Source organism: Dryobates pubescens, chromosome 16, assembly GCF_014839835.1.
Source record: "Dryobates pubescens isolate bDryPub1 chromosome 16, bDryPub1.pri, whole genome shotgun sequence".
NCBI classification, from domain to species: Eukaryota; Metazoa; Chordata; class Aves; order Piciformes; family Picidae; genus Dryobates; species Dryobates pubescens.
This window is the reverse complement of record NC_071627.1, coordinates 4890782-5167680: the sequence shown is the minus strand read 5'-3', so window position 1 is coordinate 5167680 and position 276899 is coordinate 4890782. Positions and strand designations below refer to the sequence as shown.

Sequence of the window (276899 nt, the reverse complement as noted above, 5' to 3'; positions counted from 1 at the left end):
CCTCAGCCTTCAGCTTGCATCCCCTGCCTGTGGAGCAGAGACCTCCTGCTCCTCCTGCCCCCTGCCCAGCTCCTGCTCCTCCTGCCCCCTGCCCAGCTCCTCCTGCCCCCAGCTCCTGCTCCTCCTGCCCCCTGCCCAGCTCCTGCTCCTCCTGCCCCCTGCCCAGCTCCTGCTCCTCCTGCCCAGCTCCTGCTCCTCCTGCCCCCTGCTGCTGCCCCCTGCCCAGCTCCTGCTCCTCCTGCCCCCTAGCTGCTGCCCCCTGCCCAGCTCCTCCTGCCCCCTGCTGCTCCCCCTGCCCAGCTCCTGCTCCTCCTGCCCCTGCCCAGCTCCTGCTCCTCCTGCCTCCTGCTGCTGCCCCCTGCCCAGCTCCTGCTCCTCCTGCCCCCTGCTGCTCCCCCTGCCCAGCTCCTGCTCCCCCTGCCCAGCTCCTGCTCCTCCTGCCCCCTGCTGCTCCCCCTGCCCAGCTCCTGCTCCCCCTGCCCAGCTCCTGCTCCTCCTGCCCCCTGCTGCTCCCCCTGCCCAGCTCCTGCTCCTCCTGCCCCCTGCTGCTCCCCCTGCCCAGCTCCTGCTCCTCCTGCCCAGCTCCTGCTCCTCCTGCCTCCTGCTGCTGCCCCCTGCCCAGCTCCTGCTCCTCCTGCCCAGCTCCTGCTCCTCCTGCCCAGCTCCTGCTCCTCCTGCCCCCTGCTGCTGCCCCCTGCCCAGCTCCTGCTCCTCCTGCCCCCTGCCCAGCTCCTCCTTGTCCTCCTGCTGCTTTTGCCTCTACCTTTTGCTCACCAACCCTTCCCTAGGGGACAGGGTTTGGTCACCCCCAGTTCAGGGAGGGGCAAGGGGTGCTGGGTTTGATGTTTCCAGCTGGTCTGGGAGCAGGGGCTCTGTTTTCAGCCCTTTCTTCCATCCCAGGGCCTGCACCTACTCCCATGAGGGGCTGACACCAGGCTTTGGGGTGCCCAGCATGGTGGGCACCATGCAGATGAAATCCCTGGGTGGGGGTCTCAAACCTGGACAAAGAGATGAACCTGTGAGGGGGTGGCATGAGTTTGGAGGGGAGCTTTTGGTGTGAAACATGCTGGATTTGGGGCAAAACTTTGACTTTGAGGCTTGGGGATGCTCCAGAGAGAGGAGAAGCAGGGGGGGTGGGGGGAGAAGCCAGCTCAGGGAGGCACCCAAGCTGCTGCCAGGCAGTTGCAGGCAAACTTTTGGCTGCCCCAATGATTTAAATGGCCCTGGGAAAAAAAAGAGGGCTGGTTGGGGTTTCTGTGTGTGTGTGCTGCAGCCTGGATGGATTTTGTGGTGTGCCTCCCTCCCCCCCCCAAGCACTTCCAACAGCAGAGGGTGCTCCTGCACCACCCTGCAAGCCCTCCTCATCCTCAGCCATCTTAGGCAGCAGGACCCCTCCCTGCAGGCTCCATTTTATGGGAAGGATGCAGGAAAGAAAGAGGTCAGCAGAGGGAGGGGGGGAGAGGAGGGAAGCGGGGGAAGGAGGGGGAGGGGGGGAGCAGGATGTGCTGAGGCAAAGCCTGGCGCTGGGGCAGGATGTGGGGCTGGGGAGGTGGGGGGGAGGCAGGCAGCAAGCCTCAGGGGGGGTGAAAGAGGGAGGGGGAGCTCTGGGGGAGGATGCCAGGATTGGGGAGGTGGGGGGAGGGCAGCAAAGAGATGAAACAATGCTTGGAGTCCCCCCTCCCCCCCCCCAAGACAGCCCTGCCAGCCCCCCGAGGCAGGATGGTGCCCACCCCACCTCCCTCCTTCCATCCCAGCTTGTACCCAGGGGGAGGCAGAGCAAGGGGGTCTCAGGGAGGGGGGATGCCAGACCTGGCATGGGATGGGGGAGGGTCTGCAAGGAGAGCTTCTATTTATGATGGAAAAGTGCTGGGACCCTCCCCACCCCCTTGCCCCTGCCAGCCCCTGAGGCTGGGCAGTGCCCACCCTCCATTCCTCCTTCTCTCCATCCCAGCTTGGAGATGCAGAGCAAGAGGAGGTCTCAGGGGAAGGTGATGACAGAATTGAGGGGGGGGGGGGAGGTCAGCAGAGAGATGAAATAGTGCTTGGAACCCTTCCACCACAGCCCTGCCAGCCCCCAAGGCAGGATGGTGCCCACCCCACCTCCCTCCTTCCATCCCAGCTTGTAGCCAGGGGGAGACAGAGCCAGGGGGTCTCAGGGAGGGGGATGCCAGACCTGGGGAGGGGATGGGGGAGGGTCTGCAAGAAGACCTTCTAGTTATGATGAAAAAGTGCTGGCAGCCCCCCTGGCAGCCCCTCCATGCCCCTGCCAGACTCCCACCCCATGCCCCTGCCAGCTGCTTCTGCTGGGGGCTGCCCAGGCCAGAGGGAGCTGAGGAGGTGCTGGTGCAGAGCAGCTCTGCTGGGGGCTGCCCAGGCCAGAGGGAGCTGAGGAGGTGCTGGTGCAGAGCAGCTCTGCAGGGGGCTGCCCAGGCCATGGGGAGCTGAGGAGGTGCTGGTGCAGAGCAGCTCTGCTGGGGGCTGCCCAGGCCATGGGGAGCTGAGGAGGTGCTGGTGCAGAGCAGCTCTGCTGGGGGCTGCCCAGGCCATGGGGAGCTGAGGAGGTGCTGGTGCAGAGCAGCTCTGCTGGGGGCTGCCCAGGCCATGGGGAGCTGAGGAGGTGCTGGTGCAGAGCAGCTCTGCTGGGGGCTGCCCAGGCCATGGGGAGCTGAGGAGGTGCTGGTGCAGAGCAGCTCTGCTGGGGGCTGCCCAGGCCATGGGGAGCTGAGGAGGTGCTGGTGCAGAGCAGCTCTGCTGGGGGCTGCCCAGGCCAGAGGGAGCTGAGGAGGTGCTGGTGCAGAGCAGCTCTGCTGGGGGCTGCCCAGGCCAGAGGGAGCTGAGGAGGTGCTGGTGCAGAGCAGCTCTGCTGGGGGCTGCCCAGGCCATGGGGAGCTGAGGAGGTGCTGGTGCAGAGCAGCTCTGCTGGGGGCTGCCCAGGCCAGAGGGAGCTGAGGAGCTGCTGGTGCAGAGCAGCTCTGCAGGGGGCTGCCCAGGCCAGAGGGAGCTGAGGAGGTGCTGGTGCAGAGCAGCTCTGCTGGGGGCTGCCCAGGCCAGAGGGAGCTGAGGAGGTGCTGGTGCAGAGCAGCTCTGCTGGGGGCTGCCCAGGCCAGAGGGAGCTGAGGAGCTGCTGGTGCAGAGCAGCTCTGCAGGGGGCTGCCCAGGCCATGGGGAGCTGAGGAGGTGCTGGTGCAGAGCAGCTCTGCTGGGGGCTGCCCAGGCCAGAGGGAGCTGAGGAGCTGCTGGTGCAGAGCAGCTCTGCTGGGGGCTGCCCAGGCCAGAGGGAGCTGAGGAGCTGCTGGTGCAGAGCAGCTCTGCTGGGGGCTGCCTGGAAGCCAGAGGGAGCTGAGGAGGTGCTGGTGCAGAGCAGCTCTGCTGGGGGCTGCCCAGGCCATGGGGAGCTGAGGAGGTGCTGGTGCAGAGCAGCTCTGCAGGGGGCTGCCCAGGCCAGAGGGAGCTGAGGAGGTGCTGGTGCAGAGCAGCTCTGCTGGGGGCTGCCCAGGCCAGAGGGAGCTGAGGAGGTGCTGGTGCAGAGCAGCTCTGCTGGGGGCTGCTTGGAAGCCAGAGGGAGCTGAGGAGGTGCTGGTGCAGAGCAGCTCTGCTGGGGGCTGCCCAGGCCATGGGGAGCTGAGGAGGTGCTGGTGCAGAGCAGCTCTGCTGGGGGCTGCCCAGGCCATGGGGAGCTGAGGAGGTGCTGGTGCAGAGCAGCTCTGCTGGGGGCTGCCCAGGCCAGAGGGAGCTGAGGAGGTGCTGGTGCAGAGCAGCTCTGCTGGGGGCTGCTTGGAAGCCAGAGGGAGCTGAGGAGCTGCTGGTGCAGAGCAGCTCTGCTGGGGGCTGCCCAGGCCAGAGGGAGCTGAGGAGCTGCTGGTGCAGAGCAGCTCTGCTGGGGGCTGCCCAGGCCAGAGGGACTTTCCTGTTGCCATTGTTCAGGACACTCAGATCTGTTCCTGCTCCCTTTTTCCTTCCTGCCTGTTGAGCAGGGAGGTGGGAGGTGGAGGGGGGGAGGTTGTGGCTGCTCCAGGTTTGTTTCCAATCAAAGCAGTGGTCCTTGTCCCAGCTGCCTGGAGAGCCCCAGGGGAGCTGCCAGGCTCTGCTGTTGAGTAACCATTGTGCAGGGCTCTGTTTCTGGGAACCATTGCTGTGGTGTTGCTCACAGAGTCCATTGGGGCTTGCAGTGAGGAGCCTGGGGCCAGCAGGCATTTCCCAATCCAGGCTATGGAGCAAGCTGCAGACTCTGAGCTGCTGGAGCCTTCTCCATCAGGGATCTTCACTGACCCAAGCAAAGCAGAGGGCTGCAGGCTCAGAGGAGGACTTGGATGTGGGCTGTGGGCTGCTGGCTCTTGCTCTGCCCCCTGCCTGGGACCATTCCAGGTGAAGCTGGATGGGGCTCTGAGTAACCTGCTCTAGGCTGCCCAGAGAGGTGCCCAGGCTGAGAGAGCTGGGGTTGTGCAGCCTGGGGAAGAGAAGGCTCCAGGGAGACCTTCTGGTGGCCTTGCAGGGCTTGAGGGGGATGAGAAGGAAGCTGGGGACAGGAGTTTTGAGCAGGGCCTGTTGGCACAGGCCAAGGGGGGATGGTTTGAACTGCAAGAGGGAGATGCAGATTGGAGAGAAGGGAGAAATGTTTGACCCTGAGGGTGGGGAGAGCCTGGCCCAGGCTGCCCAGAGAGCCAGGAGCTGCCTCATCCCTGGCACCATCCCAGGGGAGGCTGTTTGGGGCTCCAGCTGAAGACTCAGGTAGCTGAATCCTGGTCAGTGCTGTGCTCCTCCAGCCCTGGGCCTGCTTTATGCTCCTGCTTTAGATCCCTTTTTGTTACCTTCCTAGAAAGGGGATTTTGCAGCTTTTTCTTGGGCTGTTACCCAGCTGCTCTGGGCTCTCATTTTGCAAGCCTGCAGCACAATCCCAGCAGGGTGTGGGCTGGAAGGGACCTCTGGAGAGCATCCAGCCCAAGCCCCCTGCCCCAGCAGGGCACCCCCAGCAGCTTGCCCAGCAGCACAGTGCCCAGGGGGGGTTGGAAGCTCTCCACACAAGGAGACTCCACAACCTCTCTGGGCAGCCTGCTCCAGGCCTCCAGCACCCTCACACCAAACAACTTTCTCCTCCTCTTCACATGGAACCTCCTGGCTGCCAGTCTGTGCCCAGTGCCCCTTGTGCTGTCCCTGGGCACCACTGAGCAGAGTCTGGCCCCAGCCTCTTGCCCCCCACAGCTCCTTTCTCTCTTGCTGAGCATTGCTCAGCTCCCCTCTGGGGCTGCTCTTCTGCAGGCTCAGCACCCCCAGGGCTCTCAGCCTTTGCTGCTCCCAGAGCTGCTCCAGGTCACTCTTGGTGTCCCTTTCCCACACCCAGGCAGGAGGACACTTCTTGTGGGACAGCCACCAAAGGCCAGGAGAGCTGCTGTGCTGCCTGGGGACAGCTGGGTGAGGATCTTTGCCTTTAAATACCCTGAGCCAAAGCTGCCTTTGTTTGCCAGCCTGGCTCTCCCCCTCTTCCAGGAAAATAGGTCAGGGCTTCAGCTCCTCCCTGGCTGCTGGCAGCCCCAGGCGCAGCGGAGCAGCAGCACAGCCATAGGTCAGCTCACAGCCAGGGACACTCAGCACCCCCCCTTGTTACTGGGCAGCAGCTGGCTGTGGGCACTGGGAGGAGAGGGGACTGCAGCCTCCTGCAGCCCTTTCACCCAGGAGGTCCAAGGGGGAGCAGCCCAGAGCTGGTCAGGGTTGGGGGTTCTGTGGCTTCAGGCTCAGGGCAATGCCAGGCACTGATACAGGCTGGGCAGGGACTGGCCTGAGAGCAGCCCTGGAGGAAAGGCCTTGGGGGTGCTGGGGGAGGAGAAGCTCAACAGGAGCCAGCAGTCAGCACTTGCAGCCCAGAGAGCCAAGCAGAGCCTGGGCTGCAGCAAGAGAAGTGTGGCCAGCAGGGGAGGGAGGGGATTCTGCCCCTCTGCTCCACTCTGCTGAGACCACAGCTGCAGCTCTGGGGCCAGCTCTGGAGCCTCTGTGCCAGGAAGGGTCTGGAGGTGCTGGAAGGTGTCCAGAGAAGGGCCAGGAGGATGAGCAGAGGGCTGGAGCTGCTCTGCTCTGGAGACAGCCTGAGAGAGTTGGGGTTGTGCAGGCTGGAGAGGAGAAGGCTCCAGGGAGACCTTCTTGTGGCCTTGCAGGATCTGCAGGGGGCTCCAAGAAAGCTGGGGAGGGACTTTGGAGGGTGTCAGGGAGGGATAGGGCTGGGGGGGATGGAGCAAAAGTAGAAGTGGGGAGATTGAGATTGGATGTGAGGAAGAAGTTGTTGCCCATGAGGGTGGTGAGAGCCTGGCACAGGCTGCCCAGGGAGGTGGTGGCAGCCTCCTGCCTGGAGGTGTTTGCAGCCAGGCTGGATGGTCTCAGCAGAGTGGAGCAGAGGGGCAGAATCCCCTCCCTCCCCTGCTGGCCACACTTCTCTTGCTGCAGCCCAGGCTGTGGCTGATGAGATGCTCCCTGTGGCTCAGGAGCAGGGCTTTGGATCTCAGCTGCTCTGAGCACAGACACTTTGGGCTCATGGCAGAGCCTGGGGCTGCATCCCAGAGGTGCCTGATTTGTGGTGCTCTGGTGGGAGCCACCTTCCTGTTGGAGCTGTGGGTGGTGAGGGGGAAGAAACCTCTCTGGAAGCAGCAGCTGTGCTGGCTGGAAGGAAGGATATTTATTGTTCTGTGCTGGGGTGAAGGGCTGGTGGTGCTGAGTCAGTGTCCAGGGAGGAAGGAAAGGCAGAGGCAGCAGCAGGATGTGGCTGCAGATGCATCCGTCCAGCGCTGCCCAACGCCAGGCTGCTCCCAGCACACCTCTGCTGGGCTCAGCTTTGGCCTACCTGGCCTGACATTTCATCAGCCTCCTTGAGTCCTGTGTCCACTGCTGGGCCCCTCAGTTTGAGAAGGACATTGAGACTCTTGAAGGTGTCCAGAGAAGGGCAACGAGGCTGGGGAGGGGTCTGGAGCACAGCCCTGTGGGAGAGCACCTACAGAGTGAGGAACCCCTGGGTTTTGCTCCATACCTCCAGGAGAGACATGGAGGAGCAGGACATGGAGAGCTCATTGTCCCTTTCCATGGCCCAAAGGGAGCTGCTCCTCACAGAGCCTCCAGGCAGGCACCCAGCTGATAGAGTCACAGAATGGGCCAGGCTGGAAGGGAGCTCCAGAGCTCACCCAGTCCAGCCCCCTGCACTCAGCAGGGACAGGGAGGTCATTCTGCCCTGTGCTCAGCACTGCTTAGGACACACCTTGAGTCCTGGGTCCAGCTCTGGGCCCCTCAGGTTAGGAAAGATGTTGAGCTGCTGGAAGGTGTCCAGAGAAGGGCAACAAAGCTGGGGAGGGGTCTGGAGCACAGCCCTGTGAGGAGAGGCTGAGGGAGCTGGGGTTGCTTAGCCTGGAGAAGAGGAGACTCAGGGGAAACCTTCTTGCTCTCTACAGCTCCCTGAAGGGAGGTTGTAGCCAGGAGGGGGTAGGTCTCTTCTCCCAGGCAAGCAGCACCAGAACAAGAGGACACAGTCTCAAGCTGTGCCAGGGGAGGTTTAGGCTGGAGGTGAGGAGAAAGTTCTTCACTGAGAGAGTTGTTAGCCATTGGGATGTGCTGCCCAGGGAGGTGGTGGAGTCCCCATCCCTGGAGGTGTTCAAGAGGGGATTGGATGTGGCACTTGGTGCCATGGTCTAGTCATGAGGTCTGTGGTGCCAGGTTGGGCTTGGTGATCTTTGAGGTCTCTTCCAACCTTGGTGATTCTGTGATAACAGCCAGGAACAGCTCCAGGATAGCTCCATCCCCTCCCCTGTCCCAGGCTCTGCAGGTCCCTTCCTGGTGGCTTTGCTCCTCTCTGAGGTTTCTTTGGTCTTTCAGCAAAGCCAGGAGCAGGAAGAAGGATGAGGAAGGAAAAGAGAGCACAGAAACCAAGGCCCTGCTCTCAGGCAGCACCAACACCATGGCCCTCAGCACCACAGCTACACAGCTCTGACACCCCTGCAGGGATGGAGGCTCCCTGGGCAGCCTGGGCCAGGCCTTGGCAACCCTTTGGGGGAAGAAATTGTTCCTCATGTCCAACCTAAACCTCTCCTGGGGCAGCTTGAGGCCATTTCCTTTTGGTTTATCATTTGTTACTAGGGAGAAGAGCCTGAGCCCCACCTGGCTCCAGCCTCCTCTCAGGGAGCTGTAGTGCTCCCTGTAGGGAGGATGTGGTGCTGAGGGATGTGGTGGCATAGTAGTAGCTTAGCTCAACAGATTGAGACCTCTGGGTGAGTGTTGGGCTTGATGGTCTCCAAGGTCTCTCCCAACCTCACCAGTTCCATGGTTCTGTGATCCTCTGAAGCTATCTTCAGTGATGGGCAAAGCCTCCTAAGGGGCTAAGGACCTTAGCAGATCTGGAGGCCTTCCTGAGAGGCTTTTTGCCTCCATGGAATGCAGCTGTTGGACATCCCAAAAGCCTGTGTGGTCCTTCAGTGCTGGTCCTGGGCTCCATCCTCTCCCTTGTTTCCTTGGAGGCCTGGTGGGTCTTAGCCTCAGGGCTCTTCTCCCTCCTTCCCAGATGCAGAGCCTGGCAGCAGCCTCCTCTCTTCCAGCCACATGTGGTTCAGATTCCTCTCCAGATGTGCTTTAAAAGGGGGGAGGGGAGAGGCCAGAAAGGTCCTGCAAGTTTTCCCAGCACTGTAGCCTGAACCTGAGAGAACCTAAAGAGTGGGACAGCCTCTTGGGATGATGTGCAGAGCCAGGTTCCTCATCCATCACCATGGCTGTGCCCTCACCCCTGAGTGAATCCTGGAAGAGCAGGTAAAAATCATGCAATGGATTAGAAAGGACCTCCAAAGCTCACCCAGTCCAACCCCCCTGCAGCCAGCAGGGACAGCTGCACCCACAGCAGGATGCTCACAGCCCCAAACAGCCTCCCCTGGGATGGTGCCAGGGATGAGGCAGCTCCTGGCTCTCTGGGCAGCCTGGGCCAGGCTCTCCCCACCCTCAGGGTCAAACATTTCTCCCTTCTCTCCACTCTGCATCTCCCTCTTGCAGTTCAAACCATCCCCCCTTGGCCTGGCACCACAGGCCCTGCTCAAAACTCTGTCCCCAGCTTCCTTCTCAGCCCCTTCAAGCCCTGCAAGGCCACCAGGAGGTCTCCCTGGAGCCTTCTCCTCTCCAGGCTGCACAACCCCAACCCTCTCAGCCTGGTCTCACAGCAGAGGGCTTCCAGTGCTGCCCCTGCCCCTTGTGCTGCCCCTGGGCACCACTGAGCAGAGTCTGGCCCCAGCCTCTTGCCCCCCACAGCTCCTTTCTCTCTTGCTGAGCATTGCTCAGCTCCCCTCTGGGGCTGCTCTTCTGCAGGCTCAGCACCCCCAGGGCTCTCAGCCTTTGCTCCTCCCAGAGCTGCCTCAGGCCCCTCAGTAGCCTCTGCTGGGCTCTCTCCAGCAGCTCCCTGTCTCCCTTGAGCTGGGGAGCACAGACCTGGACCCAGCTCTGCAGCTGTGGCCTCACCAGGGCAGAGTTTGTGCTTAGGGTTGGAAGCCTCCTGGCTCTGTAGCTACTCCAGGGCAGAGCTGAGAGCCCAGAGCAGTAAGTGCCCTGCCTCAGCAGTTGTGGCTTAGTCCAGATTCAACCTCCTGCTTGCTCCAGGAGGCTAAGGTTGACTGCTCACTGTCCCCACAGCGTGGGCTGTGGCCCTCAGTCTGCTCCCTGCTACCAGATCTTCCCTTCCCTTCCCTTCCAGCATCTGGAGTCGATCAGTGTCCCTCTGCCTTCATTTCCTGCCCCTGCCCTCCCTGGAGCTCGTCCCCTCCTGCTGCCAGCTCCGGATCCTGCAGCCAGACGCTCTGCAAGCTCTCACATTCCTGCTCCCTCCTGCTGCTCTGCTGCCCCCAACAAGGTGGTCGTGACCCAGAGCCCTCCCAGACAGGGCTGCAGACCCTTTGGCACTTGAGCTGAGCCCAGGAAGCCCCAAGGGCTCAGCCAGGTCCCAGCAGAACTCCCCAGCCCTCTGCTCAGTGGCTGGCAGGGCTGCTGTGTCCTGCCTTCTCCTGGCCAAGGTCCCCTCCCTGCCTCAGCAGGGCTCCTGGGTCAGAGAATAGAACCACAGAGCTGTTGAGGTTGGAAGAGACCTTTGGGATCAGCAGGTCCAAGCCCTCCCCTGCAGCTCCCAATGCCACTGCTAAGCCACCAGCACTGCACCACAGCCTCAGCACCACATCCAGAGGGCCATGAAACCCCTCCAGGGATGGAGGCTCCTCCAGCTCCCTGGGCAGCCTGGGCCAGTGCCTGAGAAATTTCTCCTAACATCCAACCTGAACCTCCCCTGGGGGCAACCTGAGGCCATTTCCTCTCATCCTGCTGCTTGTTGCATGTGAGCAGAGCCCAACCCCTACCTGGTTCCAACCTCCTCTCAGGGAGCTGCAGAGAGCAAGGAGGTCTCCCTCAGCCTCCTCTTCCCCAGGCTGACCACCCCCAGCTCCCTCAGCTGCTCCTCCCCAGCCCTCTTCTCCAGACCCTTCCCCTGCTCTGTTGCCCTTCTCTGGCCCTGCCCCAGCTCCTCAATGTCCTCCTTGGAGTGAGGAGCCCAAAGCCAAACCCAGCACTCAGGCTGTGGCCTCCCCAGAGCTGAGTCCAGGAGGACAATCACATTCCTAGACCTGCTGGCCACACTCTTGCCTCCTGCTGATCCAGGCCAGGATGCTCTTGGCCTTCTTGGCCACCTGAGCACACTGCTGGCTCATCAGTCAGCACCCCCAGCTCCTTCTCCTCCCTAAGGGCCACCCTGTAGTTCTCAGCCAGCTGCTGCCAGCTGCTGCCTCTCCTAGATTTGGGCTTTTTTTGCCCCATTCCCTCTTGAGGCTGTGGACTTCCTGAGCCTCTGCACTTCCAGAGGAGCATCAAACCTCTCTGGGTTCCTCCTGGGGGCTGTTTGGCTTCTTTCCTGGCCATCAGGAAGGGATCCATCCAGAGGGACCTGGACAGGCAGCAGAGGTGAGCCCATGACAACCTCAGGAGGTTCAACAAGGGCAAGGTCCTGCAGCTGGCTCAGGGCAATGCCAGGCACTGCTATAGGCTGGGCAGGGACTGGCTTGAGAGCAGCCCTGGAGGAAAGGCCTTGGGGGTGCTGGGGGAGGAGAAGCTCAGCAGGAGCCAGCAGGGAGCACTTGCAGCCCAGAGAGCCAAGCAGAGCCTGGGCTGCAGCAAGAGAAGTGTGGCCAGCAGGGGAGGGAGGGGATTCTGCCCCTCTGCTCCACTCTGCTGAGACCACAGCTGCAGCTCTGGGGCCAGCTCTGGAGCCTCTGTGCCAGGAAGGAGCTGGAGGGGCTGGAAGGTGTCCAGAGAAGGGCCAGGAGGATGAGCAGAGGGCTGGAGCTGCTCTGCTCTGGAGACAGCCTGAGAGAGTTGGGGTTGTGCAGGCTGGAGAGGAGAAGGCTCCAGGGAGACCTTCTTGTGGCCTTGCAGGATCTGCAGGGGGCTCCAAGAAAGCTGGGGAGGGACTTTGGAGGGTGTCAGGGAGGGATAGGGCTGGGGGGGATGGAGCAAAAGTAGAAGTGGGGAGATTGAGATTGGATGTGAGGAAGAAGTTGTTCCCCATGAGGGTGGTGAGAGTCTGGCACAGGTTGCCCAGGGAGGTGGTGGCAGCCTCCTGCCTGGAGGTGTTTGCAGCCAGGCTGGAGGTGGCTGTGAGCAACCTGCTGCAGTGTGAGGTGTCCCTGCCCATGGCAGGGGGGTTGGAACTGGCTGAGCCTTGAGGTCCCTTCCAGCCCTGACCCTTCTGTGATCACTCCTGCAGGGCTTCTGCTTTGGGGAGCACTGGGGGAGGAGCAGGGGAGCTGGAGCCCTGCCTCCCTTCGTGCTTCCCCCCAGCCCTGCCTGGTGCTCAAGGGGGCCCAGGAGCTGGAACCCCTCCAAAGATGGAGCTTGCTGAAGGGCCAGAGGGAAATGGAAATGCTTCAAAGCCTACCAATGAAGATGTTAATGGTTTCCATCCCCTTCTTGCTGGGCATGCTCCAGGTTTTCAGGAGGGGGTCTGGCCAGCAGCTGTGCCAACAATTGGAGCTCCAAGTGTTTTCTCTCCGTGTCAGCTTTCATCCCTGGCCCCTTTGGAGTCCCCCCAGCTCCAGCAGATGCCAGAGTTTCCCAGGGCTCCTGCTGCTGCCAGTCCCTGCACTGTTTCCCCCTCCACACACACACAGAGAGCAGTGGAGCTGGATGATGAGGATGAGATGAAGGCAGCACTCTTTGCCCCCTGCCTGCTTCTGGCCCCATCCCTCTCCAAGCAGAGGAGATGATTAGGGTTTTTTCTGTTCCAAGCTGGAGCTGAATTCTTCTGCACCTCTGAGCCCAGGAGTGCAGGGGAATGACTTGGGGTACAGCCTGGGGGGGGGTAGAGAGCCCACAGATACAGATCTGCAGCTCCTGCTTCAGATCCATAGACTCATGGAAGGGGTTAGGATGGAAGGGAGCTTAAAGCTCATCCAGTTCCAACCCCCTGCCCTGGGCAGGGACACCTCCCACCAGCCCAGCTTGCTCAAGGCCTCATCCAGCCTGGCCTTGAAGGCTTCAGGGGTGAGACACTGAAAGAGGCTGCCCAGGATGGCTGTAGATGTCCCCTCCCTGGAGATGTCCAAGGCCAGGTTCTTGGTGCCCAGTAATAGGACAAGGACCAACAGGAGTAAGCTGGAAGCCAGGAGGATCCATCTGGACCTGAGGAGAAAGTTGTTTGGTGTGAGGGTGCTGAGCCCTGGAGCAGGCTGCCCAGGGAGGTTGTGGAGTCTCCTTGTGTGGAGGCTTTCAAGACCCCTCTGGATGTGCTCCTGTGTGCCCTGCCCTGGTGCCTCCTGCTTTGGCAGGGGACTTAGACTCTGATCTCTGGAAGGCCCTTCCAAGCCCTAATGTTCTCTGATTCCAGGTTTCCTGCCTTGGGGCAGCTCCTGGCTCTCTGGGCAGCCTGGGCCAGGCTCTCCCCACCCTCAGGGTCAAACATTTCTCCCTTCTCTCCACTCTGCATCTCCCTCTTGCAGTTCAAAGCATCCCCCCTTGGCCTGTCCCAACATGGCCCTGCTCAAAGCTCTGTCCCCTGCTTCCTTCTCAGCCCCTTGAAGGCCACCAGAAGGTCTCCCTGGAGCCTTCTCCTCTCCAGGCTGCACAACCCCAACTCTCTCAGCCTGGCCTCACAGCAGAGGGCTTCCAGTGCTGCAGTCTGTGCCCACTGCCCCTTGTGCTGTGCCTGGGCACCACTGAGCAGAGTCTGGCCCCAGCCTCTTGCCCCCCACAGCTCCTTTCTCTCTTGCTGAGCATTGCTCAGCTCCCCTCTGGGGCTGCTCTTCTGCAGGCTCAGCACCCCCAGGGCTCTCAGCCTTTGCTCCTCCCAGAGCTGCTCCAGGGCCCCTCAGCAGCTTTGTAGCCTCTGCTGGGCTCTCTGCAGCAGTTCCCTGTCCCTCTTGAACTGGGGAGCCCAGACCCAGACCCAGCTCTGCAGCTGTGGCCTCACCAGGGCAGAGTTTGTGCTCCTCTCTGGCTAACCTGGCCCAGGCTCTTCCCACCCGCAGTGCCCAACATTTCCTCCTCAGCACCAGTCCAAGCTGTGCATTGAAAACCATTTCTCTCTAGAACCATCCCAGGCTCCCTTCACTAGCCCAGCAGCCAGGTCTGGTAGCCAACTTTGATTCCCCAAGCTTCTCCCCTTCATGGTGCTGTCCCTGCTCCCCTCAGGCTGTGGGGGATTTTCTTCTGGGGGGATGCTGGGTGGCAGCAGCTGTGCCTTGGGGCTGGGAGAGGGCTGGGAAAGCAAATCACAGCCTGGGCTGCAGCAAGAGAAGTGTGGCCAGCAGGGGAGGGAGGGGATTCTGCCCCTCTGCTCCACTCTGCTGAGACCACAGCTGCAGCTCTGGGGCCAGCTCTGGAGCCTCTGTGCCAGGAAGGGTCTGGAGGGGCTGGAAGGTGTCCAGAGAAGGGCCAGGAGGATGAGCAGAGGGCTGGAGCTGCTCTGCTCTGGAGACAGCCTGAGAGAGTTGGGGTTGTGCAGGCTGGAGAGGAGAAGGCTCCAGGGAGACCTTCTTGTGGCCTTGCAGGATCTGCAGGGGGCTCCAAGAGAGCTGGGGAGGGACTTTGGAGGGTGTCAGGGAGGGATAGGACTGGGGGGGATGGAGCAAAACTAGAAGTGGGGAGATTGAGATTGGATGTGAGGAAGAAGTTTTTCCCCATGAGGGTGGTGAGAGCCTGGCACAGGTTGCCCAGGGAGGTGGTGGCAGCCTCCTGCCTGGAGGTGTTTGCAGCCAGGCTGGATGTGGCTGTGAGCAACCTGCTGCAGTGTGAGGTGTCCCTGCCCATGGCAGGGGGTTGGGACTGGCTGAGCCTTGAGGTCCCTTCCAGCCCTGACCCTTCTGGGATTCCGTGGGGGTCCGGTGGGAGATGTGGGTCAGGCTGGCACGCAGGGGGCTGCCAGCAGGTGGCAGCCGGAGCAGGCAGCAGGGGCCGGGAGCCGGCAGCTGCTGGCAGATGTTGGAGGGGATTTGCCTGGGCTGGGGGCCGCCGGGAGCTGTTGTCACGGAAACCGCAGCTGGAGACAGCCCTCGGCAGCCGCAGTTAACCACCGCGGGGCCGCGGCCGGGGCCGGGGCTGGAGGAGCATGGCCGAAAGAGGAGGAGGAAGAGAATGGCTGAAAGAGGAGGAGGATGGCTGAGGGAGGAGGAGGATGGCTGAGGGAGGAGGAGGAAGAGAATGGCTGAAAGAGGAGGAGGATGGGAGGAGGAGGATGGCTGAGGGAGGAGGAGGAAGAGGATGGCTGAAAGAGGAGGAGGAAGAGAATGGCCGAAAGAGGAGGAGGAAGAGGATGGCTGAAAGAGGAGGAGGATGGCTGAGGGAGGAAGAGGATGGCTGAAAGAGGAGGAGGATGGCTGAGGGAGGAGGAAGAGGATGGCTGAAAGAGGAGGAGGAAGAGGATGGCTGAAAGAGGAGGAGGAGGATGGCTGAGGGAGGAGGAGGATGGCTGAAGGAGGAAGAGGGTGGTTAGGGAGGAGGAGGATGGCCAAGGGGGGATGAAGCTGGCTGAGGCAGGAAAATGGAAAAGCCCAAGGGGCAAGGAGGAGGATGGCTGAGGGGGGAGGAGGAGGATGGCTGAGGGCATATGCTGGTGGCTGAGGGAGGCTGCCCAGGGCAGGCAGCAGCCCCAGGAGGCAGCTCTCAGAGGTGTGCTGAGAGGCTTTGTGCCTGCAGCTCCCAGCCTCCTGCTGGCTCTGCAGGGCCAGGGCTGTGCTGGCTCATTTGGGGCTGGGGGAGCATTGCTGGCCTCTTAAAATCTCTTGCTGTCCTGTCAGGGCACAAAGCTCTGCCCTGGGGGGGAAGACAGAGGGGGGTCCATCTACCTACCTGTCCTGACTCTCTTCTTTTCAGCCTTGGCAAACAAACAAGAGGGGAGAGCAGGAGAGGGTGGCTGCAGGTCTCCCAGCTTCCCATCTTGGGGTTAAAAATCACAGAACCACAGAAGGGTCAGGGCTGGAAGGGAGCTCAAGGCTCAGCCAGCTCCAACCCCCTGCCATGGGCAGGGACACCTCACACTGCAGCAGGTTGCTCACAGCCACATCCAGCCTGGCTGCAAACACCTCCAGGCAGGAGGCTGCCACCACCTCCCTGGGCAACCTGTGCCAGGCTCTCACCACCCTCATGGGGAACAACTTCTTCCTCACATCCAATCTCAATCTCCCCACTTCTACTTTTGCTCCACCCCCCCCCAGTCCTATCTCTCCCTGACACCCTCCAAAGTCCCTCCCCAGCTTTCTTGGAGCCCCCTGCAGATCCTGCAAGGCCACAGGAAGGTCTCCCTGGAGCCTTCTCCTCTCCAGCCTGCACAACCCCAACTCTCTCAGGCTGTCTCCAGAGCAGAGCAGCTCCAGCCCTCTGCTCATCCTCATGGCCCTTCTCTGGACACCTTCCAGCCCCTCCAGACCCTTCCTGGCACAGAGGCTCCAGAGCTGGCCCCAGAGCTGCAGCTGTGGTCTCAGCAGATTGGAGCAGAGGGGCAGAATCCCCTCCCTCCCCTGCTGGCCACACTTCTCTTGCTGCAGCCCAGGCTCTGCTTGGCTCTCTGGGCTGCAAGTGCTGACTGCTGGCTCCTGCTGAGCTTCTCCTCCCCCAGCACCCCTAAGGCCTTTCCTCCAGGGCTGCTCTCAAGCCAGTCCCTGCCCAGCCTGTATCAGTGCCTGGCATTGCCCAGACCCAACTCCAGGACCTTGCCCTTGGTCTTGTTGAACCTCATGAGGTTCAGTGTCCTACAAAAGCCTGGACCCAGCATGTCTAACCTCACACTGCAGCTCATGGAGCCTCTCTGTGCCTGGTGCCTGGACAAGAGAGGCCAGCAGCAGAGCATCCCTGCCAGGGGGGCAGGGTGGCAGCACGTGTGGCACCCCCACACGTGGCACCCCTTGGGTGGCAGCCCTGTTGCTGGGGAGGGTGAGCAGCTGAGGCCAGGCTAAGCTCCTTAGTGGGCTGAGCACCAGCAGGAGAGTGAAAGGGAGATTAGTGGCAGGGTGGCATTAGCAGCCCAGGGTGCTCATTGGAGGGGAGCCAGCAGCCAACTGAACCCAGCAGAGAGGGAGAAGACCCCAGGGCAGATCAGGGGGGGAGGCAGAGGGGCTCTCATTGGCAGCCAATGAATAACCCAACAGCTGGGATCCCTGAGCAAGGCTTCAGACAGCTCCAGGGCCTGGGGCAGCCATCCCTGCCCCCTCCTTCCCAGCAGGAAGGTGTTGCCAGGCAGTCTGGGTCCTAATCCAGCCCTTCCCATCCGGGGGGGGGGGGAGGTGGATGCCTTCCCACCACCCATCATACCCAGGGGGGAGGAGAGCATTGCCTTGAAGCACCTACAGAGTGAGGACCCCCTGGGTTTTGCTCCATACCTCCAGGAGAGACATGGAGGAGCAGGACATGGAGAGCTCATTGTCCCTTTCCATGGCCCAAAGGGAGCTGCTCCTCACAGAGCCTCCAGGCAGGCACCCAGCTGATAGAGTCACAGAATGGGCCAGGCTGGAAGGGAGCTCCAGAGCTCACCCAGTCCAGCCCCCTGCACTCAGCAGGGACAGGGAGGTCATTCTGCCCTGTGCTCAGCACTGCTTAGGACACACCTTGAGTCCTGTGTCCAGCTCTGGGCCCCTCAGGTTAGGAAAGATGTTGAGCTGCTGGAAGGTGTCCAGAGAAGGGCAACAAAGCTGGGGAGGGGTCTGGAGCACAGCCCTGGGAGGAGAGGCTGAGGGAGCTGGGGTTGCTTAGCCTGGAGAGGAGGAGGCTCAGGGGAGACCTTCTTGCCCTCTACAGCTCCCTGAAGGGAGGTTGTAGCCAGGTGGGGGTTGGTCTCTTCTCCCAGGCAAGCAGCACCAGAACAAGAGGACACAGTCTCAAGCTGTGCCAGGGGAGGTTTAGGCTGGAGGTGAGGAGAAAGTTCTTCCCAGAGAGAGTTGTTAGCCATTGGAATGTGCTGCCCAGGGAGGTGATGGAGTCCCCATCCCTGGAGGTGTTCAAGGGGGGATTGGATGTGGCACCTGGAGCCATGGTTTAGTAGTCATGAGGCCTTGGGTGCCAGGTTGGACTTGATGATCTTTGAAGTCTTTTCCAACCTTGTTGATTCTGTGATTCTGTGACATCCCCAATTACATCAGGCTGCCCAGAGCCCTGCCCAGCCTCACCTGGAATATCTCCAGGGATGGGTCCCCAACCACCTCCCTGGGCAACCTGTTGCAGTGTTCCAGCAGCCTCCTGGTGCAGAACTTGTTCCTCACATCCAATCTCCATCTGCTCTGCTCTGGTTTGAAGCCATTGTCCCTGGTGCTGTCCCTGCAGGCCTTTGGGAACAGTCCCTCTGCAGCCTTCCTGTAGCCCCTTCAGGTACTGGAAGCTGCTCTGAGGTCTCCCTGGAGCCTTCTCTTCTCCAGGCTGAACACCCCCAGCTCCCTCAGCCTGGCCCATAGCAGAGCTGCTCCAACCCCCTGATCATTGTCATGGCCTCCTCTGCACCCTCTCCACCAGCTCCAGGTCCTTCCTGTGCTGAGGGCTCCAGAGCTGGATGCAGTGCCCCAGGTGAGATCTCCCCAGAGCAGAGCCAAGTGTCAGAATCCCCTCTCTGGCTCTGCTGGCAGCACTGCTTTGGATGCAGCCCAGGCTGTGATTTGCCTCCTGTGCTGCAAGCTCACACTGCCTGCTCCTGCCCAGCTTCTCCCCCACCAGCACCCCCAAGTCCTTTTCCTGGGGGGCTGCTTTCTCTCCCTTCCTCCCCCAGCCTGTACTGACAGTGAGGATTGTTCTGGCCCAGCTGCAGGACCCTGCACTTGCTCTTGCTGAGCCTCATGAGGCTCACCTGGGCACCACCTCTCCAGCCTGTCCAGGTCCCTCTGGGGTGCCAGCAGCACCACTCAGCTGGGTGCCATCTGCACACTGCTGCTGGTGCCTGGATCCCTCTGTCTATAGCACTGATAGAAATACTGAGCAGCCCAGCACAGAGCCCTGAGGGACACCACTGTCACTGCTCTCCAGCTGGACTTTGAGCCACTGAGCACCACCCTCTGGATGCAACCACCCAGCCAATTCCTTACCCACTGAGCAGGCCACCCAGCAAATCCATACCTCTCCAACAGGGCCAGCAGGATGGTGTGGGGCCAGTGCCAAAGGTTGGGCTCTGGTCCCTGTTCCTCCCTGTGTGTGTCTCAGGGCCCTGTGATTCCTCTGAGGGTGGCTGATGTGGCTGGAGGGAGGGGAGCCTTGCAGGCTGGTGGCTTGTCCCCTCCCTGGCAGGGCAGCAGCTGCTCACCAGGCTGTGCCACCTCCATGCTCCTTCCCACAGGGAGCTCCAGGGATGTCAGGGAAGGAGAAGAAGGTGCCTGCTGTTGGGACTGTTGAGGATGAGGAGAGGGGTGGAAGCCCTCTGCTGTGAGGCCAGGCTGAGAGAGTTGGGGTTGTGCAGCCTGGAGAAGGGAAGGCTCCAGGGAGACCTTCTGGTGGCCTTGCAGGGCTTGAAGGAGATGAGAAGGAAGCTGGGGACTGCAAGAGAGAGATGGAGTAGTGGAGAGAAGGGAGAAATGTTTGACCCTGAGGGTGGGGAGAGCCTGGCCCAGGCTGCCCAGAGAGCTGGGAGCTGCCTCATCCCTGGCACCATCCCAGGGGAGGCTGGACCAGACTTTGAGCCACCTGCTCCACTGGGAGGTGGCCCTGCCCGTGGCTGGAACCAGATGATCTTTAAGGTCCTTCCAAGCCAAACCATTCCATGATCCTCTGCTTCCTCCTCAGTGTTGATTCCATCCTCTCAGCTGTCAAGGAAACCCTGGCATGGCTCTCACAGCCAGCTGGTAGTGCTGCAGCTGCTGACGTGTTCTGCCCTTTGAATCCACATCCAAAACAGCTCCTCCACCCCCTCCATTCCTGCTGCCTTAAGCAGCACCTTCCACTGTGCACTCCTGGCCTGCCACTGCCTCTTCCCCAGCCCAGAGATCTGGACCAGGACACCACACTTTGCCTTAGAACCATCAGCAGTCTTGGGTTGGAAGGGACCTCCAAAGCTCACCCAGACCAATCCCCCTGCAGTCAGCAGGGGCATCTGCACCCAGAGCCCCTTCCAGCTGCTCACCAGGAGCCCAGCAGCTTCTCCCCCTCCTGTAGCCTAGAGCTGGAGCTGCTCCTGGCTGCACAGAACCAAGCTGCCTGGGCAGGGTGGGAGCTGGAGAGCAGAGCTGCCAAGGTTCACCCACGGAGCTCCTGTGTTCCTTGGCAGCTGGCACGGGGCATGGAGAAATGGCCTGAGAGCTGGTGATGGAGAAAGGAGAGCTGGGAGAGAGAGCTCCTGGGGGCTGCAGAGCATCAGGCAGGTGGATCATAGGGTTGGAGAATGGTTTGGGTGGGAAGGGATCCTTAGAGCTCATCCAGTCCAACCCCCCTGCAGCCAGCAGGGACAGCTGCAGCCACAGCAGGTTGCTCAGAGCCCCAAACAGCCTCCCCTGGGATGGTGCCAGGGATGAGGCAGCTCCTGGCTCTCTGGGCAGCCTGGGCCAGGCTCTCTCCACCCTCAGGGTCTAACATTTCTCCCTTCTCTCCACTCTGCATCTCCCTCTTTGAGTTTCCACCCCCATCCCCCCTTGGCCTGGCACCACAGGCCCTGCTCAGAAGCCTTCTCCCAGGCTGAGGAAGCAGAATGGTCCTTTTTGTGTGCAGGAGTGTGGCCAAGGCAGGGCTGTTACACTTCTTCCAGAAGGGCTTGCAGGGAGATGGAAAGAGCTGAAGTGGTGGTGGGACACAGGGGGAGACCCCCCCAGGTCCCAGCAGCTGCAGGAACTCATGGAGAGAAGAGACTCATGCCATGCTAGGGGACAGATGGAGGAGAGATCAAAGGGCTTGGAAAAGGAGACAGCTTGAGAGCAGGTTCAGAGGGGTCAGGGTTTGAGGGGAGCAGTGTGAAGAGCTGGTGGAGCAGCTTCTGTGCTGCTGGAAGTGGTCCTGGATGGCAGAGACTGGATGGGAGCCTCTGGCCAGAGGGGATGTGATGTGCTCAGGCTGGAGAAGCCAGCAGAGCAAAGCAGAGGGCAGGGCAGCCAGGTGGGCTTAGGTCTGAGCCACACAAGTGGCCACAAGCCTGGGAGCAGGCCAGAAGAGTGGGGGAGGGAGATCCCTCAGCCAAGCATTTGGAAGAAGAAACCCAGAGTGGAGATAAAGGAGAGGGAAAGCTACAGCTCTGGTGTCTCAGCTATAGGTGCAGGAGGCTCAGGAGAAGCATGGAGAGAGATCTCCAACTTATGATCAGCAGTGGAGCTGCTTTTCTCTGCTGACTTCTGCAGCCTGAGCACATCAGATCCTCTCGAGCCAGAGCCTCCCATCCAAGCACCACTTTCAGCTGCTCCACCCTCCCTTCACACTGCTCTCCTCAACCCCTGTCACCTCTGGACCTGCTTCCAAGCTGTCTCCTTTTCCACACCCTCAGGATCTGTCTCCTCCACCCCTCCATAGCATGGTCTGAGTCTGCTCTCCTTGGCAGGAGCCAAGGCTGCTGCATGGTTGCTTCATGCATCTGGGTCTGGGCAACCCCAGGCACTGATATAGGCTGGGCAGGGGCTGGCTTGAGAGCAGCCCTGGAGGAAAGGCCTTAGGGGTGCTGGGGGAGGAGAAGCTCAGCAGGAGCCAGCAGGGAGCACTTGCAGCCCAGAGAGCCAAGCAGAGCCTGGGCTGCAGCAAGAGAAGTGTGGCCAGCAGGGGAGGGAGGGGATTCTGCCCCTCTGCTCCACTCTGCTGAGACCACAGCTGCAGCTCTGGGGCCAGCTCTGGAGCCTCTGTGCCAGGAAGGGTCTGGAGGTGCTGGAAGGTGTCCAGAGAAGGGCCAGGAGGAGGAGCAGAGGGCTGGAGCTGCTCTGCTCTGGAGACAGCCTGAGAGAGTTGGGGTTGTGCAGGCTGGAGAGGAGAAGGCTCCAGGGAGACCTTCTGGTGGCCTTGCAGGATCTGCAGGGGGCTCCAAGAAAGCTGGGAAGGGACTTTGGAGGGTGTCAGGGAGGGATAGGACTGGGGGGGATGGAGCAAAAGTAGAAGTGGGGAGATTGAGATTGGATGTGAGGAAGAAGTTGTTCCCCATGAGGGTGGTGAGAGCCTGGCACAGGTTGCCCAGGGAGGTGGTGGCAGCCTCCTGCCTGGAGGTGTTTGCAGCCAGGCTGGCTGTGGCTGTGAGCAACCTGCTGCAGTGTGAGGTGTCCCTGCCCATGGCAGGGGGTTGGGACTGGCTGAGCCTTGAGGTCCCCTCCAGCCCTGACCCTTCTGTGATCTTGGCCCTGGCTGATTGCTGGCCCCCAGCAGAGGCTGCAGCCTCTGATCTCCCAAAGGCTCCTTCCAAGCCCTTGTGTGCTGGCTGCAGTTCTGCTTCCCCTGCCAGAGGAGGGACATCAAGAGCTAGAGAAGGATCCGGGGGGGGGGGCAGTGAGGACAGCTGGGTAGAGCCAGGAGCTGCTGCATCCAGCACAGGGCCAGGAGGGAGGAGTCTGAAATCCTAACCTGGAGCTGTTGGTGTCTCTTCTGCAGGAGCTTGAATGAACTCAGCCTTAAATGCCAAGCTGGAGCTTCACAGCCTTCCTCCTCCTCCTCCTCCTCACAGGATGCTGCATGGGGTAAAAAAAGCAACTTGAGAAGGTTGCTGCAAGGAAAAGGTGGGAGGATGTGGGAAACCTCAGTGCCTGAGGAGAGGGAAGGTTTGGGAGCTGCAAGGAGCTGAGCTGAGGGTGAAGCAGGGAGGGAGCAGCCTGCTGGGGTCAGGCTGTGGGGTGGGAAGGGGAGAGCTGAGGCTGCAGGAGAGGGAGGGCTTTGGTGAGAGCAGGGAGAAGCTTCTGGGGGCTGATGGCTTTGGGCAGAGCAGGGAGAAGCTTCTGGGGGCTGATGGCTTTGGGCAGAGCAGGGAGAAGCTTCTGGGGGTTGATGGCTCTGGGCAGAGCAGGGAAAAGCTTCTGGGGGCTGATGGCTTTGGGCAGAGCAGGGAGAAGCTTCTGGGGGCTGATGGCTTTGGACAGAGCAGGGAGAAGCTTCTGGGGGCTGATGGCTTTGGGCAGAGCAGGGAGAAGCTTCTGGGGGCTGATGGCTTTGGGCAGAGCAGGGAGAAGCTTCTGGGGGCTGATGGCTTTGGACAGAGCAGGGAGAAGCTTCTGGGGGCTGATGGCTCTGGGCAGAGCAGGGAGAAGCTTCTGGGGGCTGATGGCTTTGGGCAGAGCAGGGAGAAGCTTCTGGGGGTTGATGGCTCTGGGCAGAGCAGGGAGAAGCTTCTGGGGGCTGATGGCTTTGGGCAGAGCAGGGAGAAGCTTCTGGGGGCTGATGGCTTTGGGCAGAGCAGGGAGAAGCTTCTGGGGGCTGATGGCTTTGGGCAGAGCAGGGAGAAGCTTCTGGGGGCTGATGGCTTTGGGCAGAGTAGGGAGAAGCTTCTGGGGGTTGATGGCTTTGGGCAGAGCAGGGAAAAGCTTCTGGGGACTGATGGCTTTGGGCAGAGCAGGGAGAAGCTTATCATGGAACCCCAGAAGGGACCCCAAGGATCTAGTGCAACCTTTCTAGGTCACAGCAGAGTCTGAATGAGGTGGCCCAGCACCCTGTGATCCACTGCTTCCCTTGGGAGATGGTTCCAATGTCCAACTGTTCTCATGGGAAAATGTTTTCTTCTGTGGGTTGAGGCTTGGGAGAGGGTTTGGGGGATGGAGGAGAGCCTGGGGGGCAGCCAGGGCTGCTGGATCAGAGGAGGGTTTGGGGGAGGAGGAGGACAAGAGGTGCATTGAGTGCATGTCCTTTTTTCTTTCTTTCAGCTCTTTCTAGCTCAGCCATGGTCCAGCTGGCAGCTGGGGGGGGGACATTTCTCCTCCCCCCCCCCCTCCCCACCCCTTCCCTTTCTGCTGGAGCCCTGAGGGCATCAGCACACAAAGCCTGGCAGCTCTGAATGCTCCCTGTGTTGTCTGCACAGCCCAAATGCTTCATCCCTGCTCACTGCTGGACTGAGATGGGAGAGCAGCTCTTGGGCAGCCCAGCAGCAGGAATCTGAGACCACTTGGAGGGGTCTGACCCACCAGCAGCACCCACACAGGGCCCAGTGCTGGAAGCTGCCCCCTCCCCCTGCCCAGGAGACATGGAAGCCCAGAGTGGTTTGGGTGGGAAGGGACCTTCAAAGCTCATCCACTCCAAGCCCTCTGCAGCCAGCAGGGACATCTCCAACTGGAGCAGGCTGCTCACAGCCCCAGACAGCCTCCCCTGGGATGGTGCCAGCCATGGGGCAGCTCCAGCCTCTCTGGGCAGCCTGGGCCAGGCTCTCCCCACCCTCTGCCAAACATTTCTCCCTTCTCTCCACTCTGTTTCTCCCTCTTTCAGTTCAAACCATCCCCCCTTGGCCTGTCCCAACAGGCCCTGCTCAAAGCTCTGTCCCCAGCTTTCTTCTTGTCCCCTTGAAGCCCTGCAAGGCCACCAGAAGGTCTCAGGAAGGTCTCATCCTGCCAGCAGATGTGGAAGGGGAAGGGAGATGGTTGGTGCCTGGGTTTGGAGGCCGTTGGTCCCTTCCCTGTCTGCACCACCTGTGTGTGTCAGAGCTGCTGTGCACAGGGCAGAAGAGCTGTCCCAGCCCTCTGCTCTGCACACCTCATGCTCCTCTTGCTTTGCTGCTGTGGGGGGAGGAGGACAGAGCCAGCAGTGATGGCTCCTGCCCAGCAGTGAACAGGAACCTGTGTGGCACTGCAGGTGGGCAGCAGGGGAGAAAGGCAGCTGCAGCAAGGAGAGGTGAGGGCTAGCTCCAGGGCATGGAGAGGCTGAGGGAGGGCTGCTGGCTTTGTCCCTTATTTAGCAGTCTCCAAACCACTTTTACCTCCCCTAGCTTGTGTCCTTGCACTGCTGAGGCCACAGCTGGAGTGCTGGGGGCAGGTTTGGGCTCCTCAGTCCAAGGAGGACATTGAGGAGCTGGAGCAGGGCCAGAGAAGGGCAACAAAGGTGGGGAAGGGTCTGGAGAAGAGGGCTGGGGAGGAGCAGCTGAGGGAGCTGGGGGTGGTCAGCCTGGGGAAGAGGAGGCTGAGGGAGACCTCATTGCTCTCTGCAGCTCCCTGAGAGGAGGCTGGAGCCAGGTGGGGTCTTTTCTCCCAAGGAACAAGTGATAGGACAAGAGGAAATGGCCTCAAGTTGTGCCAGAGGAGGTTTAGGTTGGACATGAGGAACAATTTCTTCCCCTTGAGGGTTTGCCAAGGCCTGGCCCAGGCTGCCCAGGGAGGTGGTGGAGCCTCCATCCTTGCAGGGGTGTCAGAGCTGTGTAGCTGTGGTGCTGAGGGCCATGGTGTTGGTGCTGCCTGAGAGCAGGGCCTTGGTTTCTCTGCTCTCTTTTCCTTCCTCATCCTTCTTCCTGCTCCTGGCTTTGATCATGTTGCTGAAAGACCAAAGAAGCCTCAGAGAGGAGCAAAGCCACCACGGAGGGACCTGCAGAGCTCTGGTGCTGAGGGCCATGGTTTGGTGGTGCCCTGGCAGTGCTGGGGTGAGGCTTGGTCTGGATGCTCTTGGAGATCTCTTCCATCCAAACTGACTCCAGGACTCCTCTGTGCCTGCCCTCGGTGTCTCAGGCTGACATCTGAGAGGCTTTTGGTCCCGAGAGGGTTAACCTCTGCTGCCTGCAGTCATTCAGCTGCTGCTGGATAGCCCTCAGCCCTCCCCCTCCCTTCTGCCTCCTCCTCCAGCACACAAACTGCCCCCGGGAAGGAGGCAGGGGAGGGGCAGGGGCAGGAGCTGTGGCTGCTGCCTGTCCCCAGGTGCCCTGCCCGTGGCCATGCCACGGCCACACTCGGCCCTGTGCCCTCAGCCACCGAGTGCCCCAGTGCCCCCTGGCTGCTCTAATTCAGGCCTGGCCACGTCATGAGCTGGATGAGCTCAGGCTCTAAGCTGTGAAGGCTCCTTCAGGGCAGGAGCTGTCTGGACCTCTTAACTGGGACACCAGCACTGGGCTGCAGCTGGAGGGCAGTGCCAGGCTTGAACGGATGGGGCCAAAGCTGGGGGGGGGAGGGCTGGGGAGGGGGGGGTCTAATCCTGGCAGTTGGTATGTACAACAAACTGGGGAAATAAACTGCATTTGGGGGTACCAGCTGGGATCTTGGCTTGCTTTGCTTCCATACTGGTCTGCACTGGGACCAGTGGCTGCTCAAGGTATTCACCGAGGACACAGAGAGCGAGGCTGAGGCAGCCTCAGCAGCCCTGCAGCTGGCCCCAGGCTGAGGGGGTGGTTGTGAGGCTGAAGGGTGGGATGGAGCCACCCAGAGGGACCTGGGCAGCCTGGGGAAGTGAGCTCAGGAAAACCTCCTGAGGCTCAATAAGGCAAAGTGCAAGGCCCTGCAGCTGGGTTGGGGCAATCCTTGGTATCAATCCAGGCTGGGGGTGAGGAGGTTGAGAGCAGCCCTGCAGGGAAGGACTTGGGGGGGCTGGGGAGGGAGGAGCTGGGCAGGAGCCAGCAATGGGCACTGGCAGCACAGAAGGCCAAGGGCAGCCTGGGCTGCAGCCAAAGCAGTGTGGCCAGAGATGGAGAGAGGATCCTGCCCCTCTGCTCTGCTCTGGGAGACCTCACCTGCAGGGCTGGGTCCTGATATGGGACCCCCAACACCAGAAGGACCTGGAGCTGATGGAGAGGGTCCAGAGGAGGCCACAAGGGTGCTCAGAGGGCTGGAGAACCTCTGCTGTGGGGACAGCCTGGGGGGGTTGGGGCTGTTCAGCCTGGAAAGGAGAAGGCTCCAGGGAGACCTCAGAGCTGCCTGCCAGTACCTGAAGGGCTCCAGGAGAGCTGGGGAGGGACTGCTCAGGAGGGGCTGTGGGGATAGGATGAGCAGCAATGGTTTGAAACTGGAGCAGGGCAGGTTGAGGTTGGGCATCAGGAGGGAGTTCTGCACAGTGAGGGTGGTGAGACCCTGGAACAGGCTGCCCAGGGAGGGGGTTGAGGCCCCAGCCCTGCAGACATTGAAGATCAGCCTGGATGTGTCCCTGGGCAGCCTGCTCTGGTTGGAGATGTCCCTGCTGCCAGCAGGGGCGTTGGACAAGATGACCTTGGGGGGGGTCCCTTTCAACCTGATGCAAGCTGTGAACCTTTGGTGGCATGGAGGTGAACCTGAAGCCTTGTGGCACTGAGCAGGGGCCTCCCCCAGGCTTGGGTGGGCATCACAGCTGCCTGTGGTGAGCTCTGCTGCCAGGAGGAGCCTGGAAGTCCCGTTCACTGCACAGAAAGTCCACCTTGGCAAACCTGGGCTGGTGCCTGGAGCTCCCCTCTGAGCCTGGGAGTGGGCTCTGGGGGCTGGAAACATCCCTCCTAACCCTAACCTTAACCCTAACCCTTGCCCTGAAAGCCAAGCAGGGGGGAAGCTGGTGGGGCTGAGCCACCACCACTATCCAGGTACTTGCCCTGATGGATATTGCCTGGGGATAAAACCAAGCCCTGGTCACCCTGTTTGAGCCTTTCCTGTCCCCCAGAGGTGTCCATAGCTGTGTGACAGCTCTGTGACAGCAATGTCCCCCCCACCCTGGTGGCCCCATGGAGGGCTCCTCCTGCCCTTGCTCTCCTGTGAGCAGCACCAGCCTGGCCAGCAGCTGAGCTTAGAGGTTGACCCAGGCAGAACTGGGCCAGGTTGCAGCTCCCTGCTGCTCTGCTGGGACCAAGGACATCTTCTCCCAGATGGCCACTTGGGAGGGCCAAATGCTCTGCCATGTGCTGGTGGCCCTGGCTCTGGCTCACTGGCACAGGAGCCCTTATGGAATCATAGAACCACAGAAGGGTCAGGGCTGGAAGGGAGCTCAAGGCTCAGCCAGTGCCAACCCCCCTGCCATAGGCAGGGACACCTCACACTGCAGCAGGTTGCTCACAGCCACATCCAGCCTGGCTGCAAACACCTCCAGGCAGGAGGCTGCCACCACCTCCCTGGGCAACCTGTGCCAGGCTCTCACCACCCACATGGGCAACAACTTCTTCCTCACATCCAATCTCAATCTCCCCACTTCTACTTTTGCTCCATCCCCCCCAGCCCTATCCCTCCCTGACACCCTCCAAAGTCCCTCCCCAGCTTTCTTGGAGCCCCCTGCAGATCCTGCAAGGCCACAAGAAGGTCTCCCTGGAGCCTTCTCCTCTCCAGCCTGCACAACCCCAACTCTCTCAGGCTGTCTCCAGAGCAGAGCAGCTCCAGCCCTCTGCTCATCCTCCTGGCCCTTCTCTGGACACCTTCCAGCACTCAGACCTCTCCCAGCTGGGTGCTCTGCCCACCCCCTGCTCTTGCTGCCCTCTGGGATGCCAGGCTCTGCCCCTTGGCTGTGTGCTGGCTCAGCTGGCACCAGAGCTGCCCTTCCTCTCGCAGCTAGAAGTTGTCCAGAAGTGAGGTGGGGGTCCCTGAAAGCCCTTCCCCTTGGAGAGAGCTGAGCCCTTTTCCCAGGCAGGTATTCAAACCACCAGGCTGCAAGGCACCCAAGTGGCCTCCTCCACCACCATGGTCCCAGCCTTTACACCCTACAGCAGGCTGCTCACAGCCACATCCAGCCTGGCTGCAAACACCTCCAGGCAGGAGGCTGCCACCACCTCCCTGGGCAACCTGTGCCAGGCTCTCACCACCCTCATGGGCAACAACTTCTTCCTCACATCCAATCTCAATCTCCCCACTTCTACTTTTGCTCCATCCCCCCCAGTCCCACCCTGTCCCAGAGTGTCCCTGCCTCTTCCCCAGCCCCTTTCGCCTTCCAGAGGTCCCCATTGCTGCAGTGGCTGTGGGACAGGGCCAGCCAGGGCTGGCAGCAGAGGGCTTTCAGGAGCTGGTCTCTGTGGGCACAGGCACACAGGGGACTGCTGAGACCATCTGGAAAGGAGGGCAGAGACCTGATTCTTGCCCTACTTTGTGACAGCTCTTCGTTCTCTTCGCTTTGGGGCCTGTTTTTAGCAGCCTCTCGAGGAGCTGCTCCATGCCAAGCTGCTAATTGAGGAGCAGGAGGCCTCAAACTGGGGTCTCCTGGGGCACCCTCATGGCTCAGTGCCCCCCCCCATCGTCCTGTGAACAGAAGAGGGGGACATGAAGAGCCACCAGATAATCATCTGAGCCTGGCACTGGGCCTGGCCAGGGGTGGGGGGTGGAGGAAAGCCAAGCTTGGGGTGACCTCAGCAAGGGCACAGAGCTGATGCTTTGTTCAGGGAGGAGGGGGGACACACACCCCCACCCTGGGGACACCCCAGAGCTCTACAGAGACCTTTGTGGGCTTCAGTGGGGAGAGTGCTGTGTGAGCCTGGAGTGCTGAGGCTGGGGGGGATGGGGGAGGAGGGAGGATCCCTGCTTTCTAACAGCGTGATGGGGAGCAGTGGGCTCCACATTTTGAGGTTGCACCACCCCCCCCATACCCCACACCCCCCCAGATGCATTTCTGGGTTTATAAATTACCTCCTGGGCTGCAAAAGGATGGGGCAGAGGTACCAGAAATTCTCTTTGCAGTCCTTGTTCATGGGTGAACAGGACAGCAGCTATTTTCTTCCCACACCCCCGTGGGCCATCTCCTGCACCCCCACTCTGGGGAGCATGGGGATGGAAGGAGCCAGCTCACACACACACACACACACACACACACACACACACACACACACACACACCCTCATGCTCCCCAGGCTGGCACCAGTGAGCCCAAGGCCTCCCCTCCTCCCCCCCCCCCCCCCCTTTCCGCTCTCATTGCTGCCCAGCACAAAGCAGCTTTGTCTGCCTCTTCCTCTTCCTCTCCTCCATCTGGCTGCTCTCCCTCCCTGGCACCCATCCAGCCTCCATCCCCAGCCCAAGGACCCTTCTTTATTGATCTCTGGGGTGGGGAGGGCCAGAGCCCCCCCTTGCCACCCCCGCTGCAGCTCACGGGGACCCCTCTTGGCTGTGCCCTGAGCCGGAGGGGATGTGGGCAAGGGGAAGGTCCCCACCCCACCAGCCCTGGACCCATTCACACCCTGGGTGCTGCTCCCCAGGGCCCACCAGCCCTGGCACCCATCCAGTCTCCATCCCAAGCCCAAAGACCCTTCTTCTATTGATCTCTGGGGTGGGGTGGGGGGTAAAATCCCCTTTTGTCACCCCCACTGCAGCTCACTGGGAACCCTCCTGGCTGTGCCCTGAGTCAGAAGTGATGGCAAAGGGAAGGGTCCCCAGCCCACCAGCCCTGGCACCCCTCCTGTCTCCATCTTCTCTATTGATCTCTAGGGTGGGGGTGGGGGGGTTCAAATCCCCTTTTCTCACCCCCACTGCAGCTCACAGGGAACCCTCCTGGCTGTGCCCTGAGTCAGAAGTGATGGGGACAAAGGGAAGGGTCCCCAGCCCACCAGCCCTGGCACCCATCCAGTCTCCATCCCAAGCCCAAAGACCCTTCTCTATTGATCTCTGGGGTGGGGTGGGGGGTAAAATCCCCTTTTGTCACCCCCACTGCAGCTCACAGGGAACCCTCCTGGCTGTGCCCTGAGCCAGAGGTGATGGGGACAAAGGGAAGGGTCCCCAGCCCACCAGCCCTGGCACCCCTCCTGTCTCCATCTTCTCTATTGATCTCTGGAGTGGGGGTGGGGGGGTTCAAATTCCCTTTTCTCACCCCCACTGCAGCTCACAGGGAACCCTCCTGGCTGTGCCCTGAGTCAGAAGTGATGGGGACAAAGGGAAGGGTCCCCAACCCACCAGCCCTGGCACCCATTCACAGCCTGGCTGCTGCTGCCCAAAGCCCTTTGGAGCTAGGGTGGCACAGGGGGGAGCCCTTTCCCTCCAGCATGGCACAGCTTCACCAGCTGCTCTCCCTCCCCCATGCCAGCAGGGTTGTGCCACTTGGGGGTCACCATGAGGAATTCCTCCCCCCCTCAATTCCATGTTGGGAACCCTGTGGGAGAGGAAGAGAGGTCCCCAGGATGTGTCTCTGCTCCTCAAAAGTGCCAGCAGCTTCCAGACCTCAACCAGGGGAACATCCCCGGTGCTGTGCTCCCCACACCCCTGTGCCCAAGGGGACATTGTCCATCACAGCCACCTCCTGCCCCCTTTCTGCTCCCAGCTGGCCTGGCAAAGCCCTGGGAGGGGGGGATGGGGTGCCAAAAGCCCCCTCCCCACACTGGGCACTGCCACTCTGGGCCTGTGCCAAAGGGAGCAGGGCTGGGCAGGCCGGGCTGGGCATGGGCAGCCCCTGCCCCTGGCTCTGTGTGCTGCTGGAGGAACATTTTTGGTCCCCCAGAGGCTTTTCTTGACCTTCGTATTTTCCTCCTGGGGTTTCCCAAGGCGCTGCTGCCGCTGCCCAGACCCCTAGGGACTGGCGTGGGCTGAGGGCATCCAGGAGGGAATGAGCCCTCTGTGACCCCCAGGGGCTTCCCAGGATGGGGGTGGGGAAGCCAGCACTGGGCTGGGAGCAGAGAGGTGCTCCTGCCTGCTGAGTCAGCACCAGAGCCTGGGTCCAGCCCTGTGGGCTGGGTCCTCCAGCAGCTCGGTGACAGTGGCCGTGGCTGGTCCCCATCCCGAGGGCACCAGCACAGCCTGGGGGCTCTGGAGGGCACAGAGGTGTCCCCATGAAGCTGAGCCCCTCCAGCCACACCAGGACCCGACAGCAGTGCCCACAGCATCTCCCCCACTCTGCCCAGTTTGCCTTTGTCCCACCTGGCATCCCTCTGCTTCCCCTCCCTGCCCTCCCCTGGCCCCGGCCCCATGGCATCAGCCCTTGGCCGCAGCCACCGTCGGCTGCCCGAGGCCAAGCTCCCCGGGCACACAGCCACCGGCCTGGCCGGGGCCAGGGCTCTGCCCTGCGGGGGAGGACAGACAGACAGACAGAGAGGGCTCCAAGCAGCTCCTGGCACTGCAGGGCAGAGGCCACGGTGAGGTCAGGCAGGCTGCTGAAGGCAGCAGCGCCACCGCGTCCTGTTTTGTCCGGTGCCCTGCAGAGGGGCTGAGGGGCTGGGCCTGGCCCTCCAGGGCTGGCAGTGCTGTCCCCCTCTGCCCTCTCCTCCACCACAGTCACAAACGTTTCAGCCAGCCAAAGGAGGCAAGTTCTGTGGTGTGTCCTCAGGCTGGGCTCCGGCTGCCCAACGACGACACAAACCCAAGCGCTGGGAAGTGGCTTCATGGAGCAGGAAGGGACCTGGAGGGAGGATGGTGAAACACCCTCCTGAGAGGGGCTCCCAGCTGGGAAGGTGAAGGCTGTGAGAGTCCAACCCTGCTGCCAAAGCAGAGTCACCCGGGGCAGGCCACACAGAAATGTGTCCAGGCAGGTCTGGAAAGCCTCCAGACAGCCTCTCTGGGCAGCCTGCTCCAGGCCTCCAGCACCCTCACACCAAGCAGCTTTCTCCTCCTGCTCAGATGGACCCTCCTGGCTGCCAGTCTGTGCCCTTTGCCCCTGGGCACCACTGAGCAGAGGCTGGCCCCAGCCTCTTGCCCCCCACCCTTTAGCTCTTGCTGAGCATTGCCCAGGGGGCTGCTCTCCTTCAGCCTCACCACCCCCAGGGCTCTCAGCCTTTGCTCCTCACAGAGATGTTCCAGTCCCTTCATCACCCTCATAGCCTCCTTTGGCCACTCTCCAGTGTATCCCTGTCCCTCTGGAACTGGGAAGCCCAGCACTGCAGATGTGGGCTGGTGGGCAGCCAGGAGGTGAGGGCTGTGGGAAGGACTTTCCCATCGTGTCACCCTGCCATGGACACCTGCTCTGCTCTCCCCTCCTCACCCTTTTCCACCTCCTGCCCCTGCTGAGTCCCTTGTAGACCTTTCCTGTCCCAACCACCAAGATTTCCAAGCTGTCAGCCTCAGCTCCCCACCTTCTCCCTGATTCACTGTGGGGAGGAGAAGCTCCCCCAGAGCCAGCAGCTCCCCAGGGTTTTCTTCAGCTCAGGGCAAGCTCAAACTCCAGCTGCAAGCTCTTGGCACAGGCCTGCACAGAGCTCTATTAAGCCAGCAGAGCTCACAGTGCCTGTGCCAGGCCTGGAGCAACCTCCTGCCAGCCTTGGAGGACCTCAGAGGGGTGGGTGAGAGGGAGCAGCGTGACAGCTCAGCTTTTGGGTGATGTTTTTGTTTCCCCTGCTCCTTGCTGGGTGAGGTCACCGCTGGAGGAGCTCCCTGCTGGGACCCAGCCTGTGACCGCAGCCTGATGCCAAGGAGCACGTCAGCAGGCAGGGTGCCAGCTCCTCCCAGCCAGCCCTCCCCAGGGCCCAGCCACCTCCAGCTCATAAATCCAGTTGCAGACTCGGGCTGGCTCAGTCCTGGCTGCTTTTGTGCTGTTGGGGTTGGGTTTGGGTTGGGTTTTGTCAAGGTCAGCTGGCTTCAAAACGTGACCTGCTGTGAGCAAGAGCCCTGCAGGCTGGGCACGTGGGGACACCACTGCCCCTGGCATCTGCAAGGTTCCAGCCCTGCCAGGAGCAGGTGAGGAGCTGAGCACAATCCCCAGAGGAAGGACAATGAGGATTGTGTCCAGCAGATCCAGGGAGGTTGCCCTCCCCCTCTGCTCTGCCCTGGTGAGACCTCACCTGGAATATTGCATCCAGCTCTGGGCTCCCCAAGTCAGGAGGGACAGGGATCTGCTGGAGAGAGTCCAAGGGGGGGCTACAAGGATGCTGAAGGGACTGCAGCACTGCCTGGGGAGGAGAGGCTGAGAGCCCTGGGACAGAGAGTCTGGAGAGGAGAAGGCTGAGAGGGATCTGATCAATGCCTATCAATAGCTGAGGGCTGGGGGTCAGGAGGGAGGGGACAGGCTCTGCTCAGCTGCACCCTGGGATAGGACAAGGGGTAGTGGATGTAAACTCCAGCACAGGAGGTTCCACCTCAACAGGAGGAGGAACTTCTTCCCTGTGAGGCTCACAGAGCCCTGGAGCAGGCTGCCCAGAGGGGTTGTGGAGTCTCCTCCTCTGGAACCTTTGCAGCCCTGTCTGGATGTGTTCCTGTGTGCCCTGTGCTGGATCCTCTGCTCCTGCTCTGGCAGGGGGGGTTGGACCTGAAGATCTCCAGAGGTGCCTTCCAACCCCTAACATCCTGTGAGCCTGTGATCCTGTGTCACCTCTTCCTGCACCACCAAGGGCTGGAGCTCAGCTGCCTGCAGAGCAGCCTGGGGCTCCTGCAGGCCCATGCCAGGGACCTACCTGGCAGAGTGATGAGGGACGGTGGGAATGGGGGAAGAGGCACTGAGCTACTCCCCATGGGAAGAAAGAAGGAGATGGAGGAGGAGGAAGAGGAGGAGGAGAAGCTGAGGGAAGCAGCATCAGGAGGGGACCAGCCTGGAGAAGCCACTTCTGGCTGTTGAGAGCTGTTCAGAGCATCCCCAGCAGATACCACTGCACAGATGCCCACTGCAGCAGGCTTCTGCTGCCTTCCCATCGCTCATCCCCCCAGCTCAGAAGCCCTCCATGCTGCAGTGGGCATCTGTCCCTGCTAATCAGCACAGCTGGCTGGCTTCCCTTCCTCAGCACTAATTGGGCAGGTTTCCACCTCCATGCATGTCCCTTCCCCACTCCTGCACTGCCCTTGGGTGGCTTTAGTGCAGCGGAGAGGAGAAAGAAAATCACCCTAACCATGCACCCTCCTCATCCTCACACTGCCACCAGCAGCTGGGGACAGGGCTGGGCTCAGTGGAGGCTCTGGGTGCCTGCAGCCAGCCTCACAGCTGCAGCTCTGCAAGGCCTCTTTGATCCCTACCAGCAGCAGCCAGTAGCCAGCCGGGGACCTGCTGGCCTCCCCATCTCCTCTTCCTCCACCACCACTCTGCTCTAGGTTGGCATCAGTGGCAAAAGAGATGCCCAGTGTGCCCAGGGCTGATGTGGGTGGTGGGGGCAGCTCGTGGGTGCCATAGAATCATAGAATTGTGAGGGTTGGAAGGGACCTCAAGGGGCAGAATCCCCTCCCTCCCCTGCTGGCCACACTTCTGCTGCTGCAGCCCAGGCTCTGCTTGGCTCTCTGGGCTGCAAGTGCTCCCTGCTGGCTCCTGCTGAGCTTCTCCTCCCCCAGCACCCCCAAGGCCTTTCCTCCAGGGCTGCTCTCAAGCCAGTCCCTGCCCAGCCTATAGCAGTGCCTGGCATTGCCCTGAGGCAGCTGCAGGCCCTTGCCCTTGGTCTTGTTGAACCTCATGAGGTTGGCATCTGGATGTGCTCAACCCTGGTCCCTGTTGGCAGTGGCTCAGGGTGATTGATGCCCATGGAGCTGCTCCTAACGTGCTCCAGGTGCTCCAGGGTGGGAGGGGTGGTGGCCCCAGGGCTGGGGGCAGAGGGTACAGGGTGACAGAGACCCCTGGGGGGTCACCACCCTGCCTCTCCTTCCTGCCTTAAAAGAGGATGCTCTGGTTGGAACCTCCTCCTCTGTGTGTGTGTGACCAGGGCTGTCCCCAAGTGAACAGGAAGAGAGTTGGGCTCTGGGGGGGATGTAGGGGTATTTGGGGGGGGGGGTGTCCCTTTGAGAGCTGCATGGAGATTTCCAGGGCTCTTTGTGGGGCAGGATAGGATTTAGGGGGCACAAAGTGGGACCAGAGCAGAGAAAGATCTGGAGGAGGAGAATAAGGGGGGGGGAGGATAGGAATGGGGGGAGTGGGGGTGAGGGGAGTGGAACAAGACAGGATTGGGGGGCTAAAGAGAGGTGCAAGGAGATTTGGGGAGTGTTTGTTGGTCTGCAAAGGGTTTGGGGGGGAGGTGGTCTCTGGGGGGGGGGGTGGTGCGGGTTGGGGGTGAGGAAGCTCAGCGCCGATGGAGGCACTGACTTGGGGTGGCAGCAGGATGGGATGGGGGGGGGAGGGGAAAGGGGAGGAGGGGGTAATGTGTGCTGACCTTCTAACCACGTCCCGGGCTGTCTGTTTGTCTGTCGGTCTCCCGGGGCTCCTCTGTCCTCACCCCCTCTCACATCTGGGCAGCAGCCGCAGCTCGGTTCGCCCTTCCCGGTTGCGACACCCCCGGTCATGGGATGTTTCTCGCTGGCCTGGGTCACCCCCCACCCCCTTCCCCTGCAGCGAGAGGGCGGCAGGGGCTCGTCCTGGCCAGGGGGGCGTTGGGCACAGAGCCTGACCCACCCCCCCCCACCACCACCACCTTCCTCACCCACAGCTGCCAGGCGCGGAGGGGGGAGCCCGAGCGCCAGGAAAAGCAAATCGATCACCCCGGGGGTGGAGAAGGGAGGTGGAGCCCTGATGGGGAAGGGTGACCAGATCCCCACTGGTGCTGGGGATGGATGACCACATCCCTGCTGGGCCTGGGGAAGGGTGACCAGATCCCCACTGGTGCTGGGGATGGATGACCACATCCCTGCTGGGTCTGAGGAAGGCTGACCAGATCCCCACTGGTGCTGGGGATGGATGACCACATCCCTGCTGGGCCTGGGGAAGGCTGACCAGATCCCCACTGGTGCTGGGGATGGATGACCACATCCCTGCTGGGCCTGGGGAAGGGTGACCAGATCCCCGCTGGTGCTGGGGATGGATGACCACATCCCTGCTGGGTCTGAGGAAGGCTGACCAGATCCCCACTGGTGCTGGGGATGGATGACCACATCCCTGCTGGGCCTGGGGAAGGCTGACCAGATCCCCACTGGTGCTGGGGACGGATGCCCACATCCCTGCTGGGTCTGAGGATCTCTTCAGCTATTGGAAGGCAGCTCCAAGGTCCTCCCCAGGAGTCTTCTCCAGGCTTAACACCCCCAGCTCCCCCAGCCTGGCCTCACAGCAGAGGTGCTGCAGCCCTTGGATCATCTTTGTGGCCTCCTCTGGACTCCAACAGCTCTGTGTCCTTCTTGTGCTGAGGACACCAGACCTGGAGGCAGGATTGGAAGTGAGGTCTCAGCAGAGCAGAGCCAAGGGGCAGAATCCCCTCTCCTGCCCTGCTGCCCATACTCCTCTGGCTGCCTGAGGGCACTGCTGGCTCCTGGGGAGCTGCCCAGCAACCAACACCCCCGGACCTTTTTCTTCAGGGCTATCCTCAACACCTCCAGGCAGGAGGCAGCCACAGCCTCCCTGGGCAACCTGCGCCAGCGTCTCCTCACCCTCACTGCCATGAATTTCTTCCTCATCTCCAATCTCAACCTCCCCTCTCCCAGCTCAAAGCCATTGTCCCTCATCCTGTCCCTCCTTGCCTTTGTCTATGTCCCTCCCCAGCTCTGCTGAGGCATTCAGCTGCTGCAAGGCTGCTCTAAGCCCTCCCTGGAGCCTTCTCTCGCAGCCTGTTCCCATGGGAGAGGTTTTCCATCCCCCTGACCATCTCCGTGGCCTCCTCTGGGCCCACTCCAGCAGCTCCAGGTCCTTCCCCTCAGGCTCTGCTTCTGCTGGCTTCCCTTTGCTCATCCCCCCTCCCCCCTCCAGCTCTGAAGCCCTCCATGCTGCAGCAGCAGGCATCCGTCCCAGCATCGCCCCGGAGGGCCGCGGGGGGGGGGAAGAGAAGCAGCCCAAACCAGCGGCGAGTCCGAAGAGAACAGATTTTATTGGGGTGGTTTTTTAATTGATTTCTTCCCCTCCCCCCTCCCCCAAAAAAAAAAATAAAATTAAAAGAAAGGAAAGAAAAAAACCCAACCCCACCCTCCCACCAAAAAAAAGAAACCAACCAAAAAACCAAAGCCATATAAATATTAGAGTATAAAACTTGCGTGGTAACACATCGACCCTGGGGCTCTAAGGGCTAGAAGAAGGAGGAATATTAAGCATTATATATATAATATATAAGTAGAATTCCATAATTAGACACACACATGGAGAAAGGAGGGGGAGGAGGAAGAGGGCAGGGGGCAAATGTGGTTCGTGTCACTTCCACTTTGAGGAGGGGGCGGGGGGGGGGGGAAAGAGAAGGGAGCACAGAGCACGGGGTGGGGGGTGGGTGACACCGGGCATACTGCTGGGCCACAAGGTTAGTCAGGGTGGCTTAGAAACCAAACAAACCCCAAAGCAAACAGAAAGACCACGGCACTAAAAATAGCACAACACTCACTAAAGGCTCTACCTCGGCGGCTTTCAAAGGAAATAGAAAGACTACAGCTCAGCTACGGCGTTAAAAGGGGGAGGGGGGGGGGGGGAAGGGGTGGTCGGAATGGGGGAGGGGGAGTGAGGGGACAAGGCGGCAGCTGCAGGGGGGACACGGGGTTGGGAACTGGAGGTGGCCCTCAGCTGGCTGATGAGCTCCCAACGCGGTGCTCCTCCTGTGGTGGGGGGGTGATTGATGCCATGCCCCAGCTTGGCTGAGAGGGTTTGGCTGAGTGAGGTGTTAGGGGTTAAAAAGAAAAGGGAGGGGGGTGGGGGGTGGGGGGAAACCCAACGCAACTCTCCCCCCTCCCCAGACCCTGCCCTGGGCAATGTGGTGTGGTCCCTTCCCGGCCGCCCTGCAGACCTTCTACTCACTCTGGTTACACAAAGTTTCCCTCCCCCACCACCTCTGCCTCCCCTGTTGGGCTCTGGGCAGCTGGCCTGGTGCAAGGGCATGGGGAGGGACTTTGGTCCTCCCCCTTCACTTCCCTCTGTAAAGTAGAAAGCCCAAAGCTTGCAGGAGCATCACCTCCTCCAGGCTGGCCTGCTGTGGTCCCACGGGATGCTCCCACCCCCAACACCCTCTTACCACCCCAGCTCTCTGGCTTTGCAGCATCACCTCCAGCTCTCCAGTCCCTTTCCCTCTCTGGGTCTGGTCCCCCAAATGCCACCAACCTCACTGCCACTTACTCAAGTCACCAACTTGGCACCAAAGCCATGCACCAGCAGCTCCATGGATCCCACCCCTTTGGATGAGATTTCCCCCCCCCCCCCCAAACAAACCTTAGTTGAGGTCTACACCCCAAGTAAGAAGACATGAGTTTCCCCCTCCCTCTGAACTGATCCCACCCCCAACCCCACCACCCCCCCCCTACTTCCCAAGGCAGCCCCAGCCTGGAGGGGTTCTGCTGGGGCATGCAAGGACCTCTCCGGGTCGGTGGAGCTGACTGCTCAAGTGCAGGTGTGAGGTGCAGGACATGCATGCAGACACGGTGTGCAGGACAGGTGAAGCATCATCATCATCATCATCATCATCCCCTGGGGTCCCCTTGGCTGGGGGGGGTGGGGACACAGGGGAGTGAGGTTCTCTTAGCTTCCATTGCAGCAGAAGGTGGACTGTACAGCTCAGGATTTACTGCAGACAAGGGATGAGATGTGGCTGCTCTTGGAGACCTCCTAGAACTGCTGGGGCAGCTGCTCCACGGGGTGGGGGTGGGGGTTCCCCTACCTCTCAGAGGTGGAATTCCTTACCCCTCAGAAGTGGAATTCCCTGCTTTTCAGACATGGGCTTCCCTACTTCTCAAGAGATGGAATTCTCTGCTTCTCAGACATGGATTTTCCCTACCTCTGAGACGTGGAACTTCCTCCCTCTCAAGAAATGGCAGTCCCTGCCTCTCTGGAGATGGAATTCCCTGCTTCTCAGACATGGAATTCCCAACTTTTCCTCAGACATGGAATTCCCTACCTCTTAGATATGGATTTCCCTACCTCTCAGAAGAGGAATTCCCTAGTTCTCAGACATGGAACTCCATGCCTCTCAGAGATGGAATTCCCTGCCTCTCAGAGATGGAACTCCATACCTCTCAGACATGGAACTCCATGCCTCTCAGAGATGGAATTCCCTACCTCTCAGACATGGAACTCCATGCCTCTCAGAGATGGAATTCCCTACCTCTCAGAGATGGAACTCCATGCCTCTCAGAGATGGAATTCCCTAGTTCTCAGACATGGAACTCCATGCCTCTCAGAGATGGAATTCCCTACCTCTCAGAGATGGAATTCCCTACCTCTCAGAGATGGAACTCCATACCTGTCAGATATGGAACTCCATATCTCTCAGAGATGGAATTCCCTACCTCTCAGACATGGAACTCCATGCCTCTCAGAGATGGAATTCCCTACCTCTCAGAGATGGAATTCCCTACCTCTCAGAGATGGAACTCCATACCTGTCAGATATGGAACTCCATGCCTCTCAGAGATGGAATTCCCTACCTCTCAGACATGGAACTCCATGCCTCTCAGAGATGGAATTCCCTACCTCTCAGAGATGGAATTCCCTACCTCTCAGAGATGGAATTCCCTGCCTCTCAGAGATGGAACTCCATGCCTCTCAGAGATGAAATTCCCTACCTTTCAGAGATTGAATTCCCTGCCTGTCAGACATGGAACTCCATACCCCTCAGAGATTGAATTTCCTGCCTCTCAGAGATGGAATTCCCTACCTCTCAGAGATGGAATTCCCTACCTGCCAGAGGTGGAACTCCCTACCTTTCAGAGATTGAATTCCCTGCCTGTCAGACATGGAACTCCCCATCTTTCAGCCATGGAATTCCCTACTTTTCCAGCCATCAGGATGGGAGGAAATGGAGATTTCTATTTATATAGATAGGGTTTTTTTTGTCTCAGGCCATCAGCAGTTGCAACCAAAACCAGAAACTGAAATGCTTGGGATGCAGCTTTGCCGTTCTTTCCCTTTGCCTCATGCCTCATGTCCCTGGCTAACAGGGAAGCAGGAACTGGAGCACTCCCTCCCAACTCCTCAGCAACAAGCCTCCTGCTGGCACTAAATGGGGGTGGGAGGCTGGGGGGAATGACTTTTCCCAATGGAAAGTTTGAAAGCAATGACCTGGAGCGTGAGCTCTAAGCTAGGATCTGCCTTTTCCTTCCCCACTCCCTCCCCCACCCCCCTCCAAAAAAAAAACCCCAAACCTTTGGATGGAAGGTCTAGAAGTTAAAAGATCCACCTTCAAACTATTTACACTGGGCAAAGCCAAGCACAAACTTTGTGCCATTCTCAGGCTGTCTGGGAGCAGATTGGATCCAAGGAGGTGAGAGGAGACCTTCCACCCTTGCATAGGTTGGATGAGGCCTTGAGCACTCAAGACTAGTTGAGAGGCATCCCTGTCCAGGGCAGGGAGGTTGGAGTAGATCATCTCTAAGGTCCCTTCCAACCTAAAGCATTGTAGGGTTCTGGGATACACCCAAGGTAGGGGGGAGGGGGTGGGAAGGGGCTGGAGGGGGTCGTATAAAACATTAGCAAATATTCACAGGGCACTTTGTTTGCCTTCTGGATGGGTTTCTCATCAGGAGCTCCAGGGGCAGCAGCCGAAGCCCTGCTGCCCCCAGCTCCGATGAGGACAGAGATACATTCGCAGCCTTTCCTGCTTTGTTGCATCACAAAGCAAAACAAACCCAACAAAAACCCCCACCCAACCCCCAAGAGGGGAGAGAAAACAATCCCAAATCCCAACAACTGAAAAAGCCAAACCCCCCCCCCAAGGGATTCACATTCATCCTCCAATCCTGGGCTGTGATTTGGGGAGAGAGAGGGAGGGGGGAGAGAGAGTGCTGGAGCCAACTGCCCTGTAAGCTCTAAGGTCTCCTTGCTTCTTTTTCTTTTTCTTTCTTTCTTATTTCTTTCTTTCTTTCGCTGCTTCTTCTTCTCCTCCTCCTCCTCCTCTACTTCTTCTCCTTCTTGCCGGCTTTCTTCTTGTTGCCCCCCGAGGCGCCGGCGGCCTTGGGGTCGCGCTTGCCGGCGGCGTTGGTGAGGGTGGCGGTGCTGCCCGGGATGTAAACGTTCTGCCGGTAGTCCGGGACGTGCTGCAGGGTGAACTGCGGCCCGTAGCGGGCGCTCAGCCCCATGGTGCCCGTCCCGCCGCCCAGGGTCGAGTTGCCGTCGGCAGCCTCTGCCAAGAGGGGGATACCGGGGGGAAAAAAAAGGCGGGGGGAGGGGGGGGAGGAGGGGAAGAGAAGGGCAGGTTGTTAGTACCCAGCGCAGAGCATCACCGGTCCCAGCAGCACCAAGAATCGACTCCAAATGACCCCAAACCAACCCCCACTGACTGCGACCCCGCCGGTGGGGCAGAGCTTGGGGAGCCCAGGGCTCCACGGAGGGAGCTGCAGGGAGCAGGGAGCACACATTGGTGTCTCTGGACATGAGGGTTGTTTGGGACACTGAGGCAGGCTGTGTTCCTGGCCCAGCCTCTAGCCACAAGCAAATCACAGAATCAGAGAAGGGTCAGGGCTAGAAGGGAGCTCAAGGCTCAGCCAGTCCCAACCCCCTGCCATGGGCAGGGACACCTCACACTGCAGCAGGTTGCTCACAGCCACATCCAGCCTGGCTGCAAACACCTCCAGGCAGGAGGCTGCCACCACCTCCCTGGGCAACCTGTGCCAGGCTCTCACCACCCTCATGGGGAACAACTTCTTCCTCACATCCAATCTCAATCTCCCCACTTCTACTTTTGCTCCATCCCCCCCAGTCCTATCCCTCCCTGACACCCTCCAAAGTCCCTCCCCAGCTTTCTTGGAGCCCCCTGCAGATCCTGGAAGGCCACAAGAAGGTCTCCTGGGAGCCTTCTCCTCTCCAGACTGAATAGAAGGCAGCTCTGGGTGGCAAAGGCAGGTTTGGGTGGCACCGATGCTCACTCCCACCCCTTTGGTACTCTCCAAGTGCTGTCACACCACAGGGTGGCTGAGCTGCTCTGGCAGGGGGGTTGGACTAGATGATCTGTCAAGGTCCTTCCAACCCTGACAATTCTCTGAAACTCTGTGATCTGTACCATGAGGGTGGATCTGTACCATGACAGGGGTAGAGCACTGCAACAGGATGCCCAGGAAGCTGGTTGGGGCCCAATCCCTGGAGATCACAGAATCACAGAAGGTTAGAGGTAGGAAGGGACCTCCAGAGACCATCCAGCCCAAGCCCCTGCCAGAGCAGCAGCACCCAGGGCAGGGCACACAGCAATGCAGCCAGGGGGGGTTGGAAAGGCTCCAGAGAAGGAGACTCCACAGCCTCTCTGGGCAGCCTGCTCCAGGCCTCTCTCACCCTCACTCTGGAGGAGTTTCTCCTCCTGTTGAGGTCAAAGCTTCTCTGTTCAAGTTTGCCTCCCTTGGTCCTTGTCTCACTCCTGTGCACTACCCAACAGAGCCTGGCCCCCTCCCCTTGCCCCCCACCCCTCAGCTATTGATAGGCATTGATCAGATCCCTCTCAGCCTTCTCCTCTCCACACTAAACAGATATTCAAGGTGAGGCTGGACAGGGCTCTGGGCAACCTGATCTAGTTGTGGATGTCCCTGCTGACTGCAGGGGGGTTGGACTGGATGAGCTTTGGAGGTCCCTTCCTAGCCAGACCTTTCTATGATTCTGTGAATCAAAGTCCACAGCCCAGCTGATACCACAACCATTGAATCATAGACCCACAGAACTGCTGAGGCTGGAAGAGACCTTTGGGATGATCAAGTCCAAGCCCTCCCCTAGAGCTCACAATGCCACCAGTGCTGCTAAGCCACCACCACTGCATCACCTCCCTCAGCACCACATCCGCACATCTGTTAAATGCCTCCAGGGATGGGGACTCCATCACCTCCCTGGGCAGCCTGGGCCAGTGCCTGAGAAACCTTGCTGGGAAGAAAATTTTCATAACATCCAACCTGAACCTCCCCTGGCACAGCTTGAGGCTGTTTCCTCTTCTCCTGTTGCTTGTTGCATGTGAGCAGAGCCCAACCCCCACCTGACTGCAACCTCCTCTCAGGGAGCTGCAGAGAGCAAGGAGGTCTCCTTCAGCCTCCTCTTCTCCAGGCTGACCACCCCCAGCTCCCTCAGCTGCTCCTCCCCAGCCCTCTTCTCCAGACCCTTCCCCACCTTTGTTGCCCTTCTCTGGCCCTGCTCCAGCTCCTCAATGTCCTTCTTGCACTGAGACTGAACCCAGCACTCAAGCTGTGGCCTCCCCAGTACCAAGTACAGAGGGATGATCACATCCCTGCTCCTGCTGCCCACAGCATTCCCACTCCAGGCCAGGCTGCAGGTGACCCACCTGGGCACACTGCTGGCTCATGTTCAGCTGCTATCAACCAACACCCTCAGGTCCTTTGCTGCTGGGCAGTTTCCAACCACTCTGCCCCAAGCCTGGAAGCTTCATGGGGTTGCTGTGACCGAAGTGCAGCACTCAGCACTTGGCCTTGCTCAACCTCAGCCCATCCATGGATCCAGCCTGGCCAGACCCCTCTGTGGAGCCTCCCTCCCCTCCAGCAGATCGACATGCCCACCCAGCTTGGTGTCTGGATCCTCTCATCCAGATCATTGATGCAGATGTTAAACTGGCCCCAGCACTGAGCCCTGGGGAGCTCCACTTGTAACTGGGGCTCCTTTCCATCTCACATCGTGGCTAAAGGATGCAGATTTGGGGCTGCCTGGAGTAGGGCAACTTCTCCTGGAGCACTGCCCTATGAGGAGAGGCTGAGAGCCCTGGGGCTGGTCAAGAGAAGGCTGAGAGGGGATCTGATCAATGTCTATCAATAGCTGAGGGCTGGGGGTCAGGAGGGAGGGGACAGGCTCTGCTCAGCTGCACCCTGGGATAGGACAAGGAGCAATGGATGGAAACTCCAGCACAGGAGGTTCCACCTCAGCAGGAGGAGGAACTTCTTGACTGTGAGGCTCACAGAGCCCTGGAGCAGGCTGCCCAGAGAGGTTGTGGAGTCTCCTTCTCTGGAGCCTTTCCAGCCCCATCTGGCTGTGTTCCTGTGTGCCCTGTGCTCTGGTCCTGCTTTGGCAGGAGGGGTTGCACTCAGTGATCCGCAGAGGTCCCTTCCAACCCCTAACATCCTGTGAGCCTCTGATCCTGTGTCTCTCCAGCAGGGTGTCACCTCTTCCTGCACCACCAAGGGCTGGAGCTCAGCTGCCTGCAGAGCAGCCTGGGGCTCCTCCAGGCCCATGTCACAGATGTACCTGGGAGGGTGTTGGAGGAGAGTGGGAATGTGGGGAAGAGGCACTGAGCTGCTCACAATAGGGAGAAACAAGGAGATGGAGGAGCCCATCCATCCTGGGAGCCTCTAAAGGCTGCAGATTTGGGGGTTGCCTGGGCTAGGGCAACTTCTCCTCTGCCTTCAGCAGCACTGGAGCTGCCTGGCTCTGCCTGGCTGGCTGCTGCCTCCACAAAATAACACAACCCCCTCCCCCCACCTCCCCTACTCCTTGGAAGCTGGCCCATGACAGCCACGTTGTGCAACCACAACCATTAGTGCTGCATTAAGGGAAATCCAATAGTAGGGGGTTGTTTATCTTCCTTTGTTTTTTCCACTGCCATTTACAACCCTGCCCCCCAGTCCTGCTCCAGCCCAGGTTTCATTCAGGGAGCGCGGCACAGGAGAGAGAAAATAATCCAAACACCACCCCCGCCCCTGCAGTACCACAAAATGGCTCTAGGAAGCTGAGCACAAAGCAGATCGATGCCGAAGCTCCGCTGATGGTTCAGAGCTGCGAGCAGGGGGAGGGGGGGAGGGGAAGGCAAATTCATTCCTCTGTGGCTGTGCAAAAAGCTCCAGCACGCAAGAGAGCAAGCGCCGAGAGGGGGAAGGGCACAGGGGGGATGCTGGGGAGCTGCTGGAAGGAGCAGATGGAGGCAGGGGGGGATGTGCAGAGGCAGGGGGGCTGAATGAGCACGGAGGAGATGGCAGAGCACAAGGGATGCTGTTGCCATGAGCTCTGCGAGATCTGCTCTGGCATCGCTGCCTCGGCAGGGCTCAGGGTGGGAGCCTTGCACAGCCCTGCTCAGAAATGGTTTGCTGAAGCCCTGCCTCTGCCTTGGTCGTTGAGAAGCCATCCCAGCATTTTAACTGATGCTTTGTGCAGCTGACTGTGGACACAGGATCCCAGCAGGGTGGGGGTTGGAAAAGACCTCTGGAGAGCATTCAGCCCAAGCCCCCTGCCCCAGCAGGGCGCCCACAGCAGCTTGCCCAGGGGCACAGTGCCCGGGGGGGGGGTTGGAAGCTCTCCACACAAGGAGACTCCACAACCTCTCTGGGCAGCCTGCTCCAGGCCTCCAGCACCCTCACACCAAACAACTTTCTCCTCCTCTCCACATGGAACCTCCTGAAGGGTTCCACTTTGTGCCCACTGCCCCTTGTGCACCACTGAGCAGAGTCTGGCCCCAGCCTCTTGCCCCCCCACAGCTCCTTTCTCTCTTGCTAAGCATTGCTCAGCTCCCCTCTGGGGCTGCTCTTCTGCAGGCTCAGCACCCCCAGGGCTCTCAGCCTTTGCTGCTCCCAGAGCTGCTCCAGGCCCCTCAGCAGCTTTGTAGCCTCTGCCGGACTCTCTCCAGTAGCTCCTTTGAACTGGGGAGCACAGAACTGGACCCAGTCCTCCAGATGTGACCTGACTAGGGCAGAGACAGGGTCTGTGAGAGTGAGGAGAGCCTCCCAGTGCTCTCCTGGGAAGCTAAAGAAAACACAGCCAGGACCCAGGGCAGAGCCTGTGGCTGCTGCTGTTGCCTCTCTTCACTGAGGGAATAAAGAGTGAGCAGGGACCGTGGGCTGCTCCTCTCACGTTTTCCTTCCCTCCAGACCAGATCTGCCCACGCCTCCATGTTGCCTTAGCTCTCCCCTGAGCAGATGGAGGTGGCTAAGCCAGCCAGAGGGTAAGAAAAATAGCTGGGCCAGAGCCCACCAGCCCCCCTGCAACACTGCTGCCTGCACGGCCCCCTGGCAGAGGTCAGAAGCGTGAAGCAACTGCAGCTTGAAAAGTTCCAGCTGCTCTGCTGGAGCAGGAGGAGGAAAACAGGACACAGAGTCCAAAACCAAGCAGGACATGATGCACCCAGGGTGGAGGATGTGCAGGAGGAGGTCCAAGCCCAGCGTGGGGAAACGCTGTTGTGCTTCGCGCTGGGGAAGCATCCAGCAGCAGCAGGACCTCCGCGGGCTCTGCAGGATGGGGACACAGCCACAGTGGGGAGTTGAGAGCCTGGGGCTGGAGGAGATGTGCAGGGAAGAGTCCACAGAATCACAGAATGTTAGGGGCTGGAAGGGCCTCCAAAGCTCATCCAGTCCACCCCCCCCTTGCCAGAGCAGGGCCCCACAGGAACACATCCAGGCAGGTCTTGAATGTCTCCTGAGAAGGAGACTCCACACCCACCCTGGGCAGCCTGCTCCAGGGCTCTGTCACCCTCACAGGGAAATAACTTTCCCTCCTGTTTCCATGGAACTTCCTCTGCCTCAGCTTCCACCACTGCCCCTTGAGCTGTCCTTGGGCATCCCCCAGCAGAGCCTGGCTCCAGCCTCTGGGCACTCACCCTGCACATCGGCACGTCGATAAGGTCACCCTCAGTCTCCTCTGCTCCAAGCTACAGAGCCCTCAGCTCCCTCAAGCTCTCCTCCTAAGGGAGGTGTTCTGCTCCCCTAAACATTTCTGTGGCTCTGCACTGGTGGTGGTTATTGCTCAGCACATCAGTGGTGTGCAACAGCAGGGGCAGGGAGGGGATTCTGCCCCTCTGCTGTGCTCTGCTGAGACCTCCCCTGCAGTGCTGGGGCAGCTCTGGAGTGCTCAGCACAGCACAGGGACCTGCTAGAGCAGGGCTAGGGGAGGCCACAGCAATGCTGGCAGGGCTGGAAGCCCTCTGCTGGGAGGCCAGGCTGAGAGAGTTGGGGTTGTGCAGCCTGGGGAAGAGAAGACTCCAGGGAGACCTTCTGGTGGCCTTGCAGGGCTTGAGGGGGATGAGAAGGAAGCTGGGGACAGAGTTTTGAGCAGGGCCTGTTGGGACAGGCCAAGGGGGGGATGGTTTGAACTGAAAGAGGAAGATTCAGAGTGGAGAAAAAGGAGAAATGTTTGACCCTGAGGGTGGGGAGAGCCTGGCCCAGGCTGCCCAGAGAGGTTGGAGCTGCCCCATGGCTGGCACCATCCCAGGGGAGGCTGTTTGGGGCTGTGAGCAACCTGCCCTAGCTGCAGGTGTCCCTGCTGGCTGCAGGGGGGTTGGACTGGATGAGCTTTACAGTGCTGAGTAGCAACCAACTGCACCTCACCTCAGGTGTTGCCAACAGGGACAGGACAGCTGGAGATGTGCTCTCACCCCAGGATGAAGCCAGGGACTGGCTCATGGGTGGACCATGGCCCCTGGCAGAGGGGAAGATGTATTTTCCAGGCTCTCCCAGCTGGATACAGCCCAGTTTGGATCTTGGTGGCTTTGGCACCTCCTCCTGTGCCCCTCCTGCTGGCTGCCACTGCCCTGTTTCTCCCCTGGACCACCCCAGCTGCAGCAAGGAAGGAAGGAGGCTGGGGGCACTGGGACAACTGGTCACCATGAACTAGTTTGCAGTCAGAGCACAGCTTTCATGGGGCAGACAAAGCTCCCAGTGGAGCTCCCAGCCTCCCAGTGGGTCCCAGTGGAGAGCAAAGGGCTGTTTCTAGGTAACAGTGACATTAAGGCTGAGAAGAAAAGAGAACAGGGACAATAGAGGTCTGCAGATGGGCACTTGCCAAGCAGAGCCCTTCAGGCTCTTGTGACTGGAAAGGTTTAGCTCAGCCTTTACCAGCAGCCAACCATTATCCCAAAGGGTCCTGAGAAGGAAAACAAGGACTTGAGCTCCAGCAAAAAACAACCAGCAAGTGGCTCCATCACCCCTGGTAAGCAGAGGGCTGGAGAGAGCAGCCCCAGAGCTGCAGCTGCTGCTGGGGCTTTCAGGAGAGCCCAATATAGAATGTCTGCCCCTGCCTGTGGGAGGTGGAGCTGAGGAGAAGGAGCTCCCCAGGCTGCCTTTCTGTCTGCTCTGCCACCATCTCATGGCACCTCCAGAAATTCCCCCTGCAAGCCAGAGTATTTTAAGGACAGGATGTCTGCCCTTTAGTGTCTGCTGTCCTGGAGCATCTGTGCTCCTTGCTCTGTCTCAGCAGCTGCCTCTGTCCTTTCAGATGGATCACAACATTTGCTTTTTGCTGGTCCCAGCTCCAAGAGAGGAAGGGAGCTCAGAAAGGGAGTCAGAAGCCCTACAGCAGGGTCACAGCCCTGGAGGGAAACCAGCTTCCCAGACATTCTGCCTTCAGAGGGTGACTGAACCCTCGGGAAGCAATTTCATCCCCAGAGCACATGGATCATGCAGGCTGGGCATGGCAGGGCCAGCTCTGCCTCCTGCTGAAGGCAAGGGCAAGACCTGACAGAGGGGAGGGATGCAGGCAGGGAGTCAGTCACCAGCCCCTTCTCAGGGGAACATCTCCAGCTCATGGAGCAGAGCAGCATCAAAGAAGTTTCTGCCTCCCAGGTGCTCTCTGCTTCACAGAATCACAGAAGGTTAGGGGTTGGAAGGGGACTTCTGGACATCATTGACTCCAACCCTCCTGCCAAGGCAGGGTCACCTAGAGCAGGTCACACAGGAACACATCCAGGGGAGGTTTGGAAAGTCTCCAGAGGTGGAGACTCCACCACCTCCCTGGGGAGCCTGGGGCTCCAGCAGCCTTCAATTAAAGAAGTTCCTCCTCATGTTCAGGTGGAATTTATGATGTTCAGGTTAGTGCCTGCTGCCCCTTGTCCTGCTTGGTGCTGACTCAAGCACAGGGTTGCCCTGGTGGGGTGGAACTCAGTACTGACCACTGCTTGCAAGAGCAGTGGGTGAGCAGTGACATCCCTGAGTCACTGTGTCCTGCCTGCCACCCCAGGACTCAGGCAGAGCTAAGTCTCATTTGAATAGCCAGGAAACTTCCATCCATCCATCCATCCATCCATCCATCCATCCCTCTATCTATCCCTCTATCCATCCATCCATCCCTCTATGCATCCAGAATGCAATCCAATCCACCCACTCCATCCATCTCCCCATCCATCCCTCTATCCATCCATAATGCAATCCAATCCACCCACTCCATCCATCCTTCCACCCATCCCTTCATCCATCCATCCATCCATCCATCCATCCATCCATAATCCAATCCAGTACATCCATTCCATCTGCCCACCCATCCATCCATCCACCACGTGTCCATCCATTATCCAATCAATCCATCCACCCATCCCTCCATCTATTCTTCCATCCATCATCCACTCCAATCCATCCATAATCCACCCAGCCATAATTCAATCCAATCCATCCACCCATTGATCCATCCATCCACCCATTCCTCCATCCATCCATCCTTCCATCCATCCACCTATCCATCCACCCATCCCTCCATTCATCCATACCTCCATCCACCCATCCATCCCTCCACTTACCCATCCCTCCATCCATCCACCCATTTCTCCATCCCTCCACTTACCCATCCCTCCATCCATCTACCCATCTCTCCATACCTCCACCCACTCATCCATCCATCCATCCCATGTAGCAAGGGCCCCACATGGGAGAGGAAGGGATGAGGCTCAGGACCATCCCCTCCACAGGGCTGCAGTGGGACAGCCCTTATCTAGCAGATGGATCTGATTTAAAGGAACCCCCCTGGGCAGGCTGAAGCTGTGGGAGAGGTTAGGACAAGCCCCATGGATCAGCATAAGGTGGGGGGAGAGCAGCTCTGAGGAAAAGCACCTGGGAGTCCTGGCAGACAGCAGGATGCTCACAGCCAGCAGTGTCCCCTCATGGCCAAGCAACATCAGTGGCATCCCAGGGTGCATTAAGACAACTGTGGTCAGTAGGTCAAGGGAGGTTCTCCTGCCCCTCTAACTCTGCCCTAGGGAGGCCACATCTGGGGTGCTGGGTCCAGTTCTGGCCTCCCCCATTCAAGGGAACTGCTGGAGAGGGTCCAGTGGAGGCTCTGAAGATCTGGTCTGGAGTGAAGGAAAACATGAGAGGAGCAGCCCACATTCTCTGCTCACTCTTCTTTCTTCCCTCAGTGAAGAGAGGCAACAGCAGCAGCCACAGGCTCTGCCCTGGGTCCTTGCTGTGTTTCTTCAGCTTCCCAGGAGAGCACTGGGAGGCTCTCCTCCCCCTCACAGACCCTGTCTCTGCCCTAGTCAGGGCATACCAGGAGGACTGGCCCAGTTCTGCACTCCCCAGCTCAAGGGAGACAGGGAACTGCTGGAGACAGTCCAGAGGAGGCTCTGAAGTTACTGAGGGCCCTGGGGTGCAGCTCAGTGAGGAGCAAAGGCTGAGAGCCCTGGGGGAGTGGAGCCTGGAGAAGAGGAGGCTGAGGTGGGATCTCATTAATGCTCACAAATATCTAAGGGGTGGGGGTGAGGAAGATGAAGCCAGACTCTTCTCAGTGGTCCCCAGTGCCAGGACAAGAGGTGATCAGCACAAACTTGAACATAGGAACTTCCACCTAGACATGAGGAGGAACTTCTGTGCTTTGAGGGTGGCAGAGCACTGAACCATGCTGCTCAGGGAGGTGAGGGAGTCTCTGTAGGCTTTCAAGTCCTGCCTGGACATGTTCCTGTGTGATCTGCTTTAGGGGACCCTGCTCTGGCAGAGGGCTTGGACTTGATGATCATCAGAGCTCCCTTCCAGTGGTAGCATTCTGTGACAGTCAGAGCCTCATGGACTGAGGGAGGTTTCCTGCAGCAGAGCTCAGGGAAGGTGGTGTTCAGCCTGGAAGGGACCTGCTCAGCTCTCTCTGATCCTGGGGAACTGCTGGAGCAGCCCTCAGAGCAGAACACAAACCAAAGCCCAACAAAATAGCTCTGTTTGTGGAGCAAGGAAACCGGATCTGGAGGCTCTGGCTGATGATAACCACGTGCAGCCCCCAGAGGTTGTTTTGCCATGGTGGCTTCTCAGAGCAGAAGCATTTTCTCATAGCTTCTTTCCCTCCAGTGTAAACAAGTCCCTTGGCCAAGGCCCCAGTCCCTGTCCCAGCCACGGCAGCTGTGGCTCCAGGCTGCTTGGTGTCTGCAGAGCATCAAAGTTCAGCAGCAGCAGCAGCAGCAGCTTTCCAAGAAAGCAACACCACAGCCACCCCTCCTCCTCCTCCTCCTCCAGATTCCTTCTCTCCCAACAGCTCAAAGGAAACATCCCAAGCATTCTGCTCAGGGGTTTATGGCCCTGGTGTTGATTCTATTTTTAAATGGAGGGGAGGGGGAAAGACCTGGAGGGCTTCACAGATAAAGGCTGCATGGAGCCAGCCTCTCTCCAGACTTGGGCTCAGAGTCATCTTTGCAACCGAGCCATGGAGACCATGGGGGCATGGGAACAGCCCTGCCTGCCCACTGCTTCCACACAGCACCACCCTAAAGCTGAACAAATCGACTCCAAATGACCCCAAACCAACCCCCACTGACTGCAACCCAGCAGCAGCTGGTGGGGCAAAGCTTGGGGAGCCCAGGGCTCCTTGGAGGGAGCTGCAGGGAGCAGGGAGCACACATTGGTGTCTCTGGGCATGAGGGTTGTTGGGGACACTGAGGCAGGCTGAGTTCCTGGCCCAGCCTCTAGCCACAAGCAAATCATAGAATCCCCAAACTGTCAGGAAGGGACCTCAAGGCTCAGCCAGTGCCAAGCCCCTGCCATGGGCAGGGACACCTCACACTGCAGCAGGTTGCTCACAGCCACATCCAGCCTGGCTGCAAACACCTCCAGGCAGGAGGCTGCCACCACCTCCCTGGGCAACCTGTGCCAGGCTCTCACCACCCTCATGGGCAACAACTTCTTCCTCACAGCCAATCTCAATCTCCCCACTTCTACTTTTGCTCCATCCCCCCCAGTCCTATCCCTCCCTGACACCCTCCAAAGTCCCTCCCCAGCTTTCTTGGAGCCCCCTGCAGATCCTGCAAGGCCACAAGAAGGTCTCCCTGGAGCCTTCTCCTCTCCAGCCTGCACAACCCCAACTCTCTCAAGCTGTCTCCAGAGCAGAGCAGCTCCAGCCCTCTGCTCATCCTCCTGGCCCTTCTCTGGACACCTTCCAGCACCTCCAGCTCCTTCCTGGCACAGAGGCTCCAGAGCTGGCCCCAGAGCTGCAGCTGTGGTCTCAGCAGAGTGGAGCAGAGGGGCAGAATCCCCTCCCTGCCCTGCTGGCCACACTTCTCTTGCTGCAGCCCAGGCTCTGCTTGGCTCTCTGGGCTGCAAATGCTCACTGCTGGCTTCCAGGCTTCCTACCTCCTCACCTTGCAACAGAGCAGATGTTTCATTGACTGTGACCACCTGGAACCAAGCAGCTTACAACACATCCCAAGAGCATGGGGATGTAACAGAAGCCCATCACAAGCCAGGTAACATTGCCTGCTGCATGGATAATGTGGTCTGATGATGCTGTCCATGAGGCAAGGACAAGTGTCTGGAGAACAGGGCTGGGGAGGAGCAGCTGAGGGACCTGGGGGTGTGCAGTATGAAGAGAGGATGCTGAGGGGAGACCTCATTGCTCTCTGCAGCTCCCTGAGAGGAGGTTGAAGCCAGGTGGGGGTTGGGCTCTTCTGTCTAGTCTCAAGGGATAGAAGGAGAGGAACTGTCCTGAAATTGTGCCTAGGGGAGAGTTAGTTTGGACATGAGGAACAATTTCTTTCCTGCAGGAGTGGTCAGGGACTGTCCCAGGCTGCCCAGGGAGGTGGTGGAGTCCCCATGCCTGGAGGTGTTCAAGGAGCCTGTGGCCATGGCACCTGGGGCCATGGTTGGGTGGCCATGGTGGGGTTGGGTTGCTGGTTGGACTGGATGAGCTTAGAGAGCTTTCCCAGCCTTAATGATTCCATGATTCTATGCTACCTCCTATGATGCTGTCTCTGATACCTCCTACGCTGCCCTATCCATGCTGCTGCTATCTCCTCTGCCTGAATCCCTCCTAGCCTCTCTCCTCTGCAGGCTAACAGAAGCAGCAGAGGAGAGCAGAGGCAGCTCTTCCACCAGCTCCTGATGCAGAAGGACTGCTGAAGCCACCCCAGGGCACCCAGACACATCCATCCCCCCCAGGGCATGCACCCGCGCTGGCCTCGCCGGAGCAAGGGCCATGCTCTTCCCACCAACCGTTTGCTGAAGCCAGGATCATGGCTTGGAGCATCTCAGTGTCAAACTGGTTGTTGGGCCAGGCTCCAGCTTCCTCTCCATTCTGGGATCTGTGGGAAAAGAAAATAAACAGCAAGTCAGTGCAGCTGGGGGAGGAGGGGGAAGGGGAGAGGATGTCAGAGAGCAGGGGAAGCCAAGGCTGAGGGCCGGTGGAGAGGAGTCTGCAGCCTTTAAATCCTTCTACTTAACTAACACTCAAGAGTCCAAACACTGTCAGAGGTCTCCATCCCCCTCCAGGCTTCTGAAGGATAAACATCAACACCAAAAGCACTTGGGGGCTACGTGGTGCTCCCAGCAACATCAAGGTGACTCGAGGGGCAGCCAGCACCTCCTCACCTCCACACCTCACCAATGGCAACAACAGCCCCAAAACGCTGCTCCTGCAGCCTCAAGGGTGCTGGCACCCCTGCAGGACCAGGTCCTCTGCTCCTCTGGCAGCCCGTGTGTATGGGGGCCCCTTTCAAGCTCTTTCAGGCTCCAGCTCCACTCTGAAGTTTCATTCATTCAACACAGGGTGAGAAGCCCACCTGGGGTGGGGGGATGTGGGGTTCAGCACGGAGTCAGCTGCCCCAAGAACCAAAGAATCACAGAATGGTTTGGGTTGGAAGAGACCTTAAAGATCATCCAGTTCCAACCCAGTGGAGTACTGCATCCACTTCTGGAGCCTCTGCTACAGGAAGGATCTGGAGGGGCTGGAAGGTGTCCAGAGAAGGGCCAGGAGGAGGAGCAGAGGGCTGGAGCTGCTCTGCTCTGGAGACAGGCTGAGAGAGTTGGGGTTGTGCAGGCTGGAGAGGAGAAGGCTCCAGGGAGACCTTCTTGTGGCCTTGCAGGATCTGCAGGGGGCTCCAAGAAAGCTGGGGAGGGACTTTGGAGGGTGTCAGGGAGGGATAGGACTGGGGGGGATGCAGCAAAAGTTGAAGTGGGGAGATTGAGATTGGATGTGAGGAGGAAGTTGTTCCCCATGAGGGTGGTGAGAGCCTGGCACAGGTTGCCCAGGGAGGTGGTGGCAGCCTCATGCCTGGAGGTGTTTGCAGCCAGGCTGGCTGTGGCTGTGAGCAACCTGCTGCAGTGTGAGGTGTCCCTGCCCATGGCAGGGGGTTGGCACTGGCTGAGCCTTGAGGTCCCTTCCAGCCCTGACCCTTCTGTCATTCTCTGATCTGCTCCAACCTTCCTAGGTAACAGTGGGGTTGAAATGAGCTGGCCCAGCACCTTCTCAAGCTGAGTCTTACAACTGTCCCATGGAGGGGAATCCTCTGCTTCCCTTGGGAGATTCATGGAATTACAGAATGGATTTGGGTTGGAAGGGACCTTAGAGATCATCCAGTTCCAACCCCTTGCCATGGGCAGGGACACCTCCCACCAGCCCAGGCTGCTCAAGGCCTCATCCAGCCTGGCCTGGCACACCTCCAGGCAGGAGGCAGCCACAGCCTCCCTGGGCAACCTGTGCCAGAGTCTCCCCACCCTCACTACCAAGAATTTCTTCCTCATTTCCAGACTCAGTCTCCCCTCTTCCAGCTCAAAGTCATTGCCCCTCTCATCCTGTCACTCCTAGCCCTTGGCAAATGTCCCTCCCCAGCAGTTTTTAGGTCCTCTTCACAGGGGCAGCCAGGAGCAGCCACCACCTCTGCAGAGCCAGCAGTAAACAGTCCTGAGAGCAACAGGAAGAGGAGAAAAAGGAGGTGAGTGTCCACTTGGCTCCCTGGGACTGGCTGTTGGCAGGGGGGGAACACAGTGAGCACCACAGATGAGCCTGGGAAAATTCTGAGGATGCCACCAGGCTTTGATTAAGTAGAGTTTGTCCCCGAGGTTACAATCACAGTCTGTGCCCAGCCTAACAAGCTCTGCATTCACATCTGCCAGGTGCCAGCTGTGCTGGCTGCTGGTGGCACTTCCCCTCCACAGAGGTCAGAGCTGTGCTCCCAGACCCCACTTTCCTCCTAAGTGTCTCAGCAGCTTCCTGACTCCTCCTCTACTCTGACCTTAAGTGAGCACATAGAATCCCAGAAGTGTCAGGCTTGGAAGGGACCTCAAGGCTCAGCCAGCTCCAACCCCCTGCCATGGGCAGGGACACCTCACACTGCAGCAGGTTGCTCACAGCCACATCCAGCCTGGCTGCAAACACCTCCAGGCAGGAGGCTGCCACCACCTCCCTGGGCAACCTGTGCCAGGCTCTCACCACCCTCATGGGGAACAACTTCTTCCTCACATCCAAATTCCATCTCCCCACTTCTACTTTTGCTCCATCCCCCCCAGCCCTATCCCTCCCTGACACCCTCCAAAGTCCCTCCCCAGCTTTCTTGGAGCCCCCTGCAGATCCTGCAAGGCCACAAGAAGGTCTCCCTGGAGCCTTCTCCTCTCCAGCCTGCACAACCCCAACTCTCTCAGGCTGTCTCCAGAGCAGAGCAGCTCCAGCCCTCTGCTCATCCTCCTGGCCCTTCTCTGGACACCTTCCAGCACTCTCCCAGCTGAGTGCTCTGCCCACCCCCTGCTCTTGCTGCCCTCTGGGATGCCAGGCTCTGCCCCTTGGCTGTGTGCTGGCTCAGCTGGCACCAGAGCTGCCCTTCCTCTCGCAGCTAGAAGTTGTCCAGAAGTGAGGTGGGGGTCCCTGAAAGCCCTTCCCCTTGGAGAGAGCTGAGCCCTTTTCCCAGGCAGGTGTTCAAACCACCAGGCTGCAAGGCCCCGAATCATCCTCCTGGAAGTCTCTATCTATCCTTAAATAACCTCCATGAACCCTTCCCCTGAGGTGAAGTCATGACCACCACCTGCCTGATCCATCCCCCAGGCAGGCCCAGGACATCACTCTCCCCCCAGTTCCTCTGTGGAGGCTGCAACCAACTCTTCACCCAGCAGAAGCTGCCGGCAGCACTGCTTCCGAGCCCCCTGCGGTCTGCTTGGCCCAGGGCAGCCCAAACCCTATTTATATCCCTCCTGCACCACCTGTGTGCTGGCACAGCCTCAAGAAGGCCAGAAGTGAGCCTTGCTCCCCTGGCAAACTGATCTCAGCTCTTGGGTGATCACAGAAACAGAGAACAGTTTGGGTTGGAAAAGGCCTCTGAGCTCATCCAACCCAAGCAGCAACCCAACCCCACCATGGCCCCAGGTGCCATGGCCACAGGCTCCTTGAACACCTCCAGCCATGGGGACTCCACCACCTCCCTGGGCAGCCTGGGACAGTCCCTGACCACTCTGGCAGCAAAGAAATTGTTCCTCATGCCCAACCTAACCCTCCCCTGGCACAATTCCAGGACATTTCCTCTCCTTCTAGCACCTTAGACTGGGAAGCAGAGCCCAACCCCCAGCTCACTCCAGCCTCCTCTCAGGGAGCTGCAGAGAGCAATGAGGTCTCCCTCAGCCTCCTCTTCTCCATGCTGAACACCCCCAGCTCCCTCAGCTGCTCCTCCCCAGCCCTGTTCTCCAGACCCTTCCCCAGCTTTGTTGCCCTTCTCTGGCCCTGCTCCAGCTCCTCAATGTCCTTCTTGCAGTGAGAGGCCCAGAGCTGAACCCAGCACTCAAGCTGTGGCCTCCCCAGTGCCCAGTCCGGGGGCACCATCCCTGCCCTGCTCCTGCTGCCCACACCATTGCTGCTCCAGGCCAGGCTGCTGCTGCCCTTCTTGCCCACCTGGGCACCCCCTGAGCTCCTCTCCAGCTGCTGTCACCCAGCACCCCCAGGGCCTTCTCTGCTGGGCACTTTCCAGCCCCTCTGCCCCCAGCCTGGAGCCTTCCTGGGGGTGTTGTGACCCAAGAGCCCGGCCCAGCCCTTGGCCTGGTTGAACCTCACTCCTCTGACCTCAGCCAAGGACCCAACCTGGCCAGGTCCCTCTGCAGAGCCTTCCTGCCCTCCAGCAGACCACCACTGCCACCCAGTTTGGTGTCATCTGCGCAGCAACCGTTGTGCTGCGAACGCTCAGACGTGGGTCCCGCTGCTGTGCTGTTGTGACAGCATCCAGGGCAGTGAGGACAAGGTGGGGACAGCCCTGGGGCTGCAGTGACCTGCTAATGTCACAAGCAGGGCTGGGAATAGAGCCCCAGGTTAGATCCAATAAAGGACTTAGTAACCTAAACCCCACTGCAAACCACAACCCCTTCAGCCACCACTTAACCCCAGCAGCTCCTGCCCTGCCTGAGCCTCTCAGGTTTTGCAGGGCTGCAGGAAAGCTGCCCAGAAGCACCTTGATGCTTCCCAGCTGCAGCTCCTGGCTCTGGGGGCTGCTGGGATCCAGGAATGGAGACAGAGGAAGCACAGGGGAGTGCCAAATCCCTTCTGGTTTTTTTCTATTTAATTGCACTGTTCCTGTGGTTTGAGCTCTGTTTTGAAACCAGAGGCCAAGGTTCAACTCCCCTCTTTCTGGCATCATAATTTCCACCTCCTGCAAGACTCCTTCCTCCCCCTCCACCTCTCCTTCAGGCAACCAGACAGAAGCTCCTCCTGCCCCCTGCCAAAGCTGTGCCTCAGAGCCCCAGGACAGGACCAAGGTTCACCCTGTGGTCAGGGCATTCAGCTGGGAGGTAGCAGCAGGATCCCCAACCTCACTGAGTTCACTCCAACAGCTTTCCCTGCCTGCTGGTCCTCACTCTCCACCCCAATGAGCTTCCCAACCTCATGGTCCTCACCCTCCACCCCAATGACGATCCCTTGGCCTTGCTGAACCTCAGCCCATCGATCCAGCCTGACCAGATCCCTCTGCAGAGCCTTCCTCCCCTCCAGCACATCAACACTGCCACCCAGTTTGGTGTCACAGAATCCCAGAACCGACAGGGTTGGGAGAGACCTCAAGGCTCAGCCAGTCCCAACCCCCTGCCATGGGCAGGGACACCTCACACTGCAGCAGGTTGCTCACAGCCACATCCAGCCTGGCTGCAAACACCTCCAGGCAGGAGGCTGCCACCACCTCCCTGGGCAACCTGTGCCAGGCTCTCACCACCCTCATGGGCAACAACTTCTTCCTCACATCCAATCTCAATCTCCCCACTTCTACTTTTGCTGCATCCCCCCCAGTCCTATCCCTCCCTGACACCCTCCAAAGTCCCTCCCCAGCTTTCTTGGAGCCCCCTGCAGATCCTGCAAGGCCACAAGAAGGTCTCCCTGGAGCCTTCTCCTCTCCAGCCTGCACAACCCCAACTCTCTCAGGCTGTCCCCAGAGCAGAGCAGCTCCAGCCCTCTGCTCATCCTCCTGGCCCTTCTCTGGACACCTTCCAGCCCCTCCAGCTCCTTCCTGGCACAGAGGCTCCAGACCTGGCCCCAGAGCTGCAGCTGTGGTCTCAGCAGAGTGGAGCAGAGGGGCAGAATCCCCTCCCTCCCCTGCTGGCCACACTTCTCTTGCTGCAGCCCAGGCTCTGCTTGGCTCTCTGGGCTGCAAGTGCTCCCTGCTGGCTCCTGCTGAGCTTCTCCTCCTCCAGCACCCCTAAGGCCTTTCCTCCAGGGCTGCTCTCAAGCCAGTCCCTGCCCAGCCTGTATCAGTGCCTGGCATTGCCCTGAGGCAGCTGCAGGCCCTTGCCCTTGGTCCTGTTGAACCTCTTGAGGGTAGCATCTGCAGTGGGATGGCTGTGCTGAGCCCCAAAGCCCTGTGCCTGCTCCTCATGCCAGCAGGCAGAGAAGCTATTTTAGAAATGCCTTAGACTTGCAAAAATGGGGGCTGGGGGGAGGGGAAGAAGAAAAGGGATTGAGCTGAGTCCTCGAGGCAGGAAATTGAAGTGCCTCAATTGCTTGCAGTGCAATCATCCAGAATTCAAAAATTCAAAGCACAGAAGAAAGAGAAGGGGGGGGAGGGGGGGGGGGGGGGGGAATAAAAAAGCCAAACCCACAAGTGCTGGAATCTAAAAACAGCCCCAAAATAACTAACTCAATAGAAGCACACAGCTGATGACCAGACCTGGCTGCCTTCCACCACGGCTATAGGATGGAGCTGTGAATCAGAGCTGTGAATCACTGCCCTGCCCTGCCCTGCTCCCCTCTGCCTGGGGCACTCTAAGCCCTCCCTCCCCCCCCCCCTCCCCTCCTCCATTCCAGCACAGCTTTGGACCAAGCCTGGAATGGGAGAGCTGGTTCCTATGGAAATGCCTCCAAGGACTTGCTGGGTTAAATCCAAACCCTCTTGACTCAATAGGGTTGGGGGTTTATTTTCCTCCTAAATTCCCACCCCCCCTAGCTGGGAGATGTATTTTTTTTCCCCCTCCTCTCTGCTCCATTCTATTCTGCTGGAGGTTCACAAGGCCAGGCTGGAGGTGGCTCTGAGCAACCTGAGGTGTCCCTGCCCACGGCAGGGGGGGTTGGAACTGGCTGCTCCTTGAGGTCCCTTCCAACCCTGACAATTCTCTGAGTTCTATGATTCCACACTTCAAAGCTCAGCAAAGAGCTGCCTTGCATTTCAGGATGGCTGCCAGCACAGCTAAGGCTGGAGGGGAAAGGAAGGAAAACCACATCTGGGAGAAACCCAGGGGTGCAGCACCTTCAGAGCACCAGAACAAGAGGACACAGTCTCAAGCTGTGCCAGGGGAGGTTTAGGCTAGAGGTTAGGAAGAAATTCTTCATAGAGGGAGTGATTGGCCATTGGAATGTGCTGCCCAGGGAGGTGGTGGAGTCACCATCTCTGGAGGTGTTTAGGAGGAGACTGGATGGAGTGCTTGGTGCCATGGTTTAGTTGATCAGATGGTGTTGGATGATAGGTTGGACTCCATGATCTCGAAGGTCTCTTCCAACCTGGTTAATTCTATTCTATTCCATTCCATTCCATTCCATTCCAGGGTTCACAGGGCATGGTGAGCACAGAGAACAGGTTGGGAGCTGTGCCAGCACAGGTGGGTGCCCACCCAGCCAGTGCCATGACCCACAAACACCTTCATGAAACCTGAGAGCAGGGTGGTTGTGCTCAGGAGATGTGTGGCCATGGCACCTCAGGCCATGGTCTAGGGGTCATGGTGGTCTCAGGGCAATGGTTAGACTGGATGGTCACAGAATCACAGAACTGGTTGGGTTGGAAGAGACCTTTAAGGTCATCAAGTCCAACTTTCAACCTAACCCCACCATGGCCATCAGACCATCTCCTGAATTTCCATGTCAGCACAGTTCATGAACACCTCCAGGCATGGGGACTCCACCACCCCCCCGGGCAGCCTGTGCCAAGCTCAGAGGTCTTTTCCAGCCAAAAAAGTGCAATAAATTCCCTGGGAATGCTGAAGCCAAAGGCTTGTCCTGCACCCCTGCTGCTGCCCCACCACCTGCTGCCCCTCCAGGCTGCTCCACCACCCAGGGCTCCCACCAGCCCCCACCCAAGCAGCGCAGGGCGGACCTGGGGTGCTTTGCTGCCCTGCTGTTTTGTGGCCCCTCCTGAGCCACCACATCCCTTTGGAACTACCACTAGGAGCAGGGAATTACTCATTTCCTTGCGGGGTTGCCATGGTGCTGGTCGCTATGGCAGCCAAGGGCCCTGCAAACACTTCTTGGCAGGGTGAATTCCCCGCACAATTGCTTTCCTCCCTCTGCAGCTGCAAGCTCCAGCCATGGCACAGCCCACTGCAAAGCTTTCTTCCTGCCACAGCGGTGCTGTCAGAGCCCCAGGGGCTGGAGAGGACAGCCCAGCACCCCTACAGACAAGACCTCAGCGCCCTGAGGGGGCCCTGGCAGGGCTGAGGGCAGCACTTGGCCTCTGGTGGTTTCCCAGGGCACAGTTCAGCAGCCTCCCTCCACTCTCCTTTGGGGCTTTCTGGCTCCTACTGCAGTGGGCTCCCAGTGACCTCTCCCAGCCCATGGCCCTGCCTCCCAGGCTTCCCTACTCTGAGGAGGAGGACATGGAGTGCATCAAGAAGAGTGTGGGCAGCAGATCAAGGGAGGTTCTCCTCCCCCTCTACTCTGCCCTAGTGAGAGCACCTCTGGAGTACTGTGTCCAGTTCTGGGCTCCCCAGTTCAAGAGAGACAGGGAACTACTGGAGAATGTCCAACAGAGGCTACAAGGATGCTGAAGGCAGTGAACATCTGCATGATGAGGACAGGCTGAGAGCCCTGGGGATGTTTAGCCTGGAGAAGAGCAGCCTGAGAAGAGATCTTATTCATGTTTATAAATATCTGAAGGGTGGGGGTCAAGGAGAAGGGGGCAGGCTCCTTTCAGGGGTGTCCTCTGATAGGACAAAAAAACACCTCCCTGGAGGTGTTCAAGAGGAGACTGGACATGGCACTTGGTGCCATGGTCTAGTCATGAGGACTGTGGTGCCAGGTTGGACTCGAGGTCTCTTCCAACCTTAGTTATACTGTGATACTGTGACAAGGGGCATGGACACAAACTGGAACCCAGGAGGTTCCACCTCAACATGAGGGAAAGAATTCTTAGATGTGAGGATGCTGGAGCCCAGGAGCAGGCTGCCCAGAGAGGTTGTGGAGTCTCCTTCACTGGAGTCTTTCAAGACCCACCTGGATGCTTTCCTGTGTGCCCTGCCCTGAGTGACCCTGCCCTGGCAGGGGTATGGACTGGATGATCTCTGGAGGTCCCTTCCAACCCCTGCTGTTCTGTGCTTCTATGTTTAGGGTTTGTTTCTCCTCCCAGCCTCTTTTCCTTTCCCTCCTATTTGTTCCCTAGCTGCAGCTGTACAATTAGTGTTATCAGAATACAGAGCTGCTGCTCTCATCCTCCCATCACCTCCCCTAGCAGCCTGGCTTGGCGGGGGGGTACCCTGCCCTCCTTCTCCCCACCCAGCTCTCAGGACCAAGGGGTTGTCCTCAAGCCCGTTCCTCCATTCCCGTTCCCAGGCAGCCCCTCCGGCTGCTTCCCTTGCCTAACCCTCTGCTGTTTCCCCTCTCCTAGCTCCCTCCAAGCCGTCCCCACCCCCACCCCTCCCACGCAGCGCTCCAGCCGGAGGCAGCAGCAGCAGCAACATCTCAGCCTGCGCTGTTCCTCGCCTGGCAAAGTGACAGCCGGGAGGGACCGGATCCATCCCTGCCGCTGCCGAGTCTCCACCGTGCTGGGGACACAACCCCGCGCCTGGGGATGCAGCCCCGCCAGGGTCGGCATCCCTCTAGCCCAGCACCTACAGCAGCTTGCCCCAGCCCCACCGCCCTCCCACCCGCCCCCAGCCTCCAACCCCATGGAACCAGCTCCAAAATCGCCACCGTTTCCTGCCCTTCTCCCTCCTCGCAGAGGATGCCGCTGGCCCTTCCCCCGCCCCGCACATTCCCTGCCGCTTCTGTCATGCATTACAAGGGCTGGAGAGGAGCTGGAGGAGGCCCAGCTTTACGATCATGACTTTGCAAAGATGGGATTGAAAACATACCAGCAATGGGGGAGGAGGGGGCGCAAGGATCTGCCACCTCCCAAGGCACTTCGCTGCCAGCCAGTCCTCCCCAGCCAGCAGAGCTCCTGGGATGCCCAGGGAGGTGGTGGCAGCCTCCTGCCTGGAGGTGTTTGCAGCCAGGCTGGATGTGGCTGTGAGCAACCTGCTGCAGTGTGAGGTGTCCCTGCCCATGGCAGGGGGTTGGCACTGGCTGAGCCTTGAGGTCCCTTCCAGCCCTGACAACTCTGTGATTCTATGCTGCTCTGCCAGACGGAACAAAAAGGCCAGGAGAGGTCTCAAAAACAGGGATCAGAGCAGTTCCCCTTCCTGGGGACTCTTCCAGCCCCCCTGGATGAGTGGGAGCTGAGCCCAGGATTATTTCAGCCAGCCCATCCTGACGCCACCCACGGCCCAGCCACGCTGGGATGGATATTTTGAGGCATTCCTTGGGAAGGCCTTTGGGTCCCTGCAACTCTGCAGCCGGCCCTGGCATGTGCTCAGCTGTGCAGGAAGCAGATGGAGGCAGAAAAACCTCAACTTAGCCACAGAGCACCTGCTGAAATTACCTAAAATAGCCTTTCTATACATAACAGTGATGATGAAACTCCTCAGGCTCTGGGGGCTTTCCAGAATGAGCATCGTAGAGTGGGTTGGGTTGGAAGGGACCTCAAAGCTCATCCAGTTCCAACCCCCTGCCATAGGCAGGGACACCTCCCACCAGCCCAGGTTGCTCAAGGTCTCATCCAGCCTGGCCTTGAACACCTCCAGGCAGGAGGCAGCCACAGCCTCCCTGGGCAGCCTGTGCCAGTGTCTCCCCACCCTCACTGCCAAGAATTTCTTCCTCATCTCCAGTCTCAGTCTCCCCTCTTCCAGATCAAAGTCACTGCCCCTTGTCCTGGCACTACAAGCCCTATCACTACAACATTCCCACTTCTCCATAGAAGACTCCCCAGCTTTTGTCCCATCTGGCAGGCTCTGGATGGCTCAGGGTTCAGAGACTGTGACAGATCACAGAATTGTCAGGGTTGGAAGGGACCTCAAGGATCATCCAGTTCCAAGCCCCCTGCCATGGGCAGGGACACCTCACACTAGATCATGCAGATAAAGGAATTCTTGGCCCAAGACAGTCAATAAGGGAAGGAAACATCCAACTGGAGGTGGGTATGTGATCTAGGAAGAAGCCACTCATGGAATAATGGAATCCCTAGAATGGCCTGGTTGGAAAACAAAAATGAGATCCTTGAGTCCAACCAGAACCTAACACCTCCCCATACACAACTCTTAAGCCATGTCCCTCAGCTCCTCATCCAAATGTCTTTTAAGCATTACCAGGGATGGTGACTCCACCACCTGCCTGGGCAGCCTGGGCCAGTGCCTGAGAACCTTCTCTGGGAAGAAACTTTTCTTAATGTCCAACCTGAACCTCCCTTGGCACAACTTGAGGCCATCTCCTCTTGTCCTGCCGCCTGTAACTAAGGAGAAGAGACCAACCCCTACCTGCTTCCAGCCTCCTTTCATCCAGAAGCAGCAATGATATTAGCTCAAAGGCTGTTGCAGCTCTTTGGATTCACGTGCAAAACCTGGGGAGACCTCACCTGACTGCTGCCTTCAAGCCTTGAGTGCATTTGGGTTGGAAACCCAAGGGTTGCATTTATTCCCTTATACTTCCCAGGGAGGCAGCTCTTCCTGCTGCTCCTCTTGCCCCATCAAGTGAGGAGCTAAGGGTGGGAAGCCTCTGCAGCCCACAGGTGCCAGCAGTTGCTCCCAGGGCTCCTGACCTTCTCCAGGCCAGGGTGACACCAGCTGAGGTGCACATCCCACCAGCTGCCTGCTCTCCAGGTGGCATGTTCCTGACAAATGTCTCCCTTCCCCTTTTCCTGCTCCTCCCATGTTTCCATCCACTTGTGCCACTACCTCCCAGCTTCTGGAAGCTGCTGAGTGGTTTCTACCAGATCTGGTGCCCAGGTAGAAGTTTCTGATGTGCTGCTTCTCTACTACTTCAGCATCTTTATTGATGATCTGGGCAAGGGCATCGAGTCCATCATCAGTACATTTGCAGATGACACCAAGCTGGGACCAGCAGCTGATCTGTTAGAGGGTAGGAGAGCTCTGCAGAGGGACCTTGCCAGGCTGGGCAGATGGGCAGAGTCCAAGGGCATGAGATTTAACAAGTCCAAGTGCCAGGTTCTACACACTGGCCACAGCAACCCCATGCAGTGCTACAGCCTGGGGTCAGGGGGGCAGAGAGGGACCTGGGGGTACTGGTTGAGAGCAGCTGAACATGAGCCAGCAGTGTGCCCAGGGGGCCAAGAAGGCCAAGGGCATCCTGGCCTGCATCAGGAACAGTGTAGCCAGCAGGAGCAGGGAGGTCATTCTGCCCTGTGCTCAGCACTGCTTAGGCCACACCTTGAGTCCTGGGTCCAGTTCTGGGCTCCTCAGTTCAGGAAAGATGTTGAGCTGCTGGAAGGTGTCCAGAGAAGGGCAACAAAGCTGGGGAGGGGTCTGGAGCACAGCCCTGTGAGGAGAGGCTGAGGGAGCTGGGGTTGCTTAGCCTGGAGAAGAGGAGGCTCAGGGCAGACCTTCTTGCTCTCTCCAACTCCCTGAAGGGAGGCTGTAGCCAGGTGGGGGTTGGTCTCTTCTCCCAGGCACCCAACACCAGAACAAGAGGACACAGTCTCAAGCTGTGCCAGGGGAGGTTCAAGCTAAATGTTAGGAAGAAGTTCTTCCCAGAAAGAGAGACTGGCCACTGGAATGTGCTGCCCAGGGAGGTGGTGGAGTCCCCATCACTGGAAGTGTTTAAAAACAGCCTGGCTGAGGTACCTGGTGCCATAGTTTAGTGGATTAGATGGTGTTGGGTGATAGGCAGCACTCCATGATCTTGAGGGTCTTTTCCAAGCTGGTGTATTCTGTATACTTGCATGAAAATCAACAGAGAATGACCCTCATTGGTGCCTCCTGTGAGGCAAGGGCTCAGTTCCCAGCCAGGCTTGCCCCTTCTCTCCACTCTCCATCTCCCTCTTTTAGTTTCAAACCATTCCCCCTTGTCCTGTCACAACAGGCCCTGCTGAAAAGCCTGTCCAGAGCTTTCTGATCAGCCATTTAAGTCACCAGAAGGTCTCAGGAAGGTCTCATCCTGCCAGCAGATGTGGAAGGGGAAGGGAGATGGTTGGTGCCTGGGTTTGGAGGCCGTTGGTCCCTTCCCTGTCTGCACCACCTGTGTGTGTCAGGGCTGCTGTGCACAGGGCAGAAGAGCTGTCCCAGCCCTCTGCTCTGCACACCTCATGCTCCTCTTGCTTTGCTGCTGTGGGGGGAGGAGGACAGAGCCAGCAGTGATGGCTCCTGCCCAGCAGTGAATGGGAATCTGGAGATATTCAAGGTGAGGCTCAACGAGGCCCTGGGCAACCTGATCAAGTTGAGGATGTCCCTGCTGACTGCAAGGAGGTTGGACTGGATGACCTTTGGAGGTTCCTTCCAGCCTGGACCGTTCTAGGATTCTATGATAATCTGCCTGACACAACAGGCCCTGCTAAGAAGTCTATGCCCAGCTTCCCCATCATAGAACCATAGAATTGTTTGGGTTGGAAAAAGCCTCTGAGATCACCCAGTCCAACCAGCAACTCAACCATGGCCACCAAACCATGGCCCCAAGTGCCATGGCCACACCTCCAGGCATGGGGACTTGAACACCTCCAGGCATGGGGACTCCACCACCTCCCTGGGCAGCCTGGGACAGTCCCTGACCACTCTGGCAGCAAAGAAATTGTTCCTCATGCCCAACCTAACCCTCCCCTGGCACAATTCCAGGGTATTTCCTCTCATTCTATCACCTGAGACTAGGGAGAAGAGTCCAACCCCTGGGCAGCCTTTTCCAGTGCCTGAGAACCCTCTCAGGAAAGAAATTTTTCCTAATCTCCAACCTAAACCTCCCCTGCCACAAAGAGAGCAGTGTGAAGGCTCCCTTGGCTTTGTTCTCTGCTTCTCTTCAGCACCCATCCCTGTGTTCTCCCTCCATATACCACCCCCCAGTGATGATCCCACCAGGATGTGCTGCAGAGCTGCCAGACTGGGGGTCCCTTGGGACCATTTCTGGCTGTTGATCTCCAGCTCATAGAATTGTCAGGGTTGGAAAGGACCTTGAGGACCATCCAGTTCCAACCCCCCTGCCATGGGCAGGGACACCTCACACTACAGCAGGTTGCTCACAGCCACAGCCAGCCTGGCTGCAAAAACCTCCAGGCATGAGGCTGCCACCACCTCCCTTGCCTCCTCAGAGCTTTCTCTTCTCCAGCCTGCACAACCCCAACTCTCTCAGGCTGTCTCCAGAGCAGAGCAGCTCCAGCCCTCTGCTCATCCTCCTGGCCCTTCTCTGGACACCTTCCAGCCCCTCCAGATCCTTCCTGTAATAGAGGCGCCAGAACTGGACACAGTGCTCCAGCTTCTACCACCTCCCTGGGCAACCTGTTCCAGTGTCTCACCACCCTCATGGGGAAGAACTTCTTCCCAGCATCATGCTCTGATCTGTCTGGCAGCAGCAGCTGCTGCTCTGTGTCTCTCTGGATTCGTTTCCGGCGCCGCTGCCTTGTTTTCAGTGTTGGTTCTTTAAAGCTATCAAAACACAAAGCTCAAGAAATGGAATTCCTCTCTCCCTCCTTCTTTCTCCCAAACAGGATTTCATTGAGACTTGCTGTGTTCAGCCCTGACTCCCCACCAGGCTTGCAGAGGATGTTGTTGTCTCAGCTCCAGCTTCCTGAGCCGTGTGCACCCTGAACAAAGAGCAAAATTCTCTTTGTTGTCCCTCAGCAGCTGAGCACAGCCAGAAAGAATCACAGAACGGCTCAGGCTGCAAGGGACCTTACAGATCACCTACTCCAACCTCCCTGCCATAGGAGGGAGGTTGGTCCCTGTCTTACTGAGCTCACCCTGGCTCCAGGAGCTTGGACATACCGGCTGAGCAATAACCACCCCCAATGCAGAGCCACAAATATGATTAGGGGAGTGGAACATCTCCCTTACGAGGAGAGGCTGAGGGAACTGAGGGCTCTGTAGCTTGGAGAGGAGGAGCCTGAGAGGTGACCTTATTCACATTGATAAAGATGTGCAGGGTGAGTGCCTAGAGGCTGGAGCCAGGCTCTGCTGGGGGATGCCCAAGGCCAGCTCAAGGGGCAGTGGTGGAAGCTGAGGCAGAGGAAGTGCCACGGAAACAGGAGGGAAATATTTTTCCCTGTGAGGGTGACAGAGCTGCCATGGGGGGGTGTGGAGTCTCCCTCTCTGGAGACATTCAAAAGCCACCTGCATGCATTCCTATGTGGACTACCCAGGGTGATCCTGTTTTGGCAGGGGGGGTGGACTGGATGATCTCTGGAGGTCCCTTCCAACCTCTAATGTACCGTGTGATACTGTGATTGGGTTTGGTGGGCTGAGAAAGGACAGGATTGTTCCTTTGCACAGGGGCTGGGAGTGACAGGACAAGGGGGAATGGATTGAGGCTGCAAGAGGGGAGATTGAGACTGGAGATTAGGAAGACATTTAGGGATATTAAGGAAGAAATTCTTTAGAGTGAGAGTGGGGAGACACTGGCACAGGTTGCCCAGGGAGGCTGTGGCTGCCTCCTCCCTGGAGGTGTTCAAGGCCAGGCTAGATGACAACTTCAGCAACCTGGGCTGGTGGGAGGTGTCCCTGCCCATGGCAGGGGAATCAGAACCAGATGATCTTTAAAGTCCCTTCCAAGCCAAACCACGATTCTATGACTCTCCAGCCCCCATGAAAAGCAGCAAAGGAGGGATCACAGCAGAGGATGAAGCCTGATTTCTGCCTTTGGGTCAGTGCCGGACTCCCTCTGGGGGTCCATTCAGACCATTAGCCTAAGCTGCTTTCTCTTTATTGCCACTTAATTTGGGTCAGAGAAACGCAGTTATGAGCACAACCCTTTCTTTTCTGAGCTAAGTGGTGGCCTTTGTTCCCCAGGCAGAGCCCTGCCGTTTGCAGAGCTCGCAGTGCTGTCTTGTCAGCAGGAGACACAGTTGAACACGAGCTGAAATCAAGGGAGGACCAGCGGGCATGGCTCCAGCAGCTGCCCTTACACCACCTCTCCCTGTGATACCTGCACTACCAACCAGTGCCCGGGGAATTGCCACACCAGACCAAAACCAGATTCCCAAAACGTTGGGAAGAGCACAGTGGGGAGCAGACTGCTCAGCAGAATTAGCCTCTTTGGTCAGCAGAGGGATGTCAGGGCTGGGCACTGACTTTCTATTTCCATCCTTTAGCCCTGTAACACAGGGTTAGAACACAAACATCTCCCTGCACTTAACTTAAAAATAGGATAAAAGGAACAGGGGAGGGGAAAAAAACCAAACAGCAACAGCTGTTTCATTGTAAATGTGGAACCTGCACTCAGGCAGGTGGGGAATAAACAGCAGGAATTCAGCTCTACTGAGTTATTTTCCTCTCCACTGAGTTATTTTCCTCTTCCTCTTCTCTGGAGAGATTCCAAACCCACCTGGGCAGCCTTGCTCTGGGTGAACCCTTCTGTATCTGGGGAGGTTGGACTAGACGATCTCCAGAGGTCCCTTCCAACCCCTACCAGTCTGGGATTCTGTGGGTTCAGTACCAGTGTGTGCTCAGGCAACGCTCTTCTCCAAACCCTGGGGCAGCCTGGGCAGCCCCTGCCACAGCTGGCACCAAACTCAGCTTCTGGTGGTTGCTTAAGGGATGACTGTGGGCACTCAGGTCACAGATCACCAGGGCTAACAGCTTGTGCACAACCACCCTGTGCCAGTCCAGCTCCCCATGAACAGTGTGAAGCTGCCTTTCCCCCCCAGCCCTCTCCCTTCCCACATGCTGTTTCTCCCACTTAGGCACTGGGAAGGGGATGGAGATGGTAAAGAGCTTCAGGCAGATGCTGGGGTGAGGGGCACTGTGCCATGACCTAAGAGAAGGTCCCTGCCACTGAGTTAGGTGGCTCCAGAGTGCATCAGCTCTGTGCTTTGAAGAGCTTCAGTGCTCAGGGGAGACCTTACTGCTCTCTACAGCTCTCTGAAAGGAGGCTGAAGTGAGGTGGGACTTGGTCTCTACTGCCTAGTCTCAGGTGACAGAAGGAGATAAAATGGCCTGAAATTGTGCCAGGGGAGGCTTAGGTTGGGCATGGAGAACAATTTCTTTGCTGCAAGAGTGGTCAGGGATTGGCACAGGCTGCCCAGGGAGGTGGTGGACTCCCCTCCCTGGAGGTGTTCAAGAAACTTCAGTGCATGGTTTAGTGAGCATGGGGGGGGGGTTAGGTTGACCGTTGGACTCGAGGATCTTCAAGGTCTTTTCCAACCCAAAATCTGTGATTCTGTGATGCTAGGAGAGGGAGCAACAGAGGCTGCTGGGATGAGGCTCATTTACTCACTTCTCCTAATAGAACTACTACAGCAGCTCTGGTGCACTTCTGCATTAACAGGGCTTTCTTAATTGGCATTTCAACTAGAGCAGAAATAGTTAGAAAGCTCTTCCTTGATTAAAACATTCTCAGGGATGGGCAATTCACCAGACCTCTGAGGCAAGCATTCCAGCAGCAGCCTTGTTTTAAAGGCCAGGGCTGGTGGGGATGCTTCCATCAAACCCTCACTCCATTTTAGCTCTGTCAGCTAGAAGAGCCTAGTAACAAAGCTGAGTGGCTGCAACACGCTGGCTGCAGCAGCCTTTTAATGTTTTGTTAAGTTAAATGATCCAGCCAGACAAGTCTCAGACACAACCAGATGTTTAACTGCAAGCTTCACCACCAAAAGCCCCTCTTACCCTCTGCTCTGCTCAGACCTCACCTGCAGCACTGCACCCAGTTCTGCTGCCCCCAGCACAAGAAGGACCTGGTATTGCTGGAGCAGGTCCAGAGGAGGCCACAAACATGATCAGAGGGCTGGAGAACCTCCCCTGAGGGGACAGACTGAGAGTTGGGGCTGTTCAGCCTGGAGAAGAGAAGGCTCCAGGGAGACCTTAGAGCAGCCTTCCAGCCCCAAAAGATTACCCTGGACACAGTCTCCTCACACACAACCACCTCTTGTTGGGGTATTCCCACAGCAAGGTGGGCTCCCAGTTTAAATCCTTTCTTTCCCTGGTGGTACTCAAGGAAGTTCACCCTCTGAAGAGGATCCCTGCCTCTGCTTATGAACCAGGAGCCCTGACCCTGATGCTTATGAACCAGGAGGGAAAGTGGGAGAGGTAAAGACACCTGCTAGACATTCTCTTCAGTGCTTTCTCACCTTGACCCAAGAAAAGCAAACCTAGGCCAGCAGCAAGAGAGCAGCTCCCAGTCAAGACTCACTTGGGAGGCTGCTCTCTGCCCTGCTGCTGATCTTTTGGACATCACACCCAAACCTGCAAAACCTCAGCCATGGTCTCACCAGCAAGACCAGCCCTTAGGAAACATCCTTCCTGTGAGTCTCTTGACCACTGAAGTTTAATTTCTTTGTGCTCAGCCTCCCTCTGCCCAGCTGCCCAGCTCCAGACTTCTCACCCAGATGGGCCACTGAGCCACCTCGTGTTGGTGATGGCACCTCCCCAGGACTGCAAGAAAGGTTCCAAGCTTCCCAACAAATGGAGCTGGATCCAAGGGTCCCAACCCTGACTCAGCCAGGCCAGCCCACAGGAGAAGGCACACACTTCCTGAGGGACCTTCTCCTGCTGAGTTAGGTCTGGCTGGGACATATTTCTCCAGAGGGGCCTTTGGAGACCTGGGGTTCATCCTCTCAACCTCTGGCTGCCACAGAGGCTTACACAGCAGCTTGGCACTCAAGCCAGAGCAGGCAACACACCTTAGCAGAGCAGAGCTGGAGGCTCCATGGCTGGTAAAGAGACTCACACGGTGATTTCCAGTGGCATCCATGCAAGTGGAGGAGCCAAAATGTAGGACTCTGAATCTAAAAGCTCAAAAATCTACTCTAGAGCAGCAGCTTTTCTCTGCCAAGTGTTTCCCAGCCCTTTCACCACCTCACAACTTCACCTGGAGCTCCCCCAGATTCCTGACTGTCCTCCTTGAGCTTCAGACACCAAACCTCAGACAGACCACAGCAAACAAAAGTCCTCACACCACCACCAAACAGAGCTGAGGCAGAAGAAGCCTTATTTCTGCCTCTTTGGCTGGACAGTTCTACCAATGGCAGAGAACCCCTGCGCCTCACAGCTGCCAGATGAGGACTTTCCAGCACTAACATGCAAAGAAACCTTCCCCAGACACACACAGAGAGAGACAGAGGCACTTACCCACTGGTTCCAGGTCTCTGGGTCTGAGAGAAGCGCCAGTCTGGGTTAGGCTGAGCTTGCTGCAGGGGGAAAATGGAAGAGTTTTAATACCTCCATCCTTGCCTTTGGAAAAAAAAAACATGAAAGAGAACTGATCCTGGATTATTTCAGCCTGGTGATATCAGCAGCTTCTTTCCATGGAAGGCAAATCAATTAGAACAAAAAAAAATGAAGAAGAAGATTCCCACTGTCTCCCTCCCACCCCCCACACCCCTCTTTTCTTAAGCATTTCTGAACCAGCTTGAATACTAAAAAAAAAAGGCATGACAAAACCCATTCAGTGAATAATCTTCCAAAGCAGCTCAGGAACCCAGGCTGTGAAAGAAATGAAGCATGAAATAAACTGATAAGGGCAGCAATTCAGCAGGAGCAATGGTACCAAAATAATGAGCTTGGAGGAAAGGAAAGGGGGGGAGGGGGAGGGAGGGGGAGGGAGGGGGGGAGGGGAGGGTGTGGTGGCAGAGTTAATTGCTACTGAGAAAGATGCTTTTAATGCCAGAAGGTAAAATGATAACAGACCTTCCTAATCTGTCCTCCTTCTGTCCTTATAAAGGCCTGCCTGAGATCTTGGTTTCACAGGCTTCTATCTGAATGACTTTTCCCAGCTGCTGCGGCCTCAGAGCATTGCAATCCTTCTTTTTCTGCCCTCAGAGGGGAAGAGCAAACTTCCTCCAGCAATAGAGCGAAGTGTGATTTGTTTAGGAGGCACAGACAGCTCTGGAGACAGCAGCCTGCTTTGTGAGTTCATTAGCAAGGCCCCCGGATCACTTTCTGACCAGCCTTGTTGTGCCACCAGACAATGGAGAGCCTGTAAACAAGGAAGGGCAGAGAGCAGGGCTGCTGATTCCTGCTTCAATCATGCCTTTGTCAGGAGCACTGAAGAGCAGAGCTGCTTTCTGTCTGGAAGACACTTCCCCAACATCATCATCTTCATTAACTCCACAACACACAACCTCGGAGCACCTCTGCTACAAGGATAGGCTGAGGGAGAAAAGGAGGCTCCAGGGAGACCTAATAGCAGCCTTCCAGCACCTGAAGGGGGCTACAGGCAGGATGGAGGGAGACTGTCAGCAAAGGCAAGGAGCAATGGCTTCAAACCAGAGAAGAGCGGATTTAGATTGATTGTTAGGAACAAGTTCTTTACTTGTGGAACACTGGAACAGGTTGCCCAGGGAGGTGGTTGGGGCCCCATCCCTGGAGATATTGAAGATGAGCCTTGACAGGGCCCTGGGCAGCCTGCTCTAGTTGAAGATGTCCCTGCTGACTGCAGGGAGGTCAGACTGGATGACCTTTGGAGGTCCCTTCCAACCCAAACCATTCTACGACTCTATGATTCTCTGACAGGACAACTCTACCACAGAGCAGTACATAAAGGGTAGCTACCAGAACAAGGGAGACTCCCTTTTTCCAAGGAGTCCCATGGAAAAGACAAAGGGTGATCTCCTGAGGAGATTCCAACTGGACTCTAGAAGAAAACCTTTCCCCTTGAGAACAGCTGGACATTGGAATCATCTCCCAAGGGAACCCAGTGGATTCCCTTGCACTGGGAGAGCCTGAAGGCTCAGCTTGACAGGGGTGCTGAGCCAGCTCGTTTACACTACACCATCACCTAGAAAAGTTGGAGGAGATGGTCCTTGGGGTCCCTCCCAAGCTGGCATTCTGGCATTCTGCAAACATTTCTCCCAGCTACCTGAGGACTGAGCAGTTCAAGGCGCGTGCAGTGGAACAGCAGTCGTGGAACAGGATTGTTCTGCTTGCAGATGCAATTACTGAGGAAGAGCAAAGACAGCTTCCAGCTGACCTAGATTTTTTTATTTAGCAGATGAGACTTCACTAATTTCTCCACTGCTTTGATGATTCTCAGGAAGGAATATATTAGAATAAATTACTCCCCTAACACAGAGGCCCCACTGGTACCCGAGCTGCATGCAGATGAAGCTGGTAAGATGCTCGCCCTGTGGATTTCAGGCACACACTGACAAACACACACACACACACACACAATGCTGAGCTGGATGAACCCTTCCCAAGCTGGAGTTTCAATTCCTGTGGTAATTACCGCTTCCCAATTTAAGGGCAGGTGTTCAGGACCCGAAATCACTTCACTTTTTATAGCCCACGAGTTACAGAAATGACAGCTAAAATACAGACACCTACAGGCACGTTCAGACAGACAAATACCAGGGGGTGAAGTTTCCAAAGCACGCCCCTGCCTGCGTCTCTGCAAGCCCAAGGGCACCTAAGGTCACCAGGACCTTAAGTGAGATGTGGGTACGGAGCAGGGAATTCAGCCCCTCACTCAAAACGGCCACGCTGGAAGATGATCCCTTGTTGGGGAACGAGCAGTAATTGAGCACATCTGGGAGGTAGGAAATGAGCAGTTTCTCCGAGAGGGAGACAAAGGAACACCAGCAAAGTGCTTTCAGAGAACCTCCTCGTCCCCGCGGCTGTTCGAACACCACAATAAAGGGGTTAAAACCGAAGCAGGAAGTTAAACACCCAAACCCCATGCTCCTGACCCTGGTGAGAACCACTTTTAACACAAAAGAGCACAAACAGGGCCAAGGGGGGGGGGGGGCGGAATCCTCCACTTCTACAAACACACAGCCTTTCGTTTTCTGAAGAGCTGTGCCCACGCCCTTCCCCCCACATCCACCAAGCCAAAGTTTTCAGCTGCCACCTGCCAGGAGGTGACAGTGACACACCTTGCCCGAAGCCACCTTCACAGAGGGGAAGGACAGAGAGAGAACAGCCAGCTGGCCTGGCTACCATGGACCACTGCACTTCGCAGACAGGACAAGGAGAAGCACCCATCTGTTCCCCCATCTCTTACCCCATCACAGGGACTCGCTAGGGTGCTGCTGGTCACCTGCTGCTCATAGGCAGCCACAGTCTCGGCGGTGCTAGAGTGGCTGAAAGGTTTGACAAAGAGGAAATCGCTCTGGTCAGACATGGGTGAGAAACAAGAGGTGTAGTTGTGTGCCTGGGAGGTCAGGCCCGCTCCTCCCACGTCCAGGTACTTGATGAAGCCATCTGGCTTCATCTGCCCGTGGAAATGGGAAGCAGGCTTACGGCTACCACCTCGGCAGCAACCCACAAAGGTCCAGCCGGCAGCACCGGCTCTGAGACACCGGGCGGCCAGCAAAGCAAACATCACGCAGGACACCAGGGAGATGGACACCAAGGAGATGATGAGGTAAAGCGTTAGGTTGGTGTCCTTGGGAGAAGATTTGGGGAGGTCCAAGGACTTGGCAAAGTCCTGCACGCTGTTTTCCTCGGGAGAAATGACTATGACCACCGAGGCCGAGAGGGACGGTACCCCATTGTCCCTCACTTCGACCACCAGCCTGTGGGGATCTTCCGTCTCCCTGAGAGCCTGGGCCACCCTGATCTCCCCAGAGCGCCGTTCCACTTGGAAAGGCAAAGCATCAGTGCTCTCCTGCAGCTGATAAGACAGCCAGGCGTTGTGGCCACTGTCGGCATCAACAGCTACGACTTTGGTGACCAGATAGCCAGGTTCTGCCAAGGCTGGGATGGTCTGGTGGAAGGCAGAGCCCTTAGGGACGGTGGGGTAGACGATGGTGGGGGCATTGTCGTTCTCATCCAGGACAAACACGTGGACTACAGTAGTGCTACTGAGCGCAGGAGAGCCATCATCCTTCACCCCCACAGGCACCTGGAACACCTTGTCCTGCTCATAGTCCAGAGCCCGCATGGTGTAGATGGTGCCATTGTCCTGGTCGATCCGGAAGTAGGTTGAGATGGGTACCTCCTGAACCCCGTTGTCCAGGATGGAGTAAGACAGCTTGGCGTTGCTCCCCTCATCAGGATCCGAGGCCGACACCGAGAAAACAGAAGTGCCGGGCAGGGCGTTCTCCTGCACGTAAGCGGTGTCGAAGGGGCTGGAGAAATTGGGCGCGTTGTCGTTCACGTCAGCGATCGGCAGGTAGAAGGTTTTTTGGGTCACCCTCTGCGGGGACCCCGAATCCACAGCCCTCACCGTGACATTGTAGCCGCTGGCCTTCTCCCGGTCAAGGGGGCCGTCTGTGACCAGTGAGAAGTGCTCTTTAAAAGACGAGACCAGCTTGAAGGGGAGCTCCTTCCCTACCTGCAGCCGCACCTGCCCGTTGGCCCCCGAGTCGCTGTCCTTCACGCCGATGAGGGCGATCACGGTGCCCGGGGCAGCATCCTCCTGCACCGGGCTGGAGAGAGAGGTCAGCACGATCTCGGGGCTGTTATCGTTGATGTCGATCAGTTCCACTCGCAGGTGGCAGTGTCCTTCCATGGCTGGGGACCCCTTGTCCCTGGCTCGAACGGCGATCTCGTAAGCACTGGATTCCTCGTAATCCAGAGGGGCTTTTGTCCTGATCTCCCCTGTCCGGGGATCTAAGGCGAAGAGCTTGGTGAATTTCCCAGGTGAGTTATTGCTGATTTTGAAAGAATATTCCACATCCCCGTTGGGACCTTCGTCCAGGTCGGTAACATTCAGCTTGGTGACCAAAGTGCCCACCGGCACATTCTCCTCCAGGTGGACCTTGGATACGGGTGGCTCACAGACAGGAGGGTTGTCATTTGCATCCAGGACATGGATGGTAACCCTGGCAGTGCCAGATTTCACCGGGTTGCCCCCGTCCAGGGCTGTCAGCGTCAGGTGGTGGACAGCCACTTTCTCCCTGTCCAGCGCTTTTTCAAGTACGATCTCGGGCATTTTAACTCCATCTCCCCTCACATTGATACTCAGGGCAAAATGCTTGCTGGGGCTGAGCTCGTAGGTGGAGATGGAGTTAGAGCCCATATCTGGGTCTTCTGCTACCTCCAAAGGTAGCCGAGTCCCAGGGTTGGCTACCTCAGTGATCTCCAAGACCACTTCTGGCTTGGGGAACTGGGGTGCGTTGTCGTTCACGTCGAGGACGTCCACCTCGACACGGTGGAGCTGGAGGGGATTCTCCATCACAAGCTGGAGGTGCAAAGAGCAGGTGGGGCTCTGCCCGCACAGTGCCTCCCGGTCCAGCCTGCTGTCGAGGAGCAGCACACCTGCTGCCAGGTCCACCTGGAAGTGCCGCTGCCCACTCTCGCTCACCAGGCGTAGGTTGCGGGTGGTCAAACTCCGCACATCCACCCCGAGGTCCTTGGCCAGGTCACCCACCGAAGAGCCCGGCTCTCGGTCCTCGGGCACGGAGTAGCGGAGCTGAGCGCTGCTGGGAGCCAGCAGGCAGGAGAAGGCTGTGAGCAGCAGCGGGAGCTGCCATGGCAAACTCCGTGCCCCGAGCATCCCGTGCCCGCCGCTGTGTGTGCGCGGAGCAGCGCGGAGCGGAGCGGCGGCGGCGGTTCCACACAGCCTCCCCCGCCTCCCCGCCCCCGCTGCCGGCCCCGGCAGCCGCCGCCGTGCCGGAACCCCCGCGACCCGGGGAGGCGCGGGGGGGTCCGAACGCGTTGCGCAAGGAGGAAGCCGCCGTGCCGGAGCCACCGGAGCCGGGCAGGGAAGAATGGAGGGGGCTGGGGGGGAGGACAGTCGCAGCCCGGGCGGCTGAGATGCTTCTCGGCAGGCAAAGGCACACAAAGTCGGCGAGCCGGGGGGACGGACCGAGTGACAGTTTTACGTCTTTCCACAGCCCCCTCCTACTCCTCCTCCTCCTTTTTCTCTCTCTCCCTCCTCCTCCTCCTCCTCCTCCTCCTCTTCCATCTCCACTGCCTTCCCCAAAATACGCACGGCGTAGCTCCCCCCCGACACACCCCGCCCCGACGCCGCCACTATTCCCCCCCCCCTTCCCCCCCCAACCACACCCTGCTGCACCAGGAGGGTTCCCGGGGAACTCCCGGTAATGGGAACACACCCCCCACACCCACCCCGTTCCGCCATGTCCGGCTGCTAGAAACGGGAAACCGGCGGGGATCCACCTCCCCAAAGTCAGCTAGGGGGATGCCGCATCCCGAGCTGCTCCGGTGCCGAGCCCCGGCGGCCACCGGTCAGGCGTGTGGGGGGAGGACACACACGGTCCCGAGCTCACCTCGCTGCAGTGGCTGCGATCCGGCGGGTGGGCACCGGCGGGGGCCGCGGAGGGTTTGACGAACATGAACTCGCTGATGTCCGAGACGGGCGAGAAGCAGGAGCGATACCGCGGGGCGGGGGGTGCCGTGGCTGTCACCTGGACGCCCATCACCGTGTCCCCTTGCTTAGGCTCATAGTGCAAGTGCCCGAAAATGTGGCTGGGGGGGGGCTGAAGCGTGTTCACACTCTCCACACAACAGCCCTGGTTGGCAGGTGCTGAGCCCCGCCGCAGGCACCGCACGCCCAGCACCACCAGTCCCACCAGGGAGATGGTGGAGATGAGCACCAGGGACACAATCAGGTACAAGGTAATGGTGGGTAAGCCCCCACCGTCCGTGGCCCGAGCCTCGGAGCCCTGCAAGGCCTCCGGGCCCCTCTCCTCCACCAGCACCACGAGCGTGACAGCTGTGGAGAGTGGGGGCTCCCCGGCATCCCGGACAACCACCAGCAGTTCATGAGCAGAGGCATCAGTTTCCTGCAGGGCCCTCATGACCCGGATCTCCCCAGAGCGCAGGGCCACGCTGAAAAGCCCTGGCTCTGTGGCTTCCACGAGGTGGTAGGAGAGCCAGGCGTTGCGCCCCGAGTCCGCATCTATGGCCACCACCTTGGTGATGAGCGCGGGAGGGGTGATGGAGGGGGAGATTCGGAGCTGGGTAGCAGAGTCCTCCCCGGCCCTGGGGAAATGCACCTGCGGAGCATTGTCGTTCTGGTCCACTATGAAAATGTGAACCAGCGTCCTGTTCCTCAGGGCTGGGGAGCCACCATCAGAGACCTCCACGTGGAACTGGAGATAGGTGGTTTGCTCATAGTCAAAGGGAAGCTTGGCAGAGACCTGCCCACTCGTGGGATGTATGGAGAGGTAGCGAGTGGGATCCAGGCCCGGATCTGTCCCGCCGGCTCGCAGGATGGAGTAGGAGAGGCGGGAATTCTGCTCCGAGTCAGGGTCGGCAGCAGAGACTGTAACCAGCACGCTGCCCACCGGGTTGTTTTCTGCCACCAGCACTTCATAGGACGCCTGCTCAAACTGGGGCGCGTTGTCATTGACGTCCGCCAGGGTGATTGGCAGGATGGTGTGGCGGGAAAGCGGGGGACTGCCCAGGTCTGAGGCAGAGACGGTGACGTTGTAGTAGGCGACACGCTCCCGGTCCAATCGGGTGCTGGTTAGCAGTGAGTACTGGTGCTCGTAGTCCTTACGCAGTTGGAAGGGAAGGTCTGGGGACACGTGGCACTGGACCTTGCCCTGCTCGCCAGAGTCCCTGTCTCTGACGTGTATCACGGCCACCACCGTGCCTGGTGGTGCATCCTCACTCAAGGAGCTGGAGAAGGAGGTAAGGATGACCTCAGGTGCGTTGTCATTGACGTCAGTGATTTCCACCACCACGCTGCAGTGCTCCTCCATCGTGGGCGACCCCATGTCTTTGGCCTCCACTTCGATCTCGTACACTGTTGCCTCCTCGAAGTCCAGGTTGCCCTGGACACGAATCTCCCCCGTTTGCTCATCGATGGCAAAGATCTGGCGCAAGGCAGCTGAGTTGTGGCTGCTGAGGGAGTAGCGGATGTCTCCGTTGGGCCCTTCATCCACGTCCGTGGCATTTAACTTCACCACGAGGGTGCCCAGGGGTGAGTTCTCCACCAAGCGGGCTCCATACGATGGTTTGTCAAAGACAGGGTGGTTGTCATTGGCATCCAGGACCTGAATAGTGATGCGGATCTTGCTGGACTTGGGGGGAGAGCCTCCGTCTTCAGCAGTCAGGACCAGGTAGTGGAAAGCTCTGAATTCTCGGTCCAGGGCCCTCTCCAGCACCAGCTCAGGGAACTTTCCCCCATCGGTGCGTGCCTTCACGTTGAGGTTGAAGTTCTCATTGGCACTCAGGTGATAAGTCTGCAAGGTGTTGGTGCCCACGTCGGGGTCTTGGGCAGGCTGGATGGGGAAGCGGGCACCCAAGGAGGCCAGCTCATAGATGCGCAAGGACACCTCTTCACTGGGGAACTCCGGGGGGTTGTCATTGATGTCCAGGATCTCCACCTCGATGCGGTAAAACTCCACAGGGTTCTCGATGGCAAGTTTCAGGTGGAGGAAGCAGCGAGGGTTCTGCCCACAGAGCTGCTCCCGGTCTATTCGCTCGCTGACCATTATAATGCCGGTGTTCACGTTGACCGAGAAGTACTGGGAATCCGAATCAGACAGTACCTGCAGGTTAGCTGCCGCCAGTTTCGCCACATCGGTGCCCAGGTCCTTCGCGATATTGCCCACGAAGGCTCCCCGGGTAAGCTCCTCCGGGATGCTGTACCGGATCTGCGCCGAGGAGCTATGCAAGAACAAACAGAAGGAGACGACACGGGGCAGCCCCAGGGCCCTGCCCGCCTGCCCTGCCCTGGGCATCCTTGCCGGCTGGGCGGCCGGGGAGCGATGCCCTCCGCGCTCCGGGGGCCGCGCTCAGCGCTCGCCGCTCCCATTCATTGTTTGGGGCGGACGCGGTTCGGTGGGGAGGGGGCGACGGGAGGACGCCGGGGCTCCGCGCAAGACGCTTCGCTATTGGCTCTCAGCCCTTAGCCGCTCCTCCAATCGCCGAGCTCCTTTCCCAGGACAGCAACACCGGCGCCAATCGCAACCCGCGGACTGTTGCCGCGCGGCGCGAACCTGCGCGGAGCTTTCCCGACAGCGGCGGCGGCTCCGCGCCCCCCGCACCCCCCAGGACCCCCCGTGGCAGGGTAGCAACAGCGGCCACGGGGGACATTGGCGGGGGCGGGGTGGGGGGGGGAGGGAGGGCGGAGAGAGAGCCGGGACATGAGCGGTCTGGCCGCCCGGCGAGCCCTGTACCGGCACCGCCTTCCCCCTGCCCCGTGGCTCTCACCTGGCCGGAGTCCCGCAGCGTACCGGTAGCGGAAAAGAAAGCCCCGGTTTCCCTCGGTAGGGTGGCAGAGGGCGGGCAAGGCCGGAGGAAGGTGAAATCGCTCCGGTCGGAGCCTTGGGAGAAGCAGGTGCTGTAGCACTGGGACTGGGAGTCGGTGGGTCGTAGGGTGACCTCCATGTACTTGAGGGTGCCGTCGGAGTTGATCTGGAGCTTGGGGCTGGAGTGCTTGAAGAAGTCCCGGGAAGGCGACTCGCTGAGCCAGCAGCAGCAGTAGGGCGAAGGGGCGGCACGGCCTCTGTGACGGAGGCACCGGGCGGCCAGGAGGGTGACAGTGGCCAGAGCCATGGTGCTAACCACCGCCAGCGCGATGATCAGGTAGAGGGTCAGATCTGGTTTCTCCTTGGCAGCAGCCAGAAAATCCCGAGGTTTATAGCTCTCCTCCGGGGCTGTCTCCTCCAGGGCCACGGTGATGGTGACAGTGGTGGAGAGTGGGGGATCACCATTGTCTGTCACCTGGACAACGAGCTGCTGCACTGCCACGTCTGTGTCCTGGAAGGCACGTGCCGTCCGCACCTCCCCGGTGTACAGCGACATGTGGAACAAGGAGGGGTTGGTGGACTGAGGCAGCAGGTGGTATGAAAGCCAAGCATTGTGCCCAGCATCCGCATCCACTGCTGTCACCTTGGTGACCAGGTAGCCTGGTGGGGCAGAGAGTGGAACCCTTTGGGGTGCTGGGCCATCGCTGTCACTGGCAGGGTACAGGATGGTGGGAGAGTGGTCGTTCTGGTCCAGCACAAAGATGTAGACGGTAACGTTGGCATGGAGGGGGGGCGACCCCGAGTCCCGCACAGACACAGAGACTGGTAGAACCTGCAGCAGCTCAAAGTCGAAGGTACGCTGAGCATAGAGGTTGCCATTGTCAGGGTTGATGTGAACAAAGGAAGAGGTGGGGGCGCCCTGCACTTGCCCGCTCTCTATGGAGTAAACAAGCCGGGAATTAACCCCGTCGTCAGGGTCCGAGGCAGAGACAGTGCACAGCAGGGAGCCCGGCGGGTTGTTCTCTGGCAGGAAGGCATCGTAGGAGGGCTGCGAGAAGTGTGGGGGGTTGTCGTTCACATCAGATATATTCAGGAGCAGCGTAAGTGTTGAGGTGAGGGCAGGAGCCCCACCATCCTGAGCAATCAGTGCCACTACATACTGTGAGGTAGACTCTCGGTCCAGGCTCTCCCTAGTAATCAGGGAGAAATGGTTCTGAAGAGACCTGATGGCAAAAGGCACGTTGGGGGAGATCTCCAGGCTCACAACCCCATTGGCCCCCGAGTCTCGGTCTCGTATGTTGAAGAGCCCCACGACAGTCTCTGGCGGGGTGTCTTCTGGCACTGGGTTCAGCAGGGAGGTGAGCAGCACCTCTGGTGGGTTGTCATTGGTGTCCACCACTTCCACCCGCAGCACACAGTGGCCCTCCATCTCCGGGACCCCTCCATCATGGGCTCGCACATAGATCTCATAGAAGGGTGATTCCTCAAAATCCAGGGCTCCCCTCACCCGGACCTCACCGCTGCGGGGATCGAGGGTGAAGAGCCTCCGGACCGAGTCGGAGGTGTGCAGCCCAAAGGAGTACTGCGCCTCTCCGTTGGGGCCCTCGTCAGGGTCAGAGGCGTTGAGCCGGAGGAGCAGGGCCCCCACAGGAGTGTTTTCAGGGACTTGCACCTTGTAGGTGGCACGGTCAAAGGTGGGTGCATTGTCGTTGACATCCAGGACCAGGACCGTTATCTGCGCCGTGCCCGAGCGGGCTGGGCTCCCCCCATCCACGGCCGTCAACACCAGCTGCAGTTCTGGCTGCTCTTCCCGGTCCAGGGCACGCTCCAGCACCAGCTCCGGGAAGAGTTTGCCATCCTGCTGCTGCCTGACGTCCAGGGAGAAGTGAGAGTTGGGGCTCAGCCGGTAAGAGCCCACGGCATTGGTGCCCACATCGGGGTCCTGCGCGCTCTCCAGGGGGAAACGTGCCCCCACCGTGGCAGACTCGGCGACGCGCAAGCTGCGGTGAGTGGTGGGGAAGCTCGGAGAGTTGTCATTCAAGTCCAAGATCTCCACTTCTAGACGGAATAGCTGCAGGGGGTTTTCTGCCACCACCTGCACTGACAGCACGCAGCTGGCAGCCGCTCCGCACAGCCGCTCCCGGTCCAGCTGCTGGCTGACCACCAGCGCTCCGCTGTCTAGGCGCACGGCAAAGTGACGCCGGCTCTCCTCCGAGCCCAGGCGCAACCTGCGACCCGGCAGCTCCTCCACCTTCAAGCCTAGGTCTTGGGCCACGTTCCCCACCACAGTTCCCACCTCCGACTCCTCAAGCACTGAGTAACGGATCTGCCCGGAGACCCAGCCCCAGCCGAAGAGCGCAAACAAACTCAGTACTTGCCATTTCCAAGCAGGTCGCTGGAGGCTGACGCTCTCCATGTCCATGTGTGTCCGGCCCGGGACGCAGCAGGCGCTAGGAAGCTGATGAAAAAAAATCCCTGGGTCTCTCTTCCACGGCTTGGAAAACAGCTCCGGGGCTCCGGCAGGCAGCAGCTCCGGCTGTCAGCTCCGAGCAGAGGGGGTGGGCTGGGGGAGGGGAACTGAATCACAGCCCCAGCGCGGAGGTGGAAAGGGGGGGGTGGGGGGAGAGAAGCAGATTTCTCCCCCCCGCTTCAGATCAGCTCCCAATTGGCCGAGAGCTGCGTCCTCTCCCTGCCAGCAGTCGGTCCCCGGACGTGCAGGAAGTGGGGGGCCTGAACTGGTATCAAGCAGGGCTGCCACCCCCAGCCTCCCCTCCGCCCGCCTGAGGCACTTGCTCCGAAAGCTCGCTTCCCGTTCACAGGGAAACTGCACGTCCTGGCAGCCTGGAAGCTTAGGTACAAGCCTTCCCTGTGCTCTCCCCCTTCCACAATGGTGGCTTCACATTGCACCCACAGACAAAGGGCAGCTGTCATGAACGCCGGCCAAAGGACTTTTCATGCCTGATGAAAAGGTGCTTGTTAGAGCCCTGAGGTGCCAGGGGCTCTTCTCCCACTCTTTTTCTCTCCCCCAGCTAATGCTGTAGCTGCTGCCCAGACCCTAGGGTTGCCTCTTTTAAGTGAGGCATCACAACCAGCAGTACCACTGTCACACAGAAGAGCTCACATTAGGACCGGGATGCCCATCCCTGGCAGGCCCCATGGGTGTCAGAGGCAGAAGACAGGAAGGCAGGGATGAGCAAGCCACTCAGAGCTGGAACACAATTCCACTAGTACCACCATCAGACAGGAGAGCTCACACCAGGACAAGGATCCCCACCCCTGCCAGGCCCCATGGGTTATTGGAGGCAGAAGGTGGGGAGGCAGAGATGGGTGAGCCATTGAAAGCTGGAATTGCTTCACACACACACCTAGGTGGATGCCCCCTCCCCATGCTGAGACAAGGAAGGGGACAACCTTCTTTAAGGCCCTTTCCAACACAAACTGTTCTATAATTCTATGATTCACAGTATCCAAGATACACACAGAGATGGATAGCAAGCCCACCAGACCACCACCTAATCACAACATCAGGTCAGGACATCACACTGGGAAGGAGGCCTGAGCCTCCCACCTAGCAGACACAAGTACAGAAGTTCTGTGGCAGATACAGCTTTGCAGATGAGCAATCTCCCAGAGGGCAACACCAGGGATCTCAGCCTCCCCAGCAGGGAGAGGAGCTGGAATTTCCTCCTCTCCCTGTCCTAGAGGATGGTGGGAAGCTGCAGGGTGTTAGCTTGGTTCACAGCCCTGCAGAAGCCTTGTGCAATTGAGCCCTGGAATCCTGTCCTCAGCACAATCAAAACCACCCTGACCTCCCTTTGGTGCATGCAGACCCTTGCGGGGGGTGGGATCCACAGCAGTGTGACAGGCAAGGGAGCCAGCTCCTATCTGGGACCCTGTCCATTCCCACCACCTGGGCACCAAGGGAACCTGGGGGAACAGGTGAGAGAGAATGGGTGAACCCACGCCCGGCACTGTGGATGGTGACAGGAACACCATCCGTGGACAGAGACAATGAAGGTGTGGCCATGAAGGGGCTTCACTCCCCTCTGCAGCCTCTCGCTGTCCATTCCAAGAGCGACGGGGAGGGACCACCCTGCTGCCAGTCAGGCAAAGACGGAGCAAGGAAGCTCGCGATTGGTGCAGAACTCTGCCTAGGTCCTACCTACTGCTCCAGGGGAAGGTAGGAAATATTCTTAAAGGACCAACGTAGCAAATCTCTGGGCAAGTGCATTTCCCAACATCCAGAGACCAGTACTTGCTTGGACCTACTAATTCCCCGACGGTGCCACCAGGAGAGAGCTGTCACAGTAACCTTGACTCTGGGATGTGCCCTGCCCTCATCCCAGGCAGGGCCTCACATAGCACAGCTGTGTCAGACATGACCACTGGCAGCATGGGGTGCTGCACCCCTGGGAACAGGTTTGGTGCTGCTGCAGTGCCTCAGCAGAAGCTTCCTGTGAAGCCCACGTAGGATTCTGTTCAGTGTCCCGGGGTGGTTTGGTCACAACAGCACCAGAGCAAGGGACAGGTTTCACACAGTGGATCCTGCTGTTATTTATGTCTGCAAAAGCCCAGGGTGGGGAGGCAGGAAAGGTGTCTAGGACGGAAATGTCCCAGTTCCAGAGGGCCAAAGCTCACCCTGTGGAAAGGCCCTGACCCAGACAACCCAGTGAGCTGAGGGATCACTGGAGATGCTGCAGGGTTGGATCCCTCAGGGCAGGACACGACACCTGTCACAGATGGGACCAGCACCATCCCCACTGCATTGGTTTTGGGGGTCTGGCCGTTGCACTGCAGACCTAAGAGGTGTAAAACCTTTGCAGGATTGACACAGTCCATAGCATTGGGCTGGATCTTCTGTCACCTCAAAGACTGAAAATCCAGGGCCCGGTGCCAGCTGAGCTGCTCTCTCACTGCCAGTGCCTTTCCAGCACTGGGGAGAAGGGAGGAGACACAGGTAGGGCTTAGGCTTGCTGCCTGCCTATTTTCACCTTCTTCCATCCCCAGTCTCAAACCATTTACTGCCCCCACCCCGGGGTGGCATCTTGCCAGGACCCTTTGGTAGAGGTGATATCCTTCTCCCTAGCTGTAGCTCAGCCCACACAATGCAGAGGAACATTTGATCCTGCAGCTGTCTCCACCTGCCACAGCTCAGAAGTGCTGAGTCTGAGCAGACTGAGAGAGCGAAGGGGGAGGGGTGGGGGAATGCATAAAATAATTCTGGGAGGTTTCTGCCTCTGCCTGTGATTTGGCCACAGCAAGCAGGCAGCACAAGCAGCCCCACACCCGGGAACAGCTTCCTCTGCAGCTCACTTCCTCCTGCTCTGAGGAACCTACCCACGTCCTGCTAGGAATTGATATGCTACTGGCACCAACCACCTTGGAAGCCCATCAGATGCCAACCCCCACCCCCATCTTCCACTGGATCCACCACCCAGCCTCACCTCTGAGGATCGAAGCATTCCTATAAATTGCAAGCTCTCAAATTGAGCTGCATCATTCCCAGCCGGGGAAGAAGCACAGGAGCTGCCTGCCATGCGCAGACGCCTTCACGATTGCAGTTTGCACTGTCAGGACATCAGACATCATCTGGAGACAGCACAGTTACAAACCAGGCAAGGCTTGGAATAGAGCTCTTAAAACAACACCTGGGTGGAGGACTCACCATCCTGCTCAGAGCCACAGTGCAGCTCAACGGAGCCCTGCGAGCAGCTGGGGTAATCTGCAATCCCACCTCCCCCCACACACACACCCTGGAGAGAACATCATGACAAGAATTCCATGGAAACAAAACCGGAATCATCAGGAAGCAAATATGAAGTGAGACACAGGAAGGACTGTTCTGTGGCCACAGTTTGTCCAGAGGAGGAACCAGCATCATCTTTCAGCTTTGCATGCTGCACATGGAAAGTGACACCTTGGTCCCTCGCTAGTATCTGGTGGCTCCCAGCCCCATTTTCACCATTACCTCCCCAGCCCACACCAGGACATGACGCTATGAGGCTACATTCCCCTCCCCTACAAGTGCTCCTCTTGGCTGCCTTTTTGCAAAGGGAAGGAAATCACCATTAGCAGTAACCTTTCTGCCAAGGATTTACAAGTGGTTGCAAGCTGACATCAGCTTCCCCTGCTTACTCATGCAAGGTGGACCCAAAACTGCACCGGAAAGACGAAGGCTCATGAACCTGAGAGAACTGACTCATGTGATCCTGCTCACCAGGATGCAAGTGTCATGGACACTCAGGATGGCTCATTTGACTCTGAAGACAACCTGGTCAGCCACAGTTAACCACTCACTCTTCAGAAGCACAACAGGATCCACCCAGCCCCCATCTGCTACCATATGCATACAGCACAGGTGAACCATGGCTCTGCCCGGCGCTTGGACATGCCATGGAAGGAGCTACATTACCTCAGCAGGCGCAGGGAGACGGCTGGCAGTGCCCACGATCTGGTGGTACAGCCCTGGCTCACCATTCCTCATGGTGCTCTGGCGACTGCCCAAGGGGCTGGAAGTGAAGGGCTTTTTACACAGGAGATCGCTCTGGCGAGAGTCCGTGGTGAGATAGACCTGGTGGTAGAAGTTGGGGGGGGTGTAGCCACCCCGCACAGCATCAATGTGGTGGAAGGGCCCTGGGGTCCTGTACATGGTGCTCCTGGAGCTGCTGTACAGCTCCTTCGACCGCCTCCACTTGTAGCACTTGAAGATGCCCACTGACAACATGGTGATGAAGAAAGCTGCTGACACCAAAATCACAGCCAGAATGAGATAGAAAGTCACATGCCTCTTGGGATCGTTGGCAGGTGCTACATCAGTGAGGTCAGTGAGCACCTCCTTGACCATCTCAGCCACAGAGATAGAGACAGTGGCACTGGCAGACAGCACGGGCTCCCCATGGTCTTTCAGCAGGATGACTAAGGTGTGCTGGGGAGCATCATCCTCCCGGAGCTGGCGGGCTGTGAAGATCTCCCCACTGTGCAGGCCAACGGAGAAGAGGCTGGGGTCAGTGGCCTGCAACAGGGTATAGGAGATCCAGGCATTGTACCCTGCATCTGCATCCACCGCCACCACCTTGGTGACCATGTAGCCAGCAGGAGTGCCTGGTGGCACCACGTTGGTGTAGGAGTCGGTGGCGTTGGGCTGAGGGTGCAGCACAGTTGGGGGATTGTCATTGACGTCAGTGACAAACACACTGACTGAGACGTTAGTAGCCAGAGGTGGAGAGCCACCATCCTGGACCTGCACCGTCATGCTGAACTCCACCTGGTCCTCGTGGTCCAGGGAGGTGAGCAGGTAGAGGGTGCCGTTCTCCCGGTTGATGGAGAAGAGGTGGCCTACAGTGGGGTCACTCTGAAAGAGAGTGTAGGAGAGATGGGCGTTGCGCCCGAGGTCCGGGTCTGTGGCGCTGACGTTCAGGATGGGGATGCCAGGCACGTTGTTCTCCAGCACATACACATCATAGGAGTCCTGGGAAAACTTGGGAGCGTTGTCATTGACGTCTGACACCTGCACCAGGATCTCTTTTACCGCAGACAAGGGTGGTGAGCCCGAGTCCTTGGCTGTGATAGTGATGTTGTACTCGGATGCCGTTTCCCGGTCCAGAGCTGCTTTCGTTTTCAATGTGTAGTAATTTTTGAGGGAAGAGCTGAGCAGGAATGGGATCCCAAGGGGAATGAAGCAGTTCACCAGGCCGTTGTCATGGGAGTCCAAGTCTGTTACACTCAGCAGAGCCACCACCGTCCCTGGGGCTGCATCCTCAGGCACAGGACTGTACACGGAAGTCACCGTCACCTCCGGGCTGTTGTCGTTCACATCCACAACTTCCACCAGGACTTTGCAGTGGGCCACACCAGGAACAGTGCCCTTGTCTTTAGCCTGTAAGTATATCTCGTACATCTTTGTTTCCTCATAGTCCAGCTGTCCCTTGACCCTCAACTCCCCCGTGGCCGAGTCCAGAGCAAACAGCTCCCGGACCTTGGCAGGCGTGTGGCTGCTGAAGGAATAGACAACTTCTCCGCTGGGACCATCGTCCAGGTCGTATGCGCTGATCTTGGCCACCAGAGTCCCACTGGGTGTATTCTCCCTTACATTTGCCTTGTAGGTGGACTGGTTGAAGACTGGGGCGTTATCGTTGGCATCCACAACGTCGATGTGGATCTGCACGTGGGCTGACCGTGGCGGGCTGCCTCCATCCAGCGCGGTCAAGACCAGGTGCAGCTCCCGTTGCTCCTCCCTGTCCAGCTCTTTCTCTAGCACCAACTCTGCATACTTGCTGCCATCCACCCTTGTCTGCACGTCCAGCGCAAAGTGTGGGTTAGCGCTGAGCTGGTAGGTCTGCAAAGAGTTAACTCCCACATCGGGATCTTGCGCGCTCTCTAGTGGGAAGCGCGCTCCGGCCGCCACAGACTCGCTGATTTCCAGCTTCGCCTGGCTGCTGGGAAAAACCGGGTCGTTGTCATTGATGTCTTGAACCTCTACGGTGCCACTGTACAGCTCCAGCGGATTTTCCATCAAGATCTCAAAGCTGAGGATGCAGGGAGAGAGCGCACCGCAAAGCTCCTCCCGGTCTATCCGGTCGTTCACCAGCAGCGCCCCGCTTGTCAGATCCACCTCGAAGTGCTTCTTGTTGCCTCCGGACACCACCCGCAACCGGCGGCCCGGCAGCTTCCCGAGGTCCAATGCCAGGTCTGCTACCACGTTCCCCACCGCCGAGCCTCTCCGCGCCTCCTCGGGGATCGCATAGCGAATAGCGGCGGAAACCCAGTTGGAAAGGCCGAACAAAAGCAAGAGGCTCAGTACCTGCCCCGTCGTCACCCCGCCTCTCCTCACAGCGACGCCGGTCATCGCACAGGACGGTCGCTCTCTCCGCTTCGTGCCCCCCCCCCCCTCCCCTGGCCCCAGCGCTGGCTACAAACCCTCAGCTCGCCCCCTCATGCCGCTGTCCAGCTCGCCCCGGGAAGCGGCGTCCGGCGGGGAGACGGGCAGGCATTGCTGTGCAGGCTCCGCCGTGACTCACTCACTCCCTCCCCCCTCCCTCTCTCTCTTCCTCCCTCCCTCTCGGGCTCTCTCTGAGACCTTCTGCGCCTCATCCCGGCTCCGAACGGGGCCGGGCAGCCAGATCCCCCCCGCTCCATCATTGGCCGACAGCGGCACACAGAGTTGCGGCCAATAACTGCACAGAGCTTCCGCAGGGTTACCGGAGTCCTTCCGCGGGGCCAGCTGCCCGGAGAGCCCCGCCGGGAGGGAGAGCGGCGTCCCCCAGCCCCACGGCAGCGGGGCTCAAACCTGTTCCCCCTGAAGGGAGGGCAAAACCCTGCGAGAAACCCAACTAAATACGGACAACCGAGATGGGAGAGACAGCGAAGATCGGGCACCGAGATCAACTGGAAGGGAAGGCTGGAAGAGCTAAGAATTGGTGGAGAGAATGACGCCGAAAGGGGCGATATGGGGAAATGGAGGGGGCGGAGGGTACAGCCCGGGGTAAAATTGCTGGAAAGAGGCAGACAGGGCAATAAGGGAAGGAGAGGTAAGCAGTGGCACTCAGGGAGCCGGGGTGAGCCATCCCTGGCAAAACCAGACAACTTTAGGTGTCCCTAGGGACCTTCGCAATACCGGTCCTCCCCCTCAGCCCCTTCTGACACCCCGCAACGTCGCATCGGCGTGACTGTGTGCCACCAAAGCAACAATGCCGGGGAAACAACGTGGATTTGGTGCTGCCGAGTTAGTAGCAACTCCTCCGGCCGCAGCTCCTACTACAGGGTTCCCAGAAGCATCGCCCCTCCTGCTCCCCACCGCCACCACTGCCCCAGCAGACAACTTTACACCCCTTCCAAATTGGCAGAAATCTCGGTTTACTACCAGTTTGACTCCCCGGTACCGGGTTCCATCGGGCGCAAGGAAATCACGGTCTGCACCGAGCCGGTTCAACCAGGAGAGGGAGCGATTCCCGTTCCCGTGCAGCCCTGCGGACCCCGGCACCGCGTAGATCACGGCACTAGCAGCGCCCGGGAGAGAACCAGCCACTTCCCGGACTAACCGCCTGTGTTTGGGCTTGTTGCTAACAACAATTCGTGGTTCTTCGGGTTTTCCCGACGCTTCGAGCGCCCACACGGATAAAATGACCCCAATTTCGGCGGCGCTTGTCCGTCACCCCCGCAGCTGCCACGGTGTGATGGGAAGGGGCCAAAGGATCTTGATCAGGCAGTGCCAGGAGCGCTGTCAGAACGCGGCTGTGGCCGAGAAACGCAGTGCCCAGGTGCGGCTTAGTGACATGGTTCAGTGGTGACCTAGCAGTGCTGGGTTAATAGACTCAATGATTTCAAAAGTCTTTTCCAACCTAAACGGTTCTGTAAGCCTCTGATTCCCAGAGCCGAAGCCGAGCCTCGTAAAGAAGAGGGAAAGGAAATAGACTAGAAATAATTTCTTAGGGAGAGGCACAAGCAGGTTCTCCATGCCCTGCAGAGCTCCCTCGGGAGTGTTTCTGGTTATCCATTACACTGCTGCTTCTCGTGGCTGAGCGTGTTGTAGAAAGGCTGAAAAGGATCCGCACCAACGTGGGGGACACGGCATCAGCTAGAGCAAGAAAGACCTCGGCTGTGGCTATGTGACCTCGTCCCGCAGCCCTGTTACATGCCGTGAGCACAAGGGGGCTACCTAGACACGCAGCGTTCCTGCTCTTATGTGAAGAGTCAACGATATCAAACACACAAACAAAGCCTTTCCCCTCTACGTGCTCAGCTATTTCCTTTCCTACTGAATAATCACTGCTAAGATAAACCTTATCAGCGCTACTTATCGTCCTTATCACCAGCCCACAGAATGTGATAACAGCATAACGTTTCACACCGATAAAATCCAAGGTTAGTCACCTTGGATTTGAATTGATTTGAATTCTGGGGCAATGCCAAAGCCGAGAAGGAAAATGAGAGGTTTTGAGCACCGCAGCTGCACTCAAGCACATATTATATGTCTAGTTTGGAGCTCCTGCAGACCAGGAGTGCTGAAAATAGATTCCTTTGTTCTCAAGCCCTTATACACCCAACTCCCAATTACCTCTCTCTCTTACATATATATATATAAATAAATTTAGAAAAGTCCACAGCTCTCTTGGAGACAACAATCTTCTGCCACTTCTTTTCTCTGAAGTAAGCTCTGTATTTTAAATTCTTTTCCCTATCCACTGCCCATTTTGTGTCTTTCCTAAACTCTCACCATGAGTATCACAGTATCACCAAGGTTGGAAGAGACCTCAAAGGTCATCAAGTCCAATCTGTCACCACAGACCTCATGACTAAACCGTGGCACCAAGGGCTACGTCCAATCCCCTCTTGAACACCTCCAGGGATGGTGACTCCACCACCTCCCTGGGCAGCACATTCCAATGATGAACGACTCTCTCAGTGAAGAACTTTCTCCTCACCTTGAGCCTAAACCTCCCCTGGTACAGCTTGAGACTGTGTCCTCTTGTTCTGGTGCTGGTTGCCTGAGAGAAGAGACTGACTCCCTCCTGGCTACAATCCCCCTTCAGGTAGTTTTAGACGGCAATGAGGTCTCCCCTCAGCCTCCTCTTCTCCAGGCTAAACAATCCCAGCTCCCTCAGCCTCTCCTCATAGGGCTTGTGCTCAAGGCCTCTCACCAGCCTCGCTGCCCTTCTCTGGACACGTGCAAGTGTCTCGATGTCCTTCTTAAACTGAGGGGGAGGAGTTTCTCGTCACACACAGACCCACAGACCCACATTCAGAGCTCCCTTGTCCACTTAGTCCCAGCAGCAGCAGGACAGAAAAGCAGCAGAGAGTATACTACAGTGAAAACAGCTCAGGAGAGGCATGGATGGAAGACTGAACATACCCATCCCCTGTATTTCCATTGATCTGGAGAAATCACATATCCCCCACTTCAATGGGAAACCCCAGTATTGAATGATACACATCAGAGCTCCTGAAAACCTCATTTGGAGGGGAAGGAGTGAAAATGTGTGACCACAAAAAGGAAATATTCCATCCCTCTGGACCAGGAACTCCTTCAGAGAAGGATTCAGGACAAATCCCAGACAAAACCACACAGTCCAGCATTTTCTCAGGCTCTGCCAGGGCTCTGGAGGAGCCAGCAGCAGCAATAGACTCAGATAATTTTGTGCTCGGAGCTACAAAGGGGCACCTACTCCCCAGATGGAATGGAAATGTTGAGTCATGGCTGTGTGCAACATCTTCCTTTTCAGAGGTTCAGAGTCCAAAAAGAACCAAGCTAGAAGGGAAAAGAGAGAACTAAGGAGCTATTGCCCTCACTGTATACACAGGCCAGGACAGATCACCCATTGTTATCACAGGGAAGCTCTCGCTCTGACAGAGATAATAAATAAAACAGATGGCACACCAAGCTTTGGACCTCACCATGCTTCTGCCCTCGTTCCATCCCATGTCCACCCCACCACTCCAGCTTAGTGAAAGTCACACCTCAAGCGGAACAGACAGCAGTACTGACTGTGGGATAAGAGCTTACCATGGGACAGGAATGCAGGTTTAGTGGACATGAAGAGAAGGACTGAGATGCTGACAACCATTCCTCTGGGAATGGAGATCAACAGAGCTGGGCTGCCAGGTGGCTGAAATAAGGAGTCTTGTGAAGATAAAACAGTCCTGTTCCTGCTAAAACTAGTGAAGCAAGGCTAAAACAATAAAAAGAAGCAGCTTCAAGGCAGATTTTGAAGACCGTAGTGCCCGAGCATCTTTGCCTACTTAACTGCAAATTGAAGATGGTATTTGACACCCCTCAGTATGGTAAGGAGACAAAGGGGCACATGCTAAACAGATATGACTCTGTTACTCAACTCTCCACCCAAATCACAGTAAAAGTCACCTAGAAGGCAGAGACTGCCAGGGTTAGGATAATAAATAAACAAACAATCAAATAAATAACACCATAGGAACATGCCTCTGTAGGGAGGAGGAAAATCTGTAGCAGAGCTGAGGGCTGTGCCCCTTTTCCTCCACCCAAAACAGGGACACCTTCACCTTCTGGGTAAGAAATGTAGCTTCAATATATGGCTGGCCGAATAGAATAGAATAGAATAGAATAGAATAGAATAGAATAGAATAGAATAGAATAGAATAGAATAGAATAGAATAGAATAGAATAGAATAGAATTGAATTGAATTGAATTGAATTGAATTGAATTGAATTGAATTGAATAGAATAGACCAGGTTGGAAGAGACCTTCAAGATCATCGCGTCCAACCTATCATCCAACACCATCTAATCAACTAAACCATGCAACCAAGCACCCTATCAAGTCTCCTCCTGAAAACCTCCAACACACTCCACCACCTCCCCAGGCAGCCCATTCCAATGGGCACTCTCTCTGTGTAGAACTTCTTCCTAACATCCAGCCTAAACCTCCCCTGGTGCAGCTTGAGACTGTGTCCTCTTGTTCTGGTGCTGGTTGCCTGGGAGAAGAGACCAAACTCTGCCTGTCTACAACCTCCCTTCAGGTAGTTGTAGAGAGCAATAAGGTCACCCCTGAGCCTCCTCCTCTCCAGGCTAAGCAACCCCAGCTCCCTCAGCCTCTCCTCATAGGGCTTGTGTTCCAAACCCCTCACCAACTTTGTTGCCCTTCTCTGGACACGTTCCAGTAAGTCAACCTCCTTCCTAAACTGAGGGGCCCAGAACTGGACACAGGACTCAAGGTGTGGCCTAACCAGTGCAGTGTACAGGAGCAGAATGACCTCCCTGCTCCTGCTGGCCACACTGTTACTGATGCAGGCCAGGATGCCATTGGCCCTCCTGGTTGCCTGGGCACACTGCAGGCTCATGTTCAGCCTACCATCGACCAGTACCCCCAGGTCCCTCTCTAACTGAATGCTCTCCAGCCACTCTGACCCCAGCCTGTAGCTCTGCATGGGGTTGCTGTGGCCAATGTGCAGAACCTGGCACTTGGATGTGTTAAATCTCATGCTGTTAGATTCTGCCCATCTGTCCAACCTGTTGAGGTCCCTCTGCAAAGCCCCTCTACCCTCCAGCAGATCAACTCCTGCCCCCAGCTTGGTGTCATCTGCAAATTTACTGATGATGGACTGCTGCATTTGCTGTATTTCTATTATATATTAGTCCTATTGAGAAGATTTGCAACTCCAAACATGTTGGATGTTACTCAGGATTAACTCATTCGAGATTGATCACTTCACAGTGCATTTGTCACCAGGAGCACCAAAACTGCTGAATCTGTGGTTAAATAAATTGAACTTCTCTATTATTTTAACTTTCTGAACCTGTGTAAGTAAGTTCTTTTTTTTGGGGGGGGGAGGTGGGGGGGGTGGGGCACAGGAAATGTTAATTTTGTCAAACAGAGACCTAAGTGCTGGGGCTCTGAGACAGGTGACAGTACAAATTCTGTCGTGAGGATTGCCATGGAAAACCGCAGCAGGAATCTAAGCGTGCACAAAGTGTCACTGCTCCAGCCACGACCGACAACTCTCAGGTGAGGCTGGGCAGGTCAAAAGGAAGAGTTAAGCTCACACACACCCCTACCCCCAACACACCCACGCCCCCGAGCAGGACACAGGGAGGCAAAGTTGAGCTCTGTCTGTTGCCCACAGATCACTGAGAGCAGAACAGCGAAAGGAGGAGATTCACATAAATCCGTAGACAGATCTCTCTGGCTCACCTGTCCCGAACTCTCAAGGTTAGGAGGATCCTTGCCAGACTGAGTGTCTGAACCAGGTTCCCCAGCAAGGAGACAGTCAGTCTGTGCTGCCGTCCCTGGTCTCAGAAATGTGAAGTCTTTCTGGCCCGAGTCGGAGGCTAAACAGACCTCGTAGGAGTAGGGCAAGGGCAGCGTGCTACTGCAGTAGTTGTAGGCTGCTTTTGAGCGCAGACTGGAGTACAGCTCCTTCTCGGAAGTTATGAAAACGGGAGGAGTCCGCGAGCGTCGGTATTTAAAGAACAATGTAAAAGCGACTGTGAAAACGAATAACACCGTGACGACAGCGAGAGCCACAACAAGAACGACGTTGAGATCAGACGTCAGCTCGGACACAGCGTCTCTGTCGCTCAGCTCCGGCAGCGCCTCCTGCAAGCTCTCGGCCAGCACCACGTGCAGCGTGGCCGTGGCCGACAGCGCCGGCTGCCCGTGGTCCTTCACCAGCGCCACCAGGCGCTGCTTGGCCGCGTCGCGCTCCGACACGGCCCGCGCCGTGCGCACCTCGCCGCTGTGCAGCCCCAGGCGGAACAGCGCCGGCTCCGGCGCCTGCAGCAGCTCGTACGACAGCCAGGCGTTGCGCCCCGCGTCCGCGTCCACCGCCACCACCTTGGCCACCAGGTAGCCCACCTCGGCCGTGCGCGGCACCACCTCGAAGGGCGGCGCCTCGCCTGCTGCCGACGCTGCCGTCGGCCACAGCACCCGCGGCGCGTTGTCGTTGCGGTCCAGCACGAAGATGCGCACCGTGGCCGTCGAGCTGCGCGCCGGCACCCCGCCGTCCTGCGCCCGCACCGTCACCGTGAACTCGCGGCACTGCTCGTAGTCCAAGGAGCGCTGCGCGTACACCGCGCCGCTCTGCGCCTCCACCGACACCGGCGGCGGTGCCGAGCCGGTGCTGCCGTCTTCCAGCCAGTAGCTGACGCGCCCGTTGGCGCCCGCGTCCGCATCCCGTGCGTGCACGCGCAGCACCGGCGCTCTCGCCGCGTTGTTCTCGGCCACGTAGGCGCTGTACACCTCCTCCTCGAACACCGGCGCGTTGTCGTTCACGTCCGACACCTCCAGCACCAGCTCCGCTTGGCTCGACAGCGCCGGGCTGCCCCGGTCCCTGGCCACCAGCGTCACTCGGTACTCGGCTGCCTTCTCCCTATCTAGCGCGCTCGCCGTCACCACTTTATACGAGTCACCCGAGGACGCCTCAAGCGATAGTGGCACCTCTCCCGACAGCTCGCACCGTACCTGACCGTTCTCCCCGGAGTCCGGGTCATTCACGTTCACCAGAGCCAACACCGTACCGATCGGAACGTCCTCAGGTACCGGACTTGACACCGACAGCATGGTGATTTCGGGTGCATTGTCGTTCACGTCCAGCACCTCCACCTCCACCTTGCAATGTGCCACCAGACCACCCCCGTCCCTCGCCTCCACCAGCAGCGTGTAGCTTCGCGTGTCCTCAAAGTCCAGCGCTTCCTGCAGCATTATGGTTCCGCTCTCCGCGTTCACCATGAACTTCTGAAGCACCTTGGCTGGCGTTTTCCCGAAGCCGTAGGTGATGCGGGCATTGGTGCCGGCGTCAGCATCAGTCGCCGAGACGTTCAGCACCATGGAACCCAGAGGCGCATCCTCGCGCAGGCTCACTCGGTACCGGTCCTGCGCGAACACGGGGGCGTTGTCGTTGGCGTCGGTGACGTTGATAAAGAGCTGGGCGGTGCCGCTGAGGGGCGGATCGCCGCCGTCCAGCGCCGTCAGCACCAGCCGCAGGCTCTGCTCTCTCTCGCGGTCCAGCGCTCGGCGCAGCACCAGCTCCGCGAACTTGCTGCCGTCCTCGCTGTCCTTCACCTCCACTTCAAAGTATTTGTTGGTCTCCAGCTCGTAGCCCTGCAGGGAGTTGCTGCCCACGTCCGCATCTTCGGCGGCTCCCACGGCAAAACGGGCGCCGGGAGAAGTCAACTCGTTGATTTCTAGCTGGAAATGATCTTGAAGGAAGCGCGGCGCGTTGTCGTTGACATCCTGGATGGCCACCTCCACGTGGAAAACGTTGAGCGGGTTGTGCACCAGGGCCTTGAACCTGATGGAACAGGTCGGTGCCTCACCGCACATCTCCTCCCGGTCCAGCCTCTCGCTCACATACAGCTCTCCGCTTTCCTCGCTCACGGTGAAGTATTGCAGCTGCCTTTTAGCGGCAGACGTCAGCCGCAACTTGCGTGCCGGCAGCTCTGCCGGGCTCAGCCCCAGGTCCCGCGCCAGCGGTCCCACCAGTGAGCCTCTGGCCAGCTCCTCGGGAATGGTATATCGGATCGGCTCCGGCGCCGCCTGGCAGCACAAGCTCAGCAGCACAGCGGGCAGCAGCAGCACTCGCCCGACTGCTTGCCGCCGCCTCGGGCTCTGCCTGACTGCCATTGTGTGCAGCTCCTCTCGCGCAGGGGCCGCCGAAGGGCACAGATCTCCGCGCCGGCTCGGGCGTAGCTGCTCCCCGCTCCGCGCCGCCTCTCGCCTCTGCGTCCCTGTGCCGCTGCCTCTCCGGCCAGCGCTGAGCGAGCGAGCAGCCTGCGGGGGCCGGACGCTGCGGCGGCTTCAGCTGCGGCTCCAGAGCCGCTCCGCGCTGGGCAACAGCGGCACCCGGAGGCACCGCCACGCCACCGCAGCCGCCTGATGCTCTCTGCTATCCGAACCGCGCCGTGAGCAGCGGCCGGGAGTCGGCGCCATTGGCCACCAAAACGCAGCATTCAGCTGTCAGCTCGGCGAGGTTTCCAGTCCCCGAGAAAAGGTGAGTCGGGCAGCTCTGTTCCGAGCTGGAAATGAGGAGTTCGGCTGCGGAACCTCTTACCGAGCGGCGGGGGAGTGCACAGACTTCGTGCAGCGGAGCTCAGGTAAGTACAGGTAAGTACGGCTGGTTCGCTGTACAGTTAACATTTGACACATTGCAACAGCTTCTGATGCTGCGGGCTGTCTTTCCCCCGCTCTTTTGTTTCATTTCTGCGAGCTCTGAGAAGCAAGAGCTACGAAATACTTCAGAGGAGAAACCATCGTGGAAAAGATTCATCAGACCTCCGGTTTTCTTTGAGGCATTTCTTGTTTGCATCGCTTACATTTTATAAGCGTCTCAGGGACTGGCAGAAAATGGCAGAAGTCTGCACAGGCAGAATCACCACTTGCCACTTTTGGAGACATTTAACTCATCAAACTTTTGAGAGTTTTACAAATCACAGACATCTCTGCAGCGTCATGCTCTGAACAAAGAAGGGTAAAACATTCAATCACAATTCCTTCTTTCCATGAACAAGGTAAGTAAGTAGTTCTAGGAACATGGATGGGAAAGAGGAGGAAAAGGTAACCTTGTGCCCAGAACATTTCATTTACCAGCGTGATCTTCCTAGAATCGTAAAGAGGAGTGCCACCACACAAACACAGCGATGTGTTCTCTACACAGAACATTCCAGGCGTGGGGTAGTCTGAGAACAGAAAAGCTAAAACATTCCTGAGTGCAACGCCTGTGATGAGATACTTGAGCTGTGCCTGTTTGTATGACACCACCACCTCCCCAACAGCCAGCCAAGGAAAACCAGGGAACGCAAGACTGCAAAGCAGCAAATACTGATTGGTGAGCGTGGAGAGAGCTGGGCACACTACGACCAGCTGAATAATTTCAAGTGCTACGGAGACCCCGGGTTTGGAAACTACGGGTACAGCAGGTTTTCCTAAAAGTCCTGTTGCTCCTAACAAGAAATGACTTCACAGATGGCCACTGTGCTCATTCACAGAATCCTGGTGATAACTCAAGTCTCGGTTATAACACTCTTGCCACTCCCTCAGAAGATCACTTAACTCAGACTACAGGATTCGCTTTTCCCTTCTCGAGCTTCTCACACTGTAGCAATAGCAAACAATCATTTGGCCACAAGATTGGTGTGAAAACAAATTGCTCTTGGCCAGCAAGATCTTTCTTACAAAGGAGGAGCCATAGAATCATAGAATTGTTAGGGTTGGAAGGGAACTCAAGGATCATCCAGTTCCAACCCCACCATAGGCAAGGACACCTCACCCTAGAGCAGGTTGCCCAGAGCCACATCCAGCCTAGCCTTAAAAACCTGCAGGGATGAGGCTTCCACCATCGCCCTGGGCAACAGCGTCTCACCACCCTCATGGTCAAGAACTTCTTCCTAAAATCTAATCTGAATCTCCCCACTTCTAGTTTTGTTCCATTCCCCCTAGTTCTATCACTCCCTAAACGTCCTAAACGTCTATCACATCCTAAAACGTCCCTCCCCAGCTTTCTTATAGACCCCTTCACATACTGAAAGGCTACAATCAGGTCTTCTCGGAGCCTTCTCTCCTCTAGACTGAACAGCCCCAACCCTCTGTCTGTCCTCACAGGAGAGGAGCTCCAGCCCTCTGCTCATCCTCGTGGCCCTTCTCTGGACACGTCCCGATGAAAATGTGTGTGAAATTGTGTATGTCTAACGCTATGATTAACGCTGCCGAGCAACAAATGATCATTATATCGACATTAGGACATGGGGTCACTACACCTCTGCTACCTCTAATTCCGCTTCTCTGCGAAGCAGGTAAAGTAAAGCCGGTGAGAAGTGCCCATAGGACAGTTAACGACCCATTGGAGCTTAACCTTCATTTGACAGAATGGGCCACAAGGTTGCTGCGTGAACAGGCTTCTCAAGATCGTTCTCCCCAAATGATTCCAGGTGTAGTAAGACTCTGGATGTGCTTTGGTAAGGAGCACAGAAGGAGAAAACAATTTTTACAGCCATTAACGCCATTAAGATTCATGCCACGCTGTTCCTCACGGGTCGTTTGCATCCATTAAACCACTTCGCGTCTAAAGACCAAACACTGTTACGTGAGGGACAATGCTGCGAAACAGGCTGCACGGCGACATAAAAAGCACGAATTGGTAATTCATGATTCATAAGACATTAAAAAATAATATCATACTAATTAATTCACAGCAAGAGCATCTAAACACTTCTTGAAGTTCCAGGACATCTGGAAGGCACCTCGGCAGAAGCCCAGATGAAAGTCTCTCTTTCTAGCACCTTCACTATACTTTGAATGCAGAAGAAAACCCTTATACCATCTGTAAGCCCAAAAAGTCTGGGAGCATCAAATCCTTTAACTCCATCTTTGGAAGGGCACAGTGGTGGCTCATCACCAAGGTGACCAACCAGTGCCCACATACATTTCACAATTTAAGGCTCAGAAAGAAGTATTTCGCTCTTCTTGGAACTTCTTCACAGAATCACAGAAACGTTCAGGCTGGAAAAGACCCTCAGGATCAACAAGTCCAACCCATAACCCGACTCTACAAGATTCAGCCCTAAACCATACCCCCGAGCGACCTTTAAGCACATCCAGGGTTGGTGACTCGGCCACCTCCTGGAGAGCAAATTCCAATGCCTGACCACTCTTCGCTCTATCCGGACTAGCTGGGGGTTGAGCCAGACAAGTAAATTCTCACAAGCGACAAGGAATTTGCAGGAGTGCCTCGGAATATTATCTGCGTTGAGGAAGAAATATCAGGCATCGTGGAACACACACACTGCGTTCTGGTACACTATTGTCGCTACTGGCGGAGCAAAACGATGTGTGAGGAGATTTCACACATGAGGTAAGAGCCGCCCCAAAGCAGGCACGGGCGAGTCCATGATCAATCCCAACAATGGCTGATATAGATAAGCCATAACGACCGTTAAATGAGTAAGATTTGTACCAAGAGAGGAGTGATAATCAAGGAAAACAAATCGCAGAATCACAGAAACATTCCGGTTGGAAAAGACCCTCAAGATCACCAAGTCCAACCCTGAACCCTACTCTACAAGGTTCACCCCTAAACCATATCCCCAAGCACCGCATCCAATCGACCTTTAAACACCTCCAGGGTTGGTGACTCAACCACCTCCCTGGGCAGCACATTCCAATGCCTGACCACTCTTTCCATGAAAATGTTTTTCCTGACGTCCAGTCTAAACCTAACCAGTTGCAGCTTGAGGCTGTTCCCTCTCGTTCTATCACTAATTACCTGCGAGAAGAGACCAGCAGCAGCCTGTCCACAACGTCCTTTCAGGTAGCTGTAGACAGCAATAAGGTCTCACCCCAGCCTCCTCTTTTACAAACTAACCATTCCCAGCTCCTTCAGTCACTCTTCATCAGATTTATTTCCCAGCCCCTTCACCAGTTTTGTTGCCCTCCTCTGCACTTGGTCCAGCACCTCCACATCTCTTCTCTATTGAAGTGCCCAAAACTGGACACAATACTCAAGGTATGGCCTCACCAGAGCTGAGCACAAGGGGACTTGAGAAAAACATCTCACCTAACATGCCAATCAAGATGAAAACAACTTGCAAAAGTCTCTTGGGATAAGTGAAACCTGATCCATGTCTGGTAGGGAACAGAGTTAAAAAACATCTTTCTAATTAATATTGCTGTTGAGAATACCACGAACTCTGCTTTCAATGAGAATAAGTAATACAACATAGAAGATGAAGAGCTGATGTAGTTATTGTATACAGGGAATGACACGAAGCCAGCAATCTCATCCCACCAGAAAAGACGAGAAAGAAACCTCTCCAACGAGTAGTGCTGCTGGGAATACACAGTTCCTGCTTTCAATGATAATTAAACCAAATCAATTTAAGATCAAGCATTAACCCATCATGAAAAGTTATACACGGGGCCATAAAAGCTCCACTTAAAGACAATCCCATCAGATTACACAAATAACACCGGCTAATAATGCAACAAATGCCTTCAGGAGAGCTCATTTCTCATTACAGCTCTAAAAGTCAAAGGACAATGAGACAGATGTGACAGACGTGATTGTTCACACGTTATCAGAAACTAGGAACCAGAGCAGGACAACAAGCAATGCAGTAAGTTAACACCTGCAGGAGAGAAGGGGTCAGGCTGTGCACTTCTAGAACACAGTACTTAAGGTAGGTCCCTCACTAAGGTAGGTAATCAATGGTTTGCTCTAAGGTAGGTAACCAATGGTTTGCTCTTACTAAAGCTCACATTATGGCATTTGTTGTAATTAAGCTGTTCATTAAGAAATTATGATTACTTTCAAACACAGAGGAAGAATCTCCCAGGGATGCCAAGAGATTTGGAACAACATGCTGTCCAGCAAAAATATCTGAGAAGACTAAACTCACAGTACCTGATACTCCATCTGGGCACAGAACAGGGAAAGGAGCAATACATTCTCCTATGCCTTTCAACAGCTCCTCAGGCCCAGCTCCCAGAACTCACATCTCCAAGCCCTCAAAACTTGCAGGGGGTTCTTCGACCCTCAGAAACTTCAAGCACATGACATCAAAGAGCCTTTTGCCCAGATCATTTATCTTCAGTGTGCACCACCATCACACCACAGATATCAGATGGCATCTACAGACTAAAAAGGAAGTCTAATGTGTGTGTTCACAAATCTTCTGGAAAGAAAAGATTCTGAAGGCAAATGAGGAGCTGTCCTCCAGGAAAAGTCTGGGTTAGTGAAAACCTGCACAGGGTCAAAATCTGTGTCCTTCTTTCTCACTTTAAAAGACTGAATCGACCTTCTCCCCAACTTGCATTATTCCTGCCACAATATGTATAATAAAACCAAAGCAAATACTGCTCCATTTTAAGCACGTCAGCCCTAAATGACAGAGAACCAGCAAAAGATATCTTTGGGAAGTCTTATGGGAAGAAAAGGATCTGAAAGTCAATGAGGAGCTGTCCTCCAGGAAAAGTCCGGGTCAGTGAAAACCTGCACAGGGTCAAAATCCGTGTCCTTCTTTCTCACCCTACAAACTGAATCGACCTTCTCCCCAACATGTATTAATCTTGCCATAATATCTATAACAAACCCAAGGTAAATCCAGCCTTAAATCAGCAAAGCATATCTTGACATGCAGGCACTCACACAATTTGTCAAACAGTCACAATTTCTACTATTCACTTTCATCCTCTCAACAGGCTGACAGATATTGTCAAGGGAACAGTTGTTGCCCAACTCCCTCAGTACACAAAGGCCAAGGCGTGGACTCTCACCGCATTATCATGGAGAAACAAAAGGACTGAGAACAGCAGCAACAAGGAACAGCCCATATAATATATCAGGCAATAACATTCTGATTCACAACCTCATCCCACCCTAACACATGGCCTGTCGAGAGGATTGTCTGACCCTGTTCATAATGCAAACTCACACTGGATGACAATGCAACAAACAGTTCATTTCCAAAGAGCTCCAGTTGACAGGGAAACAAGGATTACACAGATCAGGGGATCTAACGAGAACTTGGCAAGGGATAAAAGCACAAAGGCCCTCTCTAACCAAATGCCAGCCAGCCGCAGCCTGCCACTTCTGCCCCCCACACCAACTCTCGTGCTGAGCAGCCATCCCATGATCAGCTGCTAGCAGCCAGAGCAAGCAGCAGCCAGTACGAGCAGAGAAAAATGGAAACCATCAGCAGGTAAGTTACATAGGAGGGATATCCTCCATTCAAAGAGAGTATCACCTGTCCAGAAGATTTCTGACCCTGTTCACAACACAAACATCCACTGACTAATAATGCAACACATTGCTCCAGAAGAGCTCAAACTGACAGGAAAACCGGAATTACACGAGTAAGGAGACACAATGAGAAAAGACCTGGTGCACATAAAAGACCAGCTCTAACCAAACTCAAGACAACAGCAGCCTGACACCTGCTCCTGTCTCCCACACGAAGTGTCATGCTGAGACATCATCCACAGTCACCTGCCGAAACCGAGAGCTGGCAGCAACCAGCAGGGTGCTGCAGAAAACTTCTCTTTCCAGGAACCATGCCTCGATTGCAGCACCGGAGAAGACAGGGAGAGGGCAAGAGGAGCAGCAGCGGTAGGCAGGTCAGTGGAGAGGCACTCACCGGGGCAATGTCTGCATTCTGTGGGCTGGCCGTGGCAGGATCCTCCCCCAGCAGCGGAGCGGGCTCGTCGGGCAGAGGGCGGGCAGGGAGAGTGTCGCAGCAGCTGCCGGGTGACAAGCGGAGCTGGCTCTTGCGTGAGTCGGCAGTGAGTGACACCTCCTGTGAGTAGGAGCTCAGGAAGGCGCGGACGCCATCGATGCCCACGAAGTGCGTGGCCGGGACGCCGCGCAAGGCACCGCCCGCAGGAGGAGGCAGCTGCGAGCGCCGCCACCGCCGCAGGCGCAGTGCAAGCAGCAGCAGCAGGAAGGCGAGGAAGAGGCAGGAGACGGCCGCCACGGCCAGCACCAGCCAGCGCGTCAGGCTGCCCGCCGCCTCGCCCGGCACCGCCGCCGCCGCCTCACTGCCCAGCTCGGCCAGCAGCTCGGCCACGCTCTCGGCCAGCACCACGGTCAGCGTGGCCGTGGCCGACAGCGCCGGCCGGCCGTGGTCCTTCACCAGCACCACCAGGCTCTGCCGGACAGCGTCGCGGGCCAGCGGGAAGCGCGCAGTGCGCACCTCGCCGCTGTGCAGCCCGACGCGGAACAGCCCCGGCTCCGTCGCCTTGGCCAGCTCGTACGACAGCCACGCGTTCTGCCCCGCGTCCGCGTCCACCGCCACCACCTTGGCCACCAGCGCCCCGGGCTCCGACGACCGCGGCGCCAGCTCCACCCCCGACCAGCCACGGACACCGGACCCGGGCACGCCCGCCGCCGGCGGGTACAGCACCTGCGGCGCGTTGTCGTTCTCGTCCACGATCACGATCCGCACCGACACGTTGCTGCTCAGCGCCGGCGAGCCGCCGTCCTCCGCCAGCACCCACAGCCCCACCTCGCGCACCTCCTCGTAGTCGAAGGAGCGCAGCGCGTACAGCGCGCCCGTCTCCGCCTGCACCGACACGTACGACGACAGCGCCGCGCCACGCACCCGCCCCTCGCCCAGACGGTACCGCACGCGCGCGTTCTGACCCCAGTCCGCGTCCCGCGCCCGCACCGTCAGCACCAGCGCGCCCGCCGCGTTGTTCTCGGGCAGCCGGGCGCTGTAGCTCGCCTCGCTGAACACCGGCGCGTTGTCGTTCACGTCCAGCACCCGCAGGCTCAGCACCCTGCTGCTCCCCAGTGAAGGCGACCCGCCGTCGGCCGCCCTCACCGTGACGTTGTACTCCGACACCTCCTCCCGGTCCAGCTCCCTCGTCGTCCCTACGCTGTAAAAGCTGCCACGAGAGCTCTGCATTCGGAACGGGACTCCCGCGTCCAGGGAGCACCGCACCTGGCCGTTTGCCCCCGAGTCCCGATCCTGCACATGGAGCAGGGCCACCACGGTCCCCGAAGGGGCGTCCTCAGAGATCTCGCTCAACTGAGATGTCACTGTCAGTTCAGGCCGGTTATCATTGACATCTGTCACTGTGATTGTGACTTTTGCAGTGTCAGACAGCTCTCCTCCATCCCTCGCCAGCAGCTGGAGTTCATGTGAGGAGATTTCCTCGAAGTCTAAATGTTTTTTAACTGTTATGGCTCCTGTCTCGGAATCCAGGTGAAAAAAATCTGATGCCCGTCGTGAAATTTTATGGAAACTGTATTTCACGTGCCCATTCATCCCCTCATCGGGGTCAGTGGCCGTGACTGTGATGAGGGTGGAGCCCACGGGCACGTCTTCGGGCACACGCACCGTGTACTCTGCTAGGTTAAACACGGGCGCGTTATCGTTTGCATCTGACACGGACACGCGGATCCGTGCCATGCTTGTCCGCGATGGCTCTCCACCGTCCCTCGCCTTCAGCACCAGCTCGTGTAATGCCGTCTCCTCCCGGTCCAGTGCCTTGGACAGCACCAGTTCGGGACGCCGATCGCCGCCGGGACCTGCCTGTACGGCCAGGGAGAAATGATCGTCACCGCTCAGCTCATAGCTCTGCAGGGAATTCAATCCCGAGTCTGGGTCGTGAGCCTCGGCCAGGGGAAACCGAGATCCTGGGGCTGTTGCCTCGCTTATTCTCAGTTGGATTTCTTGCTCTTCGAAGCTGGGAGCGTTGTCGTTAATGTCCGTGATCTCCACTTCTATTTCGTAAACCTCCATTTCCCCCTCCGCTATCAGCTCACACCGCAGCAAACATTGCTGCTCACTCTCGCACAGCTGCTCTCTGTCTATCCTCTCCGCCGTCACCAAATGTCCCGTCTTCCCATGCAGAGAGAAATACTGCGTCGTACCTCTGTCCATGATGTGGAGACCACTGTCAGTAATTGCCGTCATCTGCAGCCCCAAGTCCTTAGCCACGTCCCCCACGAAAGAGCCCTTGGGCATCTCCTCGGGCACCGAGTACCGCAGCTGCCCCCACGCCGCCTTCCACGCCGCCAGCAGGACGCAGCACAGCAGGGCCCGCGCCCGCCGGCCCCAGCATATCCCTGCCGCACACATCACCGCCGCCGCACTGCCGTCACAGATTCGGATCCGACTCTGGATACGGCTCCGTCTCTCCGCTGCCACCCGCTGCCGCTGGCCCTCCCGGCTTGCTGCAGCTCGGCTCCGCACCGCGGGGACGCTCGCAGATCACTCCGACTCCGAGCCAGCCAGCCAGCGAGCCGGGCCGCAGCGGGCGGGGCTGCCTGCAGCGCTCCGGCTTCCACTGGCTCCTGCTCGGTCAACAGCGGCGCCCGCAGCCTGCTGCCGGCACTGCAGCTACACGGCGCTGCCCGCAGATGCCTTGCTCATTAATTTTATTGGTCTTTCACTGCGTTTTAATGGTGATACAATACTGGATTGTCGTAATAAGACATGTAGCATGTTCCTTGTATTATCTCAGTTGTCCGAAACGCAATCTGCACCACGAATTCTACAGCGTTTTCTAGCAATCCTACTTGAATTATTTTTTTCCTCACAGAAAAAACAACTTCACACAGCTGATTAAATTCCCCACAATCCGATCAACAGAACAAAGAAGCAACGCAGATCTTCCTTCAAATGGAAGCTGAAGACTTCCTTTTTTGTCTTTTCTGTGAGCCTGAAAGAGAGATCGGTGGTTTCCTGCTTTGCCATTCTTTGAGTCATTTTTTTGAACGATTCTTGTTACTGCTACAGCACGCCCATGAGGGCGAGGTGAAAGGTGAGGGCGAGGGTACCAGGTGAAAGATTTATGGTTTTTAACTTCCAAAAGCAAAAAAATCCACCACAACTTTTTGCAGTTCAAGGATGACAAAAGAAAACAGGTTGTGAAACATAAGCTCTGCTTAACAGAGTTAACCGGACCGCCAGGACCTTGGCTTTAAAGGCTGCTGCTCATACCTTTGAAAATAATTACATTACCATCACACACCTGCACGGGCTCATGCCTCTTTCCCTACAAGAACTTCCTGCAAGCAACCTCCAGGTGAAGGTTTCCCTACTGCCCGAAAACCACTCTCTGCCACCCGCCTCAGTTTCAGGTTATTGGTCACTTAATCACTTCGCACTGATTCTACCAGAACTATCCAGCAGGCAGGAAGGACCTGTACGGACCGTGGCCAGAATTATCCGTTCGACTCCACTCACACTGCAGGGAAAATGCCTTTGAGTGCAATCATGACGCACTTTCCTCCTGCACTTATCTCCCGGCTCTTTGCTTGTTCTCAACACCATTTTTTAACTGGGCGACAGCAATGCAATCCTTTACCGGCGTCACCGAGATAGTGACAACATCATTCAACTGTTGGCTCACGTACGGATGCACGGAATTCTCAGAACGGAACGTTAACAGACTTTAAAGGTCGATTTCCCTTTTCAGTAGCCTAAAGTAAATGCTCAGACTTCGCAGACATACGCAATTAAACAATTAGCTCGAATGCCTAGGGACGGGCTGCAATCTTTTAGTAAACTATTCATCTAATCATTAAATCTTCCTTTCACCAGGACAACTTTTCACCAAAACACTGGAAGACGACGGCAGACAGCCTGAACTCTGGATCATTTGTAAACGTGCACGTTGTGGAGCCTCCTCTGCACACATTCAAAACCCCTCTGGATGCATTCCTGTGCGGAATACCCTGGGTAGGAGGGGTTGTACCCGATGACCTCCGGGATTCACTTCCAACCTCTATTGTGACACGTTGAAGTGCCTAATTGCTGTCATTAGTAAATTGTTCGTCGTTACCGAATCGTTATCAGAATGGGTAGAGGGCTCTAGATGTTAAAGAGGCAGGCACAACAAATGTTGCAAAAATGCCTGAGGGCCCGATTTCCTCCATTTAGGATTCCCCCGTCAACGCGATTTACAGATTCAAGAACCTCTCTTTGTTAAAAAGGAATGGAAAATAAGAGGCGCTGAAATCCACAAGCTGAATTCTATTCTCTTCTTCAGCGAAATTTCATTCAAACGTGTGTGAAAGATCAGGAATGGTCACGGGAAGAAAAAAAAGGGGGGGAGAGAGGGGAGAAGAGAGAAAAAAAACCTGCACATCATGCCTAAAATAAAACTTATCTGTCCCATGAATCCTGCTATTTCTCAAGCAGCCCTCTCCAAACGACGGCACAGCAAAATGAGGCACATTCGCACATGATGGGAACAGTCTCACTATGGAGGAACAAATACAACTTCTTTTTATGGAGAAAAGACGAACCATTCCTTTAGGAAAGCAACGATGTAAGAATTTCTTGTAAAACAACACTCAGAGTTTCAAAAGCAGGAGCACTGTCCAGAAATGGGGAAATTGATCAATGACTTCCCACGAAACAAAGGGCTGAAGGAAAAGTCTGATTACTACTGTGAAGAATGGCACAGGGCATGGCACCAGTCATGAAAACACTGACCGACCTATTTTCCTTGCTCAAAGCAACCCTCCCACCTTCCTTCCATTGCATTTACAGCCGATATAACCACAACATTGTCCATGTATCACCCACAGGCACAAGAGCCTGACAGTCAGTGACATTGTTCTGAAGTAAAAGCAAAACCATCCTCTGACTCGTAAGTCAAGACATCACTACAGAAGAGCTCAAACTGACAGGTAAACGGGCATTACGAGAGTCGGAGGACACAACGATAAACGACCGGGCTCGAAATAAAACCACAAAGACCATCCCTAACCTAATTCCAGCCAACAGCACTCTGCTATCTCTCCTGCCTCCCAGACTAACAGTCACACTGAGCCATTATCCCACGGTTATCTATGGACAGCAAGAGCTGGAAGCAGCCAAGGCGGTACTCCAGGGAACTATCCCGTCCCTGTCAGAAACTGCCTCGGCAGCAACAGAGCAAGGCGCGGAGAGGGCAGGAGGAGCAGGAGTGGCAGACGCATAGGAGCACGTCCTCTGAAAGGCACTCACCGGGGCAGCGTCGGTGTCGTGTGGGCAGGCGCCGACAGGGTCCTCCCCCAGCAGCGGTGCGGGCTCGTCGGGCAGAGGGCGGGCCGGAAGGGTGTCGCAGCAGCTACCGGGTGACAAGCGCAGCTGGCTCTTGCGTGAGTCAGCAGTGAGAGACACCTCCTGTGAGTAGGAGCTCAGGAAGGCGCGGACGCCGTCGATGCCCACGAAGTGCGTGGCCGGGACGCCGCGCAAAGCACCGCCCGCAGGAGGAGGCAGCTGCGAGCGACGCCACCGCCGCAGGCGCAGTGCCAGCAGCAGCAGCAGGAAGGCGAGGAAGAGGCAGGAGACGGCCGCCACGGCCAGCACCAGCCAGCGCGTCAGGCTGCCCGCCGCCTCGCCCGGCACCGCCGCCGCCGCCTCACTGCCCAGCTCGGCCAGCAGCTCGGCCACGTTCTCGGCCAGCACCACGGTCAGCGTGGCCGTGGCCGACAGCGCCGGCCGGCCGTGGTCCTTCACCAGCACCACCAGGCTCTGCCGGGCAGCGTCGCGGGCCAGCGGGAAGCGCGCAGTGCGCACCTCGCCGCTGTGCAGCCCGACGCGGAACAGCCCCGGCTCCGTCGCCTTGGCCAGCTCGTACGACAGCCACGCGTTCTGCCCCGCGTCCGCGTCCACCGCCACCACCTTGGCCACCAGCGCCCCGGGCTCCGACGACCGCGGCGCCAGCTCCACCCCCGACCAGCCACGGACACCGGCCCCGGGCACGCCCGCCGCCGGCGGGTACAGCACCTGCGGGGCGTTGTCGTTCTCGTCCACGATCACAATCCGCACCGACACGTTGCTGCTCAGCGCCGGCGAGCCGCCGTCCTCCGCCAGCACCCACAGCCCCACCTCGCGCACCTCCTCGTAGTCGAAGGAGCGCAGCGCGTACAGCGCGCCCGTCTCCGCCTGCACCGACACGTACGACGACAGCGCCGCGCCACGCACCCGCCCCTCGCCCAGACGGTACCGCACGCGCGCGTTCTGACCCCAGTCCGCGTCCCGCGCCCGCACCGTCAGCACCAGCGCGCCCGCCGCGTTGTTCTCGGGCAGCCGGGCGCTGTAGCTCGCCTCGCTGAACACCGGCGCGTTGTCGTTCACGTCCAGCACCCGCAGGCTCAGCACCGTGCTGCTCCACAGCGAAGGGGACCCGCCGTCGGCCGCCCTCACCGTGACGTTGTACTCCGACACCTCCTCCCGGTCCAGCTCCCTCGTCGTTATCACGCTGTAGTAGCTGCCTCGAGAGCTCTGCAGTCGGAACGGGACTCCCGCGTCCAGGGAGCACCGCACCTGGCCGTTTGCCCCCGAGTCCCGGTCCCGCACATGGAGCAGTGCCACCACTGTCCCCGAAGGGGCGTCCTCGGAGATCTCGCTTAGCTGAGATGTCACTGTAAGTTCAGGCCAGTTGTCGTTGACGTCCGACACTGTGATTACGACTTTTGCAGTGTCAGACAGGTCTCCTCCATCCCTTGCCAGCAGCTGGAGTTCATGTGAAGAGATTTCCTCAAAGTCCAAACCGTTTTTAACGGTTATGGCTCCTGTGTCGGAATCCAGATGGAAAAGTTCTGATGCCCGTCGAGAAATTTTATGGAAACTGTATTTCACATGACCGTTCAGCCCCTCGTCAGGGTCTGTGGCCGTGACTGTGATGAGGGCGGAGCCCACGGGTACATCCTCTGGCACACGCACCGTGTACTCCGCTGGGCTAAACACGGGAGCGTTGTCGTTTGCATCAGTCACAGACACGTGGATCCGTGCCGTGCCCGTCCGCGACGGCTCCCCACCGTCGCTCGCTCTCAGCACCAGATCGTGAAACGCTGCCTCCTCCCGGTCCAGCGCCTTGGCCAGCACCAGCTCCGGATGTCGGTCACCGCCGGGGCCCTCCTGCACGACCAGCGAGAAATGATCGTCACCGCTCAGCTCGTAGCTTTTCAGCGAATTTTGTCCCGAGTCTGAGTCATGAGCCTCGACCAGAGGAAACCGAGATCCTGGGGCTGTTGCCTCGCTTATTCTCAATTGGATTTCTTGGTCTTTGAAGCTCGGGGCATTGTCGTTAATGTCTGTGATCTCCGCTTCGATTTCATAAACTTTCATTTCTCCCTCCACTATCAGCTCACACCGCAGCAGGCATTGCGGCTCATTCTCACAGAGCTGCTCTCTGTCTATCCTCTCCGCCGTCACCAAATGTCCCGTCTTCCCGTGCAGAGAGAAATACTGCGTCCTACCTTCCGACACAACGCGGACGCCACCGTCGCTGAGCGCCGGCAGTTGTAGTCCTAGGTCTTTGGCCACATCTCCCACGAAGGAGCCCTTGGGCATCTCCTCGGGCACCGAGTACCGCAGCTGACCCCAGGCCACCTCCCACGCCGATAGCAGAACGCAGCACAGCAGGGCCCGCTCCTGCTGGCGCCCGCGCCTCCTCGTAACGCACATCGCCGCCGCCGCAGCGTCGCAACGCGTCCCGATCAGCCTCTGTCTCTCCGCTGCCGCTGGCCTTTCCGGCTCGCTGCAGCTCGGCTCCGCACTGCGGGGACGCTCGCAGATCACTCCGACTCAAGAGACAGCCAGCCAGCGAGCCGGGCCGCAGCGGGCGGGGCTGCCAGCAGCGCTCCGGCTTCCCCTGGCTCCTGCTTGGTCAACAGCGGCGCCCGCAGCCTGCTGCCGGGACTGCAGCCACACGGCGCTGCCCGCAGATGCCTTGCTCGTTACTTTTAAGGGTTTTTAACTGTTTTTTAATGGTCATACAATACCTGATTTTTTAAAATAAGATATGTAGAATGTTCCGAGTCTTATCTCAGTTGTCCGAAAGCACAAACCCGCACCAGGAATTCTACAGCTTTTTCTAGCAATCATGCTTGAATTATTTTTTCCTCGCAGAGAAAAAAGCTTCACACAGATGAATTAATTCCCTGCAATCCGATCAATGGAACAAAAAAGCAATGTAAATCCTCCTTCAAACGGAAACCGTAGGCTTCCTTTTCGTCTTTTCTGTGAGCCTCAAAGAGAGATCGGTGATTTCCTATTGTGCCTTTCTTTGAGGCTTTCTTAAAACGATGCTTGTAAGTGCTACAGCACACCCCTGAGGGCGAGAGGTGTCAGGTGAAAGATTTATGTTTCTTATCTTCCAAAACCAAAAAATCCACCACAGCTTTTTGCAGTTCAAGGATGACAAAATGAAACAGGTTGTGAAACATAAACTCTGCTTAACAGAGTTAACCAGACCGCCAGGAACTTGGCTTTAATGGCTGCTGCTCATATCTTTGAAATTAATTACATTACCATCACACACCTGCCACGGGCTCATGCCTCTTTCCCTACAAGAACTTCCTGCAAACAACCTCCAGTTGAAGGTTCCCCTACTGCCCGAAAACCATTCTCTGCCACCCGCCTCAGTTTCAGGCTATTGGTCACTTAGTCACTTCGCACTGATTCTACCAGAACTATCCAGCAGGCAGGAAGGACCTGTACGGACCTTGGCTAGAATTATCCGTTCGACTCCACTCACACTGCAGGGAAAACGCCTTTGAGCGCAGAGTGCTCCGAACTTTCCTTTTGCACTTATCTCCCGGCTCTTTGCTTGTTCTCAACACCATTTTTTAGCTGGATGAAAGCACTGCAATCCTTTACTGAGGTCACCGAGATAGTGACAACATCATTCAACTGTTGGCTCACGTACGGATGCAGCGAATACTGAGAAAGGAACTACTGAGAAAGGAACTACTTTAACGGTTGAATTCCCTTTTCAATAGCCCAAAGTAAATGCTCAGGCTTTGCAGACATACACAATTAAACAATTAGCTCGAATGACTAGGAACGGGCTGCAAATTTGTAATCTCTAATCGTTACATCTTCACTTTACAAGGACAACTTTCCACCAAAACACTGGAAGACGACGGCAGACAGCCTGAACTCTGAGGATCATTTGTAAACGTGCACTTTGTGGGGTCTCCTCTGCACACATTCAAAACCTGTCCGGATGCATTCCTGTGCAGACTGCCCTGGGTAATCTCGGGCAGGAGGCTTGGACCCGATGATCTCCGGGGGTCCCTTCCGACCTCTAATGTACTGTGATACGTTCAAGTGCCTAATTGCAGTCATTAGTAAATTGCTCGTCGTTAACGAATCATTATCGCAATGGGTAGAGGCCTCTAAATATTAAAGAGGCAGGCACAACAACTGTTGAAAAATGTCCGAGGACCGAATTCCTCTATTTAGGATTCCCGTGTCAACGCGATCTACCAGATTCAAGTACCTCTCTTTCGGGGGAGAACAGAAGAACAGAAAAGAAAGGCAAAGGAGAGACGCTGAAATCCACAAGCCAAATTATTTTCTCTTCTTCAACGAAATTTCATTCACACATGTGTGAAAGATCAGGAATGGTCACGGGGGGGGAGGAGAGGGGAGGAAGAGCGAGGAAAAAAAAATAACAGCACATTATGCCTAAATAAAACTTATCTGTCCCATCAATTCTGCTATATCTCAAGCAGCCCTCTCCAAACGACGGCACAGCAAATTGAGGCGCATTCCCATGCAGGAATATTCTGACTAAGGAGGAACGAAGAGTAAATACAAACCTGTCATTTAGGAAACCAACAATTTAAGAATTTGCTGTAAAAGAATACTCAGAGTTTCAAAAGCAGGAGCACTGTCCAGAAATGGGGAAATCGAACCATGACTTTCCAAGAAGAAAAGGGCTTAAGGAAAAGTCTAATTAGAACTGTGAAGAATGGCACTGAACATAGCTCTGGTCATGTAAAACATTAACCGATGTATTTTCCTTGCTTAAAGCCACCCTCCCACCTTCCTTCCTATGCATTTAGAGCCGATATACCGAATACATTGTCCATGTATCACCCACGAGCATAAAAGCCTGACAGTCAGTGACATGGTTCTGAAACAAAACCATCCACTAGCTGTTAACGCACCATATCACTTCAAAAGAGCTCAAACAGAGATTACACGAGTCATGAGACTGCCACCACTCCTGCCTCCCAGACAAACTATCAGGCTGAACCATAATCCCAAGATTATATGCAGGAAGCAAGAACTTACAGCAGCCAAGGCGGTACTGCAGGAAAGTCGCTTCCCTGTCAGAAAATCTGCCTGGGCAGCATCGGAGAAGACAGGGAGAGGGGAAGAGGAGCAAAAGAGGCAGCAACGGGAGGCGTGTGAGACCGGGTACATGGAGAGGCACTCACCGGGGCAGTGCTAGGGTCGTGTGGGCTGGCGGCGGCAGGGTCCTCCCCCAGCAGCGGTGCGGGCTCGTCGGGCAGAGGGCGGGCCGGAAGGGTGTCGCAGCAGCTACCGGGTGACAAGCGGAGCTGGCTCTTGCGTGAGTCGGCAGTGAGAGACACCTCCTGTGAGTAGGAGCTCAGGAAGGCGCGGACACCGTCGATACCCACGAAGTGCGTGGCCGGGACGCCGCGTAAAACACCGCCCGCCGGAGGAGGCAGCTGCGAGCGACGCCACCGCCGCAGGCGCAGTGCAAGCAGCAGCAGCAAGAAGGCGAGGAAGAGGCAGGAGACGGCCGCCACGGCCAGCACCAGCCAGCGCGTCAGGCTGCCCGCCGCCTCGCCCGGCACCGCCGCCGCCGCCTCATTGCCCAGTTCGGCCAGCAGCTCGGCCACGCTCTCGGCCAGCACCACGGTCAGCGTGGCCGTGGCCGACAGTGCCGGCCGGCCGTGGTCCTTCACCAGCACCACCAGGCTCTGCCGGGCAGCGTCGCGGGCCAGCGGGAAGCGCGCAGTGCGCACCTCGCCGCTGTGCAGCCCGACGCGGAACAGCCCCGGCTCCGTCGCCTTGGCCAGCTCGTACGACAGCCACGCGTTCTGCCCCGCGTCCGCGTCCACCGCCACCACCTTGGCCACCAGCGCCCCGGGCTCCGACGACCGCGGCGCCAGCTCCACCCCCGACCAGCCACGGACACCGGCCCCGGGCACGCCCGCCGCCGGCGGGTACAGCACCTGCGGCGCGTTGTCGTTCTCGTCCACGATCACGATCCGCACCGACACGTTGCTGCTCAGCGCCGGCGAGCCGCCGTCCTCCGCCAGCACCCACAGCCCCACCTCGCGCACCTCCTCGTAGTCGAAGGAGCGCAGCGCGTACAGCGCGCCCGTCTCCGCCTGCACCGACACGTACGACGACAGCGCCGCGCCACGCACCCGCCCCTCGCCCAGACGGTACCGCACGCGCGCGTTCTGACCCCAGTCCGCGTCCCGCGCCCGCACCGTCAGCACCAGCGCGCCCGCCGCGTTGTTCTCGGGCAGCCGGGCGCTGTAGCTCGCCTCGCTGAACACCGGCGCGTTGTCGTTCACGTCCAGCACCCGCAGGCTCAGCACGGTGCTGCTCCACAGGGGCGGCGACCCGCCGTCGGCCGCCCTCACCGTCACGTTGTACTCCGACACCTCCTCCCGGTCCAGCTCCTTCGTTGTCACCACGCGGTAATAATCCTTAAACTTCTGAAGCCGGAACGGGACTCCCGCGTCCAGGGAGCATTGTACCTGGCCATTGACCCCCGAGTCCCGGTCCTGCACGTGCAGCAAGGCTACCACTGTTCCCTGCGGGGCGTCCTCAGAGATCTCGCTTAGTGAAGACGACACTGTAAGTTCAGGTGCGTTGTCATTGACATCTGTCACAGCGATGTCTACTTTCGCCGTATCAAAAAGGCTGCCGCCATCGTGTGCCTGTACCTCCAGTTCATAAGAGTCTCGTTCCTCGAAGTCCAGGCTCTGCACCAGGGTAATCACTCCCGAATCAGTGTCCAAGTGGAAAATCTCCGATGGCAGATCTTTTCTTTTCTTCAACGAGTATACCACATTCCCGTTCATTCCCTCGTCGGGGTCGGTGGCCGTGACGGTGACGAGGGTGGAGCCCACGGGCACGTCCTCTGGCACACGGACTGTGTACTCTGCTGGGCTAAACACGGGAGCGTTGTCGTTTGCGTCCAGCACAACCACGTGGATCCGCGCTGTGCCCGTCCGCGGCGGCTCTCCGCCGTCCTTCGCCCTCAGCACCAGCTCTTGAAAAGCCGCCTCCTCCCGGTCCAGCGTCTTGGCCAGCACCAGCTCCGGACGCCGATCGCCGCCCGGGCCTGCCTGCACGGCCAGCGAGAAATGGTCGTCACCGCTCAGCTCATAGCTCTGCAAGGAATTCGTTCCCGAGTCCGGATCGTGAGCCTCGGCCAGGGGAAACCGAAATCCTGGCGCCGTTGCCTCGCTTATTCTCAGTAGTGTTTCTGGCTCTGGGAAGCTGGGGACGTTGTCGTTAATGTCCGTGATCTCCACTTCGATTTCATAAACCTGCATTTCCCCCTCCACTATCAGCTCACACCGCAGCACACATTTCTCCAGCAGCCGGCACAGCTGCTCTCTGTCTATCCTCTCTGCCGTCACCAAATGTCCCGTCTTCCCGTGCAGAGAGAAATACTGCGTCCTACCTCTGTCCAACATGCGGAGACCGCTGTCAGCAATAAGCGCCATCTGCAACCCCAGATCCTTGGCCACGTCTCCCACGAAAGAGCCCTTGGGCATCTCCTCCGGCACTGAGTACTGCAGCTGACCCCACGCCGCCTCCAACGCCGACAGCAGGACGCAGCACAGCAGGGCCCGCGCCCGCCTGCCGCAGCGCCTCCCCACCGCGCACATCACCGCCGCAACGGTTCGAGATGAACCTCTGGCTCCAGCTCCCCGCTGCCGCCCGCTGCAGCTCGGCTCCGCACCGCGGGGACGCTCGCAGATCGCTCCGACTCCGAGCCAGCCAGCCAGCGAGCCGGGCCGCAGCGGGCGGGGCTGCCTGCAGTGCTACGGCTTCCTCCGGCTCCTGCGCGGTCAACAGCGGCGCCCGCAGCCTGCTGCCGGAACTGCAGCCACACGACACTGCCCGCAGATGTTTGGCTTATCTCCTTTAACGGTCTATTAATCGTGATCTCATATACGGTTTTCGTAACCTGTAAAATGTTTCAGGTCCGAAAGCACAATATGCACCAGGAATCCCACAAGCAGTCATGCTTGAATTAATTTCGCCTCACGGTCTTTCTACAGATGAAAAAGTTTCTCGACCAATAGAACAAAGCAGTAATGAAGATCCTCCGTTAAATGGAGATTTCCTGCTGTGGCATTTTGGTGAGCCATTTTGTTTTCCCTACCATCCAGGGAAAAAAAGAAAGCAAGGATAGTAGCCAAAAGAATATGCAAAAAATCATGCCTGGATAAAATTTGTCACATTCAGTCTGCTGTTTCCAAATGATGTGTCAGCACTCTGAGACACATTCCGACACGAGGAGATTGTTCACTAAGTAGAAGCAAATTGTAACTTTTCCTTTCAGGACGAAAAGATCAACCTTTTCTTTCAGTAAGCAACAGGCGTGGATCCAGCTTTCCAGGAGGTTCAAGTACAACACTTTGTAATCGTAAAGGAGAAAGGTCAACAAGCTTCAAACACATTTTCCAGGCTGCGTCAGAACTCACCACGTAGCCATTAATTTACTCCATACATTTTTACTGCCTCAAACCAAATAATTTTACGCTTTCATCTAGGAGGAGAAAGCCTTAAATTCTTACAGAGGGAAAGCAACCGCATTTAAGGAAGGAAAAATCTCCAATATGAAGCCTACACCATGTCACACAGTATCATTGCTTACACCGTTTACTGAGAGCTGTAGCCAAAACATTCAACTGAACCTGGAACAACAGAAGAACCAGGAAGTGGTGCCGCTACCTGTCTGCTCCTACTGGAATGGGAATATCCCGTTTCTGTATTAATTCCTTCCCACACGGATACACGGACCACCCCCCCCCCCATACACAACACCTCAGAGGTAAAGAAAAGGGAAAATAAGACCGAAGACCAGAAAGGATCAAAAAGAAGGAAAGCCCTCGGGGTTACCGACCTGCGGCGAAAGCTTGAATGACTAGGAAAGGTCTTTGCTTTTACCACAACTAACGGTGTAATGATTATTAGCATTCACGTAACCCTCAGTACTTCATGTTGATAGGACACCTTTGCTACACGATACTGTAGGTGAGCACAAGTACAACTGCAACCCTTCGCTGCTAAATGTGCACATTAAAGGGCCGAACTACTGTCGTTTTGTGTATTCCGTGTCGTTATCGATGTGCTCTCAAGAATGGGTAGAGACTTCTCCCAGAAAGAGACAGACACAACACTCGCTTTCATGTTCCATCATGACCAAGCACCTCTCTTCAGGAAAAGAAACAGGTAATCGAAATAAACAAACAAACAAATAAACAAACCCCACTTTAAAAATATTTGTTTTCCATGAGATCACATTTTACTTGCTCATCTCTGTATGAAAGACAGATCGAGGACGGTTAGAAGAGGAGGAACTACCACCCAGGTAAATTAAAAAGCCAAGTCAAACCAAACCAAACCCAAACTGCAACAGACAACAATCACTATTTCTACAGAAGCATGGTGCCCAAAGATGCACAAAACTCTGCTCCTTTGTCAGGCAAGAACTACCCATAGCTTCTCCTTGCATGCTGTAAGCACAGATGTTTCAGGATGGAAAATATCCAACATTAAACGCGAGACCTATTTTCTGCCCTGCTCCATGCAGAGTCAGCTTTCATTTGTTTCTATATTTCTCCACAGTAAGGACCTGCGTTCATCATAAACATGGGAAAATACCACACAAATAAACAGCAAACCCCACGCCTACATAAAATTTATCCTTCGATTCAATGCTGCCATTTCTGCAGCACGGAATTAAGAGGTGGGAGGGAATCCTGTCAAAGAGGGAAGAACAATCTGGAACGGCTCAGCTCATAGACGCACACAAATCTTTCCTTTGGGAAAGCAGTGAGTTCTCATCAAGTGTTATGCTTACTTTTTAAAAAAGGGGAAAAAATCCCAAAACTATGAGGAAGGAGCACCCAAGATGATGCTAATTTTACAAAACCCGCAATGAATAATTACTTTAGAAGGATCACCGCTAGAAATTCGTACGAGAGTTGTAGCCAAGACTTGAATCTGAATCTGTGACCACAGAAGGATCAAGTCTGCTGCACTACTAAGTTACTCTGAGATGAGCGGGGAAACGCCGTTCCTTACCTCACTCCTGCCACCACAGAGATCAGCACTCCGCATCCACACCCTCGGGGAATACTTCAAGGGAAATGAGCAAGGAACCCCCAAAAGAGTGCAAAAGGAGGAGAGTGTTCGGGCTGTCTGCTGCGACAACAAGGGGAATACCTTGTTCCTTCCTAAAGTCCTTCCTTCACAGCAACACGCACCATATCTCCCCATCCACACAACACCACGGGTAAAAGAGGACGGAGGCCCATCAACGATCACAAAGAAGAAGCAAAGAGCTCGGGCTTACCCACCTGCGGCGCATCAAGGTCCGCGGAAGGGTCACCCGCGTCGGCGGAGTTATTTGAGTTCGGCTTCCCGCAGGACTCCCCGCACACGAGCCCCTCTACGGGCAGCGGCGGCGGCAGCCAAGCGGCCTCGGTCAGGGCGCGTCCTGGAGCCACGCACAGGTTGTAGGAGTAGGGCAAGGTGCCCTCGCAGAAGTCGGCCGGGAAGGCGGCGCCCGCCAGAGACAAGCGCTGCGCGCCCAGGCAGCGCAGGACGGCGGGCGGCCCGGCCCTCCGCAGCCGCGCCAGCAGGGCCAGCCCCAGGCTGAGCAGGAAGAGCGCCGAGAGCAGAGCCAGCGCCAGCACCAGGTAGAACTGCAGCTCGGCCGGCGAGTCGGCGCCCGCCGGCCGCTCGCTCAGCTCCGGCAGCGCCTCCTGCAAGCTCTCGGCCAGCACCACGTGCAGCGTGGCCGTGGCCGACAGCGCCGGCTGCCCGTGGTCCTTCACCAGCGCCACCAGGCGCTGCTTGGCCGCGTCGCGCTCCGACACGGCCCGCGCCGTGCGCACCTCGCCGCTGTGCAGCCCCAGGCGGAAGAGCGCCGGCTCCGGCGCCTGCAGCAGCTCGTACGACAGCCAGGCGTTGCGCCCCGCGTCCGCGTCCACCGCCACCACCTTGGCCACCAGGTAGCCCACCTCGGCCGTGCGCGGCACCACCTCGAAGGGCGGCGCCTCGCCTGCTGCCGACGCTGCCGCCGGCCACAGCACCCGCGGCGCGTTGTCGTTGCGGTCCAGCACGAAGATGCGCACCGTGGCCGTCGAGCTGCGCGCCGGCACCCCGCCGTCCTGCGCCCGCACCGTCACCGTGAACTCGCGGCACTGCTCGTAGTCCAAGGAGCGCTGCGCGTACACCGCGCCGCTCTGCGCCTCCACCGACACCGGCGGCGCTACCGAGTCCGCGCTGCCGCCCTCCAGCCAGTAGCTGACGCGCCCGTTGGCGCCCGCGTCCGCGTCCCGTGCGTGCACGCGCAGCACCGGCGCTCCCGCCGCGTTGTTCTCGGCCACGTAGGCGCTGTACACCTCCTCCTCGAACACCGGCGCGTTGTCGTTCACGTCCGACACCTCCAGTACCAGCGTCGCTTGGCTCGACAGCACCGGGCTGCCCCGGTCTCTGGCCACCAGCGTCACTCGGTGTTCAGATGCCTCCTCCCGGTCCAGCGCGCTCGCCGTCACCACCTTGTACAAGCTGCCTGACGATGCCAGGAGTGACAGAGGAGCTTCTCCCGACAGCTCACACCGCACCTGGCCGTTCTCCCCGGAGTCCGGGTCATTCACATTCACCAGAGCCAACACAGTGCCGATCGGAGCATCTTCAGGTACTGGGCTTGACACCGACAGCATGGTGATTTCAGGGGCATTGTCGTTTACGTCCAGCACCTCCACTTCCACCTTGCAATGTGCCACTAGACCACCCCCGTCCTTCGCCTCAATAGCCAAGTTAAATGAACGTGTGTCCTCAAAGTCCAGCGCTTCCTGCAGCGTTATAGTCCCACTCTCCGCGCCCACGGCAAACTTCTCCAGCACCTTGGCTGGCATTTTCCCGAAACCGTAGGTGATGTGGGCGTTGGTGCCGGCGTCAGCGTCGGTGGCCGAGACGTTCAGCAGTATTGAGCCCCGAGGCGCATCCTCGCGCAGGCTCACTCGGTACCGGTCCTGCGCGAACACCGGGGGATTGTCGTTGGCGTCGGTGACGTTAATAAAGAGCTGGGCGGTGCCGCTCCGGGGCGGGTCGCCGCCGTCCAGAGCCGTCAGCACCAGCCGCAGGCTCTGCTCGGTCTCCCGGTCCAGCGCTCGGCGCAGCACCAGCTCCGCGAACTTGCTGCCGTCCTCGTTCTCCTTCACCTCTACCTCAAAGTACTTGTTGGTCTCCAGCTCGTAGCCCTGCAGGGAGTTGCTGCCCACGTCTGCGTCTTCTGCCATGCCCAGATAAAAGCGGGCGCCGGGAGTAGTAAATTCGTTGATTTCCAGCTGGAAATTGTCTTGGAGGAAGCGCGGTGCATTGTCGTTGACGTCCTGGATGGCCACCTCCACATGGAAAACATTGAGCGGGTTGTGCACCAGCGCCTCGAAGCTGACAGAGCAGGTCGGTGCCTTTCCACACATCTCCTCCCGGTCCAGCCTCTCGCTCACGTACAGCTCTCCGCTCTCCCCACTCACGGTGAAGTATTGCAGCTGCTTTTTAGCGGCAGACGTTACTCGCAGCTTGCGTGCCGGCAGCTCTGCCGGGCTCAGCCCCAGGTCTCTTGCCAGCGGTCCCACCAGCGAACCTCTGCCCAGCTCCTCGGCAATGGTGTAGCGGATCCTGTCCGGCGCCGCCTGGCAGCGCAAGCATAGCAGCACAGCCGGCAGCAGCAGCAACACTCGCCCGGCTGCTCGCCGCCGACCCGGGCTCTGTCTCCCCGCCATTGTGTGCCGCGCTCGCCGCAATTCTCTCTCTTGCCGTTGCCCTCTCTCCCTTCCAGCCGTTCTCGGTCCCGAGCGCAGAGGCCGGCGGAGTGCAGCGCCGCGCCGCCTCTCGCTTCTGCTCCCCGGGCCTCTGCCGCTCTGGCTGGCGCGGAGGGAACGAGCAGACTGCGGCGGCTCCGGCTGCTGCTCCAGAGCCGCTCCGCGTCGGGCAACAGCGGCACCCAGAGGCACTGTGACGCCACTGCAGCCGCCTGGTGGCCGCCACAACCTGCGGATATTTAGGGGCAGCATCCGGGGTTGGGGTCTCCATTTTGCTAGAATCGGGAAGCACAGAAGCACTTCTTTAGTGCGAGTCCGAAGGCTCTGAAACTCACATTCTTTGTCAGGCGCTTTTAGATTATCTCCTTGAATGTCAGCGGATATATGAAGGAAGTATTCACACAGTAATAAATAAAGGTATCCAGGTGCTCTTAATAAAATCAAGATTCAAGTGCCAGATCTCCAAAGAGTCTCTTTCTTCAGAGATAAGAATTTCTTTCTTTTTCCTCATGCAAGCCTCGGATGTTTAACTTCCTGCTGATATTTTATGTAGGAATAATGACACTATGAATGCCTCACCCCAAAGGCAACAAGTATCACTGTAAGCTAAGATGGTGGGGGGAAAACCATCTCTTTTGTTTCGGTTTGAAAAAAGTTCCTTCCCTTATTTTCATCTCCATACTTGAGAGGCTGACAAAGAATCATCAGAGTTCAAAAGTACACTCAAAGATCACTGAGTGTGCTTCTTTCCTATTAAATGGGACATTCTTCACAAGAACTGTTTGCTTATAGATCAAGAAGTAGAAATACACAGAAATGAATTGAACTTCTTCAACCCAACTTCCTGTGCAGAAGGAGCAAAATTTGCACAGTACCAGAACTGAGTATTTAAGAGGGAGTGATGAAAAGCAGGGAAATTATCAGCTGTTCCTTTACGGCTTTGCTGCCATCAGAAATCCCCTCAATCCTCTCTCCAATCCTGCACAGCTTCCAGGTTTGCTCCTTACCCTCAGAACAGATGAAAACATACCACAGAAATACAATGCATGATGATCACATCAAGAAGGGAGCTACATTTGTCGCTCACCAACATTGAGAAAGAAAGAGGATTTTAAAGCACATGAATGACAAATGTCACTCAACAGGGACAGAGGAAAATGAAAGGATTGGTTGGGGTAATCTTCTTTCATCTCCCACAGAGATGTCACTTCTGCTAAAGTCATGCTTTCCGCTCCTCTTCACACCAAAACCAGAATGCCAATACAAACTCCCATCACCTACCTTTCACAGCAACTGGAGGATGAGCATGAGGGCATGAATACAAAACCCGTGGCTAAATGAAGACATGCCACTCCTTAAAACTAAACATACATATAGAGGGAATGAGCAAGAAAACCAAACTGGGCCAGGAAGACTAGGAAGTATTAAAAGAACAAGTGCTGTCAGAGAAACTCATCAGGAGGTCTTCCCTATGGGTGTTTAAATTCATCCCCCAAATCAGTGAAGATTCAAACACAGGTGCAACCCAAACCTCTTCCTCTGGTCTACATAGGAAGGAATTCAATTTAGCTCTCAGTAATTTGTTCTACTCAATGGCTGGATCATTTTCATATAAATATGAAGCCATAAATGTAAACACCTTCAGGAGTCTCTTGCTCAACATAAGGCATCCTAGGCGACATTAACACAGCTAAAGAATTCCCAAGCAAATAGAAGGATTTGCTGCAAAATTTTCTCACGGTTTCAAATGCAAAAGCACTGCCCAGAAATGGAGACTCTGAACCATAACTTTCCAAAGAAACAGGGGGCTGAAGGGAAGTCTAATTACAACTGTGAAACGTGGCACAGACCTTGGCACCAGCCATCAATTCAAACCCACACTGACCCAGATACTTTCCTTGTTCAAACCCGGCCTCTCACCCTCCTTGCTCTGCATTCACAACCTATGCACCCAACACAGTGGCCATGGCTCAGCCACAGGCATAAGAGCATGAGTCAGTGACATCTCAGGGAAACAAAAGTATGTCAAAGTCTTTCTTTTGGCAGTTTAGATGGAAACTGCTCCCCAAGCACAGCAATTGTAAGAAGTCTTTTAGCATTACAAGGGTTATCAGTCACCGTGAGGCTCAGCTTTAGACCCATGCAGAAAAATGAAGGCAATACAGAAAACTTTCAGAAATGAAGGAATCCTGGGTTCACATTTCTGATTCTGTCAGTGCTAGGAAGTCCACAGGAGGTTCACTCATGAGCTCACACCTAAGACCTTTGACACAGTTCCTCACCTTTGGATAATCAAGCAAGGAAAATGCATGGAACCACTGCTGTCAAAGTCAGCTAACAACTAGGACAAACTGAACTTCTACAACTTCCTTTTAGCTTCACCACAGCAAATACTTCTACCTTCCCTGTCTCTGTACAGGCAGAGCTCTTCACCCTGCTCACAGCACCACATGACACCACACAACAGCAAAGCTGCCTCCACAGCCAGATACCACTGAAAGACATGTTGTGCACAGAAATTCTTGGAGCCCTGGGATCCAACACAGGTGCATGCAAGGAGATGTTTCTGCTCATCCTATATAATTTGATGAACCCTGAAAGGTTCAAAAAGCCATGAGCAATATGGATGTAAATTCAAGTCCAGATCATCCAAGTATCTGCTGAAAGCCAACATCATCTTTCTTGACCACAACAGCAACTTGGAATCATAGAATCATCCAGGCCGGGAAGGACCTCCAAGATCACTGAGTCCAGCCACTCCACTCCATTCACCAAGTCTGTCACTACACCATGTCCCCAAGCACCAGATCTAGAGGGCTTTAAACATGTCCAGCGATGGCAACTCAATCACTTCCCTGGGCAGCCTGTTCCAGTGTCTGACAACCCTTTCTGTGAAAAAATCTTTACTGATGTCCAGCCTAAACCTCCCCTGGTGCAGCTTGAGGCCATTCCCTCTCATTCGGTCATTAGCTACTTGTGAGAAGAGACCAGTGTGCCTCTCTCTATAGCCTCCTTTCAGGGAGACGTAGAAATCAATAAGGTCTCCCCTCAGCCTCCTCCTTTGTAGACTAAACTCCAGTTCCCTCAGCCACTCCTCACAGGCCTTATTCTCCAGCCCCTCACAAGCTCAGTCACTCTTCTCTGTGCCAGCTCCAGTGCCTTGATGTCCTTCTTGCACTACGGTGCCCAAAACTAAACACAGCACTCAAGGGGCAGCCTCACCAATGCTGAGTACAGTGGGAAAATCACCTCTCTGGTCTTGCTGGCTACATTCTTTCTAATACAGACCAGGATATGCTGTTTGCCCTCTTGGCCACACTGCTGGCTTATATTCATCCTCTTGTCAATTAGCACTTCCAGGTCCTTCTCCACCACACAGCTCTCCAACCTTTCTTCCCCAGGCTTGTAGTGTTGCATGGGGTTGCTGTGTCCCAGGTGCAGGACCCAGCACTTGGCCATGTTGAAGCTCATACAGATGATCTCAGCCCATCCGTCCAACCTATGCAGGTCCCTCTATAAAGCCTCCCTGCCCTCAAGCAGATCAACATTCCCACCCAAGTTCACATTGTCTGCAAATTTGCTGAGGGTGCATCTGATTCCCTCATCCAAGTCATTGACAGAGAAATTGAACAGGGCTGGTCCCAGTGCTGAGCCTTGGGGAGCATCACTTGTGACTGGCCTCCAGGTGGAAGACACATTATACCACGATGTCACGGGGAAGTTCCCATCTATGTCAAATTCCTACCACTCACAGGAATCATCATGCAACCAGAAAATGAAGAGATGAACTCACAACTTGCCAGCTGGAGTCTGAGCAAAGTGATGATGACAACAGACTGTGATTCTGTAGGCCAGCAACAGGCCCTGGGAACCGACAAAGCACAAGCCATGGCTCCACCCATACCTCCTCACACACAGCACCTTGGAAAAGTCTCCACAAACCATTCTATATTGTAAGGCTGCTGGTGGTCTTCCTCACCTGCAGACAGACTCCAACACTATGTTTTTACTCTGCAGACAAGTGTGTCTCCAGGAGCACACATATGACTATGAAATCCTTCCTCTTTACAGCTGTGAACACCAAAGCTGTAAACACCAAAGGCTGTGTACAGGAATTATCTCTGCACTCAGACAACCATGTCCTGCATCCCCCTAACTGATTTCCCCTGAGTCTTCTCTGGCAGATTTGTTTCTGACCTTCTTGTAACTGGCAAAAACATACTGCAAGAGGCTAAATGCATCATGGCCACACCAAGAAGGGAGATACATTTGTCTGCTCAACAGCACTCTAAGAACAAAGAGAAGGATTCTAAAGCACGTACATGATAAATGGAACAGGAGCAGCCATTCAACAGACACTGGGTCATCAAACTAATGGCTTAGGAAGAATCTCCTCTCTGCTTTTATCACATGCACTGTTTCACAGACACTTCTGCTAAGGTCATGGTTAAATCTATTCCCCCTAATAATAACAGAAAACAAAGACCTTCACTCCTCCCACCTTCCACACTCACTGGAGCCAGAGGCACTAACACACAACACATTGCTAAATGAAGCTGTGCTGCTAATTACGTGTAACCCTAGGTACACAGGAAACCAAGGAAAGGGAAACACATCATAAATCAGACAAGCAAGGTAGCATTAGAAGAGAGAATGTTGCCAAAGAAACTCTTGGTCTTCACTGTGAGCTCATCTCTAGGAAAGCTGGGTCAGGGACCATCAGCAGCAGATGAAACCCCCTTATCTGTTTTCTCACTCTGCAACTCAAATCTCTCCCTGCCTGCCCTCATAGAGTTTTTGTCATCAAGGCCTGTATAAATAAGTTGACCATAAGAGCTGATGAATCAACGTAATACTCTTCCTGTTTCTTCCAGCAGCCTTTCAAAGGCAGCCATGCACGTTTCCTCAAAGAGCAACAAACACCCATACAAGACCTATATAGAGTCAATATCGAGGGAGCAGTTGTTTCTCAGCCCACTGCTCCACATCATACAAAATGATCAAACCATGAGCAAATATAAGGCATGTCACTGAGTTCAACATCATCACAGAGAGAATGAGAAGAGTAGAAACCATGAGCAGGGAAGGATTTATGTGGGCTTGAATGCTCTATTCAGGGACAACCTCATCTACTGGGAAAGTGACTGTTCATAACGCAAACACCCACGGGTAATTGACACAACACATGCCTCAAACTGACAAGGAAACCAGGAATTGAAGAGTCAGGGGACACAAGGAAAAACGACCTGGCACGGGATAAAAGCACAAAGTTCCACTCTAACCAAACTCTACACAACAGCACCCTGACACTACTCCTGCCTCCTACACTGTCATGCTGAGCTACAATCGCATAGTAACTTGCCAGAGGTAGGATCTGGCAGAAGCCACCAGAGTATGCTGCAGGAAACTTTCCCTTCCGTGTCAGGAACCCTGCCTCGGTTGCAGCCAGATCAGGACAGGGATAGGGCAGCAGAAAAGCAGCGGCAGCAGTGGCAGGCAGGTCGGTGGACAGGCACTCACCGGGACAATGTCTGCATTCTGTGGGCGGGCGGTGTCGGCAGGGTCCTCCCCCAGCAGCGGTGCGGGCTCGTCGGGCAGAGGGCGGGCCGGAAGGGTGTCGCAGCAGCTACCGGGTGACAAGCGCAGCTGGCTCTTGCGTGAGTCGGCAGTGAGAGACACCTCGTGTGTGTAGGAGCGCAGGAAGGCGCGCACGCCGTCGATACCCACGAAGTGCGTGGCCGGGACGCCGCGCAAGGCACCGCCCGCAGGAGGAGGCAGCTGCGAGCGACGCCACCGCCGCAGACGCAGTGCAAGCAGCAGCAGCAGGAAGGCGAGGAAGAGGCAGGAGACGGCCGCCACGGCCAGCACCAGCCAGCGCGTCAGGCTGCCCGCCGCCTCGCCCGGCACCGCCGCCGCCGCCTCATTGCCCAGCTCGGCCAGCAGCTCGGCCACGCTCTCGGCCAGCACCACGGTCAGCGTGGCCGTGGCCGACAGCGCCGGCCGGCCGTGGTCCTTCACCAGCACCACCAGGCTCTGCCGGGCAGCGTCGCGGGCCAGCGTGAAGCGCGCAGTGCGCACCTCGCCGCTGTGCAGCCCGACGCGGAACAGCCCCGGCTCCGTCGCCTTGGCCAGCTCGTACGACAGCCACGCGTTCTGCCCCGCGTCCGCGTCCACCGCCACCACCTTGGCCACCAGCGCCCCGGGCTCCGACGACCGCGGCGCCAGCTCCACCCCCGACCAGCCACGGACACCGGCCCCGGGCACGCCCGCCGCCGGCGGGTACAGCACCTGCGGCGCGTTGTCGTTCTCGTCCACGATCACGATCCGCACCGACACGTTGCTGCTCAGCGCCGGCGAGCCGCCGTCCTCCGCCAGCACCCACAGCCCCACCTCGCGCACCTCCTCGTAGTCGAAGGAGCGCAGCGCGTACAGCGCGCCCGTCTCCGCCTGCACCGACACGTACGACGACAGCGCCGCGCCACGCACCCGCCCCTCGCCCAGACGGTACCGCACGCGCGCGTTCTGACCCCAGTCCGCGTCCCGCGCCCGCACCGTCAGCACCAGCGCGCCCGCCGCGTTGTTCTCGGGCAGCCGGGCGCTGTAGCTCGCCTCGCTGAACACCGGCGCGTTGTCGTTCACGTCCAGCACCCGCAGGCTCAGCACCGTGCTGCTCCACAGAGACGGCGACCCGCCGTCGGCCGCCCTCACCGTCACGTTGTACTCCGACACCTCCTCCCGGTCCAGCTGCCTCGTCGTCACCACGCGGTAATAATCCTCAAACGACTTCTCCAGCCGGAAGGGGACTCCCGCGTCCAGGGAGCACCGCACCTGGCCGTTGGCTCCCGAGTCCCGGTCCTGCACGTGCAGCAAGGCTACCACTGTCCCTTGAGGGGCATCTTCAGAGACCTCGCTCACTGACGACGACACTGTAAGTTCCGGCGTGTTGTCATTCACGTCTGTCACGGTGATTGTGACTCTAGCTGTGTCGAAAAGGCCGTCGCCGTCAGTTGCCTGCACTTCCACTTCGTAGGCATCACCTTCCTCGAAGTCCAAGCTCCGCACCAGTGTGATCACTCCCTTCTCAGAGTCTATCTGAAAAATATCCGAGGCTGTTTCTGTAGCTTTCTTCAACGAGTATTTCACGTCCCCGTAAAGGCCATCGTCGGCGTCAGTGGCTTTAACTGTGACGAGGGTGGAGCCTACAGGTAAGTCCTCAGGCACACGCACCGTGTACTCTGCTGGGCTGAACACGGGAGCGTTGTCATTCGCGTCCAGCACCACTACGCGGATTCGGGCCGTGCCCGTCCGGGACGGCTCTCCGCCATCCCTTGCTTTCAGCACCAGATCGTGAAACGTTGCCTCCTCCCGGTCCAGTGCCTTGGCCAATACCAGCTCGGGACTCCGATCCCCGCCGGGGCCCGCCTGCACGGCCAGAGAAAAGTGCTCGTCGCCGCTCAGCTCATAACTCTGCAGGGAATTTGTCCCCGAGTCCGGATCGTAAGCCTCAGGCAGAGGAAATCGATAACCAGGGGCTCTCGTTTCGATTATCCTTAGCTCTTTTTCTGCCTCTCGGAAGCCGGGAGCGTTGTCATTAATATCCGTGATCTCCACTTCGATTCCATAAATCTGCATTTCCCCCTCCACTATCAGCTCACACCGCAGCACGCATTTCTCCAGCAGCCGGCACAGCTGCTCTCTGTCTATCCTCTCCGCCGTCACCAAATGTCCCGTCTTCCCGTGCAGAGAGAAATACTGCGTCCTACCTCGGTCCAAAATGCGAAGACCACTGTCAGCAATCGCCGTCATCTGCAGCCCCAGGTCTTTGGCCACGTCTCCCACGAAGGAACCCTTGGGCATCTCCTCGGGCACCGAGTACCGCAGCTGACCCCACGCCGCTTCCCACGCCGAGAGCAGAACGCAGCACAGCAGGGCCCGCGCCCGCCGGCCCCAGAGCTTCACCGCCGCACACATCGCCGCGCACCACCGCCACGGATTCCGATCCACCTCTGGCTCCGGTTCCTCCCTGCCGCCCGCCTCCGCCTACCCCACCCCGGCTCGCTGCAGCTCGGCTCCGCACCGCGGGGACGCTCGCAGACCGCTCCGACTCCGAGCCAGCCAGCGAGCGACTTGGGCCGCAGCGGGCGGGGCTGCCTGAAGCGCTTCGGCTTCCTCTGGCTCCTGCTCGGTCAACAGCGGCACCCGCAGCTTCCTGCCGGAACTGCAGCCATACGGCGTTGCTCGACCTGACTTGCCCATGCTTGTCCATGTATTTTAATCATATGTATAATTCTTTATACAATATAATGTGTAAAATACCATGAGTCTTAACCCAAGAATGCGCAGGCAGAATCTCCATTCCGGATTTAGCATCTATTACAGGCCGCCTGTCTTAATTAATTTCCCCTGTTTCTCCTAACAACGAAGCCTCATCCATTCTCTGGATCAATAGCATAAAGTTGCAAAGAAGATCCTCCCTCAAATGGACACCCACGATTTCCTGCTTTGGCCTCTGTGTGAGCCATTCTGTTTAGCGTGGTGTTACTTCCACCGCACGGTAAATTCGAGCTCCTAATCGTGAGGTATGAAAAGTAAAATAATGTCTTTGCAACATGGTGTGCTAGATTTTCACGACTCTAAAAGGACAGTTCGTCCAAAAGTACAATCCCTAACATTTCTGAAGCAATCGAGCCTGACTCAGCGAAAGCAAACAATCTCTGAAATACAAACTGTGAAGTTCAGACCCTCCCCCGCAGAACCAGAGGAATCAAACCACTTAACCCCACTAGTAGCGATTTTGTTTTCAATACTGTTGCTCATACAGTACACATTTCAAATTACCTACGAAAGCACGACTGGCTGTTGCCTCCATCAATCTCTCTAGCTTTGAACCGGATGATAGCAGAGCAATGTTTCACTGAAGTATCTGAGCAGTAGTAAACTGTTAGAACACCGACAGATTCAGTAAATCCCCCGTCTTTAACGGGTTATCACCCCTGTTCAACACCCCACATCAAGGTACTCATTTACATTTCAATAATGAATTTAAAAGCTTGGATGACTAAGAAAGGTCCTTGCTTTTATCACAACTAACGGTGTAAATGATTGTTATCATTCATGTAACCCTCGTGGCGACAGGATACCTTTGCTACACAATACTGTGGGTGAGCCGAAGTGCCTCTGTAACCCTTCGCTGTCACATGTGCGCATTAAAGGGCCTAACTATTCATTATGAGCATTCCGGGTCGTTGTCGGTGTGCTCTCAAGAACGGGTAGAGACCTCTCTAAGAAGGAGACACAGTATTTGCACAAAGTTGGTGAGTGCCCAAACTCCTCGCTTTCATGCTCCATCATGACCAAGCACCTCTCTTTTCGAAAAGAAATGGGGAATCCAAGTAAAATGAAACCCGATTTAAAGATTTTTTTTTCCCCCTTTGAGATCCCATTCTACATGCTCAACTAGGTATGAAAGACAGACAGGGAACTCTTAAAAGAGAAAGAACTACCAGCCAGCTGAATTACAATCTAGACCAAACCATACCAAATCAAACCAAACCAAAACCCCAAAAAACAACAATCACCCTTTCTGCAGAAGTATGGTGCCACGACACGAAAGAGCAACCCATCATTTCTCAATTCATGCAGAAAGCACGTACATTTAAAGATCAACAATTTCCAACAGCAAACCTCAGTCCTATTTCCCGCTCAGCTCCATAGAGAAACAGTTTGTATTTTTCAATTTCACTGTAAGGACCGGCGTTCACCATCAAAATGAGAAAGTACTGCATGCAGAAACAGTCAAAGTCATGCCTAGATTAAATGTATTTGTCGATTTAATACCGCCATTTCTGCAGCATGCTACTAAGAGGTGGGAAGGAAATACAATCTACAACTTCTCAGTTCCTGGAACTGATACACAAGAACCCCTTTCGGAAAGCAATGAGTTATCATTTAGTATTACGACTATTATGCAGTAAATATTATTTAGTATGATTATATATATATGGAAGGAAAAATATCCAAGATCAAGTGTATATTCCAAATGCTGCAATTAATAATTAAATGGCAAGAACTACTACCAGAAACTCAGGCGAGGGTGGTATTCACCTGATTCCAAATTTGTGATTTAGTTTGTAATGAATAGGGAAACCTGGATCCTTACGTCATTCACGGAGACAAAACAAGCACTCCGCATCCGCACCACCCGGGAATAACTCAAGACAAAACACGACGGAAACTCAGAAAGGGTGTAAAAAGAAGGAGAGCACTGCGCTCCAGCTTACCGACCTGCGGTGCGTCGGGGTTCGCGGGAAGGTCTTCCGCGACTGTGGTGTTATTTGAGCTCGGATTCACGCAGGAGTCACCGCCCAGAAGCTCCTCTACGGGCAGCGGCGGCGGCGGCCAAGCGACCTCGGTCAGGGCGCGGCCCGGAGCCACGCACAGGTTGTAGGAGTAGGGCAAGGTGCCCTCGCAGAAGTCCGCAGGGAAGGCGGCGCCCGCCAGAGACAAGCGCTGCGCGCCCAGGCAGCGCAGGACGGCGGGCGGCCCGGCCCTCCGCAGCCGCGCCAGCAGGGCCAGCCCCAGGCTGAGCAGGAAGAGCGCCGAGAGCAGAGCCAGCGCCAGCACCAGGTAGAACTGCAGCTCGGCCGGCGAGTCGGCGCCCGCCGGCCGCTCGCTCAGCTCCGGCAGCGCCTCCTGCAAGCTCTCGGCCAGCACCACGTGCAGCGTGGCCGTGGCCGACAGCGCCGGCTGCCCGTGGTCCTTCACCAGCGCCACCAGGCGCTGCTTGGCCGCGTCGCGCTCCGAAACGGCCCGCACCGTGCGCACCTCGCCGCTGTGCAGCCCCAGGCGGAAGAGCGCCGGCTCCGGCGCCTGCAGCAGCTCGTACGACAGCCAGGCGTTGCGCCCCGCGTCCGCGTCCACCGCCACCACCTTGGCCACCAGGTAGCCCACCTCGGCCGTGCGCGGCACCACCTCGAAGGGCGGCGCCTCGCCTGCTGCCGACGCTGCCGCCGGCCACAGCACCCGCGGCGCGTTGTCGTTGCGGTCCAGCACGAAGATGCGCACCGTGGCCGTCGAGCTGCGCGCCGGCACCCCGCCGTCCTGCGCCCGCACCGTCACCGTGAACTCGCGGCACTGCTCGTAGTCCAAGGAGCGCTGCGCGTACACCGCGCCGCTCTGCGCCTCCACCGACACCGGCGGCGCTACCGAGTCCGCGCTGCCGCCCTCCAGCCAGTAGCTGATGCGCCCGTTGGCACCCGCGTCCGCGTCCCGTGCCAGCACGCGCAGCACCGACGCTCCCGCCGCGTTGTTCTCGGCCACGTAGGCGCTGTACACCTCCTCCTCGAACACCGGCGCGTTGTCGTTCACGTCTGACACCTCCAGCACCCGCGTCGCTTGGCTTGACAGCACCGGGCTGCCCCCGTCCCTGGCCACCAGTGTCACTCTGTGCTCGGCTGCCTGCTCCCGGTCCAGCGTGCTCGCCGTCACTACCTTGTACGAGCCGCCCGAGGACGCCACGAGCGACAGTGGCGCCTCTCCTGACAGCTCGCACCGCACCTGACCGTTGTCACCAGAGTCTCGGTCCCGCACTTTCACCAGAGCAACCACGGTGCCAACCGGAGCATCTTCTGGTACGGGGCTCGACACCGACGTCAGAATCACGTCGGGCGCATTGTCGTTCACGTCCAGAACCTCTAACTCAGCTTCACAATGCGCCACCTGACCGCCCCCGTCCTTCGCCTCCACCAGCAGTGTGTAGCTTCGAGTCTCCTCGAAGTCCAGCGCTTCCTGCAGCGTGATGATCCCGCTCTCTTCGTTCACCACAAATTTCTGAAGCACCTTGGCTGGCATTTCCGCGAAGCCGTAGGTGATGCGGGCGTTACTTCCGGCGTCAGCGTCGGTGGCCGAGACGTTCAGCACCATGGAGCCCGGAGGCAAGTCCTCGCGCAGGCTCACTCGGTACCGGTCCTGCGCAAACACGGGAGGGTTGTCGTTCGCATCAGTGACGTTGATAAAGAGCTGGGCGGTGCCGCTGCGGGGCGGGTCGCCGCCGTCCAGCGCCGTCAGCACCAGCCGCAAGCTCTGCTCTCTCTCCCGATCCAGCGCTCGGCGCAGCACCAGCTCCGCGAACTTGCTGCCGTCCTGCTTCTCTTTCATCTCTACTTCAAAGTATTTGTTGGTCTCCAGCTCGTAGCCCTGCAGGGAGTTGCTGCCAACGTCCGCGTCTTCGGCGGCTCCCACGGCAAAGCGGGCGCCGGGAGAAGTCAACTCGTTGATTTCCAGTTGGAAGCTGTCTCGCAGGAAGCGCGGCGCATGGTCGTTGACGTCTTGGATGGCCACCTCAACATGGAAAACGTTGAGTGGGTTGTGCACCAGCGCCTCGAAGCTGATGGAGCAGGTCGGTGACTCTCCGCACATCTCCTCCCGGTCCAGTCTCTCGCTCACGTACAGGTTGCCGGTGTCCCCGCTCACGCTGAAGTATTGCTTCTCGGCGCTGAGATGCAGCTTGCGTGCCGGCAGATCTGCCGGGCTCAGCCCCAGGTCCCTCGCTAGCGGCCCCACCAGAGAGCCTCTGCTCAGCTCCTCGGGGATGATGTAGCGGACAGGCTCCGGCGCCGCCTGGCAGCAGAAGCCGAGCAGCACAGCGGGAAGCAGCAGCACTCTCCCAGCTGATCGCTGCTGCCTCCGGGTCGGAATCCACTTCTGCCTGTCGGCCATTGTGAGCGGCTCTCGCCGCAGTCCTCCTTCCCCCTTGTGCCCTCCCTCCCTTCCAGCCGCTGTTGGTCTCGAGCTTTGGAGCCGTGGGAGATCAGCGATCTGCGCTCCGGTTCGGACGCGGCTGCTTGTCCTGCTGCACCGCCTCTCGCCTCTGTGACAGCCGCCGAACGAGCGAGCGAGGAGCCTGCGGGGGCCGAGCTCCGGCTCCGGCGCCGCTCCTCGTCGGGCAACAGCGGCACCTGGAGGCGCTGCGGCGCTACCGCAGCCGCCGGATGGCCACCGCCACAGTGGACCGGCATTCTTAGCCGTGGACATCCTGCTTCGCGGTCTCTCCTTGATTGAAGTATGGTATCGATGAGTGTGAGTCCAAAGGCGCTCAAAAGTGAGTTTTCCTGTCATCTCCATGAATTACAAGCAATAGCTGAAGCAAATATTCCCGGAAGCGCAAAAAAAAGGTATCTCAACTGTTCATAAAATTAAGGGGAAGCTTTCTAACAATCTGCTGAGTTTTTGACATTCACATTTTCTTGATTTGGACGAATATCAAGGAGGAAATATTCGTGTTGGAGTAAACAATAAGTAATTTGAAACAGAATAACCCAAAAGCTTCTATGCTGAGCCTCCAGAAGTCTTCTGCCCACCATTTCCCCCTTTGTTTCATCTAAGTCTCTGATGTTTGACCCACTGCTGTTTTTTCTTTTAGGGAGCAGAAAATTTGTACTGAGGAGGTAACACTGGCAAGCCAGAATAACCTTTAGTATTGTGTTTTGTGACTCTTAAAATACTTTTTTCTTTTTTTTTTTTTAATCACCCTATTTGAGGATGTGACAGTGGAAAAGATCAAAGCTATGTCGAGTCTTTCATGCAACTTAAGCTTGGGAGAAATCTCAATGATTGCTTCTTCCTCCCTTCGGCCATTGGCAGGCACATCCATCCATAGAGCAGGTTACTCCGAAGGCAAGGAATAGAAACATAGAACACCAAATGGAATTTCTTATTGAGAAGAAGATAAGGGAATGATATTGTATGAGAACTGAACGGTTAAGGGAGGGCAATGACAAGTAGGGACATGACTAAAGGTTCCCCAGGGGCCTCACAACCCACAAAAATCCTCCAAATCCCCTCTCCAACCCTACTCCTAGCTTTGCTTCTGATCCTCACAACTGGCAAAACCACATCATAAGAGCATAATGCACTATGACCACACCAGGGAGGGAGGTGAACAAAAAGCTCTGAAAAAATAGGATTGTAAAGCATATGAATGATTGATAAATGTCAGAACTAAGAGCAGAGAGGTCATCCAACAGAGACGGAGTTACATCAAAGGAGCAGCTTATGGGGACACTTCCCCCCTCTTATCACACACACAGTGAGCTGTCTCAGCTGCTTGCATCTCCTCTCCACATCAAAAGGAAAACACAAATGTAACCTCACATCTCCTGCCTTTCACAAAAGCTGTAGGATGACCAAGGAGCACCAAAGCCCAACAGATATCCTAACAAACACATTCCACTACTTAAGACTAAACCTACATGCACAGGGAACAACACTGAGAAACAGATTGTACTAGGAAGACAAGGAGCCATTAAAAGACCCAGCGTTGTCACAGAAACTCATCAGGATCCTGATCTTCACACTGCAGGTGCTTCAGTTCATCTCCCAGCATACCTGCCAATCACTGAGGTTTCAAGCACAGATACAAGCTTCATGTCTTCCTCTGGACTACCTTCTGATGAGTCTCTCAATCCAACCATTTTAGGCTATCAAAGGATTTGCTGCATAACATTACTCAGAGTTTCAAACACAAAAGTTTTGTTGAGAAATGGGGAAAATGAACCATGACCTTGCAAGAAACAAATGGCTGAAGGAAAGTCTAATTAGAAGAGTGAAGAATGGTACAGTCCTCAGCATCAGGCAGACAATCAAAACGTTGCTCAGCCAAAGCCACATGGACCCACCTATTTTCCTCTTTCAAAACCAGCTTCTCAACCTCCTTGCTCAGCATTCACAGCCTTTACTTGCACCACAGATAATATCCAATATATGGGGCATGGCTCAGTTACAGGTGTAAGAGCTTTTAATTCAGTGATGTACATATAGAAGGACATCAAAGTCCTCCTTTTGGCAGCTGAACACCTTCAAGGTTTGGATGGAAACTACTCATCCAGCACAGCAATGATAAAAAGTCTCTTAATATTTGAAGGGTTACCAGCCACAATGAGGCTCAGCTTTAGTCCTACACAGAGGATTGAAGGCAGGAACAGAAAATGAAATGAAGGAAGAATGGATTAACACTTCTGAATCCATCAGATCTAGCAGGGACACAGGAAGGGTGTCTGGATGGTAAAAAGTCCACAGGAGGCTCACTCATGACCATACACCACAGTCCATAGACACAGTTCCTCAAAGTCATGTCTACATCCTGCTCCCCACAGGAGAGCTCCAATATGTCTTCTTCCCAGCCAGAGATGACATGCAAATCTGCTTCTGCCCTTCACATAGTTGTGTAGAAATGTACAATGAGGGATAATACACTGTGATGGCACCAAAGGGGAGATACAATATTTCTCTCACCACCATTCTGAGAAGAAACAGAAGTATTCCAAACCACACAAACAATAAATGGCCTAAAGTAAAAGAGAAGCTGTCATCCAACACAGACACTGGGCCATCACACTAATGGCATATTGGGAATGTCCACCCCTCTTGTCACAGGCACTCACAGTCAGCAGGGACATCCTCGACTTACATCAGGTTGCCCAGAGCCCTGTCGAGCCTCATCTTGAATGCCTCCAGGGATGGAGCCCCAACTGTCTCACTGGGCAACTTGTTCCAGTGGTCCACTACCCTCATGGTAAAGAACTTGTTCCTTACATCCAAAATAAATCTGGTCTTCTCTTGCCTGATTTCCTATCACTCCAGGACTTTGCAAACAGTATCTCTCCAGCCTTCTTGTAGAAGGCCCCATTCAAGTATTGGATGGTTGTTACATTTCCCCCCAGAGCCTTCATCATGCTGAGCAAGCCCAGCTCCGTCACAGCAGAGGTGCTCCAACCCCATGATCATTTTAGTGGCCCTCCTCTGCATCTGCTCCATCAGGTCCATGCCCTTCCTGTATTGAGGGCTCCAGGTCTGGATGCAGTCCTCCAGATGAGGTCTCACCACAGCAAAGTGGCAGAATCCCCTCTCTGGATCTGCTGGTCACAGATCCAGATGCAACCCAGGATGCAATTTCCCTTCTGGGCTGCAAGCTCACAGTGTTTGCTCATGTCCTGCTGCTTCTCCATCAGCATCCCCAAATCCTTTTCTGAAGGGCTGCTTTTGATCACTTCATCCCCAGTCTGTACTGATAATGAGGATTTTTCTGGCCCAGGAAAGCACCTGAAAATCATTCCTATCTCGAGCTGCAAGTGTGGCCCTAAGGCCTCATTCTGGACTATAGAGAAGGGGGTGAATATTTAACAAATAGCCACCAGCCCTCATCATTATTTCTACTCTGTGGCCTGATCACCTCCTACAAGTACAAAGCCCTAAGTGGAAACACCTTCTCATGGGTTTCTTTCTCAGGCTCAGTCTTCTGAGAAAGTAGAACACATTCCTGTTTAGCTTCTGCTTCATTCTCCTCACACCTGGAATTCTTAAGTGGCTGAAGTCAGTATGTGCTGCAAAAGAACACTCACAGTCTCAAGTGCAGAAGCAGCAGTAGAAATGGGGACACTGAACCACAACCTTCCAGGCAACACAACCTTGAGATAAAGTGAAACAACTATGAAGGAAGCCTACACCACAATGCTACAGGGAGATACAGAAGAGGCAAGGAAGTTTCACAGAGGAATTACAAGCCCTTCTACTCTGGGGCTAGTCAATGTTCTACAGGGAGAGTTAATTGCACAAATACTTTAGTGCTAGAGGACTGTCATAGCCTTTCAGGACAGAGTCACCAGCACCACTGCAGGAGTGACACAGGCCTTGACACCAAGCAGGAAATCAAACCAGTGCTCAGTCAACACCACATCGATCCATCTATTTCCCTGATCTCTCACCCTCTGCATTCACCACCTCTGTTTGCTCCACAGACAATATCCAATATTTCAGCAACCAGCCCCAGGCCCAAACCCATGTCACTCAGTGGCTTCTTAGGGAAACAGGAGAAAACCACCATTCACAGGGACAGCATTTAACAGGAAAGCAAACTGAAGAGCCACAGCTTGGCCAGGTGGAGTTCCAGCAGTGAAACAGCCAAATACAAGACACTTCCAGACTCAGTTCATGTAGCCCTGGGAAACAATGGAACACATCTCATTTATGCACCAGTGACTCTTCATACACAGAACCAACATGACTCTTCTCAAACAGTCCATGCCTTACATCACTGTCAGAGATGTTCATCATTTGCAAATGGAAAAGAAAGTCACACTGACAACTTCTCCTGACCATGTCCATGACAAGCAAGAGCATTCTTCCAGGAACACTCAGAGGAAATCTTTCTCTTCACAGCTGTAATCATGGAAGGCACATACCTGACAGACAAATGTACCAATAGAAAAGACTTACCTTCAGAACACCAAAACAAGCAATGCAATAAGTGCAGCTGTAAACATGAGAGGACAATCAGGCAAATGTGACAGAGGTGATTGTCCACCCATTATCACAAACTAAGATCTGGATCAGTGCAGTAACTTAACACCCACAGAAGAGAAGGGATCAGGATGTACATTTCTAGAACACGGTACTTGGGGTAGGTTCGTCATTCAGGTATTTAGTAGGTAAGGAATACACAGTTTGCTCATCCCAAAGCTCCAATTATGGCATTTACCATAGGTAAGTAAGGAATGTAAGTTGTGATGTCATGTAAGAAGCAATGACTACCAGCAAACACAGAGGAGGAACCTCCAGAGATTACAAGAGAGCTGGAATACCATGGTGTCTAAGATGAGGCTCCCAATACCTGGTATTACAGCTGGGCACCAAACAGGGAAAGGAGAAACACATACTCTTGGGCCTTTCAACAGCTCCCCAGGCACATGTCCCAGGACTCACAGCCTGAACAAGTCAAAATCTGCATGGTGCAAAAGATTCTCAGAAATTTCAAACACATGAAGCCAAAGACACTTTTACTCAGACAATTTCTACTCAGAGTGAACTACCATCACACCACAGGCTTTGAAAGGATATCTTTACATCTGTGTGCTAATAATAAAGTTACATTTGCCTGGTCACTGGTTTTCTGAGAAGTAAAACCCACAATTGTCTAAAGGCAAAGAAGAAGCTGTCCTTGAGAAGATTAGGTCATTGACATTTGCACAGAACTAAACTCTCTCTCCTTTTATCTCCTCTCCTATCCTCATACAGCTCTTGGCATAACATGTATTGTCTAGACAAGACACATCATTTCACATTTTCAATGTCAGCCTTAAAAGCTTGAAGGTTCAGCAAAACACATCTTGCATTTTCTGCTACAACCTTTCACAGGAGGAAAGGCAGAGACTTTCTCATATAATAGAAGTTTTACTAATCTCTTTCACCTTCCCAACATGCAAGGAGACATCACCAGGGAACGAGAGACTGCCATGCCCATTCCACCGATCCATGCACAAACACCAATACATGGATGAGTATCAAGATGTGCTACCGCTTACCATGTCATCAGGAAGAAAGAGAGAGACTGAGAGGAGTAGATTATCATGAGCAGATAAATGACATGTCAGGTTTAATGCTCTGTTCCAAGACACTCTCATCTGCTGGGAAGATATCTGACACTGCTCGTAAGAAGGACATTAATTGGCTGATAATGCAACAAACACCTCCCTTGAGAAGAGCTCATGCTAATACTAAAAGTGGGATCACACGGGTCATGGGACACAGAGAACCTGGCAGAGGATGCAAACACAAATCTGACTCTAACCAAACACCAGGCAACAGCAGCCTGCTACTGCTCCTGCCTCCCACACCAGTTGTCACCCTGAGCCACGACCTCATGGTCACCTGCCGGCAGCAAGAGCTGGCAGCAGCCAGCACGGGAAATTTTTGTTTCCATGTCAAGAACCCTGCCACGGCAGCAGCCAGATCAGGGCAAGGAGAGGGCAGCGGAGCAGCAGTGGCAAAAATGGGGAAGCGTGTGGCAGCAGGACACTGGAGAGGCACTTACCGGGGCAGCGTCGGCGTCGTGGGGGCTAGCGGCGGCAGGGTCCTCCCCCAGCAGCGGTGCGGGCTCGTCGGGCAGAGGGCGGGCCGGAAGGGTGTCGCAGCAGCTGCCGGGTGACAAGCGGAGCTGGCTCTTGCGTGAGTCGGCAGTGAGTGACACCTCGTGTGAGTAGGAGCTCAGGAAGGCGCGGACACCGTCGATGCCCACGAAGTGCGTGGCCGGGACGCCGCGTAAAACACCGCCCGCTGGAGGAGGCAGCTGCGAGCGACGCCACCGCCGCAGGCGCAGTGCCAGCAGCAGCAGCAAGAAGGCGAGGAAGAGGCAGGAGACGGCCGCCACGGCCAGCACCAGCCAGCGCGTCAGGCTGCCCGCCGCCTCGCCCGGCACCGCCGCCGCCGCCTCACTGCCCAGCTCGGCCAGCAGCTCGGCCACGCTCTCGGCCAGCACCACGGTCAGCGTGGCCGTGGCCGATAGCGCCGGCCGCCCGTGGTCCTTCACCAGCACCACCAGGCTCTGCCGGGCAGCGTCGCGGGCCAGCGGGAAGCGCGCAGTGCGCACCTCGCCGCTGTGCAGCCCGACGCGGAACAGCCCCGGCTCCGTCGCCTTGGCCAGCTCGTACGACAGCCACGCGTTCTGCCCCGCGTCCGCGTCCACCGCCACCACCTTGGCCACCAGCGCCCCGGGCTCCGACGACCGCGGCGCCAGCTCCACCCCCGACCAGCCACGGACACCGGACCCGGGACACGCCCGCCGCCGGCGGGTACAGCACCTGCGGCGCGTTGTCGTTCTCGTCCACGATCACGATCCGCACCGACACGTTGCTGCTCAGCGCCGGCGAGCCGCCGTCCTCCGCCAGCACCCACAGCCCCACCTCGCGCACCTCCTCGTAGTCGAAGGAGCGCAGCGCGTACAGCGCGCCCGTCTCCGCCTGCACCGACACGTACGACGACAGCGCCGCGCCACGCACCCGCCCCTCGCCCAGACGGTACCGCACGCGCGCGTTCTGACCCCAGTCCGCGTCCCGCGCCCGCACCGTCAGCACCAGCGCGCCCGCCGCGTTGTTCTCGGGCAGCCGGGCGCTGTAGCTCGCCTCGCTGAACACCGGTGCGTTGTCGTTCACGTCCAGCACCCGTAGGGTCAGCACCGTGCTGCTCCACAGGGGCGGCGACCCGCCGTCGGCCGCCCTCACCGTGACGTTGTACTCCGACACCTCCTCCCGGTCCAGCTCCTTAGTTGTCACCACGCGGTAATAGTCCTGAAGAGACTTCTCCAGCCGGAACGGGACGCCAGCATCCAGAGAGCACCGCACCTGGCCGTTGGCTCCTGAGTCCCGGTCCTGCACATGGAGCAAGGCTACCACAGTCCCGGGTGGAGCATCCTCAGAGATCTCGCTCAGCTGAGATGTCACTGTCATCTCAGGCCGGTTGTCATTGACGTCAGTCACTGTGATCTCAATCTTTGCCGTATCAGAAAGCCCGCCGCCGTCGCGTGCCTGAACCTCCAGTTTGTAAGTCTTTCCTTCCTCGAAGTCCAGGCTCCGCACCAATGTGATCTCTCCTGTCTCAGAGTCCAGCTCGAAAATCTTCGAGGCTTTCTCTGAGATTTTCTTCAAAGAGTATTTCACGTGTCCATAGAAACCTTCGTCGGGGTCGGTGGCTCTGATGGTAACGAGGGCGGAGCCGACAGACACGTCCTCAGGCACACGCACCGTGTACTCTGCTGGGCTGAACACGGGCGCGTTGTCGTTTGCGTCCAGCACAATCACGCGGATCCGGGCCGTGCCTGTCCGCGATGGCTCTCCTCCGTCCCTCGCCTTTAGCACCAGATCGTGAAACGCTGCCTCCTCCCGGTCCAGTGCCTTGGCCAGCACCAGCTCGGGACGCCGATCACCGCCGGGGCCTGCCTGCACAGCCAGAGAGAAGTGTTCGTCACCGCTTAGCTCATAGCTCTGCAGGGAATTCGTTCCCGAGTCTGGGTCATGAGCTTCTGCCAGAGGATATCGTGAACCTAGAGGAGCTGTCTCGCTTATTCTCTCCTCCAGCTCAACATCCTTGAAGCTGGGTGCGTTGTCATTAATGTCCCTGATTTCCACTTCGACTCCGTAAACCTTCATTTCTCCCTCCACTATCAGCTCACACCGCAGCACGCATTGCTGCTCACTCTCGCACAGCTGCTCTCTGTCTATCCTCTCTGCTGTCACCAAATGTCCCGTCTTCCCGTGCAGAGAGAAATACTGCGTCCTACCTCGGTCTACGATGCTGAAGTCCCGGGGCGCTGCCATCTGCAGCCCCAGGTCCTTGGCCACGTCTCCCACGAAGGAGCCCTTGGGCATCTCCTCCGGCACCGAGTAACGCATCTGTCCCCATGCTGCCTCCCACACGTACAGCAGGACGTAGCACAGCAGGGCCCGCGCCGGCCGACCCCAGCGCCTCTCCGCAGCGCCCATCGCCGCCGCAACGGATTCCGATCCACCTCTGGCTCCTGCTTCGGCTCGCCGCTGCCGCTTGCTGCCTCTAGCCCCTCTGGCTCGCTGCAGCTCGGCTCCGCACCGCGGGGACGCTCGCAGACCGCTCCGACTCCGAGCCAGCCAGCGAGCGAGCCGAGCCGCAGCGGGCGGGGCTGCCTGCAGCGCTCCGGCTTCCTCTGGCTCCTGCTCGGTCAACAGCGGCGCCCGCAGCCTGCTGCCGGAACTGCAGCCACACGGCGCTGCCCGCAGATGCCTCGCTCAGAGCTTTCAGTGACGATACGAGATCTTGATATCGTAATACGGTGCTTAGAATTGTGCTTTCGGACTGTTGATAGAAGGCTGGCACAATCTTCATCCCCTTGGCTCGTTGTTTTTTAATATTACTTTATTAATTTTTAAAATTTATATTTCTTTAATGACAATTGATCCCTCTCTAGAACGGGAATAATGTCATTCTAAGGACCATATATGGAACAGAAAACACTTATTTTCTGGAACACGAAGTGCAAATATATTACGAGTCATAGCCCTCTAGTCCTAAAGCCAAATTCCCTTTAGGAATTTTTGTTTTGTTTTAAACCAATCTTCGACATAGAACAAACCAAAACATGGTCTGAAAAACCGAAACTGATGATCTTGCCCTCGCCCAGAAAATTAATAACATCACCCTCATTCACAAAGCATCAGGAACTTTGCATTAAATACCACTCTTCATACGAAATACACTTCATATTAACTACAACAGCAGCACTCACGGATTTTAGACACTTAAAGGCTGAAGACCTTGTGGTCAGTCAAGTGAAAGGTAGAATCTAAGCCCGTACACCGCCTGAGGAGATGGAGTTTCTGAAGCACCTCCATAGGCTTTGGCAGTTCTCTCACGAAGACCTTCCAGCGGGCATAGCACAGGAGGAAGTTAATCTAATGATTGTACCACAACTACCCAGCAAGCAGAAAGCATCTGCACTAACTTTGACCAAAGTAATCTGCTCGATTCCATGCAAAATGCAGGGGAAATGGCTTTGTAAGTACAACCAGAACAAACCCAGGTACGTCTGGCCGAACTGCTGCACTCTGTAGCCTACTCCAGCAATACGGGGGGTATTCCATTCATACAACACGGTTAGTTTGCTACGATCTTTCTCTCCCCGATATTCGTCTGGTTTGGACACTTCTTGAACTGGAGGACAGCAATTGAAAGCTTCTCTTAAGTCAGAGAAATGATGACATCACTGATGTCTGGGAGCTCTGGTGCAGCTCATAGCGAGAAAGGAAAGTTAATGGACTTCAACGGGTGATTGCCCATGGAAATGTGGAGGGCTTGTAGGCTTTTACAATCACCAAAATAATTCCCCACCCTGAACGACTAAGAATGAACTTCTCTATTATCATAAATCAAGGTGTAAAAGATAGCAGATATAGATAATAAACTATCTATTGAATCTTCACTTCAGTAGGATGCCTCTTCACCAAAACACCATAGAGCTGCTTAACCTGAACTATGGAGGATCATTTGTAAACGGCCACGTTCAAAGTGCCTAATTACTATTATTACTGATTTCCCTGTCTACTCGAGTCGTTATCAAAGTAGTGAGAAGCTACTTGCAGTTGGCTGTCAGAGGGGCAGGCACAACAGCTGTTGCAAAAGCGGCGGAGGGACCGAATGCCTCCATATACGACTCCACTGTCAACATGACACACCCAAGGACCACAGTTTGGGAAAAGAGAATGGGAAATAAGAGAGCCTGAATTACTGTCTCTTTCTTTCAATGAAATGTCGTTCAGCACCCTCATGTGTATGAGACACGGATCAGGAAGGACTAAAAAAGGGGGAATTACCACCCGAGAAAACCAAAGCAAGAATAAGTGCAGATAGAACACAAACATTATGTCCGGGCCAAATTTATTCATCCCATAAATTTTGCAATTTCTGAAGCAGCCTTCTGCAAATGATGTGACAGCACTCTGCGACATTCACACGCGAGGTGAATATTCACAAAGTCGGAAAAAAAGTCTAACTTTCATGAAGAAAACAGGGAACTTTCCTTTCAAAGGAAGAATCTTGGACCCATCTTTCCAGGAGGTTCAAGTATATAGCATAGTAAAACCAAACCAAACCAAACCAAACAAACAAAACCCTGAACCACATAATGAAGGAAAAAAGGCAACATCAATAACCATCAAACTCAATTTTCTAGACTGCACCCAAAAATTCATCACTTTGCCATTAATTTAACACGGACTGACTCAAACCAATTAATTTCACTCTCTCATCTAGGAGGAACAAGCCTTAAATTCTTTCACAGGGAAAGTTCCACATTCAGGAAGAGCATGTCACCAACATGAAGCCTACACCATGTTTTCCCAAGTCAGTCACGAAGACTCATTGCTTACAGCTTTCACTGTACACAACGCAAATGAGAGTGTTGGACAAACATTCAAGGGAACCTGTGACCACAAAAGAAAACACAAGCGCTGCCCCTACCTGTCTGCTACGACTGCAAGGGGGATACCTCGTTCCTTCCTATATTCCTTCGTTCAAAAGACACGGACCATCGCTTCCCATTCACACACACCCAGGATTAAAGCTCCAGGTAAAACGAGCAGAGGCCAAGGAACACTTAAAAAGAAGATCGCTAGTGCTTACCGACCTGCGGCAAGTCGGGGTCAGTGGGCGGGTCTCCCGCGACGGTGCTGTCATTTGGGTTCGGCTTCCCGCAGGACTCACCACCCAGCAGTTCCTCTGAAGGCAGCGGCGGCGGCAGCCAAGCGGCCTCGGTCAGGGCGCGTCCCGGAGCCACGCACAGGTTGTAGGAGTAGGGCAAGGTGCCCTCGCAGAAGTCGGCCGGGAAGGCGGCGCCCGCCAGAGACAAGCGCTGCGCGCCCAGGCAGCGCAGGACGGCGGGCGGCCCGGCCCTCCGCAGCCGCGCCAGCAGGGCCAGCCCCAGGCTGAGCAGGAAGAGCGCCGAGAGCAGAGCCAGCGCCAGCACCAGGTAGAACTGCAGCTCGGCCGGCGAGTCGGCGCCCGCCGGCCGCTCGCTCAGCTCCGGCAGCGCCTCCTGCAAGCTCTCGGCCAGCACCACGTGCAGCGTGGCCGTGGTCGACAGCGCCGGCTGCCCGTGGTCCTTCACCAGCGCCACCAGGCGCTGCTTGGCCGCGTCGCGCTCCGACACGGCCCGCGCCGTGCGCACCTCGCCGCTGTGCAGCCCCAGGCGGAAGAGCGCCGGCTCCGGCGCCTGCAGCAGCTCGTACGACAGCCAGGCGTTGCGCCCCGCGTCCGCGTCCACCGCCACCACCTTGGCCACCAGGTAGCCCACCTCGGCCGAGCGCGGCACCACCTCGAAGGGCGGCGCCTCGCCTGCTACCGACGCTGCGGTTGGCCACAGCACCCGCGGCGCGTTGTCGTTGCGGTCCAGCACGAAGATGCGCACCGTGGCCGTCGAGCTGCGCGCCGGCACCCCGCCGTCCTGCGCCCGCACCGTCACCGTGAACTCGCGGCACTGCTCGTAGTCCAAGGAGCGCTGCGCGTACACCGCGCCGCTCTGCGCCTCCACCGACACCGGCGGCGCTAACGAGTCCGCGCTGCCGCTCTCCAGCCAGTAGCTGACGCGCCCGTTGGCACCCGCGTCGGCGTCCCGTGCCTGCACGCGCAGCACCGGCGCTCCCGCCGCGTTGTTCTCGGCCACGTAGGCGCTGTACACCTCCTCCTCGAACACCGGCGCGTTGTCGTTCACGTCCGACACCTCCAGCACCAGCACCACTTGGCTCGACATCGCCGGGCTGCCCCGGTCCCTGGCCACCAGCGTCACTCGGTGCTCGGCTGCCTGTTCCCGGTCCAGCGTGTTAGACGTCACTACCTTGTATGAACCGCCCGACGACGCCACGAGCGACAGCGGCGCCTCTCCCGACAGCTCGCACCGCACCTGACCATTCTCCCCTGAGTCACGGTCCCGCACTTTCACCAGGGCCACCACCGTGCCCACAGGAGCGTCCTCGGGGACCGGGCTGGACACTGATGTCAGCATGACTTCAGGCACGTTATCGTTTACATCCAGCACCTCCACCTCCACCTTGCAGTGTGCCAGCAGACCCCCACCGTCTCTCGCCTCCACCAGCAGCGTGTAGCTTCGAGTCTCTTCGAAGTCCAGTGCTTCCTGCAACATGATGGTTCCGCTCTCTGAGTCCACCACAAAATTCTGAAGCACTTTGGCTGGCATTTCCGCGAAGCCGTAAGTGATGCGGGCGTTCGTTCCAGCGTCAGCGTCGGTAGCTGAGACGTTCATAACCATGGATCCCGCCGGCGAGTCCTCACGCAGCCTCACTCGGTACCGGTCCTGAGAGAACACGGGGGCGTTGTCGTTGGCGTCGGTGACGTTAATAACGAGCTGGGCGGTGCCGCTCAGGGGCGGGTCGCCGCCATCCAGCGCCGTCAGTACCAGCCGCAGGCTTTGTTCTCTCTCCCGATCCAGCGCTTGGCGCAGCACTAGCTCCGCGAACTTGCTGCCGTCCTCGTTCTCCTTCACATCCACCTCAAAGTACTTGTTGGCTTCCAGCTCGTAGCCCTCTAGGGAATTGCTGCCCACGTCCGCATCTTCAGCGGCTCCCACGGCAAAACGGGCGCCGGGAAGTGTGGATTCAATAATGTCGAAGTGGATGTTGTCTTTAGGGAACCGCGGGGCATTGTCGTTGATGTCCTTGATCGCCACCTCGATATGGAAAACGTTGAGCGGGTCATGAACCAGCGCCTCGAAGTTGACGGAACAGGTCAGTACCTCACCGCACATCTCCTCCCGGTCCAGTCTCTCGCTCACGTACAGGTTGCCGGTGTCCCCGCTCACGCTGAAGTATTGCTTCTCAGCGCTGAGACGCAGCTTGCGTGCCGGCAGCTCTGCCGGGCTCAGCCCCAGGTCCCTCGCCAGCGGCCCCACCAGAGAGCCTTTGCCCAGCTCCTCGGGGATGGTGTAGCGGACAGGCTCCGGCGCCGCCCGGCAGCACAAGCTCAGCAGTACAGCAGGCAGCAGTAGCGTTCTCCCGGCTGCCCGCCGCCTCCCAGGGCTCGGGCTCTGCCTGCCCGCCATTGTGTGTAGCTCTCGCTGCAGTCGTCCTTCCAGCCGCTCTCGGTGTCAAGCGGAAAGGCCGACAGATGGTAGCGATCTCGGCTCCGGCTCGGACGCCGCTGCTCCCGGCGCAGCGTTGCCTCTCTCGTCTGCTCCACTGTGCCCCTGCAGCTCAGGCTGGCGCCGAGCGAGAGAGAGGTCTGCGGGGGGCCGGACGCTGCGGCGGCTCCGGCTGCTTCTCCAGCGCCGCTCCGCGTTGGGCAACAGCGGCACCCGGAGGCGCAGCGACGCCACCGCAGCCTCCTGATGGCAGTCACCACAGGGGACCAGAGTTCTGGAGGCTCTTTAGGGGCTACCCCTGGCTTTGGGGTATCTCTTTTATTAGAATCCAGAACCACGGAAGCACTTGTTTCATGCGAATCCAAAGAAGTTCACGTGAGACTCGCTGTCAGGTGCTTTTAGGTCATCTCCTTGAGCAGCTACTCAGCTGCTCTTAATAAGATTAAAAAGCACCTACAAATAAATAATTTCAGTCTTTTCGTGCCAGGACTACACCTGGCTTCTATTTTCAAAAGCATTTCTTCCTTTTTCTCATGTCTTGGATATTTGACCCACTGCTGACAATTTGTTATAGGAGAATACACTGAGAATTCCTAACCCCAAAGGCAATGGGTGCTGCTTTATCAGAAGATGGCAGGAAAAAAAAACACCACCTTTTCTGTTGTGTTTCTCATTCAAAATAATTATCTTTTTTTCATCTCCATAATTGAGGGGCTGTGCAAAACCACACTGAATCTTTCATAGAACCAAAGAATCGTTTGAGTGCAAAAGAACTTTTGAAGATGTGTGCTTCTTTGCCATGGGCAAGGGATATTGTTCACAAGAACTGCTTGCTTAAAAGGGAAGAAGTAGAGCTACACAGACATGTCTGGATCTTTCTTAGACCAAAAATCTTGAGCAGAAGGAGAAAAAATTTGCATGGTACCAGAACTGAATATTTAAGGGGGAGTGATTACAAGCAGGGAAGTGGTCTTCCACCCACAGATATTCCCCGAGTCTTCTCTCCCACCCTGCACAACTTCCAGGTTTTCTTCTTACCCTCACAACTGACAGAAACATAATACAAGAACACAATGCACGATGATCACATCAAGGAGGGAGCTACCTCGGTCTGCTCCACAAAATTATGTGAAGAAATACAATTGTGAAGGCCTTGATATATGTCAGAAGTAAAAGAGGATCAGCTTATGGGGACTCGCATCCCCTCTCTTATCACAGGTAGTGTTCCACAGTGATATCACTTCTGCTAAAGTTATGCTTTCCTCTCCTCCCCCTACCAAATCCAGGATACAAATATAACTGCACTTATCCTGCCTTTCACAAACACTGTAGGGTGAGCAGGAAGCACCAACACTCAACACATAGTGCTGTGAGCATAATGCCACTAACTAGAACTAAGCCTACATACAAAGGGAACAAGGAAGAAAACCAGTTTACCAGGAAGACAATGAACCAATGTTATAAGATAAATTCACCAGGTAGTCTTCATGGTCTTCACAGCTCTTGAAATTCATCCCTGAGGGCACCTGCCCATCCCTGAGGGTTCAGCCACAAATGTAACACTCAACACTTCCTCTGGACTGCATAGTAGAGGGAAACAATCATCAGCTCTCAGCAATTTTTCTGCTCTGTAGCCTCATAATCTGCATGCAAATATGAAGTCATAAATACAAACACCTTCTCATGGGCCACTTCCTCAAGCTAAGGCAACTTAGACTATCTTCAGGTGGCTGAAGAATTCCCAGGGGAAGTAAGGATTTGCTGCAAAACAACACTCAGAGTTTCTAATGCAAAAGCACTCTCCAGAAATGAGGAAAATGAACAATGCCCTCCCAGCAAAGCCTAAAAGGAAATCTAAGTCCAACTATGAAGAAACTCCACATCACAATATTACAGGGAGGTAATGTGGGGAAATGAGATTTCCCACAGGAATAATAAGATTTTTTCCACCCATGCATCATCATCCTACATATACAGTTATTGAACAAACACTTCATTGTTGAAGCATTGTCCACTACTTTCATGACACAGAACCAAAGCTCAAAGCAAGAATGTCACAGGCCTTAGCACTGGGCATGGAATCAAACAAAAAATTACATTGAGTCATCCACCTTCCAAAGTCACAGAAAATAACCAATACATTGAGCAAGTCTTAGTACAAGAGCATGACATTCAGTGACACCTTAGGCCCACCTTTAGACCTGGACAAGAATTAAATAACTCAAGTAATGAAGGTTAACACGCCTGATACTTTCAACTCTAGCAAGTACACAAGAAAGGTGTCTGCATGGTGAGAAGTCCACAAGAAGCTCACCCATGCCCTCACATCACAGACCATACAGTTGCTACCTTTGTATAATCAAGCAAGGAAAAAAACCACATGGAAACACAGCTGTGGACCTCATCTAACAGCTAGGTCAAACTCAACTTTTACAGCTTCCTTTTAGTCATTTCAGAGCACTTCACCCTGCCCAAACATCACACAACAGCAAAGCTGCCGCTGAAGGCAGACTCCACTGAAAGAAAGGTTTTTTGATCCCAGGGATCACAACATAGGTGCACAAAAAGAGATTTCTGCTCCTCCCAGATAATTTGAAGAACCCTAAAAGGTTCAGAAATCCATAAGCTATTGGAAGTCAATTGAAGTCCAGATCATCCAAGTATCTGCTGAAAGACAACATCATTGTTCTTCAGCACATGATGTACCATTGTGCAAAGTTTGCATCTCTGCCCAATACCTACCATTCACAGGAACCATCTTGCAGCTGGAAAGTAAAGTGATGAACTCACAGCTTGGTGAGCTGGAGCGTGAGCAATGTTATATTGAAAAACAGACACTTTGACAGATGCCTTTTCTGTAGGCCAGCAACAGACCCTGGGAACTGGCAAAGCACAAACTGTGTCTCCACCAGTACCTTTCTCTTCACAGTTGCAAACAGGTCAGTATGAACACTGTCCCTGCACTCAAACAATTGGCACAGATGTGACATAACTTCAAGGTGTCTGATCACATGTGGTGAGTTGCAGCTAATGACAAGAAGTAAGCTAAGAACCAGAAATATACAGACATGAATGGATCAGATGGAGGAAGAGGTCTTGAGCCAAACTTACTGATCAGAATGAGCTGAAATCTCACAGCGCTCAATCAGGCACACAGCTATGCTGTTTATGACAGTAAGAGAAATGACCACCTGCTCTTCTATGTCCCACTGCCCACCAAGACCTCTCCACCATGTCTTCTCTCCAGCATTACACAGCTTCTAAGTTTGCTTCTGACCTCGTCATAGCTGGTAAAAATGTATCATGAAAGGATAATGTGCCAGGATCACACCAAGAAGGGAGATACATTGTTCCCTTCACCACCATTCTGAGGAGAAACAGAAAGATCCTAGAGCACACAGATGATAAATAAAAGAGAAGTCATCCAGCAGAGAATAGGTCATCAAACCAATGGCTTAGGGGGAATCTCTTCCCCTTTGTTTTGTCACATGTCCTGTTTCACAGAGATGCCACTTACGCAAAGGTCATGGTTACATCTATTCCCTCCAACAATAACAGAACACAAAGATGATGCTCGCATCTCCTGACTTCCACACCTGCTGCAGCAGGAGGCAGTAGCACACAACTCATTGCTAAACAACATTCCTCTGCTAATTACAAGTAAACCTACATAGACAAGAAACCAAAGAAAGGAAAACAAATCATAAACAGACAAGCAAAGCAAAAAAAGCATTAGAAGAAAAGTGCTCTGAGAGAAACTCACCAGGAAAGTCTTGGTATTCACTGTGGTTATGGCCTCACTGAACTACACAACAGGATGATTCCTTTTAAGAAATAGCCATAAGATCTCAACAATTCTTTTCTACTCTGTGGCCTGCTCATCTCCTGCAGCTATGAAACTCTGAGTGTAAACATCTTCTCATGAGCCTCTTTTACCAGACTTGATCTTCTGAGAAAGTAGAACACATTCTCTTTTAGCTTCTGTGCATAAGCTAGAGGTAATAAAAAGTCATCCAAGTAACACCTCAAAGATACCACAGTGCATGTTGGGCAGCTTGGAAGACAGATGATACTCAAGGCTTAACGTGGACAAACGGTTTATGTTCAGGAACCAGAAACAGGAAATCATCCTCATGACCCCACAGCTTGGCCATTCAGGTTCTGAGCTAGACAATATCCAAAAATATGATACCTCCAGACTCATTTCATGTGGTCCACAGCAATGAACTCTGGGAATTAACAAACCACATACCATGGCTCCACTACTACCTCCTCAAACACAGCATCCTCAATACTCTTCTCAAACCCTTCACAGCTCCCACTACTGTCATCAATTCTCTCCATTTTCAAAGAGACTCTATCTAAAGCAAAAACACTCAGGGAACTTCTCACCATGGATAATATCTTACTTCTCACCATGTAACAAGTAAGAGCATTTCTTCCAGTAACACTTTGAGGATACATGCCTATAAAAGTCCTTCTCACATGTAAATATGAAAAGTATATGTAGGACAGTGACAAATATATGAGATCTGGCCATCCACACATTATCAGACACAAACCCTGACTTTCATGACAACAAGCATAGAGAGAAGGTAACAGAAGCAGAAAGGAAGTGATTTCTTCTAGAAGATGGCACTTAGAGAAGGTACAAAATTCAGGTATTTAGCAAATATATATTTTGCTCTTTCTCAGGCATCCATGGGAAAGGTGCAATGCATTCTCTTAGGATTTTCAACACATCCTGAGCCACATCTCCAAGTCCTCACAAGCTGCAAGGTGAAGTCTCAAGCAGAGGACATCAAAGAGGGGTTTGCCTAAAAATATTTCTCTTCAAGGTTCATCAAAACCATCACACCACAGACTTCACACAAACATGTGTATTAACTCACAAGTCTACTGGGGAGGAAATTAAAAAGTGTAAAATCTAGAAAGGAGCACTTCCACTATGGATGCACAAAATTCAAAGCACAGGCAAAAATAATGACAATACCTTGCTGTCTGCTTATGGAGAAAGAGAGAAGCTGAAGAGAAGTAGAAACCATAAGCATTTCTGCAAAAATATTCTGATTCAAGGCAATCTCATCCCATCCGAGTAAATGTGCTCTTGGGAAGAGGTCTGACCCTGCTCATAATGCAAAATGCTACCAGCTGATAACGCAACAAACACTTCCCTTTAGTAGAGCTCAAAGTGACAAGAATACCGTGGTTACACCAGTTAAAGAAAACAATGAAAACCAAAGCCCAGCTCTACACAAACTCCAGACAACAGCAGTCTGTCATTGATCCTGCCTTCCACATCAACTGTCACACTGAGACAGCAACCCGCAGACACCTGCTGGCAGGGAGAGCGGCAGCAGCCAGCAGGGTGCTGCAGAAAGCTTTGCCTTTCCTGTCAGGAGCCCTGCATCGGTGGCAGCCAGAGCAGGGCTGGAAGAGATAGCAGAAGAAAACCAAGAGACAGCAAACGGCAAGCGTAAGGATCAGGCACTCACCCGAGCACTGTCGACGTCCTGTGGGCAGGAGCCGGCAGGGTCCTCCCCAAGCAGCGGCGCGGGCTCGTCGGGCAGAGGGCGGGCAGGGAGGGTGTCGCAGCAGCTACCGGGTGACAAGCGGAGCTGGCTCTTGCGTGAGTCGGCGGTCAGCGACACCTCGTGTGAGTAGGAGCTCAGGAAGGCGCGCACGCCGTCAATGCCCACGAAGTGCGTGGCCGGGACGCCGCGCAAGGCACCGCCCGCCGGAGGAGGCAGCTGCGAGCGGCGCCACCGCCGCAGGCGCAGCGCTAGCAGCAGCAGCAAGAAGGCGAGGAAGAGGCAGGAGACGGCCGCCACGGCCAGCACCAGCCAGCGCGTCAGGCTGCCCGCCGCCTCGCCCGGCACCGCCGCCGCAGCCTCACTGCCCAGCTCGGCCAGCAGCTCGGCCACGCTCTCGGCCAGCACCACGGTCAGCGTGGCCGTGGCCGACAGCGCCGGCCGGCCGTGGTCCTTCACCAGCACCACCAGGCTCTGCCGGGCAGCGTCGCGGGCCAGCGGGAAGCGCGCAGTGCGCACCTCGCCGCTGTGCAGCCCGACGCGGAACAGCCCCGGCTCCGTCGCCTTGGCCAGCTCGTACGACAGCCACGCGTTCTGCCCCGCGTCCGCGTCCACCGCCACCACCTTGGCCACCAGCGCCCCGGGCTCCGACGACCGCGGCGCCAGCTCCACCCCCGACCAGCCACGGACACCGGACCCGGACACGCCCGCCGCCGGCGGGTACAGCACCTGCGGCGCGTTGTCGTTCTCGTCCACGATCACGATCCGCACCGACACGTTGCTGCTCAGCGCCGGCGAGCCGCCGTCCTCTGCCAGCACCCACAGCCCCACCTCGCGCACCTCCTCGTAGTCGAAGGAGCGCAGCGCGTACAGCGCGCCCGTCTCCGCCTGCACCGACACGTACGACGACAGCGCCGCGCCACGCACCCGCCCCTCGCCCAGACGGTACCGCACGCGCGCGTTCTGACCCCAGTCCGCGTCCCGCGCCCGCACCGTCAGCACCAGCGCGCCCGCCGCGTTGTTCTCGGGCAGCCGGGCGCTGTAGCTCGCCTCGCTGAACACCGGCGCGTTGTCGTTCACGTCCAGCACCCTAAGGTTCAGCACCGTGCTGCTCCACAGGGGCGGCGACCCGCCATCGGCCGCCCTCACCGTGATGTTGTACTCCGACACCTCCTCCCGGTCCAGCTCCTTAGTCGTCACCACGCGGTAATAATCCTCAAACGACTTCTCCAGACGAAAAGGGACGCCAGCATCCAGAGAACACCGCACCTGGCCGTTGGCTCCTGAGTCCCGGTCCTGCACATGGAGCAGGGCTACCACCGTCCCTGACTGCGCATCCTCAGGAATTTCAGTCAGTGCTGAACGCACCGAAATATGAGGTTCGTGGTCGTTCATATCTGTCACGATGATCACTACTTTGGCCGTGTCGAAAAGCTCTCCGCCGTCTCGTGCCTGAACCTCCAGCTCGTACGAGTCTCCTTCTTCGAAGTCCAGGGGCCGCACTAATATGATCACTCCAGTCTCAGAATCCAGCTGGAAAATCTTAGAAGCTTTCTCTGTGATTTTCTTCAATGAGTATTTCACGTGCCCGTTCATCCCTTCGTCGGCATCAGTGGCCGTGACGCTGACGAGGGCGGAGCCCACGGCCACGTCCTCGGGCACACGTACCGTGTACTCTGCAGGACTAAACACGGGCGCATTGTCGTTTGCATCCAGCACAGACACACGGATGCGCACCGTGCCCGTCCGCGATGGCTCTCCACCGTCCCTCGCCTTCAGCACCAAATTGTGAAACGCTGCCTCCTCCCGGTCCAGCGCCTTGGCCAGCACCAGCTCAGGTCGCCGATCACCGCCGGGGCCCTCCTGCACTGCCAGTGAGAAGTGCTCGTCACCGCCCAGCTCATAGCTCTTCAGGGAATTCGGCCCCGAGTCCGGGTCATGAGCCTCAGGCAGGGGAAACCGAGATCCTGGGGCCCTCGTTTCGATTATTCTCTCCTCCAGCTCAGTATCTTTGAAGCTGGGAGCGTTGTCGTTAATGTCCGTGATTTCCACTGTGATTCTGTAAATCTTCATTTCTCCCTCTGCTATCAGCTCACACCGCAGCAGGCATTGCTGCTCACTATCGCACAGCTGCTCTCTGTCTATCCTCTCCGCCGTCACCAAATGTCCCGTCTTCCCGTGAAGAGAGAAATACTGCGTCCTACCTTCAGAGACAAGGTGGACGCCGCCGTCGCTAAGCACCGGCAGTTGCAGCCCAAGATCCTTGGCCACGTCTCCCACGAAGGAGCCCTTGGGCATCTCCTCCGGCACCGAGTAGCGCAGCTGACCCCACGCTGTCTCCCACAGCGACATCAGAACGCAGCACAGCAGGGCCCGCGCCCGCCGGCCCTGGATCCTCCCCGCCACACACATCTCGGCCGCCTCACCGCCGTCGCAACCTATTCCGATCTGCCTCTAACTACGGCTCCGTCTCTCCACTACCTCCTGCTACCACAAGCCCGTCTGGCTCGCTGCAGCTCGGCTCCGCACCGCGGGGACGCTTGCCGGTCGCTCCGACTCAAGAGACAGCCAGCGAGCGAGCCGGGCCGCAGCGGGCGGGGCTGCCTGCAGCGCTCCGGCTTCCTCTGGCTCCTGCTCGGTCAACAGCGGCGCCCGCAGCCTGCTGCCGGGACTGCAGCCACACGGCGCTGCCCGCGGATAGTTTGCTCAGAGCTTCCCATGGCAATACGAGATCTTGATATCGGAATACGATGTTTAGAACCCTGCCAGCCTTTTCTCAGCCTTGCGAATGAACGATCAGCAGCAATAAGCAGCAATTAAATTGCTCTCTGTTATTCTTTTGCATTGACTTTTTTTGTAATGCATTATTTTCTCCCAGGAAGTCTGTTATTTCTTTAACAGGGGAAAACTGACTTGCTAATGGCGATGGATGTAAAATACAATACTCGTTTTCGTAACAACATGTAGAGTATTATGAGTCTCATTCTAGTTCTTCTAAACGCACAACCTCTGAACAGGTTTCAAATTAACTCCAGCGCCATTGGTGACGGAGAGTAGGAATTTAAAGCCTGAATAACGTGACATCAGTGAAATGAAACAGAGAATCTAAGCTCCCTAAACCCACAGACGTTCCAGGAAGCTGTCCGGAACTCCGGCATTTCTAGGAACACCCTCCAGGAGGAGGTTCCACTGCTGTTCTAAATTCATTCTTTGTTACACCCCCTAGTTTCCGACTGTTGGTCACTTCAAAGCATTGCAACGTGTTAATGAACTATTCATCTAACCACTGCATCTTCACGTTGGTAGAACACATTTTCACTAAAAGACTGCAGGAAGGCATAAGACAAGTACGGCTCTTCAGCTTCAAATACGTGGATCGTCTGTAAATGTGCGCATTCGAGTGCCTAATTGGTGTAATTAATGAATTCCGGCGTCATTATCGATATGGTCCCACAATCAATAGAGACCTCTGTTTTTAAAGAGGCAACAATTATTTCACGAAGTGACTGACAGAACGAATTCCTCAGCTTCAAATTCACCTGTACTGGAAGTCCAAGCACCTCGTTTTCAGACATTTAAATAAATAAACTGGTGAAATAATAATAAAAAAATCTATTATTTAATTTTCTAGAGATCTCATTCATCACCCACGCCTGCATATAACCAGAGATGATCGGGAAAGAGGAAACCACCACCCACGACGTGGGGAAAAAATATAAATATCAGACAATACAAGGACTGTAGACAAAAGCTCTCAGCTAAAATTGAACAAGCGCTCAAGGAAGAATTAAGAAATGCTGCTGCTACCTCTCTGCTCCAAATGGAAGCCCTTCACGGAGGCACGGACCAGCACTCCCCATCCACACCACCCCAGGTGTAAAGCCAATGGAAAACAGGACCGCACTGCAGCCACCTGGCACTGCCCACAGATTACTTGCTCATGGCTTTTAATGGCGATACGAGATCTTGTTACCGGAATATGGTGTTGAGAATCCCGCCAGTCTGACCTCAACAGTTCGAAAGCACAATATCCACCACAAATTTCACAGCTTTTTGTGCCTCTCATGACTGAATTACTTTTCCCTTCATTGCAGATCAAAAGTGCGTGATACATCCACATTAACTCCCTTCCTCCCGGCACTGCAACCACCCAGCGCTCTGTCCTTCACTTCCCATGCGTTTTAGAAGTCCTATAATACTATGCTGTCCTAATATAACATTTAGAATATTTCCAGCCCTCTCCCCTATTTCCGTTACCAAAACGCTCCACATGAATATTAGTTGCCCTCATCCCAACTAATAGAACGAAACAGCAATAAAAATCCTCCTTCAGGTGGTGACCGCCGATTTCCTGCTTTAACGATGAGCGATTTCTGCTGCACAGGAACTTCCCAATGGCGATATATATAAAGTAAAATATTTGTTTTTCCTAACAGGACATGCAAAATTATATGAGTCCTATTCCATTCGTCCCAATGCACAACTTCCATCATTTTTTCCCCCAAAAGGAATTATGTTTCAAGAGCGGGCTCAAAGAATAAGAACAGAAACAGCGCCGAAAATACTAAAACTGACGGTCAGACCCTCCCTCAGAGGGCCAGAGCTATCAGGCTCATAAACTGAAGTGACAGGAGCTCTGCTTTGAATGCTACATTTCACACGTAACTCGTTTCAAATCAACTCCAGCATCGTTACTGAGATGAGATATTGAATGCCTCAAGAAGTTGAGGTCAGTCAAGTGAAACGGAAAATCTAAGCCCCCCAGGAGTTTACAGCTCCGTAGGAGCTCAGGCTGCTGCTACGAGCTTTAGCATTTCTTCCTACAAGACCTTCCGGTGACACACCCTTCCAGGACACACCCTACTGCCTGAAAATCATTCTCTGCCACTCCGCCCTGGCTTCAGGCTGTTGGTCACTTGATCACTTCATACTAATTGTACCACAGCTACCTAGGAGGCAGGAAGCACCTTGGCCAGAATTATCTGCTCGACTGTGCACAAACTGAAAGGAAAATGGCTTCGTAAGTTTAACCAGAAGAAACCCAGGTGCATCCGGCCGGACTGCTCCCATTTTGTAGCCTGCAATACGGTGGTGATTGCATTCACGACAGGTTTACTTCGCTTCGGAATGGTTTTCAGCCCTTAGGTTCCCCGATATTCGCCTGTTCCCAACACCATATTTGAGCTAGATGACAGTAATGCAATCCTTCTGAGTCACTGAATTGTCAGGGTTGGAAGTGACTTCAAAGATCATCCAGTTCCAATCCGCCCGCCACAGGTAAGGACACCGCACACTAGATCACGTTTCCTTCACTGAAGGATTGTTTCATTGCTTCACTGAAGTCACTGAACTGATAACAATATCCTTAAACTATTGGAACATGGACGGATGCAGTGAATACCGAGATAGGAAAGTGAACTGACTTAAAGGTGCGACTTCTTTATTTTAACAGACCACATCGATTTTCAGTGTTTGTAGACATTTACAACTTAAAAAATAATTCAGCAGTCTGAATGACTAGGGACGGGCTTCTTTTTGTCAGAAATCAAGGAACATTGAAAGGCATTAATTAACTACTCATCTAATTATGGAATCTTCACTTTAGCAAGTCTCTCTTTCACCAAAACACCGTCTAAGGGTCATTTGTGAATGGGCGCTGTCATAGCGCCTAATTGCTGTCATTAGTAAACTGCTTGCAGTTGCGGAGTCATTGTCAGAATGGGTAGAGACTTCTAGTTGTTAAAGAGACAGGCAAAAAGTGGCTGTGGGACCGAATGCCTCCATTTAGGATTCCCTTGTCAACGCGATCTACCAGATGCCAGAACCAATCTTTGGGAAAAGAGAATAGGAAACAAGAGGTCCTGAAATACACAACCTGTCTTATGATTTCTTTTTCAATTAAACTTCATTCAGCACCCTAACAGGAGTATGAAAGGCAGTCAAAAACGGTTAAAAGAACAGAACACCCACAGGGGGGAAGAAAATAAAGATAATTGTACAAATAACCCATAAAAATCATGCCTGAAAAAAATTTATCCATCCTATCAATTCTGCTATTTCTGAAGCATCCTTCTCCAAATGACTGGACGGTAGTTGGCAGAAGAGGGGAACATTCCTTTCATGGAGAGAACATGGAAGGAAGATGTTTGGATGCAGCTTTCAAGGATGTTCAAGTACAAATGCATCGGTGTGGGGGAAAGGGGGGAAGAGGGGAGAAGAAACTTCCCGACAGCGTCATACAGCACCACTAATTTACCGCGTTCACTGTTAAAAGACTAAAACCACCAACACATTTTAGCCACAACTTCTCTGTCATACAGAATAAAAGGACTTTTGCCAGGTTTTCCCGAGCCTGTCATGCAAACTTATTGCCTACAGAATTAAGTGTAAACCGCAGAAATCATCGTCGTAGACAAACCACGAAAAAGAACACAGAAATGCTACTGCTACTTGGCTGTTTCGAGTAGAAGGTGGGGTACCCCATTCTTCACTTCATTCTTTCATTCACAGAGACACAGCCCCATAATCCCATTCACACGCCCTAAGAGGAATTTGTGGAGGCTCGGAAAGGGACCAAACGAGCAAAGCTTGACCTTACCAACCTGCGACACGGCGGGGTCGGTGGGAAGGTCTCCCGCGACGGCGGTGCTGTTCACGCAGGACTCCCCGCCCAGTAGATCCTCCGCGGGCACCGGCGGCGGCAACCAAGTGGCCGCGGTCAGGGCGCGGCCCGGAGCCACGCACAGGTTGTAGGAGTAGGGCAAGGTGCCCTCGCAGAAGTCGGCCGGGAAGGCGGCGCCCGCCAGAGACAAGCGCTGCGCGCCCAGGCAGCGCAGGACGGCGGGCGGCCCGGCCCTCCGCAGCCGCGCCAGCAGGGCCAGCCCCAGGCTGAGCAGGAAGAGCGCCGAGAGCAGAGCCAGCGCCAGCACCAGGTAGAACTGCAGCTCGGCCGGCGAGTCGGCGCCCGCCGGCCGCTCGCTCAGCTCCGGCAGCGCCTCCTGCAAGCTCTCGGCCAGCACCACGTGCAGCGTGGCCGTGGCCGACAGCGCCGGCTGCCCGTGGTCCTTCACCAGCGCCACCAGGCGCTGCTTGGCCGCGTCGCGCTCCGACACGGCCCGCGCCGTGCGCACCTCGCCGCTGTGCAGCCCCAGGCGGAACAGCGCCGGCTCCGGCGCCTGCACCAGCTCGTACGACAGCCAGGCGTTGCGCCCCGCGTCCGCGTCCACCGCCACCACCTTGGCCACCAGGTAGCCCACCTCGGCCGAGCGCGGCACCACCTCGAAGGGCGGCGCCTCGCCTGCTGCCGACGCTGCCGCCGGCCACAGCACCCGCGGCGCGTTGTCGTTGCGGTCCAGCACGAAGATGCGCACCGTGGCCGTCGAGCTGCGCGCCGGCACCCCGCCGTCCTGCGCCCGCACCGTCACCGTGAACTCGCGGCACTGCTCGTAGTCCAAGGAGCGCTGCGCGTACACCGCGCCGCTCTGCGCCTCCACCGACACCGGCGGCGCTACCGAGCCCGCGCTGCCGCTCTCCAGCCAGTAGCTGACGCGCCCGTTGGCACCCGCGTCCGCGTCCCGTGCGTGCACGCGCAGCACCGACGCTCCCGCCGCGTTGTTCTCGGCCACGTAGGCGCTGTACACCTCCTCCTCGAACACCGGCGCGTTGTCGTTCACGTCCGACACCTCCAGCACCAGCTCCGCTTGGCTCGACAGCGCTGGGCTGCCCCGGTCCCTGGCCACCAGCGTCACTCTGTGCTCGGCTGCCTGCTCGCGGTCCAGTGCGCTCGCCGTCACTACCTTGTACAAGCCGCCCGAGGACGCCACGAGCGACAGCGGCGCCTCTCCCGACAGCTGGCACTGCACCTGACCGTTCTCCCCGGAGTCCGGATCATTCACGTTCACCAGAGCCACCACCGTTCCGATCGGAGCGTCCTCAGGCACCGGGCTCGAAACGGACAGCATGGTGATTTCGGGCGCGTTGTCATTTACGTCCAGCACCTCCACCTCCACCTTGCAATGTGCCACCAGACCGCCCCCGTCCCTCGCCTCCACCAGCAGCATATAGCTTCTCGTGTCCTCGAAGTCCAGAGCTTCCTGCAAAGTGATGATCCCGCTCTCCGTGTTTACCATGAACTTCTCAAGCACTTTAGCTGGCATGTCCCCGAAGCCGTAGGTGATCCGGCCGTTACTTCCAGCATCAGCGTCAGTCGCCGAGACGTTCAGCACCAAAGAACCCAGAGGCGCATCCTCGCGCAGGCTCACTCGGTACCGGTCCTGCGCGAACACGGGGGCGTTGTCGTTGGCGTCAGTGACGTTGATAAAAAGCTGGGCAGTGCCGCTGCGGGGCGGATCGCCGCCGTCCAGCGCCGTCAGCACCAGCCGCAGGCTCTGCTCGCTCTCTCGGTCTAGCGCTCGGCGCAGCACCAGCTCCGCGAACTTGCTGCCGTCCTCGCTGTCCTTCATCTCTACCTCAAAGTACTTGTTGGTCTCCAGCTCGTAGCCCTGCAGGGAGTTGCTGCCCACGTCCGCGTCCTCGGCGCCTCGCACGGCAAAGCGGGTACCAGGAGAAGTGAACTCGTTGATTTCCAGCTGGAAACTGTCTCGCAGGAATCGCGGGGCATTGTCGTTGACGTCCTGGATGGCCACCTCGACATGGAAAACGTTGAGTGGGTTGTGCACAACCGCCTCGAAGCTGACAGAGCAGGTCAGCTCCTTGCCGCACATCTTCTCCCGGTCCAGCCTCTCGTTTACGTACAGCTCTCCACTCTCCGCGCTCACAGTGAAGTATTGCAGCTGTTTTTTAGCGGCAGACGTAAGCCGCAGTTTGCGCGCCGGCAGCTCTGCCGGGCTCAGTCCCAGGTCCCGCGCCAGCGGCCCCACCATTGAGCCTCTGGCCAGCTCCTCGGGAATCGTGTAGCGGATCCGCTCCGGCGCCGCCTGGCAGCACAAGCTCAGCAGCACAGCCGGCAGCAGTAGCACTCCCCCAGCTGACTGCCGCTGCTCCAGGATCGGGCTCTGCCTCTTTGCCATTGCAGATAGCGCAACCCGCGCTCCTCCCTGTGCCGCTGCCCTCTCTCCCTGCCAGCTGCTCTCGTCTCCGGGCTCAGAGGCCGCCGTAATGCAGCGGCCTCGGCCCCGGCTCGGACACCGCTGTTCTCCGCGCCGCTTTTCCCCTCTGCTGCCGCTGCCTCTCTGGCTGCCGCCGAGCGAGCGAGCGAGCGAGCGATCAGCCTGCGGGGGCCGGACGCTACGGCGGCTGCGACTCCGCCTGCATCGCCAGTGCGTTTTCGAGTCAGGCAACAGCGGCACCCGGAGGCTCCTCCACGATACTGCAGCCGTATTTTGGCCGCTACCTCCGGGTACCGGAATTGCGGTTATGGGCATCCACCTGCATGGTCTCTTGTCTTTCATAAGCTGTTCAGTTGTTTAATGCGAGTCCAAAGGCCTTTAAATAGTTTGGCTGTCAGGTGCTTTTAGGTGATCTCCATGAGTTACAATCAATAGCTGAAGGAAACACTCGTGGAAGTTCCATTAAATAGTATCATAGATGCTTGTGATAAAATCAAGTGGGAGGTTTTTAGTACTCTGACAGGTATTTTCAGTTCTCCTTGTCTTTCCTGGTACGACTAGTAAATTAATCCATGTTGGAGTAAGCAGTGATGGGAAACTGAAAACACATGTAACTTCATTCTCTTCCTGCTGGTCTTTGAAAAGGTTTCTGTCTTTCCAGCATTTTTTCCTTCTGTTCTTGTAAACCCCTGATGTTTGACCCACTGCTGATTTTTCTTTGGTGAAGGAGAACAATTACATTGAGAATATAACACCTCTGAGACAAAGTTCTTCTTTTATTATTTTTTTTTCCCATCTTCATGCTTGTATCTCTGATAATGGGAAAGTTCAAGGCCATGTCAAGTAATTTGTAGAACTAAGACACCTTAAACATAATTTTGTTCTCCCATCCTCCATAGGCAAGCCCATGCTTCCCTAGAGCATGTTACTCAGAAGGCAAGAAGCCAGCCACTGAGGTTTGGTGTAGAGATGTGACCCAAACCTCCTTCTCTGGGCTACTTCAAAGGGGGGGTCATTCTAACAAATAATAGTCAGCTCTGAGAAATGTTTTCTACTCTATGGCCTGATTGCCTTCAAGCAAATATAAAGTCTTAAGTCTAGACAATTCATGGGCCTCTTTCTTGAGCTAAGGAATCTTCACGTGGCTGAAGAATTCCCAAGGAAAATAAGGATTTGCTGCAAGACAACACTCAGGGTTTCAAAGGCAAAAGCACTGTCTGCAATTGGGGAAAATGAACCATGACTTCCCAACAAAAGGCTTAAGGAAAGTCTAATGACAACTGTAAGGAATGGCACAGGCCTTGGCACCAGGCAGGAAATCAAATAATTTCCCAGCCTGAACCACAATGACCCACTTGTTTTCCTTGTTTTAACCCAGCTTCTCATCTTCCTTGTTCTGCATTCACAGCCTATGCACCCAATATATTTGCCACATCTCAGTCACAAGCATGAGAGCAAGGTCAGTGACAAATACAAGCATTAACAAAATCTTTCCCCCGACAGCTGGACACCTTCAAGTGCTGGATGGAAACTGCTCCCCAAGCACAGTAAGTGTAAGACGTTTCTTGATGATTTAAGGGTTACCAGCCGCAATGGAACCCAGTTTTAAATCTGGACAGAAATAAAATCAAGGCAAGAATTGGAAACCTCCAATCATGGCTTAATATTTCTGATTCTGTCAACTAGTAGGTACACAGGAAAGGTAAAAAGTCCAGAGGAAGCTCACTCACGAGCTCACACCACAGACCATAGAAACAGTTACTCAAAGTTATTTGTTTGCATAGTCAAGCAAGAAAAATACATGGAGCTACAGCTGTGAGCCTCATCTAACAACTAGGAGAAAGTGAAATTGCACAACTTCCTTTTAGGCATTTCACACTATACCACAGAAAACTCTTCCACCTGCTGTCTCTGCACAGGCAGAGCTCTTCACCCTGCCCAAACATCACACAACAGCAAAGCTACCTCTGCAGGCAGACGCCGTTGAAAGAAATATTGTGAGCACAACTTCTTGGAGCCCAGGGATCACAACACAGGTGCATGCAAAGAGATTTTTTTCTGTTCATTTCATGTAATTTGAAGAGCCCTAAAAAGCTTCAGAAGGCCATAACCAATAAGGAGGTCAATTAAAGTCAAGACTATGCAACTACCCACTGTCCACTTTCTTCAGCACAAGGGGAACTTTGAAGATACATTATATGATCATATTAATGCAGAGTTTGGTTAAAACTTATTATGAGAGGACAATGCACTACAACCACCCCAAGAAGTGAGATATATTATTCCCCTCACCACCATTCTGAGAAGAAACAGAAGGATTCTAAGGACACAAATCATCAACAACTGAAGTAGAAGAGGAGATGTCATCAATAGACACTGGGTCATGAAACAAATGGCTCTTCCCCACTTTTGTCACACATGCTGTTCCACCAGAGATGCTACTTTTGCTAAAGTCATGGTTCTAGCTGTTCCTCCCAACAATAACAGAACCCAAAAAGACCCTCACTTCTCCTGCCTTCCACATCTGCTGGAGCAAGAAGCACTAACACGTGATGCATTGCCAAATGAAGTTGTGCTGCTAGTTGTAAGTAAACCAATGTAGACAGGAAACCAGCAGGAAAAGAAACCATAAATCAGACAAGAGAGGCAAATAAGCAGTGGAAGAGAAAGTGTTGTCAGAGAAACTGTCCTGGAGCGTGTCCAGAGAAGGGCCATGAGGACGATTAGAGGGCTGGAACATCTCTCCTATGGAGACAGACTGAGGAAGTTGGGGCTGTTCAGCCTGCAGAAGAGAAGGCTCCCAAGAGACCTTACTGTGGCCTTCCTGTATCTGAAGGGGGCCTACAAGAAAGCTGGTGAGGGACTTTGTAGGGTGTTAGGTAATGATAGGACTAGGGGCAATGGAAAAAAAACACCCTAGAAATGGGTAGAGTCAGATTGGATGTTAGGAAGAAGTTACTCACCATGAGGCTGGTGAGACACTGGAACAGGTTTCCCAGGGAGGTGGTAGAAGTCCCATTCCTGAAGGTTTTCAAGGCCAGGCTGGATGCAGCTCTGAGCAACCTGATCCAATGTGAGGTGTCACTGCCCATGGCAGGGGGGTTGGAACTAGATGATCCTTGAGGTCCCTTCCAACCCTGACAATTCAATGATTCTATGAAACTTACAGGGAAGTCTTGGTTTTCACTGCAGGCATTGAATTTGATTCCTGACAGCACCTGGAAGTCATTCATATCTGAAGATGCAAGCTGAGCCCTAAACTCTCACTTTGAACTCCACAGTAGTTTGGGGGTGTGTGTGTGTTTGTTTGTTTAGAAGTGGTCATCAGCTCTTTTAATTTTTCTGTACTCTGTGGACTGTTCATCTCCCACAAGTACCAAGCTGTAAGAGTAAAACTTCTCACAGGTTTCTTTCTCAGGCTCAGTCTTCTGAGAAAGTAGAACAAATTCTCTTTTAGCTTCTGCTTCATTTTCCATTCACCTGAAATTCTTAGGTGTCTGAAGTCAGTACTTGCTGCAAAACAACATGCACAGCCTCAAATGCAGAAGCAGTAGCAGAAATGAGGAGGACAAACCATGACCATAAAACAAAGGCCCAAAATAAACTGTTAAAACTACTAGGAAGGAACTAGACCACAACGTTACAGGAGAATACAGATGGTTAAAGGAGGTTTTTTACAGCAATTACAAACCTTCCTACCCATGCATCATCATTCTATATGCACATCTATTGCACATATAATTTCACACTGGATGACTGTCAGTGTCCTTCAAGTAAAGCAATCCATGTCGGTCACAGGCATCTTAGGGAAATGGAAACATACCAAAGTCTTTCTCTTGGCAGCTGAACAACTTCAGGGCAAGGATGGAAGTGACTTTCCCAGCCCAATTGTTGTAGGAGATCTTTGAATATTCTAAGGGCTACCAGCCACAATGAGGTCCAGCTTTACACTTGGGCCATTGTTTCTCAATGTATTTCTTTGGATGGTACAAAGGGCCTCACATGACAACTAGGACAAACTGAACTTTTACAGCATGTTTACATCTTTCAGACATTTCAAACTACACCACACAAAACCTTTGCAACTGACCTGCATCTGAACATACAGAATTTCTCATGCTACCCAAACAAGACACATCAGGAAAGCTGCCTTTAGAGGCAGACACCACAGAAGGAAAAGTTGCATAGCCAACATCTCCTTACCTGAGAAGGATCACTACATGGACGCAGGCAAAAAGATTTATTTGCTTCTAACACACAAGCAAAAGGCAGCTCTGATAGAGACTCAGGTGCCAAAGCACCACCTCAAAGACAGCATCAGCCTGCTTTAGAATATTTGGCAACATGGCAAATAAATGACTCTCATATCTCAGAATGCTCAAGAACCAACAATCAAGACAGGGCCGGTGATCATCTCAACAGGGCAAATATCCCTGTCCTAATATCTAACACTACAACTTGAATAAGCACCTTCATATGCTGCTGCTATAACATGTATTTTCATCCCAAAGCACATCCTGCTTAAATAAGTCAACTGGAAGAGTCAAGGAATTATCATTTCACACAATGCTAACCACAGACTTTTCTTCAATCACAATTCTCACGATTCTACTTCATTTTATCAACACACAAAGACATCACAGAGGAACAGGTTGTTGCTTACATCATTCTTGCACCCAATGGACAAAGATGAAAACATGAAGGAATATAAAAGCATTTGCTTGCTCAGCACATTATCATGGAGAAAGTCTGAAGAGAGTGCAAATCATGAGCAGATAAGGATATATGGGAGCTTCCAAGCTGTGTGTGAAGACAAGCTTACACTATTTCAAGCACATCTGCTGTCAGGAAGATGCCTGATGCTGCTCATAACGCAAATATTCACTGGCTGATAATACAACAAAATCCCTAAGAATAGCTCAGACTGACAGGGAAACTAGTATTTCACGACTCAGGGAACACAGAGAGAATCTGATGCAGAATCAAACAACAATCTCCCCTCTAACCAAACTCCGGGCAAACGCAGCCGGTCACTACTGCTTCCCACACTGACTGACACGCTGAGCCATCATCGCACAACACCTGCCAGCAGCCAATGCTGTGCGGCACGCAATAGCCAGGGGCGGGCAAGGAGAGGGCAGAGGAGCAGGAGAGGCAGAAAGGGGAGGCGTGTAGGAGCATATCCATGGAGAGGCACTCACCGGGGCAGCGTCGGCTTCGGGTGGGTGGGTGCAGGCAGTGTCCTCACCGAGCGCGTGCTCGTCAGGCAGAGGGCGGGCCGGAAGGGTGTCGCAGCAGCTACCGGGTGACAAGCGAAGCTGGCTCTTGCGTGAGTCGGCAGTGAGAGACACCTCCTGTGAGTAGGAGCTCAGGAAGGCGCGGACGCCGTCGATGCCCACAAAGTGCGTGGCTGGAACGCCGCGTAAAACACCGCCCGCCGGAGGAGGCAGCTGCGAGCGCCGCCAGCGCCGCAGGCGCAGTGCTATTAGCAGCAGCAAGAAGGCGAGGAAGAGGCAGGAGACGGCCGCCACGGCCAGCACCAGCCAGCGCGTCAGGCTGCCCGCCGCCTCGCCCGGCACCGCCGCCGCTGCCTCACTGCCCAGCTCGGCCAGCAGCTCGGCCACGCTCTCGGCCAGCACCACGGTCAGCGTGGCCGTGGCCGACAGCGCCGGCCGGCCGTGGTCCTTCACCAGCACCACCAGGCTCTGCCGGGCAGCGTCGCGGGCCAGCGGGAAGCGCGCAGTGCGCACCTCGCCGCTGTGCAGCCCGACGCGGAACAGCCCCGGCTCCGTCGCCTTGGCCAGCTCGTACGACAGCCACGCGTTCTGCCCCGCGTCCGCGTCCACCGCCACCACCTTGGCCACCAGCGCCCCGGGCTCCGACGACCGCGGTGCCAGCTCCACCCCCGACCAGCCACGGACACCGGCCCCGGACACGCCCGCCGCAGGCGGGTACAGCACCTGCGGGGCGTTGTCGTTCTCGTCCACGATCACGATCCGCACCGACACGTTGCTGCTCAGCGCCGGCGAGCCGCCGTCCTCCGCCAGCACCCACAGCCCCACCTCGCGCACCTCCTCGTAGTCGAAGGAGCGCAGCGCGTACAGCGCGCCCGTCTCCGCCTGCACCGACACGTACGACGACAGCGCCGCGCCACGCACCCGCCCCTCGCCCAGACGGTACCGCACGCGCGCGTTCTGACCCCAGTCCGCGTCCCGCGCCCGCACCGTCAGCACCAGCGCGCCCGCCGCGTTGTTCTCGGGCAGCCGGGCGCTGTAGCTCGCCTCGCTGAACACCGGCGCGTTGTCGTTCACGTCCAGCACCCGCAGGGTCAGCACGGTGCTGCTCCATAGCGACGGCGACCCGCCGTCGGCCGCCCTCACCGTGACATTGTACTCCGACACCTCCTCCCGGTCCAGCTGCCTCGTCGTCACCACACTGTAATAGCTGCCTCGAGAGCTCTGCAGTCGGAACGGGACTCCCGCGTCCAGGGAGCACCGCACCTGGCCGTTTGCTCCTGAGTCCCGGTCCTGCACATGCAGCAAGGCCACCACCGTCCCCGAAGGGGCGTCCTCAGAGATCTCGCTCAGCTGTGAAGTCACTGTCAATTCGGGTGTGTTGTCATTGACGTCTGTCACTGTAATCACCACTTTCGTAGTGTCAGAAAGCTCTCCTCCGTCATGTGCCTGTATCTCGAGCTCATGTATGGAGTCTTCCTCAAAGTCAATTTCCTTCTTAAGAGATATTTCTCCTGTATCGTCGTCAAGGTGGAAAAGTTCCGAAGCTCCGTCTGAAATTTTATGGAAACTGTATTTCACGTGGCTGTTTATCCCCTCGTCGATATCAGTGGCCGTGACGACGACGAGGGTGGAGCCCACGGGGACGTCCTCGGGTACACCCACGGTGTACTCTGCAGCGCTGAACACGGGCGCGTTGTCGTTTGCATCAAGCACTACCACGCGGATCCGTGCTGTGCCCGTCCTCGATGGCTCACCGCCGTCCCTCGCCTTCAGCAACAGCTCGTGAAACGCCGCCTCCTCCCGGTCTAGCGTCTTGGCTAGCACCAGCTCGGGACGCCGATCTACGCCGTGGTCGGCCTGCACTGCCAGCGAGAAGTGCTCGTCACCGCTCAGCTCATAGCTCTTCAGGGAATTTGGCCCCGAGTCCGGATCCTGTGCATCTCGGAGGGGAAACCGCGAGCCCAGCGCTGTCAGCTCGCTCATTCTTAGTTGCATTTCTGGCTCTCGAAAGCTGGGAGCGTTGTCGTTAACGTCCGTGATCTCTACTTCGATTTCATAAACCTGCATTTCTCCTTCCACAATCAGCTCACACCGCAGCACACATTTCTCCAGCAGCCGGCACAGCTGCTCTCTGTCTATCCTCTCCGCCGTCACTAAATGTCCCGTCATCCCGTGAAGAGAGAAATACTGCGTCCTACCTCGCTCTATGAGGCGCATCACCGCCATCTTCAGCCCCAGATCTTTGGCCACGTCCCCTACGAAGGAGCCCTTGGGCATCTCCTCGGGTACCGAGTAACGCAGCTGTCCCCATGTCGACTCCCACACCGACAGCAGGACGCAGCACAGCAGAGTCCGCGCCCGCCGGCCCCAGCGCCTCTCCGAAGCACACATCTCAGCCGCCGTACTGCCTCCACGGATCCCGATCCGCCTCTGGCTCCTGCTTCGGCTCGCCGCTGCCGCTCGCTGCCTCTAGCCCCTCTGGCTCGCTGCAGCTCGGCTCCGCACCGCGGGGACGCTCACAGATCGCTCCGACTCCGAGCAAGCCAGCGAGCGAGTCGGGCCGCAGCGGACGGGGCTGCCTGCCGCGCTCCGGCTTCCTCTGGCTCCTGCTCGGTCAACAGCGGCGCTCGCAGCCTCCTCCCGGAACTGCAGCCACACGGCGCTGTCAGCAAATAGCAGGTAAATAGCCCAAAGCTTTTAACGGTAATAAAAAGATCTTCTTAACACAACGTGATGTCGACAATCCTTCCAACCTTACCGCAGCCGCCTGAAATCACAGCCTCAAAGCTTTTTCAGAGCTTTTTGTAGGTGATTACTTTAAACACTTTTGCCTCACCCTTTCTATAGTCCAACCTACCGACCAACATAACAAAAGAGCTGTGAAGATCCTCTCTCACATGGAGACTGATTATTTCCTGTTGTGTTTTTGTTTGTTTATGAGATATTCTTTTCCCTAACGGCTTTGTTACTCGCATGCCACGGGAAATCTGATTTCCTGAGGGCAATATATGTACAGTAACATATTTATTTCTCCTAATGAGATGCTCAAAATATTATGAGTCTTATCCTGTTCTTCCAACAGCACAATCTCCAACCCTTTTTTGTAGTACAAGGATAACAAAAGAAACCAATGCAAGGATAAACCAGGAAAACATACTCTGAAATACAGCCCATTATTATCAGAGCCTTCCCCGGAGAGGCTAATTAATTAAAGCATCAGGAACCTGACTTTAAACATAGGAGTTCATACAAAACACCCTTCAAATTATCTACACCACCACCACGCATCTGCCATAGGCATCTCTCGCTACAACACCTTCCGGGGGAAACACTCCAGGAGGAGGGTCTCCTACTGCTCGAAAATTATTTTCTGCCACCTGCCCGTTTTCAGGCTGTCAGTGACTTGCTCACTTTGCACTGATTGTTCCACAACTACCCAACAGGCAGAAAGCACCTTGCACCGACTTTGGCCAGAATTATCTGCTTGGCTTCCCACAAACTGGGTGGGAAATGGCTATGTGACTTTCTTCTGAGACAGAAGATAAAAGAGAAAAAGCACCAAATACACCTGACCGGGCTGCTCCCATTCTGCACCCAACTCTTGCAATACGGGGGTGAGACCATCCCCCGATACTCGTCTGTTCTCAGCACTGTGAAATGGATGACAGCAATGGGATTCTTCTCTGAAGGCACAGACATAATGACATCAACGAATGCTGAGACGATTTCCTATTTTAACAAATAATCTGACAGCCTTTTGTCAGTAATCAAGGTGTAAAGGATCGCACCATATTAATAAACTATTTGTGTAATCATAGAATCTTCAGTTTAGTAGGACACCTTTTCATCAAAACACTGTAGGAACGCAGAAGACAAGCAAAGCTGCTCAGCCTAAACTATGCAGATCATCTGTAAATGGACACGTTCGAGTGCCTAATTGCTAGCACTAATAAATTCCTTGTTGGGACGTTACCAGAACGATTAGAAGCCACTAGTTGTTAAAGAGGCAAACACAACTGCTTAAACTAAATAGTGGAATTCAGTTCCTCAGTCACTTTTTAGTCAATGGGATTTACGACATCCAGAGGCCTGTCCGTGAGATAAGAGAATGGGAACATAAGAGGCTCTGAAATACACGTGCCGAATTGGTTGGTTTGTTTCTCTATTTTGTTTGTTTGGGTTTTGGCAGTGGTAGGACTGGGGTGATTTTTATGGGGAGGCTGTTTGTTTCCCTTTGGTTTTATTGACGAAGTTTCATTTAACACCCTCACATGCCTATAAAAGACAGATCAGCAACCTACAGTCACCGAAGAACTAAGAAATGCCGCCCTAACCTGCCTGGCCAGAGGGAAAAGGGGATACTCCTTTCCTTCATTCGTCCCATCAAGGAGACACAGACAAATGCTCCCCAACTACACCACACAAAAATACTTCAAGCAAAGCCAGGACAGAACATCAGAAAGAGTCCAAAAGAACAAGGAGTGCCCTGGGGCTTACCGACCTGTGGTGCATCGGAGGCAGAAGACGGGTCACCGGCGCGAGCGCTGATGTTCGGGCTCGGCTTCACGCAGGACTCACCACCCAGCAGCTCCTCTGCGGGCAGGCTAGGTAGCGGTGGCGGCAGCCAGGTGGCCTCGGTCAGGGCGCGTCCCGGAGCCACGCACAGGTTGTAGGAGTAGGGCAAGGTCCCCTCGCAGAAGTCGGCCGGGAAGGCGGCGCCCGCCAGAGACAAGCGCTGCGCGCCCAGGCAGCGCAGGACGGCGGGCGGCCCGGCCCTCCGCAGCCGCGCCAGCAGGGCCAGCCCCAGGCTGAGCAGGAAGAGCGCCGAGAGCAGAGCCAGCGCCAGCACCAGGTAGAACTGCAGCTCGGCCGGCGAGTCGGCGCCCGCCGGCCGCTCGCTCAGCTCCGGCAGCGCCTCCTGCAAGCTCTCGGCCAGCACCACGTGCAGCGTGGCCGTGGCCGACAGCGCCGGCTGCCCGTGGTCCTTCACCAGCGCCACCAGGCGCTGCTTGGCCGCGTCGCGCTCCGACACGGCCCGCGCCGTGCGCACCTCGCCGCTGTGCAGCCCCAGGCGGAAGAGCGCCGGCTCCGGCGCCTGCAGCAGCTCGTACGACAGCCAGGCGTTGCGCCCCGCGTCCGCGTCCACCGCCACCACCTTGGCCACCAGGTAGCCCACCTCGGCCGAGCGCGGCACCACCTCGAAGGGCGGCGCCTCGCCTGCTGCCGACGCTGCCGCCGGCCACAGCACCCGCGGCGCGTTGTCGTTGCGGTCCAGCACGAAGATGCGCACCGTGGCCGTCGAGCTGCGCGCCGGCACCCCGCCGTCCTGCGCCCGCACCGTCACCGTGAACTCGCGGCACTGCTCGTAGTCCAAGGAGCGCTGCGCGTACACCGCGCCGCTCTGCGCCTCCACCGACACCGGCGGCGCTACCGAGCCCGCGCTGCTGCCCTCCAGCCAGTAGCTGACGCGCCCGTTGGCACCCGCGTCCGCGTCCCGTGCGTGCACGCGCAGCACCGACGCTCCCGCTGCGTTGTTCTCGGCCACGTAGGCGCTGTACACCTCCTCCTCGAACACCGGCGCGTTGTCGTTCACGTCCGACACCTCCAGCACCAGCGTCGCTTGGCTCGACAGCGGTGGGCTGCCCCTGTCCCTGGCCACCAGCGTCACCCGATGCTGGGCTGCCTGCTCCCGGTCCAGCACGCTCGCCGTCACTACCTTGTATAAACCGCCCGACGATGCCACCAGCGACAGCGGCGCCTCTCCCGACAGCTCGCACCGCACCTGACCATTCTCCCCTGAGTCCGGGTCGTTCACGTTCACCAGCGCCACCACCGTTCCGATCGGAGCATCCTCAGAAACTGGACTCGAAACGGACAGCACGGTGATTTCGGGTGCATTGTCGTTCACATCCAGCACCTCCACCTCTACTTCACAGTGTGCCACCAGTCCGCCCCCGTCCTTTGCTTCAATGGCCAAGCTAAACGTGCTCGTCTCCTCGAAGTCCAGCGCTTCCTGCAAAGTGATGATCCCGCTCTCTGCGTCCACTACAAACTTCTGAAGCACCTTGGCTGGCATTTTCCCGAAGCCGTAGGTGATCCGGGCGTTACTTCCTGCATCAGCGTCGGTGGCCGAGATGTTCAATACCATCGAGCCCGGCGGCAAGTCCTCGCGCAGGTTCACTCGGTACCGGTCCTGCGCGAACACGGGGGCGTTGTCGTTGGCGTCGGTGACGTTGATAAAGAGCTGGGCGGTGCCGCTGCGGGGCGGGTCGCCGCCATCTAGGGCCGTCAGTACCAGCTGCAGGCTCTGCTCTCTCTCCCGGTCCAGCGCTCGGCGCAGCACCAGCTCCGCGAACTTAGTGCCGTCCTGTTTCTCCTTCACCTCCACCTCAAAGTATTTGTTGGTCTCCAGCTCGTAGCTCTGCAGGGAATTGCTGCCCACGTCTGCGTCATCTGCCATGCCCAAGTGAAAGCGGGCACCGGGAGCAGTCAACTCGTTGATTTCCAGCTGGAAATGGTCTTGGACGAAGCGCGGCGCATTATCATTGACGTCCTGGATGGCCACCTCCACATGGAAAACGTTGAGCGGGTTGTGCACCAGCGCCTCGAAGCTGACGGAACAGGTCGGTGCCTTGCCACACATCTCCTCCCGGTCCAGCCTCTCGCTCACATACAGCTCTCCGCTCTCCTCGCTCACGGTGAAGTACTGCATCTGTCTTTTAGCGGCAGACGTCAGCCGTAGCTTGCGTGCCGGCAGCTCTGCCGGGCTCAGCCCCAGGTCCCTCGCCAGCCGCCCCACCAGCGAACCTGTGCCCAGCTCCTCCGGGATGGTGTAGTGGATCGGCTCCGGTGCTACCCGGCGGCACAGGCATAGCAGCACAGCGGGCAGCAGCAGCAGTCGCCCGGCTGCTCGCCGCCGCTCCAGGCTCTGGCTCAGACTCCGGCTCTGTGTTCCCGACATTGTGGTTATCTCACGAGCCGCCGGAGGGCAGCGATCTCGGTGCCGACTCGGACGCCGCTGTTCCCCCCGCCGCCTCTTGCCTCTGTTGCTTGCGCCGCTGCCGCTCCGGCTGGCGCTGAGACCCAGCAGCCTTCCGGGGAGGGACGCTGCGGCGGCTCGGCTGCTACTCCGCCTTGGTCAACAGCGGCACCCTGAGGCGCCACATCGCCATCGCAGCCGCCTGCTGCCGGGGAGCGGGAATGTGAGTTGCGAGCATCCAGATTTGCAGTCTCATCTTTTATAAGCGCCTTCACTGATTTAGTGCTACGCCAAAGGAGTTCAAATATATTCGCTGTCAAGAGCAAAATCTTAGGTCACATGCAGCAAACACTTAGCAGTAAATATTCGTGACAGAGCAGTAAATACAGGAACTCAGCTGCTCTTGGTAAAATCATGATAGACAAGAGCCATGGTCATCCAGCTTTGCTGTCTCGCTTTTTTAAATCCATGGACATGCAGAAACCCTTACTTAACATGACTCAAAAAGTGTTTTAGACTGGCCTTTAGGTCACCTCCTTGAAATCACAGGGAGCAGCTGAAGGAAATACTAACAGAAGTATCTCAGCTGATCTTAAGAAAACCAAAAAGGAGCTTTTTAGCACTCTGTTAAGTATTTCCAATTCTGCTTTTCTTGCTTGGGACGAATATAAAGAAACAAATATCTGTGTGGTGTAAGCAATAAGATATTGGAAGAAGAACAAAATGTAATTAATTTCACTCTTTTCGTTCTGGAATTCCAAACGTTTTCTGACTTTCCAGCATTTCTTCCTTTTCCTTTTGTCTGACCCTTTCTTAATTTTTCTTCCAGGGAGAAGAATAATGATACTGACAATGTAACAGCCCAAAGGCAACATGTATTTCTTTATGCTAGGAATACAGAATAACAATTATCATGGTGTCTGCACTTGCATCTCCTGTTTGCAGGGCTGATGTTGGAAAAGTGCAAAATCACATTGAGTCCTTCATAGAACAAACAATATTTAAGGTTAGAAGAGATCAAGAGATCTGCTAGATAATATCGTCCTCCCCTCTGCCATGGGCAGACACATCCTTCCATGAAACAGGTTATTTAGAAGGCAAGAAACACCGAACAAAGAAGGGAATTTCTTAGGCCATGCTTTTTGAGTAGAAGGAATAGAAATTATATTGTACCACAACTAAGTAGCTGAGGAAGTGCAGAGACAAACATGGAAAAGATCATCTGTTCCTCTATGGTTCTGCCACCAACAGACATCCCTCAAGCTTTCTCTCCAACCCTACAAAACTGCCTGCATTGCTTCTAATCTTCACAACTGGCAAAAACATATCACAGGAGCATATGGTCACACCAAGAAGGGAGGTACATGTGTCTGCTCAACAACATTCAGTGAGGAAATGTGATTGTAAAGTACATGAATGATAAATAGCAGAAGAGAAGTGGTTGTTCAACAGGAACAGAGTAAGATCAAAGAATCAGCTTGTCACAGAATCACAGAAACATTCAGGGTGGAAACAACCCTCAGGATTATCAAGTCCAACCCATAACCCTGCTCTACAAAGTTTTCCCCTAAACCATATCCAAGTACCATGTGCAAACAACCTTTAAACACATCCAGGGTTGGTAACTCAACCATCTCCCTGAGCAGCACATTCCAATACTTGACCACTCTTCCGGTGAAAAACTGTTTCCTAGTGTCCGGTCTGAACCTACTCTTTCACAGCTTGAGGGTGTTGCCTCTTGTTCTATCACTTGTTAACTGTGAGAAGAGACCAGAACCAATGTCTCCACAACATTTTTTCAGCTTTTTCAAGCTAAACAGCTCCAGCTCCTACAGTCAAAGGTCCCTACTCAGCCAAGCCAGATGCCTTCCCTGCTGACTCATTTTTCAGCACAGGGGGACAGCCTGCACCTGTGCCTTTAGGACTTCCCTCTTGAAGTATGTCCATCCATCCTCGACTCCTGTGTCCTTTAGAGTGGCCTCCCAAGGGACTTTGTCAGACTCCTGAATAGGCCAAAGTTTACCCTCTAGAAGTCCAAGGTGGCAGTTTTACTAACCTCTTTCCCTCTTTCCCCAAGGATTGAAAACTCAGTCATCTCATGACTGCTGTGCCCTAGATGGTCTCCAACCTTTAATTCCTCCACAAGTTGATCCCTGTTCACAAAAAGCAGCTCCAGGAGGGCACCTTCCCTGGTTGTCTCTCTCACCAGTTTTGTCAGGAACTTATCTTCCACACACTCCAGGAAGCTGTGGGACTGAACTCTCCTTATTGTATTTCCAGCAGACATCCTTATGCTCCCCTCCTTCATCACACACAATCTTCCACAAAGATTTCTCCTCTACTAAACTCATGCTTTCATCTCCTCTCCATATGAAAAGCAGAACAAAAGTATAACCTTCACAGAAACTGTATGACTGTGTGCAGCACCACACTAACCATAGTTAAATGAAGATAACACCATTAATTTAAACTATTCCTACCTACAGAGGGAACAAGGAAGAGAAACAATTTGGACCATGAAGACAAGGAACCATTAAAAGATCAACTGCTACCAGGGAAACTCACAGGGAAGTCTTCTTGGTCTTCACCACTGCTCTTTAAATTCTGAGGTCACCTGAGGTTTCAAACACAAGATGCAACCCTAAAGTCTTCCTCTGGACTACATAGTAGGGAGGAATATTTTAGGAAGTAATTATCAGCTCTCAGCAACTTTTTCTGCTCTATTTCCTGATCACCTGCATATAACTATGGAACCAAAAATGTAAACATCTTTTCACAGGCCTCTTTCTCAAGCTAAGGTATCTTGGACTATATTCAAGTGGCTGATGCATTGACAAGGGAAGTAAGGATTTGGTTCAAAACAACACTCTCATAGGTTGACTTGAATGTGCTGCTTATATTCAATAGTGTGCTGCCATCATGCCAGCATCAAAATGAAACTGCTGACTGGAGCAAAGTACCATGGGACTTCAGATTGTAACATGAGAAGCTTCCTATTCTGGTTGCTGCTTTTGGTTTCCAGGTTTGGGGGTGCTTATCTTTTCTGCTAGGCTGGCTGTGGGTCAGGGGTTGGGCGGAGAGGTCGATGGACTTTTCTGATGCTTCTGTATTTTACTGTGCTTTGCTGCACAAAGGCTAAGGCAATTGTGCATTGTATTATCTCATTTCCAGTGAAACTCTTTATCTCAACCTGGAGGAATTTTTTTGGTGTTGCTTTCCCTCACTTCTATGTCAGGGGGCAGGGGGTGATGAGAGCAGGCTGCGTTAACCCGGGACAATCAGAGTTTCAAATGCAAAAGCACTCTCCAGAAATGGGGAAAATGAACCATGACCTTCCAGTGAGTCCCCCAAGAAAGTCTGACTATGAAGACACTCCACATGATAACACTGCAGAGAGATAATGTGGGAAAAGGAGATTTCCCACAGGAATTATAAAACTTTTCACCCATACATCATTGCTCTACATATGAAGTTCTACATATACACTTCACTGTGGAAAGACTGCCCATGTCTTTCATGACACAGAAACAAAGCTCACAGCAAGAACGTCACAGGCATGGAATGAAACCATTGCTGAGCAAACACCACAGGGACCCACCCATTTTCCTGGCTGAAAGTCACAGAAAATAACCAATACATTGGGCATGTCTCAGTGTAAGAGCATGACTCTCAGTGACATCTTAGGCCCAACCTTAGACCTGGACAGAAGAAAAGCAAGGTAAGAATGGGAAAGCTTGAGTAATGAAAGAATTGAGCTCACACCACAGACACAATTCCTCAAAGTTATTTCTTTGGATAATCAAGCAAGGGAACACATGGAACAACAGCGGTGAGCCTCATCTAACAACTAGGACAACATGAAATTTTACAGCTTCCTTTGAAGTGTTTTACACTATACCAGAGAGAACTCTTCCATCTGCCCTGTCTTTGTACAGGCAGAACAATTCACACAGCAGATATTTCTGTTCTTCCCTTATAACTTGAAGAACTCTAACAGCTTCAGAAGGCCCTGCCCAGGGTGCAGAACCCTGCATCTGCTTTTTTTGAGCCTCATGAAGTTAACCTGGGCCAACCTCTCCAGCTTGTCCAGGTCCCTTTGGATCACATTTTGTCCCTCTGACATATCAGCAGCACCACTCAGCTTGATGTCATGTGCAAACTTGCTGATGGTCGTGGTTACATCTATTGCCCCCCATAACAACAGAACACAAAAAGACCCTCACATCTCCTGCCTTTCACACCTACTGTAGCAAGAGCAGGAGGCCACTAAAACACAACATGCTGCTAAACAAAGCTCTGCTGCTAATTACAACTAACTCTACATACACAGAAAACCAAGAAAATCAAAACAAACCATAAATCAGACAAGCAAGATAAGGAAGAGTTGGGAGAGAAAGCATCAGAGAAACTCATCAGGAAGGCTTCTTGGTTTTCACTGCAGTTGTAAAATTCACCTGTGAGAGCACCTGGAAGTCATTCATACCTCAAGCTGCAAGTGTGGCCCTAAAGTCTCACTCTGAGTAGGAGGTTTCTGTTTAAGAAATAGTCATTGGCCCTCATCGTTATTTCTGCTCTGTGGCCTGTTCATCTACCACAAGTATGAAATCTTAACTGTGAACACCTTCTCATGGGCATCTTCAGAGAAAGCAGAACACAATGTCTTGTAGCTTCAGTGCATCAGCCATATGCAGTGGCAACAGCCACCAAAGCATCAACTCAAAGATACCATAATCTAACTATAGCCTGTTGGAAACCGTGGAAGATATGTGGTACTTAAGGCTTAACATGAAATGTAGGTTTATGTTCAACAAGTGAAAATGGACAGGAAACTTCATGAAGAGGAAAACGAACTGATGAACCCACAGAGTCAGAGTCTGAGTTAGGTAACATCCAGAAATATCACACATCCAGACTCAATTTATGACTTATGAAATGTTTTCTCTTTAGATCTCTAAACATCAAAGACATGTATGCTACAGTAAGAAATTAACACAAGGAGAAAGGAAGGAATCTGTGCACATCCTTCTATATTATGGCCCTTATAGAAAGTATGTAGTACAGGTATGTCACAGGTGGTAAATACACTTTGCTCCTCTCAAAGCACCCATGGAAGATGAGCAACACATTCTCTTGGGCTTTTCAACAGCTCCTCAGGCCCAGCTCCCAGAACTCATATTTCCAATCTCACACAAATTGCATGGTGTTCTTTGACCCACAGAAGTTTCATAGCCTTTTGCCTGGACAATTTTACTTCAGCATGCATGACCATTACACCAAAGACTTCAAATGGATACCTTTATATCTCTGTACTAAGAAAGAAGACACAGGGCCAAACTCTCTCTCTCCTTTTATCTTATCCTACAATTTAAATCTCCCTGCTTGCACCCTCATATGGCTCTTGTCATTACAAGACAAGGTGCATGAAGGTCTGTATAAATAAGTCAACCATAAGAGGTGGTGAATGAATTAAAGACACCTCCTTTTCCCCCAGCAGCCCTTCACATGCAGCCATGCACATGTTATGTCAGAGTTAGAATTCTCATTATTATCCTTCATCTTCAAAATATATAAAAGAGATCATCAAGGGACCAGTTGTTGCTCATGTCTATTTCTCCAGTCAATGCAAAATCATAAAAGCATAAGCAAATATCAAGACATATCACTGCTTACTGCATCAGAAAGAAAGAGGAAGGCTGAGAAGAGTAGAAACAACGAGCAGGTAAATTACATACGGTGGCTTTAATGCTACATTCAAAGACACTTTCATCTGCAGTGAAGATGTCTGACACTGCTCTTAACGCAATTTCCCACTGGCTGATATTGCAACAAATCCTTCAGAAGATCTCATTCTGGCTGGAAAATCGGAATTACACGAGGGCACAAAAGGAGAATCGGCTTAGCATAAAATAAACCCACAAACACCGCTCTTACCAAACGCCAGATAACAGCAGCCTGAAGCTGCTTCTGTCTCCCACGCTGTCACGCTGAGACACCACCCCGCAGTCACCTGCCAGCAGCAGCTGGTAGCAGCCAATGAAGTGCTGCAGGAAACTTTCCCTTCCTTGTCAGGATCACTACCTCGGCACCAGCCAGAGTAGGGTGAGCAGAGAACGCAGAGGAAAAGCAAGAGACGGATACGGCAAGTGTGTGGATCAGGCACTCACCGGAGCATTGTCGACGTCCTGCGGGCGGGCGCCGGCAGGGTCCTCCCCCAGCAGCGGCGCGGGCTCGTCGGGCAGCGGGCGGGCCGGAAGGGTGTCACAGCAGCTACCGGGAGACAAGCGGAGCTGGCTCTTGCGTGAATCGGCGGTGAGCGACACCTCGTGTGAGTAGGAGCTCAGGAAGGCGCGGACGCCGTCGATACCCACGAAATGCGTGGCCGGCACGCCGCGTAAAACACCGCCCGCAGGAGGAGGCAGCTGCGAGCGCCGCCAGCGCCGCAGGCGCAGTGCCAGCAGCAGCAGCAGGAAGGCGAGGAAGAGGCAGGAGACGGCCGCCACGGCCAGCACCAGCCAGCGCGTCAGGCTGCCCGCCGCCTCGCCCGGCACCGCCGCCGCCGCCTCACTGCCCAGCTCGGCCAGCAGCTCGGCCACGCTCTCGGCCAGCACCACGGTCAGCGTGGCCGTGGCCGACAGCGCCGGCCGGCCGTGGTCCTTCACCAGCACCACCAGGCTCTGCCGGGCAGCGTCGCGGGCCAGCGGGAAGCGCGCAGTGCGCACCTCGCCGCTGTGCAGCCCGACGCGGAACAGCCCCGGCTCCGTCGCCTTGGCCAGCTCGTACGACAGCCACGCGTTCTGCCCCGCGTCCGCGTCCACCGCCACCACCTTGGCCACCAGCGCCCCGGGCTCCGACGACCGCGGCGCCAGCTCCACCCCCGACCAGCCACGGACACCGGACCCAGACGCGGGCGCCGGTGGCGGGTACAGCACCTGCGGGGCGTTGTCGTTCTCGTCCACGATCACGATCCGCACCGACACGTTGCTGCTCAGCGCCGGCGAGCCGCCGTCCTCCGCCAGCACCCACAGCCCCACCTCGCGCACCTCCTCGTAGTCGAAGGAGCGCAGCGCGTACAGCGCGCCCGTCTCCGCCTGCACCGACACGTACGACGACAGCGCCGCGCCACGCACCCGCCCCTCGCCCAGACGGTACCGCACGCGCGCGTTCTGACCCCAGTCCGCGTCCCGCGCCCGCACCGTCAGCACCAGCGCGCCCGCCGCGTTGTTCTCGGGCAGCCGGGCGCTGTAGCTCGCCTCGCTGAACACCGGCGCGTTGTCGTTCACGTCCAGCACCCGCAGGGTCAGCACCGTGCTGCTCCCCAGCGACGGCGACCCGCCGTCGGCCGCCCTCACTGTCAGGTTGTACTCCGACACCTCCTCCCGGTCCAGCTGCCTCGTCGTCACCACGCGGTAATAATCCTCAAACGACTTCTCCAGCCGGAACGGGACTCCCGTGTCCAGGGAGCACCGCACCTGGCCGTTGTCTCCCGAGTCCCGGTCCTGTACGTGCAGCAGGGCCACCACCGTTCCTGACTGGGCGTCTTCAGAGATGTCGCTCAGCAACGATGACACTGAAATTTTAGGCATATTGTCATTGACGTCTGTAACGGTAATCGCGACCCTCGCAGTGTCGAAGAGGCCCTCGCCATCGTGTGCCTGCACTTCCAGTTCATACGATTCTCCTTCCTCGAAATCCAAGCTCTGCACCAGAGTGATAGATCCCGTTTCAGAATCTAGCTGGAAAGTCGATGAGCCTTTCTTGGTGATTTTCTTCAACGAGTATTTCACATCCCCGTTAATCCCCTCGTCGGGGTCGGTGGCAATGACAGTGACGAGCACAGAGCCCACGGGCACGTCCTCAGCCACACGCACAGTGTACTCTGCCTGGCTGAACATAGGCGCGTTGTCGTTCGCGTCCAGCACAACCACGCGGATCCGCGCCGTGCCCGTCCGCGGCGGCTCTCCGCCGTCACTCGCCCTCAGCAGCAGATCATGGAACGCCGCCTCCTCCCGGTCCAGTGCCTTGGCCAGCACAAGCTCGGGTCGGCGATCGCCACCAGGGCCTTCCTGCTCGGCCAGTGAGAAGTGCTCGTCGCCGCTCAGCTCATAGCTCAGGACAGAATTTGTTCCCAAGTCCGGGTCCTGAGCTTCGATCAGAGGAAACCGAGATCCTGCGACTCTCGTCTCGCTCATTCTCAGCTGCATTTCTGGCTCTGGGAAGCTGGGTGCGTTGTCATTAATATCAGTGATTGTCACTTCCACTCCGTACACTTTCATTTCTCCCTCCACTATCAGCTCGCACCGCAGCACGCATTGCTGCTCACTCTCGCACAGCTGCTCTCTATCTATCCTCTCCGCCGTCACCAAATGTCCCGTCTTCCCATGCAGAGAGAAATACTGCGTCCTACCTTTGTCCAAGATGCGGACGCCACTGTCTCTGATTGCAGTCATCTGCAGCCGCAGGTCCTTGGCCACATCGCCCACGAAGGAGCCCTTGGGCACCTCTTCGGGCACCGAGTACCGCAGCTGCCCCCACGCCGCTTCCAACGCCGACAGCAGGACGCAGCACAGCAGGGCCCGCGCCTGCAGGCCCCCGCGCTTCCCCGAAGCGCACATCGCCGCTACCGCACCGCCGCCACGGATCCCGATCGGACTCTGGCTCCTTCTTCAGCTCGCCGCTGCCGCTCGCTTCTTCTAGCCCCTTCGGCTCGCTTCAGCTCGGCTCCGCGCCGCGGGTACTCTCGCAGACTGCTCCGACTCCGAGCCAGCCAGCCAGAGAGCCGAGCCGAGCCGCAGCGGGCGGGGCTGCCAGCAGCGCTTCGGCTTCCGCTGGCTCCTCCTTGGTCAACAGCGGCGCTCGCAGCCTCCTCTCGGAACTGCAGCCACAGGGCGCTGCCCGCTCATGGGTTTTAATGGCGATACGAGATATCTTTATCGGAATACGAGATTGAGAATCCTGCTAAGCCTTATCCTAACACTCCGAAAGCACAATCTAGCGCGAATTTTACATATTTTTATAGATACTGATCTCGAATTACATTTGCCTCACCCTGGTTTGTAGATATAATGGGCGTCTAGCAGCCACCTTAATTTCCTACGTCCTGACTAAATGAACAAAACAGTAATTAAAAGCCCCCCCCCAATGAAGACAGGTGATTTTGTGCTTTCACGTTTCTCCAATTTTACTTCTGCTGCAAGGGGAAACCAAGTTTTTATAGTTTATAGTAATATGACCTGCACATTATACTGGATGTTTAAGAATAATAATTTTTAAAATCGTATATGTTGGGCTTGAATGTGCCTTTCCTCGGAATTTCTGCACATAAGAAAACCATCAAGAAACTGCAGGAAGGAGCCGTACCTCATTAATAGTTCAGGGATCAACATTCACTCTTGATTTTGTTACTTCTTCCAAGCACATCAGAGGCTACTCTCTCTCAGTCTTAATTCCTCCCTTTTCTACTACCACTGCTCGGCCCTTACACACTCCAGGCCATGCTTCCCCCGCGCTTCCGAGTAAGACAGCAGCAGATAGCAATGCACATGGACTCTTTCTCTGGGAAGGTCGTTAATGGAAAGGCAATCACCATAATTCAAGATTTTCAATTAAATTAGCGAATGTTAATATAAGAAAAGAGCCTCTGAAATACACAAGACAACTTTTCTAAAGATAGCATTCGACAGCTGAACCTCTCCAAGAGAAGACATAGAAAAATGACAGAAAAAAAGGGAACTAAAAATGAGCACGAAGGAGAAGGTATAAGACAGATGTGTAGGTGCTGAATGTAGTTTCAGAAAGTCCGTCCCGAAGGAATAAACACAAAGTGTCATTCCCATTTTTCCGACCCGGTTGTGTAGATTATTTGATCTCATTGTACACATTAAGGATTCGCCTTTACCTTTATGAACCTTTCAGACTTTAGAAACTTCTTAGACAAAACTTGTCAGCTGAATCTGAACCTGTGTCTGCCAATGAACCAAGAACGAGCAAAGATTGTTTGCTCTGAGTAGAAGTGGGATTCTCCTTTCACCCCTTCATGGAAACACGGATCAAGACTTCCCATCCACACCACAAAGGAAACAAATGAGAAAACAAAACTAAAACAACAAAACCCCAGGGAATGAAATAATAAATCTGAGATTCAGACCTTTCTCCGGAGAACCAGAAGTATCAGGCTCATTAACCAAAGCTTCTTGCTGGTTATTAACCAAGTTACTTCTTGTTGCCGAGTCATTATCAGAATGGGCAGAAGCCTCTAGCTGTTAAAGAAGCAGGAACAACTGCTACAAAAGTGGCTGAAGAACGGAACGCCCCCATTTAAGCAACAGGTTTGGATGCAGCTTTCAAAGAGGGTCACGTAAATCACTTCCATAAGACGACGATCGTGAAGGAAAAAAGTTCAACAAGCGTCCAACTCGTTATCTCGACTGTATCACCGGTAATTTACCACTTTCGCAGTTACTGACTCAACCAAACAATACACTACACTCTCTCGTCTAGGAGGAACAAGTCGTAGCTTCCATCTTTCATGGAGGACACCAGAATTTTTCAGAACGAAAAATCTCCAGCGTGAACTGTACTCCATGTATACCCAAGTCCGTCACTTAGGGTCATCACATAGAGCGTTCACTGTAAACAACTCAAATGAGAGTCGTACCAGAAACATTCAGTTGAACCCATGACAATGGAGGAACTAAAAACTGCTGCCCCTGCCTGTCAGGTCTGAGTGGAAGGGGGATACCCCGCTTCTTCCTTCACAGAGACACGCAGCAGCAAGCCCCATCCCTACCAGCTCAGGAGTCAAGACAAGGAAACAGAGAACGGAGACTCAGACAGCGTCCAAGACAAATAGAAGAATGATGCGGCTTACCGACCTGCGGTGCGTCGGGGTGGACGGGCTGATCTCCCGCGCCGGCGCTGCTGTTCGGGCTCGGCTTCCCGCAGGACTCCCCACCCAGCAGTTCCTCTGAGGGCAGCGGCGGCGGCAGCCAGGTGGCCTCGGTCAGGGCGCGGCCCGGAGCCACGCACAGGTTGTAGGAGTAGGGCAAGGTCCCCTCGCAGAAGTCGGCCGGGAAGGCGGCGCCCGCCAGAGACAAGCGCTGCGCGCCCAGGCAGCGCAGGACGGAGGGAGGCCCGGCCCTCCGCAGCCGCGCCAGCAGGGCCAGCCCCAGGCTGAGCAGGAAGAGCGCCGAGAGCAGAGCCAGCGCCAGCACCAGGTAGAACTGCAGCTCGGCCGGCGAGTCGGCGCCCGCCGGCCGCTCGCTCAGCTCCGGCAGCGCCTCCTGCAAGCTCTCGGCCAGCACCACGTGCAGCGTGGCCGTGGCCGACAGCGCCGGCTGCCCGTGGTCCTTCACCAGCGCCACCAGGCGCTGCTTGGCCGCGTCGCGCTCCGACACGGCCCGCGCCGTGCGCACCTCGCCGCTGTGCAGCCCCAGGCGGAAGAGCGCCGGCTCCGGCGCCTGCAGCAGCTCGTACGACAGCCAGGCGTTGCGCCCCGCGTCCGCGTCCACCGCCACCACCTTGGCCACCAGGTAGCCCACCTCGGCCGAGCGCGGCACCACCTCGAAGGGCGGCGCCTCGCCTGCTGCCGACGCTGCCGCCGGCCACAGCACCCGCGGCGCGTTGTCGTTGCGGTCCAGCACGAAGATGCGCACCGTGGCCGTCGAGCTGCGCGCCGGCACCCCGCCGTCCTGCGCCCGCACCGTCACCGTGAACTCGCGGCACTGCTCGTAGTCCAAGGAGCGCTGCGCGTACACCGCGCCGCTCTGCGCCTCCACCGACACCGGCGGCGCTACCGAGTCCGCGCTGCCGCTCTCCAGCCAGTAGCTGACGCGCCCGTTGGCGCCCGCGTCCGCGTCCCGGGCGTGCACGCGCAGCACCGACGCTCCCGCCGCGTTGTTCTCGGCCACGTAGGCGCTGTACACCTCCTCCTCGAACACCGGCGCGTTGTCGTTCACGTCCGACACCTCCAGTACCAGCGTCGCTTGGCTCGATAGCACCGGGCTGCCCCGGTCCCTGGCCACCAGCGTCAATCGGTGCTCAGGTGCCTCCTCCCGGTCCAGCGCGCTCGCCGTCACTACCTTGTATGAACCTCCCGAGGACGCCACGAGCGACAGGGGCGCTTCTCCCGACAGCTCGCACCTCACCTGACCGTTCTCCCCCGAATCGCGGTCCCGTACTTTCACCAGTGCCACCACGGTACCGACAGGAGCGTCCTCGGGCACTGGGCTTGACACCGATGTCAGTATCACTTCAGGAGCGTTATCGTTTACATCCAGCACCTCCACCTCCACTTTGCAGTGTGCCACCAGACCTCCCCCATCCCTCGCCTCCACCAGCAGCGTGTAGCTTCTCGTGTCCTCGAAGTCCAGTGCTTCCTGCAGCGTCATGATCCCACTCTCCGCGTCCAACAAAAATTTCTGAAGCACCTTGGCTGACATTTTCCCGAAGCCGTAGGTGATGTGCGCGTAACTTCCAGCGTCAGCGTCGGTGGCCGAGACATTCAGCACGGTTGAGCCTGGAGGCGCGTCCTCCCTCAAAGTCACGCGGTACCGGTCCTGAACGAACACGGGGGCGTTGTCGTTGGCGTCGGTGATATTGATACAGAGCTGGGCGGTGCCGCTGCGGGGCGGGTCGCCGCCATCCAGCGCCGTCAGCACCAGCCGCAGGATCTGCTCTCTCTCCCGGTCCAGCGCTCGGCGCAGCACCAGCTCGGCGAACTTGCTGCCGTCCTCGCTGTCCTTCACCTCCACCTCAAAGTACTTGTTGGTCTCTAGCTCGTAGCTCTGCAGGGAATTGCTGCCCACGTCCGCATCTTCAGCGGCTCCTACGGCAAAGCGGGCGCCGGGAGAAGTCATCTCGTTAATTTCCAGCTGGAAATGGTCTTGGAGGAAGTGTGGTGCATTGTCGTTGATGTCCTGGATGGCCACCTCGACATGGAAAACATTGAGTGGGTTGTGCACGATCGCCTCGAAGCTGAAGGAACAGGTCGGTTCCTCGCTGCACATCTCCTCCCGGTCCAGTCTCTCGCTCACGTACAGGTTGCCGGTATCCCCGCTCACGCTGAAGTATTGCTTCTCGGCGCTGAGATGCAGCTTGCGTGCCGGCAGCTCTACCGGGCTTAGCCCCAAGTCCCGCGCCAGGGGCCCCACCAACGAACCACTGCTCAGCTCCTCGGGGATGGTGTAGCGGATCGGTTCCGGCGCCGCCTGGCAGCAGAGGCCGAGCAGCATAGCGGCCAGCAGCAGCACTCTCCCGGCTGCTCGCCGCAGCCCAGGTCTCGGGTTCTGTCTGCTCGGCATTTTGTGCAGCGCTCGGCGCAGTCGTCGGTCCTGCCGTTGCCTTCCCTCACTTCCAGCTCCTGTCGGCCCCGAGCGCGCGGGCCGCCGGGGCGATCTCTGCTCCGGCTCGGATGGCGCTGCTCCCCTCGCCGCCTCTCGTTTCTCCTGCCCGTGCCGCTGCCTCTCTGGGTCAGTGCCGAGAGAGAGAGCAGCCTGCGGGGGCCGGATGCTGCGGCGTCTGCGGCTACAGCAACGCTGTGCATCGGGCAACAGCGGCACCCGGAGGTGCCGTGACGCCAATGCAGCCGCCGAATGGCAGTCGCCACAGGGAAACAAGATTCTGAGCACTGGGCATTCAGCTGTGACGTCTCTGTTTGATTAAATTATGGAAACACTTAATGTGATTCTGAAGGCATTCAAAAGTCAGATTCACTGTCAGATGTTTCAGAATCTCCATGAATCACAATGAAGGAAATATTCACTGAATTGCAATAGACATATATGTGACCTGCTCTTAATAAAAACAAGAGAGAGCTTCTTAGCACTCAGGTTTGTATTTTCAGTTCTCATTTTCTTGCCTGGGACGAACATCAAGAAAGAAGTACCCGTGCTCGAGCAAACAATAAGTAATCAGGCACAGAACAAAACAAAAGTAAATTCAGTCTTTTTGTGCTATGCTTACAAACTTTTTCTGTCTCATGTACATCTCAGGTGTTTGACCCACGGTTCATTTTTCTTTCAGGGAGAAGAGGAAAGACACTGAGAATGTGACACCCGAGAGGCAAGGGTGTAAAATAGCAGAATAACTTTTTCTATCATGTTTATGACTCAAATGATTTAATTTTTTTGAATCTCCATACTTGAAGATCTGATAAGGGGGAAGTGAAAACCACATTGAGTCTTTCACAGAACCAAAGAATTATCAGGGTTGGAAGAAAACGTTGAGGATCACTTCTTTCTCCCACCTGCCATGGGCAAACACCTCGTTTCCTTTGTGAGGTTACTCAGAAGGCAAGAAATAGAAAGCGGAATAAGTGGATTTTCTTCAGCCAAACTTATTGAGCAGAAGGAACAGAAATTACATTGTATGACAACTCAGTGACTAAGGAAGAGCAATGACAGGCAGGAAAATTACTATCTGTTCCTCTATGGCCCCACCACCACCAGAAATCCCCTGTGTCTTCTCTCCAACCCTACTCACCTTCTAGGTTTGCTTCTGATTCTCACAACTGCAAAAACATATCACAAGAGAATAATGCCCTACAATCATACCAAAAAGGGGGGTACATGTGCCCTCTGAACAAGATTCTGTGAAGAAATACAACTGTAAAGCACATGAATGATAAATTTCAGAACTAATAGAGAAGTCATCCAACAGAGTCTGAGTCACATCAAAGGATGAGCACAGGGAGAATGTCCTCCCTCTTATCACACACACTCTTCCACAGAGATTTCACTTCTGCTAATGTTCTGCTATCATCTCCTCTTCATACCAAAACCAGAACACATTTCCTCACATCTCCTCAGATCTAACTCTAAAGCCTTCTCCTGCAATACATATTAGGAGGGTCATTTTAGGAAGTAATCATCATCTATGACATCTTTTGCTACTCTGGCCTGATCATCTGCAGGCAAATAGGAAGCTATAAATGTGAAACCCTCATCATGGTCCTCTTTCTTTTATTTTACACTTTATTGCTGAAGGACTGTCAATGTCTTTTATAACAAGGAATTGAGGCTCAGATCAAGAATGACACAAGCCCTGGCACTAGGCATAAAATCAAAGCATTGCTCAGCCAAAAACTATATTTTCCCACCTATTTTCCTTGTACAAGGCAATAGAAAATAACTAATATATTGGCCATGCATCAGCCACAGGTGTAAGAGCCTGATGGAGCACTGGAACAGGCTTCCCAGAGAGGCTGTGAAATCTCCTTCTCTGGAGATTTTCAAAACCCACATAGATCTGTTCCTGTGTGGTCTATCTTAGGTGATCCTGCTTTGAGGGGGGGTTGGGGGGGTGGGGTTGGACTTGATGGGCTCCAGACATCACTTCCAACCCCTAACATTCTCTGATCTTAGGGAAACAGAAGAATATCAAAGTCTTTCTCTTGACAGTGGAAGAGCTTGGATAGAAACTCCTCTCCAAGGACAGCAATTATAAGAGGTCATTTAATGTTTTAAGAATCACCAGCCACAATGAGGGCCAGCTTCAGACCTGGACAGAAAAAAAAACCCACAAGGCAAGACTGGGAAATATTCAGTGAAGGAGGTGCGAGTCAACATTTCCGATCCTGTCAGCTCTAGTAACTACAGAGGAATGAGATCTCGTTGGTAAAAAGTCCATAGGAGGTTCACTCATAAACTGACACCAAAGACCTTAGTTCTTCCAAGAAATTTCTTTGCATTATCAAGCAAGGAAAACACATGGAACCAGAGCCGTGGACCTCATCTAACAACTAGGACAAAATGAACATCTAGAACTTCCTTTCAGCCATTTCACATGATAGCAGAGTGAACTCTTTCACCTGCCCTGTCTCTGTACAGGCAGAGCTCATCACTCTGCCCAGACATTACACAGCTGCAAAGTTGCCTCTGCAGATAGATGCCATTGAAAGAATCATTGTGCAGACAACTTCTTGGAACCTATGGGAGACTACAGAGGTGCACAGAAAGAGAATTTTCTACTCATCCCATATAATGTGAAGAATCTTGTAAAGATTTGAAATGCCATGAGCAATATGGTATTCAGTTAAAGTTCAGATCATCCAAGTATCTGCTAAAAAGCAGTATCATCTTTCTTCAGCACAACAGCAACTTATAGTCACCTTATACCATCACATTAACACAAAGTTTGCATCTATGCCCAATTCATACCATTCACAGGAATCATCATGTAGCTGGAAAGTAATATGATGTATCCACAACTTGGGCAGCTGGAGTCTGAGCACAGTGATATTGAAAAATCAGACTCATTTTCTGTGGGCCACCTATAAATCCTAGGAACCCACAAAATACATGCCATCTCTACACTAGTACCTCCTCACACAGCACCCTGAAGTTTCTCCTCAAACCTTTCTAGACTGCAAGGCTGTTGCTCTTCATCATTTGTATACAGACTCCCATGCTTCCTTTCTTATGCTGCAGACAAGTGTGTCTCTAGGAGCAAAGGTGTGGCTGTGAAATCCTCCTTACAGCTGTAAACACAAAGGTGTGTACAGGAACTGCCCCTGCACTCAGACAACTGGCAAAGATTTGACATTTTCCATGTAAGCAGGCACCCTGAGGTTGAGTTTTAGTTCATGACAAGAAGTAAGATGAGAACAAGAAACATAGACAAATTAACAGATCTGGTGGAATAAGAATACTTAAGCCAAACTTACTGAGCAGAATGGACTGAAACCACATGGTACTCCTTGGTCATTACAACAAATAGGATAATTTATCATCTGTTCTTCTATGCCCCACTGCCCACCAAGAGATCTCTGCCATGTCTAGCCTCCAGCACTTTACAACTAAGTTTTCTTCTGAACTTCTGATAGTTGATAAAAATGTATCCTGAAAGGATAGCACATCAAGAAGGCAATCACATTGTTCCCTTCATCACCATTTTAAGAAGAAACACTGATGATAATTAGCCAAGAGCGGAGCAGTCATCAACAGAGACTGGGTCATCAAAACAATGGCGAACACAGAATCTCCTCCCCTCTTTTGTCACAGGCACTGTTCCACCGAGATGCCACTTCTGCTGAGGTGACAGTTACATCTATTGCCCCCAAGAGTAACAGAAGACAAAGAGATCCTCACATCTCCTGCCTTCCACACCCACTGAAGCAAGAGGAACTAATACACAACACAAGTAAACCAATTTATGCAGAAACCAGGGAAAGGAAAACAAACCACGAATCAGACAAGCAAGAGAAAGTATGGTCTCATTCTGGGCTGTATAGTTGGAGGATTCCCTCTAAGAAATAGTCATCAGCTATCAAAAACTGTTTTGTTTTTTTTTTTTCACTCTGTGGCCTGCTCATCTCCCACATCTATAAAGTCCTAAATGTAAACAGCTTCTCAGGGGCCTCTTTACAAGTTTAGTCTTCTGATAATGTAGCTTCTATGCATAAGCTACATGCAGTGGCAATAAACAGTCATCCAAACATCAACTCAAAGATACCATAATGCAGCTACAGCATGTTGCCCAAGTTGGAAGATATATGACACTCATGGCTTAACATGAAGAGCAGGTTTATGTTCAGGAACTGAAAACAGGAATCCATACTGATGAATCCACAGCTTGGCCAGTCACATTCCAAGCTGGACACTGTCCAAAACTATGACACCTCCAGATTAATTTCATGCCGTCCACAGCAATGAACCCTGGGAATTAACCAACCATGTACCATGTCTCCACTAGTTGCTCCTCACACACAGCACACTCAATACTCTTGTCCTACCCTTCACATCTCACATCACTGTCATTCATTTTATTCATTTCCAAACAAACACCTCAGGGAACTTCTTCTGACCATGGATAATGCTTTACTTCCAACCATGCCTATGTCAGAATAATGTTTTACTTCTCACCATGTCTGTGTGACAAGCAAGAGCACTTCTTCCAGTTACACTTTGATCTGTAAAAGTCTTTCTCTTTAGAGCTGTAAACATGAAAGGCATGTACAGGACAGTCAGACAAACTCACCAGATGTGGTCATCCACACACCATCAGAGATAAAGACCCACCTTCAGATCATGACAACGAGCACAATAAGGACTTAACACAAAGAGGAAGGAAAATGACACTTAGGGGGGATACATAATTGAGGTATTTAGTAGGTAGTAAATACACATTTTAGTCTTCCCAAAACTCCCATGGGAAAGGAGCAACACATTCTCTTGGGCTTATCAACAGCTCCTCAGGCCCAACTGCCTGAACTCACATCTCCAAGTCCTCACAACTTGCAGGGGGGTTCTTTGACCCTTAGAAGTTTCAAGCACATGACATCAAAGAGCCTTTTGCCCAGACCATTTCTCATCAAGGTGCAGCACCATCACACTACGGACTTCATGTAGGTATTTTTATATCTCTCTGCTAAGAAGGCAGATGCATTTGTCTGCTCACAAGTCTGCTGGGAAGAAAGACCTGGGATCCAAAAGTAAACAAGGAGCTGTCCTCCAGACAAGTCTGGGTCAGTAACCATCTGTGCAGAATTAAATTCCCTCTCTTTTTATCTCACTGTGCAACTTAAATGTCTCCCTTTCTGTTCTTGTAACCAGACAAATCAAATCAAAGCCTGTATAAATAAGTCAAGCACAAAAGCTGATGAAACAACAAAATGCACCTCCTGTTTCCTCCAGCAGTCCTTCAGATGCAGCCACGCACATTTCCTCAAAGAGGAAAAACACACAACACATACAAGGGCATTGTCGAGGTACCATTGGTCAACCATCCCATTCCTCCATACAATGCAAAATAAACAAAGCATGAGCAAATATCAAGGTACATAATTGCCTATTGTGTCATCAGGGAGAAAGAGAGAGACTGAGAAGAACAGAGTCATGAGCCCTAATGCTCTCAGCAAAGACAATCTCCTCTGTCCACAAGATGACTGACCCTGCTCTTGATGCTAACATCCACTGGCTGATAACGAAGCACATCCATTCAGGACAGCTCAAATTGACACGAGTCAGGGGACACAACGGAAAAGAGCTGTTGCAGGATAAAAACACAAAGACCAGCTCTAACCAAACTCCAGCCAATAGCAACCTGCCACTGCTTCAACCCCCGACAAAAACTGCTACCGTATGCCACCATCTCACAATCACTTGCCGGTAGCAAGAACCGGTCACAGCCAGCACAACATTGCAGGAAACTTTCCCTTCTCTGTCAGGAGCCCTGCCTCGGCAGCAGCCAGAACAGGGTGGGAAGCAAACAGAGAAGCAGGAGTGGGAGGTATCTGGGAGTAGGTTAATGGAGAGATACTCACCGGGGCGGCGTTAGGGTCGTGTGGGCGGGCGCCAACAGGGTCCTCCCCCAGCAGCGGTGCGGGCTCGTCGGGCAGAGGGCGGGCAGGGAGGGTGTCGCAACAGCTGCCGGGCGACAAGCGGAGCTGGCTCTTGCGTGAGTCGGCGGTGAGCGAAACCTCGTGAGAGTAGGAGCGCAGGAAAGCGCGCACGCCGTCAATGCCCACGAAGTGCGTGGCCGGGACGCCGCGCAAGGCACCGCCCGCAGGAGGAGACAGCTGCGAGCGCCGCCAGCGCCGCAGGCGCAGCGCTATCAGCAGCAGCAAAAAGGCGAGGAAGAGGCAGGAGACGGCCGCCACGGCCAGCACCAGCCAGCGCGTCAGGCTGCCCGCCGCCTCGCCCGGCACCGCCGCCGCAGCCTCACTGCCCAGCTCGGCCAGCAGCTCGGCCACGCTCTCGGCCAGCACCACGGTCAGCGTGGCCGTGGCCGACAGCGCCGGCCGGCCGTGGTCCTTCACCAGCACCACCAGGCTCTGCCGGGCAGCGTCGCGGGCCAGCGGGAAGCGCGCAGTGCGCACCTCGCCGCTGTGCAGCCCGACGCGGAACAGCCCCGGCTCCGTCGCCTTGGCCAGCTCGTACGACAGCCACGCGTTCTGCCCCGCGTCCGCGTCCACCGCCACCACCTTGGCCACCAGCGCCCCGGGCTCCGACGACCGCGGCGCCAGCTCCACCCCCGACCAGCCACGGACACCGGACCCGGACACGCCCGCCGCCGGCGGGTACAGCACGTGCGGGGCGTTGTCGTTCTCGTCCACGATCACGATCCGCACCGACACGTTGCTGCTCAGCGCCGGCGAGCCGCCGTCCTCCGCCAGCACCCACAGCCCCACCTCGCGCACCTCCTCGTAGTCGAAGGAGCGCAGCGCGTACAGCGCGCCCGTCTCCGCCTGCACCGACACGTACGACGACAGCGCCACGCCACGCACCCGCCCCTCGCCCAGACGGTACCGCACGCGCGCGTTCTGACCCCAGTCCGCGTCCCGCGCCCGCACCGTCAGCACCAGCGCGCCCGCCGCGTTGTTCTCGGGCAGCCGGGCGCTGTAGCTCGCCTCGCTGAACACCGGCGCGTTGTCGTTCACGTCCAGCACCCGCAGGGTCAGCACGGTGCTGCTCCACAGGGGCGGCGACCCGCCGTCGGCCGCCCTCACTGTGACGTTGTACTCCGACACCTCCTCCCGGTCCAGCTCCTTCGTCGTCACCACGCGGTAATAATCCTCAAACGACTTCTCCAGCCGGAACGGGACTCCCGTGTCCAGGGAGCACCGCACCTGGCCGTTGGCTCCCGAGTCCCGGTCCTGCACGTGCAGCAGGGCCACCACTGTCCCCGAAGGGGAGTCCTCAGAGATCTCAGTCAGGGCCGAGGAGACAATCAGTTCAGGTATGTTGTCATTGACGTCTGTCACAGTGATTGCTATTTTTGCTTTGTTGGAAAGGCCGCCACCGTCCCGTGCCTGCACCTCTAGTTCGTAGGTATTGCCTTCCTCGAAGTCCAGGCTCCGCACCAGTGTGATTTCTCCCGTCTTAGAGTCCAACTCGAAGATCTTAGACGCTTTCTCTGTGATTTTCTTCAAAGAGTATTTTACGTCCCCATAGAGGCCTTCGTCGGCATCAGTTGCTGTGACTGTGACAAGGGCGGAGCCCAAGGGGACGTCCTCAGGCACACGCACCATGTACTTTGCCGGGCTGAACACGGGAGCGTTGTCATTCGCGTCCAGCACAATCACGCGGATCTGTGCCGTGCCCGTCCGAGAAGGCTCTCCGCCGTCCTTTGCCTTCAGCACTAATTCGTAAAAGGCAGCCTCTTCGCGGTCCAGCGCTTTGGCCAGCACCAGTTCGGGACGCAAATCGCCACCGGGTCCTGCCTGAACAGCCAGTGAGAAATGCTCATCACCGCTCAGCTCGTAGCTCAGGACAGAATTTGATCCGGAGTCCGGATCGTGAGCCTCGTCCAAGGAAAACCGCGACCCCGTGGCTGTCATCTCGCTTATTCTCTCCTCCAGTTCAACATCCTTGAAGCTGGGTGCATTGTCGTTAATGTCTATGATTTCCACTTCCACTCCGTACACTTTCATTTCTCCTTCCACTATCAGCTCACAGCGCAGCACGCATTGCTGCTTATTCTCGCACAGCTGCTCTCTGTCTATCCTCTCCGCTGTCACCAAATGTCCCGTCTTCCCATGCAGAGAGAAATACTGCGTCCTACCTTTCTCCAAGATGCGGGCGCTGCTTTCACTCAAGGTCGTCATCTGCATCCCTAGGTCTTTGGCCACATCGCCCACGAAAGAGCCCTTGGGCATCTCCTCGGGCACCGAGTACCGCAGCTGTCCCCACGCCGCTTCCAATGCCGACAGCAGAACACAGCACAGCAGGGCCCACGCCTGCCGGCCCCATCGCCTCCCCGCCGCACACATCACCGCCGCCGCACCACCGCCACGGATCCCGATCCGCCTCTGCCTCTGGATCCGGCTTCTCACTGTCGCTCGCTTCCGCCGGTCCCTCTGGCTCGCTGCAGCTCGGCTCCGCACCGCGGGGACTCTCGCAGACCGCTCCGACTCCCAGACAGCCAGCTAGCGAGCCGGGCCGCAGCGGGCGGGGCTGCCTGCAGCGCTCCGGCTTCCTCTGGCTCCTGCTCGGTCAACAGCGGCGCCCGCAGCCTGCTGCCGGAACTGCAGCCACACGGCGCTGCGCGTAGATGGCTTTTAATGGTAATACGTGACCTCGTTATCGGAAAACGATGTTGAGAATCCATCCGTCCTTACCTTAACATCTCCATCATGAATTACACAGCTTTTGGTATCTCTCGTGACTGAATTAGCCTTCCCTCATCCTTTCCGAGTTTTTCACGGTGCTGCCCGCAGACACCTTGTTTCTGGCTTTTAATGACGATACCAGGTCTTGTTATCAGTATATGATGTTGAGAACCCTGCCAGCCTTATCCTAACAGTCCCTACTGCAGTGATTGTACCACAACAACGCACCAGGCAGGAAGCATCTGGAGTGATCTGACCAGAATCATCTGCTTGATTCCACGCAAAGTGAAGGAAAAACGGTTCTGTGACTACACCCAGAGGAAAAACAGGTACGCTTGGCCGGGCTGCTCCTGCTCTGCAGCCTACTCTAGCAATATGGGGATGATTCCATTCATACCATACGGTTAGTTTACTCCCAAATTTTCCCCTCTGTTCACCTTTCCCCTATATTCTTCTATTCTCGACACAATTTTTTAATTCCTACAGGTGCAGCTAATAGTGAGCAATGAACGTTAATGGACTTTAATGGGTGATTGCCCACATAAATGTTGAAGGTTTGTAGACTTCTACAATTAAACACATAATTCGACAGCCTGGACGACGAGGAACGGGCTTTTCTTTTGCCAGTAATCAAGGTGTATAGGATTACAATGTGTTAGGAAACTATTCATCTAATCATTGAATCTTCACTTTAGTAGGACACCTTTTCACCAAAGCATTAGACTGACGAAGTTAAGGAGAGCTGCCCAGCCTGAACCCTGCGGATCATTTGTAAAGGGGCATGCTCACGGTTCCTAATTGCTGTGATTAGTGTATAGGATTACAATGTGTTAGGAAACTATTCATCTAATCATTGAATCTTCACTTTAGTAGGACACCTTTTCACCAAAGCATTAGACTGACGAAGTTAAGGAGAGCTGCCCAGCCTGAACCCTGCGGATCATTTGTAAAGGGGCATGCTCACGGTTCCTAATTGCTGTGATTAGTAGAACGCTTGCCGTTGTCGAGTCTACAGAGTGGGTAGGATCCCCTAGCTGTTAAAAAGGCAGGCATCACAACTGTTGCAAAAGTAGCTGAGGAAGCGAATGCCTCCATTTACAATTGCCTTGTCAACGCGATCCCCCAGATCCAAGGACCTCTTTTTCTGAAAAGAGAGTGGGAAATAAGAAGCCCTGAAGTACACCACCCGAATTATTGTCTCTTCTTCAATGCAATTTCCTTCAGCACCCTCACATGTATATTAAAGACAGATCAGGAACAACTTTTTAAAAAGGAACTACCACAACGGAAAAAGAAATGAAAAACAATTGCACAATTGCGTGCCTGAATAATATCTATTCGTCCCATAAATTCTGATGTTTCTTAAACAGCCAATGATGGGGCAGCACTCGGCAGAAAAGCAGAATATTCACCTAGAAGGAAAAACGTGTAGCTCATCCTTTGATGGGAAAAACAGGGAACTCTCCTTCAGGAAGGAATAGGTTCGGATCCAGATTTCAAGTACATCGGTTTGGTAAAAGAAAATATGCTAACTTCTCCTTTCGTGGAGAACACAAATATTTTCACCATGTTTTCCCAAGTCAGTCATAAAGAATCATTACCTACAGCACTCGCTGTAAACAACGCAAGTGAGAGTTGTAGCCAAAACAGTCAACTGAACCTATGACAATGGAAGAACCAAGAAGTGCTACTGCTACCTGTCTGCTCCGACTGGAAGGAGCATACCCAATTCCTTACATCATTCACGGAGGCACGGATCAGCGCTCCCCATCTACACCACCCCAGGGGTAAAGCCGAGGGAAAACAGGATGGAAGCTCCGAAAGAGACAAAAAGAGCAAGGAGTGCGCTCATGCAGTACAGGTTTCAAATTATTTACACCACCATTGCCTGTTTCCCCCATGTACGTCCATTTTCACCTTTATGTTTGAACCGAATCACAGCAATGCAATGCTTCCCTGAAGTCTCTGAGAACACCTACATACTCAATAAGTACCGAAAAAGTTCTCGTGCTTTAAAGAGGTTTTGCCGGGTTTAACACCCCACATACGTTTAAGGCGGTTTATAGTTTACACACAATTACATTTAAACAATTAACTCCGTAGCTTGAATGACTGGGAAGGGACTTTCTTTTATCACAACTAACGGTGTAAATGACTGTTGGCATTCATGTAACTCTCGATTCTTTAAGTTGGTAGGACACCTTTGCAACAAAATAATGTAGGAGACCAGAAGTCGAGTACAGCTGCACTCCAGCGCTCTTAAAGTGTACATTCAACTGCCTAATTACTGTAATTTTGTGTATTCCCGAGTCGTTGTCCATGCGCTCTCAGAATGGACCTCTCCTCGTAAAGAAACAGACAGGACATTTGCACCAAGTGGCTGGGAGCCCGATTTCATGGCTTTCGTGTTTCACTATCAAACCCAAAACCAAACCAAAACAAACAAAATACCCCAAACCCACACCTCCATTTCTGCAGAGTCATTGTTCCAAAAGATGGACGACACTCTGCTGCTTCATCAGGGGAAAACAACTATAACGTCTCCTTTCATGGACAAACCACGTACATTTCAGGAAGGAAAACTTTCCAGCAGTAAACATCAACATCATTCCCCCCACTGCACGGTGCAGATAAAGCTTCTATCATTCTATAAGAGTTACGAGAAGAGGCTGAGGGAGCTGTGGTGGTTTAGTCTGGAGAAGAGGAGACTCAGGAGAGACCTTAGGACACTCTACAACTACCTGAAGGGAAGTTGTAGTCAGGTGGGGATCAGGCTCTTCTCCCAGGCAACTTGTGACAAGACAAGAGGGCATGGCCTGAAGCAGTGCCAGGAAAGGTTTAGGCTGGATGTTAGGAAGCACTTCCTCATGGAAAGGGTTATTAGATACTGGAACTGACTACCCACGGAAGTGGTGGAGTCGCCATTCCTGGAGGTGTTTAAGGAAAAATTGGATGTGGCACTTAGTGACATGGTATAGTCAATGGCGGTGTTAGGTCATAGGCTGGACTTGATGATCTCAGAGATCTATTCCAGCCTCAGTAACTCTGTGATTCTAAGCTCTGAGGATGTGCATGCACCATTAAAATAACTGGACAAAGAACTCATGTCTGGATAACAGTTTTTAGTCACACCAATCCTGCTATTCCTACAGCATCCTTCTGAAAGGTGGATTCTGTGAACGAGGGGATCATTCACTAGGGAAGAACAACCTAGAACTTCACAGTTCGTGGAACCATACCAAACGTTCCCGTGGGAAATCATCAGCTATAGACCACTCCACGACTGGAGTTTGGTCAGAAAAGATCAGGAAGGAAAAACTCTTCAACATCACGCATCCAGTACATTTTTCAAACACCATCACACAGAATCATTGAAGTCAAGACCTCTCACCAAACTGAGCTTGTGAGTAGGGAAGAAGCAAGTCTATAGCACTACCTGTCTGCTCTGAAAGGAATGGGGAACCCTGCTCTCACTTCATTCCTTCCTTCACGAACACGCGGACCAGCACTACCCATCCAAACCACCCAGCAATAATTCAAGGGAAAACAGAACGGAGGCCCAGAAACAGTCAAAAATAACAAGGAGAGCGCTCGGGCTTACCGACCTGCGGTGCGTCGGAGGCAGTGGACGGGTCTCTGACGACGTCGGTGCTATTCAGACTCGATTTCACGAAGGACTCACCGCCAAGCAGCTCCTCCGCAGGCAGGCTAGGTAGCGGCGGCGGCGGCAGCCAGGTGGCCTCGGTCAGGGCGCGGCCCGGAGCCACGCACAGGTTGTAGGAGTAGGGCAAGGTGCCCTCGCAGAAGTCCGCAGGGAAGGCGGCGCCCGCCAGAGACAAGCGCTGCGCGCCCAGGCAGCGCAGGACGGCGGGCGGCCCGGCCCTCCGCAGCCGCGCCAGCAGGGCCAGCCCCAGGCTGAGCAGGAAGAGCGCCGAGAGCAGAGCCAGCGCCAGCACCAGGTAGAACTGCAGCTCGGCCGGCGAGTCGGCGCCCGCCGGCCGCTCGCTCAGCTCCGGCAGCGCCTCCTGCAAGCTCTCGGCCAGCACCACGTGCAGCGTGGCCGTGGCCGACAGCGCCGGCTGCCCGTGGTCCTTCACCAGCGCCACCAGGCGCTGCTTGGCCGCGTCGCGCTCCGACACGGCCCGCGCCGTGCGCACCTCGCCGCTGTGCAGCCCCAGGCGGAAGAGCGCCGGCTCCGGCGCCTGCAGCAGCTCGTACGACAGCCAGGCGTTGCGCCCCGCGTCCGCGTCCACCGCCACCACCTTGGCCACCAGGTAGCCCACCTCGGCCGAGCGCGGCACCACCTCGAAGGGCGGCGCCTCGCCTGCTGCCGACGCTGCCGCCGGCCACAGCACCCGCGGCGCGTTGTCGTTGCGGTCCAGCACGAAGATGCGCACCGTGGCCGTCGAGCTGCGCGCCGGCACCCCGCCGTCCTGCGCCCGCACCGTCACCGTGAACTCGCGGCACTGCTCGTAGTCCAAGGAGCGCTGCGCGTACACCGCGCCGCTCTGCGCCTCCACCGACACCGGCGGCGCTACCGAGTCCGCGCTGCCGCTCTCCAGCCAGTAGCTGACGCGCCCGTTGGCACCCGCGTCCGCGTCCCGGGCGTGCACGCGCAGCACCGGCGCTCCCGCCGCGTTGTTCTCGCCCACGTAGGCGCTGTACACCTCCTCCTCGAACACCGGCGCGTTGTCGTTCACGTCCGACACTTCCAGCACCAGCGTCGCTTGGCTCGACAGCGCCGGGCTGCCCCGGTCCCTGGCCACCAGCGTCACCCGATGCTGGGCTGCCTGCTCCCGGTCCAGCGCGCTCGCCGTCACCACCTTGTATGAACCGCCTGACGACGCTACGAGCGACAGCGGCGCCTCTCCCGACAGCTCGCACAGTACCTGGCCGTTCTCCCCGAAGTCTGGGTCGTTCACGTTCACCAGTGCTACCATGGTGCCTACTGGGGCGTCCTCGGGCACAGGGCTCGAAACAGACAGCATGGTGATTTCGGGTGCGTTGTCATTCACGTCCAGCACCTCCACTTCCACTTCGCAATGTGTTACGAGACCACCCCCATCCCTTGCCTCCACCAGCAGCGTGTAGCCTCGCGTTTGTTCGAAGTCCAGTGCTTCCTGCAGCGTCATGATCCCGCTCTCTGCGTCCAGCAAAAATTTTTTAAGCACCTTGGCCGGTGATTCCCCGAAGCCGTATGTAATGTGAGCGTTGGCGCCGGCGTCAGCGTCCGTGGCCGAGACGTTCAGCACCATCGAGCCCAGCGGCGAGTCCTCCCTCAGGCTCACTCGGTACCGGTCCTGCGCGAACAGGGGGGCGTTGTCGTTGGCGTCGGTGACGTTGATAAAGAGCTGGGCGGTGCCGCTGCGGGGCGGGTCTCCGCCGTCCAGTGCCGTCAGCACCAGCCGCAGGCTCTGCTCTCTCTCCCGGTCCAGAGCTCGGTGCAGCACCAGCTCCGCGAACTTACTGCCATCCTGTTTCTCCTTCACCTCCACCTCAAAGTACTTGTTGGCCTCCAGTTTGTAGTCCTGCACGGAGTTGCTGCCTACGTCTGCATCCTTGGCGGTTCCCACGGCAAAACGTGCGCCCGGAGAAGTGAACTCGTTGATTTCCAGCTGGAAATTATCGCGCAAGAAGATCGGGGAGTTGTCGTTGACGTCCTGGATGGCCACCTCGACATGGAAAACGTTGAGCGGGTTGTGCACCAGTGCATCGAAGCTGACAGAACATGTCGGCTCCTCGCCGCACATCTCCTCCCGGTCCAGTCTCTCGCTCACATACAGGTTGCCGGTGTCCCCGCTCACCGTGAAGTATTGCAGCTGCCTTTTAGAGGCAGACGTTAGCTGCAGCTTGCGTGCCTGCAGCTCTGCCGGGCTCAGCCCCAGGTCCCTCGCCAGCGGCCCCACCAGAGAGCCTCTGCCCAGTTCCTCGGGGATGGTGTAGCGGATGGGCTCTAGTGTCGCTCGGCAGCATAAGCTCAGCAGCACCGCGGCCGGCAGGAGCACTCCCCCGGCTGCTCTCCGCCCTTCCGGGCTCGGTCTCTGAAACGGGCTGTGCCTGGCCTCCATTGTGGGCAGCGCTCTCCTTGCTTCTCCCTCCTGCCGCTGCCCTCTATACCTTCCAGTAGCTATTGGCCCGCAGCGCAGGGGCCGCCGGTGGCTAGCGATCTCGGTGCCGGTTCGGACGCCACTGCTCCCGGCTCCGCGCCTCCCCTTGTCTCTGCTGCCCGCGCTGCTGCCGCTCTGGCCGGCGCTGAATGATCGAGCCGCCTCCGGTGTACGAATGCTGCAGTGGCTCCAGCACGGCACCAGTCGGGCAACAGTGACACCCGGAGGCGGCACGACGCCACTGCAGCTGCCTGATGGCCGCCACCAGCAGGGCCAGGCAATGTGGTAGGTATTTAGAAGCTTTAGAGTTTCTTGTTCTTTTTAAAATCTAGAACCAGATAAACAGTTGCTTAACGCGACCCTGAAGGTGTTGAAATTGAGATTCTCTGTCAGGTGCTTTCATGTCACCTTCTTGAGTTATGGTGGATATCTGTAGGAAGTACTCACATAAAGCAATAAATAAAGGTTCTCAGCACCTTGTAATAACATCAAGACAACTATAAGGAATTAATTTCAGTCTTTTCGTGATAGACTTGCAAATGACCCAGCTATTTAACTTGTCCAAAGACAGTCTCTTACCCTCTTTGCTCTGCATTCACTGCCTTTAGTTGCACCATGGGCAATACAATATTGGCCATGTCTCAGCATAAGAGCTTGTCATTTAGGGACGACTTAGGGGAACAAAAGTATATCAAAGTCCTTCTGTTGGCAGCTGAACACAAAAAAAGTTTGGATGGAAAATGCTCCCCAGGCACACCAATTGCAAGAGGTCTCTTAATGTTTTAAGAGACCTCTTAGACTTGGACAGAAAAGAAAAAACAAACAAACAAAAAAACCCAAAACCAAAACAAACCAACACGAGGCAAGAAAGGGAAACATTCAGAAATGAAGGAATCATGGTTTCACATTTCTGATTCTGTCAGACCTAGTACATGAACAAGAGATGTACCTGGTTGGTAGAAAGCTCACAGGAGATGAGCTCACACCACAGACCATAGACAGTTACTCAAAGTAATCCCTATAGATAATCAAGCAAGGAAAACCACAGCTGTGGGCCTCATCTAACAACTAGAGGACAAAGTCAGCTTTTACAGCTTCCTTTTAGCCATTTCACACTACACCCCATCCCACTCTTCTACTTGCCCTGTCTGTGTACAGGCAGAGCTCTTCAGCCTGCCCAGAAATACAGTGGAAAAGCTGCCTTTGTAGGTAGACACCACTGAATGAAATCTTGTGAGCACAACTTCTTGGAACCCAGGGATAACAATACAGATGCATGCAAAGAGATTTTTCTATTGGTCCTATAAAATTTGAAGAACCCTCAAAGGTTCAAAAGGTCACAAGCAATACGGAGGTCAATTACATTCCAGATCATCCAAGTATCTGCTCAAAGGCAACATCAGCTTTCTTCAGCACAATGGCCAGTTGGAATCTGAGCAAAGTCATACTAAAAAAAAGACTCTTTCACAGACCCATATTTCTTGGGCCAGCAATAAACCCTGGGAATCAACAAAGCACAAGCCATGTGTCTCCTCAGTACCTCTTCAAACGCAGCATCTCAAATAGTCCCAAACCACTCTAGATTGTAATGTTGTTGTTGGTTTCCATCATCTATAAGCATACATATGGCTATGAAATCCTTCCTCTTGGTGGTAAACACCAAAGGTGTGTGTGTGTGGGAACTGCCCCTGCATTCAGAGAACTGGCACAGATGTGACATTTTCCATATGATCAGACAGCCTGAGGTCGATTTGTAATTCATGACAACAAGCAAGAATAGAAACACACACAAATTAGCAGATCAGGTGGAACAACAGTTCTGAGGTCTAACTCACTGAGCAGAACGAACTGAAACAGCACAGTGCTCCATCAAGCAGGCAGCTATGTTATTTATGACAATAAGCAAAATCTGCTGCTCTATGCCTTGCTACCCACCAAGAGATTTCCACCATGCCTTCCCTCGAGGTAGACAACTTAAAAGTTTGCTTCTGACCTCCTAGTTGGTAACAACATGTCATGAAAGGATAATGCACTACCATCACACTAAGAAGGGAGATACATTGTTCTCCTCACCACTATTCTTAAAAGAAACAGAAGGATTCTAAAGCACATGAATGATAGATGGCCAAAAGTCATCAACAGACACTGGGTCATCAAACTAATGGCTTAGGGGGAATCTCCTCCCCTCTTGTCACACACTATGTACCATAGAGATGCCATCCCTGAGGCTGTGGTTACATTTATTCTTCCCAACAATAAGAAAACAAAGAGAGACCCTCACATCTCCTGCCTTTCACACCTGCTGGAGCAAGAGGCTCTAACACAAAACACATTGCAAATGAAGCTGTGCTGTTAATTGCAACTAAAACTACACAGATACAAAACTAAGAAAATAATAATAAACCATAACTAAGACAAGCAAGGCAAGGAAGCATTGTAAGAAAAAGGGCTTGTGGAGTCTCCCGCTCTGGATTCAAGACCTGCTTTGATACATTCCTGTGTGATCTGCTCTAGGTGATCCTGCTCTGGCTGGGGGGTTGGACTGGAAGAGCTTTTGAGGTCCCTCCCAACCCCAAACGTTCTGTGAAAAATTGTTGCCAGAGAAACTCAAGAGGAAGTCTTCCTGGTCTTTACTGCAGGTGTTAAAATTAATCTCCAAGGGCACCTGGAAGTCGTTCATATCTCTGACAGCAACTGTGGCCCTAAAGTCTCACTCTGAACTACAGAGTACGAGATACATGGTGCTCAAGGATTACTATGAAGCATAGGTTTTTGTTCAGTAATTGAAAATTCACAGGAAACTTCACACAACAGGACAACAAACAGATGAACCTACAGCTTTGCAAGTCAGAGCCTGAGGTAGGCAATGTCCAAAAATATCACACTCTCAGACTAATTTATTGAAAGTCTTTCCCTTTACAGCTGTAAATGTAAAAGGAACATACAGGACAGTCAGGCAAAGGTACCAGATGTGGTCATCCACACATTGTCAGAGACTAAGACTCACCTTCAAATCATGATAATGAGCATAGCAAGAAGTTAACAGAAGCAGAAAGGAAGGGATCTCAGCATAGTCTTCTAAATGTTGGCACTTAGAGAAGGAACATAATTCAGGTATTTAGTGGGTAGCAAATGCACACTTTGCTGCTCTCAAAGCACCCATGAGAAAGCAGTACCAGATTTTCTTGGCCCCTTCAACAGCTCTTCAGTCCCAGAACTCACATCTCGAAGTCCTCACAACTTGCCGGAGCTTCTTGATCCTCAGAAATTTCAAGTACATAATATCAGAGGGCCTTTTGCCCAGATCATTTATCTTCAAAGTTCACCACCATCACACCACAGACTTCATTCAGATTTCTTTATATCTCTGTGCTAAGCAGGAAGATACATTTGTCTGCCCACAAATGCTTTTCTTCAGGGGAAAAAAAAACCCAAGGGTCTAAAAGCAAACAAGCAGATTTTTTCCAGACAAGACTAGGTCAATGACCAGCTTCACAGGACCAAAATCCCTCTTCCTTTATCTCACTCTGCAACTTGAATCTCTCCCCTCTTTGCAGTCAGATAGCTCTTATCATAACAAGACAAGGTACATCAAAGCCTGTTTAAATAAATCAGTCATAAAAGTTGACAAACCAACAAGACACATCTCCTGTTTCCTCCATCAACCCTTCACATGCACCTATGAATATATTTCTTCTAAGAATCAGAACTCTCATAATTTACTTTCATCTTAACAACACATACAAAGGAGCTGTTGAGGAACCAGCTGTGGCAAATCCCCTTTCTCTAACCAATGCAAAGTGATTAAAGCAAGGGTGAAAATAAAAGCATATAATTGCTTTCTCCATCTTCATAGAAAAGGAGAAGAGTAGAAACCATGAGCAGCTTAATACTCCATGCAAAGACAATGTCATCTGTCTAGAAGATGTCTGACCCACTTCATAATGCAAACATCCACTGGCTATTAATGCAACCCGTTGCTCCAGAAGAGCTCAAATTGCCATTAAACAGGTATTGGAAGAATCTGGGGACACAATGAGAAAAGTCCAGGCACAGATAAAAGCAAATAGCTGAGTTCTAACCAAAAATCAAGCCAACAACAGCTTGCCAATGTTCCCGCCTCGCACACAAACTGTGACACTGAGCCATCATCTTAAGAGTCACCTGCCGGCAGCAATAACCACCAGCAGCCAACGAGGTGCTGCAGGAAGCTTTGCCTTCCCTGTCAGGAACCCTACCTCGGCAGCAGCCAGAGCAGTGTGGGGAGAGGGGCACCGACAGCATCGAGCCCAGCTCTAACCAAACTCCAGCCAATATCAAATTGCCACTGCTTCTGCCTCCCACAACAACTGTCACCCGATGCGACCACCCCAGGATCACCTTGCCGGTAGTAAGAACAGGTCACAGTCAGCACAATATTGTAGGAAACTTTCCCTTCTTTGTCAGACGCCCTATCTCGGCAGCAGCCAGAACAGGGTAGGAAGAAAAGAGAGGAGCAGCAGCGTCAGGAGCGGGAGGCATCTGGGAGCACGTTCGAGGAGAGGTACTCACCGGGGCAGCGTCGGCGTCGTGTGGGCGGGTGCCATCAGGGTCCTCCCCCAGCAGCGGCACGGGCTCGTCGGGCAGAGGACGTGCAGGGAGAGTGTCGCAGCAGCTGCCGGGTGACAAGCGGAGATGGCTCTTGCGTGAGTCGGCGGTCAGCGACACCTCGTGTGAGTAGGAGCTCAGGAAGGCGCGGACGCCATCGATGCCCACGAAGTGCGTGGCCGGGACGCCGCGCAAGGCACCGCCCGCCGGAGGAGGCAGCTGCGAGCGCCGCCACCGCCGCAGGCGCAGTACCAGCAGCAGCAGCAGGAAGGCGAGGAAGAGGCAGGAGACGGCCGCCACGGCCAGCACCAGCCAGCGCGTCAGGCTGCCCGCCGCCTCGCCCGGCACCGCCGCCGCCGCCTCACTGCCCAGCTCGGCCAGCAGCTCGGCCACGCTCTCGGCCAGCACCACGGTCAGCGTGGCCGTGGCCGACAGCGCCGGCCGGCCGTGGTCCTTCACCAGCACCACCAGGCTCTGCCGGGCAGCGTCGCGGGCCAGCGGGAAGCGCGCAGTGCGCACCTCGCCGCTGTGCAGCCCGACGCGGAACAGCCCCGGCTCCGTCGCCTTGGCCAGCTCGTACGACAGCCACGCGTTCTGCCCCGCGTCCGCGTCCACCGCCACCACCTTGGCCACCAGCGCCCCGGGCTCCGACGACCGCGGCGCCAGCTCCACCCCCGACCAGCCACGGACACCGGACCCGGACACGCCCGCCGCCGGCGGGTACAGCACCTGCGGGGCGTTGTCGTTCTCGTCCACGATCACGATCCGCACCGACACGTTGCTGCTCAGCGCCGGCGAGCCGCCGTCCTCCGCCAGCACCCACAGCCCCACCTCGCGCACCTCCTCGTAGTCGAAGGAGCGCAGCGCGTACAGCGCGCCCGTCTCCGCCTGCACCGACACGTACGACGACAGCGCCACGCCACGCACCCGCCCCTCGCCCAGACGGTACCGCACGCGCGCGTTCTGACCCCAGTCCGCGTCCCGCGCCCGCACCGTCAGCACCAGCGCGCCCGCCGCGTTGTTCTCGGGCAGCCGGGCGCTGTAGCTCGCCTCGCTGAACACCGGCGCGTTGTCGTTCACGTCCAGCACCCTGAGGGTCAGCACCGTACTGCTCCACAGGGGCGGCGACCCGCCGTCGGCCGCCCTCACCGTCACGTTGTACTCCGACACCTCCTCCCGGTCCAGCTCCTTCGTTGTCACCACGCTGTAGTAGCTCCCCTGGGAACTCTGCAGGCGGAAAGGGACGCCAGGATCCAGCGAGCACCGCACCTGGCCGTTGTCCCCCGAGTCGCGGTCATGCACGTGGAGCAGGGCCACCACTGTCCCCGACGGGGTGTCCTCAGAAATCTCGCTTAGTGACGAACGCACTGAAATCTGGGGCGTGTTGTCATTGACATCTGTCACTGTGATAGCAACTTTCGCAGTGTCAGTAAGTCCACCACCGTCTTCTGCCTGCAATTCCAGTTCATAGTAGTTTCCCTGCTCAAAGTCTAAGCTCCGATTAAGTGTGATCGCTCCTGTCTCGATGTTCAGATGAAAAATCTTCGAGGCTTTCTCTGTGATTTTCTTCAACGAGTATTTCACGTGCCCGTTCAGCCCCTCGTCGGCGTCAGTGGCCGTGACAGCGACGAGGGTGGAGCTCAGGGGTACGTCCTCAGGCACACGTACCGTGTACTCCGCCTGGCTAAACACGGGAGCGTTGTCGTTCGCGTCCAGCACGACCACGCGGATCCGCGCTGTGCCCGTGCGTGGAGGCTTCCCGCCGTCCCTTGCCCTCAGCACCAGATCGTGAAACGCCGCGTCCTCCCGGTCCAGCGCCTTGGCCAGTACCAGCTCCGGACGCTGATCGCCGCCGGGGCCTGCCTGCACGGCCAGCGAGAAATGCTCGTCGCCGCTCACCTCGTAGCTCTGCAGGGAATTTGTCCCCACATCCGGGTCGTGAGCCTCAACCAGGGGAAACCGAGATCCCGGGACTGCCACCTCGCTCATTCTCAGTTCTTTTTCTGCCTCTCGGAAGCTGGGGGCATTGTCGTTAATGTCCGCAATTTCCACTGCGATTTCATAAACCTTCATTTCTCCCTCCACTATCAGCTCACACCGCAGCACGCATTGCTGCTCGTCTTCGCACAGCTGTTCTCTGTCTATCCTTTCCGCAGTCACCAAATGTCCCGTCTTCCCGTGAAGAGAGAAATACTGCGTCCTACCCTCAGAGAGAAGTCGGACGCCACTGTCAGTGACCGCTGTCAGCTGCAGCCCCAGGTCCTTGGCCACGTCGCCTACAAAGGAGCCTTTGGGCATCTCCTCGGGCACCGAGTAGTGCAGCTGCCCCCACGCCGCCTCCCACGCCAACAGCAGGACGTAGCATAGCAGGGCCCGCGCCTGCCGACCCCAGCGCCTCCCCGCCGCGCACATCTCCGCAGCCTCACCGCAGCCTCACCGCCGCCTCACCGCCGCAACGGATCCAGATTCGCTTGTGACTCCGGCTCCCGGCTGCGGACCGCTGCTGCCTGCTGTCGCTGGCCCCTCCGGCTCGCCGCAGCTCGGCTCCGCGCCGCCGGGACGCTCTCAAACCGCTCCGACTCCGAGCCAGCCAGCGAGCGAGCCGAGCCGCAGCGGGCGGGGCTGCCTGCCACGCTCCGGCTTCCTCTGGCTCCTGCTCGGTCAACAGCGGCGCCCGCAGCCTGCTGCCGGAACTGCAGCCACCCGGCGCTGCCCGCAGATGCCTTGCTCATAACTTTTAACGGCGATACGAGATGTTGTTATTGCAATATGATATTGAGAATCCTGGCAACCTTATCTCAAAACTCCTAAAGCACAATATACACCACAAATTCCAGAGCTTTTTATACGTCCCGTGATTGAATTGCTTTCCAATCACCCGTCAGATCAAAATTGCATGATACAGCCATATTAATTGCCCTCTTTCCTGCATTGCTCTGTCCTTCGTTTCCCATGCGTTCTAGTAATCATACAAGATTATATTTATAATACTTCTATCTCTCTCCCCTATTTCCATTACCAAAACATTCCTCACGGATTTTTATTGTGTGCTGAATTAGCTTTCCCTCTCTCCTCCTCCTAGAAAAACATGTAGCATAGAGCCATATTATTTCCCGTGATCTCAGCTAATAGATCCTCCTTCAAAAGGTGACCGCGGATTTCCTGTTTTAGCTTCTCTGTAAGCCGTCCTTTTATTTAACGACGAGTGATTTCTCCTGCACGGGAACTTGCCAATGGCAAATTACTTATTGTTCCCAACACGACATGCAACATTATACGAGTCTTATCCCTTTCGTCCGAATGCACAATTTCCATCATGATTCCTTATAAGGAATTATGTTTCAAGGAACAGCAACAGAAAACTGTCTAAAATACTAAGAGTGATATTCAGACCTTCCCCCGCAGAACCGGAGATTTCAATCAGGCTCATTACCTCAAGCGGCAGGAGCCTGGCTTCAAATACTGCATTTCACACGTAATACATTTCGAATTAACTGACTGAGATTAGACATTCAAAGACTGAAGAAGTTGAGGTCGGTCAAGTGAAACGGAAAATCTAAGCCACCCAGGAGTGCACAGCTCCGCAGGAGGTGGGGTTGCTCAGGCTACTGCCACGAGCTCTGACTTTCCGGCGAGCACTCCAGAAGGAATTTACCCTACTGCCCGAAAATCACTCTCTGACACCCTTCCCGGTTTTAAGCTGTTGGTCATTTGATCACTTCTCACTGATTGTACTACAACTACAGAGGTAATCAGGAAGCATCTGCACTGACTCTGGCCAGAATTATCTGCTCGACTCTGTGCAAACTGCAGGGAAAAATGTCTCTAAGAACAACCAGAACAAAACCAGGTGCATCTATCCGGACCTGTCCCTCGGACCTATCCCTCGGAATACACAATGGGAAATAAGACACCCTGAAATATGCAAACAAAATTGACTCTTTTTTCAATTTAATTTGATTCGGCACCTTCACATGTCTGTGAAAGATCAGGAACGGTTTAAAAATATGAACTACCACCTAGAGGAAAATTAAGCAAAAGCACCCGAGATCATTCCTGGTTAAAATGTATCCCTGTCATTAATGCTGAGATTTGTGAAGCAGTCTTCTCCAAATAATTGGATGGCAACTCGGCAGAGGGGGAAACATTGACAAGGGACGATAACACGTAACAAGGAACCAAATAGGTTTGCATCCAACCATCAGATTCAAGCAAAAAGCTTAGGTAATTTAACGACCATCAACGAAAATACTTCAACAACAAGCGTCCATGCATTATCCCGACAGCGCAAATACAGCATTATTAATGTATCATACTCACTACTACTGACTCAAGCACCAAATATATTTTTACGCTTTAATCTAGGAGAGAAACGCCGTAACTTCTTTTTGTTTCATGGGGAATGAGAGTACTTTCCAGAAAGGAACATGAAGCATGCACCATGTTTTCCCGAGTCTTGTATGTAGAATTACTTACAGTATTCACTGTAAAGAACTCAAATTAGAATGGTAACCAAAACATTCAACCAAACCTATGCCAATGGAAGAATCAAGAAGTGTTGCCGCTACCAGTTTGGTCGGAGGGGAAGGAAGATACCCTTCACAGAAACACGAGCCAGGACTCCGTACCCACACCACCCAGCAATAATTCAAGGGAAAAGAGAATGAAGGATGGAAAACGGTGAGAAGTAGGAGGGATAAGACTTGGGCTTACCGACCTGTGCAGCTTCGGAGTGGGCGGGCGGAGCTCCCGCGTCGGCACTGCTGTGCGGGTTTGCCTTCCCGCAAGGCTCCTCGACAAGCAGTTCCTCCGTGGGCAGGCTGGGCAAAAGCGGAGGCAGCCAAGTGGCCTCGGTCAGGGCGCGTCCCGGAGCCACGCACAGGTTGTAGGAGTAGGGCAAGGTGCCCTCGCAGAAGTCCGCTGGGAAGGCGGCGCCCGCCAGAGACAAGCGCTGCGCGCCCAGGCAGCGCAGGACGGCGGGCGGCCCGGCCCTCCGCAGCCGCGCCAGCAGGGCCAGCCCCAGGCTGAGCAGGAAGAGCGCCGAGAGCAGAGCCAGCGCCAGCACCAGGTAGAACTGCAGCTCGGCCGGCGAGTCGGCGCCCGCCGGCCGCTCGCTCAGCTCCGGCAGCGCCTCCTGCAAGCTCTCGGCCAGCACCACGTGCAGCGTGGCCGTGGCCGACAGCGCCGGCTGCCCGTGGTCCTTCACCAGCGCCACCAGGCGCTGCTTGGCCGCGTCGCGCTCCGACACGGCCCGCGCCGTGCGCACCTCGCCGCTGTGCAGCCCCAGGCGGAAGAGCGCCGGCTCCGGCGCCTGCAGCAGCTCGTACGACAGCCAGGCGTTGCGCCCCGCGTCCGCGTCCACCGCCACCACCTTGGCCACCAGGTAGCCCACCTCGGCCGAGCGCGGCACCACCTCGAAGGGCGGCGCCTCGCCTGCTGCCGACGCTGCCGCCGGCCACAGCACCCGCGGCGCGTTGTCGTTGCGGTCCAGCACGAAGATGCGCACCGTGGCCGTCGAGCTGCGCGCCGGCACCCCGCCGTCCTGCGCCCGCACCGTCACCGTGAACTCGCGGCACTGCTCGTAGTCCAAGGAGCGCTGTGCGTACACGGTGCCGCTCTGCGCCTCCACCGACACCGGCGGCGCTACCGAGCCGGCGCTGCCGCCCTCCAGCCAGTAGCTGACGCGCCCGTTGGCGCCCGCGTCCGCGTCCCGGGCGTGCACGCGCAGCACCGGCGCTCCCGCCGCGTTGTTCTCGGCCACGTAGGCGCTGTACACCTCCTCCTCGAACACCGGCGCGTTGTCGTTCACGTCCGACACTTCCAGCACCAGCGCCGCTTGGCTCGACAGCGCTGGGCTGCCCCTGTCCCTGGCCACCAGCGTCACCCGGTGCTGGGCTGCCTTCTCGCGGTCCAGCGCGCTCGCCGTCACCACCTTATATGAACCGCCCGAGGACGCCACGAGCGACAGGGGCGCCTCTCCCGACAGCTCGCAACGCACCTGACCGTTTTCCCCGGAATCGCGGTCCCGCACTTTCACTAGGGCCACCACGGTACCGACAGGAGCGTTCTCGGGGACTGGGCTCGACACCGACGTCAATATCACTTCGGGTGCGTTGTCATTCACGTCCTCCACCTCCACCTCCACCTTGCACTGTGCCACAAGACCTCCCCCGTCCCTTGCCTCTACGGCCAGGCTGAGAGAGCGTGTGTCCTCGAAGTCCAGTGCTTCCTGCAGCGTCATGATCCCGCTCTCTGCGTCCAACAAAAATTTCTGAGATACCTTGGTCGGCGTTTCTCTGAAGCCGTAGGTGATGTGGGCATTGGTGCCAGCGTCAGCGTCGGTGGCCGAGACATTCAGTACCATCGAGCCTGGAGGCGCGTCCTCTCGTAGCCTCACTCGGTACCGGTCCTGCGCGAACACGGGGGCGTTGTCGTTGATGTCGGTGACGTTGATAAAGAGCTGGGCGGTGCCGCTGCGGGGCGGGTCGCCGCCGTCCAGCGCCGTCAGCACCAGCCGCAGGCTCTGCTCACTCTCCCGGTCCAGAGTTCGGCGCAGCACCAGCTCCGCGAACTTGCTGCCGTCTTCGCTCTCCTTCACCTCCACCTCAAAGTACTTGTTGGTCTCCAGCTCGTAGCCCTGCAGGGAATTCCTGCCCACGTCCGCATCTTCGGCCATGTCCAAGTAAAAGCGTGTACCAGGAGATGTCAGCTCATTGATTTCCAGCTGGAAATTGTCTCGCAGGAAGGTCGGGGCGTTGTCGTTGATGTCCTGGATAGCCACCTCGACGTGGAAAACATTGAGTGGGTTGTCCACCAGTGCATCGAAGCTGACGGAGCAGGTCGGTGCCTCGCCGCACATCTCCTCCCGGTCCAGTCTCTCGCTCACATACAGGTTGCCGGTGTCCCCGCTCACGCTGAAGTATTGCTTCTCGGCGCTGAGACGCAGCTTGCGTGCCGGCAGCTCTGCCGGGCTCAGCCCCAGGTCCCTCGCCAGCGGCCCCACCAGAGAGCCTCTGCCCTGCTCCTCGGGGATGGTGTAGCGGACAGGCTCCGGCGCCGCCTGGCAGCACAAGCCTAGCAGCACAGCGGCCAGCAGCAGAAGCACTCTCTCGGATGCCCGCTGCCGCCCAGCTCTCGGGTTCCGGCTTTGGCTCGAGTTCATGCTCTGTCTGCCTGCCATTGTAGGCAGCTCTTCCCGCAGTCGTCCCTTCTGCCTACGCCCTCTCTTCCTTCCAGCCGCTCTCGGCAGGCGAAGGGCTGCGATCTCGGTTGCGGTTCGGATGCCGATCTTCTCCGCTGCCCGTGCCCCTGCCTCTCTGGCAAGCGCCGAGCGAGCGAGGAGCTTGCTGTGGGCGGACGCTGCGGCGGCTCCTGCTGCGGTTCCGACTTCATCTCCTCTCCGCGTTGGGCAACAGCGGCACCCGGAGGCGGCGTGTCGCCATTGCAGCCGCCTGACGGCCGCCACCATAAAACACCGGAATTTCGGGCTGTCAGCATCCAGCTTTGCCGTCTCTTCCTCTATAAGCTTCAGCAAGTCCAAAGGCGTTTATAGGAGAGATTTGCTATGAGGTGCTTCAGGTCGTCTTGCTGAATCGCAATGAGCAGTCAGTAGCAAATATTGGTGGCAGAGAAATAAATAAAGGAACTCAGGTGGTCTTAGTGAAATTATAATGGAAGTACAAGAGCCATGGGGATCTACCTCTGCCGTCTGGCTTTTACTAACCTAAGGAAGCCCAGAAGCGCTAGCTTAATGTGAGTACAAAGACATTTAAAATGGAGATTCGCTGCCAAGTGCTTTAGGTCACTCTTTGAATTCACTATGAGGAGATGAAGGAAACATTAACTGAAGTGCAATTAAAAAGCTATCACAACTGCTCTTAATAAAACCAAGAGAGAGGGGTTTTATCATTCTTTCAGGCATTTTCAACTATCTTTATTTCCACCTAGGACAAATACCAAGAAAGAAGTATCTGTGTCTGGGTAAACAATAAGTAACTGGGAAAATATCAAAACAAAATTAATTTTGTTCTTTTCATAATGAGCTTTGAAAATGTTACTGTCTTTCCAGCATTTATTTATTTTGTTCATGCAAGCCTCTGGTGTTTGTTCATTTTCCTTTTAGGGAGAAGAGTAATTACAGCTTGAATGTAATACTCCAAAGGCAAGTGTACATCTCTACAGTAAAGGAGCAGAATTATCTCTACTATTGTGTTCATGACTCACAAAATTCATTATTTTTTTGCATGCCTGAGGGTCTGACAATGGGAAAGTCCAAGCCATGTGGAGTCTTTCAAAGAACCAAGACTGATTAAATTTGGAAGAGACTTTAAAGAAAAGTTTGTCTTCCTATGTGCCATGGAAAGACACATCTGTCCCTAGACCAGGTCACTCAGAAAGCAAGAAGAAGAAACACAAAGGAATACATTTCTTAAGCTAAAATTAATGAGCAGAAGGAAGGGAAATTACATTGCACCACAACTGAGTGGTCAAAGGAGAAAATGACAAACAGGGAAAGGACCATCTCTTCCTCTAGAGACCTGCCATCAACAGATATCTCTTGAGTCATCTTTCCAACCTTAGACAACTTCCAGGTTTATCTCTGAGCCTCACATTTGGCACAAGATATGTGGAGAAATACAATTATAAAGCACCGGAGTGAGACATGTCAGATGTAAAAGAGGAGAGGTCATCCAACAGAGACTAACATCAAAGGATCAGCATAAGGAAATATCCCCTCTTTGGTCACATGCACTGTTCCACAGAGATGTCACTTAAGTAAAAGTCATGCATTCATTTCCTCTCCATACCAAAATCTAAATACAAACCATAAGCTCACATCTTCTGCCTTTCACAAAAACTGCAGGAGGAGCAAGGCACAGAGCAACACATGAAGATTAGTGACTACTTAAAACTAAATTTATATCCAAAGGGAACAATGAAGAGTAACAAATTGGACCAGGAAGACAAGGAACCATTAAAAGACTCAGTGTTGTCAGAGAAACTTACCAGAAAGTCTTCATGTTTCTCACTGCAGATGTTGACATAAAATTCTAGGAGCACCTGCCAGTCACTAAGGTTTCAAGTATACTCTGGATCATATAGAATCATAGATTGGTCTGGGTTGGGAGGGACCTCTGAAGGATATCTACTCCAACCCCCTCTGCAATAAACAGGGGCATCCTGAATTAGATCAGGTTGCCCAGAGCCCTGTCGAGCCTTGCTTTGAGTATCTCCATGGATGGGACACCAACCACCTTCCCAGGCAACCTGTTCCAGTGTTCTGCTGCCCTCATGGTAAAGAACTTATTCCTTACATCCAATCTAAATTTACTCTTCTCTAGTTTGAAGCCATTGCCCCTTGTCCTATCACTGCAGGCCTCTGTAAACAGTCTCTCTCCATCCTTCTTGTAGGCCCTCTTCAGATATCAGAAAGCCACTATTAGGTCTTCCCAGAGATGTCTCTTCTCCAGGCTGAACAACCCCAGCTCCCTCAGCCTGTCTTTGTAGCTGAGGTGCTCCAACGCCCTGGTAATTTTCATGGCCCTCCTCTGGACCCACTCCATCAGGTCCATGTCCTTCCTGTACTGAGGGCTTCAGACCTGGATGTAGTACTCCAGGTGAGGTCTCACCACAGCAAAGTGGCAGAATCACCTCACTCAACCTGCTGGCTGTGCATCATTCGATGCAGCCAAGGCTGCCATTGGCCTTCTGTGATGCAAGCTCACACTGTCTGCTCATGTCCAGCTTCTTGTCCATCAGCACCCCTAAGTCCTTTTCCACATGGCTGTTTTCTATCACCTCATCCCCCAGTCTGTATGGACAGTGAGGACTGTTCTGGCCCAGGTGCTGAACCCTGCACTTGCTCTTGTTGATACAGCAGGGGTGTGTGTCATATTTAGGAGATAATCATCAGTTCTCAGCAACCTTTTCTACTCTGTGGCCAGATCATCTGTAGGCAAATATAAAGCCATAAATTTAAACACCTTATCATGGGCCTCTTTCTCAAGCTAGACCTTCACATAGTTGAAGGCTTCCCAAGGGAAATAAGGACTTGCTGCAAAACAACATCCAGAGTTTCGAGTGCAAAAGCACTGTCCAGAAATTGGAAAAATGAGCTATCACTTTCCAAGAAACAAAGGGCTGAAGGAAAGTCTAATTACAACTGTGAAGAATGGCACAGGCCTTGACACCAGGCATGAAATCAAAACATTGCTCAGCCAAAATCACATTCTTCCCTCATTCAAAGCCAGCCTCTAATCCTCTTTGCTCTGCATTCACAGTTGCACCACAGACAACACCAGCTACATTGGGTATGTATCAGAGAAAGATGCAAGAGCCTGTCAGTCAGGGACATCGCAAGGGAAAAAGTGTATCAAAGTCTTTGTCTTGGCAGCTGAAAACCTCCAAGGTTTGGATGGAAACTCCTCCCCAAGCACAGGAATTATAAGACATCTCTTAATGTTTTACAGGTTACCAGACACAATGAGGTCCAGTTTGACACCCTCACAGAAGAATGAAGACAAGAATAGGAAAGTTCTAGGAATCATGGATTAACACTTCTGAATCTGTCAACTCTAGTAGGTACACATGAAAGGTATGCGGATGGTAAACAGCTCACAGAAGGGACACTCCCACAGACCATAGACACAGTTTCTCACAATCATTTATTTTGATAATCAAGCAAGTAATATGCATGGAACCACAGCTGTAGGCATCATTTAACAACTTGGACAAACTCAGGTTTTACAGCTTCCCTTTACCCATTATATCCTATACCACAGCCAACTCTTTCACCTGTCCTGTGTCTGTACCGGCAAAGCTCTTCACCCTGCCCAAACATCAACAACTTCAATGGCCTCTTCAGACAGACACCATTGAAAGAAATGTTGTGCACACAACTTCTTAGAGCCCAGAGGTCACAACACAGGTACACACAAAGAGAAGTTTCTGCTCATCCCATATAATTTGAAGAACCCTCAAAGGTGCAAAGGGCCATGAGTAATATGGAGAGCAATGAAAGTCCTGATCATCCAAGTATCTGCTCAAAGGCAACATCATCTTTCTCCAGCACAATGGCAGCTTTGAAGATACCATCACATCAATGCAAAGTTTGCATCTGTGCCAAATCCCTACCATTCACAGGAATCATCATGCAACTGGGAAGTGATGAACTCACAACTTGGCCAGCTAGAGTCTGAGCAAAGTGATATTGCAAAGCAAGACATTTTCACAGACTCATTTTCTGTAGGCCAGCTATGAACCCTGGTAATTGACAAATCACAAACCATGTCTCCACCAGTACTTCATCACACAAAACACCTTGAAGAGCCTCCTCAAATCATTGTAGATAGCAATGTTGTTGATGATCATCATCTGCAGATACACTCCCACATTCTGTTCTTACTCTGCAGAGAAGCGTTGTCTCTAGGAGCACACATACAGCTATGAAATCCTTCCTCTTTACAGCTATAGACACCAAAGGTGTGTACAGGAACTGCCCCTGCACTCAGATAATTGGCACAGATGTGACATTCTCCACATTCAGACACCCTGAAGTTCAGCTGTAGTTCATGACCTCAAGCAAGGTAAGAGAAACATGCCAAAATTAATGGGTCAGGTGGAAGAAGATTTCTTTAGGCCCAGCTTACTGAAGACACTCAAATTGCAAGCTACTCCATCAGGACACATGGGTAAGTTAACTGTGAGAGGAATGACAGTCTCTTATTCTATGTCCTGCTCTGCTCTAACAGATCTCCCCCGAGTCTTGTCTCCAACGCCACACAACCTGCAGGTTTGTTTACAACCTTCTCATAACCAACAAAAACATACCATGAGAGGATGAAGCACTATGGTCACACCAAGAAGGGAAATAACATTTATCTACTCACCAAGAAGAAACAGAAGGATTCTAAAGCACAGGCATGATAAACATCCAGAATAAAAGAGGAGCAGTCATCCAAGAAACAGGGTCATCAAACTCATGGCTAGGGGGAATCTCCTTCCCTCTTTTGTCACATGCCCTGTTCCACAGAGATACCACTTCTGCTGAAGTAATGGTTACATCTGTTGCCCACAATAATAGCAGAGCACAAAGAGACTCTCATATCTTCTGCCTGTCACACCTGCTGCACTAACACACAATGCCCTGATAAACAAAGCTGTGCTGCCAGTTACAAGTAAACCAATATAGACAGGATACCAAGAAAATGAAAACAAACCATAAATCAGACAAGCAAGGCAAGGAAGCATTAAAAGAGAAGGTGTCAGAGAAACTCACCTGGAAGTCTTCTTGGTCTTCACCGCAAGTGTGGTCTCACTCTGAACTATGTAGTAGGTGGCTTCTTTTTAAGAAATAGTCATCCGCTCTCAACTCTTCCCCCCCTCCCCCCCCCCCCACTCTGTGGCCTGCTTATATTCCACAGATATAGCTCCCCAAGTGTAAAAACCTTCTCAGGGGCCTCTTTCTCAAGCTTGGTCTTATGATAATGCAGCTTCTGTGCGTAAGCTACATGCAGTGGCAATAAACAGTCATCCAAGAATCTACTCAAAGATACCACAATCCAACCACAGGATATTAGGCAGCTCAGAAGATATATGACACTCAAGGCTTCACGTGAATTGTAGGTTTATGTTCAGGAACTAAAAACATAAATCCATACTCAGGAACCCACATCTTGGCCAGTCACATTCCAAGCTGAACACTATCCACCTCAAGACTCATTTTATGTAGTCCACAGCCGTGAATCCTGGGAACTGACAAAACACACACCACGTCGCTACAGCACCCCCTCACACACAGCACCCTCCATATTATTCTCAAACCTTTCACTGCTCACATTACTATAATTAATTTTCATCATTCACGAAGAAACTCCATTAACAGAAAACCTTCTGAGGGAACTTCCTTTGCCCATGGATAATATTTGACTTCTCAACATGAGTGTGTGACAAACAAGAACATTTCTTCCAGTAACACTTTGAGGAATCAGATCTGTAAGAGTCTTTCTCTTTACAGCTGCAAACATGAAAGACAAAATGTGCTAGGTATGGTCACCCACACCATCAAAGACCCACCTTCAGATCATGACAATGAGCATAGTAAGAAGTTAACACAAGCAGAAAGGAAGTGATCTCAAAATAGTCTTAGAAATGGTGGCACTTAGAGACTGTACATAATTCAGGTGTTTAGTAGGTAGCAAATACACACTTTTCTCTTCCCAAAGCTCCCATGGGAAAAGAGAAACACATTTTCTTGGCCCTTTGAACAGCTTTTCAGGCCCAGATCCCAGAACTCCAGGCCCTCACCACTTGCAGGGTATTCTTTGACCTTCAGCAATTTCAAGCACATGACATAAAAGGTGCCCAGACCATATCTCTTCAAGGTTCACCACCAGCACACTACAGACTTCATGCAGATTTCTTTATAACTCTGTGCTAAGAAGGAAGATACATTTGTCTGCTCACAAATACTTTTGTTCAGGGAAGAAAAAACAGGGGTCTAAAACTAAACAAGGAGCTGTCCTCCAGACAAAACTGTGTCAGTGACCAGCTTTACTCCTGCTCCTTCTCTCTCACTCTGCAACTTAAATCTCCTTCATCCAGTCCTATCATATCTCCTGTCTTAACAAGACTAGGCACATCTGTCTAAATAAGTTCACAATAAGAGCTGATGTGATGAATGAACAAAACACATCTCCCATTTCCTCTGGCATCTCTTACACGCAGCCATGTATGTTTCCTCAAAGTGTTAGAACTCTCACAATTCTCTTTCACCTTCACAACACACACAAAGTCATTGTTGAGGGACCAGTTGTTACCCACTGCATTTCTCCATTCAATGCAAAATGATCCAATGTTGAGCAAATATCAAGGCATCATTGCATTGAATATCATCAGGGAGAAAGAGACTGAGAAGGGCAGAAAACACAAGCAGGTGAGTTCTATATCATGGGGGCTCTAATGGTCTATTCAAAGGCAATCTTTTCTGTCAGGAAGCTGTCTGACCCTCCTCATAACGCAAACATCCACTAGATAACAACACATCACATCTCATCAGGACAGCTCATTCCGCAGGAAAAACAGTATTACAGGAGTTGAGGGACAGAGTAACAACCTGCCAAGAGATAAAACAACAAAGCCAAACTCCAGCCCACAGCAGACCACCACTTCTCCAACCTTCCACACTACTGGCATGCTGAGCTAACATCCCTAGCAGGGTGATGCAGGAAAATTTGAATTCCCTGACAGGAATCTCGCTTTGGCAGCAGCCAGAGCAGGGTGGGGAGAGGAGAGAGGAATATCAGCAGCACCAGAGGGAGAAATGTGGGAGAAAGTCTGTGAAGAGTCACTCACCGGGGCAGCATTAGGGTCATGTGGACAGCCGTTAGCAGGGTCCTCCCCGAACAGAATGGTGGGCTCAACGGGCGGTGGGCAGGCAGGGAGGGTGTCGCAGCAGCTGCCGGGCGACAAGCGGAGATGGCTCTTGCGTGAGTCGGCAGTGAGAGACACCTCGTGTGAGTAGGAGCTCAGGAAGGCGCGGACGCCGTCGATGCCCACGAAGTGCGTGGCCGGCACGCCGCGCAAGGCACCGCCCGCAGGAGGAGGCAGCTGCGAGCGGCGCCACCGCCGCAGGCGCAGTACCAGCAGCAGCAGCAGGAAGGCGAGGAAGAGGCAGGAGACGGCCGCCACGGCCAGCACCAGCCAGCGCGTCAGGCTGCCCGCCGCCTCGCCCGGCACCGCCGCCGCTGCCTCGCTGCCCAGCTCGGCCAGCAGCTCGGCCACGCTCTCGGCCAGCACCACGGTCAGCGTGGCCGTGGCCGACAGCGCCGGCCGGCCGTGGTCCTTCACCAGCACCACCAGGCTCTGCCGGGCAGCGTCGCGGGCCAGCGGGAAGCGCGCAGTGCGCACCTCGCCGCTGTGCAGCCCGACGCGGAACAGCCCCGGCTCCGTCGCCTTGGCCAGCTCGTACGACAGCCACGCGTTCTGCCCCGCGTCCGCGTCCACCGCCACCACCTTGGCCACCAGCGCCCCGGGCTCCGACGACCGCGGCGCCAGCTCCACCCCCGACCAGCCACGGACACCGGCCCCGGACACGCCCGCCGCCGGCGGGTACAGCACCTGCGGGGCGTTGTCGTTCTCGTCCACGATCACGATCCGCACCGACACGTTGCTGCTCAGCGCCGGCGAGCCGCCGTCCTCCGCCAGCACCCACAGCCCCACCTCGCGCACCTCCTCGTAGTCGAAGGAGCGCAGCGCGTACAGCGCGCCCGTCTCCGCCTGCACCGACACGTACGACGACAGCGCCGCGCCACGCACCCGCCCCTCGCCCAGACGGTACCGCACGCGCGCGTTCTGACCCCAGTCCGCGTCCCGCGCCCGCACCGTCAGCACCAGCGCGCCCGCCGCGTTGTTCTCGGGCAGCCGGGCGCTGTAGCTCGCCTCGCTGAACACCGGCGCGTTGTCGTTCACGTCCAGCACCCTGAGGTTCAGCACCGTGCTGCTCCACAGAGACGGCGACCCGCCGTCGGCCGCCCTTACTGTCACGTTGTACTCCGACACCTCCTCCCGGTCCAGCTCCTTTGTTGTCACCACGCGGTAATAGTCCTCAAGAGACTTCTCCAGACGAAAAGGGACGCCTGCATCCAGAGAGCACCGCACCTGGCCGTTGGCTCCTGAGTCCCGGTCCTGCACGTGCAGCAGGGCTACCACTGTTCCCGACGGGGCATCCTCAGAAATCTCGTTCAAGGCCGAGGAGATAATCAGTTCGGGTGTGTTGTCGTTCTCATCTGTCACTGCGATCATGACTATAGCTTTGTCAGAAAGGCCGCCACCGTCCCGTGCCTGCACCTCCAGTTCATACGAGTAACCTTCCTCGAAGTCCAATTTCTGCACTAGTGTGATCACACCAGTGTCAGAGTTCAGTTTGAAAATCTCTGGGGCCATGTGTGTTGCTTTCTGCAGTGAGTATTTCACATGCCCGTTCATTCCCTCGTCAGGGTCCGTTGCCGTGACGGTGACGAGAGTGGAACCCACGGGCACGTCCTCGGGCACACGCACCGTGTATTCTGCGGGACTGAACACTGGTGCATTGTCGTTTGCATCCAGCACAGACACGCGGATCCGTGCTGTGCCTGTCCGCGATGGCTCTCCACCATCCTGTGCCTTTAGCACCAGCTCGTGAAATGCAGCCTTTTCCCGGTCCAGTGCCTTGGCCAGCACCAACTCAGGTCGTAGATCACCACCGGGACCCGCCTGCACAGTCAGTGAGAAGTGCTCGTCACCGCTCAGCTCGTAGCTCAGGAGGGAATTCTGTCCTGAGTCTGGGTCATGAGCCTCGGCCAGAGGAAATCGTGACCCAGGGGCTGTCATCTCGCTTATTTTCTCCTCCATAACAACATCCTTGAAGCTGGGCGCATTGTCGTTAATGTCTGTGATCTCCACTTCGACTCCGTACACCTGCATTTGCTCCTCCGCTATGAGCTCACACCGCAGCACGCATTTCTCCAGCAGCCGGCACAGCTGCTCTCTGTCTATCCTCTCCGCCGTCACCAAATGTCCCGTCTTCCCGTGCAGAGAGAAATACTGCGTCCTACCTTTCTCCAAGATGCGGATGCCACTCTCCCGGATTCCTGTCATCTGCAGCCCCAGGTCTTTGACCACGTCACCCACGAAAGAGCCCTTGGGCATCTCCTCGGGCACCGAATAGCGCAGTTGCCCCCACGCCGCTTCCCATGCCGACAGCAGGACGCAGCATAGCAGGGCCCGCGCCCGCCGGCCCCAGCTCCTACTCGCCGAGCACATCTCCGCCGCTTCACCGCCACAACGGATCGATATCCGCCTCCAGCTCCGGCTCCTCACTGTCGCTCGCTTCCGCCGGTCCCTCCGGCTCGCTGCAGCTCGGCTCCTCACCGCGGGGACACTCTCAGCCCGTCCGGACGCCGAGGCAGCCAGCCAGCGAGCCGGGCCGCAGCGGGCGGGGCTGCCTGCAGCGCTCCGGCTTCCTCTGGCTCCTGCTCGGTCAACAGCGGCGCCCGCAGCCTGCTGCCGGAACTGCAGCCACACGGCGCTGCCAGCAGGCGGCTTTTAATGGCGATACGTGATCTTGTTATCGGAGTATGATGTTGAGAATCCAACCATCTTTATCTCAACATCTCCATCACGAATTTCATAGCTTTTGGTACTTCTCGTGATTTAATTACTTTTCCCTCACCCTTTCGCTAGAATTCGTGCTTGCATTAATTTTACCTCACTCTGGTTTTGCAGATCCAAAAGCTTCACACGCCTAAATTAATTCCCCACACCCCAGGGCAACAGAATAAAGTATCAATGAACCCTCCCTTAAACTGAGACTTCCTTCTTTGGCTTTTCTTGGAGCCATTCTTTTCTTTATAGATGCTTGTTAACTTCTGTACATGGGAAAATTGATTTCTTAAGGGTGACGTCTGTAAAACAACATATTTATTTGACTTGCAAAATTATAGGGGTCTTATCCTATTAACCAAATGGTCAGGAATTTAGCTTTAAATAATGCTGTTCATATGGAACTAATTTCAAATCAGCTATATCACCATCACACAACGTGGTCTCTGTGAACATGCTCCAGGAGGCTGTTCCCCTACTGCTCGAAAATCATTCTCTGCCACCCGTCTCGGTATCAGGCTGTCGGCCACTTCGCACTGATTGTACCACAACTACCCAGCAGGCAGGAAGCAGCTGCGACGACCTCGTAAGGAATAAATATTGAGAGTTGTACTTATAAAGAAATTTATAATTAAAGGAATAATTAGACAGCCTGGAAGGACTGTTATCGGGCATCCTTTCATTAGAAAATAAGGTGAAAATGATTGCAAGGTGTTAATGAAGCGTTCAGTCCTCACTTTACTAGGCAGAGGACAAGTAGAGCTGCTCAGCATGAACTCAGGATCATTTGTAAATGTGCCTAATTAAATGTGCTTTTAAAAGTAATTAAAAGCAAACCCTTTGTCGTGGTCTAGTCATGATCAGAAGTGGCTAACAACTATAGCAAAAAGTGGCCGAAAGACCTAACGCGTCCTTGGGAAAAGAGAATGAGAACTAAAGAGGCTCTGAAATACACTACCTGAATTATTTTCTCCTTACTGAAATGTCATTCAGCACTCTCACATGTGTATGAAAGACAGACAGGAAGGGTTTAAAACAGAATTACCACTCGGGGAAGACAGAAAGAACACAGAACGCGCAAAACTCGCCTGCATAAAACGCATGTGTGCCATTAATACTGCTATTTCTGAAGCGGCACTCGGCAGATGACGGGAGAGAGGAACACGGTGTAACTACTCCTTTCATGGAGAAAACACAGGAATCTCCTTGGGTAAATCAACAGCTTGGTTTTCTAAACAATAGACCAAGAGTGAAAAAACTTCTCCAACAAGGGTCCAACACATTATCACGACAGCGTCACAGAGCCTTAATTTACCACCTTCACCGCTACTAACTCACACGACCAATAAATTTTACATATGAGGAACTAGCTATAACTTCTTTCATGGTAAAAGGAAGCACTTTCCAGGAACGAAAACTCAACAACATGAAGCCTACAGCATGTTTACCCAAGTTTGTCATGCAGAATCATTACTTAGAGCGTTCATTGTAAAAAAAAAAGGCACGTGGGACAAGTGAAGAAGCAAGTGTTGCTGCTGCCTATCTGGTCTGAGTGGAAGGGACAGACTCCGTACCTTCCTTAGTTCTTTTGTTCACAGAGACACCACCCAGCACTCAAGAGTAAAGAGGACATAGGTTCAGAAAGGGACAAAAATTAAAAGGAGAAAGCTCCAGCTTACCGACCTGAGGTCCGTCGGGGGCGGTAGGTGGATCTCCCGCGTCGGTGTTGCTGTCCGGCTTCGCCTTGCCGCAGGACTCGCCGCCCAGCAACTCCTCCGCGGGCAGCAGCGGAGGCAGCCAAGTGGCCTCGGTCAGGGCGCGGCCCGGAGCCACGCACAGGTTGTAGGAGTAGGGCAAGGTGCCCTCGCAGAAGTCCGCTGGGAAGGCGGCGCCCGCCAGAGACAAGCGCTGCGCGCCCAGGCAGCGCAGGACGGCGGGCGGCCCGGCCCTCCGCAGTCGCGCCAGCAGGGCCAGCCCCAGGCTGAGCAGGAAGAGCGCCGAGAGCAGAGCCAGCGCCAGCACCAGGTAGAACTGCAGCTCGGCCGGCGAGTCGGCGCCCGCCGGCCGCTCGCTCAGCTCCGGCAGCGCCTCCTGCAAGCTCTCGGCCAGCACCACGTGCAGCGTGGCCGTGGCCGACAGCGCCGGCTGCCCGTGGTCCTTCACCAGCGCCACCAGGCGCTGCTTGGCCGCGTCGCGCTCCGACACGGCCCGCGCCGTGCGCACCTCGCCGCTGTGCAGCCCCAGGCGGAACAGCGCCGGCTCCGGCGCCTGCAGCAGCTCGTACGACAGCCAGGCGTTACGCCCCGCGTCCGCGTCCACCGCCACCACCTTGGCCACCAGGTAGCCCACCTCGGCCGTGCGCGGCACCACCTCGAAGGGCGGCGCCTCGCCTGCTGCCGACGCTGCCGTCGGCCACAGCACCCGCGGCGCGTTGTCGTTGCGGTCCAGCACGAAGATGCGCACCGTGGCCGTCGAGCTGCGCGCCGGCACCCCGCCGTCCTGCGCCCGCACCGTCACCGTGAACTCGCGGCACTGCTCGTAGTCCAAGGAGCGCTGTGCGTACACCGCGCCGCTCTGCGCCTCCACCGACACCGGCGGCGCTACCGAGTCCGCGCTGCCGCTCTCCAGCCAGTAGCTGACGCGCCCGTTGGCACCCGCGTCGGCGTCCCGGGCCTGCACGCGCAGCACCGGCGCTCCCGCCGCGTTGTTCTCGGCCACGTAGGCGCTGTACACCTCCTCCTCGAACACCGGCGCGTTGTCGTTCACGTCCGACACCTCCAGCACCAGCACCGCTTGGCTCGACAGCGTTGGGCTGCCCCGGTCCCTGGCCACCAGAGTCACCCGGTGCTGGTCTGCAAGCTCCCGGTCCAGCGTGCTCGCCGTTACCACCTTGTATGAACCGACCGAGGACGCCACTAGCGACAGCGGCGCCTCTCCCGACAGCTCGCACCGCACCTGGCCGTTCTCTCCAGAGTCTCGGTCCCGCACTTTCACCAGGGCCACCACGGTGCCGACAGGAGCGTCCTCGGGGACCGAATTCGATGCTGACGTCAGTGTTACTTCTGGTGCATTGTCGTTCACGTCCAGCACCTCCACCTCCACTTCGCAGTGTGCCCTTAACCCCCCGCCGTCCCTTGCCTCCACGGCCAAGCTGAACGAGCGTGTATCTTCAAAGTCCAGCGCTTCCTGAAGCGTGATGATCCCGCTCTCTGCGTCCACGGCGAATTTCTGAAGCACCTTGGCCGGCATTTTCCCGAAGCCGTACGTGATGTGGGCGTTGGTGCCGACGTCAGCGTCGGTGGCCGAGGCATTCAGCAGTATCGAACCCGGCGGCGAATCCTCGAGGAGACTCACGTGGTACCGGTCCTGCGCGAACACGGGGGCGTTGTCGTTGGCGTCGGTGACGTTAATAAAAAGCTGGGCGGTGCCGCTGCGGGGCGGGTCGCCGCCGTCCAGCGCCGTCAGCAACAGCCGCAGGTTCTGTTCGCTCTCCCGGTCCAGCGCTCGGCGGAGCACTAGCTCTGCGAACTTGCTGCCATCCTGCTTCTCCTTCACTTCCACCTCAAAGTACTTGTTGGTCTCCAGCTCGTAACCCTGCAGAGAGTTGCTGCCCACGTCCGCATCTTCTGCCATGCCCAAGTAAAAGTGGGCGCCAGGAGAAGTCAATTCGTTGATTTCTAGCTGGAAATGGTCTTGGAGGAAGAGCGGTGCGTGGTCGTTGATGTCCTGGATGGCCACCTCAACATGGAAAACGTTGAGAGGGTTGTGCACCACCGCGTCGAAGCTGACGGAGCAGGTCGGTGCCTCGCCGCACATCTCCTCCCGGTCCAGTCTCTCGCTCACATACAGGTTGCCGGTGTCCCCGCTCACGCTGAAATACTGCTTCTCAGCGCTGAGACGCAGCTTGCGTGCCGGCAGCTCTGCCGGGCTCAGCCCCATGTCTCGCGCCAGCGGCCCCACAAGCGAACCTCCGCTCAGCTCCTCGGTGATTGAGTAGTGGATCGGCTCCGGCGCCGCCTGGCAGCACAAGCTCAGCAGCACAGCGGCCAGCAGCAGCACTTTCCCGGCTGCTCGCTGCCGCCCCGGGCTCGGGCTCTGCCTGGTCGCCATTGTGGGTAGCACTCGTTTCATTCCTCTTTCCTGTCGCTGCACTCCCTCCCTTCTAGCCGCTCTCGGCACAGAGCGCTGGGACCGCTGGAGGGCAGCGATCTCGGCTCCGGCCCAAACGCTTCTGCTCCCCGTCCTGCTTCTCAACTCTGCTGTCCGTATCGGTTGCTCTTCTGGTTGCCGCCGAGCGAGCGAGCAGCCTGCGGGGGCCGGACACTGCGGCGTCTGCGGCTGCAGCTCCAGCGCGGCTTCGCGTCGGGCAACAGCGACACCTGGAGGCGTCGCGTCCCCACTGCAGCTGCCTCATATCCGCCACCAGCGTGGATCGGGTTCTGTGAGCTATTTAGGGGCTGCGGCCGGCTTTGGGGTCTCATGTGTAGTAGCATCCAGAAACACAGAGGGACTTTATTATCAGGGACGCTATTTATATTAACACCGCCAGCAGTGTCTGAAAGTGTTTTGTGGGTGCACTAGGGTTTTAATGGAGTAGCAGGAACTTTGAAATATTTTAGGGATTGTGTCCTGATTTGGTATGACAAGAAAGAAAAAAGAAATCTCTGACAGTGCAATAAAAACCTTTCTCAGGCAAGTTTTCAGACTTCACTGATACTTCATTTGTGCACACGTGTCTCTGAAGCCCATGCGAAGTGCAATACAATTTTACTCTCAAAAGCTCAGGTTTGATTCTGATTGACAGCAAGAATTAAGATTGATGTAGAAACATGAAACCTAAAAGTAGCAGACCAATGTCACAGCACCTAAGTAGCAGAGAAAAAAGAAAGGCAAAACTGAACTCTTTGCCCCATGCACATCCTGACACTGACTCTTCTTCCTTCCAAAGAAATCTTCAGTGCTCTTGGATGAAACTTTGACACCTGAAACCTGCTCTAAGACTCAGCTTCACTTTTCTATCTCTTTGATTTTGGGATCTTCTAAGTAAAATTCCCACCCTCTACCCAGATCATTTAAAGACATCATGAACAGATAAAAAGTTTTCAGTAATTTCTGACAATTAATATACAATCTCAGGATCTTCATCTGATCTCATTGGGGTAGGAATAAGTTTTCAAAAGCTTTATCACACTTCAGCCTTAAAAACTCATTCACAGAGCACCTGTAAAGTCAGTAAGGCTTTAGCATACAAGCTGGGCAACTTGAGGGAGTGTGGAAGGTATGTTAGGTTTTCTTTAACTGACAGAAGGACTTTAATAGAAACAAAACAAACTCTCTGGTGCTTCACTAAAGCAAGGAAGCCAAACCAAATACCTCTCACTGACCCCCCTGGGGCTGCTGTGCAGGGTAGGAACGAACAGGGTCCTGTAGTCTTGTAGTCCTAAAACACATAAGAACAACTCACAGGTAGCTGGGGCTGGCCAGCAGCACTGCATAGTCTGTATTATGTTCCTGAGCTTTCCAAAGAAGATCAGAGGTCACTACTACAATGCAATAATGCTGACTTATCTTGTGTGGTGTTTATAACCACCTGGAGTAAACAATGAGTAGTTAAGCATGAAAGTGCTCTCCACCATGTGGTAAAGCAGAACATCAAATCTTTCAACAATTTCTGATGATTAATAAACAAAATCAGAAGCTATAATTTGTCCTGCTGAAGTAAATACTGGGCTACTGGTATGTACAGCTGCTTTGCCAAAATCCTTCCTTGAAAATCCATGTGCCACAGCACCTGAAAGCCACTAAGGTCTGAAACTTCAAGTGAAGCCTTAAAATCTTAGTTTGGACTATATGGTAAGGGGGTGTGATTTTGCAAATTCAACAGTTCTTGTTATTTGTTATATTTTGTTGCTTGTTGATCTCCACATGAAGTGTAAATGTCAGAGAACTTTATCTGAGTATATAGTGTCATGACTCATGTTATCTTCCATTTCTGTTACACTTTCTTTGTACTCAACACTGTCTTCCTGTGGCTGCCAAGGCAGGTCTGTACTTGCTGGAAAACAAACAAGTAAGCAACCAACCAAAACCCCACCAACACAACAAAATCCCAGACCAAACAATGTAAAGTGTAAAATAAGAATCCCAGAATGGAACACACAACTGATGGTCTACCAGGCATCAAAGTCTGAAGAAAGTTCAAGGGTGGGAAAATGTAATAATGGCTTTTATGAAACTCTTCATCAAACTGTTACGAGCAGATATAGACGGATAATGGAGGTTTCACATCAGAACTGTAACATGCTCTACGCCTACATCCTTGTTGTTCTTTCACTCCAACCCCACACAAATTGCAGGTTTTCTTCAGATTCTCATAACTGGCAAAAAGATATCATGAAAGGATGGTGCTCCACATTCTTAGCAAGAAGAGAGGTATGTTTGTCCTCTCACAACCATTCTAAAAAGTAACATGAGTATTCCAAACCACAAGTAAAAGCCAAAATAAAAGAGGAATAGCAATCCAACAGAAAATGGTTCATCAATCTATCCACACAGGCAGCATCTTCTCCCTTCTTTCATCACACAAACTATTCCACAAAGATATAACCTCTCCTAAGGTCACGTTTACAGCTATTCCTCCATTACAAAAATCAAGAACACCTGCCTCACATCTCCTGCCTTCCTGCCTTCCACACCAATTGCAACACAAGCAAAAGACACGTTGCTAAATGAAGATATATACCATTAGTTATAATTAAACCTTCAGACACAGAAAACCAGGAAAAGGGAAAAGATAAAATCCTATAAGGAATGCAAGGAAAGTGATGCCAGAGAAGCTCAACGGGAAGGCATCTCAGTCTTCACTATGGGCCCTGAAATTCATCCCTGAGAGGAACCAAGGTCTCAAACTGCAAATGCCATCCTAACATCTTACTCTGGACTTCACAGCAGGAAGGTTCATTAGAAGAAAGAGTCATCAACTCTCATAATTTTCTTTACTCTGTGGCCTGATCATCTCACACAGCTCTGAAGTCCTAAGATAAACACATTCTCATGGGCTTCTTTTTCAGCCTCCTGGGAAAGCAGAACACATTCTATTTCAGCTTCTGCTTCATTCTCCTCAAACCCAAAATTCTGTCTTCCACTGGCTTATGGTTTCCAAAAAGAAGTAGGGATTTGCTGCAAAACAACACTCACTGTTTCAAAAGCATAAAGTAGTATCCAGAAATGGGGAAAATGAACCATGTCCTTCCAGGAAAGAAAGGCCTGAAAGAAAGTCTATTTACAACTGTGAAGAAATTCTATTTCACAACATTCCAGGGAGTTATAATGTTGGCTCTTTATGAGTAAGACCCTGACATCTGTCTGTTTCAGAGTTCCAGACTTTTGCTGAAATTATTGACAAAATTCATCTTTGCCTCTCTTTTTTTTGTTTTTCAATGCCCCTTGTGCTGACACAGGTTCAGAAAGTTAAAATGATGAAAACATTTCCTTTATTAAAGCAACAGACACAACAGATTCAGGTTTGCCAATGATTAAGCTCAAGTTAATAAATCCTGGGTAACATTTTAAAAAGTCAGAGATGTAAATCTTTGCAATAGCACAGATATCCAATAGAAATGCAGCAAAACTTCAGCTGCATGTTGAAGACACAGTTGTTACCAAGAAGGTGCCCATGTCTTTGGTGGAGGAAAAGGAGCACAGCCTATTGACTGTCCTCGTGTCTTCTAAATCTGCAGTATTTCCATCCCAAATTGGAGTGTGTGGCGAGTGCAGACAGGGGGACATCAAATCTTAGTAAGTGAGAAGGAAGCAGAAGGCTGTTTGGGTCCTGAAGTATTTTTAACCACTGGACTCAGTGATAATGATAATTTTTCATTGATTGCATGAGCTATTTATTGGGCTGTCTGTGTGGACCCATAGGAAAGAGGAGATCCTCTTGTTATAAAAACTATCAGTTTCCTGGCTCTCACAGCATCTGTGCAAGATGCAGCCTGCATACAAGAGATAATTGAGAAGCATGAATTAAGGAGATCTCTGATGTCATCTCCTATCAACCCTGCACAGTTAACTCCTGGATGGTCTTCAGAGGCCAGTGCCCAAGATGGCATAAAACCTGCCTGTGCTATGATTGCTGCTGTGGCTCAAGTGCAGCCTCCAGAGCAGCCAATACACATAACCTGGAATTAATTTGTGCAAGAGACAGTGGACTATGGGTGTCACGTGGGTTGGACTGAACAAACTGCAAGGAACCTACATGTTAAATTTATCAGGTTCATTTGGCTGTTAAGCATTTAAATAAAAATGTGACAAAGACTGAAAAGATCTTTGGTGTAGAGCCCTAGAACTGAGGTAACAGGCATTAAGGGGGACTTCAAGACAGATGGTGAGGCACTTTTTAGGATGTCAGGTAGTGCTAGGACCGGGGGGAATAGAGCATAACTGAAAATGGGTAGATCCAGATTGGATGTTAGGAAGAAGTTCTTCCCTATGAGAGTGGTGAGGCACTGGAACAGGTTGCCCAGGAAGGTGGTGGAAGCCTCATGCCTGGAGGTTTTTAAGGCCAGGCTGGATGTGGCTCTGAGCAACCTGATCTAGTGTGAGGTGTGACAGGGGCGGGGTGGAACCAGATGATCATTGAGGTCCCTTCCAACCTTAACAATTCTATGATTCTGTGATGTTATGACCACTGCAGTTCTCCAAGTATTACTTACAGCTACTGTCAAAATATTAACCCTGCCAGAAAAACACAGATAGCAAGTAAGGAGTAGCTTAGAGAATAAATTGTGTCTACTGCTCCAAACAAGAACTTGATTGATTTAGAGGAGTGTTGGACAAAAAAACTTGCATCCCTGGTGAAGGCAGTGAGCCACCCTCCTCAGTGGGTAATGGCTCTTTAATGTCCTGAGCCCATTACTGAAATTCCAGTAGGGCCCTGAAGAGTTTGTGTAAGTTTTGTAATAGACACAGGAGCACAAATGCTATTAATCAGTAGTAAAATTGCTAAGGACAGCCAACATTATTACCTTAGAGTAAACCAAATCCTAAGATAAGGTGTGGAAACTTCCAGATGGGAAAAACACCTGGGAAAAGTTAGTAATATTGTTGGTTTTGAAAAGAGCACAGTCTGTCATCAGTCCTTGTCTCTGCTGAATCTACAGTCTTTCGATCCCAGCTGCTGCTTCTATGTCTGTCCATAAACACCTCTTGGTTGTAAATGACCTTGCTCTGAAGTGTACTAAATAAAAGTGCATTGCTCTAAGCTAGGCAGTTATCCCACAAATTTGGATAAAGGAGATTTCACATAAGAGGTATAAGCTTGTCTGCCCATGCAACATCATTCTACATGCAGAGATATTGTGTAAAAGCTTTATTGTTGGAGCATTGTCATTGCCTTTCAGGACAGGATCATAGCGGTCCCAGGCATGAAATCAAGCCATTGCCCGGTCAAACCTACATTGATCCACTTACTTTACTGCTTCAAAGACAGCATATCAACCTCCTCACTCTGTATTCACAGCCTTTATTTGCACCTGTGACAACATCCAACTTTTGGGCATCTGTCAGCCACGAGATAAAAAGCATTTTATTCAGTGACATTTTATGAAAACATTATATCAAAGTCTTTCTCTTGGAAGCTGAACAACCTCAGGGTATGAATGGAAACTGCTTTCCCAGCCTGGTATCTGGTTTGTAAAAGGTACATAGGAAGATGTTACAGGTTTAAATCATATCTTAATTGTAAATAAGTTGTAAACTATTTGCTTAAATGTAAATAAGGATCACAGATGATTTTATGCTAATGGCCATGAGAACAATTCTGTTTGGACAACAAGAAGAGGAAAATGGACCCAAGTACAACTCTGGGACTCATAAAACTATGAGTCAATGAAACATCTACACCTACCTTTCAGCCATTTCCAACTACAGAACAGTGAAATCTTCCAGGTGTCCTGCATCTGTGCAGAACACTTCAGCATGCTCAAATAACAGGGAAGCACCATTGAAAGAAACATTTCCCACAGAATTTCTCTTACAGAGAACATAGATCACAACACAGCTACATGAGGAGAGACTTCTCTGCTCATGGCACATGCAGCTCAGTTAATGACTCAATTATCAGTATAAGCTTGACACCACCATCAAGAACATGCTCACTTTGGAAGATATCTGTGCATACAACCGTTAAGGCAATGCTTATGTCTACAACCAATAACTATCAGTCACGGGAAAAAATGTATCAGAGCCAGAAATTACTGAGAAGAATACCCTCTCGTCCCCTACAATCACACCAATTTTAATACCAACAAAACATCAGCAGATCTCTGAAAGTGTTTGCTATGAAAGGAAGAAAGGCAAGAAATTAAGATATGTGGAAATTAAGGGATCAGAATATACTCTTCTAGATATTGGCATTTAGAGTGCATATACAATAAGATACTCAGTAGAAAATGAAGAGTATTGCCTTCTTCTACAGATCCCATTATGACACTTGTCATAAGGGGAAAAAAAGTCACAACAAGCTACAAACATACAATAAAAAACTGCCAGAAATCCCAAAACAACTGGAATAAAATGTCTCAGGCCGAACTTTTACAGGAAGAAGAAATTCACACTGAATTACGAGCAAACATTAGCTATAGAGACCTTCAACAGCCTTTCCCTCACAGTGCTATGACTCTAGTCTCCAGTCTTTCAAAACCAGGAAGGTATTCTTAGACCCTAATAATTTGCAAGAACTTAAAATGCCAGTAGACCACACAAAAGACTAGTAACGTGTGCACAGCTCTCCCTCCCCTTCCCTGACTGCACAAATGAAAGAAAGTGTGAAAAGAATAACTAGAAATCAAGAGAGAGGAAAAAAAAAAAAAAGGAAAGTCCTCGGAGAGGCACTCACCGGAGCATTGTTGACATCCTGCGGCGGTGCACCGGCAGGATCCTCACCGAGCAGCGGTGCGGGCTCGTCGGGCAGCGGGCGGGCAGGGAGGGTGTCGCAGCAGCTGCCGGGCGACAAGCGGAGCTGGCTCTTGCGTGAGTCGGCAGTGAGCGAAACCTCGTGTGAGTAGGAGCTCAGGAAGGCGCGGACGCCGTCGATGCCCACGAAGTGCGTGGCCGGCACGCCGCGCAAGGCACCGCCCGCAGGAGGAGGCAGCTGCGAGCGGCGCCACCGCCGCAGGCGCAGTGCCAGCAGCAGCAGCAGGAAGGCGAGGAAGAGGCAGGAGACGGCCGCCACGGCCAGCACCAGCCAGCGCGTCAGGCTGCCCGCCGCCTCGCCCGGCACCGCCGCCGCAGCCTCACTGCCCAGCTCGGCCAGCAGCTCGGCCACGCTCTCGGCCAGCACCACGGTCAGCGTGGCCGTGGCCGACAGCGCCGGCCGGCCGTGGTCCTTCACCAGCACCACCAGGCTCTGCCGGGCAGCGTCGCGGGCCAGCGGGAAGCGCGCAGTGCGCACCTCGCCGCTGTGCAGCCCGACGCGGAACAGCCCCGGCTCCGTCGCCTTGGCCAGCTCGTACGACAGCCACGCGTTCTGCCCCGCGTCCGCGTCCACCGCCACCACCTTGGCCACCAGCGCCCCGGGCTCCGACGACCGCGGCGCCAGCTCCACCCCCGACCAGCCACGGACACCGGACCCGGGCACGCCCGCCGCCGGTGGCGGGTACAGCACCTGCGGGGCGTTGTCGTTCTCGTCCACGATCACGATCCGCACCGACACGTTGCTGCTCAGCGCCGGCGAGCCGCCGTCCTCCGCCAGCACCCACAGCCCCACCTCGCGCACCTCCTCGTAGTCGAAGGAGCGCAGCGCGTACAGCGCGCCCGTCTCCGCCTGCACCGACACGTACGACGACAGCGCCGCGCCACGCACCCGCCCCTCGCCCAGACGGTACCGCACGCGCGCGTTCTGACCCCAGTCCGCGTCCCGCGCCCGCACCGTCAGCACCAGCGCGCCCGCCGCGTTGTTCTCGGGCAGCCGGGCGCTGTAGCTCGCCTCGCTGAACACCGGCGCGTTGTCGTTCACGTCTAGCACCCTAAGGTTCAGCACCGTGCTGCTCCACAGCGACGGCGACCCGCCATCGGCCGCCCTTACTGTCACGTTGTACTCCGACACCTCCTCCCGGTCCAGCTCCCTCGTCGTCACCACGCTGTAGTAGTTGCCGCGAGAGCTCTGCAGTCGGAACGGGACTCCCGCGTCCAGGGAGCACCGCACCTGGCCGTTGGCTCCTGAGTCCCGGTCCTGCACGTGCAGCAGGGCCACCACCGTTCCTGACGGGGCGTCCTCAGAGATCTCGCTGAGCGTCGACCTAACTGAAATCTCGGGCACGTTGTCATTGACATCTGTCACGGTTATTGTGATCTGTGCCTTGTCGAAAAGTTCTTCCCCATCATATGCCTGCACCTCTAATTCATGTGAGGAGATCTCCTCAAAGTCTAATTTTTCCTTAAGAATTATTTCTCCTGTCTCAGGGTCAAGCTGGAAAAGCTCTGACGCTCGGTCTGAGATTTTATTAAAAACGTATCTCACATGGCCATTCAGCCCTTCGTCAGGGTCGGTGGCCGTGACGGTGACAAGGGCGGAGCCCACGGGCACATCCTCAGGCACACGCACCGTGTACTCTGCTGGGCTAAACACGGGCGCGTTGTCGTTTGCGTCCAGCACAACCACGCGGATCCGCACCGTGCCCGTCCGTGACGGCTCTCCGCCGTCCCTCGCCTTCAGCACCAGCTCGTGAAATGCCTCCTCCTCCCGGTCCAGTGCCTTGGCGAGCACCAGCTCGGGACGCCGATCGCTGCCGGGGCTCTCTTGCACTGCCAGGGAGAAGTGTTCGTCACCGCTCAGCTCATAGCTCAGGAGGGAATTTAATCCTGCGTCCGGATCGTGAGCCTCAGGCAGAGGAAGTCGTGAACCAGGAGCTATCCTCTCGCTCACTCTCAGTTCTTTTTCTGTCTCTCGAAAGCTAGGAGAGTGGTCGTTAATGTCCGTGATCTCCACTTCGATCTCATAAATCTTCATTTCCCCTTCCACTATCAGCTCACGCCGCAGCACACATTTCTCCAGCAGCCGGCACAGCTGCTCTCTGTCTATCCTCTCTGCCGTCACCAAATGTCCCGTCTTTCCGTGCAGAGAGAAATACTGCGTCCTACCTTCCGAGACAAGGTGAATGCCGCTGTCACTGAACGTCGTCATCTGCAGCCCCAGGTCCTTGGCCACATCTCCCACGAAAGAGCCCTTGGGCATCTCCTCCGGCACCGAGTACCGCAGCTGCCCCCGTGCCGCTTCCCATGCCAACAGCAGGACGCAGCATAGCAGGGCCCGCGTCCGCCGGCCCCAGAGTCCCCACGCCGAGCACATCTCTACCACCACACCGCCGTCACGAATCGAGATCCGCCTCTGGCTTCTGCTCTCCGCTCCCGCCGGCCCCTCCGGCTCGCTGCAGCTCAGCTCCGCACCGCCGAGACGCTCTCAGGCCGCCCGGACGCCGAGCCAGCCTGCGAGCGAGCGGGGCCGCAGCGGGCGGGGCTCTCTGCAGCGCTCCGGCTTCCTCTGGCTCCTGCTCGGTCAACAGCGGCGCCCGCAGCCTCCTGCCGGAACTGCATCAACACGGCGCTGCCTGCAGATGATTTTTCATGACTTTTATTGGTCTTTTATTCTCATTTAATGGTGATATAATACTGAGTTTCCGTAATCACATATATAGACTATCACGTGTCTTATCTCGCGCATTGGAAAGCACAATCTGCACCGGAAATTTCGCAGTTTTTTTCTAGCAGTCGTACTGGAATTAATTTTGCCTCACACCCATTCTGCAAATCAAAAAGCGTCATGCAGCCACATTCAGACCAGCACCAGCAATGGATGCTGAGATTAGCAGCAACGAAATTACTCCCTCAAGCAGAGACCTGTTATTTTGTATACTGGCTTATTCTCCAATCCATTCTATTCTCTAACTCTGCCTTTTTTTTCCTTAGGATGGGAAAATTGACTTGCTAACGGCAACAGATATAAGCCAAAACGCTTCTTTTTCATAACACGACGTATAGAGTATTAAGAGTCTCATCCAATTTCTCTGTATCATGATTTTCAATATAATTTTTATTTTAATGATGGATAGAAGAGCAAAAAGTCAAAGGAGGTTCTGAAATACTAAAAGTGATATTCAGACCCTTTCCTGTAAAGCCAGAGGTATCAGGCTAATTAACTCAAGAGGAAGGAACTTTGTTTTAAATACTGCAGCTCACATGGAACATGTTTCAAATCAACTACACAGCCATCATAGTAAAAGATGAAAGGCTGAAGGTGAGGCCAGTCAAATGAAATGGAGAATCTAAGCTCCCTAAGCCCTCAGACCTCCTAGGAAGGTGGTGCTGGCATTTCTGTTTAAGTCTTGGAAACACAGGGCTCGAAAATAATTTTCTGCCACATGCACTGGTTTCTGATGGTTGGTCACTTCATCCCTTCTCACTGGTAGTACCACAACAACCCATGAGGCAGAAAGCATCTGTTGCGACTTGTTTAAGAGCCTACATAAATTTTGCTGTTTATACTCTATTTATACAATTTTAAAATGGTCTGACAGCTTGAAGGACTAGGAACGGGCTTTTCTTTTACCTGAAATGAAGGTCAGAATGATTCCAATGTCATCTAATCACTGAATCTCCTGATTCTGATTTAGTAGGCCACCTTTTCGCAAAAAGCACTGTAGGAACGCAGAAGACAAGCACAGCAGCTCATCCTAAAATGTGCGGATCATTTGTGCACATTCAAATGATGAATTGCTGTCATTAGTGTATTCCCGTGTCGTTGCCGACATGCTCATCCTTTAAAGAAGCAAGGACAATTACTGCAGAAAGAGACAGAGAAGGAATTCCTCGGGTTTGAATTCACCTATCAATGCGATATAGCATGTCGAAGCACCTCGCTTTGGGAAAGCACCCCGTTTCGGGAACATGAAACAAACAATTCTGAGAAATGAATAGGCGATTATTTCTTTTACTCGAAGTCTCATTCATCATCCACACCCGCACATGGTCAGAGGTGGTCGGGAAAGAAGTAACTACCACGGAGCATGGGAAAAAACCCAACTAGAAAAGACTGAACCTACAATCAGTGAAGAACCAAGGAGTACTGCCGCTAGCTGTATACTCTGAGTGAAAGGGAGATACTCAGTTCCTTTCATCATTCCTTCCTTCCATACTTCAGAGACACGGACCAGCACTTTGCAACCACATCACCCGACAATAATTCAAGTGAAAACAGAACGGAGGCTCAAAAAGAACAAGGAGAGTGCTCGAGCTTACCGACCTGTGTTGTGTCGGGGTCGGCGGGGGGATCTCCCGCGACGGCCTTGCTGCTGCTTGGGCTCTGCTTCCCGCAGGACTCGCCGCCTAGCAACTCCTCCGCAGGCAGGCTGGGCGGCGGCAGCCAAGCGGCCCCGGTCAGGGCGCGGCCCGGAGCCACGCACAGGTTGTAGGAGTAGGGCAAGGTGCCCTCGCAGAAGTCGGCCGGGAAGGCGGCGCCCGCCAGAGACAAGCGCTGCGCGCCCAGGCAGCGCAGGACGGCGGGCGGCCCGGCCCTCCGCAGCCGCGCCAGCAGGGCCAGCCCCAGGCTGAGCAGGAAGAGCGCCGAGAGCAGAGCCAGCGCCAGCACCAGGTAGAACTGCAGCTCGGCCGGCGAGTCGGCGCCCGCCGGCCGCTCGCTCAGCTCCGGCAGCGCCTCCTGCAAGCTCTCGGCCAGCACCACGTGCAGCGTGGCCGTGGCCGACAGCGCCGGCTGCCCGTGGTCCTTCACCAGCGCCACCAGGCGCTGCTTGGCCGCGTCGCGCTCCGACACGGCCCGCGCCGTGCGCACCTCGCCGTTGTGCAGCCCCAGGCGGAAGAGCGCCGGCTCCGGCGCCTGCAGCAGCTCGTACGACAGCCAGGCGTTGCGCCCCGCGTCCGCGTCCACCGCCACCACCTTGGCCACCAGGTAGCCCACCTCGGCCGAGCGCGGCACCACCTCGAAGGGCGGCGCCTCGCCTGCTGCTGCCGCTGCCGTCGGCCACAGCACCCGCGGCGTGTTGTCGTTGCGGTCCAGCACGAAGATGCGCACCGTGGCCGTCGAGCTGCGCGCCGGCACCCCGCCGTCCTGCGCCCGCACCGTCACCGTGAACTCGCGGCACTGCTCGTAGTCCAAGGAGCGCTGCGCGTACACCGCGCCGCTCTGCGCCTCCACCGACACCGGCGGCGCTACCGAGCCGGCGCTGCCGCCCTCCAGCCAGTAGCTGATGCGCCCGTTGGCGCCCGCGTCCGCGTCCCGTGCCTGCACGCGCAGCACCGACGCTCCCGCCGCGTTGTTCTCGGCCACGTAGGCGCTGTACACCTCCTCCTCGAACACTGGTGCGTTGTCGTTCACGTCCGACACCTCCAGCACTAGCGCTGCTTGGCTCGACAGCGGTGGGCTGCCCCGGTCCGTGCCAGTGATGGTAATGTTGTAGCCAGAGACGGTTTCTCTATCCAGCTCACTGGCTGTTATTAGTTTATAAGTGTTCTCTGATGAAGATTCAAGTTTGAAAGGCAAATCCCCATCGATGCTACAACTTACTGCTCCGTTATCCCCCGAGTCTCTATCACGCACGTTGATCACAGCTACAACAGTGCTTGGGATAGAGTCTTCTGGTACCGGGTTCAAGATAGGCAGGAGAGAAATGATTGGTGCATTGTCGTTCACGTCTAGAATGTCAATGTGCACTTTGGCTTGAGCACTCAGCCCGCCCCCGTCCTTGCCTTCAACGGTCGCTTCATAATGTTTCCCTTCTTCATAATCTAAGCGGCCTGTAACCTTCACATCCCCTGTCCTGGGGTCCAGACTGAAGAGCTGTCGAGCACTGTTGGCGATGTCACTGAAGGAGTAGGTAATTTCTGCATTTGTGCCTTCGTCGCTATCAGTAGCTTTCACCTGAAAAGCTAAGGAGCCCTCTGGCAGGTTTTCCAGCAGCCGAACCTTGTAGATCTGTTTGGTGAATACTGGTGTGTTGTCATTTGCGTCGGTCACGTTAATCTTAATCTGGACTGTCCCGGATCGGACTGGATCCCCACCATCCATTGCTGTCAGTATCAGGTGGTGATTTCTCTGCTTTTCTCGGTCTAAGCTTTTCTGCAGCACTAATTCCGGCTGTTTTGTCCCATCAGAACTCTCCTTCACTACAAGGGAGAAGAGCGGGTTGGGGGTAAGTTGGTAGTTTTGTAATGAGTTCGTCCCAATGTCAGGGTCTCTTCCACTGCCCAGGAGGAATCTGGTTCCAGGACGGGTGGACTCAACCATTTCTATGGCAACAATTTCTCTGTCAAACTGGGGCGCATTATCATTGATATCTTCAATGGTAATACTCACATGAAATATATTGAAAGGGTTTTCCACGACTGCCTCCAAAGTAAAAACACAGGGCGACACGGCCCCGCAGATGCCTTCTCGGTCTATCCTCTCGTTTACTCGCAGATTTGTGCTGTCTTCACCGAGAGTGAAGTATCGCATTTCGTCACCAGAGACTATCCGCAGTTTACGTGCCGGTAGCTCTGCCGGGCTCAGTCCCAGGTCCCGCGCCAGCGGCCCCACCAGCGAGCCTTTGCCCAGTTCCTCAGGGATGGCGTAGCGGATCGGCTCCGGTACCGCCCTGCAGCACACCGGCAGCAGCAGTGCGAATAGCGTGACCCTTCCGGCTGCTGCCCAGCTCTGTCCTGCCGGCCGAACCTCCATTCTCTGCTTTGCTGAAGCGTATTCTGCAGATTATTTATAATTAGGTTTTCCGAGCAGCTGAATCAGTGCTGAGAGGCACAAAATACATGAAATCCGTGTTGCTGGTGGGAAGACGGGCTGTGTTCGGGCAGTTCCTGCTCTCCTCTCCTCTTCGCTCGGCGCGGAACCGCACTGCGCGGGCGCCGGGGATGGGGAAGGGCGGAACGGCTTCTCCGCCTTGGCCAACAGTGACACCCTGAGTTCAATCCCGAGAACCGCAGCGCCCGAAAGGAAAACAGCCTGAAAGTCCTGATACGTACGTTCTCAAACTGCTGTCACTGTGGGGTACGAAAGTATAGATGTTATCACCGGCGTAAACCAGAAAGCTTATATATGTGCTGAAATTTGGCACCTCGGATTTCCCGTTGTCTAAATTCCTTACACCTGCAAGCATTCTACAAGACAAATCATCCCACATTGCTCGGAGGATATGGCTCCGGTTCTCCATTTCTTCTTCACAGTGATTTTAGGGTGATGCGTTAGCGTGTTCCCGCTGCCATCTCCTCACCAGCGTGAGAGCAACGGCAGGACAGGCCCAGCGCTTAAACACTGCTCGTAGACAGTGGGTTTTTTCGTAACTGGGAAATTCTCCATAACTGGGAAATCTCGAGCTAGCATTTACCTTTCTGCTTGAAATGTTGATCGCTGATGGACAAGCAAAGCCGGGAGTCCAAAATACTGAGACAACCACACAGCAGTCACATTACACTTACCATATCCCATCTCTTTCATCCTTCAAAATCCAGCATTGTTGTGTCATACAAGCAAACCTGGATTTATTTTTTCTGTACCTCTGACAAATCTCCTAAGATGGCCGTTACTGCAGAAAGTCTCAAACCTTAAGAATATGTTCCATCTAATGTCGACAGCTTGAACAAACTAAGAGAAAATGGACGGATCCCTCATGGCTTTTGTATCCCACCAGTACATTAAATCTTTGCCTCTCTATTGTGAAGAAAAAAGAAGGCCTGAAGGAAGTATCACTGCAGGTCCTTATGTGGAAGATGAGGAAAGGTTAGAAAACTCTCCATGCTACTTACCTGGAGAAACAGGTCTAGGATATACACCATCACTGTGCCTCGATAGATACCAACGTGAAGACATCCTCCTCTTCTTAGTTAGTTGTTATTAGAAAAAATGTTTTCCTGCTAACTCTAGACTAATTCATGCAATGGAGGATAATTTATTTTCCCCCAGCTGTACCTAGGCACAACTCAGGGGATCACAGGCTGGAAGAGACCTCCAGAGATCATCGAGTCCAACCCAGAGGGAGAGCAGGACCATAGAATCTAGCACAGGTCGCACAGGAATGCATCCAGATGGGTCTTGAAAGTCTCCAGAGAAAGAGACTCCACAACCTCTCTGGGGAGCCTGTTCCAGTGCTCTGTGACCCTCACAGTGAAGAAGTTCCTCCTCATGTTAAGGTGGGATCCTTTGTTGTAGTTTATATCCATTACCCCTTATCCTATCATATGGATAAATCCAGGGATAAATAGAAACACCTAACACACACTGAAGCACACTCCACTTCACTCTTTTAATGTGCAGACTGTCTCCTACTTCCAGGATCTCTTTTTCTTACCTTGTACCCAAGTCTGCTGACATGGAACAATTAAGTCCCAGGAGGATGCAGTTAAGAACCAGCCTGCATCCTACAGCATTTGAGTAGAAAAGGGTAAACAGCACAAGGTCAGTTAATTTGCAGCATAAGGTTATATCTCAGCTTACATTCCTACCACACAAAAAGTGCATCTGTACAAAGCCACAATATTTTGGCAAACTCTGGGATGAGCACAAAAAAGGTTGTCCGTGATGAACAGTCATAATAGAGGCAAGCAGGTTCTGGGACAGCCTGTTTTGTAGGCAAGCAGGTTCAGGGGTAGCCTGTTTGGTAGATGTACTTTCAGAATAGAGTGGCATCTTTGGCAGGAAAAAAAAATGGTCTCGGATTATATGGAAACCAAAGAGTAACATATTTTATAATCTCAGATTAAGTCACATTCTGAAATTAGACACACACAGACAGGCTGTGATGAATCATACTTTGTTGGAAAATATTTTTTAACTTATATGATAATTAATATACTCTATTTTTGATGTCTGTACACCTTATAGATTAATCCATTTGTACTGAATTCAAAGGCTGAGTCACAAAATGCAGCAGTAAGAGAAAACTCGTCGAGATATCAGTGGAATTTTTCACCATGTAATAAGGATAAATTCCTAGAACTTTGAGTGTCCTTAAGTGGGGTTGATTATTTCATTTGTTGAAGGTGGGCTTCCAAGTAATGTGAGACTACACAAAAGGTGGCTTTTAGGCTATGATGTTGCCCAATTACATCAAGATCTGAGGGCTGATACAGGGGTTGGCAATGAAATTCTGGGAACTAGGGAACAGAAACTATAAAGTCATAGAATTGTTTAGGTTGGAGGGACCCTTAAAGGTTGGAAGTGACCCTTAAAAGTCAGTCTTGTCCAACGCCCCAAGAGTAAGAAGGGACATCCTCAATGAGATCGGACTGCTGGGAGCCCTGTTCAACCTGTCCTGGAATGCTTGTGGGTATGGAGCATCCAATACCTCTCTGCAACCTGTACCAGTGCCTCACCAGACTCAGTGTGTAATGTTTCTTTCTTCTGTCTAGTCTGGATCTCCTGTCCTTTAGTTTAAATCCATCACCCGTTGTCCTGTCACAAGACACCACAACGGAACCTTGTAGTTTTGGAGAAAACTAGTTACATTCAACTGCCCAGCTGGTAGAGAAGATGACACATAAAACACACAGAGCAGACTTCGCACATATTTTAGGAGGTGACATTCATGAGCTGGTGACCATTGCAAAACGTGATTTCCAAGGCTGCAACCATTTTGGAAAGTCTGTGTCTACCATAAGCATCTTATGCACCATGTTCACAAAAGGACATTAAAAAAAAAAAAAAATCAACGTACCTGAAGGGAAACTTGGTCAGCATTCTCGGCAACGTGATCTCCCGTAGGCACTAGGTCACCCGATGTTTCAGAGGGCAGAGGGCGGGCAGGGAGGGTGTCGCAGCAGCTGCCGGGCGACAAGCGGAGCTGGCTCTTGCGTGAATCGGCGGTGAGTGACATCTCGTGTGAGTAGGAGCTCAGGAAGGCGCGGACGCCGTCGATGCCCACGAAGTGCGTGGCCGGGACGCCGCGCAAGGCACCGCCCGCAGGAGGAGGCAGCTGCGAGCGGCGCCACCGCCGCAGGCGCAGTGCCAGCAGCAGCAGGAGGAAGGCGAGGAAGAGGCAGGAGACGGCCGCCACGGCCAGCACCAGCCAGCGCGTCAGGCTGCCCGCCGCCTCGCCCGGCACCGCCGTCGCCGCCTCACTGCCCAGCTCGGCCAGCAGCTCGGCCACGCTCTCGGCCAGCACCACGGTCAGCGTGGCCGTGGCCGACAGCGCCGGCCGGCCGTGGTCCTTCACCAGCACCACCAGGCTCTGCCGGGCAGCGTCGCGGGCCAGCGGGAAGCGCGCAGTGCGCACCTCGCCGCTGTGCAGCCCGACGCGGAACAGCCCCGGCTCCGTCGCCTTGGCCAGCTCGTACGACAGCCACGCGTTCTGCCCCGCGTCCGCGTCCACCGCCACCACCTTGGCCACCAGCGCCCCGGGCTCCGACGACCGCGGCGCCAGCTCCACCCCCGACCAGCCACGGACACCGGACCCGGACACGCCCGCCGCCGGCGGGTACAGCACCTGCGGCGCGTTGTCGTTCTCGTCCACGATCACGATCCGCACCGACACGTTGCTGCTCAGCGCCGGCGAGCCGCCGTCCTCCGCCAGCACCCACAGCCCCACCTCGCGCACCTCCTCGTAGTCGAAGGAGCGCAGCGCGTACAGCGCGCCCGTCTCCGCCTGCACCGACACGTACGACGACAGCGCCGCGCCACGCACCCGCCCCTCGCCCAGACGGTACCGCACGCGCGCGTTCTGACCCCAGTCCGCGTCCCGCGCCCGCACCGTCAGCACCAGCGCGCCCGCCGCGTTGTTCTCGGGCAGCCGGGCGCTGTAGCTCGCCTCGCTGAACACCGGCGCGTTGTCGTTCACGTCCAGCACCCTGAGGTTCAGCACGGTGCTGCTCCACAGAGACGGCGACCCGCCGTCGGCCGCCCTTACTGTCACGTTGTACTCCGACACCTCCTCCCGGTCCAACTCCTTCGTCGTCACCACGCGGTAATAATCCTCAAACGACTTCTCCAGACGGAAAGGGACTCCCGCGTCCAGGGAGCATCGCACCTGGCCGTTGGCTCCCGAGTCCCGGTCCTGCACGTGCAGCAAGGCCATCACCGTCCCTGAAGGGGCGTCCTCAGAGATCTCGCTCAGAGTGGACTGCACCGAAATCTCGGGTACATTGTCGTTAACATCTGTCACAGTGATGGTGATTTTTGCCGTGTCAGAAAGGCCCTCACCGTCTTCTGCCTGTACCTCTAATTCGTAGAAGTCACGTTCCTCAAAGTCCAGGCTTCGCACCAGTTTGATTTCTCCCGTGTCAGAGTTCAACTGGAAAATCTGAGAGGCTTTCACAGCAACTGTTTGAAATGAGTATTTCACGTCCCCGTACACCCCGTCGTCGTTGTCGGTGGCCGTGACGGTGACGAGGGTGGAGCCCACAGGCACGTCCTCAGGCACACGCACCGTGTACTCTGCTGGGCTAAACACGGGCGCGTTGTCATTTGCATCCAGCACAACCACGAGGATCCGCGCCGTGCCCGTCCGCGACGGCTCCCCGCCGTCCCTCGCCCTCAGCAACAGCTCGTGAAACGCAGTCTCTTCCCGGTCCAGTGCCTTGGCCAGCACCAGCTCAGGACGGCGATAGCCGCCGGGTCCCGCCTGCACGTCCAGCGAGAAGTGCTCGTCGCCGCTCAGCTCATAGCTCAGGAGAGAATTTGGCCCTGCGTCCGGGTCGTGAGCCCTGGCCAGAGGAAACCGCGACCCTGGGGCTGTCGTCTCGCTCACTCTCACTTCTTTTTTTGCCTCTTGGAACTGGGGAGGGTTGTCGTTAACGTCCATGATCTCCACTTCGACTCCGTAAACTTTCATTTCTCCGTGCACTATCAGCTCACAGCGCAGCACACATTGCTGCTCACTCTCGCACAGCTGCTCCCTGTCTATCCTCTCCGCCGTCACCAAATGTCCCGTCTTTTCGTGCAGAGAGAAATACTGCGTCCTACCTTTGTCCAAAATGCGGACGCCGCTGTCACTGAACGTTGTCATCTGCAGCCCCAGATCCTTTGCCAAGTCGCCCACGAAGGATCCCTTGGGCATCTCCTCGGGCACTGAATAGCGCAGCTGTCCCGACGCCACCTCCCACGCCGCCAGCAGGACGCAGCACAGCAGGACCCATGCCCGCCGGACCCTGCACCCCCCTCTCTCCGCCATTGCAAAGCCCGGCAGCAGCTGCCTGCTCGTCTCTCCTCTCACCGGCTCTGGCCTGTGGCTCAGCGTGCCGCCACGCTTCTCCTGCCACCCTTCTTCTGCTTCGGGTTCCTCCGAACAGCTCGGATCCTTCCCTACGCGGCGCAGCGGGTTAGAACTGGACCGCAGGCTGGCTGTCTCTCTGCGGTATTCTGAAAGTCGCCGCCCGACTGCCGGCCCACCGTGAGCCGACAGCGACACTCGCAGCCACAGACAAAATCTGCAGCCCTCTGGTGCTGGGAAACGGCTCCATCTGCAGCCCCGTCCTTGCGCTCGTCCCTGTTAACTGCGCTCCGGGACCGGTGTGTCTACAACAGCGTCTCTCTGACAAGTCCTGACACCGCACTGCTCGAGCCAGAAAAGACCTTCAAAATTCATCTAGTTCAATCCCTCTGCAGTGATCAGGTTGCTCAGAGCCCTGTCCAGTCTGACCTGGAATGGCTTTATGGAGCATCCTCCACTTTTATGGGTAACATGGGACAGTGTGTCTCCATACTCAGAGTCAAAAGTTTCCTCCTTGCATTTATTCTATATTGCCCCTCTTTTAGTTTAAAACCATCATCCCTTGTCATGTTACTAGAAACCTTATTAAAAATGCTATCTGCATCTTTCCTCTAAGCCCCATTTAAGTATTGAAAAATCACAACAAGGTCTCCCTGCATCCTTCTCTACACTGAATAACTTCAACTCTTTCAGCATTTCCTCACAGCAGAGTTATTTCATCCCTCTGATTGCTTTTGTGACCTCCTCTGGACCCACTCCAAAATTTCTATGTCTTTATTGTATTGAGGACTCCAGAGTTGGATAAAGTGCTCCAGGTGGCTTCCCAGTAGTGCTGGGTAGAGGGACAGAACTACCTCCCTTGATCACCTGTCTACACTTCTGGTGATGCAGACCAAGGCACAGTTAGCTTTCAAAGTTGCCATTACACACTGTGGATTTGTGTCCAAGCCCTTCTCCATATGGCTGCTCTCAGTCCCTTCATTTCCCCATCTGTGTTACCTCAAGATAAATGTAGAACCTTACATTTGGCATTGTTGAATATCATAACATTTGTGTGGGCCCACTTCCCAAAATGTGCCCAGGTCTCTCTGGGTGATATTCTGCTCCTCAGGCATGTCAACTACACCACACAGCTTGATGTCATCTGCAAATGTGCTGAGGGTGCACTCAATCTCACTGTCTTCTTGATGATGACATTAAGCAGCACTGGTCCCCATACAGATCCCTGAGAGGAAGCATGCATCACTGATCTTCATCTGAACCTTGAGCTGTTGATAGCTACTCTCTAGATATGGCCATCCAGCAACTTCCTTATCCACTGAATAGTCCAACCATTAAATCCCTATCTCTCCAGTTTAGAGGGGAAGTGACCTGTGACCAGGTCATGACCATTGAGCAGTACAAATAGATGCCCTTGTCCAGTGATGTAGTCACTTCATCAAGGAAGGCCACTAGGTTGGGCAGGAAGGTGAAGTCGTGCTGCCTGTCTTATGTCATCTATTCATGCCCTATGTGCCTTCCCAGACACAGAGGTGGGGTTGCCAGGTAGGTAGCTCTCAGGTTCCTCCTCTCCACTGTTTTTAGCAATGGATGTGATGTTTCTCTTTTTCCAGTTTCCAGGGACTTCACCTGACTGCCAGTACTTTTCAAATATCATGGACAGTATCCTGGCAACTACATCTACCCATTCCTCCAGGCTCTGGTGTGTCTTTTGTTGGGTACCATAGACTTACGTATGTTCACATTCAGCAGGTGGTCTCAGATATGCTGTGAGGGATTTCGTTCCTTCACACCCTGCCTTGAAGTCCATTCATTCAAGAGGTGTGGGAAGAGAGATTGCAAGGGAGGCAAAGTGTTGAGTACCTCAGCCTTCTCCTTGTGTGTTGTTATCATCTTGCCAGTCATGTTCATCAGGGAGGGTACACTTCCTTTGAACTTCCTTTTCAGACTGATATACCTGTAGAAACCTTTTCTCTTATTCTCTGTGTTCTTTTTTGAGTTCAGCACCAGCCACACCTTGGCCTTCCTGACCCCATCCCTGTACATTACACTAAGGATAATGTTCTTTTACTCTTCCCAGGACATCTGTCCCTGTTTTCATTGTTTGCATTTTCTTTTTGCCCTTTAGTTTGACCAGTAGTTCTCAATTCAGCCAGGCTGGTCTTTTCGTTTCTTCACCTGATTTCTTACACCTGGAGATCAAGAGCTCTTATGCTCCTTGGAAAGCATGCTTAAAGATCTGCTAGCTCAGTTCTGTTTCCTTGTCCCTGAAGGCAGTTTCCAGGGGGTCCTATCAACCAAGTCCTTCAATACCTGAAGGTTTGCTTTCCTAAGATTCAGGGTTGAGACTTTACTCTTTGTCTTAATCACATCTTTCAGAACTATGAACTCCACCACTGCAGCCTAGGCTGCCTTCAGTCTTGACACCTCTGATTAGCTCTCTTGCATTGGTAACTAACAGGACCAGAAAAGTATCTGTTAGGGCTGTCTAATACCTGGCCTAAAAAGTTACCCTTCCTAAACAGCACTTCTGATAAGCCCCTCAGGAAAGCTCAGTGTATATTTGAACTCTCCAACATAGGAAACAATATCCCCCCTTTTAACAATATGTGAAAAATTAATACACCATCTAAATCAGACACCTGGACCCTTGAGCTGGAATGACCCAAGAAGGAGCTACTTTACAGCAGGAGGTGCAAGTTTCTTGTCAACTTAGTAAGAGAGACACATTGACTCTTGAAGATGCTCACACTGTAGGAACAGATAAGCATAGATAATCCTACATTCCTTTTAGTAAGGAGAATCCAGAGTAGTGCAGCTTCACCCAGGACTCCAGACACTCACAGCATGCCATGAAGACTCCATTTCAGGTATTCAGATGATTTTTGGACCTTTCTGTAAGACAGAAATTCTATTCCTTGTTTCTGGTGCCACAGTAAAAGAAGTTTCCATGTGGAGTTCTTGCTCTCAGATGCCTTTTTTATCAGTAGCAAGCTGGTGCTTCCTGCAGACTATTTATTTTATCCTGCAGACCAGGGATTTATGCAGCACGACATAGCACAGAACAGGACAGAACACAGGCCTGTGCCTTCCCAGGTTAGCTGGACCAGCAGATCACTTAGTCTGCTGTACAATGGTCTTCTGACCAGCATTACTACAGAAGCCTGTCTTCAGGACTGAAACTGTTCTTAGGGCGTTGCAGAAAGGACATCTGTAATCCTCTGGATTTCCTGAGAGTGAGTCTTCACCTTAGTAGTAGGTTTCACCCACCAATTGCCCACCCAATTCACCCACCAATAGGTCACACTGGAATAGTTCCCCAAGGGAACATGCATGGTGTCTTTGAACCACCAACTCCCCAAAACATTTGGAATCAAACCAGTTTGCTCTTGGGAGCACTGGAAAGGTCATTCCATCTACCTTAATGCTTTGCAGAGGCTTTTTGCACACAGGACTCCTGTTATGGCCCTGAATGCACTACAGGCCTCACCACCAACCCAATGGAATGGTCCCTCTTACCTCACCTGAGAGACAGCAAGAGAGAAAGAATTCCAATCTGTTTCAGGACATTCAGAGAGCTTTCCCAGAAACAACATCTCTACAAAGACCACTGGGTCCACACAAGGCCTTCAGGTGTTCTCTTTATTTCACTTTCACACACAGGGGATCCTGATTTCCAGTATTACACTTTGGAACTGCATTACAACAGTGTGAGGGTTTCCCAATATTCTGTGCCACATGCAGATTCAAACACTCTGTTGATACACCTGAGGTATCAATCCTGAAGAGGAACTAGTAAGACAAGGCTCAAAGACAGTTGACAGCTCACAAAGAGAAAGGGGGAAAAGGAGAATGCAAATGCTCTACCACAAACTCAGCAAATCATATTGAGTCAACTTTTCCAGTCCTGTCAAGAAGACTCTGAATTCAGGATCAACAAAATGGCCCTTTTCCCACATTTGTTTCAATTCTACCTTTGGAAAATGCTTTCTGAATGTACTTTTGGAGTTTCTTTACAATGCACCCAAAGACAATGAACTTGTTTTCACAACTCTCTACAGCTGCAACCCATCCCAATATCATTAGTGCTGCTATATTTTGAGGTAATAGTCAGAAATTAGCCTGTAAAAAAAATCACTTATGAGCCAGATGAGGATCTTGTGCATTTTGCTGCTCTTCCCTAGAGAAAATGAGACTCAGAAAGCCTGCCTGCTGAGCTGGGGTCGAAGCATTGCAATGGCTTGGTAAGAGCAACTCTCTGCTTAATGAAGAAGCCTTTGTGCAGACACACAATGCTTGTATGGACAGAGTGAGCAGAAGGCAAAACACACAGAGACCACACATTTCAGATAGAGACATCCAGAACCCAGAGAATAAAGAGGCCCACACTTGCACCTTGTTTTAATTCAGTGCTCACAACTTCCTTGCTTTCCTGAATTGCAATGAGGGCTCTGTGCCCTTCAGTGAACATGTGATTTGTTTGTCTGAACTTGTCATTGAATCACACAGCACAAGCTAAGAGGTCCAGGGTCTTGTCTGAGGGCAAGTGAAAGAAGAAATTAGGTGGAGCACCTGGAACTAAACTCACTCTTGAGGCACTTCAAAATTGTGTGTAAGAGAGCTGAAATGTATCATTGCCTGAGTGAGGGAGCCTTTAATTTGTTTGGTTTTGTTTTGGTGAAGACAGCCTTTCTTCTGACTTAAAATATAAGTATGATAAGTGATGCCAAATGCAGATTTACTCTGGAGGGATCATATCCACATGTTGTAGCCTGGATACCTTCTTCTTCTAAGCCATAAAGCCTCTGCTGTGCTGACTTCATGCTAGCAAAAGGAAACACTACTGAACTTTTCCAGAGAGAGCATCCCAGGGTTATCTTGTGCCATGTCCTCTGTAGTGACAGGGCCACAGGGGAAACCTTGTTCATCAGTGCCACCACCCATGCCACAGTGGTGCTGTGGCAGGGTGAGCAAGGTAGGCTTCAAGAACTTGGACTACCTGTTCCCAAGCCCATTGTGATCCTGATCTCATAGCAACAGACATAGGGCAGGGTCCTTGCCAAGGCTTCAGTACCAGGCTGCTCTGCAAGTTGCCAGCACCATAAAGCACATGTCCACACTTATGCTTCTTTTGCATACATACCTTGCAAGCGACAAAGGCTGCTGTGGACATGAGAAAGAGGAATGAGATGAAGGCCAATTAGATGATCAAATATGTTGTCAGGGAGTCTCCTCCTGCTCTTGAGGACTGCCTTCCTCTATATATTCTGACAACTGCACCCTTGCTGGGCTAAGTAGAACTTCATATATTTTATACTGATGTTGGTACCAGTTTTGTTATTTCATTAAATCAGTTTTCATTTTAAACTGTGAGTCTCCTTTAACAAATTCTCCTTCTCAGCTGGGGAGGAGTCATTGGTTGGTAAAGCAACTGCTACAATTTAACCTCACATATGGGCTAAACACGAAAGCCTGTTAATAAGGAACTCCTTGGCAAGGCAAGCAACACTAGTTCTGGCCTAATATTGACCAGATTGCAGAAAATTAAGTAATTATTAGAGAGACATCATAGAAAAAAGCATGGGAGATGTAGGAAAATATTCCCTTGAAGATTTGCTTCCAGTGTTCAATCTTTCCCTTAAGATTCAGAAGCAGGAGCTGTCTCACAAACATGCATCAAGTCTCAGTATAATTAGCAAGCAACACAGTCCTCCTCCATCCATGTCACAATTACAAGCTACCTATATGAATAAAATAGTATCCAAGATAAGAGGGGATTTTGCTCTCTCAGAGAAGGCTTCTACCTCCCTGGTCCTTTCTTAGTAGCTGTTTGGTCTTCTCGGTCACTTTTCTGTGAGGACATTAGCCAGTGAGGAAAAAGAACCTTGTCTTTCTCCTCTCTTACTGATGGGTGAGCCAATGGCTTTGATCAGAAGTGACATTTAGGTCCACCCTTATGTTTGCAGGACAGGCTGCTTTGGCTGTGTCTTCAGCAAGGGGAGCCTGCAAAGAAGAAAGAGGAGAGAGAGGTTATCATTTGGGTGTGGAAAGTAAGCAGGCAGCAGAAGGCATCAACAGAGAAAATATGAAGTCAGAAACCACCCTTCACTGTGGACGTCACAAAGGCATTCCTGCAAAGTTTTCTTGAGTCAGAAGGTGTAATTTAAGAGCAAAAAATAACCCCCCATTTTTAATAAACAGTAAATGCAAAGGGCATGTTGGATATGAGTGACTTCAAGTTCATGGCAGCACAGGGAACAGTTGAGGCTACTGGGTCAGGAGGTTGCTATTTAATGCCTGGATACCACCTTTTCTGGGCCAGATAATGACTGTTATTTATTAAAATTATTTATTAGAATTTAATGGTAAAGGACCCCATCTCCATGGCCTCCAGCAGCTTCTCAGACAGCTTGAGTTCAGACAGCACCTAACCTGCTTAACCTCTTTGGACATCACTGAGCAGTAGGGCTTTAAAGCAGTGTTGTAAAGCAGTGAAGTAACACCATTGGGCCTGCATTCACTGCTGCTTTCAGGAGTAAGTTTCACAAGAAGTGTTGCTGTTCCTACACTGGAACTGTAAGAATTCTCCTCATTGCATGAACACAATCCACTGTGGTGGCTCAAAAATCTGTACCTGATCATCATCCCCCCATGTTTAAGCTGAATCCCTTTGTCTAAGAATGGTACTCAGGGCATAAAGATGGATGCAGGGGACAAGGTTAAAAAGCACTTGGAAGAGTAGCCGAGTTCTGCTCGACCCTCTTGACAGCTGCTCACTAGCCACTCTGACACCCGTTCTACCCCCCCCCCCAACCTCCCCCCCCCCCCTTCCTGTGTCTCTGGATCCTTCTCACTGGATCCCTCTACACAATTGAGAATCATTCTGGCAGGGTGGAAAATACCAATCATATGTTGCTCGCTTTTTTCTCCACCTCACCTCGCATCCACTCCCATTCCTCACCTCTGCAGGCTGGTTGTCTCGTTGCCCGAGGCTGGCTGCCTCCTGCGAGCACATCGAGTTCCGCTGTGAGGCAGCGCCGGGCGGCATCCCGGCAGGGAAGCAGGGCAAGAGCGGACCGAGGAAGTGAAAGTCGCTGCTCAGGGTGCCGGTGGCCAAGCACACGTCGTACACAAGGCTGCGGGGCAGGGAGCCTGCGTCGCTCTCGGCGACAGCCGTCGGGAAGGTGGGCAAGGGCTCGTCGTGTTTGCGCCTGTCCCGCCGCAGCTTCATGAGCAGGGCAGCCAGGCCGGTGGCCAGGCAGAGCGCGGAGACGCAGGCCAGGCAGGCGATGAGGTAGAGAGTGAGCGTGTCGTCGGGCTCGGCGGGCGGCGCGTCCTGGCTGAGGCGCACATGGGCGTCGGAGAAGTCGTGGAGCAGGGCGACGGCGAGGGTGGCGCTGGCCGAGCGCGGCGGCTGGCCGCGGTCTCGCACGAGCACGACGAGCCTGTGTCGGGGCGCGTCGCGCTCGGCCACGGCCCGCGCCGTGCGCAGCTCGCCGCTGTGCAGCCCGAGGCGGAAGAGCCCCGGCTCCGTGGCCTTGGCCAGCTCGTAGGACAGCCAGGCGTTCTGCCCCGCGTCCGCGTCCACCGCCACCACCTTGGCCACCAGGTAGCCTGCCGGCGCCCAGCGCGGCACCAGCTCGCCCGCGCCCGCGCCGCTCTCGGCACCAGGGTGCAGCACCACCGGCGCGTTGTCGTTCTCGTCGCGCACCAGCACGCGCAGCAGCGCCCGCGCGCTCAGCGCCGGCCAGCCGCCGTCGGCCGCGCTCACCCACACCTCCAAGGCGCGCACCCGCTCGTAGTCCAGCGAGCGCACCACGTACACGTCGCCGCTCTCCGAGCTCACCGACACCGCCGGCTGCTCCTCGCCCTCCTCACGCACCAGCGCGTACTGCACGCGCGCGTTGCTGCCCGCGTCCGCGTCGCTGGCCTGCACGCTGCCGATGCGCACCATGGGGCTGTTGTTCTCCGTCACCCACATGCTGTAGAGCTCCTGGCTGAAGGCGGGGGCGTTGTCGTTCACGTCCGACACCTGCACCCACAGGCTCTGCCGAGAGCTCAGGCGCCGCGGGCCCCAGTCCGTCGCTCGGATGCTGATGTTATACTCTGCCGTCGTCTCCCTATCCAGCGCCGCGTTGGTTCTCAGCTCGTAGAAATTGCCGAAGGTGGGGGTGAGAGTGAAGGGCAAGTCCCCATCGATGGTGCACTCTATCCTGCCATTGTCTCCGGCATCCCGATCCCGCACGCTGAAGAGAGCCACCAGGGTGCGTGGCGGAGCGTCTTCGGGAATGGAGGCAGTGTGTGAGGTCAGTTGTATCTCTGGGGCGTTGTCGTTCACATCCATGACTTCAACCTGCACTTTGCAATGAGCAGACAGACCCCCGCCGTCAGTGGCTGTCAGCGTCAGCTTGTGTTTTTTCGTATCCTCAAAGTCCAGGTTGCCTGCTACCCGAATCTCTCCCGTGTCAGGGTTCAAATCGAAGAGCTGTCGGGACTCTTCCGGTGTCTGGGTGAAGGCGTACTGCACTTTCCCATTGGACCCTTCGTCGGGATCTGTGGCCACCACTCTGACCACCAGTTGCCCTGGGGGGCTGTTCTCAGGTAGACGCACCTCGTAGACCTTCTGACTGAACGTTGGGGTGTTATCATTGGCATCCAGCACCACGATCCGTATCTGAACCGTGCCTGACCTAGGCGGCGTGCCTCCGTCGGTGGCGGTAAGTTGTAAAGTCAGCTCTTGCTTCTCTTCGCGGTCCAGAGGCCGCTCTAGGACGAGCTCTACTCCAATTTCCTCTGTTCCGAGATCAAGGGAGAAATGTGAACGGGAGTCTAGGCTGTAGCTCTGCAAACCATTGGTTCCCACGTCTTTGTCCTGGGCATTTTCTACAGGGAAACGATACCCCGGAACTGTCGTCTCAGGAATCTTTAAAACCATCTCCTTCTCTGGGAACACAGGGGAGTTGTCATTCACGTCAACAACCTCCACCTCCCCTCGGATCAGCTGCAAAGGATTGTCAAGGAAGAGTGTAAAGAAGAGCGTGCAGGTCTCGCTCTGAGGACAGATCTCCTCTCGGTCCAGAGACTCCTTGGCCGTCAGCACTCCGGTGCTCGGGTTGAGGCGGAAAAGCTGCTGGTTCCCCTCGGACACAACGCGCGCCTTGCGAGCTGCCAGCTGGCTCGGAGCAAGCCCCAGGTCCTGGGCAATATTGCCCACAAAGGCGTCCCTCTCCATCTCCTCCGCCAGAGAATAGCGGAGGCTTTCGGCCCCGCTCTGCCACACGCAAACGCACAGAAGGAACAAGATCACTTGCCTGAGGCTGCTTCCGCTCCGTCTCCCGTTCCACGCTATTGCTTTCCACAATAGCCAGACAGCGTCCTCCCGGCTTGCCGGCATTTGCAAACAGCGTCCCAGGCAGAGCAGTGTTTGTCAGGAATGGAGGAGAAGGGCTTTTTGCAAGCCCCCGAGCAGCCCGGCTGCGTTCCACTCTGCCGTTCCCGAGCAGCTCAGTCGACTGCTTTTGTGTGCTGGTGCTGCAGCGCCGGGGCGGGCAGTGGAAGCTGCCGGTCCGTGGTCAACACCGCCACCCAGCGTCGGCAAAGGGAATGCTTCCTCTGTTTCCTGCCGGCGCTCCCGCCTTGGTCTTTGCTGCTTCCATATGTTCTCTCCTTGTCAAAGAGGAGGCAACTCGCTGGTTCCTGGAAATATCTCAAAAGCAAAGTCTTCCATATCACGCTAGTGCTCCCTTCTGTCGCCTGCTGACTCATACACACTACTTACGGTGTGTCACTCTCTGACACTTTTCCTGAAACTTGTCCCCAGCCTCACACAAACCCTGCACGTGCTTGCAGGTTTTGAAGGCACGCAGACCTTTCTCCTCCGACGTTATCACCTGATCTTAGAAATTATTCTAACTTTCCTGTAGTAAGAGGTCAAACCTGAACTCGTGTACCTGTGGAAAGGCTCACGGGCAACAGCTATTTCATAAGGGCAATGAAACAACTGAGAGAACTCATAAATTCACCCTCTGGGTACTAACAAGCAGGAGCTAATGGAGGCAATAGCAAAGAGCAGGGATCTAATTATATCCATGGACAGGCCACTAAAGGAACCATTCACATGCAAACTCCTAGAGGATGAATCAGAAACTTTCTAAACGATAAATTAAATACAACTAACAATCAAAATAAATGATCAGGAAGGACCATATAGGAAGGAGGAAACATTTCAAAGTGGTTGAGAAAGGTTCTGTGAATATGCAGAGTTTATGATTAGGTGATTACAGCCACGAGGATGATTAGGGGACTTGAGCATCTCCCCTGTGAAGAGAGACTGAGAGCCCTGGGGCTGTTTAATCTTGAGAAGACTAAGAGGGGATTTCATCAATGTGTATACATGTCTGAGGGGTTGGTGTCAAGTGGAGGGGGCCAAGCTCTTTTTGGTGGTGCGCAGTAATAAGACAAGGAACAACAGGTTCAAACTTGAACATTGAAGATTTCACCTCAACATGAGGAGAAACTTCTTTACAGTGAGGGTGACAGAGCTCTGAAACAGGCTGCTGTTGTGGAGGTTGTGGATTCTCCTCTGGAGACCTTCCAAACCCACCTGGATGCATTTCTGTGTGGACTACCCTAAGTGATCCTGCTTTGGCAGTGGGGTTGGACATGATGATCTCTTGAGGTCCCTTCCAACCTCTAATATACTGTGATACTTTGATTAGAGATAGGATCAAATCTAATCAAAAGGGAGCCTAAGAGGAACAACTGTGGGGACCCAGAGGTAGGATGGGAGAACAAAGGGACCTGGGTACAGCCTGTCAGTGTGAGCCAGGATCTGTGCCAGAAAACGGATAAAATCCCAGGGTAAGACCCTCATCATTGACCCTGAGGAAGGACTGACACCATGACTGCTCCTGCCCATCAAGCAGAGAGCTCCAGGAAATGCACACACAATGGACTGGATATTCACCCAGTTCACACAGTTGCCTCCAAGACCAATCTAACTATTACATAATGAAAAAAATGGGGGAGAAAAATCTATTTATAATATTATCAGGTATGTTGAATAAAACAAAATAAAGGCTGTTTGGGGTGAAAAAAAGTTCACTGTCAAATTAATTTTGTGATCACTTTAAATTGGGTTGAACTGAAACTTGTTTTGCTTAGTGGGATTGAATGTGCTGAGCATGAGAGACTGGAGGGATGACGTCTCAGTCTTGGAAAATGAGATCCCAGGTGTCTCCCAGAGAAAACAAGAGGATGATGAAATTAGATGAGAAGTAAAGTTCAAAAGATGTTATTCCATTTGTCATAGCCAAAGAGTGTGTGCTGAGCAAGCTGGTTGGAAGAAGAGTCTGGGCATGTTCACATTTATGCTCAAACTGAAAGAAACCAACTCTGTCAGAACCTGTGATGTAAACTCTTCTTTATAGTCAGAGTCTAAGGCTGGATCCAGTCACACAGATTTCTCTCTGTGAAGGAGTTCAGCAAATAAGGGGGTCCATTCTGACCCTTGTGATGTGGTTGGAGTGTCTTCCCATACTCTCCTTTAACAATTTTAAAGTTGGTATCTACAGCTGAAGCTCTCAGCAGAGTTGGAAAAGTCAGTACCCCCACCTCAGTGCTTTGTGGATGCCTCTGCACACCCATAACCCTTCCTGGAGGAAGGAAAACTTTCACCTGACTTGGATTGTCAAGAACTGTCAGGTCAGTGCTCAAAAGACCCACAGAGGCCTGCCAGCAATTCCCTCCTCCCTGTGACTGTCCTGATTGTCTACTACAGGCCTCATCACCAAACTGAGAGAATGGACCTGCTCACCCTTATCTCAGCCAACAGGAGAAGAAAAACTTCCACCCTTTTGAGAACATTACAGAGCTTTCCCAGAAACATCATCTCCACAAAGAGTACTGTCTCCACACAAGGCCTTCAACTCTTCATTTTACTTTTACACACAATGGGATCCCAGTTTCAAATGTTACACTTTGGATCTGCAGCACAACACAGTGTGAGGGTTCCAAATATTCAGCGCCACATGCCTGCTCTGGGTCTTCTCTCTTCTCTTCTCTTCTCTTCTCTTCTCTTCTCTTCTCTTCTCTTCTCTTCTCTTCTCTTCTCTTCTCTTCTCTTCTCTTCTCTTCTCTTCTCAACATTCTCATGACTTAAAATTTGAGTGAAATCAATGATGTAATTTTAAAATGCAGATTTACTCTGGAGTCCTGAACCTTTCCTCTCATAAGGCACAAAGCCTGTGCTGCTAGTGAAAGACAATTGAACTGTTCCACAAAGAGCTTTCCTGGGTTGTCTGGTGCAGTGTCCTCTGCAGTAATAGGGTCATGAGGGAAACACATCTCATCAGCAGAGCCATCACCCATGGCACAGTGGTGTCATGGCAGGCTGGGCAGGATGGGCTTCAGGAACTTGAAGGAGTGGATTTGTTCTCGAAATCCTGCTCTTGGGGTGGATACTTCCTTGGTGGTGACTGTGGCAAGTCATCCTTGAGACAGCACACTCAGCAGGGGGAATTCCAGGTAGGTTTTAATTTTTTTTTCCATTATCAGACATCTCAAATGTGTCTGAGCAACAACAAATATGACAAGACTTTGTAGATCATTATCAATTAATGAAAGAAAAACAGAAAGCTTCTCCATGCCCCATAGGGTACAGTGCCTTAGGCTCACTGTAAATGTTTTATTCAATTTTGCAGCAAAACCACAAATAGTTGCTTTTAATCCTCTACATCATTATCCTCCAAAACATGGAACGTTTGTTTTAACTTCATGTTATCAAAGCCAATCAACCAAAAACAACAACAAAAAGTAGCATGCATTACTCAAAGCCCGCTCCTTATCAGCACAACCTGTAAACTCCTGCTCTGACAGGAGAAGTTTGCCAATGTCAGCCCTTTCTAATGTAATCGCCTGTTGTTAAGGAATTACTTGACATGCACCACTGAACTCTCTGCTGAATATTTCTCTGCCTCGGATTGACCAGACCACAGAATACTAAGACATTGTTTGGGACTCCTGCCCTTAGGACAAAATACACAAATAAGTGATGTATGAAATAATTTACATTAGAAAGCAGTAGCACTCTTGCAATCATGCCTTAACTCTTGATCTAAGCAGCAGGCAATACAGTCCTCATCCTCCATCCCTGTCACAATTACAAAATATCTACATTAATAAAGTAATTCTTGAGAGGAGAGGGGTTTGCTCTCTCCCAGAGAAGACTTCTCCCACTCTCTATTTTGGGGTGTGTGGTCTCTTCGTTATTTTTCCCAGCTAGTACAGTTGCCGGTGAGGACAGACAAGCTTGTTTTGCTTCGCATTTACTGATGGGTGACCCAAGGGTTTTGATCAGAACTGACATTTAGCTCTGCTCCCCTGTTTGCAGAACAAGATGCTTCCACAGGTCTGGGACCCGTGTCTTCAGAGAGGGGAGCCTACAAAGAAGAGAGAGATCACATTGTCATTTGGGAATGGAAAGTAAGCAGGCATCAATAGCAAGGAAAATCAATAGCAGGGAAAATCGAAAGGCAGAAACCACCCTTCACGTTTTCAGGTGACAAGAGCCCCAGATAAATCCCCTTTCTTATAGACAGGAAATGTTATTTAATGATGGCTGAATTAAAAAGTGCTTGGAGAGCAGAGCTCAGCCCCACTCTTGAGGCAGACACTTGTCTGCCCCTATGAGACTATCTCTCCTCTCCCCTCCTCCTGTGTCTCTGGATTCATCTGCACCAACTGCATGACCGAGAATCCAGGTACCAGGGGAAAAACACTGCACCCGGCCAGGCCCCTATACGCCTTCCCGTGGCCTCGGCCCCCGCCAGTTCCTCACCTGTGCAGCACAGTCGCCTCCTTCCCCGAAATTGGATGCCTCTTGTGAGCACATCGAGCTCCGCTGAAGGGCTGCGCCGGAGGAAATCCCAGCAGGGAAGCAGGGCAAGAGCGGACCGAGGAAGTGAAAGTCGCTGCTCAGGGTGCCGGTGGCCAAGCACACGTCGTACACAAGGCTGCGGGGCAGGGAGCCCGCGTCGCTCTCGGCGACAGCTGTCGGGAAGGTGGGCAAGGGCTCGGCCTGTCTCTCTCTGTCGCGCCGCAGCTTCATGAGCAGGGCAGCCAGGCCGGTGGCCAGGCAGAGCGCCGAGACGCAGGCCAGGCAGGCGATGAGGTAGAGAGTGAGCGTGTCGTCGGGCTCGGCGGGCGGCGCGTCCTGGCTGAGGCGCACATGGGCGTCGGAGAAGTCGTGGAGCAGGGCGACGGCGAGGGTGGCGCTGGCCGAGCGCGGCGGCTGGCCGCGGTCTCGCACGAGCACGACGAGCCTGTGTCGGGGCGCGTCGCGCTCGGCCACGGCCCGCGCCGTGCGCAGCTCGCCGCTGTGCAGCCCGAGGCGGAAGAGCCCCGGCTCCGTGGCCTTGGCCAGCTCGTAGGACAGCCAGGCGTTCTGCCCCGCGTCCGCGTCCACCGCCACCACCTTGGCCACCAGGTAGCCTGCCGGCGCCCAGCGCGGCACCAGCTCGCCCGCGCCCGCGCCGCTCTCGGCACCAGGGTGCAGCACCACCGGCGCGTTGTCGTTCTCGTCGCGCACCAGCACGCGCAGCAGCGCCCGCGCGCTCAGCGCCGGCCAGCCGCCGTCGGCCGCGCTCACCCACACCTCCAAGGCGCGCACCCGCTCGTAGTCCAGCGAGCGCACCACGTACACGTCGCCGCTCTCCGAGCTCACCGACACCGCCGGCTGCTCCTCGCCCTCCTCACGCACCAGCGCGTACTGCACGCGCGCGTTGCTGCCCGCGTCCGCGTCGCTGGCCTGCACGCTGCCGATGCGCACCATGGGGCTGTTGTTCTCCGTCACCCACATGCTGTAGAGCTCCTGGCTGAAGGCGGGGGCGTTGTCGTTCACGTCCGACACCTGCACCCACAGGCTCTGCCGAGAGCTCAGGCGCCGCGGGCCCCAGTCCGTCGCTCGGATGCTGATGTTGTACTCTGCCGTCGTCTCCCTGTCCAGCGCCGCGTTGGTTCTCAGCTCGTAGTAATTGTCGAAAGTGGGGGTGAGAGTGAAGGGCAAGTCCCCATCGATGGTGCACTCTATCCTACCGTTGTCGCCGGCGTCTCGGTCCCGCACGCTGAAAAGTGCCACCACGGTGCGTGGCGGCGCGTCCTCGGGAATGGAGGCAGTGTGTGAGGTCAGCTCTATCTCCGGGGCGTTATCGTTTACGTCCACGACCTCCACAAGTACTTTGCACTGTGTGAACAACCCCCCACCGTCGGTGGCTTTCACAACCATCTCATGTCTTTTTGTTTCTTCGAAGTCCAGTCTTCCTGTCACCCGAATCTCTCCCGTGTCAGGGTTCAGCTCTAAGACTTGCTGAGACCCCTCCAATGTCCGGCTGAAGGTGTACTGCACTTTTCCATAGGAGCCGTCGTCGGGATCTGTGGCTGTGACTCTGACCACCAGGTGCCCCGAGGGGCTGTTCTCAGCGAGGCGCACTTCGTAGACCTCCCGGCTGAAGACTGGCATGTTGTCATTGGCATCCAGCACGACGATCCCTATACAAGTGGTGCCTGATCTGGGTGGCGAGCCTCCGTCGGTGGCAGTCAGGACCAAATTGATCTTTGGCTGCTCTTCACGGTCCAGATGCTGATCTAGGACGAGCTCTGGGTATTTTATTCCATCTTTTCCTGCTCCGAGAGCGAGGGAGAAGTACGAATTGGAGCTGAGACTGTAGTTCTGCAAACTATTGGTGCCCACGTCCTTGTCCCAAGCGCTGTCCATAAGGAACCTGAACCCAGGAGGTGTCGTTTCTGGAATGTCTAACACCATCTCCTTCTGTGGGAACACGGGAGAGTTGTCGTTCACGTCAAGAACCTCCACCTCCCCTTGGATCAGCTGCAACGGGTTGTCAAAAAGCAGCTTAAAAAAGAGCATGCAGGTCTCACTCTGAGGACAGATCTCCTCTCGGTCCAGAGACTCCTTGGCTGTCAGCACTCCGGTGCTCGGGTTGAGGCGGAAAAGCTGATGGTTCCCCTCCGACACAACGCGCGCCTTGCGAGCTGCCAGCTGGCTCGGGGTAAGCCCCAGGTCCTGGGCAATATTGCCCACAAAGGAGTCCCTCTCCATCTCCTCCGCCAGAGAATAGCGGAGGCTTTCGGCCCCGCTCATCCACACGCAAACACACAGAAGGAACAAGATCACTTGCCTGAGGCTGCTTCCGCTCCTTCTCCCGTTCCGCTCTATTGCTCTCCACCGAAGCCAGACAGCGTCCTCCCGGCTTGCCGGCATTTGCAAGCAGAGTCCGAGGCAGAGCAGTGTTTGTCAGGAATGGCTTCTGCAAGCCCCTGAGCAGTCCGGCTGCGTTCCCCTTCTCCCCTCCTGAGCAGCTCTGTCAGCTGTTTTTGTGTGCCGGTGCTGCCGAGGCGGGGCGGGCAGAGGAAGCGGCCGGTTCATGGTCAACACCGCCACCCAGCGTCGGCAAAGGGAATGGTTCCTCTGCTTCATGTTTGCTCTGGTGCCTTGGGCTTTCCTGTTTCCTGTCCGAGCAAAAGAGGACCCGAAGTCTGGTGCCAGGGAAAAATCCCCAAAGCAAAGTGTTCATCATCACAAGGGAATTGTAGTGGTGTTCCTAGGATACAGCATCCTATTTGGATTATTATTTTTTTGTTGTTCACAAAAATGTATGACACATCACTCAAATGAAGCAGACTTTAAACACTTTACATTAAACCATAAATTTTCTGAAGGGTAAGGCAAATACTGGATAGTCAGAAAGGGTCTGTCTGGAAAGAACAAAGTAATTAAGAGATATTAAGTGAGGTTCTAAGAGTCAGTTAAGCTTATTATGAGGTTTTTAGAAACAAGATTCAAGTCAGTCAAGAGTGGACCTAAAAGGAGCAACCACAGGTGGAAGAAGAGAGCTAAGGGTCCTAACCAGAACCTCCTGATGCAAGAGGATGAATGAGAAACATCCTTAACGATGAGTGGAATCAAAGAAACAATCAAAATAAGTGATCAGAAAGGACCTGACTTGAAAGAGCAAACTGATTTTTAGCTGTTTGATGGAGTTCTGGTAACATGCAGTGCTTATGATTAGCTGATTAAAGACAGAATGAAACGTGGTCTGCAGTGAGGAACAACAGTGAGGAAATGGAGGTGGAAGGGGAGAGCGAGGGTCCAGCCTGTCAGTGTGAACCAGGTTCCATGTCAGATAACAGATAAAATACTCCCATGGTTATCACTGACCCTGGAGACTGAGTTACACCACAACTGCACCTGTAAGAGCCATCAGAGAGCTCCAGGAAATGCATACAGATAGGCTGAATAAATCAAAGGAGAGACTTAAGGGGGGGGGAAATAGTTTAATTTTAGATTATTAGAGTGAATTTTATGATTGCTTTAAATTAGGTTGAATTGAATCTTGTTTTGATTAGCTCAGTGGGAGTTATTGTGCTTAGCATGAGAGACTGGAAAGATGAGGCCTTAGGCTGCAAACTGTAACTGAACTTGACTTGAAACCATGCTAGGTCTAAATGGGGAAGTACTGTGAGTCTTCATCAACAGTACTATAAACAGGACCAAACTCAGGTTCCTTCCAAATAAGATGGGAGGATGATGAAGTAGACAAAATCTGAAAGATGCTTCTCCAGTCATTGTAGACTAAGAACAGCTACTAAACAAGCTGGTTGTATGAGATATCTGTGCAGGTTGCATGGACAGGTACATGAACTATTAATGTAAAGGGCTGTGAGACATTAAAGGCACAGGGAAACAGGTGAGGGTGTGTTCTCACAGAAGAGATGGGCCCAGTACAGGTTGAAGTAAAGTAACTCTGTGGAATACTTTAGGGTCTGAACTTCTCATTGAGAGCTAACACAGGATCCAGTCACAACCAGACTCCTCTCTGAGTAGAGGTTTAAAGAGCACAAGGATCCAGTCTGAACCTTGCAATTTATCAGAAGTGTCTTCTTGGACTCTCCCACTACATTCTTACATTTGACATCAGCTGCTGGAGATGCTGGGAGAGTTGCAAATATCACTCTTCCCATCTCACTGCTTTGCAGAGATCTTTCAACACTTAAGAAGTACAAGAAACCCAGTGGTCAGAAGACTCACAGAGGACTGACAGCAATTCCCTTCTCCCTGTGACTGTCCTGATTGTCCACTATAAACCTCATCTCCAATCTGAAGGAATGGACCTGCTCACCCTCACCTCAGACAAGGGATAGCAGGAAAAAAAAACCTCTCACACTTTTGAGAATGTTCACAGAACATCCCGAGAAACAACATCGCTACAAAGACCTCTGTCTCCACGCAAGGCCTTCAGGTGTTCTCTTTACTTCACTTACACACACAAGGGGATTCCAGTTTCCAATGTTACACTTTGGAACTGCCACAGAACACAGCATGAAGGTTTCCCAATACTTGTGTTACATGCCTGTGTTCAAACAATCCATTATTACACATGTGGTGCCAGTTCTTCTGAAGAGGAACAGGCAAGACAAAGCTCAGACAGTTCACAGAGCAGAGAGGGAAAGAACAAACAGGAGAAGGCAAATGCTCTGACAGACCCACAAATTCATACTGACAAAACTTTCCACTTCCATCAAGAAGCATCTGATTTCAGGAATGACATATAGACCAAAATTAAATGCTCTTTTCCAAATTAACCTCAAAGCTATTTTCAGACAAAGTCCTTTCAAGTGACTTCTGGAGATTCTTTACAATTCACCCAAGGACAATGACCATGTTTTCACAGCTCTGTACAGTGCCATCCTACAACCAGTCAATCCCAGTGTGTCAAGCAAATGTGGCAGAAGCTCAGTTTGGCCAAACAGGGAACAAATGATGGAGCACAAGAGGAAAAGAAATTGTACAATCTCTGGAAGCAAGGTCAGGTCTTGCAGGAAGGTGGTGGAGCTGGATTTCATGGTCTTTTTAAAGTCATTAGGAAGAGGAAGTCTATAGAAAGTCTAATGAAAGAGGAAGTCTAAAGACTGCTACTTAGAATACATAGAATACATAGAATAAACCAGGTTGGAAGAGACCTTCAAGATCATCGCGTCCAACCCATCAACCAATCCAACTCCGCCCAAGCAACTAACCCACAGCACCAAGTACCCCGTCAAGTCTTCTCCTAAAAACCTCCAGTGATGGTGACTCCACCACCTCCCCAGGCAGCCCATTCCAATGTGCAATCACTCTTTCTGTATAGAACTTTTTTCTAACATCCAGCCTGTATCTCCCCTGGCGCAGCCTGAGACTGTGTCCTCTTGTTCTGGTACTGCTTGCCTGGGAGAAGAGACCAACATCTGTCTGTCTACAACCTCCCTTCAGGTAGTTGTAGAGAGTAATAAGGTCACCCCTCAGTCTCCTCTTCTCCAGGCTAAGCAACCCCAGCTCCCTCAGCCTCTCCTCGTAGGGCTTATGTTCCAAACCCCTCACCAACTTTGTTGCTCTTCTCTGGACTCGTTCCAGCAAGTCAACATCCTTCCTAAACTGAGGGGCCCAGAACTGGACACAGTACTCGAGGTGCGGCCTAACCAGTGCAGTGTACAGGGGCAGAATGACCTCCCTGCTCCTGCTGGCCACACTGTTCCTGATGCAGGCCAGGATGCCATTGGCCCTCTTAGCTGCCTGGGCACATTTCTCGAGGATGGTCAAGAAATGGAGGCATTCAGTCTTTTTTTTCATCATTCTTTAAATAATACTAATTGGCCTTGGGCTGTCCTCTGCACTGAGTCAGAACACTACTCTCCACTTGTGGACAGTGAAAATGTACAGGACCATCTGTATTGCCTGAATGTCCACGAGTCTGTGGGGCCTGCTGAGTTTCATCCTGGTGTATGGAATGTGACAGCATATGTAACAGCAGAACCTTCACCATCATCTACAAAAGATCTGGGAAGTCTGGGGAGGTCCCTCCTGACTGGAAAATAGTCAAAGCTCTCCTTATTTAAAACAAGCATATGAAAGAAGGCCCAGGAAACTACAGTCCTGTTAGCCTTACCTCACATCCTGAAAGCATTAAGAACACCACCATGCTGGGAACTACTGAAAGGGAAAGTCCTGTTTAACTTATTTGATATCTATCCAGAGAGTTAAAGGAAAGTTGTGGAAGTTGATTTGTTGGATTTTCATAAGGCTTTTGATACTGTCCCTCACAGCATCCTTCTGAACATGATATCCAAATGTGAGATGACCAGATTCATGGCTCGCTCACTGAAAGACTGTCTGAAGTGGAGGTCTTCAGGGTTGCAGTGAATAGGGCTACACCTGGTTGGCAACTAGGGTCTGGCAGTGTTCCACAAGGCTCATTCTATGGCCAGTTAGGTTTCATACATAATAATCTTGATGCAGCAGTTGAGTGTACCATTATCAACTTTGCCGATGATACCAAAGTGGGAAGTACTGTTGATTCCTTAAAGGAAAAGTGGCCTTGCAAAGGCATCTCAGTAGCTCAGAGCACTGAAGAATCATCAACGACATGAAAAGTAACATGCCCAAATGTCAGCTCTACACCTAGGATGGAGTAACACTGGGCACAAGTCTCAATGTGGAGAGAAGAGGCTTGAAAGCATCCTTGAAGAAATGAATCTGGAGGTGCTGATTGTGAGCAGGCTCAAGACTTGTCAGGAGAGAGGGCAAATGACATCCTGGTGAACATCAAACACAACCTAACCAGCCAGTCAAAAGTGATGATTATCCTGCTGGATTTAATATTAGTGTGGCTTCACCTTGAGTACTGTGTGCAGTTCTCCATGACAATTTATAAAGGATATGAAGGTCCCAGAATGCTTTCAGAGGAGGGCAACAAATCTGGTGAGAGGGCTGGAAGCAAGGTCCCAGGAGGAGCAGCTAAGGATTTGAGTTTGTCCTGTTTGTAGAAAAGGAGGCTGAGAGATGACCTCATTGCTCATTAACATCTTGATCTGTTTATGCATATGAAGAAAATAGTTTTTAGTTTGTTAAGCTAAACAAGCTTTGCATGGTTTCAGGTGTCCAGCATCCAGAGTGCGCTGGTGAATGAACCACAGTAGTGGTTATTGTACCTTGTAGGAATTTCAAGGCAGGTTTATGGAACTGACTGAGATTCTTCCCCTGGTTCACAGCATCTCAGTCCTGGTGCCCTCATAGAGAGGCTGAAGGCAGCATCAGCTTGTCTCAGAAATGCCTTCTGAGCCTCACTCAAGCTTCTGACAGTGGTCTATGTCTGGTTTGGTCTTGCAAAAAATCCACACAAAGGAATGGAATTGTTCCCCAAATCCTGCTCTCATGGTGGATATTTCCTCCTCAGTTTCTGTGAGGAGTGATCTTCAAGACAGCACACACCCAAGGTAGATCCAAGCAGGTTTATTGGATTCAGTCATCAAGTATTTGACTTACAAATGTGTGAGCAACAGCAAATATCACAGGATTGATTGATCATTGCTGCGTAATGAAAGGCAAACAGAAAGCCTCTTGATGTCCTATACTCTGTGGTACATCACATTCCTTGCAAACTTTTTAGTCTATTTTACTGCAAAACCTTAACTTAACACAAAAAGATCTTGAAATGTCCTTTTCTACCTCACATTGCAAAACAAAAAAAGCACACATAGCTCAAAGTCCATTCTTGGTCAAAGAGGCCAAATGTGCCATTTTCAGCTGTTTTTAGTGTAATAATCTTCTGAGTGTAATAATCTTCTGGCTGTTATTAAGGGATTACTTTGCAAACACCACTGAATTCTGCTGAAAATCTGTTTGCCTGGGATTGACCAGACTGCAGAAAATCAAGACATTGTTAAAGAGCCCTCTGCTAAAGACAAAATACACAAAAAAGGTGATGGAGGAAAAAGCTACCTGGAATATAACAGAAATGCAGTCTTGATGTAATCAGCATGCAAGACAGTCCTCATCCTCCATCCATGTCACAAGTACACAATAGCTACACACATAAAGCACTGCTCAAGAGGAGAGGGGTTTATGTGTCTCTCAGAGAAGACTTTTACCTCACTGGTGCTTTTTTGGTGGGTGTTTGGTCTCTTTGTTGTGTTTTCCCAGTGTGACATTAGCCTGAGAAGACAATCTTGTCTTTCTCTGTACTTATTGATGGGTGAGCCAAGGGTTTTGGTCAGAGCTGACATTCAGCTCCACCCTAGTGTTTGCAGGACAAGCTTCTTCAGCAAGTGTGGGACCAGTGCCTTGAGAGAGGGGAGCTCTGCCCTGCAAAGGAGAGACAGAAGAGTCTATCATGTGGTGTGGTGGATAATCAGGCATCAGAATGAAGCTTAAAGGGCATGTCTGACACCCCTGTGTGTGTGACACCAGTCTGTTCTACCCATAGCCAGATACAAGGTTAGACCAGGTGCTGGGTTTCTGGTCTGATCAGGGGAAATCTAAAACCAGAAACTGTCCTCCACTGCAGACATCCCAAAGACACTGCTGCAAAAACTTTGTGAGTCACAAAGGGGTATTTATTATTTCAAGAGCCCTTAAGTGAAACCTCTAACAGATAGCAAATGCTCCTTTGTTATGGATCATGATGGATTGTGGGGTGACCATATGACACTGTTTGTGGTCTTCAGCTTCATATCTATTCATCAACTGGACCCATATGAAGTGCCAAGTAGATCCCTGGAAATTACTAAAACCAAGAGAAAAGGAGGATCTGATTTAATGACCATCTCCTTATGCTCTTTCATGGTCTCAGACATGACTCTTTATGACCTCATCGCTGCTGGAAACAGAATTCCTAGTATGGTCCAGGATCACCTAGCTGGGTCAGGAAAAGAAGGGGATGGTGCCAGTGTCACCAATACTGCTTACAGAAGACAAATACCTAAAGGAATTGAATGGGAGAGGAACTAATCTCTGTGGCCTGCTGTGTTTTATAAGCTTAACTTCAGTGCAGGATTGCCCTTGGCAGGACACACACAGTCTCCTAACAGTGGTGCAGGTACACCCTCAGTGATGTGACACCACTTTACACCCCTGTACAACCCAAGTCCTGATCGATGCAGGATAGGACCTCTACATTGCCAGAGCTGCTACCTAGAGGAATAGGTCTGTCAAGAAGAGGTTTAATTCTTGCTCTGAATCCCTATGAGCTCTATGCAGTGTGTGCAGAGAGTCCACTAATGTGGATCACACATTGATAAAGGCATTTATCATTTCCTCAACTTTGTGGTGAGGGTAAAGAATTGATCTAAGGTGAATAGCGAGGACACTGAGCTGTATGCAGAGTGTCAGGATTCCTAAACACTTGGAGAGCAGCTGATCTGAGTCCCACCTTCCATGCAACTGCTCTCAAGCTGTTATGAGCACCTTTTCTAACCTCCCTTCTGGCTGCCTCACTGAATCCCCCTGCACCAGTTTCACAAGAAGTGGGGTTCCTCTTGGTTTGGATACATAAGAACTCCACTCAGTATATGGACAAAGTAGTGGCTCACACTCCCATAACCCTCATTATCATCTCCTCATGTTTCAGCAGACCCCTTTAATGGTGAGACAAAAAACTCAGGACATAAAACAGGATGCAGAGGGGAGGGATTAAAAAGCGCTTTGAGAGAAGATGAGCTGAGCCCCAAACTTGATACAGCCTGTAGTGATCAACCCCCCTCTAACCCCCAGAACACCTGCTTCACTGTATCACACTGCACCAAATCTGCAGCATCGAGAAACCTTATGCCAGGAGGAAAAACGCACCCTGGCTCTACTACCTCCCCGCTCCGTGCTCATCATGACTCGCTCCTGTCCCTCACCTGTGCAGCCGAGTTGCTTCCTTCACCAAGGTTGGACGCTTCTTGCGAGCACACCGAGCTCCGCTGTAGGGCCACACCGGAGGGAATCCCAGCGGGGAAGCAGGGCAAGAGCGGACCGAGGAAGTGAAAGTCGCTGCTCAGGGTGCCGGTGGCCAAACACACGTCGTAGACAAGGCTGCGGGGAAGGGAGCCCGCATCGCTCTCGGCGACAGCTGTCGGGAAGGTGGGCAAGGGCTCGTCCTGTCTCTGCCTGTCCCTCCGCAGCTTCATGAGCAGGGCGGCCAGGCCGGTGGCCAGGCAGAGCGCGGAGACGCAGGCCAGGCAGGCGATGAGGTAGAGAGTGAGCGTGTCGTCGGGCTCGGCGGGCGGCGCGTCCTGGCTGAGGCGCACATGGGCGTCGGAGAAGTCGTGGAGCAGGGCGACGGCGAGGGTGGCGCTGGCCGAGCGCGGCGGCTGGCCGCGGTCTCGCACGAGCACGACGAGCCTGTGTCGGGGCGCGTCGCGCTCGGCCACGGCCCGCGCCGTGCGCAGCTCGCCGCTGTGCAGCCCGAGGCGGAAGAGCCCCGGCTCCGTGGCCTTGGCCAGCTCGTAGGACAGCCAGGCGTTCTGCCCCGCGTCCGCGTCCACCGCCACCACCTTGGCCACCAGGTAGCCTGCCGGCGCCCAGCGCGGCACCAGCTCGCCCGCGCCCGCGCCGCTCTCGGCACCAGGGTGCAGCACCACCGGCGCGTTGTCGTTCTCGTCGCGCACCAGCACGCGCAGCAGCGCCCGCGCGCTCAGCGCCGGCCAGCCGCCGTCGGCCGCGCTCACCCACACCTCCAAGGCGCGCACCCGCTCGTAGTCCAGCGAGCGCACCACGTACACGTCGCCGCTCTCCGAGCTCACCGACACCGCCGGCTGCTCCTCGCCCTCCTCACGCACCAGCGCGTACTGCACGCGCGCGTTGCTGCCCGCGTCCGCGTCGCTGGCCTGCACGCTGCCGATGCGCACCATGGGGCTGTTGTTCTCCGTCACCCACATGCTGTAGAGCTCCTGGCTGAAGGCGGGGGCGTTGTCGTTCACGTCCGACACCTGCACCCACAGGCTCTGCCGAGAGCTCAGGCGCCGCGGGCCCCAGTCCGTCGCTCGGATGCTGATGTTGTACTCTGCCGTCGTCTCCCTGTCCAGCGCCGCGTTGGTTCTCAGCTCGTAGAAATTGCCGAAGGTGGGGGTAAGAGTGAAGGGCAAGTCCCCTTCGATGATGCACTCCGTTCTGCCGTTGTTGCCGGTGTCCCGGTCCCGCACACTGAAGAGGGCCACCACGGTGCGTGGCGGTGCGTCCTCAGGAATGGAGGTATTGTGTGAGGTCAGCTGTATCTCTGGGGCATTGTCATTCACATCCATGACTTCCACCAGCACTTTGCAATGCGAGAATAGTTCTCCGCCGTCAGTGGCTTTTACCGTCATCTCGTGTTTTTTTGTTTCTTCAAAGTCCAGGCTTCTGGCGACTCGAATCTCCCCCGTGTCAGGGTTCAGATAGAAGAGCTGCTGTGATCCCTTTGATGTCTCGGTGAAAACGTAGTGCACCTTCCCATTGGACCCTTCGTCGAGATCTGTGGCCGCCACTCTGACTACCAGCTGTCCCGGCGGGCTGTTCTCAGCGAGGCGCACCTCGTAGACTTCCTGACTAAACATCGGAATGTTGTCGTTGGCATCCAGGAGTATGATTCGTACCTGAGCGGTTGATGACCTCGGTAGAGAGCCCCCGTCAGTGGCAGTCAGGAGTAGATTAATCTCTGTCTTTTCTTCACGGTCCAGCTGGCGCTCTAAGACAAGCTCTGGGTATTTTGCTCCATCATTCCCTGATTTCACAGTAAGGGAAAAGTGTGAATCGGGTCCGAGGCTGTAGTTCTGCAAACCGTTGGTGCCCACGTCCTTATCCTGTGCTCTTTGCAGAGGGAAACGAAAACCAGGAGGTGTTGTTTCTGGAATCTTTAAAACCATCTCCTTCTTGGGGAACACTGGGGAGTTGTCGTTCACGTCAAGAACCTCCACCTCCCCTCCGATCAGCTGCAACGGGTTGTCAAAGAAGAGCGTAAAAAAGAGCGTACACGTCTCACTCTGAGGACAGATCTCCTCTCGGTCCAGAGACTCCTTGGCCGTCAGCACTCCGGTGCTCGGGTTGAGGCGGAAAAGCTGCTGGTTCCCCTCCGACACAACGCGCGCCTTGCGAGCTGCCAGCTGGCTCGGGGTAAGCCCCAGGTCCTGGGCAATATTGCCCACAAAGGAGTCCCTCTCCATCTCCTCCGCCAGAGAATAGCGGAGGCTTTCGGCCCCGCTCTGCCACACGCAAAAGCACAGAAGGAACAAGAAGATCACTTGCCTGAGGCTGCCTCTGCTCCGTCTCCTGTTCCACGCCATTGCTCTCCACAAAAGCCAGACAGCGTCCTCCCGGCTTCCCGGCATTTGGAATCAGCGTCCCAGGGAGAGCAGTGTTTGTCCGGAACGGCTTCTGCGAGCTCCAGAGCAGCACGGCTGCGTTCCCTTCCGGAGCTCCCGAGCAGCTCTGTCGGCTGTGTGCCGGTGCTGCAGCGCCGGGGCGGGCAGAGGAAGCTGCCGGTTCATGGTCAACACCGCCACCCAGCGTCAGCAGCCGGAATGGTTCCTGTGCTTCGGGCCGAAGCTGATCCTTTGGGCTTTACTGCTTCCAACTGCTCTCTTCGTGGTAAAGAATAGCCAAATAGCTGATAGCAGGCAAAAAATCCGCAAGCAAAATCTTTACCATCACCTGAGCTCAACACCACAATAGAACTGTAACGATGTTTCTAGGAAAAAGAGGCTCAATTTTAAAGGTGTTTATCTCCTTAATTGAGAGGAGTATCCTCCCCTTCTCAGAGGTCAAAGCTTAACAGCTCTACCTCTGTTAAGGACACACGGCCAACTGCTTTATCGTACCAAAGCACCTAGTGGAAGTCATACATTCAAGTCCAGACACTAGTAACGTTAAAGTAGAGGATCTAATGCGAATAATAGTGAAGAGCACGAATCTATTGCCACCGATGTATGGGCCATTAAAGGAACCAATGAAGCATAAAATACTAGAGGTTCAAACAGAAACTTTGTAAATGATGAGAGTAAATTTAATCTTAATCAGAAAGGGTCTGATTGGGAAGAGAAAAGTGAATATGAGATGTTTAGCACATTTCTAGGAATAGATAGAACTTATTATGAAGTTTCCAGTGGCAAGATTAGAATCAGTCAAGAGTATGGAATGAATGGAAAGTTGTTTTGCTTAGCTCAGCATGAGTGACTGCTTTGCATGACAGACTGGAGAGGGGAGGCCTCAGGACACAAATTGTAACTGAATTTTAATCTAACATTGTCTTAGTTGAAAACGGAGACTTACTGGAAATCTTCCACAGCACCCCTATAAACTGCACCAAAACTCTCATTCAAGGAAAAGATGTCTAAAGAGAGAAACCATTCCACGTGAAGCCCTCAGAAGAGAGATGAGTCCCAGGTGTCTATCAAATACTGCGGGAGGATGAGAAAATTACATGAGTAAATAAAACGCAAAAGATGCTTCTCCAGTCATCCTAGATGAAGAACATCCAATAAACAAGCTGATTGTACAAGAAGTCCATACATGTTGAAGGAACAGGCATGTGAACACCTTGTGCAAGAGATTGTGAGGCCCTAAGGGCACAGGGAAACAAGTGAAGGGGTTTTGTGATGGCAGAGATGGGCCCAGTTCAGGCTGAAATAACACAACTATGTGGTGTAACTTGGGGTCCAAACTCTTCTTTAAAAGGAGGGGCTAAGTCTGGATCCAGTCCCACACAGGCTCCTCTCCGAGAAGTTAAAAAAGCAATAGGGTCCAGTCTAAGCCTTGTGTTTTGTCAGAAGGATCTTCTTGGACTCTCCCATAATGTCCTTACATTTGCCATCTGCAGATGGAGGTGTTGGGAGAGTTGCAAAGCTCACTCCTCCAATCTCGCTGCTTTGCAGAGATCTTTGCATACTCAAGGCCCCTCTTTGGGGCGCAGAAGCTCAGTGCTCAGAAGACTCACAGAGGCCTGACAGCAATTTCTTACTCCCCACAGTTCTCCTGAATGCTCTATCATCCATGCTCCTGCACTGAAGGAATGTATCTGCTCAGCCTTACCTCAGTTAAGGGACAACAGGAGGAAAAACTCCCACCCCTTTCAGAATGTTCACAGAGATTTCTCAGAAGCAACATCTCTACAAAGACCACTGTCTCCACACAAGGCCATCAGCTGTTCTCTTTATTTCACTTTCACACACAGTACACACAGCTTCCTTGATTTCCTGACCTGAGACGAGGGCCATGAGCATGAGATTTGTCTGTTCTACCTTCTCATTGCATCACAGCACAAGATAAGAGGTCCACAGTCTTGGCTGGACAGCAAGTGGCAGAAGAACTTATCTGGGGCCTCAGATCTGACCTCATTCTTGAAGCACTGCAGAAACAGCTGTAACAGGGCTGAAGCATATAATTGGCTGAGGAGGGGACCTTTTAATTTGCTGAGGTTTTCC

At 54.7% G+C, this 276899-nt stretch overlaps 22 protein-coding genes and 1 pseudogene across 30 annotated transcripts; all 23 read right to left on the bottom strand.

Annotated features, from left to right (window-relative positions):
• Window positions 1-40778: 40778 nt before the first annotated feature.
• LOC104299838 (protocadherin gamma-C5-like) lies at window positions 40779-243294 on the bottom strand. 9 transcript variants are annotated; one of them, XM_054168260.1, is made up of 4 exons: window positions 240725-243294; window positions 71550-71608; window positions 53013-53101; window positions 40779-41062 (listed from the first exon to the last, which is right to left on the bottom strand). In XM_054168260.1, exons 1-4 carry the CDS (start codon window positions 243152-243154, stop codon window positions 40836-40838), a joined length of 2805 nt encoding a protein of 934 aa, XP_054024235.1. In that variant the 5' UTR covers window positions 243155-243294; the 3' UTR covers window positions 40779-40835. The 9 variants fall into 9 exon arrangements, with proteins under 9 accessions (XP_054024235.1, XP_054024237.1, XP_054024234.1 ...); XM_054168262.1 differs by lacking the exon at window positions 240725-243294 and adding an exon at window positions 105153-106571; XM_054168259.1 differs by lacking the exon at window positions 240725-243294 and adding an exon at window positions 95191-97705.
• On the bottom strand, window positions 117109-122539 carry LOC128897960 (protocadherin gamma-B5-like). Its single transcript, XM_054168618.1, has 3 exons — window positions 119813-122539; window positions 119538-119591; window positions 117109-117411 (listed from the first exon to the last, which is right to left on the bottom strand). Exons 1-3 carry the CDS (start codon window positions 122537-122539, stop codon window positions 117109-117111), a joined length of 3084 nt encoding a protein of 1027 aa, XP_054024593.1.
• On the bottom strand, window positions 127709-130258 carry LOC104304292 (protocadherin gamma-A2-like). The gene has a single exon (XM_054168617.1). It carries the CDS (start codon window positions 130256-130258, stop codon window positions 127709-127711), a length of 2550 nt encoding a protein of 849 aa, XP_054024592.1.
• On the bottom strand, window positions 130328-135319 carry LOC128897959 (protocadherin gamma-B5-like). The gene is made up of 3 exons (XM_054168615.1): window positions 132568-135319; window positions 131126-131225; window positions 130328-130505 (listed from the first exon to the last, which is right to left on the bottom strand). Exons 1-3 carry the CDS (start codon window positions 135317-135319, stop codon window positions 130328-130330), a joined length of 3030 nt encoding a protein of 1009 aa, XP_054024590.1.
• Window positions 140830-143971, bottom strand: LOC104301314 (protocadherin gamma-A5-like). The gene is given in 4 exon segments (XM_054168614.1): window positions 140830-140835; window positions 141153-141888; window positions 141890-143665; window positions 143667-143971. Coding segments are annotated over 4 exon segments (2823 nt in total).
• LOC128897958 (protocadherin gamma-B5-like) lies at window positions 146253-148694 on the bottom strand. The gene has a single exon (XM_054168613.1). The coding sequence runs from the start codon at window positions 148692-148694 to the stop codon at window positions 146253-146255; it is 2442 nt and encodes an 813-aa protein (XP_054024588.1).
• LOC128897957 (protocadherin gamma-A12-like) lies at window positions 148740-156676 on the bottom strand. The gene is made up of 2 exons (XM_054168612.1): window positions 154229-156676; window positions 148740-148976 (listed from the first exon to the last, which is right to left on the bottom strand). Exons 1-2 carry the CDS (start codon window positions 156674-156676, stop codon window positions 148740-148742), a joined length of 2685 nt encoding a protein of 894 aa, XP_054024587.1.
• On the bottom strand, window positions 156752-163293 carry LOC128897956 (protocadherin gamma-B5-like). The gene is made up of 2 exons (XM_054168611.1): window positions 160863-163293; window positions 156752-156951 (listed from the first exon to the last, which is right to left on the bottom strand). Exons 1-2 carry the CDS (start codon window positions 163291-163293, stop codon window positions 156752-156754), a joined length of 2631 nt encoding a protein of 876 aa, XP_054024586.1.
• Window positions 168334-170960, bottom strand: LOC128897955 (protocadherin gamma-A10-like). The gene is made up of 2 exons (XM_054168610.1): window positions 168534-170960; window positions 168334-168414 (listed from the first exon to the last, which is right to left on the bottom strand). Exons 1-2 carry the CDS (start codon window positions 170958-170960, stop codon window positions 168334-168336), a joined length of 2508 nt encoding a protein of 835 aa, XP_054024585.1.
• Window positions 171039-175530, bottom strand: LOC128897954 (protocadherin gamma-B5-like). Its single transcript, XM_054168609.1, has 3 exons — window positions 173067-175530; window positions 172180-172252; window positions 171039-171231 (listed from the first exon to the last, which is right to left on the bottom strand). Exons 1-3 carry the CDS (start codon window positions 175528-175530, stop codon window positions 171039-171041), a joined length of 2730 nt encoding a protein of 909 aa, XP_054024584.1.
• Window positions 175536-184160, bottom strand: LOC128897953 (protocadherin gamma-A5-like). Its single transcript, XM_054168608.1, has 4 exons — window positions 181713-184160; window positions 181480-181532; window positions 181277-181362; window positions 175536-175861 (listed from the first exon to the last, which is right to left on the bottom strand). The coding sequence occupies exons 1-4, from the start codon at window positions 184158-184160 to the stop codon at window positions 175536-175538; spliced, it is 2913 nt and encodes a 970-aa protein (XP_054024583.1).
• Window positions 184166-191111, bottom strand: LOC128897952 (protocadherin gamma-B5-like). The gene is made up of 4 exons (XM_054168607.1): window positions 191066-191111; window positions 190027-190054; window positions 186420-189063; window positions 184166-184420 (listed from the first exon to the last, which is right to left on the bottom strand). Exons 1-4 carry the CDS (start codon window positions 191109-191111, stop codon window positions 184166-184168), a joined length of 2973 nt encoding a protein of 990 aa, XP_054024582.1.
• On the bottom strand, window positions 193472-199914 carry LOC104304295 (protocadherin gamma-A5-like). The gene is made up of 3 exons (XM_054168606.1): window positions 199882-199914; window positions 194807-197410; window positions 193472-193477 (listed from the first exon to the last, which is right to left on the bottom strand). The coding sequence occupies exons 1-3, from the start codon at window positions 199912-199914 to the stop codon at window positions 193472-193474; spliced, it is 2643 nt and encodes an 880-aa protein (XP_054024581.1).
• Window positions 201163-203694, bottom strand: LOC128897951 (protocadherin gamma-B5-like). Its single transcript, XM_054168604.1, has one exon. The coding sequence runs from the start codon at window positions 203659-203661 to the stop codon at window positions 201163-201165; it is 2499 nt and encodes an 832-aa protein (XP_054024579.1). The 5' UTR covers window positions 203662-203694.
• Window positions 203753-210710, bottom strand: LOC104309063 (protocadherin gamma-A10-like). Its single transcript, XM_054168603.1, has 2 exons — window positions 208252-210710; window positions 203753-204028 (listed from the first exon to the last, which is right to left on the bottom strand). Exons 1-2 carry the CDS (start codon window positions 210697-210699, stop codon window positions 203753-203755), a joined length of 2724 nt encoding a protein of 907 aa, XP_054024578.1. The 5' UTR covers window positions 210700-210710.
• LOC128897950 (protocadherin gamma-B5-like) lies at window positions 210732-215755 on the bottom strand. The gene is made up of 2 exons (XM_054168602.1): window positions 213001-215755; window positions 210732-211021 (listed from the first exon to the last, which is right to left on the bottom strand). Exons 1-2 carry the CDS (start codon window positions 215753-215755, stop codon window positions 210732-210734), a joined length of 3045 nt encoding a protein of 1014 aa, XP_054024577.1.
• Window positions 215815-225105, bottom strand: LOC104309062 (protocadherin gamma-A2-like). Its single transcript, XM_054168601.1, has 2 exons — window positions 222640-225105; window positions 215815-215874 (listed from the first exon to the last, which is right to left on the bottom strand). The coding sequence occupies exons 1-2, from the start codon at window positions 225085-225087 to the stop codon at window positions 215815-215817; spliced, it is 2508 nt and encodes an 835-aa protein (XP_054024576.1). The 5' UTR covers window positions 225088-225105.
• On the bottom strand, window positions 225209-229536 carry LOC128897949 (protocadherin gamma-B5-like). The gene is made up of 3 exons (XM_054168600.1): window positions 227106-229536; window positions 226472-226604; window positions 225209-225296 (listed from the first exon to the last, which is right to left on the bottom strand). Exons 1-3 carry the CDS (start codon window positions 229534-229536, stop codon window positions 225209-225211), a joined length of 2652 nt encoding a protein of 883 aa, XP_054024575.1.
• Window positions 234157-238789, bottom strand: LOC104309061 (protocadherin gamma-A10-like). Its single transcript, XM_054168599.1, has 2 exons — window positions 236324-238789; window positions 234157-234162 (listed from the first exon to the last, which is right to left on the bottom strand). The coding sequence occupies exons 1-2, from the start codon at window positions 238772-238774 to the stop codon at window positions 234157-234159; spliced, it is 2457 nt and encodes an 818-aa protein (XP_054024574.1). The 5' UTR covers window positions 238775-238789.
• Window positions 243195-249827, bottom strand: LOC128897970 (protocadherin gamma-A10-like). The gene is made up of 3 exons (XM_054168647.1): window positions 249808-249827; window positions 246141-248568; window positions 243195-243389 (listed from the first exon to the last, which is right to left on the bottom strand). The coding sequence occupies exons 1-3, from the start codon at window positions 249825-249827 to the stop codon at window positions 243195-243197; spliced, it is 2643 nt and encodes an 880-aa protein (XP_054024622.1).
• A 4704-nt stretch (window positions 249828-254531) lies between these two features.
• Window positions 254532-257965, bottom strand: LOC128897969 (protocadherin beta-15-like). Its single transcript, XM_054168646.1, has 2 exons — window positions 255568-257965; window positions 254532-254633 (listed from the first exon to the last, which is right to left on the bottom strand). Exons 1-2 carry the CDS (start codon window positions 257860-257862, stop codon window positions 254532-254534), a joined length of 2397 nt encoding a protein of 798 aa, XP_054024621.1. The 5' UTR covers window positions 257863-257965.
• A 4392-nt stretch (window positions 257966-262357) lies between these two features.
• Window positions 262358-264849, bottom strand: LOC128897968 (protocadherin beta-16-like; annotated as a pseudogene).
• Window positions 264850-270168: 5319 nt separating this feature from the next.
• On the bottom strand, window positions 270169-274881 carry LOC104309060 (protocadherin beta-16). Its single transcript, XM_054168465.1, has 2 exons — window positions 272364-274881; window positions 270169-270825 (listed from the first exon to the last, which is right to left on the bottom strand). Exons 1-2 carry the CDS (start codon window positions 274806-274808, stop codon window positions 270706-270708), a joined length of 2565 nt encoding a protein of 854 aa, XP_054024440.1. The 5' UTR covers window positions 274809-274881; the 3' UTR covers window positions 270169-270705.
• Window positions 274882-276899: the final 2018 nt, after the last annotated feature.

Bases quoted from the DNA above. Each gene is read 5' to 3' on its own strand.
- LOC128897951 (XM_054168604.1), bottom strand. From the start codon at position 203,661: ATGGAGGCCAGGCACAGCCCGTTTCAGAGACCGAGCCCGGAAGGGCGG.
- LOC128897960 (XM_054168618.1), bottom strand. From the start codon at position 122,539: ATGCTGCCCCTAAATATCCGCAGGTTGTGGCGGCCACCAGGCGGCTGC. The intron at 119,592-119,812 runs GTGGGTAAGCCC...TTTCCCTTGAAG, and splicing joins CGGACCTTGATGCGCCGCAG to TATTCCCCGAGGGTGTGGAT. The intron at 117,412-119,537 runs GTAAGGAACGGC...AACATTTTACAG, and splicing joins TCTGTGGTGGCAGGAGTGAG to GTTACGAAAACCGTATATGA.
- LOC104299838 (XM_054168256.1), bottom strand. From the start codon at position 82,952: ATGGACATGGAGAGCGTCAGCCTCCAGCGACCTGCTTGGAAATGGCAA. The intron at 53,102-71,549 runs GTAAGTGCCTCT...CTTTTCCCACAG, and splicing joins CAGAGACCTGGAACCAGTGG to ATCCCAGAATGGAGAGGAAG. The intron at 41,063-53,012 runs GTTGGTGGGAAG...CCCTCTTGGCAG, and splicing joins GATCCTGGCTTCAGCAAACG to AGGCTGCCGACGGCAACTCG.
- LOC128897954 (XM_054168609.1), bottom strand. From the start codon at position 175,530: ATGTCGGGAACACAGAGCCGGAGTCTGAGCCAGAGCCTGGAGCGGCGG. The intron at 172,253-173,066 runs GTAAGCCCCAGG...CTGTGCCTTCAG, and splicing joins CTCCGATGCACCACAGGTCG to AGAAGAATCCCATTGCTGTC. The intron at 171,232-172,179 runs GTATTGCAAGAG...ATTTGCTGACAG, and splicing joins CGGGGGATGGTCTCACCCCC to CGCCGTGTGGCTGCAGTTCC.
- LOC104309063 (XM_054168603.1), bottom strand. From the start codon at position 210,699: ATGTGCGCGGCGGGGAGGCGCTGGGGTCGGCAGGCGCGGGCCCTGCTA. The intron at 204,029-208,251 runs GTGAGTACCTCT...ATCTGGTTCTAG, and splicing joins ACGACGCCGACGCTGCCCCG to ATTTTAAAAAGAACAAGAAA.
- LOC128897955 (XM_054168610.1), bottom strand. From the start codon at position 170,960: ATGTGTGCTTCGGAGAGGCGCTGGGGCCGGCGGGCGCGGACTCTGCTG. The intron at 168,415-168,533 runs GTGAGTGCCTCT...GGCTGCTGGCAG, and splicing joins CCGAAGCCGACGCTGCCCCG to GTGTTGTGCGATGATGGCTC.
- LOC128897953 (XM_054168608.1), bottom strand. From the start codon at position 184,160: ATGTGCGCTTCGGGGAAGCGCGGGGGCCTGCAGGCGCGGGCCCTGCTG. The intron at 181,533-181,712 runs GTGAGTGCCTGA...GTGGTGTCTCAG, and splicing joins AGGACGTCGACAATGCTCCG to CGTGACAGCGTGGGAGACAG. The intron at 175,862-181,276 runs GTAATTTACCTG...TGCTCTTGACAG, and splicing joins TAGCATTAAAGCCACCGTAT to CGAATATATTTGAACTCCTT.
- LOC128897959 (XM_054168615.1), bottom strand. From the start codon at position 135,319: ATGTCCACGGCTAAGAATGCCGGTCCACTGTGGCGGTGGCCATCCGGC. The intron at 131,226-132,567 runs GTAAGCTGGAGC...GTGTTCTAACAG, and splicing joins CCCCGACGCACCGCAGGTCG to TTTACTACTGCTCAGATACT. The intron at 130,506-131,125 runs GTAATTTGAAAT...GTATGGCTGCAG, and splicing joins AGCCAGTCGTGCTTTCGTAG to TTCCGGCAGGAAGCTGCGGG.
- LOC128897957 (XM_054168612.1), bottom strand. From the start codon at position 156,676: ATGTGTGTGGCGGGGAGGATCCAGGGCCGGCGGGCGCGGGCCCTGCTG. The intron at 148,977-154,228 runs GTGAGTGCCTGA...GACTGCCATCAG, and splicing joins AGGACGTCGACAGTGCTCGG to GAGGCTGCGGTGGCGTCGCT.
- LOC128897952 (XM_054168607.1), bottom strand. From the start codon at position 191,111: ATGTTGACTCGCACCTCCTTCACTGAATATTTCCCAGTCTTGCCTT. The intron at 189,064-190,026 runs GTGAGTAGGGTT...CTGTAGCCGCAG, and splicing joins ATCAGAAGCAAACCTAGAAG to ACGCCGCAGCATCCGGCCCC. The intron at 184,421-186,419 runs GTCGGTAAGCCG...CTGTGGCTGCAG, and splicing joins TCCACCCCGACGCACCGCAG to TTCCGAGAGGAGGCTGCGAG.
- LOC128897958 (XM_054168613.1), bottom strand. From the start codon at position 148,694: ATGGCGGGCAGGCAGAGCCCGAGCCCTGGGAGGCGGCGGGCAGCCGGG.
- LOC104304295 (XM_054168606.1), bottom strand. From the start codon at position 199,914: ATGGACAACGACTCGGGAATACACAAAATTACA. The intron at 197,411-199,881 runs GTAATTAGGCAG...CCGGCTCGCTAG, and splicing joins CGGGAATACACAAAATTACA to CTGGCTGTCTGGGAGTCGGA.
- LOC104304292 (XM_054168617.1), bottom strand. From the start codon at position 130,258: ATGTGTGCGGCGGTGAAGCTCTGGGGCCGGCGGGCGCGGGCCCTGCTG.
- LOC104309062 (XM_054168601.1), bottom strand. From the start codon at position 225,087: ATGTGCTCGGCGAGTAGGAGCTGGGGCCGGCGGGCGCGGGCCCTGCTA. The intron at 215,875-222,639 runs GTGAGTGACTCT...ATTGCGATTCAG, and splicing joins ATGACCCTAATGCTGCCCCG to CAAGACGACCTGAAGCACCT.
- LOC128897970 (XM_054168647.1), bottom strand. From the start codon at position 249,827: ATGTCATCATCAAGAAGACA. The intron at 248,569-249,807 runs GTGAGATTGAGT...AGGGGGGTGCAG, and splicing joins ATGTCATCATCAAGAAGACA to GGTCCGGCGGGCATGGGTCC. The intron at 243,390-246,140 runs GTACGTTGATTT...GATTGAACTCAG, and splicing joins CTGACCAAGTTTCCCTTCAG to GGTGTCACTGTTGGCCAAGG.
- LOC128897949 (XM_054168600.1), bottom strand. From the start codon at position 229,536: ATGGCGACCAGGCAGAGCCCGAGCCCGGGGCGGCAGCGAGCAGCCGGG. The intron at 226,605-227,105 runs GTAAGCTGGAGC...TCTCCATGAAAG, and splicing joins CCCCGACGGACCTCAGGTCG to GAGTAGTTACACCGTGTTCC. The intron at 225,297-226,471 runs GTAATTCTGTTT...TTGACCGAGCAG, and splicing joins CTTTCTGTCTTCCCCGAGTG to GAGCCAGAGGAAGCCGGAGC.
- LOC104309061 (XM_054168599.1), bottom strand. From the start codon at position 238,774: ATGTGCTCGGCGTGGGGACTCTGGGGCCGGCGGACGCGGGCCCTGCTA.
- LOC128897950 (XM_054168602.1), bottom strand. From the start codon at position 215,755: ATGGTGGCGGCCGTCAGGCGGCTGCAATGGCGACACGCCGCCTCCGGG. The intron at 211,022-213,000 runs GTAAGCCCAAGT...CGCCGTTAAAAG, and splicing joins CTCCGAAGCTGCACAGGTCG to TTATGAGCAAGGCATCTGCG.
- LOC128897969 (XM_054168646.1), bottom strand. From the start codon at position 257,862: ATGGAGAGGGACGCCTTTGTGGGCAATATTGCCCAGGACCTGGGGCTT. The intron at 254,634-255,567 runs GTGAGGTGGAGA...TCTTCTTTGCAG, and splicing joins GGAATGGGAGTGGATGCGAG to GCTCCCCTTGCTGAAGACAC.
- LOC128897956 (XM_054168611.1), bottom strand. From the start codon at position 163,293: ATGGCAAAGAGGCAGAGCCCGATCCTGGAGCAGCGGCAGTCAGCTGGG. The intron at 156,952-160,862 runs GTAAGGTCAAGC...ATCCGCGGGCAG, and splicing joins CCCCGCCGTGTCGCAGGTTG to CGCCGTGTGGCTGCAGTCCC.
- LOC104309060 (XM_054168465.1), bottom strand. From the start codon at position 274,808: ATGCCGGGAAGCCGGGAGGACGCTGTCTGGCTTTTGTGGAGAGCAATG. The intron at 270,826-272,363 runs GTGAGGGACAGG...TCTCCTTTGCAG, and splicing joins GAAGCAACTCGGCTGCACAG to GGCAGAGCTCCCCTCTCTCA.